The sequence below is a fragment of the Zosterops lateralis genome, assembly GCF_965231275.1.
Source record: "Zosterops lateralis genome assembly, chromosome: 1".
Lineage (NCBI taxonomy): Eukaryota > Metazoa > Chordata > Aves > Passeriformes > Zosteropidae > Zosterops > Zosterops lateralis.
In genome coordinates, this window is record NC_139762.1 from 146786363 (window position 1) to 147074720 (window position 288358).

The following is a 288358-nucleotide window of genomic DNA, read 5'->3' on the forward strand; positions in this document are numbered from 1 at the left end:
AGAAGCTCCGAAATCCCCCTTTCCTGATAGATCTACCATCAACTCCAGCAGAGCCAGGAGATCCCCTACCTGCCCAAGCTCAAAGGAAAAAACATGGAATAGTTTGAAGTTGATGTTTTAAGTGTAAGGGAGCAGAGATCTTCAGTGTATGTCATACTCCTACAAAGAGTCTTACAAGTGACTCAAGCTGCCCAAAGTGAGTTCAAGCCAGCCCTTTCTTCTCTCCCTTTTTCATCCTGCTTCTTTTCACAGGACCACACTCATAATGATGGAAAAGTTTGAGTTAAAAGTGTCATCTACATAAAGGTTGCCTAGACGCTTTGAAGATGCATGCCACAGGATGTGTGCAAATAACAGGATTTCACTTTACGTTGCATTTAAAAGAAAATGTGCCAAAAGCGATCACCCTGCACACAATGGGTAAGAGAACAAATAATGAGTCCGTGCTACACTGATAGCAGGACTGAAGCTAAAGGCTTCACTTCATTTGCACTGGTAAAGCAAAACCCAATTATTCCTGAGAAATAAGAAGTCTGAATCAGAAGCCATCAAAACTTTTAAATTCAATCCTGTTGCTGTGAACAGCAAAGCAATACTGGTCTCAGAACATTCTGGAGACATTAATGAATTATGGACCAGTTAACTTTCCAGGGAGATATCTCCCTATCCTACACCTAAGTAGAGCAATACCCCAGATAAAAAATACAACAGTTGAATGCCAGACCTTGCATGAAAAAGTGGATATTATATACTGTGTGGGGATGACAAACATCTCAGACCATTTGACTTGTAGCTGGACTCTGCAGCCTCTGACATACAAGACACATTTAGCTTTAAGGTTAAATGGAACTTTGGTGCAAAGGGATGCATTTACACATCATCCTGCAATGTGGCATCCATCCCCCACTTCTCAGACTTCTGTTTGAATAGATCAAAGACTTCTGGCCATGAAAAGCAACATCACATAAGGCAGCTGGGTGCCTCCCAACACCTCCCCTGCTGCTGCTGGCCGTGCTCTGGCTGAGGACTCAGAGCGGCCACAACTGAAGTGCTGTTAAACAACTGAAGTCGGCAATGAGCAGATTACACCAGTATCCCCAGATATGAGGAATAAAAAGTGTATTTCAAGGAAAATGTATTTCAAGGAAATTACTTCAATGCAGGGCAGCAGCAGCAGCAGCTCAGCACACGGCCGTGCCCAGGGACTGCTGCTGCCCAGAAAGCAAAACTTGCCAGTGGAGCATCTCCTTGCCCCAGCAGTCGGTCTCTACCCCTGGGGCTGCATCAAGGAAGCCTCTGCAGAACAAAAGATACAGGGAATGAGGCACTTGAAGAAGATTCTTCTCTCCAAAGTGCTATCATTTGGCAATTTGTTATGTGTTCCCAACCCCATTGTTTCTGAGACTCACAGAACAAAAGCTGCCACTCATCAAGATTCAAAATTACAAGGCTTGTCTTGCAGAAGAGAAAGCAATACCTAAGTCATATCTGGTTTTGAGAAAGCTACAATTCACATAAAAGCTGAGTGAAGCTCTCTTCTATCACTTTAATTAATTGTGCACAGAAGAACAGGATTGAAGCAAACCTATTCCAAAGCACACTGGAGTTGAAGGTGCATTACAGCCCCACAGCCTTCAGTTTTCATTACAAAAAAGTGGATTCTTGCTTACTACAATTTTAAAGAAAAATAAAAAAGTAGTAAGTTTGGACTGTGAGTTGAAAACCAAAAGGATTTGGTTTTCACACATCATCTTCAGACAGCCATAAGCTACTTGCGTGTCTCATCTTACTATCTAATTGGTTTGAATTATCTGGTTTCACCTTTTCCCAGAAAAATATACTGCTAGCATGTGGTGGCAGGCAGGGCTTTGCAGGGTTACAGCAAGCCAAAGGCAAGCAAAATGGCATAGTTGCCTACAAACAAACAGCAAGCAGCAAATCTAAGGTGAAATGAGTATAATTAGCTCTTCAAAACTGCTGAATCCTGTGCTGGGAGTCCCGACAACCTCTGGAGGTGGATCAAGCCAGCAATGCTCTGAGAAATGAAGACACACAGCAGTTAAGTCTGTTCAATAATGCAGTGAGGGCAAATCAAGGAATCCTACCCACATCCAAGCATGAGCATGGACCCACAACACTTGTCCTTCGCACTGCTAAGGATGAGCAGCGTGTAGAAAGGGCTTAAACCCAACTTTAAGGCCTACAACTGAGAAATACTGAATTGTTCATGCAGCCCCACAGATTTATTCCCTCTTACTTTACCAAAGCTTTCAAATAAAATCCATTGTTAGTAAGGGAAAAACTTCTAAAAGGAACAGAAAGACGATTCTCACCTCTAGAGATCCAGTAGTCCTATCCTGTGCATGTATTCATACCACCTTCTACCTTTATACACCAGGGTTTAAAATACTGTAATAACTGATTCTCTGTTAATCTGGAGAGGGGCTAAAACCATCTTACAACTAGACAAAAACAAGGCAGGAACAAGCTCATTCCTAGGCTTATAAAACAAGCCTTTACAGATAATTATGTTTTATTACTTTTCATTTTATGAGGATTGTGTTATACAAAACAAATACCAGATGCCTATTTGTTGCATTTGGGGGAGAAGCAGAATCTCCGCAAGCATTGCTGTAAGCAGCCCTGCTTTTAATTAAATACAATAAATGCATAAAAATTAATACTGTTGGAAACCAGCAGGTAGGAAACAAACAGATGAACTGGAAGACCCCCCCCCTCCAAGCTCCTGCAGCAGGAGCAGCCACTCACCAGCCTATTGCTCAGGGCAGGAGCTCTCTGCCCAAGACTCCTTACACTTTTCCCTTTCATGCATTTCCATTAATGCCAAACTTAGCAGATAACCAAAAGCTTCAAAAAAACAAAAAAAAACAAAAAAATAGAGAGAGAGGTAAGCAGGAATTAATCTACTTTTGTTAAAGAGACACCCATGTACTTGGCCAGGAAAACCTGCAAATAAAAGTCAAGTTCCTAAAGATGGAATAAAGATGGAGAAAGAGAAGAGAGAAGGCAAGGAGGTGTAAAGGGATTTCTGGCAACCTTAAAGCAACATCCAAAACCTGACATACCCTTTTACTGTTAACTTGCCAGACTCATACAGAACACTCCCAAATAGCCTGACAGAGGGTGCAGGACAGGCCTCTACACCTGAGATGAAGGACATGCATATGAAACACGTGGACACAACCAGAGAGAGGCACACAAAGCATAACCAATAACAAGCAAAAATAGGATGCAGCTCCTCAAGGACAGCAAAACACAGCCAACGTTCCTGAAATTGTCAATGCAGGATCTCATTGCAGTGGCGAGTCAAGTTCCAATTTTTTAAGGAGAGATTTCTTTAAGGCATGGTGCAGCAATAAATGCAAGGTAAACAGCAGCGGGATGGTTTCCATGCTTTGCTGCTCATTTTCAGGTTTCCATCTGTTCTGTTTATCAAAGCTGAGGATGGGTCTCTTCTATTATCCTCCACCAGTGCATATCCTCAACCTACTTCCTAATCAAGTTTGTTTACAAATATTCATTAAGTTCCATACTTTATTTGCCTAGCCAGTTAATTGTAAGACCACAGTACCACAAGCTGCAATTACAGTAATCAGTGCATTGATTATTGTGAAACATGGTTACCCTGAGACCAAAGTTAAAGTAAGAACTATTGCTATAACCAGTAACTACAGCAAACAGGGCACACAGGGATCACACCACTATCCCTAAATTCTTAAATTACCAGTTTTAGACCCAAATAACACACACAATTTCACTGTGAATTATTTTACAGTGACCTGTGTCATAAAGGATTTTCATTAAAAATGAAAGAGTAAAAAAAAATTGCTAGAAAAGGTTACTATTACAGGCCATGAGAAATAGCTAATAAAACAAAAGATGAAAACCTGTTTTCACTGCAATTCAGTAATGATGTGATACAGAAAGTCAATAGACAAGTGCCCTGGTTATTTTGGTTCTCAGCAACAGTAACTGAAACAGGCATCAGCAGGCAGTGAGGAAGAGTCTTGTCAAAAATGGCAGGAGCAGAGTGCAATGATTTTTCGACACCTTCCGTGCAAACAGTTAAGACAAGGACCAGATCCCCCTGCACAAACACAGAGCAAGAGTCAACCCAGACCTTGAGATGCTCAACTATTGAGCTCCACAGCAAAGAAAAAGGAGGATCTGAGGAGAGGCAACAGCTGAGATAATAGCCAGCCCCAAAGTCAGCTCCATATCAAGAGACATGCACAGAGTGAGAGATGAGTGGGAATTTGGGGCTTCTACTGAGCTGAGGGGACCTGAAGCCTTCACACTGAGTGCAGAGGTCAGGAAGCAGCACCCATATGCAGCTGAGAGAGGGGTGCTGCCTGCCCTAGCCAAGGGGGGCCTTGACAACACATTCTCAGGGTCTCTGACTATGCAAGGCCCAGTTGGGGACAGCCAGATGCTGCTCAGACCTTCCACTCTCATCCTGCCTACAGTGACCCTGAAACAACACTAACAGGCAGACAGGATGGATAAGGTGATGGGCTACCCTCAGCTGAAGATGAACAATCACCTCCTGCTATCAACAACACCTCCTGCTCAGGCTTTGTCTCCTTACACATCACATCTGCAAAAGCCATATTCCAAAGAACAAAGCTAAGATTTTATTACTGGTCTCTTTGGGAAGGCCATAGAGAAGTAATTGCATTTGTGTGCGCGTGAACTCACAAATTAACCCCAGGAACTCTGTTTATGGCAGGAGGGTCATTTACGAGGAGAGGTGAGAGCAGCAAGCACACGTACCCGACTTTGATGTGTCACCCACCTGCCTTCACACAGCTCCAGCCGCTGGTGCTCTTTGATTACCTGAGCTTTCCCTGCCACCGCTTCACTCAGCTGCTTTCATCTTGCCACAACAACAGCACCGTGAGAAGAAAGGGGGAGAGGGAAAAGGGTGAGAAAGAGAAATAAAGAGAAAGATTTGGGGCTGGAAAAGTCAGCTTGGTATAGGAATCTGGAAAGAACTGGCATGCTGTCAGGCAGAGATGAAAGCACTAGAAATAAGGGATGCACACTTATTAAAATGGTGACATGATTCTAATAAGGAAAGCGCATCATTGGCACCTGCTGGAAATGGCTCCCATGAAAGAGCCACCCAACAATCTAGGACAGCTAAATTCTGCGCCATTTAACTTTTTGTCAAATATGAATAAAAGCTTCTGAAGACAACAGTCCCAACACAAAACTGTGAGAGAAGGCATTTTAAAATCTTACTTTAATTGATCCACAGGCCAGACTGACTATCAAGCGTGAAGAGATGCCAAGCAGTGAAGAGAAACCTAACACCAGCTTGAATTAAAACTCGCAAAACTGTAGTAAAAGAAGTAGGCAGGGAAAGGGGATGAAGAACAGTTATGAAAACGCATGACTGCCTGAAATATTTCCCTATCTTCAAAAAATGTTGCATTGAAATTCCTACCTGCTTCATTCACCTTGCTGCTATCAGATTTTTTATTATCCTCAGTTTTGAGAATTTGTCTGGCACTTAGTATGCAGGAGCAGTGCACAGGAATAGATCCTGCTGCCATAGATAATGCGGTTCTAAGGGAAACCCATCAATTGTTAATGGCCATGCAAATTGTTGAAACTAGAGAGTTATTCACAGTTATCTCGCTGTGATTTGGTAAGTGTCCATGCCTGATGTGATCACTCACTTGATATATTATTCCATTACAATTCAAGTAGTAGCCTAAGCTTTTGGGTTTAGAGGAAAAAAAAAATGTAAGGGAGTGTGGAAGGGTGAAGGAATGTTATTTGTTTTAAATTATTTTAAACAGCCATACACACCTTCTTTGCAAAGTATGATAAATCCCTTTCTGCGACTACAGTCATGCCTTACTGAAACATTTAAATCCTTCAGATCGGAAACTAAAGGAGCTTAGCATGCAACTACAGACCATGATCCTGCAAAGCACTTTCTTATGTTTCACCCATACACATGGTGCTCACATCCTCTGTGGATCTTCCAGCTGCAGCTCACACCGTTTTACAATTTCTGATCAGGGTTTTCTACTGCTTATGCAAAAATTTGCTGGCATTTAATAACCTATAGGCATCTCCTCAAATCCATAATGCATTCACTCTCTTGCAGCAGCAACCTACTGATCATTAATTTTCAGCTTTATTGCAGCTCCAACATTTCAGCTGCCTTTTTTGGGTTTTTTTACATCTTGTCTGAGATTTATTACTTTTAGCAAAGTATACTTTAGTTTTTTCTATTTTTGTTTGCTGATTTTTAAACCACCCTTAGGGGGAAGTGTTACTCTTCTTTATAAAATAATTCTGAAATCATCATATTAAAAAATAAATCCTATAATTACGTTTCCCATTAGGATTAGATAAAATACATTTAATTAAAAGAAAAATCTGCTAGCACCCAGCGCAATGGTTGGTGGCAAACTCATAAGATTAAACATTCATGTGTTTATCTTCCTGAAGCAGCTGACTGAGTCTATGAGCAGACACACCAAAACAAGCCTTCAGAGATATAAACTCAGACATTATAACAAAAGTTTGTCCTTCCCTTCAGACAAAGATTCTGATTTTTAGAAGCAGCCTCTGAATTATTTCTTAACTACTACAGAAACTACAATTCTGATGGGCTTTCTGGTAGTAACACACTGAACCACCTGACTGCACCAGGAATTCCAGTATTGTGATAAAATGCCTGCAATTATTCGCCAGGCAAAAACCAGTATCAGAAGTCAAGATCTTCCAGGAGAATGAAGAAAAACAGGATTCCTACCCGAACACTGCAATGCTCCCCTGTCTCCCACATTGCTGTTGGTCAGGTGATGTTCTCCATCAGCCTGAAGGCTGCAGGGGTCATAACACATATTGCAGCTCTAGCCAAGTATTTATACCATTCTCCTTTTTACAGCCTCAGAGAACTAATTATTAACGGGACAGGATCCCCCACAGACACACTCAGCAAACACCCTGGTATGCGATTTTCCTTTAGGAATTTACTGCTACGCGCGGGCCGTCGGCATCACGCTCTCAATTTTGTTTAGGAGCTGGAGAATGATTGATCTTATTGATTTGTGTCAACAGTCTGACATGGCCACATCGACCAGCTGTAATTTTGTAGGAGGAGCTGGGAAGGGAACTGGGGATTGCATTCTCTGTGGCACGTCATCCTGCCCAAGGAGAAGATGATGTTAGAGATGCTGGTACAGCCACTGACAGGACAGCACTGGGACTCGAACCGACACAAGTGAGCGACGACAGATTTCCCACCACGGTGTTTACAGCAAATCCACTGCTAAACACCCAAATATATAATTATAATCTATTACAATTATGCAAAGAAGTAACATTTCAGAAAGGCCTTCTCATTTCCCATTCTTAGCGTTGAATACTTTTGTTTTGCAGCCAATCAACTAAATTAGCCCTAATTCTGTTTCATTCATAAACACAAAGAGGATATTAGAGGGGAAAAAGTGAATAAACGGGAAATTCACTTAGGAACCCAGGAATTATTTTGTTTCCATGTATTTCTGGACTAGAAACCATCATGGAGAAATAAGTCAACTTACAGAGGCTTTACTGAATTTGCTAACTGCACCACAGGAGCCCTTGGAGGAGTGATCAGGAACGACAGTGGTTCAAGTGCCTGGAAAAGCAGTGGTCTTTGGTAGCAGCTGAGTGAACCAAGGAGAGTTAAAAGGTTCATACACCAAACATGTCCTGACCTAGGACAAGTCAAACCCCAAAAAAGCTTTAGAGGCTATTTGCCCTCACCAGATACACAGAGAAGAGCTGCTTTATACTGCTTCTGACAACTGTCACCTTTTATTGGAAAATCATTTTAGACCTATGCTCACTGATGCTTCCTGAGAAGGGGATACAGAAAACATAAAAGAGCAGTATTTCAGTTTTACACAGGGTCTAAACATTATAAAGCACTAAAGTAAACCCCACAAATGCTCAGGAAAAGCAAAGACTTCCTTCCATTTTAAAAGCATATGGAAACGTAACCATGGTTGCCAGTGGCAATCCTGGCTGTCAGACTGCAGCCTTGAGACCACATCTAGGCAGGAGCTCCTGCAACAGCCCTGCCAGCACCTCACTTCTCCCAGGGACTGCGGGAGGGTTGAGAAGTCTGACTTACTGGAGTATGGAATGGGAGTCTGATTTAGCCAACACAAACATCCCACCTCTACCACCTTTCAGGGAATGCCCATTTAGCATCCTGGCCAGTGAGACAGCACTAAACCACACCACAAACTGAAGCTAAAATTGGTGGGAGAGACAAGCATGGAAACACCAGATATTTAAAGAAAACAGTCTCTTCTTTCTTGTATAATCAAGGAGGTCTAACCCTCCTGACTGGCCTACAGTTATGTTTTCTTATTCTAAGAAATTACAACATTTTAGGAAGTTAGATTGCACTTGGAAAGTCATCAGGCTGGCAGCATTCATACCATTTTTTTCCCAGGAAAGCTGACAAGACATAACATTTTGCTGAGATAGGGCCTGTATTTCTTAAAACACTACTTCCCCCTTCTCATATGAAATGAATCTCTTCTCTTTTGTTCTCATTTGGAATTAATTTCTTAAAGTAGGCTCTCCTGCACCACAGCAGTATGCTGATCTCCCACCTCCTGGCCATCAAACACCCTCCAAGGCTATGTGGCACTCGTGCCACAACACTAGGATAGTTTCTTCTCATGTGTGGCTGTCAACTGTTATAAATTATAATTTGCTATATAAGTGGAAGAAAAGACTCCCACCATTCTCTGGCTGGGATCTTTAATTGCTCCTGTGCACACCTGGTGTCACAGGCACCTCCTGCCACAGCTGCCTCCCTCCCTGCCTTCTACAGAGATGTGGGGATGAGTTGTACCAGCATTATGTAGCATCAATGCTACAGCTGACTGAGGAGGCTCTTAAATCAAGGGCAAAACAGTGATGATACATGTCCTGTTTACTCTTGAAATTCAGAATGAAAAGAGAGCAACACAAAGCCTCACATAAAAGCGCAGCATAGCTGGATGAACAGAGAAAGAGGAACAAATCTATTGCTCTGTGTAAACCATGAGAAGGTTTTGAAACCTGTATGTCCCGAATACTTGGCAATGTGAAAAGGTATAGAACCTTAAATATAACTTATAGACACATTCCCACAGGGTAAACTAATATCCATATAACATGAGACAGGAGTATAAATCTTGCATCATTGTCTAGATATAGCCAAGTCCATGAGAAGTCGGTCACCTTAGCAGCTCAGAACACAGCATTTAACTCCATTCACAGGCCAGACAGTTGTCCATGTACCTACCAATTACTCTTCTCTGGTCAACAAAACGGTTTGTTTACCCAAGACCACAAAACTCTGTGGATTTTCTGAAAGAAACCCTTCGGAGAGAAAAGGAAAACAATCACAGATAATACTCCAGAAATCATCAGATTACAGCACATTCTCTTGACTCACATCTGTTGAGTAAATAAGTGCTTTCTGCCGACCAGTTTCATTTACTTCCCTCTCCCACAAGCGGCTGCTGGTTTACTTTCCAGCGGGCTGTTCCAGGACTGTATGTGGGGCAAAAGGATTATCCCCAGCAGTCAGACCAGTAGTCTTTTTGCTTGGGTTTGTTTTAAGCTGGAACTCCTCTTATTTGATGCCATTCTCCCAGCGAGATGCACTACTTCACAGATGCATGGATGCAAACAGGCCCACAACTGAGAATGCCCTCAGTGCAGCAGGGAGCAGCAGGCAGCTGCACACAACCCGCAAGAGAACCCCAAATTCAGCCACCTCCCTCCCTTAGGAGCGTTTTCAGTGAAACTTACTTTAGGCCACTACAAAATGTCCTGCAGAAGTCGGACTTTCCCCTGTGAAACACCCAGCCAGGGAGAGGAAGGAGGCAGGAGCACCAGGGGATACTCTGCAGCACCTTGCTGAGGCCACCTAGCTGGGGGCACAACAGGACTTCCTCTTGCCAAAATAGGTAGCTGGAACTGTTGTTCTTAGTTCAGCTCTGATCTGGGTTCAACAAGCCCTTGAAACTACTTGCTTCCAGATTAATTCCATTTAAAATGATGACTCAGATAATTTTTTCTTTGAATTTTGTTCTATCATCAAGTGTCTCTTCAATGATGAGTATTTATCGATAAATTATCCTAGATCAATTTTCCTAGGCAGGAAAAATAAAATCAGAGCCCCTCTAGCTGTGCAAGCTGTGTTCACATACATTCTGCACACAGAAAACACCTGCTGCAGACCAGGATCACCCATCCACTGTAATGCTTTGTCACCACGCAGCCTTGTATGAGATGCTTCACAGAAAGACACAGGAAGGCCTGGGGCAACCAATTATAATAATAACTCACCCCACAAGAAAACTTAATTACTTGAGGTTAGGAGGGTGCCTGGTTTAAGGCCCGCGGGCAGGGTGGGCTCCTTTGCCAGTGCCTGACCCTCCACACCCGGCCACACAGGCGGCAGCGCCCGGCACTGCTTGTGCGGGGAACGCGCTCCACGCGCACGGATCCACCCGCTCCCACAGCTCTGCCGAGAGGAACAGCCTGCTGCAAACGGCCAGGCTGAGGATTGCACAGCTGCCTGGGAGCTTAGGGATGCTCCTGTCGCCCCTGCTCCCAGCTCCTGCCAACACATCAGCCTGGAGGCTCTGGAAGCTCCCACCCCTCAGGGCCCTACCTGCATTAAATCAGCATCAACAGGCACATAAAGACACTCTGCAATACATAAAGAGAGCAAGAGGAAGAACACAATAGAGCAAGTCCTATATTCTCAGACGTCCATTAAAGCTTTGTTATTTACCTGCTTACTGCATTTTGGATAAATGTATTGTAAACCAGGCGAATTTCCAGTTTCTCAAAAATCGATATTAAAAAGTAGTCTGGTGGGGACAGGTCTCTGTAGGAGCCAAGATACTCTGGGAAAATGCCCAAGCGCTCTCAGTAGTTTTTGAGTTTAATCCAAGCTCCCAAAACAGCCTTATATGCATCTTGCATACGAGATGCACTGACTGGTTCCCATCTCATTTCAGATGTCCTAAACAGGCACTCTGAACCTGGGTGATTTCTCAGACCTGTCCTAAATAGCTGCATATGAGCTGACTTGTGAAGGCTTTTAGATAATTCAAAAAATAATACTGCGAGTGATTAAGGATGGCATTTACATATGTATTTTAGTACAATACACGGAAGCTCTGTATATTAAAAATACAAGAGTTTCACCTTTGTTTGAAACGTGCACATACATGCACACGGATCAATTATGATCCCATGTTGGATGGGCAAGTCTAAGCCTTACTTCACATCCTCATGCCAGTCTGCTGAGTGGCAAAGCCATTCCTTGTGGGTACTTCCTCAGTATGTGTATTTCATTCCTAGTGGGAAAGAAGCAAAACTAAAACTTGTTTTTCTTCCCATTCTGTGCCTGTTGCATGACTGCGACCTTTACTCACGATTTTCGAGGGTGGGAGGCTCAGCTGTGACTGGCACATGTTCCACCAGTAGAGTGCACACCAGGTAAACCCACTGGGTACCAGGCACCCATGAAAATGTTCAGCTGGATATATTCTCCTGTAAAAGTACACATCCAACCCTGTCTAGTGCAACTGTGTGCCCTGCAGAGATACCTCACTGGTATAAGCATGCAAGGTGCTGCTGCTCTCTCCCTCTTCTGCCAGCATGGAGCAGCCCCAGATAGATCTGGGAGCAGCTCCTTCCCCAGGCTCCTCCTCCACTACCACCAGCCTCCAACCTCCTGTGGCAGAACGAGTCCCACCTCATGAGGTCCTGCGTGTTTTACCTCTCAGTTCAGTCATGATCACACAGGCTTTTTTGAGCACTGACTAGTCAAAAAACCTAGTCTGTAAAGAATGCCTCATTACGCTATTTGTCCTCCACCATAGCTCACTTTTCTCCAAAAATATGGTTTTTTCTCACTTTTCCTCCTCCATTCTACTCCTTTCTTTTTTTTTCCCCTTTTGCTTCATTCTCATCATTAACTTCAGATATCAAGCATGGATGAGGAAAAAGTCTCCTTGAATGAGCTTTTGGTGAGACCTTATGCTTTTTGACACTATCACTGCTACCCTCTCCATCTTTCAAGGGCAAGGTTGCTGCAGGTCAGGGGATATGCCACGGACATTATTTCACTTTCCTAGAAAGATCCTCATTTTGGTGCAAACCTCTTTTCTGCATCTGGCTTTACTAGAACATCACATTCCTTCATTTCTTTTGGTATCCACAGTCATTTATATTACCTTCCAAAAAGTAATTATTTGGAACCAGTTAAGCCTGTATATGAATTCTGCCTTTGTTTAAAACACATTGTACATATGTATATATTTAGACTGTCATTAAATATTTAAGAGGCTGTCTTCAAACTTCAGCAGCAGCAGCTTTTATTCCCTTAACCCTTTGTGAAATGGAAAGCTTGAGGCTGAAATCTTATTGTGGAGGAATTCAGAAAGCCCAGCTGCCCTAGTGCTGGGTGACAAAGGCCAACTCTGACAACCAAGGACACTCTAAAGAAAACCAGAGGTTTTCTTTGTTTTCTTTTATATCCTGTTTGCTAGCAGCCTAATCATGATAATGTAATTCATTTTAGTCTGCCTCAGCTTTATCTGCTGAGATGCATAACTAGGATGCAAATTAATTAGCTGTGACATACAGATGGATCTTTCAATACAATTCACAGAGACAGTCAAATACTCACATGCCCATCCCTCCTTTCCCCCAAACACAGTAAGACACTCTACACATTTTTCCAGAGGTCAGGAAGTCACTTTTTATGGTTTTTTTTTCAATCTCCCAGAGAGGAAACACCACATGCAGCAGACAGGTGGACCTCATGTGAACCCAACACCAAATGTTACACCCTAGATGAAATCTCATCACAAGTAGCTTGTGATCTGTGCAGCCCCAAGCCTAACACATAACACCACCACCCTGCTAACACAAGGTTAGCACGTTTTAAAATCTGGTTACCTAATTTATCTGGTTTGGCAAGGCCTTTGACCTAGACTAAATCATTCATACATCACTCTAGCAAGCACTGGTATCTCAAGGCCAGCTCTCCATGCCCAGGGCACCTACACTAACTGTCTTTAAATGAAGTGGTGTAAGTATCACAGCAGAGGATAGGAAAATCAGCACAGAAAAGCACAATATGCAACTCCCAACTGGATATGCCAATAGATGTACCCTGGAGAGCATGCTTCTCCTTCTTTTTGATTAAAACCTTGAGGATGCATTGTTAAATCCAAGCCCCAAATGCCTCACAAGAGTCACTCCATGCGCAGTTCTCAAGGCCCAGATATATTTAGAAACTCTTCTTTCCAATCACTACAGCCTCATTGATGATCAGATGCTGCTTTATGTGGGATGAAAAATGGAGTTCCTTCCACAGCTTTCACACCTGAGATACACATCAGCACAGAAGCATTTCAAGTGGAGGGCTGTGTCATGCTACCCTGGCAGGTTTTATCAAGGGAGTGGAGGACCAAACATGGTCCCTACAGGCACAGAGGAGGCAGCAGGCACAGGCCCCGGCAGGACACGGTGCTGTGAGAGCAGCAGATGGCACACTCTGCTGTGCATTGGTATCCAGGCACAAGTGGGAAGGGGCAGCACACGCTCTGCCAGGGCTGCCCTCACCCCCGGTAAGGTGCTGGGTCAAAGAGCTGCAGCATCTACAGCTGTTCACTAGAGCAAACCCCTTCACCTCAGCAGCCTGACCACGGACTGAGCCTGCATCAATTCTTGGAGTAATTTTATCTCATCAGCATCAGTTTTTAGTTCTTTTCTTTTAACAGCAGCATTGCAACAAATGTTGAAGCCCCCCACCCCTGACAAAGCTGCATCCTAGCATCATGTATGCTTTTTGTATGAATAGCAGAGCACACTAGTTGTGTCCATGCTGTCATACCCCCTGAGGGTTGCTATGTACAAATCTCCCCATAATAAATGGCAATGACACTTTATGGGGAGCAGAACTCACGGGGAGATGTATATCTTTACTAGACCAAATGGCATAGCTGTAAAAAAATTAGACTCACATGAAACCACAGGCAGGTATGTTTGATTTTATGACAACTTGACAGCACACACACCGTAGTATACAGCAAATAACCAGGAGTTTTCCCATCTGTAAATTAGCTCCAATTGGTCAGATCTATAAACAAAAAACCAATATACCCTGCCTGCAAGGCTGCAATTGTCAGGTTTCCCTTCTTTCCCAAAGCATCTGAAGGAGATCACAAGCCAAAGGCCTCCCGAGTGACAAATACCATGAGCTTAGCTTAGTATCTCTACTGATCACCCAGCACTGATGCTGTATCGCTTCCACGTGTGCATTATTTCACCACTCACACATCAGTCTTCTGAAAACGAATGGGACTAAAAGTCCACTGAGTAACTGCACTGCTCTTTCCTCCCCCTCTGCAGCAGAATTACAGTAACCAAAAGGTGAGCAGAGTTCACCCAGGCAGCACACGGGCTTCCCGACTTTGCAATGCTGACCTTCCCGGTCTCTTTCCAACCCCCGGGGATAGTTTCGGTGGGGAAACAGCCAGTCGGAAATTTTCACCAGCATTAATGCCAAAGTAGCTTCTTCCCAAATGCTCTCCAGAAGTATTTTTTCCACCCACGTTCCCCTGTGCAGCACAAACCCCTCCAGCCGCTGACAGCTCTGGGTGCAGCTCCACTGCACATCACCCAGCGCTGCACGGCTGGTCTGTTTTAATTCCGTGTGTAATTCACGCTACCCAGGAAATATTCTCGTGTGAAAAACTTCATCTGCCGGCACCGATTCTGCAGCAAACATAGCGGTGGTCGGCTTTTAAATGAACTAATCAGCTGCAAACGGCTTAGTCAGCATCGCAATCCTGGAGGTAATTCCCAGAAGCGATTTTCCCGGCAGCTATATTATACAAACCTGAAAAGCAGACTGGAAGACAAGGGCAGCAGTACAGCGAGACAAAATTTGGCTTCACGGTGACATTACCAACAAATAAAAATAAAAGTCGACGAAAAGCAAGCAACCAGGCGTTCACAGAAAGCACACGCTTGAGCTCACATCACTGGTGTATCCTCTCACATGTGAAAACCAGAAACTCAGACACAGGACACAAACACAGCCAACACTCCTTCCTTTTTTTCTTTACTGTGATGCTCTGCTGGTTTGAACTGAGAGGAAGAAATATGGCAAGGCAAATAACTGGCTTGTCTGTGAAGATACACAGACACAGGTCACACACCGGGCAGTGCTTTTTGGAAAAGCGCATCTCAGCCATCCCCCTGAGCAACCAACCCACTTCGGGAACCTGGAGAGAGCTCAGGACTTCTACAAACTTTATCTCAGAGCAGGGAAGACAAGAGGCGCCGGGGGGTCAAAAAGCAGTGCCAAATGCCAGCGCATCCTCCATCCAACAGCACCTCTGCCGCTGGCAAGGTTTGGGAAGCCATGGGGCTGCGGATGCAGCTCATCAGCCCCCGAGCAAAGGGCTGCAGGACACCGCATCGCCCTTCAGTGCCGCGCCGCCAGCTTCCCCGGCCGAGAGAGAGCCGGCAGCCTCAGGGGGGACGGGGGAAGCCACCCATTCACCCAAAGGAGCGATGAATGCCATCCTCCGGCCCCTGCCAGCGCACTGGCACACATCTGCACACATCTGCACACATCTGCTCACACGTCTGCCCACCCTGAGGATACAGCCCGGGGGAGGGAAGGGGCACTGCTCACTTACTTCTCATATTCGGCGTTGTCTCGGTCGCAGCGCGAATCCTTGTGCTTTTGCCAGTCTTTGCCGTGCTTGCAGGTGGTCAGGAGGACAACATCCTCTCCGTTATGGACGTGATATAAGGCATTCCTGGTGTCTGACCCTATCCCCGTCAGGTACCTTTTCCCCTTGAATACCAACATGTACTTCCTGAGAGGAGGGATGGTGTTAAACCTCAAAAATCCCTTCTCCCCTCCTGTCCTAGGGTGATCCTTAGAAAAGAGCGGGATAGAAACGTCAAAGTTGGGTCTGAAGTTTTCAGTACTGATGCTGGCTTTGGCCAGCATAGCCTGGCCGATGTCGAACCCCACATCCTCGGTGTAGTCGGGCCAGGTGCCGGAGTATAAATTAAAAATCAGGTGGTTTCTGCCGTTGTTCCACAGGTGGAGGCTCTGCACCTTGGAGCGGAGGTTGTGCACGTACTGGGGCGAGAGCTGGTCCCGGTCCAGCGTGTCCAGGCTGAGCACGAAGAGGCAGGCCTGCCCGGGGTCCGAGGTGTAGAACCGGGAGCCCTCGATGGCGGCCAGGACGTTCTGGTAGCTCTCGGCGATCTTCTCCCCTTTCTGCTGCGGGTACACGTAGACCTTGAAGCCGTTTTTCCGGCACTGGGCGAAGTCGAAGCAGGACTCCATGCGGCAGCGGCGCCCGCGGTAGAGGCCGGCGCTGGCGTCCCGCCGCTGCCGGGGGGAGAGGCGCCCGCCGCCCTCGGGCCCGGGGCGCTCGGCGGGCGCGAAGGGCCGCAGGGCGTCGGGGAAGCGGGGCCAGGGCCGCTCGGCGCCGCCGGGCCGCGGGCCATGCCGGCTACCGGGCGGCGGGTGCCGGGCCGCCCGCAGCCGCACGCCTCCCAGGTAGAGCAGCAGGGCGAGACAGGTGCCGGCGGAGAGCAGCGTCAGGTAGCGTTTTTTGGCCTGCATGTGTCCGGCGGGGGTCCGGGGGGCCGCGGAGGAAGGCGGGGGCAGCCCGAGCTCGCCGGGCGCCGCTCTCAGCTCCGCTCCTCCGCCATCTTCCCGCCGGCGAGCGCTTCAAACTCTCTCGGCCCACCTCCGCTCGGCGCCGTTCCCCAAGCCGCCGGCCGCGGCCGCGCATGTGGGCGACCGCCGCAACTTTCCGGCCGCCGGTGTCTCAGGGGCGGCGGGCGGCGGCCCGGCGGCGGCCCGGCGGGGCGCCCCGCATGCACTCAGGGCCGGCCCCCCGCGCGGGGCGGGCACCGGGCAGCGCCGCTCCCGGCCCGCCTTCCCGCCGCTGCCGCCGCTCGGCTCCGCCGCGCTCCCGCCCACCCGCCAGCCCAGCCCTGCCCGGCCCGGCCCAGCCCAGCCCTGCCCGGCCCGGCCCCGCCGGCTCACAGCCCGCGGCCGCCGCGCCGCAGCCTGACGAAGCCCCGCATGGCCCGGCGCCCCACGCCCGGCCCCGGCCTCGCTCGCTCCTCGCCGCGCTCCCGCTGAATGGCCCCCAGGACGGAGCAGCAGCGCCGACGAGGACCCTCCTCTTCTTCTCCTCCTCCCTCTCTTTCTCCTCCTCCCTCTCCTGCTCGCCCCTCCCTCCTTCCCCGCCTCCCCCGGGCCGCGGCAGCAGCAGCGTCCGCCGAGCCCCGCGCCCCGCCGGCCCCTCAGCTCAGCCCGCCCCTCCCCGTCCGCCCGCCCGGGGCCGCGACCCCCGCCCGCCGTGCCCGCCCCGGCCCCGCGCGCTGACCTCACCCCGCCGCGCGGCCCGCGCCCCCATTGGCGGGCGTCACGTCCGGGGGGGCGGGGCTTCCGCCGCGCCCATTCATAAGGCGGCGGGCGGGGCTGAGGCGGCGCTGGGGGTTCCCGGCCGGCCGGGTGTGCGGTGCGGTGCGGTGCGGTGCGGTGCGGTGCGGTGCGGTGCGGTGCGGTGCGGTGCGGTGCGGTGCGGTGCGGTGCGGTGCGGTGCGGTGCGGTGCGGTGCGCTGGGGCTGCCCCGCGGGGTGAGGGTGACACCGGCCCGCTGCGCCCCCTGCCAGCGCAGCCCTCAGCCCCGGCCGAGCGTGCCCCGACCCCGCTCTCCGCCGGCGGTGCCGCCCCCTGCCGAGCGCAGCGCCGCTGTGCCAGAGCGGCCCTGAGGGACCGGACCCCAAAGCGGGGCTGAGACACAAAATCCCAGTTACGAGCGTTCTGTGTGGGGCCGCAAGGCTGGGGACCGTGGTGGTGGGCCCTCTCCCCGCCGGGGACGGGGACTCCGGGGCCGGGGTCGGTGTGGTCTGTTCCTCTCCTCGTTCCCCGGAGCAGGCCCTTCCAGCCCCTGAGGCGGCTCCTCGGGGCTGGCACACAGCAGAGAGCGGTACCGATAAACCAGTGGTCTGTAGGGAGCTGCCCAAGAGCCCAGCCATCCCTGCAGCTACATATTTGAGCTTAACCTCATCTGCTCCTTGGCATTCAGCCCGAGTTCTGGGAGAGTCCTCATCACCCAGCAGGGTGGGCCGTATGGTGAACCCAGGCTGGAGGAACACCCCTGGGGGCCCGGCTTGCTTTGGCACCCAAAGTGCTGGAAGGAATGATGGCAGCGCCAATGAATGGATCTGTTTCAGTCCTGCTAGCTCAGCAAGTAATAGTGGGGAAAATTACCTGGGATGGGCCTTAAGGTGGTTGCACAAGACTCTGGATGTCAAGTAACTATCCAATGCTGAAGTCTGTCCCAACCTGCTTTCCATATCCTACATTAAAAGTGTGATGGATTTGCCTTCCCTGGTTGCAATCCTCCTCTCCAGCTGCCAGATACAGAGGGGTCTTACACCACCTGAGGGACAAAAACTTCACATCAGCCAAAAGCTTCCCTACCCCTGCACTCTTCCATGCATGTCCCAGGAATGAGCTGAGGCTGCAGCGTCCTTTCCTCCTCTCCCTGCACTGATGATGAGTTGAGGAGGAGAAATACACCATAATGTGTGTAAAGATAGTGTCTCTTCAGAAAATGTGGTGAAAGCTTACTATGGAAATGTGCATTACTGATAGAAAATGCAGGTCAATCCTGTAGCTGGATCCAAGAGAAGATAATTCCCTTCAAAAATAATTTGACTGTGGGGAGGACTGTTGCAGGAAGAAGTTGGAAATAATAAGAAAAAGTCAGATTCTGAGAACAAAGTCATATTTGTGGTTGGTGTAGATTTAGATATGGGGTCAGAAATTTTGGACCATGACCCAATAGTGGGGAAGTGTGATTAAATATTAATCTATTTGTTAGCCCTGTAGTCCTTCTCCGAAACATTTGTCATAGCCCACATTCCAGAACTGAGATGCTGTTCAGGAAAAAAAAAGAGGTCATCTTCTTGAAAGGTGAACCAAGGCAGCTCACAGAGGCACCTTCTGTCAGGCACAGGAAGGTGGAATCCCATTACTGCAAATTTGCTCTGCAAATTAGGCCTCTGGGGACCAGTTTCAAACAGAAAAGGAAGGCTATGAGCTTTGCTGCCTGTGCCAAGGATGGTGGCTGTTGCAATTAGATTTTGAGAATGGGATGATGGTGAGCCTGTGGTACCATGGTGCTGCTCCCTGCTATGAGGAAGTGAAGGATGGAAGTGAAAGCTGTTGGGTTTCCAGCTGAACTGCCCCACACGTGAGGAAACCACACTGATGCCAACTTCACAGCACCAGTGAGTACTTCAGGTTTGAATATTTGCATCTGAACAAGGGCAATGAGGTTGTCGTGCTAGACCACAGAGCAATAAACCTCTCCAGATCACTGCTAACAGGTTTTATCTATTGATTTCCTGAGTTACAGCCTGATTGCTCCAGGGAGATCCCGTCGTGGCAGGCAGAGCCTACTCCAGGAGATGTTTGTGTGTCTGTAACTGGGGAGAGAGTGGCTATGGTGATCAGTTGCCTTTTGGAGACCTTTCTAAACCAGCCATCACACATTGTTTATAACTTTCCCATACCACAGACTGCAATCAGCCTGTGCCCAGTCCACTTCATTGCTGCTGCCCAGGCCCTGTGGGCAGTGTGGCAGGAATCACACAGCCAGCTTCCAGCTCTTTGGCTGGAGAGTTATCCACAGCCTGGGTAGGCACTGGAGGCTGAGCGCTCCAGAAAAGGAAGCCTACCTTTCTCTGCCTGCATCTGCCATCTGGCAGGTAGATGATGGAGCAGAAATCAGTGTATAATAGAAATTCTGCCTGAAGATGAGGAAGAATCAGTGGTGAAAGGGTTTTTCAGTGTATCCACGTGGCAAGAACATGAATCACCAACCCCAGGTTTGCTCTGGCCACTACTGCTGCTAAGGGTCTGCAAGTTTGCAGGTGGCTTTTGACCCTAAAAAAAAAGAAGAAAAAAAAAAAAAGGGAGGGGGGGTTGAACCCCTCTTTTGATTCATTACCCTTTGCACTCTTCCAAATAATTTATATCTTCATGTGGCTGACAGTTGTCTGGGAATCTGTCCAAGCCTTTAAATGAAAGGCCAGGAGAGGGAATTGGTTTTCTATTTCTGACTTTGTAACTTAACACCTGCCCAATCTGTGGCAAGTCACTTGGGGCCAAATTCTTAGAGAGGTAGGTTAGTGTTGGCTCCTCGTTTTTAGGTCTCTCTTGGTGTCCACCTGTAGCTTTAGATGCCTTCAAAATTTAATGGCTCAGCTGTCATTTAAATCTGGAGGTACCTTCTACTTTTTTAACGTGAAAAATTCCCTACTGCTTCACACACTTGGATGCATGTTAGTTTTCCTGCTGTTGAGTAATGCCCTTGACTGAGTCACTGGGCATTAGATGTTTCTCCATCTACAGAATTCAAACCTGAACATAGAAATTTCCTTCTTGCACTGAAATCCACTCAAAACATAGGAGAAAAATGCTCTCACTCTCTCACCTGTGCCTATCCATTTTTTTTTAAACTGGTAACTCTGTGCTTTAAGTGTTTGCTCAAATAGGAGATCCAAAATCACCTCCACAATTTCTAGAAGAGCATCCTCTCTGAGGGGGCGGAATGGGACTCCCCTGCTGAGACTGGCTTGTTACAGGTAACTACCTGGGGTAATCACTCCACTAGACTACCTGTGGGTCTCACATTTCCAGCTAAATGGGATTGATAATATTTTCCTGGCTGATAGAACAGCATGAGAGCTGATTTACCACCACTGTGTCATGATCTTAGGGGAAAAGGATAAAAATACAATGGAGCTAAGATGTTTGAAAGGGCTTGTTGACAAACACATGTGCAGTTAAAAATTGTAACTCTGTTCCATCCTTAGCTCAAAGCACCATTCTTTGTGCCACACACACGCTTTCCCCTGGCTAAGTGCAACATGGATTTCCAAAGAATAAAGCAAAGCCTTGCAGAACCAGCAGCCTGGAGCTCCAGGCTTGGCTCTGTATTTATAAGCCTGGTTTCCACTGATGCCAAGTACCTGCAGATGCCACTTTGGTTTGAGTGATCATGCTCAGATTAAAGAGCAATGCTTTTAGCAGAAGTCTTCACCTGAAGGCTGTGGGAGAGGAACTGACTCCTATTTGATATTTATTCACCTTCTGGTGGGAGGCAAAGTCAGAGCTCTCCCTTTATTCAGTGGTCAGCAATGCCAAGGTAAACTTTGGGAAGTCCACTCCCCTGTCTGGAAAGAGTTAAGGCTGCCTTAAAAACTGTCTCTGCCTTCAAATTGCCCTTACCCAGGGTTGTGGTGCTTTATCAAAAAATAAAGGAAGAGGGGGGAAAAGGGGGAAAAACACAACAGGCTTTCAAAGAGTTGTTTGTGGAATGCTAATTTTCTGTTAAAATTATTCCTCATTGGGAAAAAAATGAAGTGATCTTTACTCCACAAATTAATATTAGTGCTATGGTTGCTTATCATATCTTGGTAATATCACATGGGAATAAAAATATCGACTCTTACCCATTAAAATAGCAGAGATGTAACTGTTTGAGTTTCAACCTTGCAACAGCTGCTTCTCATGTCCTCTGAAATAACTGGCTGTTTAAATGTGAGAAAATCACAGTGATTTTATAAGCAGTTTATTTTTAAGGAAAAATGTAACTGCCCTTGGTTAAGAAGGTGAGATTTTCAGGTGAGTTGGAGGGATAGCAGTGTAGGCTCCTGATTTACCATGATATTAAACAGATAGTAAAACCAGAGGCTTAGAAATATTAAGATCTTAATCTCAAAGCAGAGCTCTGCTGGGCAAAAGTCAGAGACATACAAGGCATTGCCTGAAACTTGCTGTAGGGTCGGGGCCCTGGTGTGCTGGTTTTGGAGCGGGATGGATGTGCTGAGGGTCTGAATACAAGCAGCTAGCTCTGACAGTAGCATTGTGTGAGATTCATTTGAGGACTTAGCCCTCTGTAGCTATTTTGAATGCATCAATTCATTAAAGTCTCTCTTTGGGTCCAACCTAATTTGGAAACAACTTAAATCCGTGAACATCTAATGTGATGGGGGTGGGAAAGCTCCCAGGCTGCCTGAATGCCTGCTCTCAGGTGTGATCAGGACCGGAGGTGACCTGGGGGCAACCAGCATCAAGGTTCCTGGGTCCTACCTGGCTCTCCCTGCACAGTGACCCAGTTCCCCACCTGAGTTTAACTTTTCCCTCCATATCCCCTGGGAATAGACTTGGCCAGCAACTTTCCTGGGGAAGGTTCTTCCCCTTCACTGTCCTGCCGGGCAGGAGGTCTAGGAGAGGGGAATGTGGGCAGCAGGAGAGTGGTGGGCAGCATCCTGCCAGAAGGTGCATCCTCCTGCAGAGGTGCCATGGGTTAAATCTCCACCTCCGCTTTTGGGAAAGAGCTGGCAAACACTTTGTGAGTGAGTTTGTGGCCAGCAATCCCCGACGAGGGGAAAGGGAGGCATTGAATGACTGCACCATTCTGTCCCCAGTATTTCATAAGGGCTTTTTTTTAATTAGCACTCTGGCTGTTGCTTCTCCTGGCATGTCCTTGCATTCTGCTGGTTGTTCCCTCTGCTCCTGTGCTGGATGGAGAGAGAGAGCCTGCGAGGAGCCTGCATGTAGCCAGCTGGGCTTTGGCCCCGAGCCTCAGTGGGACAAAGGGTCAGCTCCAAGGGCTCCTCAGCACGAGCCGCAGGGCTCTTTCCCGCAGCGTGTGTTTGCTCTGCAGGCTGCCTAATAATAACTGTTCCCCTGCAAAGGCAGGCTGGCGAAGGGAAAGCTCCTGGGCGGCTGCTATCCCCGAGAGCACCGGCAGCCTTAGCAGAGCCTGTTTATTGGCGCCTCTTTCCTTGAGGAGTAATAACTTCCAGATTTACTCCTTTCTAACTGAGCATCTTTCGAAGTGGGTGTAGAACTATTTAAATAGCTTCTGTGGAGGTGGGATGAGAAATTGCTCTTATTCCATAGTCTGCAATCAGCACCAAACAAGCACTTTTCTCCACTGCACACACAAACAGGAAAGTATCTGCCAGCATCCTCAGCACTTTAGATCTGATTTTCTGCCCGCTGGTGTAAGACACAAGGAATTTCACTAACATCAACAGAGTTTCGATAGTGTAGTTTTATTTTACTTTATTCTAAATCCAGTTAAATCTCCATATTTTTTACACTCTAGGGACTTCTTAGTGACTGTGCTTCAGGAGGAGATGAACCCCCACCCCAGTGCAGAGCCAGTGCAGAGCTGCTGCAGCCCTTGCTTCCCAGCACAGATGGACCATAGTGTGGTTCTACACAGCTCTTTGCCTGAGTTTTGGTTAGGTCAAGGAGCAGCTCTGTGACCCACTTCTTCCTGGACAGCCAAATACATCCTAGTGCACCAGAGAGAGGAGCTTCCCTGCAGGAGATAGATGCTATGAACATCCTGAGGTGCCCTCCTGGGGTATCTGAAGGTGGGCTCTTTGCTTTTCCTTTTCACCTGAGGAAAGACCCTCAAATCCAAGGGTGAGCAGAAAAGACCTTGTTAAATATAAAGAGTGCAAGGCCCTAAACTGCTTGGATGGAGCAGAAATGTAGTGGGGAGCAAACAATAAAAAGAAGTCTCAGACCCTCAGAGTTGTCAGAGGGGAGCCAAGCTCCCTGGTGGCTTCCAGAGAGAGCTCCTGCCCCTACAAGTCCAAGTGTAGCCATTTACCCCAATAAACTCCAACAAAACTTTGAGTCCTTGCTGAGTCAGTTCTGTAGCTGGTGATGTGTGTATTTTCGTGCATGGCTTTTCTTTTGGTGCAAACATGGGTGGCAATCTGATTAGCTTATGATTCATGATTTGGCTAATGTCCCTACTTCCCCCAGTCCCCACCTGTTCAAATAACTACTACTGTAATGTAGGCTGTTAACTTGAAATAACTTTTCCAACCCCTTTGGTAAATGAGCTCTGGAAACTCTTTCAGTTTTGTCCAGAGGCACAAGTTGTAATAATTTAACGAAAATGCTTTTCAAACCAAGCCAACATAGTGCAAAGCTCTATGTGAGCATTTAAGAAGAAACAAGTTTACTTTGAGCTGTTTCTATTCAACTAATGCCATGATCAGACATGCTGTTCTGGGAGAGCCTGGTTTCCAGACCCTACTGCTTGGCACTGCTTCTTGCCAAAGCCCATCCCCTCCCCAGCTCTGCCACACAGAAATACAGCTTCTCACCCAGCCCTGACAGCAGGAACCAGGTGAGCAAACCCTCCCATTCAAGGAGTCACAGCTGATCTGGAATGTTGTCCAAAGCAGGGTGAGGAAAGGCTGCTCCAGGCAGTTTGGCTGTCAGACCTCAGGAGAGCAGAGGGAAAGCCTGCACAAGCAGCCGTGGTGGATTGAGGCTGGTGACTTGAGCCACCTCTGCTGCTGTCACATGAGCAGGTCGGGCACTGCTCCTCTGGTCACCTGTGCTGTGCCCATCACTCACCAGCACAGTTAACCCAGTGCCTCCATGTGCCCTTTGCACCAGATCAAACAGATCAGTCGGGCTCAGGATAACCTCCCAAAGACCTTAAATTATGTAAGCAATACAGTAAAATAAAATAAAATAAAATAAAATAAAATAAAATAAAATAAAATAAAAACTGGTACTGAACTTGCCAGAGGATTGATTTAGTCTATTCCTCAACTGGCTGAGATATTGCTACATAAAAGTTGGATCATTTTCAAGCACACATGCATTTCAGCCTCAGTGCATACAACCCTCAGGAAGACCATCAGGCAAATCCTGATCTCACCCAGTCCTCATCTGGCCAGGAGTTTCTCTGTGCTTGCCTGCCGCATTCCCTGCACAGCCCCCAGCTGCTGGTTTGGTACCCTGTCGTGTGTTTAGCTCTCACTACCTCGACATGGATGTCTAATCCTCCTTCTGTAAATCCACCTTTCACTGGTGGCAGGTCCTCAGGTTGGGTCATCATGGCCTCTGACCCTCCCAAAACCAGGTGGAAGGCAGCAGAGAGAGGAGCAGGTGTGTGACAATGCTGCTGCAGTTAGCACCCAGGTTTTTCACCAGGGTAGGTAGATGCTTTTCCTGTGGGCAAAAGCAGTAGGTTCACCAAGGAAGTGCCTCTCCATAGGTGGTGTGCTGATTTCACCCCTGGCAAACAGCATTAATATAATACATCAAAGAAGGCTGCATTAATAGCAAACCAAGGGAAAGGATTTGCTATACATGCTAGCTACTTTTCAAATGCAAATGTCTATTTCAAATCAGATTAAGACAGAAGGAAGCCCAGAGAATGCCAATAATTAATACATGATAAAGGAATAAACATCTAGGGCATCAAAATGTAAAACACAATTGTCAAGATGAAAGTAATCCATCTTCTCCACACAGCCTGCTCTGCTGCACAGAGTAAGTGGGTGTGAGTCCCCATCCCAATTTCCATAGGTAGGTGGTGAGTGTAAGCCCAAAGAAGCTGCTGAGGAAATAAGAAGGTTCCTCAAGCTCAGCCAGAGAAGTGGAGAATCCTTGGGCTGGGCTGGGTTTGGCCAAGTTCAGCTCAGCTCAGCTCAGCCCAGCTCAGCTCAGCTTTCCATACTCCCCAGGTTCAGTGAGCCATGCTGCTACAGAAAGGGAACCTTTAGCAGTCACTTCTATTCACTGGCATAACTTTGGTCCCTTCAGGGTGTGCACAGCTGGCTCCTGCGGCTTTAAACCAGTTAGAAAGGTGGTGCTTGGGATCCTCACTGAGCCTTGAGTAGACCTCACAAATACTTTGCCCTGGATTCTCTTCCTTTCCCCACATGAAAGGCACACCAGCCTCTCCCTCTCCCATGCACTTCAAGTTACAGTTGAGGTTACAGCAGGACCCTCAAAATTTACACGTCTCCTCAACATTCAGTTTTAAAAGAAGAAAAATAGGAAACTCAAGGGAAAATGGTAACAAATTCTACCCCCCTTTCAAATTTCTGAAAATTCACGTGGTGCTTTATTGGACCCTGGCAGTGCCTTGTGCTTTTACTTCCCTCTTCAGCTTCTACTGGAATAGCAGTGCTTCCTCTGGCTTTGGTAAGCTCACACAGGGCACCAGACTGTACCAGGCTTTCTGGATAAATGGTAGCAGAGACCAGCAGGCCCAACCAGCCCAGTCTGTGCATGTGGAGGGTGAGCTTTGCTGAGGGCAGACAGACAGACATCCTGATAATGTTTGGAAGCTGCTGTTCACCAGGGAGCAAGAAGACCTGTGGCTGCTGGCTTCACTGACCAGTCTGCGTACCAATCCCTGGATTTGGAGGGTACTTATCTCACCAAATAGTTACTTATTTTCAGCTCTAGATATCAGAAAAGATACAGAAGTGTCCTTCTAGACCTCTCAGGAGCTGTGTTGCTGACTTAAAGGTTTGCCAAGTGCCTTCATATCAAAATATGGCCAAATCATGGAACCACATAATGGTTGGAAGGCACTTTGACAAATAACTAGTCCACCCCTCTGCCAAGGGCAGGGTCATCTTGCAATAGATCTGGTTGCTCAAAAGCTCAACACCCCATCTAAACTGACTATAAACATTTCCAGGAATGGGGCACCCACAACTTCTCTGGGAAACCAGTTATACTGTGATCACCCCTATAGTAAAGAATTTCTTCTAATATCTGTATTGGGTTTGCATGGCAAGACTCTGGTAGCAGGGGGCTATAGAGGTGGCTTGTGTGAGAAACTGCTGGAAGCTCTCCCCTGTCCAGCAGAGCTAATCCCAGTCAGCCCCAGGATGGGCAGAGGAGGCTGCCCTGGCCAAGGCTGAGCCCATCAGCCTTGGTAGCAATGCCTCTGTGATAATATATTTTAGAAAGGAAACAGAAAAGTTATTGCACGGAAGTAATTGCAGCCAAAGAAGATTGGAGTGAGAATATGTGAGAGAAAAAGCCCTGCAGACACCCAGGTCAAGGGTGAGGCAGGAGGGGCAGGAGGTGCTCCAGCTGCTGTAGCACTGCTGCAGCCCTTGGTGCAGCCCATGGTGAGGCAGTTGTGCCCCTGCAGCCCAGGGAGGATCATAGGGATGCAGAGATGCCCCTACAGCCCATGGACAAGTCCATGCTTGAGCAGGAGGCTGTGATACCCTGGGAAGCCTGCATGGAGCAGGCTCCTGGCAGGACTGTGGACTGATAGAGAGAGGAGCCCACACTGGAGAGCAGGTTTTCTATCAGGACTTGTGACCCTGCAAGGGACTCACATTAGAGCAGTCTGTTCCTGATGGACTGCACCCCATGGAAGAGACCCATGCTGGACCAGATTGTGGAGAACTGCAGCCCATGGGAAAGACTCACATTGAAGAAGTTCATGGACTCCTGTGGAAAGGACTCTCCCTGAGGGGAAAGAAGAGACAGAAATAGATGAATTTGAGATGAGAAGAATTGACCATAACCCAGATTCCCTGTTGCCCTGCACTGCTGTGGGGAAGGAGATTGAGAATAATGAATGAAGTTAAGTCTGGGAAGGAGGAAGGGGTGGGGTAAAGTGTTTTTAAGATTAGGTTTGCTTCTCATTATCCTGCTCTTATTTTGATTTGTAATAAAATCAACAAATTCCCCCACTTTGTAAAGTCAACAAATTTCCCCAAAACAGACAAGTTAAGTCTGTTTTGACAGTGATGGTAATTGTTGAGTGATCTCTCCCTGCTCTTATTCCAACCCACAAGCCTTTCTTTATATTTTCTTTCCCCTGTCCAGCTCAGGAGGAGAGTGATAGATTGGCTTTGGTGGGCACCTGGGACCCAGTCCAGGTGAAATCACCACATATCTAATCTAAATATATCAAATTTTCAGTATAAAACCATTACACCTTGTTCTGTCACTACAAGCCTTATTAAAAAGTCTCTTTCTTTCTTGTGAACCTCTTTAGGTACTGGAAGGCTGATAAAGGCCTCCCTGGAGCCTTCTCCAGGCTGAACAGCACCAAGCTCTCAGCCTGCCTTCATAGGAGAGATGCTCCATCCCTCTGTTCATCTGTCTTAGTTTGGGAAGACAGGTGTCTGCCAGGGAAAAGCCAGAGTTTCCCTTGGAATGGAGAAGGGAATAATTCAGAATTCCCTCTGAATTATTGTCATTTTGAAATTAAGGGGCTTTCAGGCAAAGATATGGGAATAAGAATAACAGTTCTTTACTAGGAATATTTAAAATGTAATAGTACGAAAAATGCAAATGAACAAAAAAAGAAAAACCCTGACAGAGTCAGAACATGACCTGACCCTCTGTTGGTTGGGGTATTGATAGCAGTCCAATTAATTCCTCATGGAATGACAGATGTGGTTCTGTTGGAGTAGGGATGATCCAGTAGAAGGGTCCAGTGGTGGCAAAATGGGTCTGGTCTTTTTCTGGGAATCCAGTGGAAAACAGGCTGTCCTGCTGGTCTGAATATCAGGTTTTATCCAGGTAGGAATGCTTGGCTCCTCCCACTGCATGGAGCATCTCACAATGGGATGATCTAATTTTTATCAGTCATGCAGTGTACCTTAATGGCCCATTGACAGCAGATATCCCCTGGAGGGAGGAGGGGTCATGGAAGAGATAAAGAACACTGCCCCACCTGGTTTTAACAGCTGGCCCATTAACAGAAGACACCTGCCCCCTCCCACCCCAGAGTTATGAGATAAAGAAAAACACCTCTTCAACTGGTTTCAACAGATGGAAGTAGAATACACCCTGCATTGCAATCCAAGGCATCATCTGTGCGGCCCTCCTCTGGACCTGCTCCAACAGGTCCATGCCTTTCCATTACTTGAGGTTTCAGAGCTGGATGCAGTACTCCAGGTGAGGTCTTGTAAGAGCAAAGTCGAAGAGGAGCATCAGCTCCTGCATCACCTGCTGGCCATGCTTCTGATGCAGCCCAGTATATGATTTATTTTAGCAAAATATTCCAGGTTGAAATCACTGTAAACAATTACAAACCGAGGAGTAAGGATACTCTGGGATTTTCTTTCACTTTGTGACCTACTTTGTAGGGACAAAACCCTCCTGCTGTCCCTTGAAAGCCCAGGAACACACTCTTTTTAAAATAAGCCAAAAAATCATAATGCTTCACACATGATTATTTTATACTTCTCTTTCTCTTTTTCATTCAAATCCCACACTGGGCTGAAGGGAGCCCCAGGCTAGGCCAGAGTGTGGACAGATGGACAGTGTGGGTAGTTGGCCCCTTGCACCTGACGTGGCAGGGATGAAGGTTACTGCCTCCATCACCCACTGATAAATCTGTGCTGGCTGCCAGCAGAAGCAATGGCAGCTCCAGCCATTCTGGGAGAAAAGCTGGCTGCAGCCCAGAGTGGCCATGCCACCATGGAATAGTAGAATCATTTAGGTTGGAAAGACCTCTTAGATCAAGTCCAACTGCTAACCCAGCTCTGCCAAGTTCCCCATTAAACTATGTCCCTAAGTGCCACACCTACACATCTTTTAAATATGTCCAGGGATGATGGGGATGATGACTCCATCACTTCCCTGGGAAGCCTGTTCCAGTGCCTGACCACTTTTTCTGTGAAAACATTGTTCCCAATATCCAATCTAAACGTCCCTTGGCAAAACCTGAGCCCATTTCTCCTTGTCCTGCCATTTATTACCTAGGACAAGAGACTGACCGCCACCTGGCTACAGCCTCCTTTCAGTGGATTGCAGAGTGATAAGGTCTCCCCTGAGCCTCCTTTTTTCCAGGCTAAACACCCCCAGCTCCCTCAGCTGCTCCTCATCAGACCTGTGCTCCAAACCCTTCACCAACTCCATTGCCCTTCTCTGGACACACTCCAACATCTCAATGCCCTTCTTGTACTGAGGAGCCCAGAACTGGACATAGGATTTGAGGTGTGGCCTCACCAGTGCTGAGTACAGGGGGACAATCCCTGCCCTGCTCCTGCTGGCCACAATTTCTGATACAGGCCATTGGTCTTCTTGCCATCCAGGCACATGGTGATTCATGTTTAACTGCTGTTGGCCAATGTCAGAGTCCAGGGCATCCCTTTGGACACCCTGGGTCCCGAGGATGAGAGTTTGAATCCTGGACAGGGGGGTGTGGAACTGGTCCTGTTAGGTTGGAGACCTTGGCACAGAGCCCAGGAAGACACTGGCTTTGATTTTAGTCCATGGGAGAGGCTTCCAACTCTGAGAGAGTGTTTTCACAGAGGTGTGAAAACAGTAGTTTAGCATGGCACAGGGTGGAAAAATTTGTAGTTTTGGGGTTCTTAGAATGGAGGTAAATGGGGGACAAAATGGAGGATTTGGGGCAGTACCCTGGGTTCTTCTCCTTCTCCCTTGGCCTCCATCTTCTGCAGTGAGGGGGGCACAAAGTAGTTCAAGGAGATTGGGTCAGAGTAGAGGTGACCCTTTTAGTATAGGTAATAGGCATTGGCACGTAATTATAAATAATAGATACATAATTTTCTGTATAAGAAGGTAGGGACCTCCCATCAAGGGGGAGTCATCCTGTGTCTGAGCAGCAGAACAGATCTTGGCTGGACACAGAGAAAATTGTAAGATAAAAAACAATAAACACATGAGAAACCTTGAAAAACAAGACCTTGAACACTCAGTTTCATTCTTGTGTCTGGCTCAGGCCTCTCAGAGGGGAAAAGACTCTAACCACCTGAATCTCGGGTGAAAAACCAAACCCAAGAGGCCAACACTTCCACGTCCTTTTCCACAGTGCAGCTTTCCAGGCACTCTGCCCCAAGCCTGGAGTGTTGCATGGGGGCCTGTTGTGACCCTGTGCTTCTGCAAGGGCCCTTGCTTTCCTGCACTAGGTCTACATAACCGTTTTCATCCTTCCTCAAAGCATCCTCCAGGTACTTCCTGGAGGTCTCCCAGTGCAACTGGAAATCCTTACAGCACAGGCTGGGCCTCTCACAGGGGTAGAAGAGCAGGTTCCCAAAGGTGAGGTCTCGTACTGAGCTTTACAATGAGCTCTCTAAGTTCAGCAATTATTGTTTGTATAAAAATCAGAGAATCACAGTACGATTGAGGTTGAAAAGGACCTCTGGAGGTCATCTGGTCCGACCCTCCCACTTAAGCAGGGTCATCTAGAGATGAAAAAATATGAGATGCAGTCAGTAACTGTGGTGGTTGGGCTCCTAACCACAGGTAATGACAAATATCCAGCCAACCTTCATTGGCTGATACTCTGCACCCAACCAGTGAATCAATCAGAGGGATTGAACAACAACTAATCAGTCCTTGTCCAGCCCCTCCTCACTGCAGAAACCCTGGCAAAGGTGCTGATCCAGATGGTACCAACTCTGCTGACCGGGTTGCACGAAGAGGAGATGCCAGTGCCACCATCAGCACCAATGTAATGGCACACACATTACTGCCTTTCTGCCAGAAACTGTTCTGCAGAGGCCAGTGAAGCAGCCAGCAATGTCTGCAATCAGTAGTTACCCTTTGGAAGACAAGCTGGGTCAGTAGAGAGAACAGTCACTTGGATTTCTGAGCGAGGGGAACAAATCCCCTTGACCAGTGGTTATTTAGGTTATTTAGGCTTCACCATAGCCCTGTTGATAACATCAAAGCCTTCTGACAGATTGCAGATGTCAGCATGGACTCTGATCTTTGGCTGCTGCCCAGAGAAAATTATTAATCACTTTGACAATCACTATCCAAAGGAAGTCTAAACAAGTAGTGCTTCAGCATCAGGATTACAGGAAATATCAAAGCTGTAAAAGGCCAGAATTTCTGTCCTTGGGACCCAAATAGTTTGATCTGACTAATGAATATATACACTGTGACCAAATATCATAGAAATGTTTACCAGCCTTCAAAGGGATGTCTGAGGTGGAAATTACCCAGGGCCGGTGCTGAAGGCAAACACTGTTTCTAATACCTGCATGTACCTATAGGAACCAGAAGTGGGGTTTGTCCTCTATATGTGTAGGTGATTACCATGTGCTGGACTCGATTACACACAACCCTTTACCTGTGTGAGTGTGGGGAAAAAATGGCCTCTTGAGATCTATTGCATTTTTGCCCTTTATTTCAACAGGACTAAAATCCCACTTGGACAATTTCCACCAAAGACTGAGCTGCTGTAAGGAGCAGCCCGCCCCAGTCATTCCCTGCTGGCCTTGCTGTTGAACCCATATGGTTTCACAAGATAGTCTAGTCTTAAAACCCACCATTTATCAGTTCTAATGCTATTAATAAAGTACGGTTTTCAGTGGTGAAAGAAACCAGCAGAATCTGGTTTGTGGAGCCAACTTCACAAGCAATGAACTTCGCTGTGTTTTTTCTGTAATTTTCACAACCGGAGGGAACAAGCTGGGTTTCACAACATTTTAGCTTCTGGTTGAACTTCCATCACAAGCAAAGGTGATATTTGCAGGTTGAAGTACAGCCCTTGTTTACTTTAGTAGCACATCTCCCAGCAGCTTCAACCAGGAAAGAGTTTTGTCCTCACTGTCTTTTACTGGCAGGGCTTTTGTTCCCATGGTCAAGTCAAAAACCTTCCTGTTCACCTCTGGCCCCATGACATATGGCTGGGCATCATCCTCACTTTGCTCTTTCTCATAAACAACCTCTTTTTTTTGGCCTGATTTCTGCTCTAAACAATATTTCTTCTTATAACTTAATTTTTACTTCAGATTAAATGCCATCTCCTAGCAACTGGTATATTTTTGTACCTAGTCTGCTAACTTTCAGTGTTTGAATATTGCTCTCCATTCATTTTGCTGTCTCAGACAGAAAATGCTGGTTTCCAGATACCTACTAGTATGTACATTAGTTTCTTAAATTTCTAAACAGTTGAGTCAGTTAAACAGCTAAATTTATATCCACCTGTTTATTGACTTCATAGATGTCCTCCAGAGGAAAAAAAATACACGATGTAGTCCTTCTGCTTGGTGTCTCTTTAGAAGAGAAACATGGATCAGGTGCTGCCTTTGAAAGGGGTGTCTCACCTGAGATGTTTTGGTATGGGGCTCTTTCTCTCACTGTGCAAACCCTTGGCATTTCTTGACATGTTAAAGAAATATTGAGAAATGAACTTACCACCCTCTGCAGACAAACCACGTGTGTCCTCCCAACAAGCCATGGCAAAAGCCCATGTTGGCTCTCAAGAGCAGGACAAGGCTGAGTTCTGTCCACAGTGAACCTTTCATGGACCTTGCATTAAAAATGAGCCATTTCTTTTTTGGATGTTTAGCTCAGATTCTGTGATATGACTTTTAAATGTGTGTGAAGAGGCATTTGCTATGTTTATCTTTGTAGATGGCATGGCAGGGTCTCAGCACACTGCAGAGATGCTTCAAACCAGGAGTCTCATTGGAAATTCTTAAGATTTTTGAGACTTGTCTACGAATTTGCCTTCAAGAAGCATTAGCAAGGAGGGCTCAACTGTGGTTTATTAACTTCAGTAAACCACAGTCTCTATCTGAGCTTCCCCAGGTTGTCAACAGAGGGAAACGGCAGATTTTAGGATGTGCATCAGTGCTGCAGCTGTCTGCTGCAGACTGGGATGGGGAATCCCCAAGCAGAGCCTGGAAACAGACTTTGCAGATGTTTTGTGCTGGTCAGGTGGATCCTCTAACACAACAGGGTGAAATCCTTCCTTAGATTTGGTTTCTTGTTTTGTCACTTTTCTATCCATGCAAACGTAACTTTAGCTATTTTTCCTGTTTGCAATGGCTATAAATGGAATTTACATGTAATAAAAGATGCTGTCCACAAGAATAGAAAAACAACTCATAATTCATGACTTTTATCTGTAACTTCTCACTTCCAAAATATCTATTTGATAAGCTGTGAGTCATGTATATTGGTTGGTAGAGATATGCTTAGCTGTGATTTGTACAGTGAGACATAAATTATCAGTTAATTAGATGAAAAAATTCTCTGTGAACTACTGCTTCCCCTCTCTCCCTTTCCCCCCACCCCCCTCACTTCTGCTTTAACTCCCCTCTATTTAAAGCCATGATGCCATTGCCTGATACCCTGAAAACATGCCACACACCTTCTCCAACAGCAGTGTTTCCTTCAGGACTGCTGGCAGGTATAAAGATTGAAGCTGCCACTGACTTCCTGCAAAAATAACGTGGCATCAGTACTAGTTACAAACAATGGGGTATTTAACTTCACATCTCTGCTAAAAAAAGTATTTCCTGCCCCCAGGCTTCAACTGTGCTGGCTCAGAGAGATAGACACTTAGGACATTCTTTAATACTGCTTTGTTTTCCTGCAGAAGCCCCTGCAAGGTTCTGGCCAAAGCATTTGCCAGACAATCCTCAGAGGGCAGATTTGCATCCTGCTAACTCTAAAATTCATAAAATATCCATGTGAGGAAGGATATGTGTGAGTGATTCCCTGACAGCTGGGTGGAACCATAGATAGCTGTGATCACCCGATGAGAACATGAATTGTGTCAGATATTGCTGAGCTGGTTGGGTCTTGCCTGCTACATGTGATAGCATCATTAACACATACTGACAGATGTTTTCCTCTCAGCTTGGCCAGAGGTGCCTGCACATCAGTAGGTAGCACTGAGCAGAGACAGAGTCAGGTTTTGGCAATTTTATGCAGTTTGGCTCCTGAAGGATTAAACTCTGCTGTAACATAAAGTAAGGTAACCTTGTGCAGTAGTTTAGATTAGTCAGTATTGAGTTAAAAGAATTCTGTGCACTGAGGCTTTGTAGAAGAGGATGTTTGCCAGTTTTCATGGAGCAGAAACAGTAGATTCTCCTGTGCATCCTTTCTCCTCACTTACCTGTTACCCCAGGCAGAGCACCACTCACACACAGAGGGCAAGGAGCTCTTATCTAGAAAGCCAAGTCTGGGATGAGTTCCTCCATGACCTGACTTTTCCAGCCTGCTCCCCTGCTGTGGCACCTCCTGTTCCTTGCCTCAACTCTCCCCTGGCCACAGTCCCATGATGCCAGTCTCCTGCACTGAAGTTTAGCAAGCTGGGTTCTTTCAGAAGGACAAAGAGCATTAAAAGACAGACTTTGCCTGGATGCAAACTGTGCCACACTGTTGTATGCCTTGAAATGATATACAGACATTTAATAACTCACATGAATGATTTCTCCCTGCACAAGAATCCAGTGACAAGAATCTGTCACTGATACGCTGTGTTGGGTTTGAGTGGCAGGGTTTGGTAGCAGGGGCACTACAGGAGTGGCCTCTGTGAGAAGCTACCAAGAAGCTTCCCCCATGTCTGACAGTGCCAATGCCAGCTGGCTTCAGGATGGTCAAGGCCAAACCCATCAGCAGTGTCAGTAATACCTTTGTGATAGTGTATTTAAGAAGAGGGGGAAAAATACCTCTTCAGAATAACAGCAGTGGGGAGAGGAATGAGAATATGTGAGCAAAACTGCCCTGCAGACTACAGGGTCAGTGAGGAAGGAGGGGAGGAAGCCTTCAGGCACCAGAGCAGAGATTCACCTGCAGCCCATGGAGGGCCCCACACTGGACCAGGTGGGTGCCAAAGGAGGCTGTGACTCCATGGGAAGCCCATGCTGGAGCAGGCTCCTGGCAGGACTTGTGACCCTGTGAGGGTCCCACATTGGAGCAGTCTGGTCCTAAAGTACTGCACCCCATGGAAGGGACCTACACTGGAGCAGTTTGTGGAAAACTGAAGCCATGGGAAGGACTCATGTTGGAGGTGTTTGTGGAGAACTTATGTTGGAAAATGTCTCCCATGGGAACTATCCTACACTGGAGAAGGGGAGAAGTGGGATCTATCCTCCTGAAGAGGAAAGAGTGGCAGAGATGAGTGATGAACTGACCACAAACCCCATTCCCGGTTCCCCTGATGAGTATGAATGCTCTGAGAATATTTTCATTTAGCAGCACTGATGTGACTTAGGGTCCTTCCACATGAATTGGTGCTACAGTACATGAGGCTTGTTCAGGAAAAAAGAAAGGGATATTAAAAAAAAGGTAGCAAAGAGGGCCAAAGAGAGGCTGGAGTGAGCTGATACCAGATGGGATGAAGAGGCAGCGGTAGGGACTAGGAGGAACAGGAGGTGTGATGGTGAAAAGGCACAAGGGAGATCCAGTGAGGAGACACAGGAATGGCAAATGATCTTTGCAGCAGCAATTTGAATGGACATGTGCCAGGAAAGATTTCATTTGTCAGGGGCAGAAGGAAGGATGCTGCAGTGAGATGTGAGATGATCTGAAGTTCATCTGTGAGGATGGAGGGGAAGGCTGTGTCTTGCCTGTGGTCTGAAGGAAGAATCTGGAAGGCTTCAGTGTGGCCTGGAAGAAATTGAGAGATGCTCTGTGGCCTCTGTTATGTACAAGGTCAGATTAGACATTCACAGGAGTCCCTCCTGAGTTTAGCATCTATAAATCTGTGAAATAGAAGCTTTAAACCACGATAAAGGCCTGAGTCCTTGGAGCATCATATTGAAAGCCCAGAGTATTGTGAGACATTGGCTTTAAGACTGGGATTTGGGGGTGTAGAAAATCAATTTCAGGATTTTTAAATTATTATTATTTTAAGGTTTATTTCATCTACCTGGTTTTACAGGCAGAGGATATTAAAAAACCAAAACCCTCTAATAAAATATTTAAAGCCCTCTAAATATCCTTAAGAGAGTCTTTTCATAACATGTGTTGCATAAATAGGCAGGATGCTGCTGGGATGTGATATACAGATGTCATCACTTTGATAGTTTCATAGATTTCACAGCCAGAAGGCACCACCATGGTGGTTTCCTCTGCCTTCCTGCATAATGCAGACCATGGAGTTTTGCCCAGCAATTCCCACACCGATACATGAGCAGCATCATGTACAAAGACATCCACACTTAAAGTATCTTTTGGGGTGATGGAGAACCTACCATATCCCATGTCGGCTCCTCCAGTGGTTAATTACAAGACCATTAAGGAGAAAAATGTGCCTCACTTTCAACTGTTTTGTTTTTTTTTTTAGCTCCACTCTTCCTGGTTTATATGCCTTTGTCTGCTAGGTTAAGTATTCTCTGGTACCATATTCCTCTTCCATGTATAGATACTTACAGATCAATTCATCCCTTATATTCCTCTTGGATAATATAAATGGATTGTGCTCCTTTAGGTCATTGTAAAATATGCTTTCAGTCAGCCTTACAGGTTCTTGCCCAATCTTTCTCAGTGTTACAACATGATTTTTAAGTGTTGATAGCTGAGCTGGACTTGTTTTGTCTCATTAATGTCATGTTTAGGGCTAATATGTTTCCCCTACCAGTCAATATTCCCATTTATACATCCTAGGGTCATATTAGCCCCTTTAACAAGAGCATTGCACATGGAATTCATATTCAATTGCTTATCTGTTGTGACCTCTTAGGTAAACAGCCAAGAACAGCTTCCTGAATATTCCGTCTATAAAAACTCCCATGGGATCACTCTTCATTTGCAACTCCTCTTTGGAGACTTGTCATTTAACTGCCTCATAATCCATTTTAAAAGTGCCATATTGATTTTTACAGTGCTACCATTCAGAACAAACTGAATAGCAGAATGCAACCCCCAGCATTGCTCTGATCTTTCCAAGGAGACCTATTTCCATGGAGATGCATGCCCACAGCTTCTGGTTCCCTACAGCAGCTCTGTGCCTTGGCTGGCAGTGAGGGAGCGTGAGGCCACCCCAGCTCCTGTTTCTGGAGGAGGTCTGCTGCTGCTTCAAATCTATAATTGGAAGCACAGGAAATTGGAGCAAAAGCACCAACCATGAGCTCTGAAACTTCTGGAGAGGGTAAATGGATTTGCAGCTAATGCTTGCGGAGATGGCCGAGCTGTTACTGATGTGTTTAGATACCAATGCTTCTTGATGGTTTTCAGGGAATATTTTCAGACAATATCCTACTCTCAGGAGGTCCCAAACTGGCCCGTGGAGAAGTATCAGTCTGAAAATCCCATATAAATGCCCTGCTGCTAGTGCTTAAACCCACACTGGTTTTAGAGTGGTTTTAATTTAACAGGGAGGGGTGTGTGACTGGTGACCCAAGAGAAATGCTGAAGGCTGAGGGTGGTCCTTGGTCCGACGTGTTTGGATAATATTCCAGACAATCTTGGTTTTCCTGTTGGTTGCCAAGTCCCTCTTGGGATTAGCAGAACACGGTCCAAAAGGCTCATATTTTGAGATTAAGAGGCAGCTTGTTATGGGACTAATAACATGGAGAAGGAGGGGAAGCATGAAGAAAGATTTCCCCTCGTTTCCCCTGCATCATACTCTACGACTCATGGAAGTGGAGGAGGGCAGAAGAGATACTGCCTCAGGGTAAAACAAGCAGCTGTTGTCCCCAGGTGGAATTAGACAGTGGGAGCCCTGAATCCCACAATTTCTCATGTTCCTGACAAAAGTTTTACTTGCCAAGAATTGCCAAAACCAGGCTGAGTCTGGGACCTAAGGGATGTGGACAAAACCACTCAGCATAACAGTGCCCTCCATGCTCTGGATTAGAACTTAAACAGAGGCAGAAATAACCCTGCAATGTCCCCAAAGTACTAAAATTTCTTGCTGTTATGACAACAGGCAGGGGCTTATCTGGCTTTCCTGCATGTGGGAGCATTTCTGTTGTGCAAATCCTTGCAGCTGCACTTTTCAAGTGGGGCAACTGTTGCAGCTAAGTAAAAATGTTAAAATGAGTTAATCAGCTTAGTACAATGGTTTCCACTATTTTCCATAAAACAATTTGCCTCCCACATAGTCTGCTCTGTCCCATTTCACAGCACGGAGGAGAGCCAAAGCACCCCTCAGGCTGAGCATCCGGCGCTCAGCACCAACCAGGCTCTCCCATCTCGCCTGGGAAGTGCCAGAGCAGAGTGTTCAAGCTGAGACTTATGATGTGCCCTGAAGTGCTTCATTTCTCTGCAGTAAAACTCTCCAGTGAAGGAAAAGCAGTTTTCCTAATCCGCCTAGAGCTGCTGGTGGAGGCTGGAGGTGGCCACGCACACTCCCTCAGCCTGTCCTTTGTAATGCACGGCTGAAGCTCGCAAGGCTTCAGCCAGCTGGCTATAAAATATTTCCTCTCTTCAGCTCATAACTGGGCTCAATATAACTTTTTTTGTTTGTTTTAACCCCTAGTTCCAAGGCTTTTCTCTACCTATCCCTAATTTTCTGATGGTGCCTAGTAAAGAGCAGATGAAAGGCTGGATGCAAGGAGCTGGGCTGACCCTGGTCCTGCAGGGTGCCCCCCGTTTTGAGTTTGCAGGTCTCACTGAGTTCTGTGTTTGTCCCGGACAGCACAGGAACTGGGCTCTCACTCACCCGGTGGCTTCGGATGGGAAGGTGGGGCCAGTCCCTGCTGTCACCCCAGGCTCTGGCTCTGCATCTGAACTGGCCACGGCAGGGGACGTGTCCCAGTTTCTAAACTGACAGCCGAAGGTATTGACTTAAATGAGTCTGGAATTAGTCATAGCTACATAGTAGCAGGTTTTTACCTGGAAGAGGTAGAAAATGAAGAGGCAGTTCCTTTTGAAATGTAAAGTAATGATAATTAACTGAGGTAACTCTTTGCTTCCCATTCAAGTCTTACCTGCAGGAAAATTGAACTGAGAAAGAGATCTTGGCAGACAACTTGGTCCTGTCATACCACAGGGTCAGGATTGCTGAGGAATGCTTTTCAAAGCTATTCTCCATCTCTTTTAAGCAGCTGCTCCAGCATCCCTGTTCCTAAAAGGAATTTTTTTTTGTTGTTTTTGTTCCTAGAAAGTGTCCAGTGTGCATCCTTGCTGCTGTTTTAGCCTGTTGTTCCATCACTGACATGGACACAAGGTTAATCCCCGTGTTTCCCTAAATAAAAACCTGTAGCAATTTCTTCTCTGCTTTATCTCCTCCCAAGGCCAATGCCTCAGCACCATTTATTAAAAGGAAAACTCTTCTTTTTGACAGTGTGTTTCTCACATGCAATAATTCAGTGTATTTCCCATGTGATGCTAATAACAGTAGAAGGGAAGAAATCACGTCAGGTGCAGAAAAGCAAGAAGGCAATGACAAGGCAGTGACATGAATGAGACAAAGGAGTGAAACAGACCTCAGACACGGCGAGAGCAGGATGATGGGACACCTCACCCGTGAAAGGGTCACTGCATGCACAGATTGGCACCTGGAGCAGGGAGAGGTGGGCACTGGAGAAGAAGGAGTTGTGCATGGCAACTTCCTGTCTCCCAGATCATGTGTCTCTTTTGTACCACAGTGCCAGGCCTGTTCAAATCAGTCTGACTTGTAACACAGTCTTCTTGGAAGACTTGAAGTTTCTCTGTTGACTCTCAAGGTTTAAGAGTGACAGGTAAATGCATTTCCAGTTCTACAGTAAGAAGATAGGACACAAAGAGACAATGTGAGGGGACGTGTCCTTTCAGAAGCAACAGGTCAACAGTGGGACTGGGAACATCACATGTGTTTCTAGAGTTGCACTTCATTCGCTGGACTTCACTATGGACATAACAGTGTGTGCTCATATCAAAAGGCATTGCTCAAATGAGCACAGATCCGCTCAGTGAACAAACACAATCTTAGTTCAAGAATACAATTTTTGAACAGGGACATGGCATTGAGCCCAAGGGTCCAAGCAGCATAAGCTGGGCCTGTAACCCCTGGATAGATGCTCAGCATAAGGTAAGCTTTGGTGGATCCATGGGAGATGTACATGAGTATAACACAAGGTCATGCAAGTTTCATCGAGGACTGATTGTCACTGGAAGGAAAATGACCAAGAAAAATGAACTGTACAACTGATTGCTCCATTGACAGCTTCTGAGTAACAAACTGTGTATAAAGAAACTGCAATCCCAGCCCCAAGATTTGTAACACTAAACCCACGTGAGCACAAATGGAAACGCCTTGTCCACAGCTTCAAATAACTATTTTCTCTGTCACCAGGGAGAAATATTTCATGATCATTACAGCTGCTGTTTCATTATAAAGCAGATCTGGTTTAGGTGGCATATTGTTTATAATGGAAATAATCCTAGTGTGAAGCACAGAGAGCTGTAATAATATGGCACCACTGTAACCCTTAGAGGGACCCTGATGGTGAAAGCGGAATGTGACACAGCAATTTCTTCTTTACTTGTATTATTGCTCTAATTTCCCTCAACCCAAGAAGAAACATGCACAGATTTGTTCAAAAAGAGAGGTCTCCCTGCTAACATATTCTTCTCTCTGACAAGTTTTATGGAGTAAAAAGCTTTTTAAAGATATAAGCAGAATTTAGTAAATTGCAGTCCCATCATGAGATGTTAAAATACTGATTTTTTTAGAAGACAAATTATCTTGACTTTGTCAGTTACAGCTTACACTGTATAATTTTGTTCTATTATTTCGTATTAATCCAGTGTTTTGCGTTTGACCAAAACATGTCATCAGTCTCTACCTTACAAATGTGAGAGTCTTCAGAATTATGGCTGAAAAGAAAAAAACCACATACATGGAAGAGTATAATATCATGCTGGAATTTCAGCTTTTCAGCATTTTTGTGAAAACTACCTAATCCATTGACTTTTAAATTGCTCACATGCCATAAACACTAAGAATAAATGGGGCGGGTGGGATGGAAGTGAAATGCCTCGCAGCATAAACAGCCTAGTACCTGCTTCTTTTGCGGTTTGGTCCCCTTAGAGGATGCTTCACTGCTGACAAGGGCATCCCCCAAGTCTTGAGAAATAAGGGCAGTGAAAGGAGAATTCTTCCTCACCGTGTGCAGTGTCTGCTTGCTGTTGCACTGCACTAAAGCAAAATCAGAAGAGTTGGTCTGGATTCACACCCAAACCCTGCCCAGAAGAGTAGAGCCCTTTGCTCAGATAACAGCTGTGATGTGCTGCATTTAGGCAGCCCCTGCACCCCTGCAGCAAATCACTGCACAGATCCAGGGACTGTGGCTGGGGAAGGAGACCTGCAGGTGGGCAAAAAGCTCTGCCCACCTTCAGGTGCTGGAAACAACCTGAATGAGAACGCTCAGACTGACACGTCAGAATTGTTGCTGGGAAAAAATCCGGCTTTTTTTTCTCCCTCCTTTTTATGACCTGGATCAAGCTTGACCTTATTTAAATCAAACAAATACTTTTACTGTATAATAAAAATTCCATGTTTTAATACATTGCCATGCACAAATGAAGTCAAACAATGCAGAGTACAAAATTGTCAAATATACAAAATGATAAAGCAGATACCCAAAGCTTCCAGAGATCATGCCCAAAGATACCAAAAACTTGATATTGGTTTTCATTTTATTGTTTAAAAGAACTCCTCCCTCCCACCCGGGCTTTATTTTTTGTTGATTTTTGAAAACAGAAAGAAGTAAAGACTTAATATAAAAACTGTAAGGTGGAACTAAGTGATGGCCACTTTGTATACTAAAAATTAGTTTGCATGATAATTTCTGTTTTGGGAAAGCAACACTGCTGTGCAGCTGAACAACTTGGATGCCTGGGGAAACACAGTGTACATCAAACAAAAAGGCACACTTTTGTCTCATGCCACCTCATTTCACTCCATCATTAAAAAGTTCAGCCACAGATGTACTGGGAATAATAGTATGTCACTTTATAAGCATTAGAGTGCTGGCATCTTCCTAGATTATCAACCAAGTTAACATTAAAAGGAGATCACGGGCTTAGAGTATTTTCTTACTGAATCTAAACCAGAACTGAGTCCAAAGGCAGCAGGATCAGACATGCACGACTTGCTGGCTTCAGGTGACTGTTTTCACCATGGTCAAGGGCTTGCAGTCAGCCTTTCTGCATCCAGCTGTCCTGCATCAGGTGACCAGATCTCCCAGGACCTGGATCCAGCCTCTCTCTCATTCCCTGCAGCTCATGTCCATCGTCAGCGGCTGATGCGGATGCACCAGCACAGCCTGGTATCTGATTGTGTCCATGGGCTCCTTTTTGGGAAGCAACCTTTGGAGACAACTCAGGTGCAACTGCAATCCCAGCTCTTAGCTGCCTGCTTTCCTCAGGGTCAGATTCAAACAACTTTAAATTCAGCTCCCCAAAACAGAGGACCCCAAGTTTAGAGCCCCCTTTGCTGGTTTATGGTGTGCAGAGCCAGGCAGACTTTCCTCCCATCTTACCCAGTGTCTTTAGTTGCAGTGCACGATGTAACCAAAAGTATTCTAATGCCATCTGTTGAAAACAGTTGAGGAGATGTTTTTCTTTATCTCTTCTATAACCCTCATAACTCGGGGGTGGGAGGGGGCAAGTGTCTTCTGTTAATGGGCCAGCTGTTAAAACCAGGTGGGCCATTGTTCTCTATCTTTTCCACGACTCCTCCTCCCTCCAGGGAGATATCTGCTGTTAATGGGCCATTAAAGCTCACTTCCTGACTGCTAAAATTACATCATCCCATTGTGAGATGCTCCACCCAGTGGGAGGAGCCAAGCATTCCTACCTGGATAAAACCTGCAATTCAGAACCCCAAGGCAGCCTGTTTCCACTGGATTCCAGAGGAAGACCAGACCCATCTCACCACCACTGGACCTTCAGAAGGAAAATACACCCTTCTACAGGATCCTCTCTGCTCCAACAGAACAATATCTATCACTCCAGGAGGACTTATTGGACTGCTACCAACACCCTCACCAACACGGTGTCAGGTATTCTGACTCTGTCACTGTTTTCTTTTTTATGTTTATTTGCATTTTTTTGTACTATTACATTTTTATTTTTAATATTCCTAGCAAAGAACTGTTATTCCTATTCCCATATCTTTGACTGAAATCCCCTTAATTTCAAAATTATAATAATTTGGAGGGAGGGTGTTTACATACTCCATTCCCAGGGAGGCTTGGGCTTTCCCTGGCAGACAACTGTCTTTTCAAATCAAAACAGATTTGTTTCAGGAGCTGCCGGGACCAGTGTGAGGGAACAGGGCCTCTCTGAGCCGGGTGGCTCCACTCAGCCCAAGCAGAGATGTCACTGTCCATGCAGGAGCTGGACCAGCTGAAGCCAAGGATTGAGAAGATGGTGAAGTGTGTGCTGGGCTTCTCGGAGCCCACTGTGGTCACCACAGCACTCAACTGCCTTGGGAAGGGCATGGACAAGAAGAAAGCAGCCCACCACCTTAAACCCTTCCTGGAGGATTCTACCCTGCGGTTTGTAGACAAGCTCTTTGAGGCAGTGGAGGAAGGACAAAGCTCCCAGCGCTCCAAATCCAACAGCGACTGGAAACGGGAGCTAAAGGATGTGTTTGGTGATGACTCTGAGGTGTTCAAGGAATCCTCTGTCAAGAAGCGGTGCATCTCACGGTTCGAGGAGGTTGAGGATAAGCCTGAAGCCATTCCAGGCCCACTGTTGGAGAGCCCAGGGGTGCTGACTGAGCTCCAGATCAAACAGATGATGGAGGCAGCAACCCGACAGATTGAAGAAAAGAAAAAGCAGCTGGGTTTCATCAGTCCTCTGACACCACAGCCCAAAATTTCTTCCTTGTCCCAATCAGAACAGCTCCCCTTCAGCAACATGATCCAGCCTTCGCAGGCAGCCATGTACATGAATGATGCCATCGGGAAGGCCAGGAAATCTGCAGAGCTGCACGCCCGGATCCAGGCTCAGCTGGCCCTGAAACCGGGGCTCATTGGCAATGCCAGCATGGTGGGCTTGGCCAACCTGCACACCATGGGCATCGCACTGCCCAAAGGGGAGCTGAGGGATGAGACCAAGGCCAGGCCTCTGATCCTGGATGAGCAGGGCCGGACTGTGGATGCAAGCAGGAATGAGATCAAGCTGACCCACTGTATGCCCACCCTAAAGGCCAACATCCGTGCGGTGAAGAGACAGCAGTTCAAACAGCAGCTTAAGGAAAAGCCCTCAGAAGACATGGAGTCAAACACGTACTTTGACCCCCGGGTCTCCATAACCCCAGCCCAGCGGCGGAAACGCACCTTTAAGTTCCATGAAAAAGGCAAATTTGAGAAAATTGCCCAGAGGTTGCGAACAAAGGCTCGGCTAGAAAAGCTGCAGGCAGAGATCTCCCAGGCTGCCAGGAAAACTGGGATTCACACTTCCACGAAGTTGGCTCTGTTCACCCCTAAGAAGGAGCTTAAGGAGGGGGAAATCCCAGAAATCGAGTGGTGGGACTCCTACATTATCCCCAATGGCCCGGATTTAAAAGGTGGGACAACCTCAAAGAAAGATGTGTACTTTGGGATCACAAACCTGGTGGAGCACCTGGCCCAGCTCAGCCCCCCAGTGGATAGTGACACGCCGGTGACCCTGGGTGTGTATTTAACAAAAAAAGAGCAGAAGAAATTACGGCGCCAGACACGGCGAGAAGCCCAGAAGGAGCTGCAGGAGAAGGTCAGGCTGGGCCTGATGCCACCACCAGAGCCCAAAGTGAGGATTTCTAACCTGATGCAGGTGCTGAGCACAGAAGCTGTCCAGGACCCAACAAAGGTGGAAACTCACATCCGAGCACAGATGGCCAAGAGACAGAAGGCTCACGAGGAAGCAAACGCAGCAAGGAAGCTCACGGCAGAGCAGCGGAAAGCCAAGAAGGTGAAAAAGCTCAAGAAAGATGTTTCACAGGGTGTTCACATTGCTGTGTACAGGGTCCAAAACTTAAGCAATCCAGCAAAAAAATTCAAGATCGAGGTAAATGCTGGGCAGCTGTACCTCACAGGTGTGGTGGTTCTGCACAAAGATGTCAATGTGGTGGTGGTAGAAGGAGGCCCGAAAGCACAGAAAAAATTCAAACGTCTTATGCTGCATCGAATAAAGTGGGATGAACAGATATCAAACATGAAGGGAGAGGATGACGACGAGCCTGACAAAGAGTCTGTTAAGAAAACAAACAAATGCTCTCTGGTTTGGGAGGGCATGGCGAAGGATCGCAGTTTTGGTGAGATGAAGTTCAAACAGTGCCCCACGGAGATCATGGCGCAGGAGCACTTCAAGAAGCACAGTGCTGAGCACTACTGGGACCTGGCACTCAGCGAGTCCATGCTTGAGTCCAGGGACTGAGCCTGGCCACGGCCCCACGGCCACTCCTGCCCCACAGCCCCACCATCTGCCATTGATCCAGGCTGCGCTGGAAAAGGGTGAGGCTCCTGAACATCGACAGTACGTCAATGACATCATTGTGTGGGGAAACACGGCAATGGAGGTGTTTGAGAAGGGGGAGAAGATCATCCAGATTCTCCTGGAAGCCGGTTTTGCCATTAAGAGCAAAGTCAAGGGACCTGCCCAAGAGATCCAGTTCCTGGGGGTAAAATGGCAAGATGGATGGTGCCAGATTCCCACTGAGATCATCAATAAGATCACTGCAATGTCTCCACCAACCAGCAAGAAGGAAATGGAATCTTTCCAAGGTGCCATAGATTTTTGGAGAATGCACATTCCTGAGTACAGCCAGATTGTGAGCCCTCTCTACCTGGTTAACCACAAGAAGAATGATTTCCACTGGGGCCCTGAACAGCAACAAGCCTTTGCCCAGATAAAACAAGAGATAGCTCATGCAGTAGCCGTTAGCCTAGTCAGGATAGGACCAGAGGTGGGGAATGTGGTTTACTCCACAGCTGGGAACAATGGTTTGTCCTTGGCCTTTGGCAGAAGGTGCCTGGGGAGACTCAAGGCTGACCACTGGGATTCTGGAGCCAAAGTTACAGAGGGTGAGAAGCCAACTACACTCAGAGAAGGAAATCTTGGCCACCTATGAAGGAGTTCAAGCCGCTTCCAAGTTGATTGGCCCAGAAGCACAACTCCTCCTGGCACCCTGACTACCAGTGCTGGGGTGGATGTTTTAATAAAAGGTTCCCACTACCCTCCACACCACTGGCACTACATGGAGCAAATGGACTGCCCTCATCCCACAGTGCGCCCATATTGGAAACCCAAATCACCCTGGAATTTTGGAGATAATTACAAACTGGCCAGAAGGTGAAAACTTTGGTCTCATGGATGAAGAGGAGCAGGTACAAATAACGTGCTGAAGAAGCCTCACCATACAACCAGCTGCCAGCAGAAGAAACACGCTACGCTCTTTTCACTGACAGTTCCTGTTGCATCGTAGGGATGAACTGGAAGTGGGAAAGAAGCTGTGTGAAGGCCCACATGACAGGTTGCAGAGGTTACTGGAGGAGAAGGTGGATCGAGTCAACTTGCTGAACTCAAAGCCGTTCAATTGGCCCTGGACATTGCTGAAAAATAGAAGTGGCCAAAGCTCTACCTCTACACCAATTCATAGATGGCAGCAAATGCTCTGTGGGGTTGGCTGGAAAGATGGAAAAAGGCAAACTGGCAGTGTAGGGGAAAACCAATCTGGGCTGCTGATGAGTGGAAAGACATTGCCACTCATATAGAAAAGCTGCCAGTGAAAGTCCGTCATGTAGATGCCCATGTGTCCAAGAATCAGGCTAATGAGGAGCACTGAAACAAGCTGGTAGATCAGGCTGCAAAGATAGACTTCTAGATTGTCAACACAAGGGAGAGTTGTTCCTAGCTCAATGGGCCTGTGATGCCTCAGGTCATCAGGGCAGAGATTCCACCTGTAAGTGGGCACAAGACCAATGGACAGATCTAAACATGGACAGCATTTCTCAGGTTATCCATGACTGTGAGACATGTGCTGCGATTAAGCAGGTGAAGCCCCTATGGAATGGCAGGTGTTTGTCCAAATATAAGTATGGGGAAGCCTGGAAAATTGACTACATCACCCTTCCCCAAACCTGCCACGGCAAGTGCTGACCTTGGTGGAAGCCACCACTGGATGGCTGCAGACCTACCCTGTGCCTCACGCTCAGAACACCATCCTGGACCTGGAAAACCAAGTCCTGTGGAGACACAGCACCCCTGAGAGAATTGAGTTGGACAATGGGACCCATTTCAAGAACAGACTTATACATACCTGGGCCAGAGAACATGGTATTGAATGGATATATCACATTCCTTATCATGTACCAGCTGCTGGGAGAGTTGAATGTTGCAACGGACTAGTTAAGACTGCCCTGAAGGCACTTGGCAGGGGGACTTTCAAGAATTGGGAAATCAACTTAGCAAAAGCCACCTGGATGGTCAACACCCAGACTCCATCAACTGAGCTGGTCCTGCCCAGTCTGAACCCTTGCACACAGTCAATGGAGATAAAGTCCCTGTGATACACATGAAAGGTATTTTTGTAAAGACTGTTTGGATTAACCCCACCTCAGGCAAAGGCGGAATCATCAGTGGGAGTTCTTGCTCAAGGACCTGGTTACACTTGGTGGGTAATGCAGAAAGATGGAGAAACCTGTTGTGTACTACAGGGAAGCCTAATCTGAAGTGCGAATTGTGCGTAAGGTTTCATCATGTATATATGTATATGTGTATATATATCTGTTGAAACTGGTTGGGGAAGTGTTTTTTCCCTACTGTGACCCATTCCTTGTGACTCTGGGGAGGAGGGGGCAGGTGTCTTTCTGATAATGGGCCAGCTGTTAAAACCAGGTGGGGCAGTGTTTCTTTATCTCTTCCACAACCCATCCTCCCTCCAGGGGGATATCTGCTGTTAATGGGCCATTAAGGCTCACTTCATGACTGATAAAAATTACACCATGCCATTGTGAGATGCTCCACTCAGTGGGAGGAGCCAAGCATTCCTACCTGGATAAACCCTGAGATTCAAAACCCCAAGGCAGCCTGTTTCCACTGGATTCCTGGACGAAGACTGGGCCCATCTCACCATCACTGGACCTTCAGAAAAACTACACCCTTCTACAGCATCATTTCTTCAACAGATCACCTGTCACTCCAGGAGGATTTAATTGGACTGCTACCAACACCCTCACCAACACAGTGTCAGGTTGTTATTCTGACTCTGTCAGTGTTTCCTTTTTTTGCTAGTTTGCTTTTTTTGTACTATTACATTTTTATTTGTAATATTCCTAGTAAAGATTTGTTATTCCTATTCCCATCTCTTTGCCTGAAATCCGCTTAATTTCAAAATTATAATAATTTGGAGGGAGGGTGTTTATATTCTCCATTCCAAGGGAGGCTTGGGCTTTCCCTGGCAGACACCTGTTTGTTCCAAGCCAAGACACCCAGACAATGAAAAAGAAACCATAGTTTCAAAGCAGGTCCAGGTAGCTGCAGTCCCTGCAAAAAACTGAAACCAAAGCCCAGGATATCCCAAGGTACTACCTTGCCCCTTTCAGATCCTGCAATATCTGTGAGAAATTTAAAAACACACATCTTTGCTTTGCCAAGCAACCCTGCAGCTTAGTGCAAATCAAAGGAGTCTTCTCCTCAGTGGACACAGCCTCTTTGGGGAAATGCTGGTCATTCCCATTGCCAGGGTATTGTCCAGTCCTGGCAGGAATGTCTCCTGCCAAGGCTGCAGGAGCCACTCAGCACAGACAGAACACTGTGCTCTGCATGTTGGTTAGCCTGGCATGGCTCCATTCCTCCCCTTGGTCAGTGGTGTTGGATTCAGGGGAGAAGGATGAGATGTGAGTCTGATGCTGAGATGCTTTGCATAGGCTGGAAGATCCTGTTCCTCTGTGCTTTTCCTACTGTCAATCTCTTTCCCAACTTTTGCAGAAGTGCAGAGAAGGAGCCTCTTGCATACAAGGGAAGCAGACAAAGTGCTAAAAGACTCCAAACATTTCTTTATCTATCTGGTCTGGAGACCAAAGCTTGGCTCAGTAAGGAAAACTTCAGCCTAGATGTAAAGCCATCCTCTCAATATTGAAAAAAACCCAACCAACTGAGCAGTTCCTTTAAGCATCTGACGGGACAATTTGATTTTTTTTTTCCCCCTTCCCTGCACAGCTTCTTATTGCTTACATGCAGTTTTGATGCAATAACAATCTCTCTGCTTTAAAAAAAACCCCTGTGTTTTGCTATTTAATTTGGTGACTTACGATATCAAATAGATAAATTCAAGGCAAATGCCTAATAGAAGGAATGTGATTAGAAGTGTAACTACAGATTTTTTTTTTTTTCTGAGAAACTATTTAGATATATTTGGAATTAGTATCAGAAAGGAGCTTTTCATTTTCTTAGCCTGGTCTGAGCCTGAGCTGTGATAATGCTGTCAGTCCTACTCTCATGGCAGAAGCAGATGTTACAGTCATGTGCCAGTCCAGCTTCGCCCCTGCCCAGCTGGCCCCAGCCACGCCTGCTGCAGATCGCTCTCCTCCAGAGCTGCAAGGTGCCTAATACCAATCTGCAGTAAGTATTGCTTTTATAGTTTCCTTGTTTGTGTAACTGTTTACTCTTTAGACTGTACATCCCAGTCTGTGCTTTCCCCAGCACTTGATGAAGCACATGGAAGATGACTCCAATGGTGCACACTTGCTTTGTGCACATCGACTGCGGCTTTGTGAAATCTGGATCCAACACTGAGTATCCTTTGCTTATTTCTGAAATACAACACTCAAACCAGCCAATGGTAACAGGACCCAATCTGGCAAAAAAACACTGCTGGGAGCAGCTGTCATTTCTCTGGGTAATCCCACTGATGTAATTTCACTTCCAGGGCTTTATTAACCAGCTCCAATGGGGCTTGTCATGAGAGCAGAGGTTTGCTGTCTTTGAAGCAAGGAACTTGTGTACTGTGCTCAGCTGCACAGTGATACAATCAGCCTCTCCATCAGCACTGCAGCTTCTCTGCCAGTTGTTGCAGGCATGAAAATCTGTCTCTTGCCAGCAAGATGCTACCTCTTTAAGAGGCAAACCCACAGCTGTTTTTCCTTGCTTTGACTACATATCCACATGGTGTAATCACTTGCATGCAGCATTTTGTCCCAGGCTGCTATCAGTGAAAGGCTACAGACTCTTGGTATGTCCAAGGGTTTTGTTGTCCATTCTTGTCCAGTTCTCTTTTTTTAACTATGTGCAGCAGAACCTTACAACTGTGAGCAGACCTACTGATGCTCATATCAAATGCACAGCTTTCCACAGAAGCTGTTTAAATTAATACCATTTTGTGGGAAAAAAAAAAAAAAAAAGGATTTGATTGCTCTGCCTTCTTGTAATATTGGCAACTTCAGGATATTTTTAATTCAGAAGTTTACATCTGATGATCTAGTCTAATCCTCACATAACACATGCCTAATAACTTCATCCAGTAATTGCTGCACCAAGCCTGGATTTCAGTTTGAGGTAGAACTTATTGACTTAGAAAAATACTTTGCACACATTTAAAGACTTTATGTGATGGAGAACATACCAGGTAACTGAGTAAGTTGTCTCCATGGGTAATCATCCTCCCTGTTAAGTGTTTGCACTTAATTTCTAGCCTGAAATCAGTTTCCAACCAGTAAAGCACATCATTCCCTTTTCTTCTAAATAGAAGAGATACCTGCCTTCAGAAAACACTTCCCTGCCCAGGTAGAAGATTGTGATTGCAGATGGAGATCAAGTCACTTCTTCAAATTGCCTGTGATAAATTAATAGCTTGAGCTTCATTAGTCTGACACTATAATAAGAACTGCTTTCCTGCCCTTGACTGACACTGGGAACTATTGAAAATAATCCTTTCTAGTTGTTGATACCTTTTTTTTGAAAGACTGACAATGACCAAACAAACTGGAATGGCATCACTATTGCCAGGTCCTACATCCCAGCTGGCAAGAGCATCTCTGGGGCTGATGCTGAACAGATAATTTCTAACCTTCACAGCCACTGTATTATTGCAGACATACTCCCCATGCTTCTAACTTGGACTTGCTGCCATCTCCCCTGGATTTTTAACTTTCATGTCTTCTAGGTTATTCTCCACTACTGACCTGCTCAGATCATTATTTACTGTGCCCCTGTTCTTGTCATCTCGGGCTGTTGCCAACAGTAATTTTCTTCTTCCCTGGGGGTATATTGAAAATAGAGCATACCTTGGGAGGAGCTCATCAGAAGTAGCCTCACTGAGGATAATTCATATTTACAGCTATTTTTTTGTGATCTAGCCTGTAATCCATTTTTAATCCATTTAATATGGGTGATATTGATTTTGCATTGTGCTATTTTGTTCTTTATCAGAATCAAATGCTCTACAGGAGGCAAAGTATACTACGCCAGCAGAGTTGCTTTTTTCAACAATCCTTTGATATCATGAAAATCATAGCAAGTTCATTTGGTATGATACAGTTCTATAAAAATAATATAGAGGGTTTTATCAATTTTTAATGGCTCTAATGATTACGCCATTTCAACTTTCTCATGATTTGCCTGATAGGAATCTAATGAGTCTATAGTTTTCTGGATCAAGCTACTCATTCTTTTGAATTATTGTGGTTTTGGTGTCATTTCAAGCTTCCTTTATGCTTTCTGGTACTGAGGAGTCCTAGGCAAGTTTTTCCTTCACTTTTGGGTTCAGTTAATGGTTCTACAAATTTAAAATTAGGCTTGGATAGTTACTGCTTAATATTACTGAATTGCATTTTAATGTGTAATCTGACTCCCTCCTTCCACTGCTTTCAAATAAAAAACAAGACTATTTGTTTGGTTTCCAATACGGTGTGAGCAATCTCTGTCCTGGGCCTGTCTAACATCACACTTAGCTTTGCTATGACAGCATTTATTAGTATATATGTAAAGTCTTTGGTGTAACCAGCCCTAAGCTATTTGCCACTGACTTCCCATACATTTTTGGCTTCCTTCATTAAGCATCTACTTTTCTTACTTGCTGATTTATCCTCATGAGCCTGCCTAATCACCCATACGTTATGTTGGCGTTTTTTTTTGCACTCCAGATTACTTTCTTGAATTTTACTATAGGAGGTTGCAGGTAATGCTGGTAATATTTTCCCCTCACCCACCAATTTCAATTATACTGAAGGACCTTCTCTTTTTAAATTAAAATCTTATTGACAGCCTATATATACCAGGGTCAACTGCAGTCCTGCAGCAGAGCTATTCAAGGAGACTCTGATGGCAGAGATGGTAACTGTTAAAGGGGACCAATGTGAAAGATGCAGGGTTTTACTTTGCTTTATTTTGAATAGTGCAGATCTTTTGGCTTTGTGGCAGGTGGAGGGAGGTTCATTTTAGTGATCACAAAAAAATGCCACCTTGATGGCTCCTTGGCTGACACTAATCAACACATCTCTGGAGACTGCAGTGGAGCAGTGCCAATGGAGGTCTGCCAGGGTCTGGCATGGGATCTTTTGAAAATTCAGGGCAAACACAGAATTTTGTAATTTTTAATGGTTTCATTTCCTCAATGACATTGCAGCTGCAATTGAGTGACAGCACTTACCCTAAGGAAGAGACGGGGAGGCGTGGACTCACTGGTACAGCACTGTCATGCACTTGGACAAGCAAAACCAAAGAGCTCTAAGAGCTTTTTCAAACTCCCCTCCCAGGAGGCTGCCTTTCCCTTAACAGAATAAATGGCAGGTGTTCAGGAACAGAAAGCCACCCAGATGAAAAAATACGAGGAACAAAACAGTGCAAAGGATGATCTCAGCTGTGGCATGCTCTCTGGGGTGAGCAATTCCTTCGGGTTTCTAGTGGAGGACTTCTCACGGTGTGAAGCGCTTGGAATGGCTGAGATTTTGACAGGGATTCTTAGTGGGGTCTGATGCTGCAACCTGGACACAGAGAAACCGGATGAGGGTGGCAGCAGGGGAAGGCTCCAGCTGGGAGGAAGGCTGCAGGTCTGCACAGGGAACAGGGTCCTGGTCACAACCCTGCCTCGTCTCAGAGCTAAAAAGTGGTGATCAATGTAAGAGCAGCATGGCCTTTTATGAATTTATCTATCTCCACAGGCTGATAATGGCTGCTTTATGAAAATAGCATTAGTCTTCCACTCTTTTGCAGTGAACTAATGGCTCTGAGCATATTTAAATTCATTTCCTTTGCCGGAATAACTTATTTGCTCCCTTTCATGTTGACTTGGTCTTTGGCACTCTTGACATAAATGATTTATTGACTAGAGATAAAGCATTCTTTCCCCTGAACTGTTCCTGCAACCCAGGCAAAAGCGGATATGTCTGCTATTAATAAGGTGTTCGGCATAAAAAATGCAATAGACTTGATTGTCTGCACTCAACAGCCTTTCCGAGAACACAGTACCTGCCCCCATTCATAAGAACAAAAATCTCTCCCACATGTTTATTTATATTAAAAACTTTTCAGAAGAATACGCTGGGATCCAGACAGTTGTTCAGGAGATGTAGAACAATTTCATAAATATCCCTGAGGAAGCATGGCCTACTTTGGGAGAATAACAGTGATTAAAAAAATCCAAACACAATGAATAGTTAAATACAAGCCAAAAAGTACAGTTATTTCCTTATGGCTCTGGCAGACAGCTACACACGTGAGAAGTGTCATGAGGCTCGGGGGAGCTATGCTTGCAGTTATCCACATGCATAGGCTGGCTGCAGGATGGAGACCTACACCAGCTTCAAGGGAGGTTTGTCTGATAGGCACCTACAGCAGACTTCTCTCCGAGTCTGCCTACTCAAGGGTCTGGACTTGATTTTCACATTTCTCAGGGCCTATAACACTGCTTTTCTAGGTCACCATAGCTAAAATCCTGGGAAGCTTTTAAAGCAAACTGTTTTAACAGGAGAAGTGCACACATCTAAATTCATGCCCATATACTGGAAGATGTTCAAAACTAACATTGATACAAAAGAAGCTTCTAGTGGATCTCTGCCTAACTCAACTTCTTCTCAAACACCCTTTTAAGGTAACACTCTCGATAAACTCTTCTTTTATCATTCAAATTATTCTGGATTTTTTCACCGGGTAGTAAAATAAGAGGACTCCTATTGTAGAAGTATACCATTCTCCTTTTAATTTAACATATCAATCAAAGTATTTTGGTTTTAATTGCTTTACCAACATGAAATTGATGTCAGTTGTCAGAGTGCATTTTTAAAACCTGTAGCAGAAAGAGCTGTAAAATTTGCTGAAGCTTACAGTGGACCTGTGCCATGCACATGGCCAGCTCTATTGGTATCATATTCCAACCTGCAACCCTATGAAAAGCTCTAAAAAGTGCAAATGTTGCAATTGGCAAAGGTCATTATGTTTTAAGGAGAATTTTTACACCAATTAATTTGAAATTAGGGACCAGGATTTTCAGAAAGAGAATGTGGAAGCCTACTGCTCTGTAATTCTTGGGAGCTGTATTTGAGAATCCATAGAAAGACCCAAACCATTAAAAATCACTAGCAACTTCTGAAAATCTTTGTCACCAGTAAAAATAATTTACTTTTGGAGTGAATACTATAGCAGTATCCACTAAGCTGAATCTGAGAAGGGTGGAGAGCTGAAACCTAAGCCCATAAACCATCTAAAAAAAAAAAAATAAACCCTGAAGATAATTATCTGTTTCTTGTACAGGCACCCTCAGTGGTTGACCTTCCATTCTCTGGCAACGAACTGTGCAAAAATTTTTAAGAATTTCAACACAGGAGCTTCCTCCAGAAAGGTGCCTGTGACATATTCTAGCTGCACATTCTCTCCATCACTGCAACTTCACACAGCATTGTCTCACCCAGAGTTTGGAATAAATGCTAACAGCAACTCTACAGTATCTGTTTATCGGGCTGGAGAGAGTGACAGTCTTTAAGTACACAAAAAAGCTACCTTTGATTTTAAAGAAAGAAGGAACAAAGAGGTAAGCTCCCTCAATATGTTGATGACATCAGTTCATTATAAAGAGTGTGCCAAGAAGGTCCTGATGTAAGGGACAGACATTAATTCCACTGAGTCCCCATGGAAGAAACAGTACCACAGCCAGCTGTGATACAACCAGTGATGAGGTCAGCCATTCAGAGACTGAACAAAAAACAACGTTCAGATTGAATGCAACAGTCTTGAGCCTGCTACAGTGTATTGAAAGGCTTATTGGAACCATTTGCTTATTCCCAGTTCCTACCAAAATACTGTTTTGAGTAGAAAGTGGAAAAAGTTAATGAAAAAATCTGCCCTCTCCAAAGGGAGTGTCTTGCTCCTTAGAAGTATAGTCTTACACTTTACCTTTTTAGAGAGTTTGGTTTGGACTACGATTTCCCAGCCCTGCCCAAAACATAAGTGGTGGCCAGCATAAAGAACCTGAATTCTTCCAGTTTATTCTGGTTTTATTGCAGACCAAACCCAGGGTCACATACATGTCTGAGAAAGGCTCTCTTCCTTGCCTCTCCCTCGCTGAGTTAGAAAACACACTGGCACACCAGAAACAAGACCTTTTGATATTTGGTGGGTGACAGGGAGAGCAGACACAGTATCCTACAGCTCATTCAAACTACCCTGTTCTTGGCTATCTCTGTGACAGCTGTTTTCTAAGTCTTGATAAAAGAAGTCACATCTCTGCCACGTGCAAATCTATCTACACAACCTACTGTGAATCAGTGAAGGGATGCTAGTACTGGGCTTCAGTTTGGATGCAGTCTCAGCACAAACACTGAAACATATCCTCCGTATTTTAAAAAAGGACCATTATATATATATGGACTGTGCTAGTTCTGTGAGAAAAGCACATATGAAGTGCTGATATTGTTTAACAGAATACCATTAAACTGCAAAACTAACACATACAAGACGTTTACATTCCTATCAGGGTGTAATATTGTGAACATATCCACTGAGATTGGAGAACTGTTGTAAGTTTTTTCCTAAAACATCATGCCATCTGCATACATAATAAAAGAATCCAGTAGTTGCCATGCTAAAACAGGACTTCTAGTGAAGGGCATAGACAGTCCCCTAAAGGGAACTCAAAAGTTATGCACAGTGATGAAGACTGGAAGTGATTTTCCAGCTAAAGGTCTGTCAATGACCATTTTCAACAAATTAGATATTTTGGATATTTTGCACCACATATTACCACCACAGCAAACCAGGTCTCCCCAGAATGTATCAGCTGAGTGGGCTGATTTTACTTCAAGTTTGTCTTCAATCCTCCATGGTCATCTTCTGGCAGCGCCATTTATTGTGGTTTTTTCATGAAGGAAAGTTCACTTTCATATCAAGTGGCAGGACAGCAGCTTTAGAGGCTGGAAATGTTTATGGAGAGCTCTCTGCTGGGGCTGTGAGAAACAAAACAGAAATACAAAACCAGACTGTAAGTATAGAACAGAGCAAAGAAATCATGCATTTCAACTAAAATTAAAAAAGTCAGGTTTGAGCTTAGTAAATGTACTCCTAGAATATATATTGTGACCCTAGTACTTTTTAAAATCAACTTAACTCACCAGCTAAAAATCTCTTAATCAATTCCTTAGATAAATATAAAGTGCAGACCAGCAATCATTTGCATGATTTAACAAATCCTCCTTGAATTTTATTGCCTCATGTGAAAGCACTGCTTATTCTTCCTGTAGTCTGAGTCCCAGAGAGCAGGGCTCTTCTGTTTGCTTGGATTTGCATTAACTACTGAAGGCTTGATAGCCAAATGTTGGAAAGGCTCTGCCAAATGCCCAAGTAGTATTTGATGTTCCTGCACCCTTTCTGCTGGCTAAGATGGTAAGAACTGGCCATTGATGTGAAAACAGCTCACCCACATCCTTCCCCCCCTTCTGACCCCATAAGATAATGAGGAGGTTGCAGAGTTTCTCTTTCCCCAGCTAAGCAGTACAGCACACTCAGTGTTGGTGGCTCCTGCTCTGTGCCTGGAAACCCTTGCAGGTGTACAGCCATCACACCATAAAGGAAGAGAACATGGAGGTTACTTGTAACTTTTTCTCCCCTACACCCAAACTTTTCTTTGAGAAGCACAGCAAAAGGACAAGAGGCAATGGAAACAAGAAGCAACAAGAGATATTCCAGTTAGATGCAAGGAAAAAACCCAAACTTCCGAATGAAGGTGGTTACCTTTTGGACCAAGTTGCCTCACCAAGCTGTGGGACCTCCACCTGCACAGATACCTGCAGCTCAACCAGATGAATCTCCACACAACCTGATGTGGCCCTGCTTTGAGCATAGTTTACTAGAACCATCTCCTGAAGCCTCTTCCAACCTAAATATTTTTAAGCTTATACATTTTCTGATGGGGATTTGTGCTCCTTGTTCTGCTTTTCTGAACAGGAGATGAGTACCTGGGCAGAAGTGCTCATGCTGAAGCACATTCACCTGTTAATTCAGTGTGTAGCACATAAATGCCTGCAAACCCATCACAGGCTCAAGCTTCTGGGACTGAGGAGCCATGCAGAGACAAATTCACCATATTATTTCATGGAATCATAGAATCATTTAGGCTGGAAAAGACCTTTATGACCATTGAGTCCAAGTGTTAACCCAGCACTGCCAAGGCCACCACTAAAATGTTTTGGGATGCAGCTTTGTTTATCACCCATTCCTCACCCATCATCTGTTTTATGGACCAGATCTCTGACCAGGGCAGTGCTGGGATGGGACTCATCAGAATGGGCTTTGCACCCTTTCCAGCTGATATCCTGCTTCTTTCATGAATGCATGTATCTGTATGTGTGGGAAGAGCTGGATTGTTGGGGTTTTGGGGCCAGATTCCTAACTGTGAAGCTAACAGGATACTGATACTGCCAAGGCAGCATTCACATCAGCTGAAACTCAGGCTGGCTGTGGATTTCTGCTTCTCACTCCTTCAAAATCATTCCTGGTAGGCTCTTCTTTGTGGGGTGTGAACTGACTGGCTCTGCCAAGCTGTCACTTTGCCCATATTTGCCTCTTCCAGCCCCAAACTCTTATAGCAATGGACATGAAGATCTGATTGAGCAGAGAAATGATGGGATAATAAATCAGTAGGTATTGCACAAGACTAAAAAAACCTACCCACTCCCTGCTATGAGCACTTGACCCCTGAATGTAAATATGCCCTATGAAATAGAGGAACAACGAAAACCAGTTTCCTTAATTATATCCCTCCTTATGTGGGCTTATTTACCCGATTACAGTGCTACTCCTGATTTCTGTTTTTATAGCTGCTTTGCTTTTATCCTCCAGGTTCTCTAGGGCAACGCTCCCAACATTGCCTACTGTCATCTACTACATGAGATGCCCATATCAGAGTGGCCTGAGAAAGATGCACATTTTGGACCCAGAAAGTGGTTTCACTCCATGGAAGAACATATAGGAAGGTTTTGAGCCTTCAGCTGGTCTAGCCACATAACTGACTGCATCCCTCAAGACTGAAAAGAAACAATGGTAACATAAGCAATTTTGAAGGCAAAGGGCAAATCTATGCGGAGGTTTTAAAATAGAAGAGTAGCAAACAAGTACTTAATCTCAAAAATGTTTGATTTCAGGTGAATTAGAGGATGTGTCCCATCTGTGTAGCATCAATAGAGACAGGCTTGTCTCACAAAAGACTGTCACTCTTTCTTTGAGCTCATCTGCTGCAAAGAAGAGAAAATTTCAAAAGCTCTCCCAAGCAATGGAAAATACCTTGTCTAGCCACAGAGTTGGAGGACTAAAATAAAATGGGTAAACTGGCTGATTATATCAGGTCAGGCCTCATGACTGCGCTCATGCTGAAATTCCCCAATCATCCCCATTGTCTCAGCCATTAGCTTGTACTTGTACTTAAATTTGAAATAAGCCAGCTGGCCCTTCAGACAGAAACCCATGAATGGGGACAAATGGAACTGATCCCAACCTGAGCTCCATGCACACCACAGAGGCAGCACAACCACTTTGAGCCATGCAGAGGTGTCTGAACACAACTGGTGACACAGAGCAAGCAGACAGTAGCACTTCTGTCAAGCTCTGCATTTAGAGCAAGCAAACTGAGGCTTTAGTGGTCACCTAGTCTGTTTCTTCTCTTCTCACTTTGTCTTTTGAGGACAGGGTTTTAGAAACACCTATTCTTTCTCATTACCTGCATAATTTTTCATGCCCAGCTGGAGGCCCCTCTAAGGACCCTGGTTTTGTAACAGAACATATCCAGTGTTTACTGAAAGTAAAGGTCTTTCTAAAAGGTATCACAAATAAGCAGTTGCCTTTGAAAACCCTGCCTGAGACAGTAAGCTCTCAAAACAAAGCCCTTTGCAGGGGGTGTATATGCTTACCAACACAACAGTGAACAGATCTAATCTCACATGACATTTTCAAGAAGCTGATGCAGAAAGACAACTATCATTTCAAAGCCAGAGTCGTATTTCAGTTTTTGAGTGTCTGTGCTATGTGATTTTTGTCTGAGAAAGGGACATATTTTACATTCATTTTAAACACGTTAATTCAACTCAACCTAGAGGTATTACCTATTTGCCAGATTTCCATAATTGAGGGATTCTGATAAAGAAAACAAGCATCTATTATCTTTCCTGAGTTTACTCTTCTGGAACTAATTTTATACTATATTTCTGAAGTCAGCAACATTTCAAACACAGGATTATAATGAAAAATGCCTATTTCCAAACATCCTTCTACCATCTATTCCTTGGAGTCAGTGAAAAACTGCATTCTGCTATATTTAGTAATATTTTTCTTGCGTTAGAAAGGCCATAGGTATCTCAGTTCATGTGTCTCATGTCCCCTGAGACATTAGAATATGCTGTACATTATTGTGAATTTGTTGCACCTTGCTATTAACTGATTAGAGTTCATATAACGGTTGAATGATTTGGGCTAGGAGAGACCTTAAAGATCTTCTAGTTCCAACAAGGGAACTTTCCACTAGACCAGGTTACTCAGAGCCCCATCCAGCCTGGCCTTGGACACTGCCAGGGATGGGGCATCCATCACTTCTCTGGGCAACTTGTGCCAGTGCCTCACCACCCTCACAGTACAGAACATCTTCCTAAAACCAGTTTAAGGCTCCTTGCAGTGTCACACCATTGTGGAAAGTCCCCCTCCAGATTCATTGTAGCCCCCTTTAAGGTAATGGTAGGTGCTATAAGGTATCCCTGGAGCCTCTTCTTTTCCAGGCTGAACAGCCCCAGCTCAGCCTGTCTTCATGGGAAGGTGTTTCAGCCCCATGATCAACTTAATGGTTCTGGACACCTCTGGGCACATTCCAGCAGGTCCATGTTCTTCTACTGGGGGACTTCACAGCTGAACACAGTACTCCAGATGTGTTCAGTTCTGGGGCCCTCAACAGATACTATTACTGTTGAAGAGCTTTGGATGCTGATAAAAGAAAATGCCTGGCAGCCCATTCATAGATTTACCCTTTTCTTTATTGTGCAGTGAATTATTTTTAACACTGAGGTGTGAGAGAATGAGGAGTCTCTGTAAGGCTCATGGAAGTTTGTGTAAAAGTAAAGAACCTTCTTGGGGAGCTGCTGATCCCAGTCAGTCACTATGGTGGAAGGAGAATTGGCAGGGGCTGGGAAGTGCTGCCATGGGGCAGCCTAGGCAGGGACAGGAACCATTTACCCCTGTACTTTACAAATAAAATTGTACCCACATTTGGTTCCACTCTATCACAAAGCCATCCCATTCCTGCCCTGGGTGGAGAATAGGTTAAAAGAATAACTCTTTTAACCTGTAGGTAAACGCAGCTATTGCTGCACATCCCTCATTACGTAACAGGTTGCTGATAACCCGAGTCAACAATGCCAGAGATCCAAGGTTACCTCAAACAATTGCACGTGTGGAGCCAGCATGGAGTGGGAGGCAAAGCACCACCCCCAGCCCGCTCCATCCATCCACCCACGACCCCTCCTCTCACAAGGAGCAGCTCCCACAGGCTGCAAGTCAAGCCTGGGGGCTGCACAGAGATAGTGCCACAGCCCTGCCTGTGTTAAACAGTGACACGTTAATCTAAGGACTGAATGCAACACCCAGAAGCTGAGAGAATACAGACATGTGGGTGCTTTTTGATAAACCCGCCAATTTTGTTTTGATTCCCAACCAGTCATGTCTTTTTGTCTCATTACTAAAAACTTGTAACTGATAGACTCTTAAAGGTAATTTAATGTTGTTTGTTAAATGCAGTTGTCAATATATTGGAAAAATTCGAAGGGGGAATGGAAGGAAGTCTCTTCTTACTTTGATTTTTTAATTTGGTTGCCAAGCAGGAAACCAAGATTTGGGTTTTGGAGTACCTTGACAGAAAAGGTGGGCCTGTGAACACAACACCTGGAGCATCTAACACAGTAATCCTAATCCCAAGCATTTGATATTCTTTAATGAGTCCACGCAAAATAACTATAAAAGCCAAAAATACGTAAGAATCAAATGTTGTCTTCCCTTCACACATACTTTTTTAGGAGACAGTTAGGACATATTTGTCAATAACTATAAAACCCAACCATGAAACAAGACATTTTTTGTTGAAATGATCAGGGGCATTGATGTACCGTCACAAGACTCCAAGAGCAGAGTCTTTAAAACAAACAGCAGCTGACATATTAATTGCTATTTCTGCAAGGATAAATTGAAGGTTTCTTTTTCTTCTTCTGGACAACTTCCTCCCATAAGCAGGTACTCTTAATCCTCCTGGACAGAGTTTTAATATCACCATAAATACGCTCCTGAATAAATATTCCCGCATGAAGTCTAGGGAAAAGAATGACGTTACAAGCAATAAACTCCTTGGTGTTATTTATGTATTGCTGCACTGAGTGTCCCAGGCACAGAGAAGGGCTTTGAGGGGGCAGCTGGACACAGTTTGGCATAGCCCACTCAGGCAGGGCGCTGGGTGGGCGCTGCCTGGGGGCCGTGATCCGCCCCGGCCCGTAGGTGGGAATGTGGGATCCTGGATCACTCATGCCTCATCTCAAGGAAGGCTTCAGGTGCCTTCCAAAGGCAGTTTAGACAGGATGTTCAGAGTCTTATGACAGATGATGAACATCCAACAAGGTCAGGCAAATCCCATCCTCTGTGTCCCACCTCGGGAGATAACTCCCTGCCTGCCTGTGATGCTGGGCTCTCCAGCCTGCATCAGGCAATTCGGAGATGAAACATTTCTGGGAGAATGGATGTCGTGGCAGATGCTCTCAGCAGGTAACCTTCTGAAAAGACAATTAGTCAGAGGTTATTGCAGCTGCTCTGGGGAACACAGTTGGTTCACACCGGATGGGTTGAAAATGTGGTTGTCCAAAATGTGTTTTGCTAAGTTATTCAAAGCCATCAAATAGCCAGATTAGCCAAGAGTCTCTTTATGAGTCACACACAACCCCAGCTTCTTTACCAAAGCAAATCTCTCAACGACTTTACTATGTTAAACAAAATGAGGACACATATTGATTCTGTGTATAGATGATTTATGCAGAAATTTTGGACCTTTGCCTTTTCCTTCAAAAATCAGAGTTCTTGGTGGACAACTCTCTAAAGCTCTTGAGCTCATACTCTAGCCTTGTTTTGGAAAATACCTTAAAAGACTTTTACATCTTCTGAACTTGATTTTACAGTGTAATCTGAAAACCTCAGGACTAAAATCTGTCCCAAGATATTATGTCCTTTCTATGCCTGTGCCTAGCCAGCTTGTGAAAATTTCCCAAGCTTAGAAGCTTGGTTCAAAAACCAGGAAAAATCCTAGGAGAGATTCTTTCTTCTTTCAAAGTAGTTCATTCATCTCAACTCAAGATGCTTCATACATCCCACCACCCACCTGCTGCTGCAAACATTCAAAGAAAACAGAAAAACACTTGCATTCAACAGATTATGATGATATCCTTGAACTAACAAGCAGTTAAAATATTTTGAAAAATTATATGCAACTGCTTCCTCATTGCTTATGGGCTCTTTCAAAGAAGTCTCTTGATCTACTGCACACCTACTTATCACTGTGAACACTGAACTGGCTGTCCTGAAGCATTCTGCTCAAGAAACTAAAAATGTGGCAAGCAAAGATTTAAAGGAATGTGATGTTGAGGAGTCTGGTAGTCTCATCTGGTGCTGTCTGAAACTAAAAATGCATATGAGATTGCTGACTTTATGCCTTATCATGCATCCCTCTCACTGCCTGGTTGTAATCAGTTCTTGGTCTCGAAAGGTCTTCTGGGGTGCTCTGCAGGATGTGAAACAGGTTGTCACAGATGAATGGCATTCCCCATGCTGTGGCTCTGTACAGCCATTTGCACTGCATTGTGAGCCTTTGCATTTCTATTGCTTTCACCTCCAGAGATTGGGGTTTTAAAATGAAGCTCCAGGAACTGCACAAACTGAGTGAACTCAAAGAAGACATAGCCTTTAGTGGTATCTTCAGCATGCACGTAAGGTGCTTAAGCACACAGTCCCCAGTGGTTTGATGGCTGCTCTGATCACCACCTGGAACCTGTATTTGCATTTATTCTTTAGATTCTGCAGGACACTTTCAAGCCTAACCCACTCTGCAGCATGTAGCAGTGTTTGGGAATTATTCTGTGCATTATAAGTTCTGTGTTTTATATCATCCTATTACTTGCTTAGGATTCTCAATGAAATATGCATTAAGTTAAGAAACACAACCAGATGAAACTAAAGATTTCACTGGAAAAATTGGCATTTTATAGTAAAAGGGTTTGGAAACTCTCTGGAGCTACAAGTCCCTCACTGGTTATGCAGAGCTTATACAGGATTAATAGGTGGAACAAACTCTCCACCTTTAGGGAGATATTCACTGTGAGATTCCCTGAAATGAAAATTTCCATTCTGTGATTAACCAAGCAAAAAGGGAAATTATACCTACTAAAACCACCTAAAAGACTGCTCACATGCACACACATATTTACCACATAACAAAACAAAAATGCATCATGAAACCTACAAAACCAGTCCTCACTCCTTAGTTAGCTGAACAAGCAAACTCGTTTAGCTTTTTGCAGGAATTAATCAATATATACCCTTTACCTGTATTATCACATCATGTTATCACTGTTTTCTCCAGGACCCTTGCACTGCTCTGAGCACCAAAACAGAGAGAATGCAGACAAAGAGCATTTTGGTAGCATTTGGTACTTGAAGTTCAGCATATGCCCCACCACCTCATTTAATGCACAATGTCCAACCTCCATCTGGAAAATAATTATTGCTATTCTCATGGACACAGTATCTAAACATGTCATCAAAAAAGACTTTAATTTCAAAATACTTCAGTGAGAAGACATGGCCTTATTTTACAGTTCCTAGTTAAGCACAAAGAGAGTTACAAGGCTGTACTGGTGCTATCTGTCCAGCTCCTGTCTCTGCAACAAGTGCTTCAGGCTGTCAGAGCCACGTTGGGCTCCTGAGGAAAGGGGGTTTGAGGGAGCTTCTGGAATGCATACACCAGAATGCCAGTGATGCCTTCCCCTAATCTGGCCCAAAGTCTGATTTTATCTCAAAATTGTACTTTACTGGTTGTCATCTGAAAGCAAAATTGCTGGACCATCAATGTTAACAATCCATCAGGGCCCTCCACTACCACTGGGTTGTACAGGAAAAAAGCAGCCACTGTTTCAGCCTCATCGATCTGACTGTGACCAAGTCTTCTTCAGAAAGGTCTACAGAGCAATTAGCATGTTGCATACACCATTACTGTTTTAAAAATAAAATCAAATAGAAGGCCCCTGGCCTTCTTCTCCCAGTGCAGGACCAACCTCAGGGAGAGCTGCAGTGAGGGCAGGTCCTATCCAAGGCAGGGCTCCTCTTCCACCCCACGACTGATGCTGTGTCAATGCAGCAGAGAGGGCTCGCCCTCTGCACATGGGCTTCATGTCACTGTCTAAACAGCTGGAAAGTGAACTACAGTCATCAAAATCAGTTACCACACTTGAAGAGTCCCCTAGGTGATTATTAAGACTGTATCTGGATGTATTCCCAAAGGAGACCCTAAATAGCAGTAATGCTGCCTTGGCAGAAGGGCTTGATAAACAAAGGATGGACAGTTTGCATCAAAGTTCTTAAGTCATGTATGAAGTCTAAGTACTGAAATTATGTGGGCTGTACTGACCACAGAGCCAAAGAAGTCAGTCATGAAAACCTGACATGTATGAAACAAAGCCAAAGAAAAACAAACAAAGTGTTAAGAATGCATGAGCTAATCAGTCATTGATGGTTTTGGGGAGTTCCTGCTCAGCACAGGGATTTTTTGACTGGCTGCAAATTGTGCTTTACTCTGATTTGCCCGTTTCCTATAATTTTAATTTGGAGGCTATCCAAAGCACCTGCACATTCTTCTGTCTCTTTTTGAATCCTGCACATGTTCCTGAAAAGATGATTGCACAGAAATGTATACAAATGGTGACAGACCACACCATATGCTGTGGAGGTGATGCTGTCTGTGAGTGCTGCCATCCCAAGCAAAACGCAAACCTCTCCTTTTGCCCAAACTAAGTGGTATCAACCGTGTCCTGTGGTGTCAACCATTCTCCACATTGCCCTGTCTGCCTCCAAGTCCAGTTTTTCTTCCCAAGGAAGCCCAGGCCCAGGAAGATGAGGCACTCCCCATCCTCACCCTCATGTGCTGCCATCCAGCCCAGGGCTGGGACATGCTCTCAGGTGCTGGAGCAAAAGCACACCCAGTGTAAATCAAGGATGGGACCAATCTACTTGGTGGTAGAAAATAATTCAATACCAGGTAGAAATTGACCTTTAAAAGGTCAGATGGAAGGGCACTGCTACACTTTAAAGAGAAGGGTTTGGGGCTAAATGTCATATCAGGAAAAAGACTTCCATTCATCATTCAGATTCTTTGCTTGCAGAACATAACAGTATGGACTGATGGATGCAAGAAAGTGAAATACGCAGCAGAGCAGCATCTCAGTGGGTAAGGTGAAGGCCTTACCTGCCATATCACAGATCACTAGACTTACCTTTGCTATCTTAGTTAAATAAATATGTAATTGTTCTGCACAAACTGGAAAAGCATAAAAAAAAGACATACACTATATCTCTCTCCCACCTGGAAGCCTGTCTTTAAGGTTAGAGATGTAAATAAATAAAGCTTGTGTGGATTTCTGAGATGATTCACTTTAACTTCTGCAGATAGCCTGATTAAAGCCAGCTGGGTATTTCCACACATAATTGCAGACTTGAACCCCAGATAAATATGAAACACAGACAGGAGTGGGATGAGAGAATCCATCCCTGCCTGTGCTGAGCTATCAGAAGCAATTTGCTGTGCAGAGAACCAGCTCACTTGGCTCTGAAGTTTGTGTGGTGGCTGAACAAACTCATTTCACCCATCCTAGATGGGCAACCAGCTTAGAGTGTTACCTGGGCTTCTTCCACAAGCAGTGGAGAGAGACAGGGCCCTTTGAAGAGTGACCCACCTACCTACCTGTCACATTGGATAAATGATTCCTTGGCAGCTCCACTCTTCTCTGATTACTAAGAAAGCTGACTGATGAGCTGAGAGTAGTTATCCACCAATTAAATGGCAAACAAGAGGTGACAGGAATTGTAACTTCATGCTTAATTTGATTGTTACAATTTTTCAATTAGCATGTGAAGTGTAGGTACCACAATGTTCAGGATTAGCATGTTTAATGCTTACATTTCTACTGATATCAAAAACATTATAGATTCCGGTGAGGGATAAAAGCCCTAAATTCCTTTGAGGCGTTGGATGTTGGAATTTGACAAGGAAATTACACATCAAATAATCTTCTTAAAAATTCATACACATAACTGAGATAATGAGATGTTTCCTGCAAAAAATCCACAAAGCACTAAAGTTTTGTAGAAGAATTATTTACTCAGCGCTATTGGTATCATTTTGTAGCCGGATAATTTATTGTGCCTATGCTGCCAAATTGTTGATTTGCTACTGATTTCGTTTTATTTCTACTTAAAATATATGAACAAATTAAAAGAAATTCACATAGGTAAATAAAATTCGAGTAAACAAAAATAGCGGTTTGTTTGTTATTAAACAACTTTCATATTTTAGCTGTGGTAGGAAATTAGGTTGGTAAGAACTTGTAACTGGAAAAGTTCTACCATTTTATCTCAGGCCAAACAGTTTATCACAATTCATGTGCAGACAAACTTTCATGCCTCAAAAATCAGGGAAAAATATGTGGTAGTTCTCCCCCAGTGCCAGAACAGTAAGCATCCTAATTAAATTTTTGCTTCAAGGAAGGAAGAAAGGAAGGAAGGATTTCTGCCACTGGAGCATAAAACAGATTTTGGCTAGAAAGAAGATGGACAAGATATTCAAAAACCCCCAAGTAATTTGCACACCAAAGTCTCATTAAAGTCAACAAGACTTTGATTTCCAAGTTACTTGTGAAAATTTTCTCTGATGATGCCTACAAGTCTTCCAGTATTTATCTTAAACAAGTGCTGACACATCATTCAAAAGCAACAAGTTTTGGTAACCCCTCAAGACATTTCTAAAGCCTCACCCGCAAGAGACACAAAACTTCTGGCATGTCCATATGTCTGGAATTTTCAGTTTGCATCATGCATTTGTCTATTTAGGGTAATTAAGGGCATGCCTCTGTGAGCACAGTACTGCAAGGGAATGGGTGTCTGCATGTGCAGCAGAACAGATGCTCTGCTGTGGGTGCCCACGGCAAACACAGGGCAGCACTGGGCACTGCCAGCAAAGAGGAGCAAGCAACACGTGCTCAGCATCCACAGTCCATCTTCCCATGGCCTCACTGTCACCTGGCTCAGGTAGCCACACTGTCACATTTGCTTCACAAGTCCAGCCACCATCACACACTGCCCAAGAACAAACACAGCCAGAACATTTTTTGCGAAGCCATTTTTTAACTTGTCTTCTATCACCTCCAACACACCTTTCAAGGATTTTGCATTTGATGCTCATCCCCACTTAGGCTGAACCAGGCTTGGGGGAAACATGAAGAAATAGATACTGGGACTGGTTGGCTAAGAGGTTAGCCAGGAGGATTCATGCCCCAGGTTCCTGAAGAGCCAGGATTTAAACATCGTACACATAAAATGCCGAAATGGATATAAAAAAGGAAGCTGTGATGTTGAAACCTGAACAGCAGCATTATCAGAAAAGCAGTGTGAGATGTTCAGGAATAGCCAGTCAGTTTGCCCTACTAATGAGAAGGCTTTTTCTGGAAAAGTCTCAGATTTGAGAATTCTGGAATTTGGCCCTGAAGGGTATGGGAACTGGGAGAGCTGTAAATGTGTTAAATATCAACTTTTTAATGACACTATCATTCAGCTTCTACTTTCCATTCTTAGAATTCAAAGAGAAATGATCTCACCTCACTAGGGTGTAACTACAACATGCTGCTGCAGCTCAGGTCTCCCTGTTTTTTCCAGTTTTCTCTGGTTAGAGAATCCCGTGAGATTACTATATCTGTGGCCTTAATGGAGCATCCTGGAGACGTCTCTGTGATCACTGGGCACCGCCTGCCAACAAGAACTTTTGTATAACCTCTGGGCCCACATTCCAAATGAGAAATTCATTCTAATGTCTCAGGAAATTACATCTTCTGACATAGATGAAAGGCATTTATTCATTGCTTCTGACTATTGTTCATTGCTATTACACAGACCAGGCCACTCCAGCAACACTTCTAAATCCACTGCTACAAATCCACCCCAGATCTTCTTCTTGCTGATACTAATGGCTTTATGTAGAAAGAAAAAAAAAAAAAAAAAAAAAAAAGCTTTTAAAAAAGCCTTTTTGCTTCTGATTCAGTCTCAAGAATTTCACGAGGAAATAACCTGTGAAATCACTGGTAAAGAGGTAAGAATTCTGAATCTGATATTTAAAAAAGGTAACCCAATAGCTACCCTTCTCTCCTAGAAAACAAGTTTTTATGTGTGTTTTAGCTTTTATGCTAAAGCACATAGTTTATGCAATGCCAAGACTGGGAATATCCCTACCTATGCAAACTCCTTGTGGCATTTTAGTGTCTGTGCTGTTAAGAGTCTGCACATTCAGTGCTCTTTGAGGATGCCTGATAGGAGTCATTCTGTTCACTGCTAAACCAGCTTTCTTTTTGCACCTTCAAGCATTGGAAAGAGATTTGCCTTCTGCCTGTGGGCTGAAGACCATGGCTGTGCTTCCAGCATGCACACAATACTGGGAGCACAGTTCCATGTGATGAATCACTCAGTGGTGGAGACAGTTATCCAGTCTTTCCTCCCCTTCCTCCACTGCCCTGACCCAGCGCTGCTGCACAGTACAATGGACCTGTGAAATAAGCCTATCAGAAAAGCTACACCAAGGCTTTAAACCAATTTATTTCCCAGATCTGCCTCAGAGCTCCGCCACGTCCTGGCAGGGAGCGGGAGGAATGGCCACAGGCAGCAGCAGGAGCCTCTTCAGCCAGCTCTGCAATAGGAGTATTCATAACCTGGAGACTGGCTTGCATTTCCCCAAATGCTGACTATGGTCTCTCAAAGAACATAGATGTTTAACTAGATTTAGAAAGGTAATAAAGAATGAAGCCAGCAGGCTGCAAATGGATAGACTGTGCTGTAGATAACAGGCACAGCTAATTCTGGTTTTAAATAACAATAGGGACAGCAGATCCACTGGCAACAGCCAGAGCATTTCTTCAAATTATGCATTCTCTGACTTTTCTTTTGCTACTGGAGGGCCCAACTCCACAAACTATTTTTAGTAGTGTTACTTTGTCAATGCCCAGCCATGAACTGGGGTCCCACTGTGCTATTCAAACACTTAAATAAAGGCTGGTTTCTGCCCAAAGACTCTGAAATCCAACTTACAAAAATCCCATAGGTTTAAATGGCAGAAAGAATTCCATTAGCAGTATGTTGGTTTATTGTCTTTTATTACTTATTTTACTAAATATTATTTACTTTGGTTGCAGCAGTTGGAGTAGAATGATGAAAAAAATGTTTCCAAGCAAAAGCCTGGAACAACTGTGCAGTGCTGCTGGTGAAAAAACAAGCCCTTTCAATGAAAGAAACCGTAAGCATTGAACAGCCCAAAATGGCTTCTGCGGAGCCACAGCAGTATTGTATGCAAATATGTAATTTAGTTGTTTTTATGTAACCTGGCTATTTTATAACCACAGAAGAAGAGATTAGACAAATGGGGCATATGCCATTTCTAAAGAATCTACGTGGGAAAAATAGGCACTGTGGTTACAGTCCTGATATTTAAAATTAGCTACTCAGAAAACACATTGCCAGCTAACAGCAAATTATTCAGTTTCATTAATGATACTGATTTGGAGTAGAATACACAGAAATGAAAGTCTATATACGTACACGACCTTAAAACAATTTTTAATGAACAGTGATTATCTTGCTTCTATCGAGTGCTGTTCATCCAGGTGTGCTTTACAAACCAACTGCACAATCACATACTCATTTGCCCATGAACAAAGGAGTTCACTGTGTCTATCACTAGTCAGCCATCATCTCTGCTGTGACAGCATGAGGCGCTCAGAACCACTTTAAAGACACTTTTGCACAATAAATGCAAAATATAGACAGGTTCTGTGTCTAGAATCTAGACAGGCTATGTATCTACAGTATCTCTAGCTAAAATATCACGAGAAACATATATATACACATATATATATCACACAAAATCTACTGATCATGACTATATATAAAAAACCCACAAGTGATTAGGACTAAATACCTACATTCTACAAATCCAGCAATTCATCCATACCACCCTGCCAAGATATCATTTGCAATGACCTTTAAAGAAGATGACCCCTATTCCCAGAGAGCAGACTGCCTGCAGGACAAGTGACCAGGATATTAGTTCAGGATTGAGTGGCTAATATCTTTACACAACTCCAGTTCACCTGATCCAACATGAAAAACTGTTTTGAGAGCATATTTTTGCCCTCTATTCCGACACTCAGCTTCCAAAATATTGCAGCAAACCTCTACGAGGTTTTTGGAAATCTTGATAACCTTTTTCACTATAACTAAGGCATTCTGACAGCCAGAAGTTTAATTGAACTGGTCTTTAAAATCTGTAGTAGACATCTGGATCAATTCTGAAACCAAAGCCCAGGACAGAAGCACCACTAAAGGTGACAGCAGCTGATTGTTTGAAATATCTGTTCCCCATTACACAACATTAGCTACTTATATTATGTAACACATGCAACCCAAAGTCTACCTACCACGCTTGGTATTTTGGGCTGCTGTACCAGCAAAGGTCTTGCAAATGAAAGTGTGGCCCAGATTCATTCAGCTATTTTTAGACACCTACTGCTGTTAACTATTTATGTCTGCAGACTGTCTACACAGTGCAGAGCTAGGCCCTGCCTCTGGTCCCCAGCACCAAACCTGATTGCTCTCAGGAGATCCTTATTGCCAGTTACAGCAGGAACACCAAGAAATCTGGGACATACCTGCAGGTAGACGGGACCTCAAAATTTGATTTAGTGATGCAGAAGAGCAAGGTTTTCACTGAAAGCACAGTTGAGTTGGAGGGGACCTGTGATCATCTAATCCAAAGGCCTGACCTGTCCAAGCATAATCTCAGTTAACACGTGAGAAAATGAACTATGAGCTGTACTGCATCTACAGAGCTGAGGGGGGAAAAAGGTAAAAAACTATTCTAGTTAACCAAGGCTCAATGCATGGACCTGACGACACATGGAACAGATTCTTTTTGAGTAATGCAGTGCCATTCTTACATACTGATGTGTAATAGCACACTCTAAAAATGTTTTATAGGAGTTATTGTGAGAGACAGAATTAGTTTGGGAACTTTGCCTTTTGAAGACTGTGACAAACACTACAAAGGTGAAAAACAGTCTCCCTGAAATGGAGGCTTCTGATAGTAGCTTGCCTGGTGCTTGCATCTCTGCATGGTAGCAGAACTACTGACTTTGTTGGGAATGACCAAGACTCTCTGCTTAAATACCAAGTTATGATAAATCACTGTTAACTCTAGTGCTGCCTATAAGTTGTGGTAACATTTTATTGGAGATTTTAGGACCAGATAAAGGATTTGGAAGACTGGAATAGAAGTAGTGCCCTGTTGACCAGTTTCCCTGTTAATTCCATACAGGTTCCTTGATTGTTGGACCTTTCTTTTCTCTAAATAAAAATCTGTGAAGGTCTGATACCAGCTACCTGCCAGCAGTTAAATGTCCTGCTGTGACTGCACAGCAAATTACCTCATTCTAGTCAGACTGCCACTGATGGAGCTCTCTTCACCCAGAAGCACATCCACTCTAAATAGAGAGTAGCTCTCAATCCTATTAGGGTGTTTTTTGACTTTATAATCTTGGACTTACTATCTCCTCACCCCATGCCATAGCACTTGCTTAATGCAAGAAAGGGACAAAACGAACACACAGAACTGTGTTTGTACATATGCAGACACTATGAATGAGGATATAGCAAATTCTCCAGCAACTCTGGGGGATCTAAAAGCATCCCCTGTAACCCTGCTGCATCAGAGAACAGCCAGAAGCTGGTTTCTAACGTCATCTGACACCTTTTCTCCGCACTACATATTTGGAACTGTCTGCAAACTTAGCATTGAATGTGAAATCAAACTATGTAAACAGCCAGTCTCATTCCAGTAGAAACATTAAATTCAATTTCAAGACAGAATATCTAGATTGGGAAAGATTCCATTTGTACTTCTAGAGGTTTATTCCCCCCAAAAAAGGTCTTTTTAATGCTGATGATTTGCTCCAATTAGAGTCACTGATGGCCAAGATGGAAGGGCCAGAAGAAGGACAAAAATATAACATCTGGGCCTCTGGCATGAAGACTGCACTTTGTAGAGACAATCAAATCTGCCTCTTATTGACACCTGTCTAACTATCTGGATATTGGATTTTTATCTTGTCTCTCTGTGTTGGCACTGATTACTGTACACACCCACCTTGTCAGCTCCAAACAAAAATATTTTTCACTCTTCCAGCTTATCCTTGGTGTGTCACAATGCATGCCAGACTTACCTCTGAAAGTCTGTGTTTAAGTCCTTCTGTTTTGCCTGAGTAACACACAGGAAATTTGCTCTTTGATTTCAGGGTAAGACTAAAATGGACTCACAGTAATACTTAACCAGGGATGATTTATTTAAAAACAAACTCTCATCTCCATAACTAGCCCATGCAAGCTAAATGCTTTAAAAAATACTTTGGTTGTTACTAGTGCATCTGAAACCTACTGCCATTTTTTTAGGTTGTCTGCCATGTTTTTTAAGTAAGCCAGTCTCAAAACAAAATAAAATCCATCATAGGCACCTACAGAACGGTAGTGAAAAAGGATTTAATTTCTGATTTGGAGAGATGCTTAACTGAGGCAGCCTCCTTTAGTTTCAGGAGAGGGGAAATGAAAAAAAAAAAACAACCCAAATATAAAGGAGACCAAGCATAGTTGCATATAAATGTTAAAAAATAGACTGGTGACAACAGAGTTTCATCATTTATCTTTACCTAAAAACACACAAGTAGACAAATTAAGTAGATGTATGCTCTGTGTATACATTAATGTTGGTATTGCACACCTACAAAATAACTTCCCATTACACACTCCTTAAGCCACTATGAATTTGTTTGGCATCTGCATGCCAATGGAAGGAATGAAGCAGTCAGTGGTATGAATTGTTGTTAAAATTCTATTTAGAACAATTACATGTTTATACTAGCTGAAATTCTTTACTGTTCATAGTCAGCTTTCAGCTCTAAAATCCAAGTCCCCAGGATACATACATAACTTACTGTAGGGCTATGGCTGTAAAAGAATATTAAGGAGGAACCCTTGCCAAAGCAGCACTAAATAATTCCTCTCCAGTTAAGGTTAAAATTATGGCTAAGAGAGTAGAAGCTTGCTAATTCACTTAAGGACTGGGAGATCCACTGCAAATTACTGAATTTTCCAACTAAGTGAGAAACACATTAAAAAAGCAAGTGTAATTTATCACAAAATGCACTTTGCTCATTTATTTTGACAACTGTTATTTAAATTATTTATGCCCTTCCATCATGTACTAGTAAATGTACTGTAGCCTGTTTTGTAAAAATAGTCATCAGTGAGACTAGAGTAACAACATCCACTATTACCCTTTGCTTGGAGGCGAACAGAAACCAGCATTTTGTGCCTCACAGGCACAAACAAGGTTTTAGAAAAGGGCAGTCGTGGTGGTTCTTGGGTTTTGGTTTTTTTTGTTTAACACAATGCTAAACCTACAGCAGCTACCACTGTTTCAAACATTTTTACTGAAGCTTGAGTGTTCACAGAAGTGGGGACCACTTATTTAGGCATCTTATTTAAAGGCTTAATAATGTGATACTAGGTTTCCCTCACTGGAAATTTTCATTGGTGCCCAGGAACAAGGTTCTAAACCTGAAAGCAGTCATAGGAACTTTGTTTGAATGGGCTGATGAACATTAGCAAGTACCTAGCTTTGAATTTTAGTGCATTTCTTTAAAGGAAGAGAAATTTTGGCTTCCCCCTGTTCCTGTTTCAAGACTATCTGAAAGAACAAAGCAGAAAGCCACACCTTCCTCTCCTGAGCAGTGGTTTGATATCAACATGTATCACAGGCACAAAATCGAAGTAAGTGCACATGAGGAAGGAGAAAAGTTAAAGCAGATTTGGCTCTAGTCATTCCTAGAATCAAGTTATGTCAAGACTGTGAAATACTGAGGGTGTTGGCTGGAGTTGCATCACAGCCAACCTACGCTTATGAACACCATGTACTCAGGAAACGAGGGAGTTGGGCATCCCATGAGGATTAGCACAGCAGGCTTGCCGGTGCATGTGCTCCCAGCCATTCTAGCATTCTTGCTATTCTGAAGGAGCAAGGAGAAAAAAAACCCCAAAACCCCAGCTCCCTACTTCCCTAGTAAAAGATTAACAATTGTGAAAGATGCTGGACTGACAGCCTGAATTAGGGATGTGTGGGGTTTGTGAGGGGGTTTTAGGCATTGGTAACTGTGCAAGGTGCCTTACAGGAGATCTTTGGAAGGGAGCTGGAGAATTTCCTTTTCCTCCATTACACAGAGAAATCAGATCCACCAGAGTCTAACCTTACTGTTGCATTCACCTCACCTAATTTATACCTTACCTAATGATGTTTATTAATTACCCTTAATTACATGAGATACCTGAATTAATGATGGTGCTTCTCAATTAGAAGGGTGGCATTTGGTGCCTCAGCAGATGCTACAAATCCAGGCCCTGCAGTATTATCTTCTCACTTACACACACTCATGATTGAAGGTACTGAATATCCTTTTTGTGCAAGGTTAAAAAAATGGCCCTTGAAAACCTTTACTGTGAAATCAAAGTTATTCTCTCCTGGAGCTAATAATTAGCAAATGAGCTTTAACATGTGTTTGGGGCTTTAAAATCTACCCTCAGGCTATGGGTATGTAGCTCTGTGCCTTGCAGGAGAAGAGTGCTGACCTCTCCACAGGACAGAGGGAGATTTTGGGCTTCAGGAAAGCAACAAGCTTTTAAAAACAGTCATTAAACTGTAATTTAGGGGAATAGGGGAAAGTGGAAAAAGAGATTTACAGATAATCTCATCAGTCATGTGCATTAGCTTCCAGTATGCTGACTCACCTTTAGCTGTTTAAACGTGTCTCCTAATTTTTCTTCGGGTTTGGTGGGTTTTTTTGGTTGAGTTTTTTTTTTTTTTTTTTTTTTTTTTTTTTTTTTGTTTTTTGTTTTTGTTTTTGTTTTTGTTTTTTTGTTTTTTTGTTTTTTTTTTGCTTTGGTTTTGTTTGTTTGCTTTTGGGATTTTTTAAAGTTTTGATTTTGGGTTGGGTTTTTTAGTGGTATAAACTCTTCTCTAGTTAATACGGTAAAATGCAGTCAAAGATACTCAAGCCTTCATCCCGAGTTCATTCATTCTTTCCATTATTTTCCGCCTCCCTGGATCTGTGAAAACTTAACCAATTTCCTCTTCAATGCTACCTGTCTGAAGGGCGCCCACAGGCAGATGAAACAAGTTTATGCCATGCACTCCATCCAGCTTGATCCTCTTGTGTAGAAAGACACTTTGAGAATAAGCAGGTTTCCAAGCAGGAGAGTTAAATTTAACAGCTGGCGGGTGGCTGCGGGATAGCCCTTGGTTCAAACCAGCTGGGTGTGCACATCAAACTGAGAGCAGCCTCATGAATGAGCTGCTCAGGAGTGACTCACATTTCTGTGCCATTTACAACAAAAAAACCTAACAGTTAATGTTCCTCTGCTCTCTTCCCATGTGCAAATAAATGCAATTATTTATTATGATTATTTATTAGATAATTTACACTTCTATTGTATAAGGTGAGACAGCTGTGGATGTATGAGGGCTGACAGGTGGGATCCTTCTTCTAGGAGCAGGACTGAGTCCTCTAAAACCAGGGCTGAAGGCAAGGTTGTCACTAGTGGGAACTATCAGACTGGTCTTGCACCACAGACAGATGTTTTCCTCCAGCTTTAGCTGAAAGCTCAATTTTTCAGCCTGCATTGGTTTGTAGCCTGAAGCCTGGTGGCCACAGTCAGTCTTGTCTTGCTTACCTCTCACCAGCCCCTCACAACAAACCCCAGCTCCCTGAGGCTGCAGCCACTTCCCAAAGCCCTGCTTTGAGCAATAAAAGAGCCACATCAATATTTCTGGAGCATGTGTGTGTGTGTGTGTGTGCATGCAGGGGATAGTGCTCTTTTAACTCCTGGCTGGATCTCATTAAGATCAGGCCAAGATTGCAGTACAGAATCTCTAAAGCAGCCTAAAGAAAAACCAAAGACACTGTCAACTACTGTTGGCTAACCTGGGATTGTAGCAGTAGTTTTGTGCACCTAACAGCAAATTATTAAACACATTTCAACTATAAATACAAATTGAGAAGCAAATCTTCTTAAGGTCTGCAAAACTCAACCTTAAAATTTTAAGTGCATTTCTATAGTTAAATTACAAAGCACTAAACCTAACATTAACTTGTTCTGGGCAATCTTAAAATAGTAAATTGCTGGATCTAAGCTTTTGGGTGTTCTCAGTTAACTGCTCCTGAAGAAATATAAAAATGGTTTATTACGTCTATCATTATAGCAAAACTTTACCCTGTACTTTTCTCTCCTGGCTGGAGGAGACAAGTTTGGATGTATTATGTGAAACTAAGCGAAAGGACAGGAATCTTAAAGTGTCTGAGCAATCAAAGGTCTTGAGTTAAACTCCATACAGCCTTATCCAGAACTGTGCAGGTTTGTCTCCTGCAAGACCAGTTGTCTTGCACACATATACACACGTACATGTGTATATATATGTACTCTATGCATTATATATATATAAAATGCATGCTTATATGTACACCCACAATTACATATATAGAGATAAATAACCCAGCAGAAAAGGAACTTTCAGAGCACATTTAAAAACAGAAGCTCTTGCACAAACAAAGAATTACTTTTCAAAGTATTCACTTTTTCCCATATTTCTACCATCACTTGGTCTATCAACAGTTTTATCTTTGTCTAAAATTTGAAACTCTGATCTTGATGATACAGATGATAAAATACACTGCCACAGATCACAGAGTATTGACAATATTGTCAATCTTGGCAGAAGATGAGAGTCAGACTCCTCTCCACAAAACCATAAGGCTGGGTGAAAAATCAATCTGAGAGATTGACCCGCTTTCTGATTTTTCACTTGTTACCAGTCGCATTTCCAAGCTGTTCTCTCCAGACCATGAAGGGCCAGAAACTTTTTTTTATTGCTTAATGAAAGCTGAAAACTCGTAATTTCACATGCCTTCAGAAGCAGTGGCTCAAAGAGAAATAACAAATATTGTCACAGTCACAATAAACCATACGATTGGTCACAGTTTTAAGATTTTGAGGGTTGAAGTGCTACCTTCAGCAGCAAGTCATGCAGACAGACTTTTAAGCAAGTCGAGAGATATAAAAAAATCTGGAAAATATATTTTTCATAAGAGAAAAGAGAATATTGCTATTCTATGAAGAACTTCAATACTGCATGGATATTTTATAAACTTTTCTGCAGGGAATGCAGCAATTACAATTTATTTTCAAATTCACCTCCTTTTACCCAGTACATGTAGAAATATTTTCAGGCAAGAGATTTCTCTTGGAGGAAGTTATGCATCTGATATCCCATGCTCTTCCATGGAATCAGATGTAGTTCCTCATTCTTGATTGCATTTGCTACTGTATTGCAACATTTTATGATTAAGTCATTAAACTTTACAATATTTAAACTGCTGTTCTGATTAGAGAGTTTAAATTTTGTGGAGAGTAGGGGGGTTATTTCAAAAGCACTTGGCTTAATTTTTCTTCCACTGTAATACATGACTGATTCAGAGAAGTAACACAGGAATATCAGGTATTTAGAACTAAAAAAAAAAAAAACAAACAAAAAAAAAAAAAAAAAAAAAAAAAAAAAAAAAAAAAAAAAACAAAACACTTCTATTTCTATTTGCCCTCTAGTGCTTTTTCTACTGTTTTCCAGCCTGCTGCTTTTCTTGCACCTTTTAAAATTTCCTCTCATAAAGTGACAATTTGGACAAAAGATTTGCAATATGAAAACAGAAAGAGCCATTCCCATGATTATGCAATGCAAAATTTACAAAAAATGTCAATACTTCTGAAATATCAGCAGACGCTTCTGTTTACAAAAATGACTTTTAGGGACAAGACTGGTTGTGGAAAAGTACCATTTTTCTCTGACAGAATATTATTTTAATATTGAAGGTGGAATTTACAATGTTAAAATGAAGTGAAACCATAACAGGCTAGTCATGTAAAGACTTCCCTCCAAAACTGCCATCTAGAGAAGGAGTCATATGTTCATTTACAGCTAGGTGTGGATTAAGCAGTGGATCTGAAAGCAGAAAAATAAAACCACAACCAATGTCCAAAGATTAACTTCTCATCTCAGAGAAAAAGTAAAAAAAAATTCACTATATATGTGTGAAAGTTTTTGTACACTGTACAAGTATACAGTGTATATGTATACACTATATACATATATATGCAGTATATATGTATAATAGTGTTTGCTCTGTTAAGCAAAATGAATTATGAATATGATTAAATTTTAGAAAACAGGAAATACCTAATTATTGAAAAGTTTTTGCTAAAACCTATTTTATGATAATATAAAGACCCTGTTTCCTGAAATGCACCAATGGCTTTACATTCTTTTACACAGAAATAATGTGTTCAAACACCTGTTCTGCAGACTGCAATTTCAGGGATGACAAAAGACCAAAAACCATTCAATAAAAAATTTCAGACCCATTCAATTCTCTGCAGCCTGTGCCAGGTCTGGCCAAAAAGAGCAAGAGAGGTCTGAAATATATTGATCTCAACCTATGAGAATCATAGAATCATTGAATGGTTTGGGTTGGAAAGGACTTTAAAAGATCATCTTGTTCCAACCTCCCTGCCATGGGCAGGGAATCTTCCACTAGACCAGACTGCTCATGGTCACATCCAGCCTGGCCTTGGACACCGCCAGGGTTGGAGCACCCACAATTTCTCTGGACAAGCTGTTCCGGTGTCTCACCACCCTCACAGTCAAGAATTTTTTCCTAGTAGAATCTAAATTATTCCCTGCATTTCAGTGAACAGAAATGAAGTTAAACAAAATAAATGCTAAACCACATAAAATTTCAAAATTTAAACGAAAATACTCAGTTGCTTTTGCCTAGGGATTGCATAATTCATTTAATTAAAAACTCATAGCATAAGAAGAGCTCGATCTAAATATGAGGTTGCACATTTGCACAAGAATTTACTTTTCTGTAGTATCAAGAAATTTTTCCCTTCTTCATTATCCTTTGACAAAATGACACCAGGCAGCATTTCACAGGCACTGCAGGTGAGGTTATTTGCCATTTGCCAAACCCACTTGCACAAACCGCTCCCAGGGTTTCTTGTTTTCACCAGATGGTGTTAGGGTGGGATCGGTGGCGGGCACCAAACCTGCCTATTTCTGTACTGATCCTTTCTGAAAGACTTGCTGACAGCAACATGTGAAAAGCAGAGCTGTGAAGTCGTGCCTCCTGTGCGTGAACTGGGTTTTTCACAGCATCAGTCAACTGTCTGGAAAAGATAGCCATCCCCCGTATGCTCCCCGTCTCCTTCCCCAAGCCCCTTCCAAACAGTTAAAAACAAGTCCTGACACCAGCCAACTTTTTTTTTTTTTTTTTAAATATATATTATCATGCCAAGAAATCTTGATTCTTCGGGGTTTGTGTTACATTCCAAAACAATATACAGCAACACTGGTCCTGGGACAGTGAGCAGTGCATGCATTCTTTCACTTACAAGAGACTTGATACATAAACATTCATCACAGATTTTGTTTCAAGGAGACCAAATAGAAAACACAACTGGCTTGGACTTGCTGTGCAATTTTTGGGAGGACTGTAAACAGAAGGCGACATAAGATAGAAACTTGATTTTAACTGAAATTTTTCAGGACAGGCAAAAGTAAGCTCTTCATGATGCATCATGTCATCATCCTAGATTAACTTTTAGCTAGAATGAAGGTTTACTGAGAGTGTGAGTGATTTTTGAGCCATTTCATCATGAGAGCTTCCTTAAGTAGCAGACACTCCTTCATCACACCTTCAGAAGGCAAACTACTGAGTGCATTTGGGCAAGTCTTAAGAAGGGACACCTTTCAGTCCTGCCAAACAGTTTCTCGGAGAGCATATATTCTCAGAAAAATATTTGGTCCAATTATGATCTAACATATTTAAATCTTTAATAGCATACGATGCCTATGTATCTTCATATTTTTGATAATAATGATCTTAAATATTGAGCAAATGCTTATTCATAAACCTTTTTGACTCATTTTCCTTCTTTTGTTTTAGTCTTCTCTACATTGCAATTCAGTTCATCTGTTTTCAAATTGCAGTTAAGCTGAAAACACACAAAGAAAAACCTGCCTGTACTTGCTCGATACTATTTTGCAGTTAAGGTTAAAAACAATGAGAGGTCTTCATTGTATGCACAACACCTCCACTTGGACTGAACATGTCAGACTGCCTTCAAGCACTGGCTCTGAATGCCAGGAAAGCTGTAACGTCGAGATTGCAGTATTTGGGAAAGCTGCAGTACATTTGCCTTATCTGGATATGAACATTTATCAGCCAAAAAGTGTTCTTTAAGTTTTTTGAAAGAAAAAGCTTGCAGAGAGAGGAGGTGAAAGTTAGGTACCCAACCACACTATTTTTGCATCTAAAAATGACCCAGCATTAACAAGGATGGATCACTCCCACATTCCACCTCATGGAATGGCACCCACGGACTTCCAGCATTTGGAGGCTTAAGCTTCTTAATCAGAAACTTCCATCTGACTGTGAGAGCCAAATGTTGGCGGTTCAGCAAATGAGTTCCTGGTCTGCCAGTCTAAAGAATTACAAGGTTTAACCTTATCATGGGAAACAAGTGGATCCTTTCATTTAATCTAACATTCAATGTATTATATCCACCTCTCCTTAGGAAACAAACTAGTTCCAGTGAGTCGCTCTGTTGTTTTAATGTCAGCCCCTGAACTTCAGCAAAGGAAAGCACGAAATCCTGCCTCCAGGGAGGAATAACCCCAGGCACTGTGACACAACCCAGGCAAATGTCAGCAAAGCAGCTTTGCAAAAATGGCTCTGGGAATCCTGGTGGACAGCAAGCTGACCCTGAGCCAGCATCAAGTCCTTGCAGTGAAGGTGACCAGCAGCCTCCCAGGGTGCATAGGGCAGCATTGCCAGCAGGGCAAGGGAGGTCATCCTTCCCTTTGCTCAGCACCAGTGACACACCAAGGTCAAGAATGCTGCGTCCAATACAAGAGAGACAGGGACTTTGTGGAGCAGGTCCAGCAAAAGGCTACAGAGAGGATGAAGGGACTGGAGCCTCTGTCATACAAGGAGAAACTGAGAGCTGTGCCTGTCCAGCTCTGGTGAAGAGAAGGCCTAGGGAAACACGTGCCTGTGTGTAAACATCTGATGAAAGAAGGAAAGAAGATGGACCCAGGTTCCTTTAGGCAGCACCCAGTGACAGGTCAAAGGGCAATGGGCATGAATCTGACAGAGGGGAAATTCTATTTAAACACAAGAAGAGACCTTTTCACTATGCTGGTAATCAAACACTGGAACAGATTGTCTGAAGTGGTTATGCAGTCTATATGCTTGGAAAGATTTAATATCTGAATAGGCATAGTCCTGAGAACTCTGCTGTACTGGACCATGTCTTGTGCAGGAGGCTTGGAATAGACAATCTCAAGAGATCCCTTCCCACCTCAGCTATTCTCGTTTGCAATAAGTTTTTCTGACAATGCAAATTAGTTTAAGATTTGTAGCTGTACTTCACTCGAAAGCCTCTAATTTTCCAAGTAAAACAGTGTGATACTTAAGGACTAAAGCAGAAATGCATTTAATGCAAACTCAACTCATAAGGTACCCTATTGTGCACTCATGGCTGCAGTCTCCTCAAGTCCTTATTCTTTGCGTATCATCCTTCAACCTCATCATCTAGGGAGTGTAGTCATCCAATTCAGCATCTTGTCCTCAATCTAGAGATCTGAAACTGCTTAGAAATGTCTTCAGTTAAAATTCAGAAAGAGAACTTACACCCCCTACGAGACCTATAGGAGGCTTAGGACAAGACCTGAGACAAAGAAGGCCAAGAGTCAGTGTGAGAATGTGGAAACACGACCGGAACTACAACCCAGCCCCTGCAAAATTTGTTCTCATCCTTATCGCATAGATACACTCAGAAACACTACAGTTAAGTGCTTTTTCTTGTGCATGTTATGTAGCCCCTCACTCTTCTGCAGCACTGTTTCTGTGCATTACTCCATGACCACTGAGTTTTGAAACATCCTGTAATTGCGAATATCAATGAAATCCCACCTTGACCAGTGCATTGAAACATCTTCTCATCTACAGTAGAATTGTGCTTTGGCTTAAATTCTCAGTGAATGCTCAATAAATAATTTTTTTTGGATGCATGTCTTACTAATATTCAGGAAAAAGCATCTTTCATGTACAAATCCTTTTTTCTAATTCACTTTCTTTAAAAAGCAAGCAAATAATTTCGCATATTTAATGTAAATGCTCAAAAATGCAGACCTTTACAACAGCACTAAAAGCAACTTCATAATTAAGTCCTTTCCAAAATAACCTTACATTTAGAAATTTGCCTTTATGTTAAATGATACTAAAACAATAAATGGATTAAATTCCTACTGATTCAGTATTCAACTATCAGCTGAAAAATGAACTTCAAAAAACTAAGGTTAGTCCTAGTATTTGTGGTTAAAATAAAAATTTTTACTCTACAAGTGTAATGAATGTGGCTAAACAGCTTCTACAGCCACTGCTGGAGGAAAAAAAGCAATTTAATAAGGAGTAAAATGATAATTATCCAACATCCTGATTCATTTTAAGATATGGCATCTTCAAGCAACAGAACACCCATACTTCCTTTAATTGATAACTGAAAACATTTCCTTGGGCTAACTAAATACCTAGTTGACTGAATTTTCATTTAAAAAATGGTGATATGATCCCCTGGGGAGAATGTTCTTCAATTATAAACAGCCATGTTTCATTTTATATTCTCCTCTCATACCTTCTTGAGAAGCCCACATTAAGCTCATGCCATAAATCTCTTCAGAAGCAGGCAGTATTTACTATCATTCATACTTTTTCCAGAGCAAGAATAAATAAGAAGCCATTCTCCACATCTGGACAGCATCACATGCTATGTACTACCAGCACTACTAAAGCTCCAATCTACCCTTAACAACTTTCCCCTATAAAGGGCATCAGCCACATTTCATACTTCACAGTGAACATATTTGTTCTGCATCTTCTAAAAAGCTGGGAGAGGAAAGGCTCTCAGCAGATGACCTCCCATTATGCCACAGGCATAGGAGAGAGAAAGTAGGAACAGAAGGAGATTTATAGCAAATTATGATAGTTGTTTTTGTTCCTGTCTCATTCCTCAAGGTTTTTTTCTCTGGGTGTAGAAGGAAGGTAGCAGAGGTAGAGGAATTAAGCTGAATGATCTCTCTGTCTCATTTTACCTGTGCGCCACTCTGGCAGTTCTTCCTACTGCTGCCTCCCTTCTTAAATTCCTGTTTAGTTGTGCAGCTCTCTAAGTGACAGCATTTGGTGTCAGCTTTATCAGTGCAGATCCTGCTGATCTATTAATCCATATGCTGTCAACACTGAAATTTATCGTTCACTCTCTGACCACATCATACATTTTCTGCCTGCCACCTGCTCCTCTTCCACTCCCGCTGCCCAGTGATTTCCTTCTGCACTCCAAATGTGACTGTGGGGGCCATCATCTTTATATACCTCTGACAGCTCTGCCCTCGTATGCTCAGCACCTTAGCCTATCTCTGACTTTCCCACATGGAAATGCCCTTCTGACCTAGGCAAAACATGTCTAGAAGAGACCTTTCAACTTAAACACACTCATTTTATCCTGGCTTGCTTGTTACCAGTTTAGAAACTCCTGGTCTGAATGGAGAGAGCACCTACAACTGCCCAAGGCCAGGACTTTTTTTAACATTAGCCATCACTCCTGTTGATCAGTACCATTTAATAATAGCCAGGCAGATGGTAATTGCCATTCCTGTGGCTGCTGCTTCTGAGTAGGTCCCCGGGTGGAACAACTCGATGCCCAGGGTACAACTCTCCTTTCCCCAGTTCTCATTCACCTGATTCCCTCCAAGCTGCAGACTCGCTTCAGCTGCCATCTACTGATTTGTCAGTCACTGAGAGCCCCTGGACTGGTGCTGCAGACTCCTGTGTAGCAGCTAACCCCACTACAGAAGGACAGCTGACACCTAGGTGGCATTTGTGCACTGTGGGGAGAACTGGAAGCAGAGCAGAAAGAGGGAACATGGGCCAGTTCAGAAGAGGGACAAGAAATGGAAAGGTGAAGAAAGCAAAGCAGGAAGAAAATTTATCATGTTATCTATCATAACAAAATAGCTGATTTGTTCTATAAACCTTTGAACAATAGACTTTGGGAGCAAAGCCAAGCGATAAATTAGTACTATCCTTTGTGATGATCTATGCCTGAGATGAACTGTTTCACCACAGCTCAGTTTATAATATAGGGCAGAAATGTGTTATAGAATGCACCTGGCCCACAATTATCCTGTGTTCAGTTTTGTCAGAAAGACATTGATGGGTTGGAGGTTGTCCAGAGGAGAACAATAGAGCTGGTGAGGGGGCTGGAGCACAAGTTTTATGTGGAGCAGATGTGTGACCTGGGGGTGTTTAACCTGGAGAAAGAAGCCTTAGGGATGACCTTATCTCTCTATAAAACCACCTGAATGGAGGCTGTAGCCAGGTAGGGCTGAGTCTCTCCGGTGCAGCAAGCCATGGGGCAAGAGGAAACAGTCTCAAGTTGCACCAGGGGAAGTTTAGACTGGATGTTAGGAAAAGTTTATTCACAGAAAGGGCTCTCAAGCATTGAAACGAGCTTTTCAGGGCAGTGGTGAAGTGACCATCCCTAGAGGTGCTTAAAGATGTGTAGATGTGGCACTTAGGGGCATGGCTTAGTGGTGGACTGGGCAGTGCTGTGTTAAGGGTAGGATTTGACAGCCTTAAATTTTTTTTCCAACATAAACAATCCTATGATTCTACAATTATTCGCCTCTGATGGCCAACCTTAGGGGCCCACTGGAGCGTCCTGTGATGCTCTGCTACTTGGGCTTTCTCTATATATAAACTGAAGTTTTTGGTTCTCCTGAAAGAAGGAAATGAGAGCTGAGAAGTACCTAGACCCAAGTGCTGAAAGCAGCACCAGATCCCACAGTATAAATGCAATATGGATACCACCAATGTTATTAGTAGGCAGAGAAGCTCATATCAATGGATCACATAGCAGTAAAATAAGCAAAACAGTAATTAAAAGACAACCCCTGTTTATTTCAAGCTGCTTGTGGAGTTTTGAAATGTGCTTTTTGGCATGGGCTTGATTTAAAAAATTCAGCTGAAATTAACCCAGTAATATTTGCCAATCATATATTCAAACCATAAACCCATTTAAAATCTAACAGTAGTCTTTGTCCTTCCCATACACTTTGATATTCAGATGCTTTAATCTCTGCTATGAAGCCTCCTAGGACATGCCCTTACAGATTTACTTCCAATACCATGAAGAGTTATTTACTGACTGTTTCCAGGCCACCATTCAATCCCCTTAGGAAAGGTTTAATTTAGCCAACAGCAGCCCTCCACAGAGCAGAACAACCAAGAGGTCAGTGGCCACCCTCCTTTCATCCACAATAGAGAGCAACAGACATTTCTGGTGTGTGGCTCATCTCATTCCATCTGGAGGTAGACATTTAAACGAGGCAAGATGTAGGTCACTTCATTAGGTCTACAGTTAGGAGAGAAGAGCCCAAACCTATTCTTTATCAAATCCAAGCTCAAATGTTCTTCCCTGTGCCTTGGCCAAGCTGTCCCTAGGGGTAAGAGCTTCAGAAACCTTTTACTAGAAAATACAGGGCATGCAGGAAGAGTTTAGGCTGTCTCTGTCTGGGCTTTTCAAGTGTAACGCATCACTAACCACATAACACAAAACTGCAATAAAATCCAATCTCTTCATCAAGTTTTTGTCAGAAATGTAGTGGCATTGTTGCAACCATTACAGTCACCTTTGCTTGTAATAGAAAAAATAAGTTATTTTTACAAGGTCATGGAATTACCAAATACCCTCCAGCCATCCATTTTGCGTCAGCCAACCGCACAGAAGTTAAGAGAAAAAAAAGTGACAAACTTATGTCTCTGGAACACAAAAGTAGATCCTTTAAAATACTTAAAATGCACTTCATTTGACAGAGGCACTGCTGCCACTCAGACCTGCTCGTTCAGCCCCATGGCAGCTCATACCCAGAACCCATGGAGTATTCAGAATATCTGCTGCTGGCACAGGGGAGCATGGGACTGACTGCATGCCCTCACCCTCCCTGCTCCAACAGGATATATCACAGTCAGATCATGCTGAATATCCCTTCTCCAAAGGTTCTTCTGAATGTGGGAAAGGAAGTTCTTAGTTCTGGACATTGCCATTAATTTATATGCAGAAGGTAACTATTTTTGTTATTAATCTTCTGCACCTGTGCCCAGCATGTTGGATGGGTGAATTTTAAATGAATTACATTTTGCATACTCACTCTTTTTGTGATTTTATTATGCAAATAATGCTCATCTCTTCACCTCTGAAACCATCCACATGCCACAGTTTCAAAGTCAGACTAATTTATAAATATGCTGAGAAAGGCAGATCTTTTTTAAGGACTCAATACAATAAGAACTGATTTCTGTTACTTTGTAATCTGGAGGGTAAATGGGAGAGCCCACTGTTTTCACGTGGTTTTTCTCTTTCAGAAAATAGAAGTTTAATTGTAATTTTTATCTATGGTTATATTCTATTCTCTCCAGATTTTTTCAGGTCATCTTAAATCCTGCCTGTTCAACTGGCTGTGGGTATTTTATGATTTTCTGAGATGCAGACTGCAATTCTGAAAGCAAAAAACCACAATCATTTCTTGAGGTGGTTGGGGATGGATGAATTCCCAAGGTAAGGGGGGCCAGGCGGATGAGCAGGGGAGGAGGACAATGCAGAGGACAGCAAGAAGGAGAGCTGGCAGCTTTCTGAACATTTGGATTGCTCTCCAGAGGTTGCCCTGGAAATCAGCGGAGTTTGCAGCAGGATGTATTGAAAAGATATTGAGTGCATAATCCTCAGCTCCTTCACAAATGCTGATCCACAGCTGGGTCACATCAGCTGCTGCAGAGCAGAAGCAGTAGTAACAGATGTCACCAGTGCAGAAATATGTTGGCTTTCTAAGCCTCGGCTTTTGCAGAGGCAGACACAGACTGGTCCCACACGTCACGCTTATTTTTGACTCCCTGTGAGGTTTGAGTGGAGAGGGACTCCCTTCACCACTCATTTTATCTATGAGTTCAAATGGCAGAACCAGGTTTCTCAACATCTGGGACCATACTGCCTAACTGCAGGCATTTATTATAGGCTTTTGAAGCAGATAAATACTGCTTATTTATCACTCAGAGCAAGGGTCGGTCATTCTTGGCTAGAAAACCATGAATATTACTCAAGGCTTTCTTGACCTTAGTTTCAAGAATTAAGTTAGTCAGCTGTCTTGGCTGACTGAATACAGTCCTGCAGTAGTGGAGTTGGTCCAGTTCCAACTCTAGAAACTCTTGGAGGATGTTTTTCTGTTTTATTGGTTTCATGTACTTTTTATATTTGAGCCTCTCTTTTCAGCCTAACTAGGAGAGTCAGTAGTCAAAATTTCTGGTTAGAAGTACTTTCTTCATTATTTTCTTCAGTTAATACTTCAATTTATTTTCTCTAATGAGTGCCCTGTCACCTCTGTATTATGCAAGACTTCTTTGGTGCATCCAAACCAACCAGTAACTACCAACCCCAAAGACACACACTCTAATGATGAATCCAACAGATCAGATAGATACAGAAATAATTCAAAGGAATCATTAGCAATCTTAGCTTGTGCAAAAAATAAAAAAAGAAACAATAATAAAAAAGTGTATTTGATCTGTTCACATTTAGCATCAATTATAGAGATAATGTAAAGTCGACAGATTTCAAATTTTAATTACCTTTAAATTTGCATAGTGGTTTACTAAATGCCTTTTTGTTTAAGTCTGTTTAATATAGTATTTAATTAAATCTCATTCTAGGTCAAAGTAATTTAATTAAAAAATCTTATTGCCTGTAGATCCTTCATAAACAGCATTGAGCACACCCTGTGTTCAGAAGCTCATGTGACCATCAACAAAGTTGCTTCCTCACTCAGGAACAACCTGATTACTTATACACCTCAATTACTGGAAATGGGGGAGCAGGGAAATGCTTCGCCATTGGTAAATCTCAGTGTAAAATACAGCTGTCCCATAGGATAGCTCTTCTCTACAGAGTGGCTGTTATGGTGTAAGTGGGATACCACACAAAAGCCCAGCATACATATCCTTCTCTGAGAAGGAGTGAAGGGATACAGTACTTTAAATTATACTACAAAGGATTTTACTACAAAACACTGAAAAAATCCCAAACACATACATTCCTCTTCTTCAGGGTGCACCTAACATAAAGCTTGTACCATCAGAATGTCTTTAGATACCTGTACCAGGCACAAAGGATGTAAAATTTGATGAACAACAATCCAGTCATCAGTTCAACAGTTCAAACAGCGCTCTGACAAGGGTCTGAGCAGTCTTGTGCAGATTAAAAACATATTTATGTCTTGGCAGTATTTCTCTCTTAGCCTTACAACATTTTTCATTTCCAAATGGAAATTTGTCAAAGCTCATGGCTATCTTGAGAAACAGGGTCCATCAACTGTGTGTTATAGCACTTCACATATTCTCCTGGTCCTGCTTTCCCTTCATTCAAAATGCTGCCATGGAGACTATTTTCTGTTTCCTTGCTTTGATGATAATGGATTCATATTTGGAACAGCAGACTCAGAAATGTCTGAAGACTCTCAAGGTCCCTCTGAGTGGAACCTATTTTTACCTATAATTTCTTATTTATTACCAAGCTATTGATCCTAACTCTGACAGAGATACCTGCCTCTATTACCCAGTCAAAGAAATCTCAATCAGACAATCAGATTTTCTCCTGAGAGGCTCCCACTTCTGGGCAGAATTTGTTCATAACACCTGCAAGGCCACCAGTTACAGTCTTCTTGAACAATCTTGGAAGAAATCTAGAAAGATTTCCCTTTAGCATGATGTCTACAAAAAACCTGACAGATTTGTTGGGATGATGGCTTACTTTATGAGAGAGCTATTTTATGAGAGAGTTATTTTTCTCCCACATCTATTTGTTGCACTTACCTGCTGATTTCTGACGTAGTTAGCATGCAATCTTTTGAAGTCTTTGCAGTACATACTCATAAAGCACTGAGTGCAGGAGGGCCCACAAGGCGGGCTTCTGAAATGCTGTCATAATATAAATAAGCACAAAGAAATAACGACAGCATGTGAAGAGGATTAATTTTACCCTCTGCTTTCATCAGTGGGAAAAAGAGGATTCTAATATCCAGACAAAATAACCACTGCACATTGCACACAGGCCACATGTAGCAGTTAATGTGCAAAGGATTTCACAGGATACCTGATTACCTTCACAGGGAATCAGTTGCCTATCTGCAGAGGAGTTTCACACTTCATGATGACACCATAAAAGAGTCCAAGCTGAAGCACAGTTAGGTGCCTTCACACCTGATAAGCCTCATTCTTGCCTCCTTCAGTGCAGCTCCCTCCACTGGGGGTGGGGACACAGGTATCCCAAAAGGTCACTCGGCTTCACATCTGGATTCATGCTCTTCAGTTCAGGATTGTTTAGAAGCACAGGTCAAGGATATTTTCACGAGTGGCATGCACTATCACACAAACCATCTCTCTTCTTTATTTATGCTATTCCAAAACCACCTAAAATATACTGAAGAAGGGAAAATATGCACTCGGTAAGGCAGATTGGGAAGTTTTGAAGAAGCATGGTTGCTGCTTCATTTCAGAGGTATGAAGCTCCCAGAAGCTCTTTAAAGGGCTTGACTCTCTCAAAATAAACCGTAAAGTATTTAACACTGATCTTTTGACATCTGTGGGTACCTTGAGGAAACCAGGCTACCCCAGGGAACATGTGTACTAAAGCAGTCACTATTTTTTGTAGGTTATGTGGCCACGTGCAGCTGCTTATTTAAAGCAAGCTTTGAACTGTGAATGAGATGCAGAGATAGAAAACCTTGCAACACTGTGGCAAATTATGTAAATAACACACACAAGGAAGCACCCTCAAACAGTGATCTTGCATTCTCTCTAACTTTCCATAGGTGTGGATTCTAACTAAACAAACAACACTTATCCCTTGTTGTTATTTGGAGAGAGAACCCAGTGGGAACTCTGCTTCTCTGAACCTTGTCCTAGATCTTTTTAGCTTAAAATCTCCACCACCCACATCCCTGGACGTTCCCAGTTTCACCTGCAAAAATTAACCCTTATTTCTGCTGTATCTTTCCAGATCCCAAGGCAATTGGTTACTAGGCAACCACCCCCTTTTTTTCCCTGGGCTTGCTTTTAATTGAAGCCTGTGCTAAATAACATCACAAAAGAGGAAAGGCACTTTCTAACTGTGAATAGCCATTACTGAAGTCATGGGGGAGAGCTTTGGTATGAGGGGGATGGGTACAGGAAAGCAGTCCCCTCCCTAAATTGTCCTCTTGCCACTACCAAACAACTGCTAAAAATACAAAGGAAGAACTTCTTCCTATTTGTCTTCCGAGCACAAAAAGAGGCCCACATGAAGTGAGGTCTGTGATGTCTGGTGACCTGCCTCAGGGTTATCCCATCACTCCTTCTGCCCACTTGCCCATTTATCATCCACACCACCTGACAGAGCCCTCTGTGGATGGAGGGAACCACTGAACTGCCCATCCTTCCTCTGGGAAGAGACCAACAACTGTTTCACCACAGACAGAACCTGCAGCTGATCTCCGGAACAACAGGATATTATAGACCCTCTGCAAGAAAACTGAATTGACAGTGCTGCTGGTGTTACAGGGGTAAGCAACTCCACCACTGGAGTCTGGATCAGTTTGGCAGCAAGTATTTTAGCACAGATTTTCAAAGAAGGCCATTCCAGCACGCACTATTCCCATACGAATATGCTGCACACGCAGCAGGGTGGTCTGGAAATAGAGCTGGAATTTTTGCAGCTATTCCTGCAAGCTCAAATACAAAAGGTGCCACCTTTCAAAAAGTACAGGTCCTTCTGCTTTTGGCAGTGCTGTCTCTCAGAGGAAGGTGGGAACACGGACCAGAAACCCTACAGTCCCACACTCCAAATGGAGCAGGAACAAGCCTGTGTGCATGCAGGAGGTGAGAACACACTTGGATGATGCAAAGCTTGCTAAGGATGAATGTTTCAGTACACAAACTCCCTAATGTTTTAGTAGCCATTAGGCTTTACAGTGACCATTTTCTGCCTAGATCAACTCATTAAATCAGTTATCTACACTGCTGTATGAGTTCCAAAAGAGGAGTCAGAAACCTGCAAGAAGCTGGGATGGACAAGCTGCAGCAGCGTCCACCAGATGACATTAAACTGCTAAAGAAATATCTCAAAAATGGAACTAATCTACTAAATATTCCCATTGTTGTGTTAGATGGAGATCTTGCTGCCACCATAGACATGACTACGGCAGCAGAGGCACTTGAAAGCAGATGCTGACTAGACCTGCTTCAAGCCTGGCTTCACAGATGAATTTATGTAACATTCACAGCAAAGGAAACAAAAAATAAATCTATTAGTTTCCTATTTAATGCATGGAGAATGAATGATGCAATTGACTTTTAGGAAGAGTGTTTAACCAGAGAAATGACTGACCTAAGTATTGGGCAAAGAAATAGTGGTACCAAACACTTTCATAAACTGAGAGCTGTGGAGCAAGCTCTCCTCTTCTAAAGAGGGTTCTGCCTCTTCACTCCCTGGCAGCCAAATTCTTGTCCAAGCAAGTTCAGCCAGGCTGCAGAGATAGATCTCACAAGCTGGCTTCATCCCACGAAACTGAAAGCATTTAAATAAATTACTTCACAAATTTAGAACCTGATTACTTTATATTTACTGGAGGAATAATACTTCCTCAAATGTGAACTGCCCTCTGGAAGCCTATCCGAATCGGTGGATTAAAAGGGGTTTCTTTACTCCCAACTCCAGATGTAAAACTCAAGTCTGGTGGGAAAACCCCAGGCTGTACTACACCATGGCTGTGCACTTCCAGCATCAAGAAAACAGTTTCCCATTGTGCCTCATTTGCTTGTCTGTTCCAGGAGAGATTTTCCTAAGTGTTAAGAATGAAACATTTCACTTAAGATCATCAAGAACTCAGAATTGGTGTGTGATACCTGAAATAGCACTACTTTTACACTTCCTTTATACCTCATCCTGACTCGTGACACATATCTTCATGATATCCCCTGCCAGACAGCTAAGACTTGGTCCAGAAGCTCCCAATGACTAATTGGTAAGACTATATCTTAAAGAGAATGACTTCTTCTAATTAAATTATGTGTTTGACATCTTTATATATGTTTTGTGAGGTGATAAATACATTTTCACCAGGTTTCCACTGATACCATATGGTGGCTCACAAAAAATGGAACAAATTAGGTGTAACGAGACTCATAAAATAAAATAACTAACAAACTAAATAAACAAACATAATAAACATAGCAAACATAATAACAATAATAATGATGATAATAATAATAAAGGAAGACCTGGTATTAAATTTTAGAATTTTCAAGATGATGTTCAGATGGTGAAGATACTGTGTACCTTTCTCCTCTGGTATTTCTGGTAGATGGAATGTCAAAGGAACCAGTGGACTTGTGAAGAGAAACAGTCCCAGGAACATTTCAAACATGAATAAATGGCAGAACAGAAACACCTTTCACAAAACAGATTCAAGCCAAACATCCTTAAAAGTGGGAAAAGACATGGGAGATGCTGGCTGATGGACATGGTAACCCTGCCCTAGGATCAGGTAACAGCTTTGGATGGTGAGTAGGAAGTCAAAGGCTCCGGGCCAGAAGTCCAGCTGCTCTAGTAGGGTGAAAGAACTACAGGCAGCAAATGGGAAGAAAGTTCAGATGGGATAGTTGTAGCCTGTCCTCTCTTCCCTTGAAAGGGAAGGAGGGTCAGAATATGGCTTGATGCAACAGAAGAAAAACCCAACCAACCCTGAGTACTGTGGGTCATTATAAAAGATTCACAAGGGGATCATCAGGCTCAGGGCAGCACTGAAGCAGCAGCAACTGCTGCCTGAAGAGGTTCACACCCCATCAAATATGCAGCCACCTCACTGCCAGACAAAGCGCATTTGGAGGGCCAGGAAGAGGAAGAATCTCTAAAAATCACCCTCTGCTTTAGTGCCCCTTCCACAGATCAGTCTGGCAGCATGACTGAGTGTCCTCTGGAGACAAAAGGGCAGACACTGGAGACTTCTGAACTGCAGCAGTCCCTAAATATGTGACACAATCCCTACAATCATCTTGTGACACATACAAACAACTAGACAGTGCTGTACATCTTCCATCAGGGTGACCTCAGCATTTACTTATTAAGTAGTATAAAAGATGCTTTTGTGTGACTCCAGTTAGAATATGGACACAAACAGCTCAGGTTTTGTCTGCACAGGGGCCATTCTCACTTGAGCTATGGTAGAGAAGAGCATCTCTGCAGTGAAAATCTGTCTAGAGCACTAGAGAAAAGCCCAGCTGGTATTACTGTGGGACACATCCACTGCTTAGTTATTGCTGGAGCTTTAGCTCAGGAAGATGATGTGGTTTAATTACAGCTGCTGCTAGAACCAGCCTTCCTCTGCCCCTCTTTTCACGTGTCAGTGTGTCCTGCTCCTTTGACCTGGCTGCAGGACAAGCACAACAACAGTGACTCACCTGCTTTGGAATGGCTAGATTAAGAGCAGGATGTTACATTTTATTTTTGTTTTAATGGCAAGATTACTCAAGAAAATGGCCAAAATGGATCTGCAGATCAAAGGAAAGGACTCTGCTGCCACTTATTTCACGGTAGGCTATTTGAACCTAGCCTACTATTATCATTATGATAGTAAAATCTGGTATGAGCACTTAGCCTTTCTTCATGTCTTTACATTTCCACTTCCCTCTGGTTTTGTCAGTAACAACAACTATTGCGTCTCTAACCTCTGGCCATTTTCTAAAGCCTACTGCCTCCACCTAAACCCATCTCCCTGCAAGGCTCCTCTGTAGGATTCCTGGTTTAGACATTAATGTCTAAAATGATGTCTTCAATTGAAGCAGCAGATGCACAAGGCAGAAATAAAGACATACAGAGCAGGAAAGAGGGAGGACAGCACTGATTAAGTTTTGCTGTGTTACAGCTTGTTCTTCCAGAAAGGCTTGCTGTCAGCTGTTCCCTAGCACTGTGCATGTGTCTCTTCTGGCTGGAAAACACTGCGTTGTGTGTCAGATGCAGCACAATTTCTCCTGTCTATGGCTCACTAATTGCAGACCCACTTCAGGGTCATTGAGCCTCTCTGCTCGACAAGATGCTGCATTTTGCCTTAATAAAAAACCTTCCTAGGCCAGACCCTACAATGAGAGACATGATACACTAATTAAGTTATATCAGCAGTACTCTTTCTTACATCCCATATAAAAGACTGGTGCACTTCTCTAAAAGCTCTAAGGATACAGACCAAAGCGTGGGGGCAAAGCAAGGGCCCCCTCATCTTCTGGCCATATGTCCTTAATAGTCCTTTCACAAGGAAAGCACTGTTAGGCTGGGAAATAGGAAATAAAGCATATTGATTCAGTCTGGTCATAAATGGGCAGAAAATAAGGGATAGATATATTAGACATTATCAAAATAGGAGGAAAAAAGGACATTTTTTGTACTTATTTACACCCTGTCCAAAAATCCAGAGGGAACCTATATTGTTCTTTCCTTAAATTCCCCAAGCTGAAGAGATGTTTATAACATTTTACTGCCTTGACTATATTTACTCTATTCTATGTTACCACAAAAAGGACTTTGAGCTGATAAAATATCCTTCCAAAGAGCACATTAGTCTCCTTTTGGAATGATGAGTTGCCATTGAAACTGACAGGTATTTTCTATAATTTCCCATGGGAAAATATCTCCTGACTCCTCTAAAAGCTTTTCAAACCCCACTGCTGCTGCCATTCACAAGGCACAAGCAAAACACCCCATTCCTGCTGTCCATTTCCAAGCACTCTTCAAAAACAAATGACAAATTCCCCAACAAATTGCTACTGAATACAATTTGCCTGCCCTCCTTGATTTTGCTTATAAAGAAGAGTGTTTTGTTCACATTACTCTTCCTGCCAAAACCATATTATCACAAGTTAAAGGGGGAAATTACTTTGTGGGACCCTTTAATTAAAAGAGGGTCACATTTCATTGCCTTTTTTCTCTGTGACAGACATCGCTATCCCTCCCCTCCCCTTTCTCCATCTTCCAAAAACCAGTACAGAACAGGTTGGCATGATTGTCTTTTACTGAACCTACATCACCACTGAAATTCACTCCTTCTATACACTGTCAGAATGCAGCATTGCACAATGCAATAAAAACCTGGTTTATTTATTAAGGGCTTACTTGGCACTGGCTATCACACTGCTCTTTTTAGTACTGTGCAATAACTACAAATTACAATTTTCTCACCCCTGTGTTTATTTAGGAATAAAAATAATTGTAAGGAGCACAATATCACAGGCTCCTTATGTTTTTAACAATTATTTTCTTGTCCCATTAATTGCATCTAAATTGTTCAAATTCTAATGTGTTGTTAAGAGTAAAAATTAATTAGGGTATATTTGTCTACACTGTTAACTTTTCTCTGAACTAGGAAACTACTTCCTCATGCCTGCCATGGGTCTAAATGAGCTGCTATGTTCATTTTCCCTCAGAAGAGAGATAATGTTGTGTGAGCATGTGTTTTTTTGAATGATTAGATTCCTTACCTCTGCTTCACTTCTATCTTCACTTCTGTCTAGCTGACTGAAATATCAGTCAGAAGCCTGTAGCAGACATATAGTGCCTTTTGTGATCAGATATCTTTCTGGGATTTGCTGCCTGGCAGACCACCACAAGATTTTCAGACTTTCAGTGGTAATTTCATTTTTTCCTTGAAAGAAAAAATTCTCCTCTAAATGTATCCCCTCTTCCTTTTGGGGCTGATACACATCTATGAAGAATCTTGCTTTCCTTGCTTAGAAACTCCTGGATCAGCAGAAGTGTCTGCAACAGTAGGTGTTAAGGGTTTCTCTGACAGCATGAGGCATTTGGATGGCACACTCCTAAGCTCATTTCGAAAGAAACTATGGGGGGTTTATTTTCACTGTTATACATCACAAGTTTATCACAATTGGAATCAAAAGACTTAGCAAAAAAAACCCCATAAGCACCTCCTTGTCAAGAGACCATTATCTAAATGGCCTCTGAGATGTATCACAAGCACAAAACTACATTCTTTCCTCTGGCAATGCCTTTCAAAGCCAAGAGGTTAAAAAAGGTATGATAAAATATAGGCTTCACAAAAAGATGACCCAAGGTCTATACACTATAATTCAGCATACGTGAACTCCAATTCAAAATATGGAAACACTGAGGAAAATTAAGATAAATCACCCTAAAGAATGAAGTCACTGTGTAGGAGGTTGTGTCCCTCAAACTGACAAGAGGATGCTTTCATTCAAGCATAAAGTAGTCATAACTCTCAACATCATAATTCTGCTTAGAGAATTTTATGAGCTCTATCACAGATGCATTGACTTAAGGCATTAGCAGATTCGGCTTATCCTTCCCCAATGTATTTGGGTATATATGGTCCTGCTCAGAGACAACTGACCTGAAAGTTGAGCTCAGATTTAACATGGCAATTTGCTCTCTTCCTATAAATCTCTCACCCAAAAATAACTGCAGGAAGGGTGAGGAAATAAGGGAAGTCCAAAGCACAGTCAAAATAGCTATAGATATATCTCCTGAACTCCACTTTGGACTGAAGTTTAGAAATATTTGAACCCCCTGAAGCCTTAGTCTCCACGTCATCTTTCTCAGGTATTTCTGTAAACATGTCAGGTTACAGCCAGAGTGCTGTGCTGTCTTGGTCCCCTTGGTAGGAAAGAACTGCCATTACAGGACAACAGAAGCTAAGGCTGTTTAAGAAACAACATTATAAAAGGCATTTTAAGAATCTGAGTTATAAAAGCTGTGGTTCTAGTCTAAAGAATTAGTCTATTAAAGAAAGCGTCACTAGATGTTTCCATGTTTATTATGTGCTAGTAACTCTGGGCTGAATGTGTGCAATTTGTGAATACAAAGACATTTTTCTTCTAACAGCCAATCTTAAAAATTCAAGCTGGGATATGAGAGATGGGGTGGGCTTTTCATTCTCATACCTCATTACCAGGAAACATCAATTAATACATACTTGCTTATGCAACTGTAAGTAATCCATATTATTCTGTTTTTAATCTTGAAACTGGTTAGAAATCAAGAGTCAAAAAATGCAAACCAGACTGCAGAGTTTACACAATGATGACCCAGTGCCCATATTCCGTAACTCAGCATACGTGAGCACAAATCAAAAACATCTGACTAAAGCCACAAATGTTGCAAAATTAATAACCCAGATAAATGGTGACGATACCACTGTTTAGAGTCAAACCCTCCCTAGACAACTGCATGGGTTGTTAGTGTCCTCTGAACTCCCGCCAGTATCTTTTCAGGAATGAGTGCTCAGGGCACAATGTATTATCCCAGAGTCACAAAAAGCCAGATAGGAAGGCTATTACCTCCCTGTATTATCATGTAGTATCTCTGTCATCACTTCCCTGGTGGCAAGCATGCAGTATTCTGAATTTATATTTAACCTATGTTAACTAGGAGAGCAGAAGTTTATCAAAGAGGCTTTGAGCAACAACTTACGCTCCACTCACACGTACTGTAAGCCACCAGCACAGCTTAGATGAACACAGCTTGGAGCTCCTGCCTCTCCCTGGGATCAAGGCAGGAAACAATTTAAGTCAGTAGCCATTCTCTAATGAAATGAGATTTTTAGAAGACTATCCTGTTACAATTAGTTCATAATAATTAGCAATGAACAACAACAATAAAAATAGCATTCATTCACTTAAAATTATTTTTAATGTTATAATGACTGGTACATAATTATCCTAGAGAAGGGCTATTTAAAAGAGGGGAAAAAAGATGTTGACTTCAAAAGAAGAGAATTCATTTGCTGTTTATTTGCTTCAGGGTTCTAATTACTCTGGAAACCAGCAACCCTCCTGATAGGATTACTGACACGAACGCAACTGCAGCTGCAAGGAATGCTGAGCACATCAGTTTTTTAGCACCATTAAAACAGTCCTCTATAAATACCAGATGCATCTATCTATCTATTTCTCTTCCTTCTCAGCACTTACTAGTGGAGCAGTCTCAGAGCATATCACAAAAATGAAATGTGTAGCTGTGGCAGAACTGGCGCAGTAGAGCAAGTAATTTGTATCAGGCTGTATAAGAGTTTAAGTTTTATTATTAAGTATATGTCACAGATATACTAGCACCAGTTAATCTTCTTTCCCCTTATAGTTCAGATTTATACACTTATTAATAAAATCCAGACGGTCATTTCAACACCCTCATTTAGCAAAATAAGCCAGTCAAATCTGGTCAGAGTTGCCTGGACTCCACGTGGCAATGCAGAGCGCCCTGGCAACTTTAATTGTAGCTGTCTAGAAGAGATTTATGATGCTATCCATCCTGGTCCTAGCTAATAAATCACTTCTTCCTCCAGTCTTCAGGATACAGGTTGGATGAAAAAGCCTGGTAGGTCTCATTAGGGCTCCTGTAAGCGGTGCAGAGGTAAGAAGGGAGCCACTGGGCTTGGCACTGCTTTTGCTTTCGCCCATATGGACTCTCAGAGAATTGGTTTTGTTGATGGGTTTTGAAAACCATCAAGAGAAGGATTTTTGCTCAGGAATGGAGGTTGGAGGAACCTTGAGCTGCCATTCTGTTTGGTTCCAGCACCTAGAGCCTTTGCTGATTTGGTGCCTTTATGCCTTATCCTCCACAGGGCAACCTTCAGGTGACATTTCCTACCATTTACCCAGGATAGTAGGTAAACTCTGCAGGACAGCCACTGCCTTCTACCATGCATATACAGCCATCCTCACCAGGGGGTGGCAAGTATAACAGCAACACAAAATAATAGCTAAAAGAGATGGAAAATACCTTCAAATGTCAAGTTTTTGTATTCTGTCCCTCCCCCTCACTTTTCTAGCAGTTTGGAATTTCTTAGGTCCAATGTGGACAGCATCAAAGGGAAAAAAGTGGAAATGTACTCTAAAATAATGCATTTATTAAAACACACAAGAGACAGGGAACTGCCAAACCAGGAGTTTCCTTAAGAGTTCATTCTGTAATTGTCTTTGGGCAGCAACATCAGAAATTAAAATTCTTACATCATACTCTTAACTGTGTAAGTGTAAGATATGCAAGGGTGATAGGAAGCTTCACTTACAATACACTGTGTGTGTCCTGAAGACTGGCAAGGCAAATCAGATCAGGCACAAGAAGCACACCAGTGGGGGGAAAAAAAAAGGGCATCTCAATGTTTAATATCTCCATAAGAGATCTGGATGATGGGATAAATTGTGCCCCAATTATGTTTGCTGATGATACCAAACTGAATGGGAAGTAAACACTTTGAAAGGGAGAACCGCCCTGCAGGAAGAATGGATAGGCTGGAATAGTGGGCTAACAAGAACCTTATGAAGTTAAACAAGGACAGGTCTGTCTGGGGAGAAGCTCTGTGGAAAGGGACCTGGGGGTCCTGGTGGATGACAAGTTCAATATGAGTGAACAGTGTGCTGCTGTGACAAAGAAAGCCCACAGAATGCTGGCCTGCATCAACACATGCATCCCCAGCACAGATGAAGAAGTCACTATCCTGCCCTACTCAGTGCTTTTCAGGCCACACCTGAAATACTGCTTCACTTTCAATCCTTGCTACACAAAAAAGACATGGACAGGCTGGAGAGGGTGCAGACAAGGGCCACAAAAAAGGAAAGGCTGAGATAAGTGGCTTTTTCAGGCTTGAGATAAGAAGGCTTAGGGGAAACCTTACTACTGTGACTCAGTGTTTAAAGGATGGCTACAAAGAAGATGGAGACTACCTTTTTACAGGGAGTCACAGGGAAAAAAACCCGGAAAGGTAATGGATACATGCTATTCCTGGGGACATTCCAACTGGACGCAAGAGGAAAATATTTCACAGTGAGAACCATCAGCTGTTGGAATTATCTCCCCAGGGAAACAGTGAATTCTGCAACAACAGACACATTTAAGACTCAGCTGAGTAGGCTGCTGGGTCATTTTGTCTAGACCATGCTTTTGCCAAGAAAGGTTAGACCAGATGATCCTTGAGGTCTCTTCCCACCCATTATTCTAGATTCTATGGTTTTTCCTGTCATTATAGTGCATATCTGTAATTTATAGAAATATATTACTTGTCCAATTCATGTGAAAACATATTTATCTATTAATAATGGAACTATTCCCCTACTCCTTAAATCAAGTGCATTCCTAATGCAAAACAGAGAGTCTGTGCACTAGAGTTTCATGTACAGTAGAGTGACGCAAATCTAAATGAGCTGCCTCAAGAAAAGGAGCTACAATGTCAGAGCACAAAGCTTTTCCTCCTGCAGGTAGGCTCCTCTAAGCTGCCTGGCCGAGTAATCTTTCTTCATAACATACTGCAGAAGGCAGTACAGACAAACCCAAAGACAAGACAAACAGCAGATGCAGAGACACAAGAAAACAGCGAGCCACAGGTTGGCAAGACACAAAGTAGTCAGCATTTGATTGCTTTTGATGCTTCAGTACCTTAAATGCTGGCAAACTTTCAGCCAGCAAGACAGTCATCAGATGGGGTCTGAGGAGAGCATGGGGTGACTTTGTGGTAGGGAGTTCTTCCCAAGGAATAGCATAGGTGATATCATCATTTAGACATGTCTGGGGCTACATGGCATTGTAGCAATGGAGAATGACCTCACTAATCCATAAAGCTGCTAGGGAGGGAGGGACTCAAAGAAGGGCTGGAATAAAAGAGTAGCATGTTGTGTTTAATACATACTCAAGAGCCAGGTGTGAAAAGGATTCCCAATGGCTCTGAGGAGCAGTTTCCCAAAGACTGCAGAAATTTATTTTGCTTGTGCTGACAGGTATCACAGAAGTAGGTTCATAAACAGTGCAACACTGGCCTCAAAATATTTGAAATTTTCACTTATTTCAGTTACATGGCTAACAGAAGGAAAAGACTGTATCATATCTTTGTTAACGACCTCATTAATGACAAGAGAACGAGACTCAGTGCTGCAGATCCTAATTACTGGCTAATGCTTAAAATAGCAAATAGTACCTATTTCTTGAGCAGTCAGTCACACCAAGCATCAACCTTACTTCTCTCTCACACTTCCGAGATGATGCTCAGCTTTCAAAGGGGAAAAGAGGGAAAAAGAATGCTATATGCAGTCTCATAATAGCATCAGTTGTGCAAAAGACTCAGCTTCATGTTTTCCAAAGTTGCTATTTTTGTACTTGCTTGGAAAAAGCACAGTTTAACAAAACTTCACCATCAGCAATCCTCACAAAATGTTTGGCATGTATTTGCCAGCTTTTTACTAAGCTAATTCATTTTTTAACAGCAGCTTAGCAGAGATAACCACTCAGATTTAGATTTGAGTTCTTGTGTATGACAATTCGTCAGTAGAAATGAAGTACTTTGGAGATAAAAACAATCATATTGTTTCATTAGCCTGAAATATTTCAGATGGGGACAGCAATAAAAGTAGATAGCTTTTAGATACAAGCATAGCAGAAAAACTGTGTTTCATAGTGAGAGTTCAGAATGACTGACAAATAACCTGCTCTCCTAACAGAAAAGGTGGGAGTAAGGTCAGGCCAGCATGTGGACTGCCTTGCTTGGCTGATGAAGGTCTTGCTGTTCTTTGAGCTCTGTGTGTTGTGTATTCCAACACGCTGAGTTTCAATGCTTTCCAGTAGTTGCTTTATCTCATAGGGAAAAGCAAACACAGTGGCAAATGTTCCATAAACTCCAAAGGCAGGCCCAACCTTATGATCTGTACACATTATTTTCCTTGAAGGTAACTCAAGTAGGATGCCACTCACGTGGAGATGTCTCAGAGTACTCTTCCTCCTTCAAACTCCCGATGAAACATCACTCCTGATAGGAAATATTTATGAATGTCCCTTTTTCCATGTCAAGAATTAAGGAAGGTTGTAGAAGTCAGTGTGAGCCTCAAACCAGATTTTAATCAGTACTTGACTGACCTCCTAATGCATTAATTTCTTCACAGAAAAGCTTAAAATTACTTGAATTAGAAAAACTGGCATTTTAGAACAAAAGCACTATGCTGTAAAGCAAGCAAGAAAACTCCTTTCATCCCGGAAAGTTACTAAGACTTCATTAGAATACAGTCTGGCAAATCTTTTAGCTGGGCCAACAGAGTAACCTGTGGCAGACCATAAAGCCAACTGCATTAATATACAGAAGACAACTTGTAACTTATGTTCCAAGAGACAACTTTGAATAGAAAAAATAACTAAACCAAAATAAATTAGATACTGAACTTCATCTGCCTTTAATATTAAAACATTATTGGTGTATATCACTGAGACTTAATTTTTCAAATTCTGTGGTCCATCAGAAGTTATTTGGGGACCTGAAGCTATAAGGCACAAGCTGACATTTTGAGGTATTATCAGAAAGATTACATGAAATGTTAAAGAGTTATTCCCTCTAGGTCAGTTGAAGCAGGAATGGCAATCCTCATGTCTCTATGTCCACCACAAGCCCTAAACTGAATAACAGCACATTTCAATTATTCCCCTGCTTTCAATGTGCTAAAAATAAAAGGGACATCATAAACCAATTTTAACTAATATTATAAAGCTAAGTGCATGCCAATGTCAGTAAATGAAATGTAAAATTAATTGTGCTTCAAGAGAGGAAAGCCTTGTGAAAGAATTACTGCAGTAGTAAATGGAGAGCACCTTGCCCTCAAGCTTCACTGAAGTCATTACTTCTTAGATGTCATGAAGGATAGTTTTACAAAGTCTTCAACACAATGTTAATTTATTTTCAGACAGACACAAAAACCAGCCAGCAACCCCAAGACTCACTGACATTAGCTTCTGATGATTTCAAGGGGTGGTATTTGGCCTCAGACATGTGGATGGGAGGCTGCATGTAACTAAAATTTTGATGGAAGACAACACTGTCTCTAGAAAAACAAATGCATTATTTCTGGAACAAATACAAATGTCACATTGTCAAAATGAGCGATCATTCACTTGAGGAGCTAAAATGAACATGAAAGTAAACAGATCATGGCAACTTTTAAAAGCTGGCACTGATCATACTGGCTCTCTACACAGCCTCAATCACTACTGCTTCCTTTCCCAGCCAAACAAGATTTGACTGCTGTACGAGATATATTTCCAGGGGAACCATGGTTGGGCAAACAGACTTCTATACACTACCTTCATGCCTTAATTGCAACAATGCCAGAAAGAGCAGGTCTCTTTTGGTGGTGATTATGATGTTAAGAAACATGAGGCAGGCAGGTAAGGTTGGCAGGACAGCACAGCCAGGGAGGAAGAAGGCACTTGGTAACTTGTTAAAACAAAAAAAACCCTAAGAAGATGTTGAAACAATCCATAAGAGAGAACACATCTTTTCAGACTTCTTCCTCTTTAAAAGCTTCTTTTCTCCTAACAACAACAACAGTTAATGAAGCAGTAAGGAAGGACTGAATTTGATGCTCAACAGTTTTAGGACCTGGAGCTGAAAGCACTGAGATGACTTGTTCCATGCCTCCCCAGGGTGTGCAAAATGCAGGTCTGAGTGAGTCACCGGACAGGCAGGGGATTTCTGGGACACAAATGGCCAATTTAACAAGTATGCTAATGTTCACTGAAGGGAATGACAATTAGAAGAGCAAGCTGTGTCTTAAAGATGAGCTGAAAAGACAATGAGGAGATGCAGCTCTTAGGAAGGAAAGTCTGTTGAGTTGGGATCTTACCTGTGGTTTCTATTACAGAGATCCTGACTCTACAACAAAAATATTGACTGTACTTTAGTGGAAGGTGATTTAAAACAAATCTATCACATGAATACATTTTTGTACATAAATCATGGACTTTGAACTCCCTGAATCTTGATCCTGTTCTGTAGAGCAGATTAGTGTGCCCACTACACAGAGACACTTGTGTTAGTAAAATGCTGTGACTAGCTGGTTCTGCAGAAGGATGATGGAATAGGAGCCTTGTTCACAACATTGCTCTTGATCAAAAGAGGCTACACTAAATACATGTAACTATAGCAGTTCTAGAAGTAATAAGTGTAAGAATAATAATTTTCAGAGAATCTCTGGTCATGGTAAGGCCACCTCAAACACTCAGTGAGTAACTTGGCTCTGTAAAGTCAAACTCTGTTGTGTTAATATTCCAAGGTCTTTACATATGCATTGGTGTTTGAAGAAATGGTTCCCAACATCATACCACAGAACTCCATCTCCATACATAATTTAACATGGCCATATGAAACTTAGTTTAATATGCAAAGCAAAGATCACATGAAGTGATAAAGATTTAATGTGAGTGGAGTTGAAGGTGACACACTACCATAAAACAAAAACATACTGCAGTATTTGTTCTTCCTGTCATCCTCTGCTAGACAACTTGATAACAAAATGACACACATGTATTTCCAGGCTTCATCTGGATGCACAACAAAACCTAAAATTTAAATTAACAGGCCCAAGGATTTGGATCCAAGAATATACTATGCCAAGAGAAAACAGTGAAATCTGATGATTACACTTTTCAAAAGAATGATCCCTCAAATGTGTCATGCCAAGATTATAAATGTAACTGAACATCCACAGAACCTACTGGCAAGATTTAAAATAGAAACCAGCCTTTAAATACAAGAATTTCAACCTGAGCCAAAGTATATTAAAAAAAATTAAAATTGCTAGTTGTTTATTTTCAGTGTTTTAGTCACTAATGTGACACTGACCAGTAGTTTCTTCTTGCTTGCACACAATTTTAAATAAACAGTAATTTAAAAGTCTTACACCTACCGGAAAACCAACTTTCTTTCCCTACCAATTTTGACCTTTTCTGTTTGGGAGTCATTGATTTTTTTTACCGCCTGTGTTTCTAATGGAGCTTGAAATTAACACAGCTTTTTGTTTACCTCCTAATTTGTGCACTACCATCATCAGTGCTGTCAGCACAGCTTTGGGAATAGGGCTTGTTTACTGCTTCTGCATAACCAGCAATAGGAGCATAGGAGCAGAAAATAGGTTTGGTTTAGAGTTTTTCCTTTATTTATTCTTTTTGTCCAGGTCCTTTTATAGCTTACATATTAATCACTTGAGTGATAATGTGGCTCGCTTTGTCAATATTCCTTAAATAGAACACAGAAAGACTTGAGCTAGTTCAGGGATATGTTGAATTTCTCTGGTATGTGTATCACAAAAAGTTGGTATTATTGTTGTGTCAGTCCAAAGCATTTGTCAGCCTTTTTTCACAGTGGGAGTTTCAGTGAGACCAGCACCACCTGCCTAATGTGGAATACCAGCTAGAGAAGTCCCACAGCAAGTCATTCTCTGATTCACAGCTTTGGAACAGTATCCCGATCTCTGCATTAAGACAGCTTCCAGTATCAGAGTCCCCCAAGCGGTATAGGAAAAATGTCATTGAGTCACATATTCAGGATCAGCACAAAGGGTTGTATTCTTGAAGATCTGCAGTGTTGTCGTTGCTGTAAGAATGAACTTATCTGTCTTGGTTGCCACCAAAGTGCATGGCCAGGGGTCAGTGACATAAAAATGTATTTGAGTAAGTTACCATCACATTATCATGTCCTTCAACAACTGTTGCCACATAACATGTAGCACTTAGTATTGTAATTGTATAACTCACATTTGTGGTACCCTATCAAATCATTAATATTTCTAACTAAAAATAATTCTATTCATTTTCCAGACAAAATTACAAACCCTACACACTGATTTTGTTTCAGTGCAAAGATATGGACTACATGGTCCATCAAACCTGGTATCTGCTTTCTACATGTTTTTCCTAAGAAACATTCCCATGCCATGCTGCCATCCACTCTTGTATGAGTGCTGACATAATCTGGACATGTAGGAAAGCTATTTCTTAATAAAAATATTCTAAACAGTTTTAGAACAGCTGTTCTAAGCCATCCGCCTCTTTGAGTATTATATCCCCAAAACCATAGAAGCCTGGATATCTGACCCAAAATAAACTCAATAACAGGAGTTTCTCATTCCTGTCAGAAATGTATACCTCTTCCCCAAATTCAGCACAACCTCTAACTATGCTCCCCAGGTTCCTCCTGCATATAATATACTATTTCACGATTCTGAGAATCTAGTGCTGCATTGATTCAATGCCTTTGATGATGTGCATGCAACACATTTAGACACTGGGCATTCGATAATAAAAAATCCTGCTTTAACACATTCAGACATTGGACATTCGATAATAAAAATCTTGCTTTATTCCTTGTGAAGGATCAAGAACTGTTTTAAACACAGTGACTTTTTGTACCTTACTTACTCTGTCAACTGTGCTCCTATGTCAAAAAAATAACTTTTAGTTAACTAGAACATACAGTGTATTCCAGTTGTTTCTTTTTCTGTATTCTCTCCCAGGTGACAGCCTTGTTGATTTTACTTGTATCTTCATGCCTAAAGCCTTTTTCCCCTACAGAAGGTCATTAAGTTTCAGAGGGGCTTTTTTTTCTGCATGAAGCTACCAAAATTAGTTCATCTCTCAGCACCGCCTTGTTAGCATCTCAGTGACTAAACAATGCTCCTTCCTCTGGAGACAGCAACTCAGAAAGGTCATTTTTGACCCAGCCAGGTCTGTGCATATGCACTCTGTATCCTCTAGGTTGTCTACAGGCTTAGTAGAAAGATAAAAGTTAACCTGATTTTTAAAACGTATCTTCTGGGAGGGGTTCAATGTATGCTGGAAGGACTTCCACAAGTATTCAGTAAAGTGGTACTAAACTAAGTGGTTTTGCAACAGTATGCAAAGATTTAGCAGGGCACAAAGTCAAAGAATCTTAAAGACATAATCTTAAGATCAGGAAAATTATTTAAGTTTTTTATCTACCATTATTACAATAATTGCCTTAGAAATAGATGCATGCATTTTGCTGTTTTCATTTCAATTTTTGTCAAAGACTGATGTACCAGAATGTTAATGTTGTATAATTATATATTCTGTAAATTAAAGCAGCATGGCATACTGGTTGGGAATAGCACATTTCACACTTCATTACTTCTGATACAACTCAACCGATCTTCTCTTTCCACCAGTCAAGAGTTTCTTCGCTGGTTACTTTCTTTTTTTTTTTTTTTTTTTCCCCAAGTGTTTCCACTCACCAGTTCTTAGTTGCTTATCCACAAGCTATACTGTCCTCAGTGATGGACATGTAGATAGTGATGGTGGAAATCTGGTGGCTTCCTCTAGTAACAAACACAACTAACAATGGAAGTGAATGGCAGGTTTGGGAAATGCAATCACAATGAGCATTGGAGAGAGCACAGAACTGTCACCAGTGGCATGAATGTTACACCGTGGAAATCTTACAGCAAATAGATCTAAGCCTGACTATTTTAAACCACAGCATACATCCCAAATTCATCAGATTAGGAAAAATACCATGTCGCAAGATTGCTTCTAAGTTGTGATATTGGTAGGTGAATTTTTAAACACAGAAGACGATTCTAACTGATCTGCAGAAACACGTACAAAAAATATACCTGGTGAATTAAGAGGGTTCTGAAACACTAAGAACCATCTCCTACTTTGACACCTCTGAAAATATTATTTGTGCTGGCCCTTCCAACACACAATAACCACTAAGGAATGGGCATTTTGTTAATGTATAAAAAGATAAAACCAAAATGCCATTGAAATCCATATGTTACTTTTCCTCCAAACACATTTCCATACTGATTTGGAGATAGTTTTGATATCAGTAGTAAAAGAAGAGTATCTTTGGTTTATTTTGATTGGTACAGCAGAAGGAAGTTGCAGCACATTATAAACTTTTCATTAGCCTTAAAAAAATCCAGATGTGCTAGGTTCAAATTGGTAATGTTGTCAGTGACTGAAGTATTAAACTGGAAACATAAAAGAGAGTTTAAGGAGTTGTGGGTCAACTTTAAAAAATAAAAATCCTTGAATTTATTGATATGGGTTTAAGAATTTGTGAACGATGACATGAATCTGATGACACCAGCTCTAACCATGTCATGAATGGGAGCTTTCGTAGGTTGCAATGCTTATTTAGTAGCTTAAAGCTGCACATGTGGATTTTCCAGGCAGCAGCCAGAGTGCCCTATCTCCCACTGATCACAGCTTCTTATTATGTGCCACAGCAGAAGCACCCGCAGAGATGTGAAATCTTCCCCCATCCCAACCACAATCAGCTCAGCTCAAAGCCTTTGGTTTCAGTTTGGCTTCTAACTAGCGAGTGGATTGTATGCAACAGGATCTGCTGCTCTCAGAATCTGTGCACTGTGCATGGATCGTGTCAGCAGGCAGAGCACAGGGCTGTTCTATAAAGCTCTCTCTCACTTTATACCTTTTAACTCATTCTCAAGTAGGCCCCTTACTGAAGTTGCAGGTTCCACTATGCTAACAACAAACAATCGGATTCCCCAGGGATGCAGTCATACAGTTTCACAATGCTTCCCATTCTTTAAAGGATATAAACTCTTTTTAGTATCATACACAAAAAACTGCCATCACTGCAATGGCACAGCTGCTTCTATTTAGGAAACTTCATCTCCTTGTGCTTTCAAGCACTGCAAAACACCAAAACTCACAATACCACCACATTTTACAGACGGACCATCAAAGCACGCAAGGGTTAGGTTTCTGGTCTTGTATCACCCAAGAAGCTCAGACCAGATTTAGAGCCAAGATGTCCCAAAGAGCAGTCCTACACTATAATCCCAAGTACATCCTTCTATAAAGGTACTTTATTTCAAGATGCACATTTTTCTTTTCAGCTTGGCAGTTTGACTTCTTTTTAAGACCTTTAATTATAGCTCAAATTATGTTCAATTTATTTTTCCATGGCTGTTTTTTCCTGTCTAGTACTCTACTGGCTTTTCCTCTTTCCACAAACACCAAATGCTTTAAAAATCTCTTTCATTGTTAGGAAGCAGGAAAGGAGAAGAATTTCTTGAGAGTCTCTCTCTTTCTCCATGGAGGAAACAAAACAGATGTTGTGCTCTCCTCAGGGAGAAGGATCCTATCACAGAGCAGGTGTAAGTGAAGGCTGCTTTGCATGTGGAGAGGAAAAGAGCTGCATTAAAGGACTTTGATGGAAAAGCAGCACTGATGGCAAAAGCATTCATTTTTTTGAGGTAGAGAAAGAAGTTCATTCCCCTAAAGAAAAGAAGGGATATGGGGAAAACAGTAGGGAAAATAACACCTTGCTTTGCATTGGCAGAAGGAGCAAGGGCTACTGCCAAATTTCCCAGTATTAATCTAGCATTTCCCTTAAAGCAACAGCTCTGCAAAACAGGGAATGGCATGAAAATGTTTACTTTGGGTTTATAAAAGGTTTAATGGTTCAGCCTCAAACCAAGAATAGGCTATAGACTCCACCTCCCAAAAGATCCACAGCAAAATGTGGGTTCGTTTTAAACCTCATTATTTCTGAAGGAGGTCAATACTGTATTTTTAGATACTTTAGGTTGACATTAATGGGCAAGTTTCACAATTTGAAAGATCCCCTAAGCCCTTCATTGTGACCTAAAAAAATAATTTTAAACATTGCACGGCATAACAAGAAACAATTACTTTAAAATAATTTCACCTTTTGAAACACTTCCTTTGTATATATGTGAATACACAATGAAGAAAAAACAATGTTAGTGTTAACACCAGTAAATCTTAGACAACTCAGACTTAAGATGAAACAGTGATGCTCTATCACATCAGGGAACAAAGGTCAGAACAGCTTTCTCCATCTCCATGAAGACTGGTCTACTAATGAAAAGAAAAAAATATTTCTTTTGGAGTTCAATGGAGTTTTAATTTTCATTCTCTCACAGATTAAAGAGTATATTCCCCTGAATTACTTAAGTCAAGTTTGCATAAATGCCAGCTCACTTTTAAGGACAACCTTGCATTTACAGAGAGCCAGTTTTATCTGCAGAGCTCAATTTTAAAAAAAGGAGACATCAAATGAGCTGGTCCCAGTGCTGCTTCCAGGATCAAACTTAAGAAGGGCCAGGTGTTCATAGGCATTATTTATACTGAAACACAGGCCCAGATGCATCTCCAGAACCTCCAAACTTTTATCACTGTCCCCTGGCATCTTTTTTCTTTTGTGTTGGAATAATGCTACAGCATACAAACCCCTGCTTACTTAGAAATAAAAGAGCTATAGTATTCAGCTACCCTTTAACTTGTTTAATTCATCTGTTTAATTTTGATGGATGCATTTTTGACAAGTCCTCAGAAAGGAAAACTGGCTGGTTTACACAGGGGGCTAGGGGTACTGGAGGACAGGCAAGACTGCTGCATAGTCACATTTATAAATAGGCAACAGCCAAATGCTGCTCAAAATTGCTGAGAAGGGTCAGCACATTGTATCAGGAACACCACAGTTGCATATCTGTATAAATATCACCACTGAGTGCAGCAGGGAAATAAATGGAGTGCAGCCCCAGAGATGCAGGAGGAGAACACAGAGCCAAAGCTACAGTAGCAGGCCTCTTCAGAAACACCCAAACCTGTGTTCCTGTGAACGGTATGCCTTGAAGCTGACACCACAGGACAACGATACATCAGATTCAACTGATGCACAACAGAGCACAGACCTCTGTTCTTCGGGATTAGTTATGGCAGAGCTGCACTGGAACCTCAGACCAGGCCACTATCACTTCTGCACAACCTTTTTTTTTACCCCAGTCACAGTATTACAGAAAAATCCCTATTTCTTTGCAGAATGAAAAAAAAGATACATGTTTTTGTTTTGAGCTGCTCTTGGTTGACAAACAAGTCCACCTAAAGTTTTTAAGTGGAAACACTGCCTGGAATAACTACCAGCAATATTCTAAGGATCCAATTCAGTTTTACACAGGAACACTATTCTAAAGCAAAGGACAGTTAAAAAAATGATTGTTTTCTTTTTGTGGCATCATGTTCTAACCACTAATAGCCATTGTGGCCTCGATGCCACCTTCCTGATGCAGCAGCACAGGGACAAGGGTACAATCTGCACCATGCCAGTGGCTAGGACAGCAGTGATTCAGTCTCCTTGTGTCAGTGGCAGGCCACAGAATCTCTGCAAAGCAGAGACTTCATCAGATCCTATAGAGCTGTGATTTGTAGGAACAGAAGATCTCAAGTCTACCGTTGTCTTTACACTTTACTTTTTTACTCTCTTTGCAGTGGAATGACACATGTTCTGCTGCACGGATGAACCTTCATGAAAAAACAAGGGGCCAGGGTAAGTTTTTCTCCATTACCCAACTGCACTCTCTATTTTCTACTTGAGAAATAAACAGACTAATAGGTTTGGTCCATCAAACAATAAATAATTTGTGCACACAAATAGATTTGATTCACAACAGCCCAAGGTGCACACTAGCAATGCAGCAAGCTGCCTGCTGTAAAAGCAATGTGCTCTCCAACTATCAGAAAGCAAAGGGTACAGCTGCTGAAGGATGATGTGAAATTAAAGAGGGAATGAGACATGTGGTCTTATTTAATCACACCTGGTGCTTCAATTTCTCAGTAACAGCACCCTGCTAGACTGTGTCAAATCAGTTCTACAAAGAAAAAAAATTGCAAGTGGAAAAAATGAATTAACTCTTTCATCCCTGCTGTTAATATATTATCTGAGGCAGAAACACCCTTAGCTGTGGCTGTTAAGGTTCCTTTTTTCCCAGATGAAAGATGCTTGTCATCTGGCTAAAAGGAGCTCAGTGGATGACAGGGCTCCTGTGCCAGCAGGTGAGCGTGTGCCCCCTACACTGAGAGAAGTACAGGTTTCAGGGGTGTGAATAAACTATTATTATACACAAGAATTCTTCCTGGCCAGAATCAACTTGAAGGACTGAAGTGCCACACTGGGACCAGTCATTTTAATTTGTTTCCTTAGGTGGGTGGCACATATGTGCAGAGAGAGAAGCAGAGGAAGCAGGACAGCTGGGCGCAGCAGAATGCAGAAGGGCAAAAAGCGGCTCTTCCCCTGCTTTGGACGCTCTGCTCAGCATAGATTTCCTGTGGGAAGAAAATGTATCCCAGAAATTCTCTGGTTTCTGTTTTTTTTTGTGCTTTCCTTCTTTGAGGATTTTTGTTTAAGTCTTATTTTACAGTTTGGGTTAATATTAAACATCAAACACAATTTGATTCTGCAGGCATAGTGTGGTGTGATTTCTGTGTCCTGTTGGCTAGTCACTGTTCCTCAGTGTGAACTATGTACTCATAAATCACTTGCAGTAATAGACAGCAAGGTTCTGTAGCTAATGTAAAAAATGGCATCTGTGGTTGAATGTTCCATTCTTCAGGGAAAAGGGAAAAAAAATAATCTTTCTACATGATTTCAGCCAGCAGCAGCAAACAAAAAGCCAAGGCATAATTAGCTTAACATAAACATCTTTATATTAAATTCCTAGAGAAGAAAATCAAACATGAAAAATAACTATCATGCTTCCATTTTGGTCTCCTCATTGAATTAATGTCACCAGTACAACACTGGATAAAGTAAGATATACAAAGCTACTGTCTGGATGAGCTGTGTGTTTGGAAAGCAGTTCATTTTTGGAGGGCAGATACTTCTTTATCCATATTTAAGAAATTGGCATTTATTTGGACAAGATGTCTAGTTTTTACAGTATGGATTCAGCCAATTTACTGAAATACTAGGGCATTCACCAAATACCTGAGAACAATTTTAAGAACACTGTAGTCTCTTCATCATTAATTGCACTTATACTCAAAGAGATTATCACACCAAGGAGTATTTTTTTTTAATAAACAAAAAGGCATTGTAAAAGACCTCCATAAACAGATGATACTAACACTGCAACGTAAGGATTAATTTAAAGCAGGAATATTTGAAATGCTCAATATAATCAGTTCAAATTAACATAAAGGAACCCTTGGTTTAAATCAGTTGTACTCTTGTTTTACACTTTTAATCTGCGTATTTCTTTAGTGGACTGAACCACAAGAGAGAACTGGAATGGATTTCAAAAAGTATCATCTAGCCTACCACTTCACTCCAGGCAAAGACATATATCCACACAGGTGACTCTTACTTAGTCCTCACACCTACAACTCTACTCCAGTTCCCCCAGTTACTCCATTATAATATGCTTATGCTGTGTTTCTAATACCCAAACTAAGCCTCCTTAGGTGCAAACTGAACTAATTCCTTTTCCTCTTACCTTTCTATCTCCTTTGGTTAGATGGAGAAGGTATTACAAAACACTCTATGATTTAATATTAAAAAACCTTTAATATACTTCAAAGATTGTCTCTCTTTCCATCTTTGTCCTTGCATCCTGGACACAATTCTTTCAATATTTTCTCACTGGTCTTTTCTAAATCTCTGCTCCCTCCTACTGCTCTTTTTCTGGCATTCTCCAGTTTGTCTATACTGTTCCATGGTGAGAAGGCAGCTCTGGACACTATCCCAGCAGAGCGACAGCCAGCCAGCAGAAAAGACTGAAGGATGTCCTATGGCGTACACACAAGACTCTGACTTAGATTAGAGTCTGGTTTCTTCCCCATATTCTCTGCCAGCCATATCATAGTGTGACTCATATTCAGCTTGTGATATCCCAACATCACATGCTCTCTCACTGTTACTTACTCAGATATCCCTTGTCTGCATACACACATTTGTTTTCCCTTCCTGGGGAAAAACCTTCACTGAAGGCCTTATTTATATTTGCTGAATTCCCGTCTTACTAATTTTAACAATTTCTGCATTTATGAAGACCACTCAGGACTCTAAACCTGATCTCCACAATACCCAAGGCCTACTGGAGCTTTTAGTGCCTTGCACACTGGACTGTAACAACAGCAGCACGGCACTTCAGGCTGCCTCCCCATCTGCCAAGCAAACAATAACTGTTCCTTGGACACAGCACTTCAAGGAGTCCTTCATCTGCCTCACAATAATTTCACCTAGGTTATTTTTTAACCTGTTTACTTGTAAGAAGCCTACATAGCTTTCCACAGCACTGCCAAAAGCTGTACTAAAGACATACCTACTATTTCTACATCCTAAGCCTCTTATTCTACTCAAAAAGGAAATTAGAAAGGTTTTACACACTTTTTTTCCATAATAAATCCGCACTGGCTATTTTTCCATCAGTTTATTACCCGCTAGGTGTTTACAAATTGATTCATAATTTTCAGGAGCATTTCACCATGTATCAAAGTTAAGCTGACAGGTTTCCTCATTTTCATGTTTAAATTTGCCCTTCCTCATCCTTCACAAGTTCTTAAAACCTAAAGTTCAGGGATTGTCTCATCTGAGGCACACAAGGGACACTTTCATGAGACCCTGGTGATTTGACTGCATCCAGCCTCCTTCCATTATTTCATCTCTATCCCCTATTCTAGCCCGTGTTCTTTTCCCTCAGTGTAAGTTAACTTAAACTGTTCCAAGCACCCATCACAATTAGCCTGTTTGGGAAAACTAAATCCAAGAAAGGCTGGTGCTCATCCACTTCTTCATGATCAGCTTTTCTCTCACTGTCCACAAAGTAACAGCACTCTAACTTTCTACATCTTTCCCTTATTTTTGTAGCACTGAAAAACCTGAATTAGAAAAAAATCCATTGTAGTTGTCACTCATTGAACTAGCTGTTAGCATTACATCTTAAATTTTTCCTTTACCAGTGAATTATCTTGTTGTCATTAGTTACAGAATTCCTGATTTTTGAGTAATTGCAAAGGGCCTGAAGTACTTGTGATATTTTGTGTTTCCCTTCTTCACTGGAACAGTCTGCTGCCGTGTCTGTAGAATCTTACCTTCTAAAATCCTGCCAGTTCCCTTGAACTTTTTCTTTTTCCTACCTTCCTAGCCCTTACCTATCAATTCCAAAGTTCAAAGAAACAAGCTCTTTTAAAGTCCTTTGACATTATTCACCTGCTTTTACTCATTCCTTCCTCTCCTCCAGATCAGAAACTCTTTTGTGACCATTTTCACTCACATTGTCTTCTATCTTCAAATTCTCAACCACTTTCTTCTTATGACTCAGAATAATGCATAAAGTAAATTCTTTTGTTTCTGAGGGCAAAGGAAATTAGTAAAAGTAAACCTCTTTAGATTTTAACTGTTGTTAGACAGCCTGGACAAGATTCATCAAGGGTAGGTACGCATTTAGCTTGTCACCCCAGAGAAGAGATCAGGCTCTCCCAGACTGGGATTCAACTTACAATGTAGTAAATGCCTAAAGAAAACCACAGGAAACATCTTGAATAGTTCATATTTTTCCTAGAGTGACCCACAGTGGGCAATTAGCGCACACACTGGCACCTATCAATCATAGAACTGTGCTAGATGGAAGGGAACTCTGGAGATCTCCAGTCCAACTCCCTGGGAGCAGGAGTAGTGCTAGAGCAGGTTGTACTGTGCTGTGTCCAGTCGAGTTTGGAATATCAACAAGAATGGAAATCAATACCTGCCTTCCCTGGGCCAGTTCCACTGTTTCCTCACTCTTTCTCTCCACCTTATATTTAGTTAGAGTTTTCTGCATTACACGTTGAGTTCATTACCTCTTGTTCTGGTCTTGTGCGCATCTGGGAAGAGTCTGGTTCTGCCTTTTCTCCACTCTCCCAACAGGCTGCTGCAGATGTGAGACCCTCAGAACCTTGTCTTCAGACTGAACAAATCCAATCTTCATTCTCCTTTCCTTCATCATGTGCTCCAGACCCTGACTGCCTTGGGGACCTACTCCATGGACCCACTCCAGTTTATCATTGTCTTTCCTGTGCTGAGCACAGAACTGCACAGACTGCTCAAGATGTCATCAAGTTAGTGCCAAATGGAAGGGAATGATCAGTTCCCTTGACCTGCTGACTACACTGCTGCTTATAGAGACCAGGACATTCTTGTCCCCCTTTGCAGTGAGGACATTGCTTGTCTGTATTTAAACTGTTGTTTTTCAAGACCTCAAGGTATTTTTCAGCAAAGAATTACCCAATAGCCTAATGCCTGTTTTATATTGTGATGGCCAAAACTGTAGCCAGGACTTGAGGTGAGGCCACCCCAGTGCACAGCAGAGCAGGACAATCCCCTCTCTTGCCTGGCCTGATGCCCCCCTCAGGACATGCTTTGCCCTCCTGGCTGCCAGGGCACTGCTGACTCATGTTTATTATTCCATCAACCAGGACTCCCAGACCTCTTTCCATAGTGCTGCTCTCCAGCCTCTCATACACACAGCCAGGGCTGCCCCATCCCAGGTGCAGAATCCAGCACTTGCCCTTGTTAAACTTCAGGGTTGATGATTGCCCAGTCCTTTAATTTGTTAAGGTCTCTCGGCAGGGCCTTTCTACCCTGGAGAGAGGCAACAGCTCCTCCCAATTCAATATTTTCAATAAACTTACTTAGCACTCTTTCCATTCCTACATCCAGGTCATTAATGAAGATGCTGAAGAGCACAGGGCCAAGGAAGGAGCCCCATGGAAACTCACTAGTGACAGGTTGCCAGTCTGATGTGACCCCATTCACTGTAACCCTTTGTGCTTGACCCATGAACCAGTTACCCATCCATCATATAACACAATTATTATGTGTGTGCTGGATATTTTGCCCAGAAGGACCCTGTGAGAGACAGTATCCAAAAGCTTTACCTTTTTTTAAAAAAATTACGTTTTACTGGCTTTTCTAGATCAGCTAAGTGCATTACCCTGCCCTAGAAGGAAATCGGGTTTGACAAGCAGGACTTTCCTCTCATGAAGCCATGCTGACTGTGACTGACTTATCCTAAGCTTGTGGGCAGTAGAAAACAAATATTAGTGAATGTTTCAGCTTGTTGATATAAACTTAAAGGCAGCATGTATAAATAAGCATGGCATTTCTTATTCAGCTTATACAACCTACACATATTTATTTACATGATTTGCACTTTCACACACAACTCTCAATTGATTTCCATTCCTTACATTTCATTATATTTGGACATGAGTAATGATAGATTATTCTAGGTAATATTTTTTATTACTTGGGATTTATGCTAAGCTCTAGTTATGAAATAGATATTAAACTGAAATGCAAAAATGCTGAAGAACAGTATTTTTCAAATAAGCTACAAAATCAAGGCAAAAATAAGCTTATCATTAAACTTTTAAGTAATCAGTCTCATTAAGCAAGGAAGCACTACCTTGGTGAACTGCATGCCAGTTCTGGTTGCCATATTTCTCAAGAGTGTAGAACTGGCAGATCTCATCCTCTACCACACAGATTTTATTTATAGATTCAAAGAGGAAAACAAACCTTTCAGCTTTTTTTTTCTCCTCCCAAGTGGTTTCTTATTTTTGAATGAACCAGTCACTGAACTGAAATAGCTGAACAAACATGAAAAAGATATTATCTCTGCACCTGCAGAAGTAGAAAAAGTTTAGTTCTTCAACAACAGGTGTTTTACCAGTGACTTTCTCCAAGTCTGTTGTCTGACTTCCGTTGTGTTTCAGCAGCAGCCAGTGCTATACATGGATAAACAGAAATTTAAGTAATTACAAGAACCTCTATGATCTAACTTTACTCTGCTGTCTGAAATTCAAATAAATCTAATGCATTTTTCCTTAAAAAAGTAAATATGTAGCACAGTTTTAATTTAAAATCACATTAAATATTCCATACCCACTTTGCACTGCACAGTTTGCAACTGTTGGAAATACTGCAGTGTGTTAATACAATTTTTAGTTCTTTTTTTTTTTAAGAGGAAGGAAAAAAATAACCGATGACAGAGAACTTGCTGTGAAAAAAGACAGAGAAGCACTTGCTGCCTTGCCCCCCCAAAGAATTCAAGTGCATGCCAAAGGCAAGAAACACTAATGGGGTAGTTGTGAATAAAATCATCTTTCAATATTCAGAATTGTGTTGAAATAGCTTTTGAGCAAACATGTTGTTTGCTTCAAAAAACTTTTATTTTGTGTTTTTGAAATTGTTACACAGGTTTTAAAATATCAAGCTATTTGATCTGTAACATATACATTTTGCTTCACTACTGCCAGGATGGTTCAACCTGGCCTCTTTACATCAAATCTGACATTTTTGCTATCTCAGACACAGCTCTGAACCTGTGAGCTGAATGTGTCAAATGATGCTTTTGAAGCTCACACACTGGTGTGCACTTGTAACAATTTATTTGTCTCTATCTTTCCTTAATTATAAATGAAAATTCTTCCTAATTTTGCACAGGCTAGGTTGGACAATAACGAGGACAGTTCAAAATAGAAAACACAGATGCTAAAATACATAACTCTGGGCATGGATGGATTTTATTTTCTGTTTGGCACATCTGTCAAGTACCTAGATCTGATGTGCTGATAAAACAAGACAGCTTACAGCAATAAACATGTCAGATCCATCTGTTCTCCAGGACACTGAAAAGAAAAAGGATGGCTCCCTGTGGTATTCTGTACACTTGAGACCCCTCTGGAGAGGTTTCCCTCTGTTGCTCACAGCAATTCAGCTCTAGGAGCCTAAGCCAGTGGGTTTCCAACCCTTTCACCCGGGCACGTTGTGTACCTGTGGCTTCCTCTCCCTCATGGGAATTGGTTGCTGGGACAGGGACATAACTATATTGGAAAGGCCTTGCAAAGTCAAGAAACAAAACCCAGAAAATGAGAGTGAAGCCAGCACCGAATCTACCTCACTGAGGATCCTGGCTCCTGCTGCGGCACTCAGCAGCTGCAGGCACCTCACCCTACATCTCTGACCTGGTCTGCACCCCTTGCGTCCTCCTCTTTCTCAGAGCCATAATATCTCTTCTCACACTGCTTCCCTTCTACTTGCAGAAACTCACATTGTAAATGCACCAGTCAGTGCAGCCTGTATATCCCTCAAAACACAGTCAGTGGTCTGAACAACTGAAGGTGACCCTGAGCAGATCACAGCTGCTCCAGTGTGTGCCACCATTTGCCCAGCTCACTGGAGTGTGGCTGCAGCCAATGCCGAACTACAACTCTGACGGTTACCAAAGAGCCACCCACTGCATGGCTTCAATATGGACCACACCAACTGGAGCAGAACAAGCAACAAAACAGCTGAGAGGGCTGAGGTGTTAATGACAGAAATCATCTTCCAGCAGTGCTTTAACAAAAGCCACGTTTCAGCCACCTGCAGCCACATTCAAGAGGTTTGGCAGCGATTCAAGGGATGTGCTACTTTCTCACAGGAAGGTAGAATTAAAGTTTTTTTTTTTTACAGGATATATACACCCCTCTGATGCTGGGTGGACTATAATTATCTTTCACTCAAGGAACACCCATTTGTGTCTTGATTTTGACTGGCAGAAGAAAAGAGGGAAAGAGGTCTCCAGCCTAAATGAACACAGGAGCCACAGATAACATGCAAAAAGTCCAACTGCTTTCTGGAAAGAGCAGCCCCCAGTTTCAGCCAATATGAATGTAAGAAGTAAGCATGCAAAGGCTCCTTTATACCATATACTGGTCAAATATCTGTATTACGGAACCCACCTGGAAAGCAAATACCCAGGAAATCACAGCTCACTAGAAAAGATTCTGTTTTGCTCTGCCCCTCCAGATTTTGAGAGGTTTTTAAACCTTGTCTCAACTTTCCCCACAACACTTAAAGCTAGCATTGAGCTGCTGGTGTTCAACAGAGGCTGTGAAAGTTCACATGAGAATCCCTTGCTCTGGCTGGAAACACGCTAATTCTCCCAAAGCAGAATGGACAAACAACCTCTCTTCCAACACACTGGACTCCATATGCAGGACACACAAGAGCAGGGCATAGATGTTATGAGATGAGATGAGATGGAAAGGGCCCACGGACTTGGAAGGATGCCCTTTACAGAAACTGCAGCCTCTGGCCTGGAGATCCCAAGTGTGCTTGTGTGGATGTGGCACTTGGATGGAGTCTTAGGTTACAATGTAATACATAACCAAACTTACCTATTCTATCACCATCTTCATAAACTGTTGAAACCAGCTGGGACAGTGTTCTTTATCTCTTCCATGACTCTGGTAACTCCCTTGGTGGGAGAAGAAGGGGAGGTGTATCTTCTGCTAAGGGGCCATCACGTCTCACTGCATGACCCATAAAATTACATCATCCCATTGTGAAATGTTCCACCCAGGGTAGCAACAAAGCATTCCTACCTGGACATAATCTAAGGTTTGGAACATTACAAACAGCCTTACCTACAGGATTCCCAGAGGACAAGAGCTACAAAACCACCACTGGACCTTCAGAGGAAGACCAGACCCTTCTACAGGATCACTGCTTCAACAGGACTGCAGCCATCGTTTAACTGGATTTGACACCACCCTGTCAAACAAGGTGCCAGGTTGTATCCAGAGCCTATCAGTTTAAGGAAGTATTTTCTGCCTTTGTTTTAATTCTGTAGTTCTGACTTGCAATCTCCTGCTGGTTTGTTTTCAAACTAGTACAGAAGGGAAAGTGAATTTGTATAAATCAGCTTTGCCCTCCAGCTTATCATGCAGCGTGTACATAAACAGCAAGCAAGATGGGTCCCAGAATGGACAGGGGCTCTGGTGAATCCCTGTAAAAACACAGGCAAACCACAGAACTCTTGCAATGGAGAGAAGACAGAGCTGGATGAGACCCACACTGACTCATTCCGCTAAGCAGCAGAAGCAAAGGATTAAATACATCAACCACTGTAGTTAAAGAAAGTCATGCACATTAAGAGTTACTTAAAAAAGGCTGGCAAAAATTGTGAAGGGAAAATCCAAGCAATCAGAGCTGAGGGTCTGATTACTGAAACCCAGAAATATCCTTTTAGAAAGCTGCCCTTATTTGCTGCAAAACAGTTTCAGCAGGCAATTTGAAGCTATCACACCAGCATGCTGTTACGTGTAAGTTAATAAGCATTTACTACTGATGGTTTCTGCAGTGGCTGTTTAATTTTTAATCATATCCCTAATTTACTGTTTACAGTTTTATCCAATTAGAGTATGTGCATGTGTGTGCATCTGTGACAGGGAGAACATGGGAACCTGCATTTAGTCAGAAGCACAAAGCCTTGCTCTCTAAATGACAAGATACATGTGTCTCCTGCTTGAAAGTTTTTTATATAGCCCTCTTATTTTCCAGGAGAATGTCATCTCAGGCTGTTATGTTGCTCCATTCTGCTGTTAGAAATGGGCACCACTGACCTCTCTGTGCAATGCTGTACCTGGAGTTTGGAACTGAATGTCATTAAAATAGGCAGTGCTAAGAACTAGGCAGTTTTTCTGGCACTTTCCTGAACAGAAATCCCAGCATTGCTTTTTATCTGTAGATCAGGCATTTAGGTAACACCCTGGGTGACCCTCATCATCCTCATCCATATTTCAACCTTATATTAGATTTCTGCAGTAAGAAAAACTAGATGCATGGAAGGAAAATGGACCATTTATTTGAACAACTGAAAATTTTTCATGGTGATCAACAGTAAAGTTTTCAATTACAGAGGGAGAGTAAATAAACCAAACGATAGAACTCCAAAGAAAACTGGGTGATGATGGAAGGACAGAGATTAGAACATCTCAGAGCCCAAGAGATGAGCTAATCACAAATAAAATAATATTACATTCCTATTACTACCTGACACGCTGTTTGGTGTAATGCCAGTGATCAAATAAAGTATCAAAAAAGGAGTGCTAGAAATGCACTCAGCAGAGGTATAATTTGGTTGATATGGATCCTGGCAGAGCCCTCAGGAGGTGATCTGACACCCAGCACAACTCCCTGTGCCTTCCACATTCACACTGCCTCGGGTCACAGGCTCAGCTGTACAGCAAATTAGGACAGGCAGCAACAGGACTGCACAATCCCCAGACAGAGACTGCTCTCACTGCCAGCAGGCAGAGGCTGAAGGGAAAAGGCAGGAGCCTTTGTTTCTCCCATGTAGCATCTACTTCAAGGAGAGACAATGGCAGAGCTCCACAGCAAAGGTTTAAATGGAGGTACATAACCAGGGCTCACAGCCTTCTGCTGTGTTCATGGCTCAACAACTGGATACTCACATCCCACTACAGCTGTATTCCCTGACGCCCTGAGCTACACTGAAAAACCCAGACTGCCATCTGCTTTATTTTGCTTTTGCTCTCAGGAATTGGAAAAAAAAAAAATAGATGCAATTCTATCCCTCTGCAAATATAATACCTTCAATTTCATTTCTTTTTCTCTACAGCACAAGAAAGGTAAAGATAGGAAATCGATACATTCATAGAAAAAGTAAACATCTAAAGTTCCCATAAGAGGAAGAAACTACAGGGCTATGGCTATAGATGTCTTAACAATGGCAGAATAGGTTGGATTAATGTGCTGAGGTAAAAGACTAACAAATAGAGAGGGATAAACTGCTATTAGATTAAATGCTACGGATTACAGCACCCTTTTTCAGAAGCCAGTGCACTCTGCAGCCAAAGCACAGGGAGGTTGCACTCAGCCTTTGCACAGGAACAGTTCCTAAAAACATCCACCCCAGGAACATTGGTGAGGAGTCTGTGCAGCCCTGCATTCCAGGAATTGGACTCCTGTGCTTAAAACAAAAGCTGTTGGCATCAGCCAAGCAGCTCAAAAAGGCAGCTTCAGCTCTTGTTTTCTTCTTTGCCCCTGGGAGCAGGAACTTGTAGCACAGAAGGAGGAGACTGTGTAATAAAAAGGAGACAGGAAGGTCTCCAGTAGTCTCCGAGTCCTAAAGATAGCAATGAAACTAGCATGAAGGGAAGGAGGAAATCACCCTCCCACATAAGAGGAAACCCCAAAATAAAACCTTTTGGCAGATTGTAAAGGCTTTAGTATTCAATAAAAAGAATGAGCTGCATGAAAACGCAAAAGAGCTTTAAAGGAGACACAGAAAAAACAAACAAAAGACATATGAAAAAGTTTTTTCAGTTTTTTACCTTTCTGTATCACTATTCCATTTTTGATAGATTTTACTGGCTTTTCTATTTAATTGAATCTATGCCCTAATTAATTATATGAAGCAGAAGAAATTTTCAGTGAGTTTTCTGAACTATAAGGTATAAGTTCAGTTCCTAGTGGGCATTCCATCTGAGGCTCTTGGCCTGGTCCCGGCCTTCCTGTCTAAGACTGGATCCAGTTCCACAGAGGCAACAAATCTACAATCATAAAAAAATAAAAAATTACTCAATATTTGCATTAGGCTGAACCATATCCAGATGAAAGAAGAACTCAGAGGTCTAAGATCTAACTGGAGTTATTAAAGCACTCATGTCTGAGAAAAATTGCAGAAGTGAAGGTAAGTTATAAACCTATCCCAAGACAATATATAAAATGCATCCATGTCTGCTTCTGACTAAAGGATTATTTAAACTGCAACTAAGAAAACAACCCCAAATCCCTTAACCCAGAACATGCAACTCTTTAAATGTTCACCTATGAACACCTAAATGTTGCTTTAGTTCTACTACCAGTGAGTAATTAGGCTCAATTTAAAAAATTAATAAAAGTAAGATGATGTTATCACTTGCAGAAAAAAAAGTGCAATTTAAAGGCATAGCACAACCAGATTTCCTAACAGATACAGATAAAGAAATAAAATTACTATACTATAAGGCAGTGCAAGTTTGCTGTCAAATTAGCAGTTGGTAACATCACTTGTTACACTCTTAATGCTGAAAAGCAAAAAGTAGGAAAAGCTACTTTTCCTCTATTAAATTTAGGTGTCCCGAATTAATTGGCAAGTCCTCCATCTGACAGACACAAAGTTCCAGAGAGCAATATATTGCACATATCACAGGCAATTTAGAAGGGCACAGATTATCTCTGGGGGTGGGTTTTGTTCTTTGTTGATTATTCGAGGAATGTGAACAATGAGTTCAATTGGACACCAAAGTTTTAGCTGGATAAGGCAAGATGTGACAAAGATTCTTCAAACTGCTTAAACTTAAAGACAGTATAATTGTTTCTATCTTTGATTATGCCATTTTAGTATAGAGCATGACTATAAAGAATAAGGTAAAAGTGCATCTTTTACTTTCACTTCCAGAAGTGATTATGAAATTGGACTGCAAATAACACAGGCGAGTGCATGTTGTCAAAGGAGATTTTGAGACCAAGTGAAAAATAGGTCTTACATAGTTAAGAAAAAACTTCTAAATATAATAAAATATCAAAAATGTGTATTTTTGATACAATAAAATTGGCAAGAGATCATATTTTTCAATTTGACAAAGACCTATGCTGGGTTAGAGAACAGAACCCTTATGTTTCTGTATTTGTGGTTTTAAGTTATAAAAAGGTTTATGGATTTGATCCAAAGGTCAACAGAGCATTGGTACCCTTCATTGATTTGAATAGGCTTTATAGTCTCGTGCTATAGAGGAAAAATGGGGTTGGATCCTGTTCTCATTTTCACTAGTTTAAATTTCTCTGCAAGCAATGGAGCATTGCTCTTTCATTTGCCCACACAGGACCAAGAGCAAAGTTGAGGTCTCCAATTTTCAAAGGGAGATAATTGGGATAAAAGCAAATCCTAGCTGGTAGTAGACATAAATTTAGATTCTTCTTAGCAGAGTAGCTATTCTTGCTATTTTTTTACTGCGCTAAAACTAGTACAGAATGTGTGCACGGAGTAAGGATCAGTTTTAGGTCAGCCTAAGACTTTCAGAATAACTCTAGCCAAATAAATTATAAACAGCAGAAACTTTAGGAAGATACTATCTTTAGGTGCTCCTAATTTTTAGAGACATCCCTGATAAAAGGAGTTTTCTTCTTGTCCCAGCATCTATTTGCATTCCTCACTTAAACAGCCTGGGCTCTGATCATCTGGATCAAAAGAAAATGGTAAAGAAATCAGTCAAACACATATTCTCATATCAGAATTATCCTGTGATCAGCTAAGCCATGTAGAAGTAAAGTAAAATTTCCACAGTGACATTTCCATTACTAGAGAGAACCGAAAAGTTGTCAAGAACAGCAGTAACAGTATAACAAAGGAAAACATGAGTTGCTGACAAAGCAACAGTCACACATTTTAGTGCTTATCACAGCAGCTGATATTTAAGACGGGAGAAAGAAAACTTATCAACAAACAAATCTAGTAAGCAAATATCAGTAAAAAATAATATTTCACTGGGAAAGAGCTTATTAGGATTAGAAGAAAATAAACCACAATTTTCATTATGCTGAGATAAACCTCCAGACCTAAAGGAAACATTTCTAGAAAAAGACAAAAAAGCTCATAGGTGTCTCAGTGTATGAAGATACATCCCAGCAAAATGACATTCATTATCTTAATGGGCTCTAAGGGCTGGCTGCCCTTCAATGACCCTCAGAACATTCCAGGTTTAAGCAGAGACATACAAAAGTTAACAACATCAGTGGTTAGTGTCACAGTCAACTGCTGTAACAGACAGGATGGTAGCCACGCAATGGGCATTAAAGAAACTCGGGAATCTAGAGAAAGATCTGTTCAGAACCTACCAGGTGACAACTGATTTATCAGTGGAGCTTTAGAGGTAGAAGTATCCTTCCCTTCCTCCTTCCTATCTCTTTCATCTGAAATACAGTTTGTTTGCTTCAAAGTCTTTCAAGTCTGGACTGAGAATTATAACTTTTGTGATACTGTGAGTGATCATTGTAAGGAATTTTCAAAGGTCTATCTGCACCCTTAATTGCCTGATACTTTTAAAAACTGGTCCATTGTCTAAGATGATTGCTCCTTCCACCATGCAATATTCTCTAAATACTCATTAAATACAGCTGGATCATCTTGGCATCTTATGACAGAAAATTACAAAGAACTGGTGAAAACTGTTTCAAATAGCTACACTCTCTGGAACAAAGTAAAGAAATTCTTCAGCAGACAACTGTAGTCTAATCAGCCCTCTAAACATTTAGACTACAGGGAAATAAATAAAATAAAACTAGAGCAGGAGATATTAATCTCTATGTCTAACTTCAACAACAATCCTCAGTTCTTTAGGAGTTCTTAAAGGAATGAAAAACAAAAGAAATAGAGTAAGAAAGAAGGCTTTCCTCTCCATTCTGAAGGAAAAGTGGAATTACCTACCACTTAAAAGAATGAAGGAAATATAATTACCATTCTCTCTCCATGTCTATCTCTGACATATGCCAAAGTGGAAAGAAAAAAACATAGGACTTTGGAGGAGTTGGAGGACTTTGGATAGTAAACTTCAAGAACAGAAGTTTTTCATCACTGAAGAAGGCAAAATCCGAGAATAAGAATCTCCTTTTGCTGTGTAAGACCTTTTTTCTTTCAGATCTTTTTCTCAAAATCCAGCTCCTGAAAGTCCTACACACCAGTTCTCTTTCAATGTGGAAAAATGAGAGTAACTGACTTACTTCTGGTAGCTGACTGATGCTACCAGAAGTAAGCCTCTTAACTCGTCTCACTAAAGAAAGAATATGACAAAATTACTTGTTTCCAGGTCCAGGTGTTGGAGCTGGTTCAATTCCATCTCATTTCATGATCTGCCAGCTGATGGCAGCTGGGTGTGCCAGACAAATGGACTGGGAAGATGTGAATCCTCTTTCTAGTGGAGAGGACTCCAAACTCCAAGACCATGTCAATGTACATGCCTTCAGACTGTGCTCAAGCTTGCAAGGGAACCTTGAAATGCCTTTTTGCTCACATTCAAAAGTCTCTAACTTGCTTATCTCTACAGCTCCTGAGGGAAGAGATCCAGCCCTCTTGTGTAGCTGAGCAAATATGCCAAGTCAAGAGTCGTGATGTATTATACCAGGCTGCCTGGGTATAACACACTGCGCCATTCCTGAGCCTGGTTATTTTCTAAGCAGGTTGTCTTCAGGTGGAAGCCATTGATTAAGCTAAATGTACATAAACGAATATTCCAACAATGTGGATAAACTTAACCAAGAGTAAGCTCTAAGATGTGGACAAAAACTTAGTGGGATTGAGGAGCTCCAGAACCATGGTATTGCCAAGTACAAACTGCCTAAAACTCAACTTATCACTCTGACCCTGAGAAAAATATCAATGCCCTTCAGGTGACACCTTTGGAAAAACTGAAGTTCTTACAGAGCTGCTCACTGCACATTTTCTCAATGTATCTTTTCTTTGTACAGGTAACTCCTAATAATTCATGTGACTGGCATGCACTTTTACTGATAAAAGTATTTTTCAATTTCAAGATCATACAATAGAGTTGTAGCTGAACTTCCAACAGAGAAGTAAGTTGTTATAAAAACAACAATTCTCAGCCACATTTTCATTCACATTCCTGTTGCAAATTAAGGCTGCTGTATTTATGCTGTTATCTACTGGAATTAACAGAAAAAAAAAAAAAAATCACAGGTGCTTCATGAGTACCTATGCTAGACAGAGGTAAATCAGGCGTTTTTTAAAAACTGTTCAGAATTTTGTTAGAAGTCAGAGCTTCAATGTCAAGGACCACAAGACCATTGTTAATACACTTCAATTTATTATTTCATAGGAAATCAATTTCAATTAAAATACATTGAAATAGTGACTGGAAAAATTCTATAATATTGATTTTAGGGGAGAACCAGCATAGTTAAAATTATTAATCATACTTGAGCATGTCATAAACCACTAGGCTAGTACCCATGCTTTATGATCAAGTCAAATAAAGGTTTTAAAATAACCCACCCTTTCCTTTGTGGAATATGCCAGAGATCTGCATACTGCTTAGTAAAAAAGAAACAGTTCATAACACTGCTGACTGCCTATGTATAACTAAGCAAATGAAGGTGCTCTATCACATGAAGCATAAATGCCATTAAGAGTAAACTTTTATTCTAATAGAACCACATTCATTTTTAAAACTACAATACAGAAAAGCTTTTAAAGAATGTGAAAGAAGAAGAAAAGCTTTTAAACAAAACAGGTTCTTTTTACACAGCACAGAAAAGCAACTTCACAAAGGCATAAAAAGGAAGCGTTTTTTTTCCTGCCTCCCTTGAATCTTTCCAGTAATTAGAAATTTTTATTGCACGGGCCATAAATGCTAGTAAAAACAGGAAGAAAAATGCTTTTGAACTCTTTGGCAACACTCATCTTCAGGGATTCAAAACGGCAAAACTTTATTCTACATTTTCAAAAAAGCTTTAAGTGACTTTCATGTTTGTTAGAACTGCCAATATCATGAAACACTTTACAAACACGACACATTCATATAATACCAGTTTTATAAAATCAGAAAGATGATGTAACCAAAACTCATCTGAGTGAAGAGGGCAATTCATCCAGCTTTCAGACCAATTTTTTTTAGCATAGGAGTTTACATCTAGGCTTAGCTAGTGGGAAATTATCTGCTACACGTTTAGTCATCTACTGTGTAGACGAATATATCTGCCAATCATTGCAAGTGTCTGTAATAATCAACAGAGAGCAACAGGTACAGCTCATCTGATGTGTCTGGGGTGTAACTGCTGGATCTGAAATACAGAGGATGTGCAGCTACTACTGTATGCACATGACAGTAGGATTGCCTAGAGTCTCTGTGGAAGGCAGAAGTACCCAACTGAAGCATGCCAAGTTAGGCTTTGGCACTTTTGTCACCACTGAGGCTGCCAGTGATGATATTTTAGTATGTAAAAAACTTGTGAACAACTTGTTTCTGAGGACTGTCAGACAGACTCTCAATGGATACTAAAGGATTAGGCAGGGCAATACTCTTCCAAATCCACCAATTCTGAACACTGGAGAGCCCAAGGAAATGAGACCACAGAGAGGGAACAGGATCCAGGAATCTGACTAAACATCATTGCTATTGTTAGAGGCTGAGTAGTGGAACAGAGGGATACTAGATCCAACTGAGAATGGCATTCCTTGTCTTCTTATTTCCAATGCTATACATTCAGTTTGACAGAAGAAAAAGTGCTAGTTGATGAAGACAGCCAGGATTGAAAGAGAAGCACAGCAGTGAAAAAATTCCATGTACTTTCTAAGGGGTCAGAAATATAGTTAGGGCTCTGATTTCCTCAGTTCTTTTACAGAAACAACTATCAAAGGCATGTAGCAACAGGACAAGGGGTGGTGGCTTCAGACTGAAAGAGGGTAGCTTTAGATTGAACATAAGGAAGAAATTCTTTACTATGAGGGTGGTGAGGCATTGGAACAGGCTGCTCAGAGAAGTTGGAATGCCCCATTCCTGGAATTATTCAAGGCCACATTGGATGGGGCTTTGAGAAACCTGGGCTAGTGGAAGGTGACTGGGTGTGCCTGTAGGGCAGGAGGGTTGGACCTAGACAGTCTGAAGGTCCCTTCCAACCCAGACTATTCTAGAATCAATCCTAATTTTATACTGTGTCTAATTTCTGGAAAAATCTCATCAGAATCACAATTATGTTACATTGTAAGTGGCACCGTATTACAATATGATTTATTTAAATTCTATGTACCTATTCATGGAATCCCTTTTACCAGCCTGTTCTTTGTGAATGGGTGAAAACAAGTGATTTCCAACTGGCACTGATCACAAACAGCTGTTGTTAAATAACAGACTGACTGCTGAAAGCTTTCCTATTTAGCTAAAAGTCTTTCATGACTGGCTGCAGCACAAACAGCAATAGTTTCTTTTTTTAATTAAACTTGGAGAAAAATAGTTTTTTCTCTTTCCAATTTACACGAGTGAGAAAATACATACATATATATTCGTGGTTTTATATACATATATATTCATCTATATTCATCAAACACATAAGACAGTGTTAGTTCAGAAGGACTAAGCATTCCAGACCAAACTGACCAGTAGGCTGACTTCTGAGAAATTTGAAAAGCAGGAATGAAAATAAAAAAAATCAACATTAATAAAATAATGAGAAAACCAGACAACTGCAGTCATGATCTTGCAGTCATACAAAACAGCTAATACTACATTACCAGTAGACTGAGTTGCAATACTATTTATAGAAACACATAAAAATGCAAGAACATCATAATATTATACAGCTAAAATCTTGCCAGAGAAGTTCATCAATACAAATTTCATAGGTTCTATGTTTCCTTATTCATATTCCAAACTAATATACTACAAACATTGAAGGACAATTCTGTGCTAAACCTATCCAGAGTGCATTACAATGGTATTGTCCAGTGTATTGGAACTTATTTTACCTGTCAGCTGAATCACTTGGTTATTTGATATGAATATGTATTAGCATCACAGCAATAGCTTAAAGGTAACTAACAGTCCCATAGCAATGCAATGGTCTGCCAGGGACCATTGATTGCATTGCAAAGTACATTCTTCAGGTTAGAAACCAGACACATGAAATTCAAATAACTGAAGCCGTAGATGGAATTTGATATTTATCATCACTGATGCATGTATATTAGATATTTTATCTTTGATATTTTATCTTTGCTCAGATACACACTCCACATACAATATTGTGTTTCAGCTAAAACAAATGAAAATCATACAGAACCCCTAAATGCATACTTGTAACCTGAAAAAAAAATATTTTCAGACATCTTAACAGTGCCTAAAGCCTGAAAAACCTCTTAGGAACAACCAAGGCTTCTGATTCCAGAGCTGCATCCTCTGATAAGTGCTGAAACTGTCCTTGACTGGAATGGGAAAAATACAACAAAGACTGATCTTTTGTAGTCTAATGGGTAGTAGCAAAGTCGTTTTACAGTCTTGGAAAGCAGTGTTAAGAACAAGTGCAATGATTCCTGCAGTCGTATAGGAAAAAAAGACATACAATAGCAAGGAGTAAAAGGGATATGGACGTTTAGTGAAAATAAAGCCGTATTGAGAAAGAAGGTTAAGATTTCTTTACCTGTAATCAGGCAATTTAGCATGCTGAGTTCTGGAACACAGTTTTCATGCTATGATAAGGGATAAACTACTGTTATTGGGTATTTTCTGACAGTGCTTTCATAATACACTTTGTGTATTACGTGAGTTTGTACAACTCACAACTGAGAGACAAGGTCTCTCAGAGATTTTGGAGCATAACAGGAGCACAGAGCAAAGGAAACCAGCTGGGAATTAAGCTTGCTGGAGCTCTTCTGAAAGAGCAAGTATTTTTTTCTGTGCCTTGAGTAGATGCCATGTATGCAACATATGCAAGAAACAGTTGCATAGTACTCTGTGCTTTGGGAAGAAAGGCCCTTCCTGACTAGTGGAAGCTTCAGGGTTAGGCAAAAGAAAAAGGTAAGGTCAAAAAAATGAAAACAAAAGAAGTGATGTCTGGTAAGAAGACAGTCAAGATTCCAAATGCTGCAGGCCTCGAAACACCACAGGTATGTATATGAAACCAAGATTCCTTGGATGCCAAAACCTTGAGTTCAGAATGTACACAGAATGTACTTCTTTGCAGGGGTGACAAAGAAAAGTACTTATCTCAAGCAATGTTTCTTCAAGGAACGTGAAGGACAGTAGGCAATAACAGTTCAGATACCACAGGATGCACAGTCTACAGCAGGGGGAAAGCAAACTGCACTTGCTTTCTCTTAACTCATTTATCTTCTAGTCCTGTGCTTGGCAAGTTCCTGTGTTCTCAAAATTTCTAACCACTGAAGTCCCTTTTCAGCCAGGTGTGTAACTCCAAACCATTCACACTGTGTACAGGAGCCACCACAGCAGGACAGGTGAAATCAGAAGATGGCACTAAGTCTAGTACTTTAAAGATTTGGTTACGGAGAATGACAACAAATCTCACAGGTAGTGATGAGCCTGGTACAACAGTGCTCAGGTTCCTCCCAGCTTTGATATCCATAGGGACAAAGCAGATAGGGCAACAGGAAGTAGCATCATGTTTCTGATAGAGTGGGAAGGTTCCATGCCAAATATTCGTCAAGCCTGCCTTTAGTACGAACAGGCTGATAATGCTGCCAAAATCCTTGTAGAACACTTCTGCTAAGGACGGTTTCGTGGTCCTGACTTAGTCACCACTGAAACTTCCTGGAGTCTGAGCCCAGACTATCAGACCCCTTTGAGCTTCCTCGGGACTCAGCCCGATGGCGACTCAATGGAGAGAGAGACAACTTCAGTCCTGTTGTCCAAAAAGGAATTTTAATAATACCAGAATAACAACCAATAAGGCGTCTACTGTATTGGAGCAAACTGAATCAAGGCAGTACAAGGGGCAAAAGGCAAAATGCCAAAGGCAGGGTCTAGGGTCAGACAGAGGTGCTTATACATCCCAGTGTGGGTGAGGAGTTAAGGTGTGGTCTGAGGGAAGGGTCCAATGGGGGACAGCAATTAAGAATATTAAAATTCTTGCATCAAAAATCAAGCTATGATAACACAGAGAACTAGGAACTCACTAGTAACAGTTTGCATAAAGAACATATGAATAAGCCTTTTGCTTATGGCACTAAGAATGGGGTATCCCAAGGCATTTTTCCATGGTTCTCTTCCCCAGAGAAACTGCCCTCCACACACCACACATACCCTGAAGGCAATGTTTCTGTTACAAAGTTCCTATAAAACCCAGTGAATGATCCATCACTAGAACAAAAGGCTCTCACTTGTTCTTTGCTCAGTTATAGAATCATAAAATATTTTGGGTTGGAAGTGACCTAAAAAGTCGTCTAGTTCCAACACCCCTGACATAGGCAGGGACAACTTGCACCAGACTAGGCTCCAATCTGGCCTTGAACACTTCCAGGAATGAGGCAGCCACAGATTCTTGGGGCAACCTGTTCCAGTGCCTCACCACCCTCCCCAGTAAAGAATTTCTTCCTTATATCCTATCTAAACCTAACCTCCTTCAGTTTGAAGTCACTACTCCTTGTCCTATCCTTTCCATTGAAAAGTCCCTCTCCAGCTCCCTGTAGGTTGCCTTTCAGTACTATAGAAGGCTGCTGTAAGGTCTTGTCTCTCCAGAGCCTTTTCCAGGCTGAGCAATCCCAAGTCTCACAGCCTGTCTCCACAGAAGAGGTGCTCCATCCCTCTGATCATCTTCACAGTCCTCCTCTGTACTCACTCCAACAGGGCCATGTCCTTCTTTGGGGCCCCAGAGCTGGATGCAGCACTGCAGGTGGGATCTCATGAGAGCAAAGCAGAGGGCAGAATCACCTTCCTTGAACTGTCGATCAACTGCTTTTGATGCAGTCCAGGACACATTTGGCTTTCTGGGCCATAAGTGCTCATTGCCAGCTTATGTCGGGCATCTCATTAACCAACACTCCAAGGGTTCCTCTCCACAGGGTTGCTTTCAATCCACATTCCACCCAACCTGTATTTATGCTTTGGATTCTCCCAACCCAGGAGCAGGACCTTACACTTGGCCTCATTGAACATCATGAGGATTCCAAGGGCCAACCTTTCCACCCTGACCTGGCCCCTCTGGATGGCATCCCTTCCCTTCAGAGTGTCAACAGCCCCACACAGCTTGGTGTCTGTGGCAAACTTGCTGACGGATCCCACTGTCCATGTCACTGACAAAGATGTCAAACAGTGCCAGTCCCAATGCCAAGCTGTGATGAATGGCACTCATTACTGGTGTCCACTTGGGACATTGAGCCATTGACCACATCTCTTTCAGTGTGACCATCCAGCCAATTCCTTATCCACTGGGTAATCCATCCACCAAAACCATCTCTCTCCAATTTAAAGCAAAGGATGTAACGTGGGACAGTCTCAAATGCTTTGTACAACTCTAATTAGATCATATCAGTAGTTCTTTCCATATCCATCAGCCTTGCAATCCCATCACAGAAGGCCACCAAATTTGTCAGGCACAATTTGCCCTTAGTGATGTTGTGTTGGCTGACACAAATCACCTCCTTACTTCTTATGTGCCTTAGCATAGTTTCCAGGAGGATCTGTGCTAAGGAATACATTCAGTACTGTAGCTAGGTGAGCAGCTGCAGTGAGAGCTGCAGATTGAGCGCTGGCTGGCAGGAGCCTGAGGCAAGAGGCTGAGAACAAGAACCAACCCTTTGCATAGCAAAGAACCCAGGGACCTGTGGCACCAGCCAGGTGACCAGACACACAGAGACACAGCAAGAGCCAGTGGCACAGCAGGAAGAGCTCAGATTTTCCATGGTTTAGACCCTAAGGATACAAAAGCCCAGGGTTTCCTTTGTTCTGAAGCAGCAGATCCAGCTGTAGTTATTTTATTGCTGTACCATGATAAAGCTATTTAAAGAATTCAGAGGTCTGCAACGGGAAACTCTGGGCTGAGCTGGTAAGGAAACCTTGATTGCCTGTGAGAGGGGTGTGTGTGTAGGGAGTCAAGCTGTGCACACATCAGCCTGGAGCCACCCACTGTGTAGTGCTTCCAGCACCGAAATTTTGGGTAGCAAGAGTGTGATTGCCTGAGAATGGTCAGACAGAAAAGTTCCCTTAACGTCTGTTCCATGATCTTGCTGGGCACAGAGGTGAGACTAACCAGCCAGTAGTTTACCTGCTCTTCGTTTATTCAGTTATAAAAATTTAGGGTTCCCATCACTGGAACTTGACTGGACTGCCACAACTTCTCAAATATGATGGATAGTGGTGTAGCAACTTCATCTGTCGTTCAGGACCTGTGGATAACGCTGCATCAGGTACCAGAGAGTTCTGCACCTTTGGATTCCTTGGATGTACTTGATCCTGATCTCCTACAACTGGTTCTTCATTCTCCCAGCCCCTGCCTTTGCCTTCTGTGGCTGGAGCGAACTTGCCAGCAAAAATTGAGGCAAAAAAGTTGTTGAGCACCTCAGCTCTCTCCATGTCCTGGGTAACTGTATCTCCCATTTTCTTCCAGAGAAGACTCATATTCACCCTAGTCATTCTTTTTTCACTAGTGTACCTATAGAAGATTTTCCTGTGGCTCATGATGTCTCTGCCCAGCTTTGATTCTATCAGAGCTTTAGCTTTCCTAACCTGATTCCTGCTTCTCACTTTCTCTGCATTTCTCCCAGGCTACCTGTCCTTACTTCCACTTTCTGTAAGGCTTCCTTTTTGTGTTTGAGTTTGTCCAGGAGCTCCTCATTTGTCCATGAAGGCCTTATGGGATTTTTTGCCTGATTTCTTTATTGTTAGGATGCATCACTCCTGAATTTAGATGAAGATGCAACTTTGGCGGGCACATATGTATTTCAGTAACTGAGCATCAGTGCAGGATGAGCAGAAAACTTAGTGAAGAAATAATTTCAACAGGTATCAACTGCTGAGATTATTTTTAACAAAGCACAAAGCTTTCTCCTAACATGTTTTGCTAGGAGGTGAAATACTGTCCTGGCAGTATATTCAAGTATCACTTTGCCCTATATGAAACTCACAGAGGAACTTAGAAGGGGGTCTAACATCAGCCTAAATGCAGGTTATCATTTAATCCAAATCTGAAAACACTTCTCAAGCTCAGCCCTATGAGCAGATTGCTGTCTGTGGATACTTTGCTCAGAAACACTCACAGCACTGTTCTATCACTTTGAGGACAGTCTCTTCTATGCTTGCCCAAAGCAGGGCTCACATTGAAAAATCTCAGAATAACTTCTTCCTTCTCTGTGTAGTTATGTAAGGCTTTTTATAAAAAAATGATCTTTCAACTCAGGTTTCCAGTGATAACAGTATAATAATGGTGTTTCCAACAGTGTGCAGCTCTCCCCAAGAGACATTGGAAGATATTTTGTCAAATTAGTTCCTCAACATCACTAAGTCTGGGGAAAAAAGTACAGATCAGAAGTCAGGCCTGTGCCCATCTATCCTACTGGAGGCTGGAATAGTGTTTCTACCAATAATAGCCTCAATCAGGCAGTTTTTGCTCCAAAGAAAAGTCTTCCTAAAACTCAAGACAAGACCTCAATTACACAATCACATACTATTTTGGCTTTAAGAGACTGGATGGTGTGTCTTGAATGAAGAAGAATGAAAAGGTTTTAAGTAATTTTCTGAACAGGAGTAGAAAAGAATGCTATTGAGTTTTAAAAATGAGGTTAACTTTCTCTGCAGACAACAGAACACAAAGCCACTTAAAATATCTGCTAACTATTACATAATGCTTTTTTAAAACTTTCCCCGTTCGATCCAGCTTCAACTGGGCTATGTACTGAAGTCAGTGGAAGTCTTTTTGCTGACATCAATGGGTTCTGAATTAGGACTTCATTGCTTGCAACCCAGCTTGTGTGCTACATTAATTCAGAAATGGGTTTTAACAGCTTCTTTCACCTAACAGTCTCCTGAGCTGTGCACTGAGAGACAGAGGGCTTTTTTCCCCCCCTCTCTTTGGAGGACAGCAAAGCACAGCAGAGCAATAGCTACAGTGTGACCTGGACTTTGAGAGTGGAATTTCCAAAAGGCAGAAATAGCTTTTCAGAGAAAAAATGTTCTCAAAGTGTTCTCCAAAACAAACAAACAGACAAACAAACAACCCCAAAACAGTTACAGAAAGCAATTCCAGTAACAACCTGGATTAGGAACATATAAATCATAATAAGAATATGAGTGGACATAGTTTGGAGAAACTGGAAAAGGGGACAGGACTAGTTTTGGAGAACAACTGACATACAAGAGCTTTACATGTTGTACTGTGGTTGAGAAATAATATCCTAACCTTAGTACTTCCATCAAGCACTTTCAATGGACACACACTCCAGCTTGGTATAAATGAGGTAATCAGAGACAGGAGCACTGCTGTCATCCTGTCACTCATTGTTCCCTCACCCTAGAATCATACAATTAACACAGCTTTGCTGCACAGCAGAATGTTCTTATAAACTGTTTTTCTGCCCATAATTTCAGCTCTATTTAAGAAGATGAAAGTAAAACAGAGTTTTGCTTCCTCCAGCTTTTTAAAAGAGTCTGCTTAAGTGCTCTGGTTTTGTTCACCTGGGAGATGCTTGCTTTAATACTACTCTTGGTGGAACAATACACATGAAGATTATTGGCTTTCAGACAAGAGGTTTTACAGTCCATCAGGTCCTTTCATGGATTTGTTTATTAAAATGGTATTTGTATTGTTTTGCTGATATGAGTTTGGATTAGTGCCACTGTTTTCTCCCTTGCAAGGACAGAGAGCTCTTGCTCCCTCACACAGCCATTCCCAGCTTAACTCTGGAACAAGTGGGCAACCACAAGCTCTTGTGGCTGGTGGTCACACCAGTGGCCACCCAACCCTGAACACCATAGCTTTGAATGCAGCGTGTTCTGTCTCTTCAAGCTCTACTATCAGCAGTGGGTACCGGCTCTTATGGTTGTACTGTAATACAACCCAGCAAAGTAAGGAATAAATTCTTCTGATAGAAATTCTCAGACTGAGCCGTTTCCCCAAGGATATATTGGAGTGGCTCTGAAGTGCAACACAATGGCCAACACCACTGTGAGGGAAGATAGCCAGAGCTGCAGACTTCCAGCTTTTTGTCAAGCCTGTGCTGCCTTTCATAAAGCACATGGTGTCTTGCCTTTACAGGATCAGAGTACATAACGTTCCCTCTACATGGCAGAGAGAGACTACACTGAACACACATCCATGCATCCAGTGCTACTCTGTCCCTCACAGTCCAGCACGTTTTTATTCATTGTCTTACCAAAGTCCAAACTTGTATCCTCAACTGCATGGGCAAAGAATAGACCTCAAAGGATGCTGCCCTGAATTCCTTGCAATGGCAGTTGCTGCTGCCTGACTGAGTGCAAGTCATACACCAGTGGATGTGTCCAGAGGGGAACCAGAGAGAAACAATACAGAACACAGGAAATACACAGTTCTCAAAGCCAAAAACAAGTCTATGCAGGAATATTACCGGACAGCAGTGATCAACTAATCCAAATTTATACCTAATGTGTCTTCATTGTCCCATATCAATCAAATCCCAACATTCATAAGCAGGCCTGTAACAGTGAGGGTGGAAGCCCAGAACTTCACAGTCCATCAAACTCTCAAGTAACATTCCAGATGCAGTGGAAGAGAGAACCTGGCCAACACTGAAGAAAAGGATGTAGGAATAATGGATGAATGGATAAAGGGAAAGAGTTCTAAACATCTGGGGAAGACATTCATGCTTCAGCATGTGCACTACCTTTGACATGAAACAAGATGAGGTGAGCTTCTATTAATGGCTCATGGCAAAACAAAGGAACCCTAAAACTCCTCATCACAATCCACAAGACACCAAGCCCGAAGAAACAATTCAGTTGAGACTTGAGCTCTTTCAGATAAAACGCAACTCAACTTATCAGAGTTCTTCCCCAAACACAATGAGCTAGGCTTAATTAGGAACATAATGTAATGTGTGAAGGACATGTTGTTAAAAATATACTGCATACACTGAGGAACTCTGTTTTTTTCATACAGTGTGACATACCACAGGCACTGAACCAAAACACCACGGAAGTACGTGATTTATGCTATCCCACTGGACTACCAAACATTTAACATTAAGAAAGTATTACAGATATATAGTAGAGGATGTCTAAATGTTCCTTTACAGTATCGCCACAATGTCTGCTTTTCTTCCATGCTACCATAGCAATTACTAGAGAGCTAGCAACAAAAGTCATAGTAAAACTTCTAAACCTCATTTGGGAAATATATATAACCCTTTTTGTTATTCCTTCTTCTCTATCTTTTAATCTAAACTTCATACTAAGCTCAGTTTTGTATGTTCTTAGCAGCAAAAATTAGAAGCAACTCTATTCAAGTCAATAAAATCATTGCAACATGAAGAAGGAATCAGCCACTTGCAAAAAACAGTAACAGGTAATTTTCCACTGACAACTCTTACCACAAAACACGTTACAGAAACTACACTGTTTTATCTAACACTGAAAGTAAACAATTAATGCAAAATGGACAATGCTTTTAAAGACAGTAGGTCCTCCATCTCTGCCCTTTATATAGAATTATTTTTGTCTTAGTAAGCAGACACTTAAGAAGGACCATCATCAAATTGTAGATGGAGCCTATTCATCACACAAAACAGGCAGCTGAACATCTCTATTTTTAATGCATTATTTTACCTTTTGTTCCCCCCTTGGAAAGCATGTGGAATCTATGAGATATTTTCACGCATCATTTCCTGTAGAAGAACATCAAGTCACCTTTTATGCCCTCAGGCAAACTTCTCCTATCTGATCTCTGTAACTGTCCATATCAAAGTTATTTTTCATACCTTGTGTAAGCAGCTGGAGGTTTCGGACTTCTTCTCTCACCTTCAGCTGAAGGACTTGCTGCAGAATGTGCTGTCGCAGGCTTTCCTGGGCAATGCCCATTCGTTCAAGCTTTTTGTCAGTGAGTCTCAGCAAAGCACGGCCTGCAAGCAAAAGCCAAAGAGAAAAATCACCCAAGGATTTCCATTAGTGCAATGAGCTCACTCTGACATGATAATTTGCTACAGAAAAAAATCACAGCCCTGAAACACCTCATTCTGAGAGGATATTGTTCCATCTGTAAGGTATTCCCTTACTGTTAGAGATTTATGTGCTACTCCTCCCTTTTCTATTGTTTTTCTGTATTGTTTTGGTGCTTTGTGAGATACAGGCATGTAAAACAGGTATCTTGTGCCATTTTAGACAACCAGTCACTGTTCTTAAGGGCCAGTAGGTCTCCCATGGATAGGACAACCCCTATAAGTCTACAACTGACACAGGTGCCTAAACAGACTCTCACCTATTTTCAAATATCATCTCAAGAAATAAGTGAAAACCAATGACCATGGGTTTTACAAATTAAATCAATTTAATCAATATACCAAGGATGAATGTTGTTGCAATTCAGATCCGACTACAGTTTAGCAGCAACATTTCCCAGGATGGTTCTGTACTTCATGGTTCAGCCTTCTAAATCCCTCTTAACATCAAACTATCACAGCAAAATTGGGGAAAAAACCCTAGAGATCTCTATCAGTTATATTGAAATCACACCTGAAAAATATTTTGTCTGACTATAAAAATACATCTGCCCAAGTATAAGGATCCTGTGGTCTTTGCAGGCATTCACTCCCAGTTTGTGACTTATCTTTAGTATTAGGTTAATGTTGAAACACAGTCCCAGGCAGATTGTAGATGTTAAAAAAAAAAATCAAACAATCTACATTCTCCCGATTTTGCTAGTGGAACTCTGACTCCATCTTTTGGGCATGGCTATGCTATAAACAAACAGGAGCAAAGCTGTACACTGGCTGAGCCAACAGTAAGGAAGTATTTGAACCAAGCGGAGAATGAAAGCATCAAGCAGAATTTTACCCTAGGAAGAAAACCAAAACTTACTTTCTTTGGTTTTCACCACTGCTGTGAGGTGGTACAGGGAGGAGTATTGTGCAGCCCTGTACTGACTCTTGATTCCCACTATATACATTTGCTATCTAAAGGGGTCCTGGCCTATAAAAACAAATCAAACTGGAGTTACATTGGCACTGCCTTGAAAATTACGTTTGGTTCACTTTTTTAAACAGGTTTAACTTTTTATCTCCTCTGCTTTTTAATTATTAAAAATCCCTTCTTTGACTTCTCAGGCCTTATTCTGCAACCAGAAGAAGATAGCCAAGAGCAAGTTATTCCCTCTGCAATCCAGCAACCCTTGTGCTACCATTACAGTGGCTTTTGGATGAATGGTACAATTTAGCTCATTAGAAAGTGTTACTCAACACAGCAAGATAAGGCCCTTATTCAACCTCTTTCCTTACAAATTAGCAAGGAGTAGAGATTTTTTATAATTATTTTAATTTAAAAAAATAAGATAAATGTCAAAAATTTAAAGGGGCACAGAATATCTGCCCAAACCAAGGAGTTAGCAGCATGCCTTTCCCAAACGGCTGGATTTCACTCACAAGCAGTTCTGTAGGATCTTGATTTTACACAATGTAAAATACAGGGATATTACTATTAATAAAGCAAGATGTTATTGATCAGATAAAAATGACAGCATTCATAAAATTTCTGCCCTTCCATGTCTCTCAAACACTACACGCTACAAAGGATGACCTTTTGATTAGGAAATCTTTCTTTGAAATCACGAACAAGAAGAATTCCAAGGGTTAGTGTAATAACAAACTATGGAAATTAAGTCTCTTGCAGATCAATGCCAGCTGTCCAATTCCCCTGGTGATAAAGGCAGCAATAACGACTTCAATTTTTATATTGTCTTATCATACTGAAACATCTTAAAGCAATTTATAAAGGATGTACAACAGTTGAAGAGTATGGTCAGTAATGTCAAATTAGCAACTGAAAGCAAATAAAAATACAAGACAGCAGTTCAAGATACATGCCAACATACATGTTATCTTAGGGCAGGGAGTCAGCAGCAGTAATATGAAAGGACAGACAGAGGCCATGCATCTCATCCAGTGCTCTCCACCTCTTTTTGGCCATGGATAAAGTCACTACTCTTTCCTTCCTCTGGGCAACTCTTTAATTCATATTCAAATCGTTTTTCTACCCCAGACACTGCCTTTGGAAGTTGAGCGTGCACGAAACAGAGACGTCTCTTCAACTCTTGGCATGCCAGTTCCTCTGTGGTTTAGGCTCAAAGCACGATGCTATTGACTCATACTCTCTGTAGCAGCTTGCACAAATTGCCTTAAATTAACTCTTTCTTGCACCAAATCCAAAGGGACATGTTGAAGCAGTGATGAGGTAAGAAAGCAAACTGGCATTTCAAAGATCCAAATCTGGCATTTCAAGAATGCACTAAGGGACATGAATGTGCAAATTCAATCCTCCTCATACCGTCTTCCCCCTCAACACTAAGAACAACAACATCCAAGTTACAACTGGAATAATTTTCATTCTGATACTATATCATGTCTTTGCAAAGATATTTCTAGTGCCTGGACCAGTCATTAAAGCCAATTAGACACTAAGGCCAAGATCCTGACAATCAGCTAATGATTTTGGATGCTTCCCTGGATTACTTCCTGTATAATGTATTATGCACATCTGAAAGAATAATCATTTCATGCTAAGAACTCTGAGTTATTGAACATCGAAACCAACTGTCCAGAGAATTTGTGGAGTCTCTGTCTTTGGAAGCATTCAAAACCTGTTTGACAAGGTCCTGAGCTGCACTTGTCCCTGCTTTGAGGAGATGATTGCCAGAGGGGCCTTTCAACATCATCTGTTCTCTGAAATAACCTGCATGAAGAATCTTGATCTAAAGATCTATATTCTTTTAAAAAGCTAAGATTAACAAAGGAAATTATTAAGAATATACAAACAATGGCCATTTTATTAAGCAACATGGTTAAACAGAGAGATAGCTATACAGTAAAAATTGGGGGTAGACTTTTACTTTTCAGAGAGTGCAGATATATTATCAAAAGCAAAATGTGACAAAAGTAGCTTTTTCTAAAAGTATACACTGATCTTTGCTAAGACACAAGCAGATTAAACTTAACTACCGTTGCAGGAAAATTTCCCAACACTACAGACAGACACTACTTCTTAGATGTAGGAATTACTTGCCTAGTAGAGAACAGGACATTTTTTTCAAAAGCACCTAAACTAAGAGAACCATAAAGGTCCCAGTGACAAACACCTAGGCCCTGGTTCAGGCTAGTTCCAAGGCTGGAAACCAAATGTTTTAAACAAAACTCCACAACTCCCTCAGAATCTGTGCACATATTTTAGCACCTAAACCCCAGCCCTTTCATACTAAGGGCAGATCAGCCATGGAACGTTCTGAGACACCCTGAGGGCAAACACAAAATATAAAACACTTCCCATCTTAGTAATAGATTGATGGCCTAATTTTTTCTAATATGACTTAGCTGCTGCAGATCTCATTGAATCAAGATGGGATTAGATGAAAATTTGAATGGAGGGAGAAACATTGCATGCCACAGAATATTAGCATGAGAATAAGCACTGGTCCAATGAGGCTGGCACTGGCCCTTGGGCAAGGAAGGCAGCAAAGTCTGCTGTAACTACTCAGAAATGCTCAGACCTCCCTGCACTGGTATATCCCACTGCTCTTTCCACAACTGCCAGTTCACACACACACAGAGGGACACCTCACAAGAAGCCTTGACAGAATACTTGTAATGCAGGCAAAGGAACAGGTAAGAAAGGCCTCATTTAATATGTGGAAAGACCTGAAAAAATACAGGGAAACAAGAGCAGAAAGCTAGTAAGAAGCTGATCGGACACAAAACCCTGATGAAAACTGAGTAATTTAAAGCTGATGAAAATGATAAACCACTAGTGGGATTCACAAATGATGGTGTGAAATATGGCCAAGACAGGTGACCTTGTCTTCTGACTACAACATGAAAGGTATACCTGATTGTCAAGACAAGATGTTCAGTTTACTTACCTGCAAAACCTGAAAAAACAGGAAAATGAGATTCACTAAGCCCCTAAATCATGTAAAATGAAAAAAAAATTCAAGTTTATACTTAAATGCTGTGAATGCTGTTTTATTCTTAGTTAATAGACAATCATGTGCTTCTCCAGTTTTTCAAATGTGGTGCTTTTTTGTTTTTGAAATAATCCGATCACAGCTTTCCTCTTGCTTAAACAGGCTGATTGTTGGCTTCTCTTGACTGCAGTGTTTAAAAACAAGCCTCTTTGGACATACCACTTAAGAAATTTCCATGACAGAGATACAGACATAAATATCATTGTTCAGGTGGTGGTGAGACACAAGTATAAAACTCTCATCATATATTCAGGAAAGAATGCAAAAAAAGAATGGGCAGAGAAAGAGGCTATGATTTCATAGTGAGGAACAGCAAAATTATGAGAGGAGGCAAGAAAAAGAATAGTCACCTGCAGAATGAAAATGGCCTCATGATGGCAATGGGGAGAGATGAACACTGGGAAAGAGAAGAGCTATTAAACTAGGGAACTGATTTGAAAAGAGAACAAATGGATATTATACAATTGAGGATGGTGAATTCAGAAATGTATTTTAAAAGAAACAGCACAAACCAGAAATCAATTAAATTTTCAGAGAAAACTTGGTATGACTTCATGATGCTTTTCTGGATAATCTACCAGATCCTCTACAATCCTACATTTTCTGCTTTTCCCATGAGAATTTAAGAGCCAGTCTCTCCTTCTCATGCCTGTCTCATCACTAGTCAACCAGACACATCAGACACTTTGTCATCAATGCCTTCTGGCAAATTTACAGCTTTTCTTGCAAAAGCAGTTAGATCTGATTTGTCTTACTAATCATTTTAGCCCTAAGTCTAATGCAGACTCTTGGTAAACTGCAGCTTGTGTTACCATCCTTTTTGTCCCCCTTCAGATATCAAATATGTTGCTAATCAGGGAACACTTACTTGCCTTAAAAGTAAAAACGGATTCATTTTTCATCAGACTTACCATAGCAGCAAACACCTTATTGATCTACCTGCTAGCATAACAGCCTAGGCAAAGGAGATTAGCTCCCAAAATTGCTGTTAGCACCTGCCTGGTACTTCTGATGTGATGAACAAATCTCAGCTGGGGACCAACTTAAATAGATAGGAGACACAAGGGATGCTGGTACAGAAGTAAAGAAAAAGGAACAATAGTTTCTAATTGGGACCAGGAGGAGAAAAGAAGACTATTTAACCTTGAAGAATATTAAAGATCTCCAGCTGAGAAAGTTCTCTAACACCTGAGCCAGCATTTTTGCATTTTCTCATCCTGTTAACAAAAGTAGTAAGGCTCCATGAGTCCACAGGATTTACCTTCTGGTAAGACATATGAAAGGAAGAAGCCCATGACTCCAGTATGTCTCCAGTGAAAGCACAGGAAAGCTCATGTATCAATTTGTCGATGTATCAAATTAGCTTTGGACATGCTTTTAGTTGTTAGCACCATCAAAGATGATTTTCTGTCTCTTTCTCACTCATTATTTGCTGGATCTGGATGACACTCTCTCTGTAATAGTTTCTCAAAGAAAGCACTGTGATGCAGGTCAATAAATGTCTGATCAAACTCAAAAAAGCAGTTATGTAAACAAAGGCACTTTCTGAATATTATCTGTAATCCTTGTCTCAACCTCATGTCTGTTAATACTTCTGACAAGAGGAAGATGACTATTTTTTCATTTGCCAATAGGTCTACAATAAAACAAGTTTATTTCCATAAAATCCCTCTCAGGTCCCATCATCCTGTCCTTCCTCCTCACTTCTGAACCACAAGCATGAACAGAATATGAAAGAAACGTAACTCGAGAGAATCTTTCAATTAACTGCATTATCAAATATAAAAGTAGTAACAACCAAAACATGGCTTTGTTTCTAAATTTGTTTGCGACAAGCTTAGTAAGATGTCAATGTTGCATCTGTGAAGCTTTTAAACTCAGATTACTTAGTTTGATGTAACTTCTCTCACCTTAGTGCTGCCTGTCTCAATCTCTATATCCCATCTTATACCACCTGTCATTTTTTATTCTCTTAATTCTGATAGAGTCCTGTGAGCTATGTATCTCCTGTTCAATGGTCTCTGAAATTTCAAGTTAGGAGATGTCTTTCCCTGCCTCTTCCCAAGGCTGTCTCCCAGCTAACTACCCCAGCTGCTTCTCCCCAGGCCACTCCCTTGGAGGTTCCTATGCTCCTTACACAGGCTCAAGCATGTCCATCAGCCCAGTCACAACCATGTTGGATTTATGCTATTGAACAAAACCAAAAAACCTGCAGTAATGGTGAAGTCATGTAAAAATACCGAAAGACAGTGAGTCAACAGAGCATGCATCTGGAATATTCCAGTCAGAAACTACAATTTAAAAGTATGCTTATTTATCTCTGGTAGATACTTCCAGCCAAGTAGCTCCAAAGAGTCCAGGTACCTTGAAAATTAACATTGAAGGCAAAAATCCCTCTCCAGAAGTCAAATTCTCCTGACTCCCAACTCATCCCATAAATAAAGCAAGTAATTCCTGCTCCTTGACTTACCCACACATTTTCAAGGAAGTGTTTAATTGCAGACTTTGTGTGGGAGCACCACACATATCATAGAATCCTTTAGTCTGGAAAAGACCTCTCAGATCAACCATTAACCCAGCACTGTCAAGACCACCACTAAACCAGGCCCTAAGAGGCACAGCCACATTTAAACACTTCCAGGGGATGGTGACTCTACCACTTCCCTGGGCAGCCTATTCCAGTCCTTGACAAACCTTTTTGTGAAGAAATTTTTCCTAATATCCAATATAAATCTTTGCTGGTAGGGTTTTTATGATCCATGTGCAGGACCTGGCACTCCACCTTGTTGAACCATTCATTTGGGCTGGGACCATCAATCCAGCCTGTCCAGATCTCTTTGTAGAGCCTTCCTGCCCTCCAGCAGATCAACACTCCCACCCAACTTGGTGCTGTCTGCACACTTACCAAGAATCTCTCAGTCATTTTGTCCAGATAATCAATAAAGGTCTTAAACAGAACTGCTACAGATACAAAAGAGCCTTAGCTGTAAATTTTTGAATTAATTACTCTAGTGTCTAATGATTTACAGCTATATTCAAAAATATCTTAATCCAAGACAATATTAGAATACAAATCTTTATACAGAGAAGGGAAGGGGTTAATGAGAGACTATGCATCATCATTACTGGAAGTGGTTCAGTTGGTAATTTACTGTACTGATGGGAACTATATTGATTTCTTACAAGTCTTGAGTAAAAGACTGTTAGATGATCCTGTTTTTCAGATGAACATATTCAGCACCTGATGATTTTAATAGGCGGAAATAGTAATAACTTGAATTCCCTTCTGAAATATAAATTCAGACACAAATCATATTACAGCACTTTTCAAGCGTACTGTAAAATGTGAGACAACCATTTTTAGTGCTCTCAGGAAGGACCCAATAGGACCCACAAAGTAAATTAAACATAAATGTAAACCTTTAGCAGGCAGGCTATAAATCCACATTGTTTATTGTGTATACATCTGCCAACCTGCTTCCTGGACATACAAAATTATATATTATCTACAGCTATATATAAAGATAATACAGACATATAATAATGAGCTTTTATTATATTGCACATCATATTTTTAAAGAAAAAGCTCTGGGACTATTGTTTGTTGGTACCTGTGTGCAAGATTTATGGTCCCCCTATTCAAATAAACATCCTCAAGGTCTTTCCTGTTTGTGATGGAGTGAGTGAATCTATCAACATGCTTGATTTTGTTCACCATCAGCAGGACACACAGTTCTTCCATTTCTAGTTAATATAATGTTTCTCCCTGTGCAACACATTATGCACTATATATCCCATTCTTTATTAGTTTTTTTAAAAATCAAATTAGATCATTCTTGCTGGCAAGAGTCTTGCTAATTTATTCAGGAGTAAACATACATTCATATATTATAATGTACAGCTTCTACACAGAACAGATTAGGAAAGGGAAAGACAATTTGGAAAGCATTAGAATTGACTGAAGTTTCAAACAAGAACGTTTTCTGTAACTCCTAATGGTGGACCTTACAGAAATCAGATTTCTTGCAGAAAAAAGGGATCATTTGTTACCACAAAAAAAATAACCATACAAACATCCACACCAAAAGACCCCAAAACACATTCTCGAAGAGAACAACCCTAGTGGAACTGGGAAATCCCTGAAATCACACAGAAAACCATCCATTTATAAGCAAAGTCTTTCACAGTTTCAAGCATTGGGTCTGGCTGAGGCAGAGCTCATTCTCCCCTCAGCAGCCCTTCTAGCAGTAGCTGTGAAGCCACTGAGAACACAGTGTTTTGGCTGCTGCTGAGCTCCCATAGCATCCAGGCTGTATTTCCGACATTTCCCCCCACACCAGCAAGCTTGGGATGGGCAGAATCTTGGGAGAGGACATAACCAGGACAGCTAACAGGAACTGAGCAAAGTGATATTCCATGCCATACGACGTATGTATGCTCAGATACAAAAGCTAAGAAATAGGAAGAGGAAGGGAGGACATTCATTATTTTACAGGATTTGCCTTCCAGAGCAACCACTACATATGCTGAAGTCCTGCTTCCCAGGAAGTTGCCAGACATCATTTCCTGACGGGATGCGGAGAATAAAAGATTTGGAGTTTTTCCTTTGCTTGAGCGTCACATTTTATTTTAGTAAACTGCCTGTAACTCAGCCTACGAGGTGTTTTCCATCTTATTTTCTTCCCCCGCCTTGCTGAGGAGAGGAGTGAGAGAGAGAGACTTTGTGGGGCACTTGGTGTCAAGTGAAGATCAACCCACCACAGTCACGCCTCAGAAGGAGATCTTGGGGGCCATCTGACTCATTCTGCTGGGGAAAGCCATCCCTGTTTCCTCCTGATTACTCTAACTGCCACACAGCATTTAGGCAAAAACCTACACAAAGAACAAATATTCAAAACATGTTTAATTCATTTTCTGAGTTTCTTTTAATGCCAAACTTGTAGGAAGCAAGGAGGATCGACATAATGTGAGCAGACAGCTTACTGTACTGCATTGCAGAAGGTCTGTGGGCCATCAAAGCTCCAGCACAACAGAATTTGAAAACTTACATTTTCTAATAAGATTTTCCAATCATTGCTTTGTTTAAAAGAGAAAAAAAAATAACTTTATTAAATATTAAAATAAGATTTCAGATCCCGATGCTGAGGTACATCCAGTATTAAAACACTTTCCAGCCTGTATCCCTAGCTCTCTCCTGTTCCACATTGTTATCTCCAAGCAGTCTGCAGTGATGCTTTCTTTCCACACCCATACCAGCCCAACCCTTTTTTTTAATAAAATGAAATTGAGAAAGGTTTTTTGTTAATATTCATGAGGTTAATAATTCATACTAATAAAAATGGAAAATTAAAAGCAACATGCTCATTCATAAGTTCAGCACTGTAGACTGCTTCAACTCTCCTAACCTGAAGTAGAAATCAGCCACATCTCTCCAGATGCATGTTTTGCTCTAGCATTTCACTTTGGGGGCCTTGATTAGAAGCCTGGCACCTGTCAAGTGGCACACATCACCTCTGATAGGCCTTGAACTTACTATCTATGCTGACCATTTTATAATCTAAGGAAAGATAATTTTCCTGTGGTAAAAGTTACCTCCACTCAATTATATACACAGTCTTATAGGCACTAATCTCTTGCTGTACTGCTGGCTCAGTAGTATACGTCAAACTTTGTAGGACTCCTCTGCATTTCTTCCAGCCTTTATTTACTGTAGCTGTGAGGAGAATTGGGACATAAGGATTTTATTTGACTGATCTATTCCTCCTATTTAATTGTTACACTTGACCTGTAGAACACTGTGAGATAGTCATTTTGGATCAGAAAAATACCCAGACACCTAAACAACAAATTATCGTACCTAGTTTTTAAGCAACTTGTCCCTGTAACAGAATCCAGACCTTACTTTTTAAAATTCTGTATTCTGTACCCCAAGCATTTGGCTGGACAATGATGTTAATAGTAATGATACAACATTGATGTGCAGGAGCCTTACCATAGGCTGCAGCCTAGCACTGTGGCCCAAATAGAACATACAGCCCAGTCCTCAGCCCTAGCTTTGGATCTCATTCTCCAAAGCAAAAACAAAAGCTCTTTTTCCACTACAAAGTGCAGGACAACATTGTGTGACCTTTTTTATAAAAATAACTGCTATAGCTAGGAGCAAGGGAGCTCTTCCAAAAAGAGGGAGCCAGCTCATCTTCAAACTCCCAGCAGAACGTGCCAAGGCCCAGTTCCTGCTCCAGGCTGGGGGCTGGCCATGGTCCTGCTGAGGTGAGGCTTCACTGACCTTGCTGTGATGCACTTGGCAATCTCTGTGCAGGGTGCAAGGGCTCCAACCTCTGTCAACTCCCAGCCTCTTTCCAAGACCAGACACAGAGAATCCACTCCAACCCTCCTTTTTCTACTAGGGAAAGGGCCAACTGCCCAGGCAGGTGGATATGAAAGCAGGATTTGAAAGCCCTTCCTCTGAAGAGGAAGCCAGACTTATTTTCCCTTCTGCTTTTCTGCTCAGATTGGGACAATTTTGGGCACACATAAAGAACGACTGCAGGCAATGAGGTAAATTCATGGCTAAAATAAAAACAGGAATAGGATGTGCAGGTGCCTCCAGGCTTTTTCAGAAAGCACAAAAGGGACTATTCTGGATGATAATTTTGGAGTTCACTTTTCAATCCAGAGCATTGCACCTAGGTCCCAAGTTAGGCATAATGGGATCTGTTTGTATCGCTCACTCTGGCTATTCAGCAGCAGATGTCTAAAAAAGAGCTTGGGACAAAATACTCTCTCATTCTTCAAAAGCTTGTAATTTAGCAACTAATTAACAAAAACAGAGTTGGCTAATTTTAGCTACAGCTGAGCCTAAGGTCAGTGGATGGCTTCCAGTGACTATGGCAATACTTAGAGCTGCTTTTGAGAGGAATCTCACCAACATTTTAAAATGGCAGGATGATTCTGCCATTTCCAATGTGATTTGATTTAGCAGGAAGTAGCAAAACAAGAACAAAGTGCTGCAAGGTAAACCCAAACTAATTAAAACGAAACACTATTTAAATGATGAGGCTAATTCACAGTCAGGGCCACCTAGCAGTGAAACAGGTGATTCTCAGATCCTTGTGGTCTTGAAATGGAGGTTTGGAAAAGACTGTTCAGAGGAGCTTGGGTTATTGGGGTCTGTACAAAAGGGAGGCAGCAGTACTGGAGGGCTCTTTATCTCTGCATGAGATCTAACATTTGAAAAGGCCTTGGGCAAAAATGTGTGGGAAAGAGTAAAAGGAAGAAAAGGAAATTTATATAAACCAAACGAGTGCCAGTAAACTCCCAAACCTCAGGTAATAAGGAGTGGTTTTTCTTTATATTATATTGCCTTCCTGATAGCTTCAGTGGGTCTTCTTTCTACCATAAATTAAATTTTTTCTTTCAGAGAGAACAGCAAACATTAAATCACTGTATTATGTATGAATCTTCAGTTGCACCTTGTTTTTAAGAAAGAATATATGGAGAGGACACATTTGAATGCATGACATGATGTACCTTTAAGTCTTTCTTTAAAGAGTCACTGAGTTGAACAAACACTAATCAACCAATAAAATCAGACTAGAGAAAAAGCAACAACTGTGGCTAGTGAATGTATTATAACCCCTACCAACAATTTGCCTGTAATATTTTATATAGAGGAAAAGACTGGAAACTATCATCAGGGAAATTTCCTACAGTAATACTGCAGAATAACACTCACCCAGTGAGCAGATGTGACACTGTTTAAGCACAGTGCTTTCACTCACAGAATATGCATTAGGAACCAGTGACACGCTGGTTAAATGCAGGGCAAGATACTTCACTGATGCAGAGAGAGACCTATTCTGACAGGTTGAATGAAGGTGCTTTCACTCGTTTCAGTGCTCAAACACAAATATGCAAAATCATTTTTCCACTGGTTTACACACACACATACAAAGAAAACAGAAAAGAAAAACATCATTCTCAGCCGGGCAAAACTTTCCTAAACCACAAGAGTCTCAAGAATGTTTTCTGATTACTGAGCCACAAATTGAATCCTCAGTCAAGTACTAAATTGTTTATCTTCATCTCCATTCATTAGCTTGCACTCAGTATTCAATACAAAAGCCAAATCATTTTAGGGTTAGTTTCAAGTATTATTTTGGTTATGCACAAAAGACCATTTCTTGTTTCTATGTTATAAATAAACATTTAGACTTAACTCTCTTTCCTGGGTTGAGATGCATGTCTCGTGAAACTCCACAAAGTAACAATATTTACATAGCAAGAGCTGAATAGCAGCAATACAAACCAAAAAAAGTGGCAACAGATATTAAGAAATTATTTACTTAATCTTACAGTATATAATTAAAATTCTAATCAAATATCCAGACATACAGATACCCAGTAAATATTCTTCACTCAATTCACTTATATTTCTTTGTAATGTTCTCCTTTGAGTCATCTTTGTGACACACATTTTACTTGGTTTTCCTCACCAGCTTTTTTCTGTTTTCTTCCCACTGGAACAAGTCCTTTTCTGCAGTTTTCTCAGACTGAAAAAGCTTCCCTGGTTAAGCCATATGTGAGCCCTGACAGTATGAATTCGTGTCAATACTCCTGAATTAAATCAGCTGGATGGTATGTAGGATCACAGCTGTCTATAGATTGAAGTATCAATTAAAAAACCTTTGGCACAGCTGCATAAGAAGCTGATCTAAATCAAGTTATTTCCAGTCTGCTCCCAAGCAATTTTCTGATGACCTTTGAAGATGGGCAAACCAAGATTCTTCCTGCAACATACAGCAAGACATGGGTACTCCCAGTCACGGCCTCAGGACCTTGTATCTGCTCTCAGCAGCCATGTTCTACTTAAATGATAAGGATGAGATCACCTAAGATCCATTCATATAGTGTAAGAAACATTTGTTTTTATTCAGTGAGCAAGGAAAGACCTGGGATCCTGGTGAACACCAAGAAGAATGAAAGCCAGAAATGTGCCCTTTCAGCAAAGAAGGTCAGCAGTTTCCTGGGCTGCAGTAGGACACAGCATTTCCAGCAGGTCTGAGAAGGTGATCCTTTGCTTCTACATGACCCTGGCGAGGCCACATCTGGAATACTTTGTCCTGTTCTGGAATCCCCAGTACAACAGAGACACAGACATACTGGAGCAAGTCCAACAAAAAACCACAAAGATGATGAACAGATTGGGGCATTTGTAAGGTAAGGAAGGGCTGAGAGAGTTGAGATTGCTCAGTCAGGAGAAGAGAAGGCTCAGGGGGAGTTTTCCAACATGTGTAAACACCTGACAGAAGGAATGAAGAGACAATGGCCACAAACTGAGACAAAGGAAATTCCATTTAAATGTAAAGAACCTTTTTTGAGTGTGCTTGAACACTGAAACAAATGTTGAGAAAATTTGCTGAGTTTCCATTCTTGGAGACATAAGAGACAGGACACAGCCTTGGACAATCTGCTCTAGTGGGCCCTGCTTTGAGCAAGAGGTTGGACAAAATGACCTTCAGAGGTCCCTTCTAACCACAGCGACTGTGATTCTATTCCATGAAGGTACAGAGCAGCAAATCAGGTGGTCTGAACTTCAACAGACTTAGCAAGGTCACAACTAGCAGGTACTGAGTACAGGAGTCTTATGTAATTATATTGATGTAGTCAATTGAAATGTGCAAACCAAGGAGTCAGGTGAAAAAATACCCACCTGAATGGAACTGCCCTCAAAATTGTTTTGATACAAGTGTACACCACATGCAGTATCCCTCAGCAGCATTCCAGACATTGGATTTCTCTAAAAAAAACACTGTAAGTAGCAAGGTTAGAAGTGCAGAAGGATGGGGCCTATTAGGCTTGGGGGATTTTTCAGCCCTTTGAACCTCACCTGATATCACCCATTCTGAAAAGAGGACTGCATCTGGTTCCAAGAACATCCATTCTCCACTGCCATCCATGCCATTAAATTAACTACTGCCACCAAGGTCTAGCTGCTGGAACTCAGCTGTTTGTACTATCAAATCACCCCTTAGAATTCATGATGATGATACTGGCCTGGGTCACCTAACAGTTCCCCAGAAACTTCCAGGTATATTTCAGGAATGAGCAAAGACTGGGGTCTATTTCCCACAGCCACCCTGTCCTTAAGAGTAAGAACCCCATGCAACATGGGCACAAGTTGTGATAATTGCCTACTAATTAGCCTCAGTGTCAAATGCTGTTTGAGAAACATCACTGATGGCAACATTACAGAGCCAGAAGTTCTCTTGTCAAAACCCAACCAGCTCTACTAACATAGTACATCTGCTGCATAAGGGTTTGTTCAATCTTAAAAGACAAGAAGACTTCCAGGATTCATTCACTCTTCCTGAAAAGTAAAAGTATAAGCTGGTTTCTCAGAAACTGGAGGTCAGAGGAGAGACAAAATTACCTCCTTCCTTGTGAATTCTATGTGTCCACTGGCACAAGGCAGATCAGCTGGAAAGGATTTCCTCTGCTGTTTTTTACCTGTTCTAAACTTTTAAATGACTGGGTTCTCTCAACAATGAGAATTATGAAAAGCAATGGAAAAGAGATGTCTCTTGACATCAAAAGATATGTTAAGCTTTTAATGACTATGGCAATTTTATTTAGATTTAATTTTCACTTCTAGGCATTTTAAGGATTCTACTGACTTCAGGCATTGTCTCAGGTCTTAGCAGCAAGTTGTTCCAACATTTTCAAATACCGGAAATGAGAAGAAGAAAGAGAAGAGGTGTAAATGACTGGGATACTGTGTTTGAGGAAAGCAACACATTTCTTCAAGGAATGCTACTTCTGTGAAGTCCTGTAAGAGACAATGTGTGAAAAAGAGCCCAAAAAGCAGTAATGTCAAGTCCAATTTTGGATTACTTCTGAAGGGCAACATGCTGCATATCACATTGCACAAGTCAGAAGAGCTGTCAAGGATTTTTTCACATATATTCTGCCTGATTCACAGGGACCATTAATTATAGTTGTAGGGTATGCTTATGTCAGTTCACTTGTAATTCTTGGAACATCCTTAATGTCTTCTGCAATCCTGACCTCTAAGCCAGTACTGTTTCTCAAGCACTGTCAGGACACATGGAAAAAATGCCATTGGTCTCCTCCCACCTGCAAGTACAATTAGATCACTGGCACAGTCTCCACAGGAACAGCTTTACAGCAAGGGCAATAAAAGATCTGGGAAAGGAAGACTGACCAGAGATAGTCACCAGGTTTTGGTCTTTACTTAAGCACAGTAACTACTGGGATATCATTCCAGACTTGGGATAAACACTATGCAATCAAAGTAAATCACCTTCCTACAGCTCCACAGACTGAACACCTGCAAAGTAACTTCCCCAGTACTGGAAAGCACCTCCTCTTTGGTAGCCAAGAGCCTCCTCCTCTTACAGAGCAGCTGTGTAACAAAAGACTTGCTACAGGACTGCTGTAAGAGACAAGAAAACTACTCTGCTGTCACAAAAGTGGTCAATACAAAGACAGCTCCTAATGGTTTGTTCTCTCAATGTTCCTGAATGGTACAAAACTGTTAATAAGAAACGTTGCCACTTCCCACTAAGTTTTTAGATTCACCACAGATATTTTCATCAAGCTTTAAAGCACCACTCTGATCACCTGGAGAGGTGATGAAAGAGGTTAAAAAGTACCACAAGACTGGGAATTTATAAAGGTCCTGACTTACACCCACAGACATGCTGACAACAAGAACATTTGCATCTACAGAGAGAGGAGCATCTCCTGAGATCAGTCTGGACTTGCAGCATTTTGGGACTGCCAAGCATTCAATGCACTCCCCCAGTTTGCAAAACCATTCACTGAACCCTTGCCCAGAAAAGAGAATCAATTCAAGTCTGCTTTAACAAGTCCCAGAACAACCAAGGAAAACGGCTTTTTAGAGAGCAGATAATCAGGCTCTTAACACAGAAATGTTTCCTGTTATGGCTGACTTCTGCAATGCAAACAAGAGTTTTCTGAAAGCAAGAGACACCTGCACTTCAACATGCAGTATCGGATCATCTCAGTTACCTGAAACAGGCACTATGAAATGAAGTGATTTTAAAGAGAGAGAGACTGCTATTTCAGGTCCAGCAGGGGTTAATGGGAAATCCATGTTCTTAGATAAGAAATTTTACTCATGTGATAAAGTAAAATGTTGCTCGATATACACTGTAATGGTTTAACCCCAGCTGGCAGCTCAGCATCATGCAGCTGTGGGGTGGCCAGGAGAATGAGGGAAGGAAAAAGCCTTGTAGGTTGAGACAAGAATGGTTTAATAACTGAAACAAAGTAAAATATAATAATACTAGTGATAGCAAAATATACTACTACCACTACTGATGATAATAATTGTAATGAGAAAAAAAACCAAAATACAGGAAAACAGGGGCTCACCACTCACTGACTGACACCTACCTCACTCCTCAGCAGCAACTGGCCCCTCCTGGCCAATTTCCCCAGTTTATATACTGAGCATGATGTTCTATGGTATGGAATATCCCTATGGCCAGTTCATGGTTGCCCTGGCCATGCTCCCTCCCATCTTCTTATGCAAATCCTCAGGGGCAGAGCTTGAGACACTCAAGAGTCCTTTACTTTGGGTACTCACTGCTAAGCAACAACCAAAACATCAGTGTGTTATCAACATTACCCTCACACTGAAACCAAATCACAGCAATGTATCAATGACTAAAAAGAAAATTAACTTTACTGCAGCCAAAACCAGGACAACACTTACCCACCTGAGTGTGAACTCATACAAAGTGTTACTCATAACTGAGGCATTCACGGTCTCATTCATGTTGTACAGCTTCAATTTTAATGAACTGTTACGTACAAAGTTATTTTCACATAATTCTTCTTCTCTGTTAGTTATAGGGCCTGCTTGGATATTTTGACAGTAGTGCTTCAAAACAGAAAAAGAGGAGTATAAAACCATCAAATGACAAATAGAATGACAGGTTTCATGGTTTGAAAGCAAAACGAGTGAGAGGCTCCAAGTCAGAAATACAATTTAATAAGAAGAAAGGTAAAAAGGTAAAAATAAAATAAAATAAATGCAATAACACAAAGGACCACTGACAGAGTCAGAACACAACCTGAGCAGGATGGTGGAAGCAGTCCAGGTGAGGTGCTCTTCCTGAAGCAGTGATCCTGTAGAAAGGTCTGGTAGCTCTGGTCCTCTGGGAATCCAGTGGGTAAGGGCTGCTTGTACTGTCCCAAATCTCAGATTATATCCAGGTGAGAATGTTTGTCTCCTCCTCCTGGGTGGAGCATCTCACAATGGGATGATGAGTGTGAAGTGGGTCCTTGATGGCCCATTAAACAGAGATAACCCCTGGAGGGAGTTACCTGTGAGTCATGGGCAAGGCATTGATGGGCCATTAGCAGGGGACAGCCCAAAGGCAGGGGGCCTGGGAAAACACTGACCCACTTGGTTTAACAGTTCATGAGGATGGTGATAGAATAAATACTTTGTGTACATCCTACACTACAACCCAGGACAACGGGTCAGGATATTATCAATAGTTGTTCACATTAAACCATTTTTGTTGCAGAGTCCTAAGGCTGTCCAAAGGTAGAACAGCATTTGCTTAAGGAGGCTAAATTATTTCTCTATCAGTTACATTTCCATCTTCTCACACTGATTCTACAATGAAAAAAAACCACATGAGCTGTCTCCAGTGCCTTTCTTAATGATCTTTCAATCAGGTAATACTGGTTTTTTTTCATCCTTTATTATTATTTTTGGATTGTGGTAAAAACCCACACAGTGGAAGGACAAGTATAACTTTTCTGAGCTTTCTTATCACCCTAAAAGAAGAATAAAGAATTTGCATCACCTCTAAATGTTACATTCAGTGTGGCAGGAAGGCTCTAAGTACATAATTTCTCCTTCCATTAAGTTCTATTCCTACTTAGTCCTAAATACTTACAGGAATTGGAAACATTACTGGTTGAGGTAGAGAGCTGCAGTCCAGGTTTTTCTTGTTCTAACTTGGGCTCACTAAAGATGTTTATGACTCCACATGCTTCAGCAGCACATGGGTTTGGGTAAGGGTTATATTATTCACACTACCACAAGGTTTGAAAGCAATATGGCTGGCACCTCTAACAAGAGATGCAGAAGATTTTTAAGTTAGATCATCACACCTCTCCCTTGTTGAGAGGCAATAGCCAATGCAGTGTGACCAAAGCTATTCCATTTTACAAAAGCAGAGAGCCCTGGCTGCCTTGCTTGGAATGTGCCTGACTCCTGACCTTATAGCTGTGTTCAACTTCTGCCTGACACCTGGCAAAGATAAAGCTCCCCTCTCCAGGGGTCAATCACACTGAGCATTTCCAGTACATGACCACAATACAGTTGCCTGAGGCATGACTGGGACCAATCAGCACAAAGAGATGTGATTGCCCCACAAACTTGAATTGCGTGGGAGGATCACAGTTGCACACCAATATTTAAAACTGGAGATGAAATCCTGCCTGGATGCCCCTGGAGCAGGAGAGAACACATCAGTCTGCACTGAGCTACTGCATTACTGGCTGTATAAGTTATAAGGAACTACTTAGAACACTTAGTATGCTTGCAAGACACCTACTTTGTGGAGAGCAAATCCAACCCATGTCCAAGTTAATCCACTTCCAATGTGGTCTGAGAATCACACAAACAAAGTTTAGTCACAGGGCTTGTTCAAGCATAACAAGTTGAAACTGAGTTAAACTAATTTGTTGTCCATGTTGGGCCAGTGCAGTTGAAATCAGTTTAAGGACTTCTCAATAACCTCCTACGGAGGACAATTACATGACTCGTCACTGTGGTTTACATAAAACAAAACAAGTTCAATATTCCAGCTACGATTTTGGTCCAAGGTCAGATTTGGCAACTTCACTTTTCTGCACTCAAGAAAGCCATTAATTATTGAAAACCAGTAAGCTGCATGCTTGCCTTTTTTTTTTTTTTTTTTAATCACATATTGATCTAGTATTAGCAGGTCCTCAAATTCTTTGGGAAACCTGTTCAATCATTTTGATACATTTTTGAGAGATAGTATGAAAAGATACTGCTTCCCACAGTCTCTCAATACCAATTATAACTGCAGGTTTGTACAAGAGAGTGTTTCAGACTACAATTGTCCATACTGTTCTTTTACTGTGAGTTATTCATTAAAGTACAGAATGGATCCAGCACATCAAAGCTTTTGCTACACAAAAGTGTTAATGGCACTGCAGTTTACAGCGTTTTTCTGCCAGATGGATGATCATATTGGTGTAGCAGTTCCCAGCAATTCTTGCAAGTCAGCAATAGACTGCACAAGATTTAGTGGATGTTGTTTAGCTAGAGCTTGCTTACATAAAGAGTATGCAAATAGTTGCTTACTACTGAAGGATTCACTCAGATAGAATGTAAAAAAGCCATATTCTACTTTGCCTTATATTTTCAAGACTACTATGACTAAAAGAGATAAAGTTTCCATCTTTTTCCTGTAAGGTGTATTCTGACATCTGGCATTCCAGAAGAAGCAATAAATGCTCAGATACTGTAATTGTGATTTTACTGACAACTAACCATCTCTCTAATAAAGGAGAAAAACAAACAAACAGAGTCAGCCCTGAAGCACACCTGGTGAAAATAAACAGTCTGTCAGGGAAATGAAAGCCAGGCATCATTCATCAAATTCAATGAAATAAAAAGGCACTGTGAGCTGTTCAGCACTGGTGTCTCTGAAGGTCAGAACTGTATTGCAACAGTAGGAATCTGTAAGTAAATACTGCATGTTCTTCAAAGCTAACTTCCATCAATGTTGACAGAAATATCTCAATCTGTGGTTGCTCAGCCTGTAGAAGAGAAGACTCCAGGGAGACCTCACTGCTGCCTTTCAGTACTTAAAGGGAGCCTATAAGAAAGATGGGGTCAAACTTTTTAGTAAGGCCCGTTTTTTAACCAAAAGGAGGATAGATTCAGACTAGATATAAGGAAGACATTTTTTTCAGTGAGGGTGGTGAAACAGAGAAAGAGGTTGCCCAGAGAGGCTCTAGATGCCCCATTCCTGGAAACATTCAAGGTCAGGGCTGAACAGGGCAACCTGATCTAGTTGAAGGTGTCCCTGGCCACGGCAGGGGGGTTGGACTTTTGGGATCCTTATGGGATGACCTTTAAAGGACTCTTAAAATCAAAACTATTGTATGAATCAAGCACCACAAACCTGAACCACGTATGAGAAGTGAGAGACTCACAGGAGCATTTTGGTCGCATTTTCTGCTCATTTAGGCAATTTCCTGGACATTAGAGTATATGTGCCATCAACTAATCCAGAAAATAAATATTTAAACTAAAATAATAACTAAATAGCAAGAAAAACAACTCATCAGCCTGGGTTTTTGTTTGCTTTTGTGTTATGAGGTTTTTTCAATACTCTTATTACTCCCTTGCATCTTTAAATATTCCTCTCTTCTAGTACAAAACACACCACCACCACCACCACCACCACACACAAAGTCAGTGTTAAAGCTGCACTGCTCAGATCTCAGCAGTCAGGAAATGTCAGCTTTCAGGTTCCATGTCCTTTACTCATACATATTACCCGAGAGTTTTGGGGCATGTGTTCAAACAATAATGTGTTCAAACTCTTGGAAGACAAGAGAGTACTAGGAGGAAATGCACTTGTCCCGTACTCACACTCCTTCCTAAGCATTACCTTTGGACAGAGAGGATTCTACTCTGGATGCATCCTCAGCCCAATGTATCATGTTTATAACTACAGCTACATCACTGCTTTAAAGACGTATAGAACAGATTTGAAAACTATGTATGTTTAGTTTTGAAAGAGAATCCATGAAAATCTTTACATATAGAAACTGCATTTACAACATATTATGCATAAGTAGTACAATTTACTGCTAATTATTTTCTACATAAGTATTGATAGTGCATTTCTAGTTTGAAAAATTCATTGTTAAATAAAGCAATATGAGAAGAAAATGAAAGCTTCCATAATAGTACACACTTGATCAACAGAATACAAACAGTCCCTCCAAACACATTTTCAGACAGAATGAGCCATTACATACATTCTTTATGAAGGTGATCAAAAACATATTTTGGTACACACACACAGCACAGGTGTCGATGACTATGATTATAGCTGCTTGACACCTTGCATAATCATCAAGTGTTGCTGAACTTCAACCACTGAGGCTGATAATTTCCATGTCAGTTATTTATACCAGACTGATTTTTTAGGCTTAATTATTGTTACCAAAGTTTCAGTGATTTTCAATACAAGGTCAGGGAAAATACTTGCAGTTCAGTTAAAATAATTAAGTAACTGTTGGGAAGAAGAAAAATACCCCACAGTTTCTACCTAGAAAGTACAATGTGATACTAAGCCTTTGTGCCAATGTGCTGTCTTCATGCAGATCAATTTATGTTAGAACCTTCAAAGCATTTCAGCCTGCAACCACCCAACACACCCACTCAAAGAGTCATTTCAAGAGACTGTGCATGCTCCCACCCCAGGCTTAGGGACAGTCATCCAAGCCTGGTAGTGCCTTTGTGGAGCTGGATACAATGAAAGAACTCTCGTGCCTGTACTTCTAAAGGTTTCAACTGCTGGAAAGGAAGATTCAGTTTGACAAAAAGTCTCAAAAAATAAGAAAAAAGAAACTAAGTCTAGGACAAAAAAACACTGGAAGGTCCCAGTTAAGTCCTGAATTTGCAAAGCTTTGAATGAGCATTAATCAGTACCTGAAACAGAAGACTCAATACTTCCTCTACTGTCAGTCAGTTGCTGTGAAATTCATTGGTAAAATAAAGGCCTCATTGTCCTCCAGTGACTGGTCCCTGTAGAAGATTGCAAACCATCACCTACATCTGTAATCACTGTAAGCAGTCAGGGACAGCTTCCACTGAATTCAGCTCTAAGCAATGTGAGCATTGATGCAGTTCAACATTTTGAGTTGAAGCTGCAATCTGCAGATGCACATGCATCTAAGAATGTATTCCATGTATTCCTCCACTGCAGTATCACAGACCATTGCCTCAAAGCTCCACCTCGCTCATGGCCTAGAGAGAAGACTGCTCATGAATACTCCATGTGATCCTTCACTGGTCTGAGAGCTGTGCTCAGGTAAAGCTGTGCCATGCTGCAGTAGTGCAGATGTAAAAACTGCAAGGTCCAGGAAATCATACTCTCAGATGATTCAGTTTCTCTTTGAATCATTTATGCAGTAGTTTAAGATTAGCTTTATCGAGGAAAAGAAAAGAAAAGAAAAAAAAAAAAAAAAAAAAAAAAAAAAAAAAAAAGAGACATCTTAGACAGTTTTACAGTTTTATGGACAATATTCTCTGACCTGAGTAGGTAACTGTTTCTGCTTTTGTTAAAGAAAATTCATGCACCAAAGTAAAATCCCCTGGAAGCCTACAGTCATTGAACTACTTTGAATGGACATCAGAGACACCTTAACTTCACAATTTGAATCCCTTAAGAGCTTTTGCAAAAACTCAAACCCTGGGATTATGTAGTCTATTTAAACCCAAAGAAGCCATAAACCCAGAAAAAAAGCAAGGGCATTTGTACAAGAATATACTCTTGCCTAAAAATGTAACAAACACAGCCAGTGGGAACCTTGCTTTCTGTCAGATTGATTTGATGTCTGCACTTTGCAGCTTTAAGTCCCATCCCAGCAACACAATTAGATCAGTAAACCTTATGGCAATACTGCATGTAGCATATGGAGGCCAAAGACAGTTCCATGGCTAAAATCCTTCTGTTGATCTGATCTAGGCTACATTAGTTGATAACCACACATTTCTGAATCAGAAAACATACTCAAAGAGTTGTGCTTTCAGAAGAAATGGTCTTCAACAGTTATTTTTCACTATCATTTTTAGGACAGTGCAAGAGCCACTTCTGAAATGACAAATATAAAGAGACTCCCAGGCAATAGCTCAAGAAGTCAGAGTCTCCTACCAGACTGCAAGTTCTGGTACATGTCCTAGCAAAAGAGCATCACATGCAGCTTCAGCAACAAATGTTTATCTGTTCTAAGAATAATGTGTACGTAGACATGGAAAACAGATGGTATTAACAGGCTTGTACAGAAATGATGCCTAAGAAGAGAATTAAAGGAATGGCAGGTATGTGAGCATGCATCAGCATCCAACTGGATTTGTAAGAAATGTATAGTAGATTGTTTACAGACATCATCTTTGCACATCACAATTGATGTATTTGCAAAATGCAAGTCAAGGGAAATTCCAACAGAAGACACAAAAGAACTTCAAATCTCAGATTTAGATTTTCCATACTTTCCATATTTTCCATAGCCTAGCTTTCTCTTTGGTCAAACACACAAGAATATAAGAGATTCAAACCATAGGAGAGAGTTGTCAGGAAAATACCACATAGTTCCCTAAGTACAAATACTTACTCCAAATGTTGGTTACAACAGGGCTATGTCCAGAAGTATGCAGGACTGCTCACATTCAGCCTGAAGTGCAAATGCCTGTGCATTATTTTTACCCTAGACCTAGCCTGACATACTGATTGAACAAGTAGGAAAAAACATGTGTAGAGTACAGAAAGAACAACTGGTAGATCATTTTACCTGTAGTTTTGCTAACAAGTTTCTCCTGCTATGTTGAGTGCCTAATTCAAGGCTCGTATGAGCTTCTGAGGAGTGTTTGCTTCTAAAAGTGTAGACTCTCAAGAAGCAGAAAAATAAAACTGCAAATACAAATCATCCCCTACCCAAATTCACAAAATGAGGTTGCAGAGTATACTGGAATCTAAAGACTGCTGATACTTCTGTAGAAGGATCCCTGTGACCATGCAGCCTTGGTACTGCACATACACATGCTTACCATGTATTTTTCCACCCACCTTTCTCACCTTTTGAAAACTTGAATTTGTCAAAGTCTACCCTTTTTCCTAGTACTTCCACTGCTGAATGACCTGCAAAGCCAGGATTCATTTTCCGATTACCGAATCACTCAAGCTCCCTATTTCAGCTTTTGAACACACACTGTTGTCCTGCTAAGTCCTATATCCAGTTATCAAGTCACCTATCAACCTTCCTTTCAGCAGCCTCATCTCCTGTAACATGACAACACAAGGCTCATCTTCCAGGCTGGGGAAAAGGCTGTTGCTCTGCTTTCTATCTACTTCTATGCTACTCTTAGAATTAAAACATCACAACTGGACACAGCATCCTTGTAGATTTAAGCAGCCTGACCTGTGTACATTACAACAATCCCTGCTATTCAATTCAACTTTTATAACAAGAGATTACATTAGTCCTATTAACTTTTCATTTAGAGTATGTGTAATGTGTCTACCTACACTAACTCTCAACTCATTTTTTTCCTTGACAGCCTGCTTTCCAAGGGAGAAGAGGCTGTACCTGCGGGATGAAAGGGTTTCTCAAACACTGCATTACATTTGGCTCAATAAAACAAATTTTCTCAGAACCATTTAGCTGGATTATTTATACCACATCTGTACCATTAACACACCCTGCTAATTGTTTGCTACCACATCAACTGCTACACTTAGACAACCAACACAGAAAGGCTGAATGATGCTGCACAACCAGCTAAACCAGGGGACACCAATAAAGGCCCTTTTCATTAGTGTCTCCCCACTGTGTAGAGGCATCTGTCAATGAAGCAGCCTCATTCCAGCATGCAGCATAGAGAATTAAAAGGCACATGTTTAATTAAGATCCCATGTGATCCTAAGCTGCATGCTTTCGGGGCAATAAAAGGCATGCATTCTGCATGGTGGCTGTTAAATACGAACCTTGTACCCTTGCCAATGGGAAAAAAAAAAAAGGCAAAAGAAAGAAAGAAAAATGTACCAGGTTAGTCTGACAGGCTGAGCATCAAGATAACTGGTATTACCTATACAATGCAATTCTTTGTTGACAGAAGCCTAAATTAACTGTTCCATTCTTTTGGCAGAACTGGCGAGAGGCTAACAGGTCTGTAGTTCCTTGTGTTGAGAGTAATAAAAAAATCGCAGACCATCATTTATTAACAGAAAGAAGCTTTCTCCATGAGACAGACTTGGAATGAGTCACTATGATGTGGTTCTGCATATGGCTTAATGGGACATAAAAAAGGACTGCACACATCTGTGGATGGCAAATTCAGCAGCAGATTAGCCTAGGATAATGATTACAGGTGACATTCATCACAATCAAGCTGTCTTTTGTTTGGTTTGGATAAGCCAATATATGACAAGCTTTATCTATATGCACAGGACATCCATAAACCAATGGACATGAGCAATTTCACATGGCAATTCAACTCGAGCTTGACAGCCAATTGGATTGCAGTACTTCATAGGTTTGATACATTCATAATAGATTGTCACATTCCTGGCATTTCTCCAGACAGTGCTTATAAAACAGCTACAAAAATTTGGAACATGCAACAAACATTTCCTTATAGGCCATTTGGGATCATTGTACATTTGCCACTGTTTATTGAATAGCCTTATTAATCCATCTTCAGGTTCTGAGAAGTTATACTGATCAAGAACAAGTACTGTAAGAAGAAATCTACATAACCTATGCAAAACAAACATTAAAAATTATACCTTCAAAGTTGTAGTCAAGGAAAACCTTGATTAAATAGAACAACTGGACAAATCCAAAACCCAACTGGACACACTCCTGGACAATCTGTTTTAGTTGAACCTGCTTGAGAAAGGGGGTTGGACTAGATGGTTTCAAAAGGACACTTCTAACCAAAATAGTTACAGGATCTGGTGATTTTGACCTGCAAACAGGTAAACAATCTCAATTCAGCAATTCCCTGCACCCAACAGAAGCTGAAGAGAGACTGACTGGGGTTTATACACATAAACTTCTTTTGAGGATCAAACATTTAGGTAAAAGACCTCCCTGTAATGGCAGCGCAATGTCACCAGGCCCTGTGCAATGCAGGTGCCCTGTCAGCACAGCTGACAGAACTGGGATTACATTGACAGCTTGTCTCAAACACATGGCACACTGACAAAAGATACACATTTCCTCAAGGGCGTCACTGTTCAGCATTTCACAAACACAACAAAACCTCAAACTCCCCCTGGGAGAGCACTTGGGTTTTTATTCAGTGATTAAGAAGCAACACTTTTGTCTGTGGAACTTGGAGGCTTCTCTTACCAACCTGGCTGGCATGAATTCCTCATACTTCAAGCAGAAATACTCAGAAGCAGGATAAGGTCTGCACAGCCTGATGGGTTGCAGGCTCTTGAGATTCTGAAAACTTCTGTGGGACAGTTCATGTTTTAACATGATTTTTGGTTTTCTTTGGTTTGTTTGGGTTTGTTTTGTTTTGTTTTTAAATTTGGTGGGGGTTTTTTTTTTCTTTTTTTTTTTCCCATCCTTTTCTGCAGGGTTAAAAGACTAAAATCAAGACTAAAGAAAGATTAAAATCCACAGCGGACTGCAGCCACTGAAGAACTGAGCACCTGATTTTCAGCAGCAACACAGCTACCAAATGTAAGCACTCATATTGGATTAAGTTAGATAGTAGCTGTAGTTAACAAGAAGCCATCAGAATAGGAGTCCCTCAAGTTTTATCTGAGGCTAAACACTTAGTATTGATTGCTGTATAACAGGAATTTGCCTCTAATAAGTACTTTGGAGTTCAGCAACAATAACAAAACCTCAGGGGAGGGAAGACTATATTCTGTATAGGTTTTTTTAAAGAGCTATGTCTTTAGTCCACCTTATTAAACAGGTTCACAGATAAACCACATGTATATGCTTCAGACCAATCATAATGTTTTGTGTCAGTAGAATCACATTTGTAATTGTGGGGTTCCGGTTCACAGGTAACAGAATCAAATAAAGAATACAAGCTTCTCACAGTCAATTCCTCTTTCTGAGCAGCAAGCATTTGTCTGGATGCCCACAGAAGGACATAAAGCCTTCTTCTGCATCAGTTCAGTGCTGGTCACCACCAGGATCTAAGGAATCAGATAACACTTCTCAAGGTGTTCAGATCCTTGCTGGGTGAAGGGATGAAAATCAGCAGTAAGTGCTTGGACGGAATCCAGCCTTTTATTCTACTTTTTCCATTCCAAGAGCTCCTTTCACAGAATCCAAAGAAAAATTCTGGAGCTGGGTCCTTACATGTTTGCTGAAGAGCCAGGTATTCGTGACCTCCCTGCACTGTGCATTCTGCTATAACAAGGATGAAACTTGGGGTCAGGTGCACTGCCCTGGACCCTGTCAGACCTTCAGCCAGTTCAATTAACTATATCAAATCAAACTATTTCCACTGGAGCACCAGGAGACACTTCTTTTTAGTGAAAGCTATTCCTTTGGCAAACCCTGACTAGTAGAGGTCAGCTGCTTTAGCACTTCAGCAAGAAGGAAGGAAGGAAGGAAGGAAGGAAGGAAGGAAGGAAGGAAGGAAGGAAGGAAGGAAGGAAGGAAGGAAGGAAGGAAGGAAGGAAGGAAGGAAGGAAGGAAGGAAGGAAGGAAGGAAGGACAGTCTGGATTTTATTTTTACTGTACCATGGGGGAAGCAGAGAAGGGAGAAATCCTTTCTCCCCCAGTCTCTTTGCTCTCTGCAAGTCTCGGCTGGCTGGGCTGGTATTTCTAAAAACAGAATCAAGAAGGGACATGACAAACGAGGCGCTGACAAGCTCATTAGCGGAACGGGAAGGCTTCGGGCGAGCACAGCCCTCCCGAGCGCAGTGCTCACGACTGCGCGGGGCTGCACGAAGGCCGGGATCCTCCGGGATGCCCCGGGATGCTCCGGGCCGGCGCCGCGCCCGCGGCTCTCGCACGTTCCGGGCCGTTCCCGGTGCGGCGGCGCCCCCTGCAGGCGGCGCGCGGAGCTGCACCCGCGGGCCCGGGCGGTTCGCGGGCGGCGCAGGGGAAGAGGCGGAACCCGCAGCTTCCCCGGGGCACCCCCGGCACTGTCCCAGCACCAGCCCCGAGCCGCTGGGCTGCTGAACCACTGCAGGTGGCTGTCTGCCCGGCCGCAGCGAGGGAATTCGGGAGAGGGCAGCTGCAGAAGCCAGCCCAATTCCCGTGGGCTGTACCTGGAGTCTCGGCAGAGGAACCAGAACGCAGCTGAGAACATAGGGCTGTGACAGATGTGGTTAATCCAGTTGTCAGAGACGTGGTGAAAGACTGGAATCGTTTTCTACATATATATGATAAACCAGAGACCATGAAGAAGCTGGAATCCCAGCATAATTGGTGGAGGGCATCTGGAGGCAACAGCAAGTGAGAGGTGAGAGAAGGAACACAGGATATTGCAGACCAACTGGATGAGAGAGATTAAATACACACTTTAAATCATCGGAAAAGATCTCCAAGATCAAGTCCAGTCTTTGACCAAACAACACCACCATGTCAGCTAAACCATATAGCACTAAATGTCATGTCCAGATATTTCTTGAATGTTTCTGGGGATGTGGAATGTTTCTGGGGATGTGGATTCTCACAGGTCCCTGCACAGCTGTCCCAATGCCTGACCACCCGCTTTCAGTGAAGAAATCCTTTCCATTGCTCAAAATAGCAAACTCTCAGCCATGGCTTCATCCAGGTTCAGACCTCAGGAGCTTCCTTCTGCATTTCACTGTAAGGCTGGATGTGTTATTAGACTGAGGAACAGTGTCAAATAATTTTAAGATTACACTAAGACTAAATCCCTGTGTCATGAATAGCACATGCTGGCAAGTAACAAGCTGAAATAAAATGCATCAGCTCTAGCTACACACACCCACTAGGCAGCAAATTAATTCACTTTTTCAAAATGAAGAACTGTATGGTCCTCTAGCAACTCCTCCACTTAATCAATCTAGTTTTCCTCATCTAAGTTCTCCTTACCTACAACTGAGCCATAAAATTGATGTCGTAGTTGCAAAGCAAAGGCAACTAATATTTCTTCCCAACCAATTACCTGAAAGGAGACCATGAAATATCTCCCATTTCTTTTCCTGGTATACCAGAATGGGATCCGAAACTTCTGAAGGGTTGCAGAGGAGCCTGACTTGATGGGAAATGAGAACTCAGCAGTGCTAATCATCAGTTTAACCAAGCTGGAAAAATAATTTCCAGACTCAAAAAATACAGCAGTAGTTTGAAAAAGAACAACACAGAATAACTGCCTAATTAGATTTCAGTCAGGGCACAACACTTGGGATCAACACAATTCATGCAAAGGTCTAAATATTCAGTGGCCAGTTCTAAACTAAGGACTCTACCCTTTGAGTGGAGAGACCATTATGCATCATCTTGAAGTTGTTCATCAGTATTAATCAAGTGGGGAAATCAAAAAAAGGGAAATAAAGAAGTGCCAGCAGAGTTAAGAATGCTGCATTCCATGGCTTCAGGCTATTCCTTGGAGGTCTTCCAAATTACAACAGTGCTTCACCTTGCCCAGCTTCTAGATAAAGGGCTTTCCCACAGCCTTTATTGATCAAGGAACATGGTAAAGTAATAATGTAATCACTAGCGGTTAGTGATAGGTCCAAAAACATATGGGAAAAACAATCCTAAGAAATAAAATGAGAAGGGAGAGCTTTGATATTGGCCAAAATGTTAGAACTTTTAATAAAGTAATCAATATCACTGTAAAGCAGCTAAAGACAAAATAGTTGATATAAAGCAGGCTTCATGAAGAACATGAGAGGGTCACAAAACATAAGGTGGACAAAGGAAATAGGGTGAACACAAAAGGGGTTTTCATAACATCTTCTCTTAGCTATATCGAGTCCACTAAATTCATTTGTTTGGAGGCAATCCTTTCCTCTCCACTTAATACTTCAGTAATTAACCCTCTAACCCTCAGTTTTACAAATCCCACTGAAGGTGGATTCCTCAGTTCCCTAGGATAGATGGGTAAGCACCCAAAGGCTACACCAGTGGCTCTTAATCTTTTTGGCTCTGTCAGTGGATCACAATCACTGTTCAGTTCTTCTTGTAGATACATTGTGCCGCCTTATCAACAAACTAGGAAATACCACAAAGCTTTACAATATGGCTTGAGAATTCCTGAAATAGGCTTTGCTAAGACACTTGATACACTTTTCCATATCTTACCCTAATTCATATTTTTAGATCTTTTCTGAGTAAGGAAATTGATTTTGAAACTGGCTGCTATGCTGAGTTTCTGGCGGTGCATTGTACACGATATTGATGTGAATCAGTGTTCTATAGAGAATACAGTGGGTCAGGTTTACAAGGACTGTACAACAAAGATCTTTCCAAGGAGTACAGTAAAACACGCTATGATCTCTAGTTAGGAAAAAAATTACTAAAATAAATATAACAAGATTAAATTAAAAAATAAAAAAACTCCTTGTGTCAGAGGGAAGGGATAATCCAATTATCATTGCATGTATAATTATGAAACATTATTTCCCCATCTGACAGCATATGAAGAGTAAGTTCCAAGGAACAATTAAACACTGCTTCAAATGAAGAGCAATATACCTTTTTCTTCTCTCCTCTAAATGCTCATACTTTAAGAGTACAGAAGAACTCATCTGTGCTAAGTAGACAGGGAATTTCAAATCTTAAGCTAAAGGACTGGACTTTTCAGTTCAAAGATTATTTGGGATCTTTGTTCTGAATCAGGCAGGAGTAACAGCTACAGCAAATCTGGCTACCACAGCTCTACTGAATACTGAAGGAAAGAAAAAGAGGCAGATAGAATACAATTAACTTCTGAGTATGCTGTAGAGCAACTGTTTACTGAGACCATGAGAGATCTTCCCAGGTAAAGTGGATACTGTATACCAAGGAAAAGCTGCTTGATCCAAAGAATATCCACTAAGACAGGAAACTCAGCAAAATGTTCATCAGCTACTTGAACAGCAGATCTCAACAGCTGATAATGGATTAGAAGCATGGAAACTTCGTTCTGAATTCAGCAGACATGGAATTTTAACATCACTGGCAAGCAAGGCCAAAAATTCCTCTATCACCCTTTATCAAGTTCCTTTTTCTACCAAACAGAACAGATTATATTATCACTTCTTTCACACAGAATTTTATGTAACAAATAAGATCACCAAACACTCCCCACTGGTTTGTGCACAGAGGAGAAAAAAATATCCATTTCATTACTAATTGACAAACTCCACAGATTATTTATCACAGAAAAGACAACTGGTCAGAAAATAACCAATTAGGTTAACACTTAAGTTCCAACTCCCATGAAGTGTTTGAATGTCTCACTGTCCCCTTCCCGACTGCAGATGAGCCTTCCTGGTCAGACCAGATCTCCTTGCAGCCATCACAGCTTTGTCTCATGCTGTGGAATTTTGCCATGTATTTTATGAGCTATCATCTGACTGAAAAGACAGACCCAGAAGTCATTGCTGAGACATGAGAGAAGATTACCTTGAAACAAAATTTCCTATGTCAATAGGAAGCTGACTATTTAAAAAAGGATTTCTACTTTTCCAACTTCTTTAAATTCTATGCTGTATTATTTAATATATTTCTAATATTCTTCCATGCAAAAAGAACAGTTGCCACATATTATGCAAACAGAAGTCTTATCCTGACACTCATCACTCTTTGATGTGTTCCACATGTTAAAAATTTGAGAGCAGCCAAGTATGAAACTGGGAAAACTCTACAGTCTCTCACATTTTCCAACACAAGCATCACAGCTCCAACAAAGAATGTTGCAAATAGGCCTGACCTTATCCAGACAGCAGAATAAAAGCTCTCTCCAGGGTGAAGAAGTGATTTGATTTTATTTATTAAACTACAGATGGATGTATTCAGGATTGATTTGACAGCCCACCAACCAACATTGCTGTTAAGACCTCATAAAAAGAGCATGGAAAAGTGGCATAAATAAGGACTGAGGGTAAGGCTGGTTCTAAAGCTTTGCACCACAGAGAAGGGAAGGGCTTTGCAGAGATGGCTGGAGATGAAAGTTGCTTCTGCCCTCCACTATCAGACACACACTGCTTGGCAGAAGACAACTGATATGCTGAAGAGCACTGTCACATGCAAAACAAGGAAGGTAACTGATACTTTATTGGAAATACCCTGAATTTAGACACAACAAATGTGCTTTCTGAGACATATGACAATGCTGAAGAATGCTCAAAACTTCGTACAGTTTGAGATCAAGCAAAGTGAAACTTTAATGGTTTTAAGGAGGCTTAAGTACTTTTCCTACAACATGTTGCCCTGACCCAGGACCTTCTTTGCTTGGTATCAGTCCTACACCTGATTATAAACATTCCTCTACCAAAAACAACCTAAAGGGTAGGCTGTGACCAGTTTTTAAGGGACAATAAAATGTCCAATAAGGTAATCTAAGAAAAGGTGCCAGTTTATGTAGTCTTCTGCAATGTAACAACACTAGGATTTGTAAGAAGACTCTCGAGGGACAGGTGTCAGGAAACATTGGGGAACACCTACAAAGGTCACTTTACAGAAGACCTCATTTTGCTTCTTGTATCAGGCCTCACATTAGGTGTTATGTCATTGGCACAAGAGACATTTTGAGTCAGTGTAATACTCATCAATAATAAAAGGATGAAAGATAATGTTGGAATCAGTTGCCAAGGGAAGGGTCAGGAAGAGAGCAGAAATTGTTCCAAATGAAACAGACCTGTAAACAGGAAGGCTTGGTTGACTCAAACAGTATCTTTTATACACTTATCACAACATATATAACACTGGAATCTTTATCTCTGTTGCAAATCAACCAAAACATATGGCAAAGGATGAATATGTTCAGGTCTCACCACAGTGAACAAACCCACCTGGTTTTGGTCACCCTTCCTGCCCTGGAGCCAGGAATGAAACATAGGCCCCTGCAGTCCACTGCACACCTTTCATCCCCAACTCACTGCACTGCCTGCACCACAAAACTCACCCGAGGTCCATGAAACAAAGGGCAGAATTAAATTATACATGTCCTAAAAATTGGAAAGATATCTGGCAACACTTTGATTAAAAAAAAAAATCTTTCTCTGAATAGAGAGAATAACTTAGACCCTAAGGATTCAGAATGCTTCCAAAGTAAACTTCCAGTGTACCTCCAGAGTAAACTGAAATAGAGACAAGATATCTCCAAATTCCAGTGTAAGTATCTTGAGCCATGAGACTATCTCTTCACTAAAATGCTAAACAACTTGAGCAGTTCATCTGATATGATAAACTCTAACGTCATAAACCCTAACATCTCTATATACATTACTGAAGTGAAAAAAATAATCAATGCTGATTTTGAAAGCATGATTTTATATGAATTTCATATCATAAAGTTTATTTACCCCAAAAAAGCTTATTTAATGCAAGCATCTGTAGAAGATCTAGAATTAGCCAGATTTTAGGACTATTTGCAGCAAGTTTTCAGTAGCAGTTCATATTTCATTTTCCAAGGTGCCGTCTGGTATTTAATGAATATTCAGAAATTCTGGTCCCTTCTAAAATTAAAATGAGGTTTCATTGAGTCTTGTTCCTTTCCTTCTTAAAAGTTTAATTTAAAAAGGCTTGAGTCCTTTCAAATCCTCCTATCAAATCCTTTCAAAAACTCCTATCAAATTCCTTCAATTGGACCAAGGTACCTCTTGGGTATTACTTTGACAGAATGAGGTTTGTTTAATGATCATAGCATTAAAACCTCTTGCTCTGAAGACATGCACTAGCACACTGGGGAACATGATGCAAAAACAGAACATGAAGCAGGGAAGCAGGGTTTCCTTCCTGCCTTCCTTCCCTCTAAATCATACATCCATAAACAATTACTTAGACATCTGCTTTCTTACTTTGTCAATGGACCACTTGCCCCAAAAGAGTTATTCCTTAGTCATTCTATGCCCAGTCTTGTTCCTGTTAATGCTGAGACACTGGAAAAATCTTCATTTGCTTCAATGGTACAGGATAAGACCATCAAAGAACTCATCTCTCTAGAACTCCCTAGTCGTCTAAAACTACTGCTGCTCAGCAAATTCAAAGTGACAAATGCACACAGAGCAAGGTCCATTTCTCAGGTTTATCACTAGGAATATACCAGTATAAAATGAGTGGGAAAAACTGGCAGGTCAATGCAACTTTTTATGTCTCCTCCTACTGATGTAAACGCCAACATCCATTGTAGAGCCTCCAGTGACATGACCCTACCATGACACTGGCCTTCTTTGTTGTACAGGCCACTGCCACTTTCTTCCCTCCTTTTTCTTATTTTTCCCACCACTGCTAATTCCTGTCAGGTGCCCTTAGATCTTGCTCAGTATTACACCTTCAAATTCTTTCTGTTCTGTCTCTGGGTCCAGCACCTTAAAAATACTTCTCACCTGTTGCTGAGTAAGTTAACCACATGCTCCACTCCCTGAATCCAAGGATGTAATGTATTAAAAAATCTCCCAGTTTTTTATTAGACTATTCCATATTTAATTCTCCCTAACTGGCTGCAAAATGCATTTCACTGCCTGGTTCTGAGGTACTCAGTAAGTACCCAGCAAATCATCGGACCACAGAAGAATTCAGATTGGAAGGGACTCCAGCAGATTTCTAGTCCAACCTCCAGCCTAAAACAAGGTCAGCCATGAGATCAGATCGAGTTTCTCAAGGTTTTATGTAGCTGGGCCTTGAAACCTTCCCACGACAGAAACTGAGCAACCCATTCCAAAGCTCAAAAGTCCTCACAGGAGAAGAAATTTTCTCCTTATTTTCAGCCTCAGCCTCATGTCTTATAAATCACTGTGAAGGGTCAGGTTCCATCTTTTGGACAACCTCCTTCTGTACAGTGGGGGCTGCTGCTAGTGCATTCTTTGCTGTAAGGCATAACACTGGCTTATTTTGTCTTCCTGACTATCAAGGTTCTCTTCACCAGAGCCACTTCCCAGCCAGTCAGCCCCAGTTTCAGGTGGTGTGCAAGAGCCTTGGCCTTCCCAGCAGCACAACTTTGCAATTGTCCTTGTTGAATTTCACAAGGGTCCTATTGATGCATTCCTGCCTGTGTCTGGTCCCCATGCCTAGATCCCTATGGATTGTCCCTACATGAGTCTACTTGAGACTGGTACCCACAGTTTTGCTGTCACCTGCAAATCTGATGAGAGTGTACTCTGCCCACCCCGTGACATCCTCAAGATCACTGTTAATATGAAGATCTTTTTTCTTATTGTTTCCAGATGAAGATTTTTTTTCTTACACATCTGCAGCTGTTCTGTGTCAGAAGTAGTAAAAAGTTATAAATCTCCACAAAGAAAAGGATAGTTTTGGTTGCATGTTTGTCCATAACTCAATAAATGGTAATCAGCAAGAGTCTCAAGTAAAAGCCACACTTCTCAACACCTATAGTTAACAACTGCTAGATATGTTTGCTCAAGATTATTTTCCTGGCTTATGACCGTGCCTTAGTGTTTATCTTCAAATAAAGTTTAAATATCCTTTGTGTGTCACTTTCTTTAAGAACTTTTCCATCATATTTTTCCACATTAAAACAGCCTGTAAAGTCACATTAATTCCTGAGAAATTTTCAACAATCACATTAGTTTTCCACAGCCATATCTGGCAATAGTTACACTGCACCTTGGCTTAATCTTCACATTAGTTTTCATGCTCCTTCCATGCTCTACTTTTTCTGAGCCAAAAATCCACTGTTCTTTCCCTTTATTAGATTTCAAATAATCAGAGTCATGGGGACCAACAGCACTGGAAATATACTCCTGAGTTAATGATTCCACTCACAATATTATCACATTATATTTTTATAAAATCTGTACAGGTATTGATTGTGTTTCTTCTTTGGTAGTTGCTGAATTGAAGTTCTTTTCTTTCCTGAAGATTTACTTTCCAATGCTTGTACCAATATTTTCCCTATACCACTTTTGTGTAAAGTAAGAAAGATTGACCTCAATTCTTCTTTTTCACAGAGGTCTATAAAATTCAAAGTTTCACACATCTGCAATGAAACTCCAAGGTTCCCATCAGTGTTTATGCTGAAATGAAAATGTCTTCCTTTCAACTTCATTTTACAGTGCCTCAATTCTAGCAAGAGAATATAGTAAAGCAGTACTAGAAAATATTTTAAAATAGCTTTATTTTCTTCTGGTAGTGCTCTGGATACAGTCAGCTCTGTACACATGGGTGGAGACACAGACTGCATTCAGCAGATGGTGACTGAGCGGAAATGGGCACAGTGGTTATGTACTAAACCTTTACAGTTAGCAAACCAATAAAAACCACCTCTTACATGTGTGTACAAGTACTCATGGCTACATAGTAAACAAATACGGGCAGTTTGCAGTGTTTGCAATCATTCACAGATTATCAGAAAAAGAAATAGCAAAGGAATGAAGGTAAAACTGGAAAAAACACAAGTACACGTGTACATGATCAGACACTGACTGAAACACACATTAGTTAACAACATGTTATTGTTAAGACTGAGATTGGTATGTGAAACTCAAATTCCTGCTTAATGTTAAATGGCTAAATGCCAATTCCCAGTTTTGTATATCACCACTACGGAGAACAAATCAGTGTTCCATACTAAACTTTTTACAGATTAATTACTGTTTGGTATAGGAGCAAAAACGCTATTTAACTCCCAAGTTATATTTCCTAAACTCATGCCAATCAAAGTGGTCTGCCAAAAGACAACTACAGCAAACTGAGGAGGAGTTAACAAGTCAAGCAGATCAACAGAATCGAGATCAATTTCTAAAGTAAGTAAGAAAGCAATACAATTTTGCTTTCAATATATTATTTTAAGAAAAGAGCCCCAGTTTTGAAGGTTTGGAGGTCCTGTGTGTATTTGTGGAGTAACCGTGATAGAAAAAAGAAGTATTTTTTAGACTATGCAAGGAAAGTATGTGCAACTGAGAAGTAGCACCCTACACAATGAAGGAAAGATTGTAAGAAAGAGTGGTTGGTTGCACTCAAGACATATTTGGGACAGAAATCAGTTCTGTTGGCTGGAAATAATCGTTTAGATTGATTTTAGATTGATCCTAGGAAAATATGACTTTAAGAACCATAAAATACTGGAATAGAGAGATGCAAAAAATCTGCTTCATGGCAAGTTTTCCAGAACAAAGCTAGGCAAACATCCATCAGAAATGAACTTGCTGTACTAATCCTGCTTCAGGCTAAGGGCGGGGCTCAGTTGGGATCATTTCCCATCCTACATGTTAAGAACATGAAGATTAATTTAAAAAAAAAAAAAGTGAGGAGAAGCACAAAAAAAGAATATGAATTCAAGGTGAAACACCTCAATGAAAGAGAAAATTTACATAAATTACATTTTCCTCATTCTTAATGGTTGAGTTTCAGGGTTTTTTTAATTTGGAATGAACAGGGTGAGGCCTTTACCCATGTACAGACTGTCTTCTTTCCTTATTATATTGACCCTGAACTATCTGAAATTGTCTTTTAAAGAAATGAGGATATCACTTACCACATCCTATGAAAACTGGAATACTCCCTCTGCTCTAAACCTTGCATTCTCTAGTCACACATTCAACAAAAGGCCCTCAATGCACAGTCACAATCTATTAACAGCAAAGCAAAACAATTCATCACATTTTAAGTAAGTAAAATATTTCTGATAGTGCATACTTTACCAGTTATGTCATGCTGTTTGAATGACTCACTGTAGATTTGATACTGATTAGGGCAATGTTTCTTCAGCCATTTGCAGACATCCTGCTGGGTCCATAACGCCACAGGCTTAGTCAGCTTCACAGTCCCAGACTAGGAACACAGAATGAAGAACAGAAATTTTGTTTAGTCTGCACACAAATTTCAGAAATATTAATCCATGACCTCCATATATGATATTAAAGTACTAAATGCAAAACAAGAGCTGCTCTGACAGATGTCCAGCAATAGCCAGCCCATTACACAAGACCCTGCCGTTTAAATGCATCACACAGGAATCACACACACTGAAAGGTTCTTTAACATTATTTTCCATTGTCCTTGCATCACAGAACCACACTGCACTTGAATAGTTTTAAGAGTGACCAATGACTACAGCCAAAGGATAACAAATGCACACTTTGAATGCTTCAAACTCACAGGAGAGTTGTACATTTTTGCCCCAGTTTGGATACAATCACAGAAGACCAGGAGTACCCTCAGGCCAGGCATGGTCCTCAACTACAGTGACAAAAGATCTTGCAACAAAAGCCTTTAGTGCCAACAAGCCTGAAGACTGGTTTTGTCTGCGAAAAGGAAACTACACACCAATGGACAGGGAGCTGGTGATATTGACTCATACTGAACATTTTGGCTGAAATTCCTAATTTAAATGATATTTACAAGCAGCTATAGTTTTTCTGCTTCTTTTTTAACTAACTTTCCAACAATCATCTTTACAAGAAATAAGTAGGACTCCCACTTAAATCAGTTGATCCTTTATAAATGAGTAATAATTTTTAAAAATAACACTGTTCAGTACTTCCTTAGCATTCAGTGTTATAATAGATTAGCAGTTTATAAATAAATATTCATAAATTGATTGCCTTGTTACATGTATAAAGTCACATTTAATTTAATCAAACAATTCACCTTTGCACATATACTTTTTTTAACCATGTAAGAATGCTGAATTGTAAGCTACCTTAACTGCAGGAATTTAAAACCTCTTGTCAAAGTAGGCAAAAAACAACAACAAAAAAATATTCAGAGTGACTTAATCACTGTTTTTCCTGCAACACGATCTGCCCAGAAGACTAAAGAAGCTTTAAACAGATGGGCATTTATTGCCAACAATAAATATTTCACATTGGACACTGCTGATGTAAGTGGGTGGGAACATCAATGTATACATTTACTTCATATTTTGTCAAGGAATGAATCTAGGGAATAAAATCAAAGTGCCTGTTTCTGTGCCATGCATGCAGAATACTTTCCTTCAGCTCCCTGGTGGTGTAAAAGTTTCAAGAGAAGTTTCTCTGCACAAATTTGAGGTGAAGGGGAATGTCATTTCAACCCATCTTCTCCATTAGGACTCACGGCAGACTCCCTCAATGTCACCAGCCAGGGTTTTTTATCCCAATAGTTACTCAGATGTACTTTGTCAGACAGACTTTTACAAAGTTGCTTTGAAATTTTTCATTACTAGAAGCCCTAAAGACCAAAGCAGTTTGAAGCTAGTGCTTCCCAGGTCACATTAAGTCCATAAAGTAGGTAATGCAAAGATAGTAAGTTAGGGATTATGGCAGACCTAAAAATCCAGCAGGCAAATGTGTCTTGAATTTCCCATGTCCAGTTGTCCCTATCTCTTTTTTATTGCCTGTGTGGAAGTTAAATAAACAGTAAGAAAATCATGGTTGAATATGTAATACAATGCACATCCCCTAGCTCAGCCTTTTTAGATTTGAAGAAAAACAGACTCATCAGAAACATGAATCCTGTTTCAAACACACTAACAGGCATCATCCTTATTCAGAAGTATCATAATAATGCACAAAACCACCACAAAGAATCAGTCTCATCTGGTGCTGCCACCCACCAAAATACAGAAGCTTGACTGACAGACTTGGTCTCCACAGGAAAAGAAACTTCCAGAGGTGTTGAGGGTGCTCAAAAACCAGGACAGCACTTGCCCTACCACCACCCTTTGTGAGCACCTCATCAGTCTTCTACACAGACAGGATCCTCCATTGGTCTGGAGACGGCACAACCTCTGTAAGGAGAGCAGCTGCCCTATAACTCCCAGCTCCTCTTGCAACTCAAAAGATCAAAGGGCCCTCCAACTTCTCTGGCCTTCTTGTTATTGCTATTTAAGGCAAAGAAGTAACTGAATTTCAATGAAGAGTCCAGTATTATGCTATCAGTTAGCTGACTTTTTTCTACATGCAGGTATAAATGTGTGTCCTTCTCAAATTATATCAAAGATATAAACAAGTAAAAACAGCCATGTGACACAAGCAGCCTCTCTGATTCCATAGAAATCACTGAACAACAGGCTTAGACTCCACTGTCTATCTTTATATGTGTTACTGCTTAAATTTTAAGTTTTTTTTTTTTTTTTTTTTTTTGCATTAGAATTTTTGAAGACTAGAGAAAAGTCTGTTAGCCCTAGAAAAATAAATAGCTAGTGGTTTTTCTTGTACATCCCCAAAATACTCAAATGATAAATATTTGTATACAAATATATACAGCTAGCTATAGACTTACAATCTATTTATTCCTAGCTGAAAGTACACAAGCAGTGCCAATGCTTGTTTAAACCAAGAGGCTGTTCTTTTCAGTTCAGCAACTATTGTCCTCTTAAAAGGTTTAAGCACCATCATTTTAAATATCTGAAGTACAAGTTTCTTAACAGTTACAGTACAAATTTAACACATCCCTCTGTGCCTACAGAACTGAAAGATGGTTTCAAACATAGCTTTTATGCCATGCAATATACAGATCACTGCACAGCAAACACACATGCTGACTTCTTCAATGTTTAGAATTATGATAGAAACATTTAAGCTTGTAACTATCCAAAGAGGACATTTTTACACAGACAACATCAAATGTTAGGTTTAATTTTCTCATTCCTAAGGACTTGGTGAGTTAGAGGAATAAAGGGGGATTAAAGCAATGGTTCTAAAGTGTGTCTTCACTTTCCTTTCTGGAACATCATACCCAAAATATTTTCTAACCAGATGCTCCAAATGTAAGGCTTTTAAAAATATGCTTTCCTCCCACAAAATTCATTTCTTAGTTTCTTCCCTGCTCTGAAAGCTAGATCTCATACAAAAAACCTCCCAGTAAACCAAAGAAAACTACCTGTATCCTAAACATACCTACTAAAAGACACCCCTGCCATTAACTACTTATGAACTACCTACTATAGGTGAAAAATGTAGTATGTTTTACCTTATTTCTGTACCAGCTCAGCCAAAAAATAGATCAAAACTGATTAAAATAAAATAATGTATTAAAAAATACCTTTGGTCTGGTGTTCCTTTTAATTTTTGACATAAACTCATCCTCAGAGCACCCTTTGCTGGCAACTCTGTAATAGTTTTAATCTCGCCAAATGCTATGCCAAGTCTTGTGCCAGATGTAGATCTAATGAGAATAAAAGTCTACAGTATTCTGGTCTTTTCTTGTATATTTGAAGGTAAACCTTTTTCTTCAGGATTTTTTTACAAACTTTTTCTTCTAGATTGCCCAACCCCAGCTTTTATTACATATATCTCAAAATATAAAAATGACTGCCAAGAAGAAGAAAAAACATAATTACTACATTACAAAATTTCATGCTCTCTTTGTTCTATGGTGCAGGGAAGGCAGTACTCAACATCACTAACTCAAGAAGAAATAAATAAACAAATCAAACTTCTAGCCTGTGCATTCCTAGAGAGCGTATTTCAGTATTCAGAGTAGCATCAGCTACAAGCCCTGATCTTCCTAAGCAATGATGGACAAGTTATCTCTGTAGCTTCCAGGTGCAATTTACTAAGCTTGCCAGCTTTGAAGGTCAATTTATTCACCAGAATTTCTTTGTCTTTATTTATCATATTTTACTCCAGAAAGAAAGGGCCTCTGTATTTTTGAGTGACGAAGGATTCAATCTCATAATTTAAACTACGCTCATAATTTAAATATACTTTGAGACAAGCTATTCCAAAGTGCTTCTCCAAGTCTAACATTTTGTGTATTTACAAACGTGCTGAGATTACAAAAGTCAGGGATTGTGGAGATGAGGGTACTCAGTCAAACAGGGCTGCAGGTTTGCTGGAATAAGGCTGTCTCGTACTGTTTGTAACGTTTAGTTTGCCAACATACCGATCATGACATAGTCAATGCATATTTACATTCAAATTTACCCAAAGTCAGACCCTACAGTTTCTTCTATGAAACAGATGGATAAAAAAGGCACTGCTGAAAGCATTAAGGCAGATTCTGCTCCAATATACATCTTGAGAGACTGCTCTGGGGTTCTCAGTTTAACTAGAAAAAGACAAAGCAGAACCAATTTTGCTACAGCTGTGTTGGTCAAAGGACTGCCACAGTTTAGATTCTGCCAGCAAGTAAAAACCACACAGCTGCTCACTCATTCAATCCCCCAGTGGGATGGGGAGAAGAATAAGACAAAAAATCTTTAACTCATGGGCTGATTTAAGAAGAGTTTAATAAGTGAAACAAAGTAAAATATAGTAATATTAATATAAATAGGAACAATGATAATAAATATGATGATAATTATGATTAAAAGGAAGGGAAGAAAGATAAAGGAATAACCCTCCAGTAAAACAAGTGATGGCCAATACAGTTGTTCACCACTTGCTCAGCAATACTCATCCCATCCCCAGTGCCTGGCTCCTTCTGGCTGTTGTGGTTTAACCCCAGCCAGTGGCCAAGCCACAGACAGCTGCTCACTCCCTCTCCCACCAATGGGGTCAGGAAGGGAATCAGAAGGGTAAAAACCAGAACACTCATGGGTTGACATAAAGACAGTTTAATAGGGAAAACAAAAGCCACATATACAAGCAAATGAAAACAAAATTAATTCACTGCTTCCCACTTTCAGGCAGGTGTTCAGCTATCTCCAGGAGAGTAGGACACCATCACAGGCAGCAGTGATGTGGGAAGACAAACACTGAGTCCAAACATCCTCCCTTGTCCTTTCTCCCCCCACTTTATATCCTGAGCATGATACCATATGGTCTGGAATTTCCCTTAGGCCAGTTTGGGTCACCCGTCCTGGCTGTGTCTCCTCCCAACCTCCCAGACACCCCCAATTTCCTCCCCACCATGGCTGTATGAAAAGCAGAAAAGGCCTTGGCTCTGTGCAAGCCCTGCTCAGCAATAACAAAATCATCTCTATATTGTCAACTTCGTGTTCAGCACAAATCCAAAGCACAGCCCCAAACTAGCCACTGTGAAGAAAATTAAGTCTACCCCAGATGAAACCAAAACGCTGGTCAACACCCACCCCAGGTTTTCATACTAAAAATGACATCCTATGGAATGGAATATCTCTTTGCTTAGTTTGGGTCACCTGTCCTGGCCATGCTCCCTCCTAGCTCCTGCTACAGCTTCTCACAGGCAAAGCATGAGACACTGAAAAGTCCTTGACTCAGGGCAAGCACAGCTTAGCAATAACCAAAACATCCATGTGTTACCAACATGATTCTCTTACTGAATCCAACACACAGCACTGTACCAGTGACTGAAAAGAAAACCAAGTCTATCCCAGCTGAAAACGGGACAGAACAAAGCAAGGCAAGGCTACAAGAAGTACCACAATTTAACAGACCACCAACATGGGTTCTTCCAGCTGTGCTTCAGACACAACTCTCAATGCTGAACCATTATGTTAACCCAGCCAGGCAGCTTGAGGGAAAAAGGGACTCACAGTTGTGAGGGGTGATATGAGACAAGAGAAAGAAAGAAGCAGTAAGGTCATTGTGATCTAGGAGGGATGGAGAGAGAGCAGTATGGGTGGCTGCCACAAGAATAATAGAGTCAGCTGGGGGAGGAAACATTAAAATGGGTCAGAAAGCCATTGACATGCCTGTGCTCAGAAGAGGAGACTGGAAGGAAAGAAATGAGATTGTTTCAAACATCAAGTTGAGAAGGAAATATTTCTTAAATCAAAACATAATGCATCCTGCAAGCAAAACTACAAATGGTCAATGATATACTTAAAAATTATAAAAATAAAATTTTATGTGTATCTGACACAGATAAATAAAGCAGGGAACTTAACTACACAGTTCCAGGAGCCTTCTAAGTTATAAAATCTTTCAGGCTGCTCCGGAAGCAAGACTAACAGCATCATCTTCATCATTTTATGACAAGCAGCAGCAGGAGCAGCAATGCCAAGTAACAATTTCAAAAGCATTATTTTTTTAAAAACATGCTTGAGTTATATTTCTAAAGCTGAGAAAATATCAGATATTCCAAATTACTTCTCAACATCAAATTGCTTATACAGAATGGCTAACATAAACGTGGGGTTTCATTCTGGGGAAAAAAAAAATGAACGACACTTGTGAATGTGTTATCTTAAAATACTGAAAAATCTGGAAAGGGCACTTTTTAGTTTAGAAATACATTTTCTCCAGTAGTCAGGTAGTTTATGCTTATAGATTTTTCCAGCAAAGACAGAAGAACGTTACAGGAATAAAAAGACATGCCATAAAACCACTGAAACCTGCCTTGTATTGGGTTCCCATCCGCATTGTTGAGAATTTTAATACTAAGGACACATGAAAACAAAGGAAACGTGTTTATTACAAAACAAACAAACAAACAAGGAAAATACTATAAGACAGCTTATCTTTTATAAGACTGAATGTTAAAAAGATTGCTGATAAAAGATTGAATGTTTAAAACTTGAATTGGATCAGAAATCCAGCCACTGAACAGATGGTGACAGTCTTCTGGTATTGTGGGGAAAGAAGAAAGTTAGAGAAGGAGATGAGGATGCTTGGGCAGCACCAGCTCAGGGCTCTGAGTGAGCAGGACCAGGACAGCCCTCTTCAGAAAGCACCAGACAGAGGAAAGACTGGAAACTGGCAGGGAAGTCATGGAAGGTCAGAGAGAAGTGAAAAAAGTACTGTAAAGTAGATTTTCTGTTCTTATCCTTCCTCTTCCTGAAGGAAAAGGAGAGAAAAAAATGCCACTGCTACAGGGCTCCCTCCTACATTAGCAGCAGTGGTTCACTGCTGTCTCTTCCTGAGTCTCTCCACCTTTTCACAGCACCAAGGCCCAACTCACTCACCAGCTGCTTTTTGTTGCCTCCAGTGGACTATAAAGGGCTGTCCCTCCCAAGACAATGCTCTGGTGATGTTTAAAGCCAGCTCTGCACAAGCAGAAACTTCCACCCCAAGGTCCCATATTCATTTAGCACCACTTGTTCAAAGACTGCACAAAGAGGGAGGCTTTCCCTGGCTTTTAAGCAACAGCAGGACTGATCCAATCCAGCACCTTCTGTATCAGTGCCACAAACAGGTGTACTACAAACAGACTGCAAGAGAGGGAGGTGGGAGGGGAGGAGGAACAAATTATGAAATATAATAAGACTCGTCTGAAAAGTAGGAAGTTGGTAGAGGGAATTAAGTCCCTCTGAAGGCTGTTGTCAGCATAACCACCAACACGAAAGGCTAAAGTTGTCCAAAAAATATCACTGAGCATTATTCTGATCAGGATAAAGACAGAACCATAACAACAGGCAAAGATAAATAAGGTGACATGGTTCCCGTGAGAGTTCCTTCTTTCCATGAAATATCCCACTCTGAAAGCAAGAATCATGACTGGCAAGATGCAGGTGTTGATATAAATGGCAGTGGCACTATCAGCAAACTGTGAAGAACTGAAATGTCAGAATGAAAAAGGAGAAGATAGAGCACTCCTCAGCATTGTCAAAAGCCTAACATCATTCTCATTGCTATCAAAAATCCTGAAAGCCACAACTGGGCCAGACAGGCCAACAATAAAATCATAAGTAGTTACAGGAGCACCATCAATTTCAGGTTTTGACCTGCAAATCCAAATCAAAGCATATAATGTTTTAAAATTCACTTCATGTAAAAAAAAAAAAAGTATTTTAATTTTGCCAAATTTAAGAATCTTTTCACTCATCACAGTGGATTCCTTCCAGTCTAAAGATTAAATATTTGCTTTTGGATATTTGCTGAGAAAACAAAAAAGGAAGAGAGGTAGAGTTGCTCTGTTGGGGTGAGGGTTGTTACCTCACAAGGCGTGTCAGTGTTTGACACTTCTTCATTCATGTGGTTCAGATTCCCCTTCTCTACTTCAGACAATTCAAACCTGCCCAAATCTGACTCTGACCACCACTATCTTATATCACAGATTAGTCTTCACAAATACATACAAATCCTTCTTGTTTTACAAACAGAACTACTCTGTATCCTGCATAGATCTGGAGAACAGACAATTTCTTCTTACACTGCAGGTGTAACCTGCCTTGTACAGCTATGAAGAAAAAAAGTTCCTCCTTGACGTTCTCTAGCCTGCCTGCTACCCCTCTTCAGCCAAAGAAGAAACAGAATGCATTTTAATTAATGGTGCTGGATTAATAGTAATTTATTAAAAGTAATTAACTAAGCTTTACTACTAGCACATGTTTTTTACTGCGCTTAACCATCCACCTCAGCAAAAACAAAAATTTGAGACATTCATCCTCGGTAGAGTCCCCCATCTTGATGGAGCTGTAAGTTCAAATCCATTCAGGTACATACAGGGAAGTAAACAGGAATATGCAATAATTAAGATGTTGATGAAATGTGGCTCTCTGTTTCCCAGCAGATTCTCCTGATCTATGAAATACTTTTTCAGAGCAACTGAAATTCCAATTCGGAAGAAGTTCAGTATTTGTAAAAATATTTTCTCCATGTCTAGATTAAAATAAAAATTAAAAAAAAAAAAAACAACATTCAAACCCTACCTGTACTAAATAATTGACAATCACAAATGAGTCTCCATTCTCACTTTTTCTTTTTTTTAAACCAATTCTGACACCTCTGCAAGTTACAGCTTAGGCAGCTACATCTAGAGCTGAACTAAATCAAGACTGCTTATCAGGAATTCCATTAAAATAAATACAAAACAGGTAATATCAGTAGGTACACTGATTTTCTTGGAATTTCTCACTTATTTAAAGATGGTCACACAGAATACAGCCTGTAGAGCAACAAAATCCACTGACCAAACTAGACTGGAAAAATGCTTAATTTGCACAAAATTAGAAATAATGACACTAACATCTTGTTGCCCTTATAGAAAAATAATCAGACAAAACCAAGAGCTAAAAATGTAGAGATCTGAAGGGCAGAACAAAGTCTTAATTTTACACTTGCAAATTTAGTAAAAAGAGTTAAAGGAAGTTGGTCAGCCTGTATTTGTTTTGTGAATCATGAGACTGCATTTGACTAGTAAGTACATGTATTTGATGATACCTTATCTACAGTTCTTCAGTGACTTAACTGTATCCTTTCAAGTACAGCTCAATTTCCATTTGTTACTAGTATGAATCACAAAACAAGCTGCCTTGAAATGAGAAGAACTAGACAGGACAATGACAGTTTTAAATATCCTTGTTTCATATTCACATTATCCATATTAATATGGCTACAAATTGAAATGTGGCAATTAAAAATTATCATGTGTAGATGAATAGCAGAATTTTCTAAGGTTTATAAAAATTAATTTTCTTTACTAGGGATTCAACTACAATACAAATAGGTCTTTAATGGGGGAAAAAAATAGATTGTACAGAGCAGTACTGTAGTCTTTCCAGAGATTTCAGGTAACAGAGATAGCAAACAAAATACAGGCTAATCCTGACCTCAGAAACATGCACTTAAGAGTGTCAGTGGGGGTTATGTAGTTTTTGGTGACACGCTTTTTAAAGACATACACATCAATAGCATAATATTGCTTTTGCCAAGGTGGTATTACCTTTCTCTGGGGAGCTGTCATTAAGGATGACATCGATTTTTATTTTTGATTTTGGGGATTTACTAATGGAATTTCCCTGGCATAATAAATCTGTGCAGCACAGACCACACCTTGCTCCTTCCATTTATAATTACAGTATTCTGCTGAGAAGATACACAACACTAGAGTTTGAGTATTTGCTGCGTATTTTTTAATAGCTGCTGTATATCATAGATAGAAGGTCCATTTTTTCATCTTAAACACACAAACAGTGAAGAATTTCTATATGAGAAGAGCTACAAAAGCTGTTACTTCAGTGTTAGCAAGCAGTGAGGTTAATTCCACCATTTGCTCAACAATGGTACATTTGTACAAGGAGAACATCCAACATCCTGAGAGGATCTTAATCCCTGTTAAATGACAGGCTTTCTTACAAAGTCTACTCCTTCTGAATGAATCACATTTTTGGCACCTTTGTTTCCAGCAGATGTGCCAATTAAGAGGCTTGCACTGTAAGACATAGTATAACCTTTCCATGCCAACTTTCAGTCTTTATGGATAGGCTCATCCATATGCAGAAGGCAGGTGCAGCAGCCAAGGCATTTTAGAGCCCAGCAGCAATCAAAGTTTTCTAGATATCTTTGCCAGTTGACTCTTAATAATGTTTCCTTGAGCCAAACATATTTTGAGGAGAACAACTTTATAGTACATAAGTACAAATAAGAAAAGGTCTGAGCCTGACCTGACAGGTCAATCTCTTGCTTCCTCAATAAGACATCCAGCAAAAACAGGAGAAAAAAAGGCAGATGTTGATAGAAAAGTCAGATTAGCCCAACCATCTGATTCATGCAAAAGCATTGCAATGCCTGTGTATAGAAGGTCATAATGGATTTCTCAAACAAATTATCTAGAAGGCAGATTCATCACTTATTTTTCAAAACCAGCAGAGCACTTCTGATGTCAATGTAATATATCGCTAATTACTTTTGAGAAACTAATCTTCTCTTCCTAATAAGGGAATTCCTGTATTCACTTATCATTCTTATGAAGTCCTATATTCATAAAAAGAACTTAAGCACTACAATGCCCTTTTATGTTCCACACTGGGCACCACAAAGGCCAGGCCCTTTTGCTATTAATACTGCTGTTATTGTGCATGTCTTATTCCATTGTTTTGGGCTGTTAGCAAACTGTTATAGGAGACTGACAGTCCCTTCCTTTTTTGTCCCTCTTTTACTGGATGGGGAATGGCTCACTTGGAGTTTCATTTCCTGTGGTGTTAAAACCAGAACACAAGGGAAAATGGGACATTCCCAGGATCATCCAGCAGGCACCACAGGGAGCCTAAGCAGGGCAGGAATTCCATCTTCAGTTCCAGGTATCATTAAAAAATAAAGCCCAAATGTGCCCAAAATGTCCCAGCAACTTCCTCCTGGAGAAGGCACCTGTGAGATGTGACAACACAGAAATGTGGCATTGAGGTTTTCAATAAAGTATTATGCCCACCTGACCTCAGCATAAGGAACTCATGTTATAAGGACATGAAAGTGAAACAAGGGCTAAAGGTAGGTAAATTAAGCCTAATAAGGAACAATATTCATCTTCTGTAATGCGTTGACTGCGTATGTATCTTTTCTGGAGAGAGATCTGTGAAGGCATAACTAAATTAATGTCCAGGGAAGACAAACTGGCCTTGAATAAGAACTGAAAGTATATTAATTAGATTTCTGAAAGAAACCCAGTTCTCTTCTCTTTCCTCGACCATTTGATTGCAGTTTACGATTGCATGAAAAATTCACACTAATCCTTCAGTTTCTGTTTGCAGAAAGACCAGTAGCTCAGGCAGTGAAGAGCAGGCAGTTCTCAACATTTCACTCCTGGGGCAAATCCATCTCACAAGCCAAAATTTAATTCTTGGCTAAGTAGCTGATGTTCTGTAAGACCAGAGCATAAAGACACACGGAACTTTACAAACATCTCAAATTTCCCATTAGGTCTGCCCTGCTGTTTTGCTGCCCAGATCAGGGCTTTTGTCTCAACAGCAGCCTTTGGCAAGTGATATTTTTAAACAATTAGCATATTTAACATATTTTCCTTCAGAGATGGCGTATTTTCTGAAAAATAAAATATACAGACAGGTCCAATAATACATTAATAAGGAAATCTTCATTTTTATGCAGGTTTTTATAGCCATCTAATTACTGATGCATAAATGACTTCAGGTAAAACTCACAGTTGCACTGATTCATTTACGTCCTTTCTAAGAAGCATTACATTTAAAAATAAACATATTCCTATCTATCCAGAAACAGCAGGTAAAACTACAAAGTAAACATCCAAAAGAAAACTTAAAAATTGCAAATGGCTTGACAAATCTGCTTTGCAATTTTATTTTAGACCACGTTATTGCAGTATTTTACAGGTCAGTTGCCAAATTGAATTAGTCTGCTATATATTCTCCAATCCACAATGTCTGCTCAAGGGTTTTATGCTGGAAGTTTCTGAATTTGTCCAAATTCAAAACATTACACAAACACAAGCAAAAGTCGTTGAAAAAATTAAAGGATAGAGGATGTTTCAAAGGCACCTAGAAAACACTTTTTTTCTTTATTTTTGTTTTGTTTTGGCAGTCCCTCAAAATACTCCATTTTCTAATCTCCTACACATCAGAATTCAGATAAATGAACTGTTAAAAAATGTTACCAGACCTTTTAGATGAAAACACGGCCAAACACAGGCAGCAACAGTAAATATTTGATATAAAGAGCACCATCTACTGACAGGCAGCACTTTGACAGCCCCAGGGAGTTTTGCAATGCATTCCAGGGTCTTTCAGCTTTTAGGAATTCAGCTTTCTCTAAGAGGTGTGCAGTACTTTTCACATTTTCTTTCTCACCTGCCCTGTCTCACCTAATACATTTAAGCTGTTCTCCTGCTCTGAGATAAAGTAGCACAGTCAGCCCCTCCACCTTCCCATCTCATTCCCATTTCACTTTGGGATTGAAGTTTCCCACATGGACATCACCACGTCTTGAACACACACAGCTGCTATACCACCACCTTACAATTATAAATTAACACACTAGCACCAGCTGTTTATGAGGACATTTCCAAAACCTCCTTAGTCAACAAGGGTTTTCCACACTTAAGTCGAAAACGTTTGAATTGTCCCTAGATGAGAACAATCACCTCCTTTGAAGGCTTACTTCATGCAATAAAATGTCCTGCTATGTTCTCATGGGGAAGATTACATGGAGATGGATGTTTCTTCCTCACTTTTATCCTGCTGCTGTTTTATTTCTTTGAACACAGTGCTATAACCTTCTATTATTTTACTACACAAAATTATTAGCAGATGCACATAAGAAAATGCTGTTTCCTGACAGACAAGAAAATATTATCAATATCCACAAATTCTCTTGGCTAGTATTATCAGAAACAACCTCTAGGGATGCTATCTAGCATCTTGATCACTTCTAAACACAGGCATAAAACACAGCACAGATGCACTGAAGTACTCTGGCACATCATTTGAAAGTACTTGCTAGCACTATCACAATTACTTGTGTGAGCTTTGCATTGCAACAGTGTAAGAGCTAAATCATTTATATATACACACACACACATATATATATATATGCTTCAAGAGCATAAAAATAGGAAATCTGGTATTAAAGACTTTCACTAATAATCATAAAAACCACTTGTGATAATCAATCTCAAAAGTGAAAGTAGAGAAGAAATATTCACATATGGTTTTTGCTTTGTATTGCTTCACTGATTAAAACATCAATAACACACCTCAAGCTTATCTCTTAATTCTTATATTTCATGCTGCTTCCAAAGGTCAATGAAATTGAATTTATTGTTCTTACAAAATAATCCTTGTCAATCTATTTAGACCAGGACTAAAAGAAAAACAATTGACAGGAGTTTTGCTATGAGAGAGGCTGCAGTAAATCTGTTTATATATGTGACAGATTAATAACAATTAACAAAACTATGAGAGTAACTTTCTAATAGGTAGGAAAGTTTCAAGTTCTGCCTTGCTTCACTTGCTTCATAGTCCTACTTGCTTATGTATGCACAGCAGCTTTATTCTTCCTGTATATTTGCATGCAGCAGCAACATCCTGTTTTTACCTCCTCCTCAATTCTAAGAGTTATAAATACAGTGGGATATTCAGACTCGTCCTAGAAATTATTCTTCCTTTGTACTATATTTCATTCTCTGCAGTCAAATTCCCTCTTGCTGCCCATAACCTGCTACCTTGTCCCAGCTCCATCGTGCACCCACTATCCCTGCAGGCAGCCCATGCTTTCCTTGGCTTTTTCTTTTGACACTTTGAGCTCAATCATAGATTGAAGAGTATGAGATGGATAATTCCACAGTTTCCCATTACATTGTTCACATAACTGTAACACTGGATGCAGAGGGCTGCTACATTTATCTGAATAAAAAATACTTGAAAAGTTTCATTGTAAGATCATCTAATTCTCATCTCTTCTGCATTAGGACAAACTGAAGCATTTGGCAAAGATGGTGAAATGGTGTAAAATCAAAATGTATTTGGTTATTAATGTTATTTCTCTTAAGACTGATATCCCCTATTCATCCTCTAAATCTGATTCAGTCATCCACTAGCTCTATTTAGATGGCACTTCCACAGAGTTTCCTCCCAGCAGAAAAAGCAGCAAAGCAGTAATCTCCTTAACTAATGCCAGCATGGCAAAGTTATTAAAATAAGCCAAATTAACAAGGAAATGTTGCCAATGAGGACAGCTCTCACTGGTTGCTCTTGATCCACCAGCACAGAGCATCCTATTGTTAATAAAAGCCAAAATGAGGTAATTCAGGTGGATGAAAAATGTATCAACTCACTGAAGTCAGAGCTGAGCTGCCAACTCAGTAAAATGAGAGCATGTAGGAGGTGGGGACTGAAATGTGCTACATCATTAAATGGGGTGCTCCATCATCAGCTTAGTTCAGGTAGGACACATTTCCATTTCCATTGCATCCCTTCTCCTCTCCAGTCCTGTAGAAGCCTTTGTTAGATCCTGAAGGGAAGCAGGTTAAAAAAAAACCACCCAAAACAAACAAAACCCCAAACAAACAGAAAAAAAAAAGCAGGTGGATGTGGACGTGACAACACAACAATCTACAAATCCAGAACAAAAACCTAACCATGGAAGAGGGTTCTGGGAGGAAGAAGGTGATGAACATGCAGAAAAGAGTTAAATAAGAATTTCATCACCAACGACCCAGTTTTTTTTTGTCATCAGTGTGCCTTGCACAGAGAAGCTAGCTTAATTTTCAAATTCAATTTCATCTGTTCAGTTTATTTTGTGGTTTTAGAAATCACTTATATTTTGCAAAAAATATTGTAGAGCACAATAATAGCATGCACTCTAACGTGGGATTCTTTCCCCCAAAAGTCAGCCCTGATCACATAACCTAACTACACTGAACTGTATTCTTTTTGAATCAAAAGCTAAGACAACTTCCTTTCCAATTATACTTCTTTTTGGTTTATATCAGCATTCTTGTTTCCTTTGGAACCTGGAAATGAGAGCAGGGAATAAAAGGTCAACATGAAAAAACCCAAACCAAACCAAAAAAACCCAACCAAAATCAAACAGATAGGCAGTATCTTATACTGTTTTCTTCACAACAAAAGGCAGAAGGTGCAGTATATACAGTGGATGCACACAACTAATTGAATTTCATCTGAATTTGACAGTTTAATCAACATGCTAAACACTTACCTGATCTAAGCATTTTATTTGGCACTGTTCTTTTTTTTTTTTTTTTCTCCCCTTAAAAAATACTCCTTAAAAATTAAGACCCTCCAATACTAAATTATTTCAACAGAGAGTAAGGGAACATGAAACAGCATCTAGGATAGACAAAGCTAATAATTATTCAGGCAAAAAACTTTTCCAAAATAATCTGCTACCAGTCACTGTGGACCATTAACTACAGTTTGCAAGCCACAAAGTAGCCTTCCCTAAAGAAAAATAAATCCACGGTGACAGTTAAATAAGTATGAACCTTAGAAAGCACTTCATATTCTTCTTCTACAGTCAAAAATAAAGGTTCAGGAAAGTTTAGTACACTGAACAATAATCTCAGTTTTCCTCACCAACTTCACATATTATCACCCAGTGCTCAAATGTTAACAATTAAGCTATTTGCTCTTCAGGACAAACCTAAAGAAAATGCAAAAGTTCCAACTTACTATAAGAGAAATATGTTTGAGACAGTCATATCTGAAGCAGAACATACTACTGTGATAGCCTTTACCTCCAGAAAATTTCTTTCTATTTACTCAATAAGAATATCGATTATTTAAAAATACATCTTCAAACCTATCACAAGCTTTATTTAGATAGAAGACTATTTTCAGCATAGGTGTACTGAAGTTCAGTCACATCTACCCTTTAATAATGAAAAGACTTTCACAACATCTTTCACAATCTAAAGCACACTGCTAAGATTGAAAGCAATCAGCCTTGAATGAAAGATGGATTAATAGCAGTTCTAAAACCATTAGGTACAGACTCTATTGTCATGCTTTTGTTTAAAGCAAAGGGAAAAAAGGCAAAAAAAGTAGAGGGTGTCTAGGTCAGCAAAGTCATCAGTACTTGATGGATGCACTTACAGACATTAGAGGGAAAAGGAAAATTGGCAGAATGTAATACGCACTTATGAGATTTTCTTTGTTAAAGATAGAAAAAAGGCCTCAAGATACGCAGTAACTCTACCTTGTTCAGTGCTGAAGGTTTTCTATTTTTAGATATGCAAGTTAAAGACACAGTTAACCCCAGAAGTGCAGCTTGATGCATCATCACAGTATTAATTCCTAGACATTGGTAGAATTAGAAATATTCAGTCCACCAAGTAAATCTTCTGGACACAGCCCCTACCAGTAATATGGGTAAAAACTAGGAGATCAGAGAGATGGAAGAATTGATGCTCCAGACCACTTAGGAACTGACAGCAGTTGTGTGAGCAGAAATGCCACGTTTACATTAGCAAAAGTGGCCAATATAACAGCTTCCTGTGACCCAAAGAGTTGCCCTTCTCCCCAGCAGCCAGGGCTGCACACTCTCACTGTTTCTACTGTTGCAGCTCTTGAGGTTGCAAGAAGAGCCACATCTGTGAGATGAAGAGGGATATGAGATGGACACAGCTGCCTCTTGAAACTCATGTTGAGCTTCTCCCACTGCACACTCACAGTCAGACTGGAGAGAAGCCCTAAGCACATCCTGCTGGTTATTCACTCTGAATCAGGCATAGGTGGTGGGGTTTAGTAGCACCACGGGGATGAGGATCAGCATCTCCCATTTCAGGTAACAGTTTGCAAAGCAGGATTGAATATTATACTAATCTTAACTGCTGTAGCTAACCCTGACTTTTTGCTCTCCACAGGGGTGTAGATAAGAAAAGACACTTCTTATCTAGGGAGGGAAAAGATACTCCTCATCTAGGCTTTAGGGGTGACAGAATCAGCTTGGCAGGTAAAGTGGGGACTGAACTGGCAGGCAGGAGATGGCTATGTGTCAATCTGTAGGGTCTGACAGGGATGGCAGACTGAAGACAGCAGCTGGAATATTCAGAAAATGGGAAAGCATCACAAGTTTGCACAAACAGAATGAGAGACAGTTCAAAAGCTAAAGTAGAAAACTTAAAATGTAATCTCTTTTCTCTTCTTAAACTGTTGATGTTGATAGAATTGGACATACATGCCCTAATCTCTAAAAGGGAATTTACTTGTGATGTTTCATGCCACTATCACCAATACTATTGGTCTTTTCCAAGTGCTCAGGAATACCTTCAGTATAGGTAGCTCAGTGAGCAGCTGCAGATTGAGCTCTGGCTGGCAGGAGCCTGAGGCAAGAGGCTGAGAACCAGAACCAACCCTTTCCATAGCAAATAACCCAGGGACCTGTGGCACCAGCCAGGTGACTCAGAGACACAGAAGTGCCAGTGACTAATCAGGAAAAGCCCAGAGTTTCCATAGCTTAGACCATAAGATCACAAAAGCTTTCCTTTGTTTGGACTCCTTCCTAAGAGGCAGCAGCTCAAGTTGTTATTTTGTTATTGCACCATGATGAAATTATTTTAAGTATCCAGATGTCTGAGACTCTGCTATGGAAAAGCCAAGGTCGAGGCAGTAAGAAACCTCCTCTGACCATCTCAGTGTGGGGTGTGTGACTGTGAAGGGGCCTAGGTCTCAGCTCAGGTCGTGTTAGTGTGACTCCCAGTGTGGCTCCTGGGTGGTCAGATAGGAAAGTTTCCTCACCACAAGAGCCAAAGGCCTCGGCTGCACATTAGCACCTCCCAAATTCAAAGAAACGTGCTATTGTACTGCTTCCTCACTCTGTCTGTCCCCTCACTGTGCACTTGCAATGCTTCTTTCAGTTTAAGAGTCTGTCATACTTGGACATCATTCTCATTTTTGAACTAACTCTGTGAATTCCAAGAGTGGCTAATGACAGTATAAAAATGCACCATCAACATTACTAGAAGCACAAAAGTACTAGAAGTAGGACACAGGCACTTAAAGCCCTCCCCAGGCTGAATTACTATATCAAAGTTCCACTTAATGGCATTACAGCCAAGGAAACCCCATGCTACTTACAAACGAGTTGGTCAAAAAAAGGAAAAGGGAAGAATTGTCTCTCATTAAACACAATATTTGCCTTATCTTCTGCTTGCCCCATAGATGATACACAGCATCATAGGAAATGCATGCTTTAACACTTGAGAGTTGTTTCCCTGCTCCCTGCAGTGGTACATCAGCAACAAAATAATCTGCAGTTGACTGTAGAATTTAGATAAAAATAAAACTCTTCAGAAACAGCTAAAAAGAACTGATATTTACAAAGTATGACATAAGAAAATACTGAAAATCCTCCCTGACATCAGAGGTCATTATTGTTGGCATTTCCGCAAGTGCCTGGAGGCCCCTCAGAGCTAAACACCAGTTTACTTCAGTCTCCATCCTGCAAACACCTCCAATCAAAACCAGAGGCATGACAAAGCACCAGCACAAGCCTCTACCCTACCCACCATGGAAAACAGCTTGAGAATCTGTCCCATGGAGAAGAATGGGAACAGCAGCAAATGTGCTGCTGCATTTGTTACTCTCAGACTCTCAGCCTGACCTGAACAATCAATTAAATGTACATACACATGCAAGAGACAAAATTTTCTTACCAAATTTATTCCATATCTTAGATTTCTACTGAAACAATATTTTTAACTGGTCCTAGTTATCAACATTCTTCTATATTTTGGTAAACTGAGCCAGACAGCAAAAGCTCCACTTTTAGAAAGGAGCAAAAAGGCTTCTAAAAGTCAAAGGCCAATTAAACAAAGAGGGTAAAAATGAAACACACATTCCAATAATTTGCTTTTAATCCAAAAGGTAATCTTTTTTTCAGATTACACAGTATTTGCTTGCCAGAACATAATTTTGAACATACATGTGAGTAGTCTATCCTAGTTGTTCCAAGTATGATTTTTGAGGTAAATGCAGCTTCTGAAACAGTATTCTAACACAAGGTTTCACCTCCATCAGACATAGATAACCATTTCAATACCAAATGCAGAGGCTGGTTAGCTGGTAAGGTAGAGGAAAGAACTGAGTTTGAGACCCAAACACCTGAACTCAAGTGTCAAAACAATCCCCAAAACGTAGACAGCTTCAGGTGAGCAGTGCTCACTTCAGACCAAGCCTGATCCCTCTCTGTGCTCCTCTCAGCACACTGACTAGAGTCCATGAAATGTAAGAGGAGTTTACATACCTAGCTCACACACAGACATGTAATCTAAGGTGCTCTCATCAGCAAACTGAATTCTACCCACAGAAATTCAGCCAAAGGCAGACCTCAGTCTGCCCCAGGGCACCCTTTTCCAGACTCTTCTAATGAAATTCCTTCCCTTCTTAGTGCTGATAACCCAAGAAACTCCTTCTACACGTTATCAAGGCTACGACAGTCCCACACTCCTTTCATGACTACAACACTTCTCACTCCCAGTTCTCCACAATTATGTTATTTTTCAAAATGGAAAGGACAGAAATTCCAACTTGTAGAGAAAGGTGGAGGTGATTCTGCCCCTCTGCTCTGCTCTGGTGGAGGTCCCACATACATGGCTGCATCCAGCTCTGGGGGTCCCCAGCACAGAAGGACACGGACCTGTTGAAGTGAGTCTAGATGAGGTCACCAAGATGATTAGCAGGATGGAGCATCTCTCCTGTGAGAAAAGGCTGGGAGAACTGGGATTATTCAGCCTGAAGGCTCTGGGTGACCTAACTGCAGCCTTCCAGTACCTGAAAGGAGCCTACAAGGAAGATGGAGGAGATTTTTTACAAGGATGGCCTGTAGTGACAGGATGAGAGAGAATGGCTTGAAATTGAAAGAGAATAGGTTTAGATCAGATATTGGAAAAAAAATCTTTATTGCAAGGGTGGTGAGGCCCTGGCACAGGTTGCCCAGAGAAGCTGTGGATGCCCCATCCCTGGAAGTGTTCAAGGCCAGGCTGGATGGAGCTCTGAGCAACCTGGTCCACTGAAAGGTGTCCCTGTCCATGCCAGGGTGGCTGGAACAAGATCATCTTTATGGCCACTTTTAAAACAAACTGTTCTATGATTCTATAGTGACTACAGCAACTTCCAGCAGACACATGAGGCAGGTTAATAAAATAACTTATTATATTTATGAGTTATAACTCAGGTAAAATACACCCTTTGCAGACCTGTGGTGTCAGCGGTGAAGCATTTTCCACTTTAAAGGCTAAATTGGTTCCATAGTACATTTTGTAATCCCTCTAATAATAATGCTATTATTTTCTTGACCAGGCAGTGCTATATTTTTCCATCCCCAACAAGGCAACTGTGCCATTAAAATATTGCTTTATTTTTGAAGCCCTTAAAGTAGCCCTTAAAGTAGCTTCAAAGTGGAAGCAGAGGGTTTGGATGGCTTTGTGAAACAGCTTCACAATGAGGCAAGCAGCAAAACTGGCACTGTAAGTACATTATGTATCCACATGCTGTATGGAATTGCTTTTTCCTCTAAAAGCTGCTCCATCTTTTTGTCTACATTTCTTTTCCCCTGAAATGAAGTTGTTTTAAATAAGGTGTCTGTGTCTATATGGGTCTATAGTATTAGATATCCCACTTACTTCCAGAGTACTACCACAGCTTTTTACTGCTTATAGTTCGCTAATATGTACTGCAATTGTTGCTCCTTTTCACACTAGTGCAATGGGAAAGAACACAAATTTCACATTGATAGTTTTCACAAGACAACAGGAGGCAGGTCAGACTACACTTCCCTCCTTATGCTCTCTCAGCTGCCTCTTTGTAACCATCTGCTCAAGGCAGCCCTATACAAGGACTGTCTCTGCAGCAGAAGCCACCTCATTGCTGTGCATTTGTACAGCCCTGAGCACACCTCAGGGTCACAGACTGCACCACTTCCCAGGGGCCAACACCTTGATATCCTCCACATGCAAGCCCTTGCATTCATGCAACTGCCAAAAATGTTTTCATCCTTGATTTTCTTCTGAAAGTCACAATCCAACTGTTGAAAAATCCAGCTGTAAAAAGCCTAGCAAATTCCTCTTCCTAAAAGCACCTGAGGACTGAAGTCATAAATAGAGCATGCTTGTACAGGTGAACTTCACAAAGGCCTCTTGTTTGGAATGGTGTCAATATTGACACTATTGAGTCAATATTGACACTATTGAAAGTCAATAGTGTCTTTGTGAATAAATTTCACCTGTTCTATTTTTACCACCTAAAGAACTATTAATTAGTCTGAGTTCATTATTTTGATATCCTGTGGGGAGAAAACCAATAGGAAAATAATCCCACTTGGAGATGAGGGGCAAAGGAGGACACAAATGGTCCTTTCACCTGCCCTTCCTTTCCCTCACTGTCCTGGACAGAGCACAACACATTAACTTTTCAAGATCTCCCACTTCCAAATGGATGCTGTCAGGAGAGATGACATTTTTCAGAATCCCCAGGCACGCAGTCATTGTCAACAGAACGAACAGGAGAAGCCAGATCTCTTATGCTGAATAGAGAAAGCTTGCTGTAAAAATGTGGGCCTTCATATCAAACTATTTATACTAAAAATGGATGATACAGCAATGGCAAAAATCATGCAACAAGAATATACTTGGATTTTGAATCAGGCATTTGTCCTGCGGTGGTTAGCTGGTGTACAGGATCCCAACAGAGAGAGATGTTTCTTATTTTTCTTGGTTGTGGGAGTGTGGATTCTGAACTAAGCAGCTGTATTTTGCACTACAGGTACTTCAGCACTTCACTCACTCCCGTGAAATCCCAGAATGGTAAATGAAACATCACTCTCAGTGGCTTGAAATGCACAAAGTCACCCAGCACTGCTGTTTCACAGCTCAGGATAAGAGGTTTGTTTACTGCGTGGTTCTGAAACTTCAGGCTTCAGCCAGAGGTCACAATTTTGAATGACAGGTTGAGAGAGGAAGGAATACATACACATCAAACATTGCAGCCCAATTTACATCGATACTTAAAACTACGCAAGACATGAAAAAGTGCATTGAATGTGAAGATAGAAGCAGGGACACTAATTATTGTGTACTACTAATAATCACAGAATGAGACACTAGAAAGGCACATTGTCCTGAAGTGTAATTATTTCAGCTATGTGATAGTAACATTTTCCAAATATTTTTAAACATTTTACATTCAGACACTGAGATTCTGTGCCCAATTTTGTTAGTCATAAAGAAGAACCAATGCAGTAAGTGGTGTTTTGTCACTATCACAGTCAGAATTGGAAGAAGGGGAAAAAAAATCACATTCATACTGTATCTACTGACTTTCATTGTGGTGATCTGATGTGGACATTGGCAATCTGTTAACTGCTCCTCCAGAAAAGTAAGCTAAGAAAAGCAAACTAACTATCAGTAAAGCAACATTTCCCCATCTAGGGTCAGCACCTCACTCAGAGAGAGAGAGAGAGAGAGAGATATCTGCAATTCAAATACCCTCACATGCAATTTTAAAGCAAAATCTGGTGGAGCTGAACAGCCCAGCTGGGGTTATGCTGAAACTTCACTTCAACAGAAAAATGTTTCTTGACTTTAATGAGTCCAATCTGGGTTCTTTTTCCCATATCCTGTGGCCACCAGAAGTCTCACAAAAGGATTATAGGAAGACAACACAAAATGGTAAAACCTCACTGCCCCAGTTCAGAGAGCATGGATGTTTCTCAACTGCAAAAAAGGTTTAAAGAAAACCTGGCAGTATGGGGGGGATATAGAATGGTTTGGGTTGGAAAGGACCATAATGATCATCTAGTTCCAAACCCCTGCCATGGGATCAGATTGCTCAGTCTCACCCAGACTGTTTTTCTCATCCAACCCATTTGATAAGCTTGACACTTGACACAAAAAGATAAACATCGTGAAGCAGAAGCCACTGATTAAAAAAAACCTGAAGAATTCTTCTAGAAAATTACTTTTCCTAGTCTCTTGTTAGAAAACACTACCAGGATATTTTTTTATTTAAATAACTGACAAAATTTTAATATTAATATTCAGGAATTCTGTAAGACTTTTATTACTCAAAAGCCTTACTCTTCTGTGCTTGGACTTTCCACCACACACTTGACACTCCTCCCCCTCCCAAATACCTTCTGATCAGACCAGATCTCCCCCAGGGAAGCCAGAGGAGCTGTTTCCACCCCAGTCACTACTGAACTGAGCCCAGTAAGCTGAGATGAATTCTTATCCTCTTGGTACTTGAGTTCAGTCAGCCCTTGAGTGTTGTTCAATATAATTTTGAAAAAAGGGGGTTTTTAAGAAAGCAAAAGCAACCAAAAGAACTAATGAGCTACACTGCAACAAAACATAGTCTACTGGTGTCTATATAGCACTTATCAACAGAAGACAAGATAAAAGCTTCTCACTTTTTTTACCAGTTTCTTTTCATAGTTTTTGTGAACATTTTAAAGGACTGTTAATTTCTCTCGAGTCATATAAAAAAACCTGCAATTGCTAGCACAACATAGAAAGCCTAACAGCAGTAGTTGCCATTAAAAAGCCTTTATTATTTGCTATTTCTGCTACCACATAATGAGACAAAATGTGTCACTAGATATGCACACCTTACTTAGGAAAGAAAACTCCCTGAATAAATAACCTCCTAATGAGCGACAGCCCAGATTTGGGTCTCACTCTCACCATCAACAAGGCTTTGTGAGTGCATCATGTGGGAGGTTTGATAAAAAAAGTCAATACTGCTGTAAGAGATAATTTTCTGAATCTCCTTAGAAAAGCTGCCTTCTGTTAAAGCCTATGCTCAGAGAAGTACAGGATGCCGAAAGTGTAGCAAAACTTTTGTCAGCTTGTTTTCAGCAGAACTCTACTCTGTGACTATGGTATTAAAACCAAAGAGATCAGACACAAGAGGCAGAAGCAGCATTTCAGTGAAAAAAGCTAAGAATTCCAGAAAACACACATAACAGTGGTTAAATATAAGTGGTGTTAAAGAAATTATTTATAAAAGCATCCTTGCTTTCTCCAGTGACTTTTACTGCTGTGTGAAAGTGACCACTCAACTGTCTGAACTGTTTTCATATACCATGAATGCTGAAAAATCAGTTACTGATCAAGAAAATGTGTATATTGATATATATATATAAGTAAAAAATGATGCATTCTTACACTGCATATGTTTTCCTTAATTTGTGTCCTATCCTGTACATTATCAGAGTCTGACTAGATTATGGACATCAGTTTAGCTATGAATAATCTTGCTGATTTGGACTTGGTCATATTTGTAACAAGGTGGTTCCTTAGGGAACCAGCTGAGGGAGACTAAGATCATTGTTCCACTTTCCATTATAATTCTACCTCAGCCAGCCTATAAATACTAGATTCCATATTCATCAGGAACTTAAAAATGAGTGATCCTTCACTGGAGCTATACTTTCTGTTGTCTGCATCCCAAATATAGAAACAAACACTTGTACTCCCATATTTACATTACAATGGCTGTATAAAAAGGAACTTTAAATCTGTCTGTGACCCATGAGTTACTACTGTTCTTTAATCCCAAAGCTGAGGACAGAAAAGAAAGGACACACTTCATTAGAAAGGAGATTTTGTTTGTTTCTTTGGACAGCAAAACCAGATGTTTAAAGTGCTGGAAGTGGTCTCAATCACAAATTAGAAAGCTGAAAGCAGGAACAAGAGCCTAGGAGGCATCTTAAATTATATTCAGTATGTTGCACTGCTTTGTGCAACACATCTCACGACTGTGAATGTAAGGTATGTGTCAGTATTATTTGAATACAGAGGACTGCAAAGAAATCCTTTTAAAAACAACTATGCAATGGAAATATAAAACAAATGGCTCTGCTCACAATGTTTTATTTACAAAACTTTCCTGAATTCCTGCTCATCTTTCCACTGTACATTTATGACTGCATGGATGAAGTCTCCTAATGGCAACTTAATTCAAGTCTTAAAGCTATACAAGCTAAAGTCCAACTCCATATCCACATTTAGAGGACAAAGCAAAACAATATTGAAATTTAAGGCAGAGAAAGCCAGAAAAGACAAGCCACCTCAGGCTATAACATATGAATCCAGATGAAAGAAATCACTAAATTAATACACACATAAAAAACAAAGTTACTAACAAGGCAGCAATAAATTTAGAAAAATAGTCCATTCCATTTGCTTGATGCTATTATGCTAAGCTTATTCTATTAAGCAAAATTCAGCTTGTTTGTTTGTTTTTGAATCTGAAGCATGCCCAGTTTTCTAAATAAAGCTACTGCAATCAGATGTGGGAATCCAACAGTTGATTTCAGTACATTGAGAGCACCACACTACCCTCTTCTCCAGCTATCTCCAGCAAAGAGAGCCTGTTTTATATTCATCGGTCCAACAATCACAGCTCAGACAGTGAAAACAGGCTCACTTCTATTAAATCACTGATGTATTTCACTCTGATTTCATTAGGATAAATCTTTTGCAAGCACAGACAAGTTTGATATGACTGTATTCCATGTCAACTACACAGGAGCCCATTCTCCACTGGGAGCCCTACTGCACCATTCAGCTTCTTCACTCCAAGCTTGTAAGATCTCTGGGTTTAACACACCTCCTCAGCTTTCAGTATGGGGCAGATTTTCATCTGCTGATGTTGAAACATGAGCAGGGTTAGCTTGCCTTTGTGAAAAGCTGGGAAAATGTCTTATTAGCTGAGCTTTGTCTCAAAACCCATCCACAATCTGGTGGTCTTGTTACCAAATGGACAGTCCAAAGCAGTAACCACAAACCTGTTCTCCAAGGGTTCATGACAAATCAGCAAGGGGCTTCATAATTGGCCACCAAACAGATTGCAAGTAGCAGGGGTTTTTTAATTGCTGCAAGCCTGTAATGGAGGATCCAGTTTGGTGCATTAAGTCAGGATGAAATGAGCTAAACTGTATTAATTTTAAAGTAGATATTTTAGATAAAAATTACAATGGAGAATTCATACCAAGCCTTTATTGTCAAGGCAACTGCCCAAAACATTTAATACTATTTTATTCTAAAAGTGAAATACATCACAACCATATGTGTATTATTTTTTAGGTTTATTGTACTGTTGGCAGTAGGAAATACTCCTATTTGTTCAGTCATTGAAATAATTTATATTGCCTTTTTGAACCTGTAAAAAAAAGACACTCGATTTATTTGCTCTAATAACTCTCAAAGTGTCAGATTCAGTGAAATCTCAATTTTCCACTCTGTAAAAATTACCCCCAAACTCCTGGTTTTAGGCCTTTAAGAACCAAAAAGAGTGATAAGGCTTTTAAAGAATGTTTCCCAATTATTTTATAGCATTCCCTTATCTTTCCTTTGACCCTGAGACCAGCTTCCTTGGTTAGACCCTAGCGCTGGTAATGCCAAGCTTGTGGGTTCAATCCACAATGTATGGGTCATTCATTTAGGAGTTGGATTTGATGATCCTTGTGGGATCCCTTCCAACTCAGAATATTCTGTGATCCCAGTTAAAAATCTAATATGACAAACTACTGTCCTATACCAAGGTATCTGGAGTACACACATTCACTTGCAGTTGAGTCATGCCTGCTGCACTCACACAAGAAGTAGAAGCGTATGAGTAAGAACAAACACATTTGTTTTAAGGAATTCATCTCTGAACTATGTTTGCTCACTGTCATATCAGACATGGAAGAACTGGCCTGGTATTTTACCTAAAATGAGGGTAACGGATTATTAAAATCAGTCACCCCTAGAAAAAATCCACATATTCATAAAACATATCCGTGCCCCTTCTGCTTGTTACCCAAGTCATTTGGAAAAAGAGTCTCCACAGTGCCTGAAAAAGAGAGATCCCATTATTTTAATTATCTTCATTTAGAGAAAAATGGAATAGTGCAATATCCAAGATGTGTGTATGCTACAACTCCACAGCAGTACCTTGCTTCTGTAACACCCACTTCCTCAGACTGTTATTTTTACACATTCATATGTCTTTAACAGGATGATAAATGCTTTTTAAGCAGAAACCAGGACTTCAAGAAGCCTGGCTTCTTAAAGACTCACCAAAATAAATAAGAAGACAATCCTACCTACCTTAGATATTTCTGGTTCCACTTGTCTCTTGGGTGTGTCCTTTGACTCAGGCCCTTTTGGAGTACCAGTGCTCTTCACCGCGGGAGAATCAATTCCTTCACCTTCAAGCTGCAGATTAATTCCTTCTGTGGGGACAGGGTGATCAATACCATTTGGATTCAGATTGCAACGGATAGCTGGAGAAAAAAATATGAGAAACTGCTTTAGGAAAAAGAACCCAATGGTTCAAACATTTAGCATGAACTACTGAGAAGTGCCATGTGGTAACCAGAGCTCTGTCAGACCAAAGGAAATGAACCATCTGTACCTTGATGTGGATTCAAGGTGAAATATTTGAGAAAGAAGATGAGAGGAATGCAGCACTGTATAAATTTATTTAGTGCAGGTTACCGTGTAGAACTGTGTGCTCTGCTGGATTCACTGAAGCATCCAAGACCCTCAACTTGGAGCTTTTATTAAATGTTCATCATCCAACCATACCTTTTTTCCTTTCTAGGCAAACAAGCGGAAGGTTTTCTATTACATTTTCAATTCCTACAACATTCTAGGTCTTAAAGAATGCGGGATAAGTAAGCCATGCACAAAAAAATCAGCAAGTCAGTCTCTGCACAGAGTAATGACTTATCCAGATGATTATCTCTCCTTCAGTCCTTTGTACCACTGCAAGTTACCACCTACACCATCCTAACAAGCAAGAGAGATGTACTCCCTAGGAGTATATAATGAGGTAGGCACTAATGACAGCAGAATAAGGAAAGCATCCAGATTAAAAAAAAAAAAAAAAAAAAAAAAAATAAAATAAAACAAATGCAAACCATACAACAGAAATGCCCATTTAGAACTATGGCAGTAGCTTGTTTTCTGCCCAAATTTTCACAGTTTTAGTGTTCACACAGACAGTAGTAATTTTAAAAATGTGTGGATCCTGAGGCAACTTCCCCTTTATGTGACTGACTTTTGCATTTATGTTCCTGCATAACTGGGCTACTTTTAGCACTACTTGTAATTAATGGTCCCAACTTCCCCTGTGTACAAAAGACCTTTGCTCAGATACTGTGGTGCAATGTTTGACAGCTCTGAATAGAAACCTAAACTACAATGTACAGCCAAAATAAAAGCTGCCCTTTAACTCTTGCTTGGCCTAGAAGCAAAGGCTGGGAAGCTGGGGAAGGAATCAGACCTACCAGTTTCTACCAGCTACAGATCAGCCCTTGAAAGCCTCTCATGGGAAACTGGCTCAAGCTGCCAGTGAAAGCAAAGGGTTCTTTAACTATAGCACCTTTTGAAAATCTATTCAGCTTAAATCCTAGACTCTTAATTGAAAACCTTGAGCCTAAGTTACACCAATTCCTTGGTACAGAATTAAATCAGAGGCCAAAATGTTGACAATTTTCCCTTGGAAAATTAAAGAAAATCCAAATATTTCTAAAAGATAAGATCTCTGCAACCACTACAATACCTACATCTGCATGCCAGGGACAGGAACACTTCCTATGGGAACTTCGAAAGAAATTTGATCCTGTGGTTTATATTTACATCAGTGTGCTTCAAGACACCAAAAAAATTTCTCCTAGATTATATCCACCTACTATTATCTAGCTCCTCTAGATCATATTTACCCACCAAAAAGAAAAAACTACCAACAATTTCTTTGCTTACCCTCTAGACCACAGATAGATGCGATTCACCAAGGATGACTATTTTCACAGCACAATGAGAATGAAAACAGTTCTGTCAGTAACCAAATCAATTCCCTCCTGTACAAAAAATGTAAGCATATCTTAACCAACCTGCAAAAGTACTCCTAACACACCTTGCTCCAGCAAGAGCTGATGAGCAGTGAAAAGACATTTGGTATTAAATGTGATCCATAAAAATCCCTCCAACTGTCTTCTGCAAGGATCTTGGCTAGCTGAATAGGAAGACTCCTAGAGACACCTTTGAAACCCTAACACACTACAGCAACGTTCAGAAACAAGCAGTTTTTGGCTGTCAGCCCAGTTTCAGTGCTCACCAAAGAGAAATTACATAGCACAGCAGGACTTAAAACTGCCTGGAAGAACACTGCCAGCAGCAAGTTTCCTGTGAATTGCAACTCCTCCCTTCCCAGTGCCCCCAAACAATAGAGATTAGGGAAAAGGGTGGCAGGGGATGAACAAGGAGACCTTTCTGGGTTATGGCACTAATTTAGCATGCATTAGAGAGAGCAAATGATCCAGGTTTCAATAACATGGCAGCATGATGACTAACCTTATCTCCTTCTATGTAGAACCACATGGGAAAGGCTGTGGATGTTGTCTACCTGGAGTTTGGTAAAGCCTTTGATACTGTCTCCCACAGCCTTCTCATGGAAAAATAGCTTTTCATGGCTTGGATTGGTGTACTGTTCACTGGGTAAAAGCCTGGCTGAGTGGCTGGCCCCACAGATGGGTGGTGAATGGACTTCTATCAACCTAGTGACTGGTCACAAGTGGTATTCCCCACGGTCAGTTCTATTTAATAGCTATGAACAGTCTGGGTGAGGGGATCAAGGGTACCCTCAGAAAATTTGCAGATGACACCAAATTGGTTGGGAGTGTTGATCTTCTGGAAGGCAGGAGAGCTCTACAAGAGGAATCTGGACAGTCTGGAGGGATGGCCCAAGGCCAGTGGTGTGAGGTTCAACAAGACCAAGTGCTGAGTCCTGCACTTGGGTCACAACCACCCCATGCAATCCTACAGGTGGTGGAACAGTGACTGGAAAGGTGCTCTTGGAAAAGGACCTGGGGGCGCTGGTCAACAGGGACTGAACAGGAGCCAGTGTGTGCCCAGATGGCCAAGAAGGCCAATGGCATCCTGGCCTGGATCAGAAACAGTGTGGCCAGCAGGACCAGGGCAGGGCTTGTCCCCCTGTACTCAGCACTGGTAAGGCTGCACCTCAAATCCTGAGTCCAGTTCTGGGCCCCTCAGTACAATAAGGACATTGAGGGGCTGGAGTGTGTCCAGAGAAGGACAACAGAGCTGGGGAATGGTCTGGAGCACAAGTCTGATGCGGAGCAGCTGAGGGAGCTGGGGGTGTTTAGCCTGGAGATAAAGAGGCTCAGGAGAGACCTTATCACTCTCTAGAGCTCCCTGAAAGGAGGCTGTAGCCATGTGAGGGTCGGTCTCTTCCCCCAGGTAACAAGTGGCAGGATCAGAGGAAAAGGCCTCAGGCTGTGCTAGGGAAAGTTTAGATTGGATATTAGGAAAAATTTCTTAATGGAAAGGGTTGTCAGGCATTGGAACAGGCTGCCCAGGGAAGTGGGGGAGTCACCATCCCTGAAAGTATTTAAAAAAACACATAGACATGGCACTTGGACATGGTTTAGTGGTGGAGTTGTCAGTACTGGGTTAAGTGTAGAACTTGATTTTAAAGCTCTTTTCCAACTTCAATGGTTTTATAATCTATAAACACCTGGATGGCTTAAAAATTAAATAAGTCACTTGGCAAGATGCCGCTTGACTCTTAGCCCATCATGCATTCAAGAGCAATGAATGCTAGTGCTTTTTCAGCAATGCCTTTTACTGGGCTCCTTCAGGATACAAAGGAGAAAAAATGGAAGAGGTTGCTCACAATTACATAGATGCCCACTGTCTTTTAATTGAAAACAGGTGAGTGGTTAAAAGAAACACAGGCTGTCTTAGGGGACTTTTCCAGTCCCAGTTGCTAATATTGAAGGGGGGAAGAGGAGGAAGTGGGGGAAGTGAGGAGAGAGAACCTTTTTATTTTCTAGGGATATTAATCTCCTAAGGAGAATAAGTATCTTAGCCACTTGGCAAAGCTTATCTTTGTCACAACACATCTTTAGGTAGCCAGCTCTATTATTTTCTCCAAGTGCTACCTCCAACCCTCAGCTACACAGAGAATAGGAGCAAGAGAGATTTTCTTACATGGGTCTGTTATTTCCTGTTACCACACAGAATACACAGGTCCACCTTTGTGGCAGACAGAGGTGGATGTCTTGCCTCCTTTTAAATGTCAATACAAACCAAAATTATTTCCTTTTAAGATTTGTTAAAGGCAGTGGAAGAGGTCAGTGTTTCGTCAATAATTTGTTCTCTTCTTAAATCTACATCTTATATAATTTTAACTACATAAGGTCAGCTCTAAACCCAGGATCAACTATGAAATCTAATGGGGCTTGGTGCGCTGACAGCACCCAGGGATAACATCCCATAGAACTGAGTCTGAACAGCTCTTAGAAAATACTCACAAATCACTAACTGCACCACAGTCCAAACGCTCTGACTCTCTTAGCTGACACATCTTAAATTTCTTTTAGGACTTAATGGCATTCTTCTGGGAAAAAAAAAGTCTTTCTCCAGACAAAGTAGTTTCTGGCTAAAATATTGTTCAGACCATTACTCCTCCTTACCCTGGTATTGGCTAATGCTAACTCATCCTTGCCCTCTGCATTCAGACCCTTTTCCCACACTGTTCTTTTGACAATATCCCTACTGCCTCAGCACCTCTTCATTCTACCAAGCTGCCTCCACCTCATCAGTCCCAAATTTTAGCAGTACATCAAGACAACAAACACTGTCCAAATCAGCTCACAGTATCAGCCTAATACCACTATCAGCAGTTTCATTAGATTTTGAAACAGAACCTCTTCCAATATTCTTCCATACAATCTAAATATTCATATATCATCCACATCTCAGTAATACAATCCTTCATTCAGATTCAGATCACTTATATTCTCCTTTGCCTGCTGAAAACCCCACCACAGTTGATTAATCTCTCTTCACGCTCCCCCAACAATTGCTGTTCAAATTGTATTGAAAGCTTTCTGTGGTGGGAACTTGTTTCCTTTTGAGGGAAGAGGGTGGATATGCTGTAGAACTCTGACTCCACAGCAACAAGCACATAATGAATGGGGCTGGCTGACACAATAACATAGATCCACAGATTACATTTATGAAGCAAACTATTATCTAAAACAAAGGTACTTAAGTGTTCTTGTACTCCTAAGCTAATGGTAAAGCTTAATCTAATGGAAAATACCCACTTTTCCAGAACCTAAAAAGACTGCTGAAATCTGCCAAGTTATGAGAGCGTAAAGCTCTGTGAGAAAAATAGTAAGCGGAACATCCAAAATGGAAAAATGACTCCACATCTGTCCTAAAATACTAGGATGCAGTACACTGTGTACTTTTTACATATGGTTTGAACACAAACTCAAGTCCTCTCCATGTATACAGAGCAAGATAAGCTGTTGCCCTGCAGAAGCTGGCCCATACATGTGAGCCAGTCCCATGCCCACACAGATCTTTCCAGGGTGCATGTGCAGTTTCAAAGAAGAGCTCCCAGGGCAAAAAGAATGCTCTGCTCCCTTGGCCCTCTGGCTACCTTCCTCCTATGCATGCCTGCCTCCCAGATGGCAGGCAGCCAAGAGACAGCTTGTCTGAGCATGCTTGATGGTACACAGAAGTCACCAAGAGCCATCCTAAGTTACTGGCATCTGGGGCAAGCCTTGTCTTTTCCTAGAGGGTACTCTGTGAATCTTGTCTGGAAAAAAGCCTGAAGGCACTCTTCAAAACACAGCCTTGATATATCCAAAGTTTTGCATGGACAGATGGAAAGTCTTTGTCTCTCCATCTGTAGGCTCAAGGCTTAGCAGATAAATCTATGATCAATTGCTACCTCTGTGCACTCGCTGCCTACTGTGTCAAACATTTCATAACTACGTGTTTCAGTGGGAATACTGCTGGCTGCTTAAAACTTCAAGCAGATCAATTAAGGCTACATTAAAGCATATTTGGCAAGTACTTGAGTTGCATGCAATAACAATTGTTCTATTCTAAAAAGTGATCGAGTAAAAATAGCATCTTCTTACTCATGTGCCCTGTTCTGTGTGCATCATAGTCATATGCTAGCTTTTGCTATTCAGAGACAAAAAGCAGGCACAGGAGATACCCACCCAACCTCTAACAATCCTTACAAAACTTTCATGTGCCAAATACTGGCAACCTTGCAAGCTCCATTTTATGTATTCACTCCATAGACTTAGCTGCACAATGCTCTGAGGTAAGTCCACACAATCCACCTGCTACTCCCACCACAAAACTCCACATCATTGAAAAAGGACAGAAAAAAGTTCATCCATATGGCTTGAACATTAACAAACTCAGGTTGGACATAGCAGGGGCCTTACAAAAAGGGTTCAAATATCTTTTCAGTCATTTCAGTAGTCACAAAGATTTATCAAGTATTTCTAGAGAAAAAGACCTTTGGACAGCAGCTCTCATTGAACTTGTTCCTTCCATCTCTGCCCATTTCTTTGTCAAAAGCAAATCAAACCTCCAGCCACATCAAATTTTACAGTCAGCATTTTCAATGAGAGTTCTGTACACTTCCAGATGCTGCATTTAAATCCAGAAGACAAAATCCCTGAGGCTTTTTGCTCACCTTTATTCACAACCTGCTTTACCTGGGTTGATCAGAGAGGAGTCATTCACACTGAAAACACTGAAGTCTTGTTCAGATTGAGATGCCTCCTCATACTGACCAAATGAGCAGGAAGGATCTGCACTGCAAAGTCCTTCTTGTATTTCAAGGAGCTTATACTTCATTAGTACCTCTGCATATCCCTAGAAAATCCCTAGATTATTTCCAAGATATCTGACCTGAGCAGTTAGCACCACTTCTGCAATAGTAATAAAACAAGATTAAAAACAGCAAATAAAGATGGCTTTAAATTGTACTATAAAATTTAGGAGTATTTTGACTACTTTGCCTGGCAGAAATTTCTTCCACAGTAATGAGTTTGTGTAATTCCTATGGATGGTTCATCTGCCTTATCAATCAGCTTCTAGTTTTGAGAAACTGTCTGGCTTTTGCCTACCAGAACTACTTCTCCATACAGTCCTCTCTCCACCTAATGTAAATTTGCACAGTACCCCCAACATATCACTTAGGACTAGCTGAAAATGCAATCAAAGTTTCACAGGAATACAATCTGCTGCTTATGTTGCAACTTAGTAAATACTACTGGCAACCTGCTGAGCAAGTAAATTCAAGATTCTGCCCACCCTGTTCATCAAACCTCTCTGTCTAACAGCCACCAAATCAGCAGCACTCACACAGAGCAAGGAAGCCCAGCTAATCAGTCAGGACCTTTTCCACTTCAGTACAAGTCACACGAATTTATCACAAACCTCCTATAAGGCTGAAATCCCAAACTACTTAACTGAAGTAATATTGGTGTCTAGCTATCTGCTTCTGCTGGTCAGCATCAAAAAGCAGTATTAAGCAAATCCAAATATGCTGTGCCAAAAGGCAGGCCAATATTGAGCTGTGGAGTGCACTTTAAACTGCTGCTACTGATGAGCTGTATGTTAGCTTTGAGTACAAAGCTCAGACAGACACTGGTAGCAAGGCTTGGCAGACAGACTTATACCTGCAGGTCACTCCAGTGAGTTGCTTGTTGTTCTAGCCTCTTGTTATAATGGCTACTAATCAATTAAACAAAAACCCAGCTTCTTACAAGACAAGAATTTTACAATCAAGTCTTTGTTAAAGCAGTGGGACATGCCCAACAGCTCGGCAGTGTCTTGAAGGATGAGGTAAGTGACAGCTCAGCAGCGAGGAAGTGGACACTGAACCAGGTGAAGAGGGCAGGAAGGGCAGAGCAAAGGGGAGATAGGTTTAGGACGTAGATAGAGGCAGAAGGGGATAAAGTGTTCAGAGAAGGAGCATCCATTTTAATTTGTAACTGTGACTTATGGTGCTTTAGTCTTTTTTACCTCTTAGGAATTATTATTAGCAAGAAAAGTTAAGGTAATGGCATTCCTGAGAGAACTATCCCTAAACATCTCCAGCTAGACAATGGAGTAGTCATCCCATGATTTCAAGCCAATTACTGCTATAAGCCATTTGCTCTCTTCAGAAACAATGAAAAAATACTCAAAACTAAAGCCAAAGAGGAACACAGAAAAAGTATGTTTTCTGAGACAAGCTACTACACTCCATACACAGCTCTCTAACAAACTAGCTGTAAGATGGTATAAAGTCTTGTACACCAACAGAAATATATCAAGAAATCAGAATGAGTAACTTAGCACTTTCATATCTGGACTCAAAATAAATTCATAATTTGGTTGAAAACTGAACAAATATTGACTGTAGAGAGAGGACATCCCTTAGTTCTTTACAGAACAGAAACACTAACCCCAGAATAAAAAATTCTTTTCTTGTATGGATTGAGTTTGCCTTTTAAGACTCTCTTCCCACCAGGATATGTATGTAATTAAGTTTCTTCAGCTAAAATATTTCTTTATAGAAAGAGTAGTTTTCCTACTAGAAACTATTTATTTTACGTATGGCAATATCCACTTACCATCTCTTACCCCACAGACTTTAGCAAACGCTGTAAACAGTTCCTTTTACACCTGCTCTTCAGGAGACAGACTGCATGTCATCACCATGCTAGATAGACCTTTGTGTCTCAGCAATGCAAGTTCAGCCTTTGTAACAGCAACAAGACTTCATTATAAAAAGCAGACGCAGTGATTGGACAGCCAAATTATTTCTGAAGCATTTTCTCATTCCGTTTTAATAAAAGTACACTTGGTACAAGCAGCTCTTGAATTCACGCTAGCAACAGAGGCTCACTGAAAAATGAACCTATTCAGTGAATAAATAAGGCCAAGTTACCACAAATCCTGTACAGGTATAGATGAACAGGAGAATACTGACACTTAAGGGGACCAAGTGAGCAATGCAATTAACTCAGAGCAAAATGGATCTTAGCGAACACAGTAATAAAGGTCAGAAAAGTAACATGCATCACTTGCACACGAGAAAACAATTTAAGCAATGGATTAAAACACAAAATAGTTGGTCGTTTGTTTTGCAAACTAGTAAGTCAATAAGAAGGCTTGTGCAAGCACCTAGAGAGATTCTCTTGAATAGTGAGGAACTCTGGATTTCAAGATTGTGAGTCACACAAAATTGCATGCAGAGGGTGCTACAAGAGATAATTATGACAAACAAAGAAAATCAATTGGTAGATAGAAAGGCAAAGACCTAAAATAATTCTCTCTCACAAGGAAAAGTATTCACCATATATTACAACTGTCAGTCACCAACTGACTTAGGCAAACTCCAAACTAGGTTCCATTGTTTCCCTAAGGATTTCGCGGAGAAAATGGAGAGATAAAAAACAGTAATAACACACCTGGGTATGCAATGAGTCTTTATTAGTTCCACTGATCTTGGAAGAAACTTGTCTTGCAGTCACTGATTAGGAAGTTGGATAGTCATGCTTCACCACAAATTGTATTTCTGAGAATGCCTCTTCTCAAGTCCTAACGGTACTATTATTCAATTCTATAATCAGCCAACATTACATTAAAACCTTTTTTAGAAGGCTAATGTACCTATCCAGCACACACAGAACAGCTCAGACACAAACAGGTTAAGTCTTTATTATGGCATCAAAGGTGCACTGTCCCACACATGCATCACAGATCTCTGCCTTTGCCCTGTTCATGACAGCGGGTGTCTGGTAAATGTGGCACAGAAATGGCTGATTCAGCTGTGGGCTTTATTCCTGGGCTTTATTTCTTGTCCCATGAATGAAGCACAGTCATCAAAATGTGAAGGAAAATATCTTTATTCATTCTCACTAGCATAACTAGTTTGAAATCTGGCAGTTGACTTCTGTTTTCAGTCCTGTCTTTCTCTCAACTGCCTAAAAGTTACCTCCTTTATCATTGTTCCAGGCTATCCCTTCCCTCGTACACTTCAGTGAAGAATCAACGCCTTCTTTCCTTCCCCCAGTAAAATTCTTCACCTCCTACTCCTTGCTCATTCCACTGTATCCTACTCGCTCTAGTACCCCAGATGATTTGTGTAGCAACAAACTGTCAGTTGAGAGCACACAGGACAAGAGAGAAAGCTTCTATTGATGCACATTACAATTCTCTTTCTTTATGTTTATGAAACTGCATTATTAAAAGTCTCTTTCTTGCTTTTACTAGGTTATTTGCAGAGAAGCAAAACAATTCAACCAAAATCCCCTCTAGGGGAAGAAAATAAAATTTAAAGAAAAAAGAGCCACAGGCAGACCAAAGGAGAGCAAATGAGTGGGGGAATGGAGGGAAATAATAATCTGAATGTTCAGCTGAAGAACAGAAGCTAGCACATTATATAGAGATAGACAGGGCTGCACTAAAGACCAGCTAAAATCTACACTGTCTTCCTCATACCCTGATTTTTGTCAATCACATACTTTCTGTAAGCATATTAGATCCTGTAACTGAATGAAGAGTTCACTTCAGCCCAAGTCCAGACCCCTGCACACCTCCTTGCTTCATCCGGGAGGAGCAAAAACTAGGGTGAATTGTAATTGTTCCAAGTAATGAAGCTGCTCTTTAATGCCAAGTTTAGCTCATGCTGCAAAGAGAACACACAGCTATTCACAGCAACTACCTCACTCTTTTTGTAGTCCTTTTACAATAGGACACTCCTGGAGAGAGAAGGAGGACCCTACACACCCTACACAAAGGTGAGAGAACATAAAACCTACTCAAAGCAGAAGCCACTAAGGCTGACATCTGTAGATCTAATCTGCTTCAGGTTTTCCTGAATGTCCCTCTCAGACCATAGTTCACCTCATTTATAGAGGTTAGTACAGGTGTTTCCAACCCTACCTGCTGTGGAGAATCAGTATTTTCCAGGATGGCACTTCTACAGCTGCAACCTAATGCAGGGCCCCTGCTTCCCCAAATCCCATTGACCAGACATAGCACACAGTTCCTCTTACAGAGCAGTATCAGTTCTCATATACTAGGAAAAAGAAAGCTCCGTATCTTATGCATCATGACCCTGCCTGTTAATATTTTTATAGCTCGGTGCCTAATTCCCCATCTCCTCTGTTTCTGGGTTGCCCTGACCAAATTTCCCTCTCAGCTACTCGATGCAAATCAATTTTTTTTTTAATGGAATTTGAATGGAAACATAGCAGATGAGCTAGACTTTGTCATAAAAGTCATCAAGCTGGGTCAGACTAGAAGTCTAGCCCTTTATGCTACTGCTTAAGAAAACTGTGTGAAAGCAGGGTGTGCATGAATTGATCCAGCCTTGGCACATTAGGAATGACCCCCAAGGTTAAAAGTGCACCTGGGGAACTCCTGTGTTATATGAAAAACTATTTCCTTTTTTTAATTTAGAGCACAAAAACCCTACAGCTTCATTGTTCTGCCTTGTGACCTAGTTCCTTTTTCCACCTTCTCCACACCATTCATCAAGGCCTAAGGATTCCCTCCATGGTCATCTCTTTTCCAAGCTAAAGAATCAGAATCTTCATAACCTGCCCACCTCTTTTCCAAGCTAAAGAATGGTAATATCTGTAACCTGCCTTCAGGGAACACACCATGTCTCTGACCAGCTGGCTGTTCTTTCTTGTATTTTTTCCGGTCCTCTCCTTCTTTTAGGGTGTGGCAAGCAAAAGTTGCTGGGAGTATTCACAACACAGGAGCAATATGCAATGATCCAGAAACAAAGACCTCCCTTGCCTTGTTCTGAGCTCTCCTCATAGTTCTTGGAATCTTATTTGCTATTTTGACCAGCACCAACCAGACACTTTCAGAAGACTTTGAAATTATTCCATTTTTCAGGCCTTTTCTCCACCTTTGCCTCTGGCGCCTTCCAGAACTATTCCCTCTACATTCTCTGGATGTTTTGAGCAGATAATTGAGGGCTGAGCTGTCCAGTTGTTAATCTGCAAGGGTAAATACCTGTATCCATTCAAAGCCAACAGCTTTCATAAGAAATAACCCACACAAGAGGATTGTTTTACACTCTGAGTATCTCTTGTTCACAGAAAGAAGCATTGCATTAGAGATCACACAGTCTGGACCAAAGGAGAGACAGTCAAAACAAAAAACAGGGCAGAAGAGGGTAAAGTTGTCTCAGCCAGGACAACAGAGAAAATTGGCTCCAGAACCAGGCACAGTACCCTAACAGCCCCACAGACTCAATACTCAGTGAACTGAAAAGCAGCTTTTTAACAGCTCTACTACCTCTGCAAACCAGCCGTATTATTTTCAGAGACCAATGCACAAAACAAAAACTCACAGTGCTCCAAGGATACCGAGATCTGCACCCACCAGCAAGTCTGCACAGATGTTTTGGACAGAAACTTCTCCATGCTTATCACCTCAACAACCAGCAGCAGCCTGCAACTCTGACACCATCCAGCTACAGTGCCCTGCTCTGAGCCTGTCACTGCTCTTCTCCTGCCATAGCCCTTGTGAAACAGCAATACTGGGAAGCACCAGACTGGCTCCAAGCAGCTTGCCCTGACCTCATACACTCAGCTGCAAACAAGAGGAACAAAGCTACACAACCTCCTTGGACGTTGCCTGCCATGCTTGGACATAACAGAAGAGCAAAAAAACCCTCCAAAACCCCTCAAGAACAGTTTTATTTTATAGCTTCTATTTAAGCAGTAAACATGAGCTCTTACAGTGTCACTACAGGTTTTGTCAATACTTTCCAGTAGTACATTAGGAAATGCATCCAAAGTCTAACTCTTGTCATTTGCTCACTTGGATTCCCTTCTTGGTGGAGAAAGCACATAAACTTCCAAAGCATCACTCCTTCCCTTTGTTCATATATTACCACCACCTGACAAGTTTTAACCTTGTGATGAGATTCAGTTGTACTGAACCAGTAAATTTATATTAATCAGTGTCCTCCTTGAACTTCTAGGTCTTCCAAGTATTTTAAAGGGTAAGGTCAAACACTCAAGGAACTGTATCTAAACTGGTTGACATGAAAGTACTTCCGAGCTTCCAGAAACACTCTTATCCTACAACCAAATTTCATCCAAAGGAAACATAGTGTCACACCAAGTCTACACTTGGTAACTTGATTCCTGCCTAATAGGGTACATTTGTAAAAGCAGGGAAGGTCAAATGATAATGTAACTTCCACAATATCCACCCTCCACTCAAGTTGAATACACCTAAAGACACTCCGAGATTGCAGGGCGATTCTTTGTGGCTATAGCTTCATTTTGGGGTCTCCAGTTCCCACAATGGAATGCACCTTCTGAACTCCAGCTCACAGTGTCCCTTGCTAATGTAGCAACATAGATTGGAAAGCTCTAAGCAGTGGTTCAAAGCAGAAAAGCAGGCACAACCACCAGGCTGTATGCACAATGTGGGGGCGGGAGGGAAGTTGATCAAGAAAGAAGGGGGTAGATGTTACAGCCCAACAAGAAGGTTGCCACATGAATGTGGATAGGAGAATATCCGTGTTCCTATCTGGAATCCCATAATTGCTGATGCATTTTTGCAATAAGTGGTCAGAAAGTAACACGTAGAACAAAAGATCAAAAGCTGATGTTTAAATCTTATGCTTCACTGTCCAACACACCTCCAGCATTGGTCTTACCCATCTCCTCTGCCATGACCCAATGTGACTATTTCAACTGGAGAGTTGAAATGAGATGTGTCTCTCAGTCCTGCTTCCAAATGGCAGCTATTTCCAAGCTATACATCTGAATCCCTCAAGCTAAGAAGTGGTTAGAAATTACTGAAGAAACCAAAAACATGATGGAAGCATGTGCTATTTTTGAATCACAGGGCTTGTTACTTTTCTGCTCCATGCACAAGTAAGTGTGCTGAAACACCATCTACTGGATCACATTCCCTGGAAACTTATATATGGAGACATCCAGTCTGAGCTCAAAGTGGGTACAGAAATAAGATGAAGTTGAATAACTGAGTACCTGTCAGAAGAGTTGTACTTTTGGGCACACCCTGGAACAGCATGATCGGTACCTACACTGAAAGCTGCTTCAAAGCTGTCCTCTGGATGATCCTGAACTTGCTTTGACATTCTTGGCAGAGTTAGCATAGCACATCTATGAGCTCACCGCATCTCAAGTCTCTGAAGAAACACATGGCAGCATTCAATATCCATGGAGTTGCTAGGCACTGAAGGCGTTCAACCAAGGTACATCACAGAGCTGAAATTCACAGGATCACTCTGATAGAAGTTGGTTACAAGCAGCATATAACTTCAGTCCTGCAGCAGTTAACCTGGATGCCACTCCACAGAATGACCTAACCTCCTCTGAGTCTTAGCTTCCTTAAGGATTACCAAAGGGTAAGGCCAGTCATCTGTCATTTTGTCATGTCAGTAAGGCTCCACTTCTTAGTAAAAAATACTATCCTGTAGGAAGATCCAGGGTCTCAATAGCACAAGCCCTCTCCAGAAGTGCCATAAGACTGGAAGTTTACATACACTTCCAGGAGGAGACCTGCAACAAATGTATGTGGCACTTTCCAAAGCCTATACACAGCAAGAAAGGTGTTAGACCAAACTTCATTAAACACTTATCATGAAACAACTCCATGATATAATTAGCACTTTTCTTTGCAAAGGAATCTCAAAAACATCACAGATCAGAGCTGCAGGGGATCCAACAGAACTCTGTGGGATCACCTGCATGCAGACATCATCTGCTGGGTGCTGTCAGTCTCTCACTTTCCTGTGCAATAAACACTGGGGGTGGGGGGGAGAAGAAATAATTTCTTTCTTTTCCCCTTTACCTCTGCTGCACAAGAGCAATCTGAAAAAAAAAAAAATTGAGAACACTGTTGCAGAGATCAAAAGCCTTTTTCTACTGGCTCTGACCTAGTTCTTTCATTCTTACTAGAAGGAGAAAAAACACTTAAAGGAACATTGTCAAAACTGTTGAGTCTAAAATTAGACTTACCTTGGCAGTGCTCCCATCTCAATGGGCTCATATTAAGGAGTGCAAACTCACTTTCCTCATACACACACACCAATCCTTTCATCAATCTGGAAGCACTGGCACTATACAGCCCAAAGGACCTCCCAGTCCACAAAAACCCTTTGGGGACACTAAAGTATATATTATATATAACTTGCAAAGAACTGTAGTATTCTCAAAATTCCCACTTCATGTTTGCAAGTCTACCACTGTCAGCTATCCCAGTAAAAAAGTTTGGATATTTCCCTTAAGTAAAGTGATGGACATTTGTTGCCACAGCTCAATACCATCACATTATGCTAAGACAGTTTTAAAATAATTAGATTTGAGGAAGATTTCAGCAATTTGTTAGATAAAATAAACAAATTTTTCAAAGATTTTCCAAAAAGTATAAGGTACAAAATAATTTCACCTTAGCCACACAGAGCATTTCTGAAAGGCAAAACAAAACAAAGACTGTGGGTTCATGGCTGAAGCTGACAACAGGCAGTTTCCATAGAACAATAGCCCTGGTGGAGCTGGTGGGGCAGCGGATGTTGGCTCCGGTCAGGAACTCCTGTGCTGCAGAATCCATGCCTCCCTTGTGCCCCAGGGACTTTTCCACTCCCCACCAGTTGCATTCCCAGAGCCAAACACTTGCAACTCTGCACAAGAAGCCAGTTGACCCAACCATTCCGAGGCCTTGCATCACTCCATAAAAGAAAGCCCAGGAAGCCCATCCTAGCCAAGCTCCCAGCTAACTACTGCAGAGACTGGAAGGCCAGACAACCTCAGTTTAAACCTTATTTCCAGGCTTCCAAAACTGCTGTACAGCTGGTTATGCTCTCAAGATCCCAAGCTGCAATCCAAGAAAGCATGTTTCCAAAGAAAACAAACAAATCGAACAAACAGAAAGCAAAAAAAATCCCAAGTGTCTGTTCTTCCTGAGTCCAGGACATTTTCCTACAAAACAATCTATTTAGAAGATTCAATGGCAACTCTACTTTAGACTAAAGCAGGGTCTGTACACTGTGATGATTGGGGTCATGAGGAACAAGTAACCTCTCAGCTTTCCAAACAGAAGCTGTAATGCCACATGTTCCTTGCCAAAAGTCACAGGTTAGGAACAGAGCACAGCTCACACCCAAGGGCTCCAATATGGCAGAAGATGCATTAAGAGAAAAGCAAGCTTTTAAGCACAGTCACACAGAGAAACAAGATTCCAGCAGAAAATGATGGATAATAAAAGGTTTGAAATGTGAATGCACTACAAACACTCAAAGTAGTCATGGCCACATGGCTGCTTGTGCTGAAATAGTCATACTGCTGTGTTAGTGTGAGGGCAACAGAATTATGCCAAGGCAAGAAAGTTGAGGGAGGAAAAAGCAAAATGGGAGGAATGCAGAACACACAGACAAGAATGCCTGTTCTGACACACCACAGCAGGATGCATCCTGGGGGAAGGAAATGGGAAGAAGGAGTTAAAGAAAAATATTCCATCTCAGGAGAAGGGAAAGGCACTGCTTCCCAAAGCTTTAGCAGAGCTTTCCTTCATTAATATTTACAAAGCTTTTAGAGATTCTCAGATGGAGGGCACTGCAGATATGACAGGAATTATTACAGACCTGAAAAGATCTAGCAAACAGACTAAGAAGGACTTCAAGTAAATAAAGGAAGATGACATTAGTGAGCACACTGAAGCAGGGGTTGCTGCTGGCATATGAACCATCTGGTGCATGGCAGTCCATTTCATTTACTTACTTACCCAATCCCAGGCACGCATGCCCAGTTCATGTCATTATGCTTTTGCCACTGAAGAAGTAATGCTTTTATTAAGGTCCACTACCTTCCTTCTTTGTATCATTGCAGTCTTCAAAACTGCCATTTGGTAAAGCAGCCTGTGCATAATAAATATTTGCCTCATGGAGAGGCTTACACTGAGGATGAACAATTTGGGATGTTGACAGACACGTTTTGAGACACATTGGTCTTGTTTACTTTTATTTGAATTTGCATAGGAACCTGTTTTTTTGGGGATGTTAAGCTCCCCATTTAAGTTTTTGCTGGACTATCATTTGCACTGTTCACTTGGGTACTCAGCAAAAGACAGCTTCAGCATGATTTTCAGCAATAAAGCAAGTGTCTCCGATAGAACTGTAGATTTCAGCTTAAGTGAGAAACAAAACTCATGGCAGTCACAAGATGAGCACACAAAAATACTGACACACACTAAATTAAGCACAGGAGAAGGGGTCAGATGGCTGGTTTACACCAGGATTCCTATATTTTCCCAGGGGCACCAAATAAAGCAAGATGAGGCACAAATCCCAGGACTGTCACTGCTTCAGTCTAAAGCACCAGAAAACCGAGGGAAATTTTGGCAGCAGAATGCAGGAAGGCAGATTTGCCTTTCCTCATACACCTCTCTCCTCCAACTTCCCAAAAGACCCAATGGGAAGGGACTACACAGCCAATGCTAGACTCCTAAAGGGAGTCCAGTGTGTACTGGAAGACCCAAAGCATCCACCTGTCCAGGTCTATCTCCTCCATTACCGGGGTACCTCCCCAGGAGCCGGGCACCTTACGGACACCTCGCAGCTCCCTGGAGCTGAGCATTTCGGCCCTTTGGCTTCTCCATCCCTGGGAGAGAAGGAGGGGCCGAGCGGGGGCGGCTGGCGCTCCGTGGGCACCGCGGCCTCGGGGCACTGGGGGGCTCCGGGCAGAGCGAGGGCCCGGCGGGCGGCGGGGCCGCTCGGGGGGAGGCGGCGCAGGTCGCTCGCCCTTGCCGGGAGAGGCGGCACCTCCGGGCCCGCCGGGAAGTTGCCGATGGAAGCCTCCGGGCAGCAGTCCCCACCGCCTGGCTGGCCGCGGGCGGGGGCGGCAGCCGCGGCCCGGCCCCTCGGCACCTGGTCCGGGCCAGCCGCGGGCGAGGCCGGGGCAGAGCGGCCCCGCCGGCAGACCCCGCTCTCCCACGGGCCGGGCCCGCCACGGCGCAGGTGAGTGCCCGGGGGAGGAGACAGGGGAGGGACCCCGGGGGCGGCGGGCAGGGGACGCGGAGCCCTTACCTTCCACCGCCATCCTCCCGGCCTCGCATAGTGCGCCGGCCGCCGACCCGGCCCCGGCGGCGCTGCCCCGGCCGCCCCCCCGCCCGCGCGGGATCCGCTCATCTGCAGCCGCGGCGATCAACCTGCGGCGCCGGCTGACAGCGGGCGGGGCCGCCCGCGGATCCCTGGGAAATGTAGTCCCGGAACGGCCTGGCACCGCCGTGCCCGGCCCGGGTCAGCGCCGCCTGTGCCCGCCGGGCCGGAGGGCGGGCCGCGGGCCGTGAGGGGCGGCGGGGCCGGGAACCCCCCAGGCTGGTGGGGACAGGGCAGCCTGCCCCGGCAGCTTCATTTCACCGCTCTGGGATGTCTCCCTCCAGGATTTCAGTCATCTCAGACCACTCCAGGATACAGCCCGTCCTGTCCCAAGCCCATTCCCTGGCGGGCTGGAAGAGTGTATCCACAAGGAAAGAAGGCGCACACGGGAACCGCCTCAGCACCTCAGCCCCGAGTGAGGCCCTCAGGGTTTGTCCGTCTTGTCCCCTCTGACAGGTGCTACAGCAAATCCAGAAAACCGAGGAGATCAGGGACACAGTAGCAGTTCCCAGGAGTCTTCCACCAAACAGCCTGGCACCCTCGAGAGCTGTCCTGGAAAACACCTGTGGGCTTGTGCACTTTGCAGTTTTATTTTGAGATACCAAAAAGGTTTTGAAGATTTTTTTTTTATTATTATTTTTTTTCACTTCGGAAGTAGACATTGTTTCGTTTTAAGCCTATCAGTAAATATTAACCACCCAGAAAGAGTCTATGAGTCACTCTACTCACCAAAGTTGTGTCATTATTAAAATCAAGAGGATAACAGCAAAGAGACTGAGTATACAAGGGCAAAGTCAGGGCATGAAAATAGTGCAACGTGTATTTTCTGTTTGCTAGCAGTGACTGTTGTGGCTAATAAGTTATTTGTGACAGGTTATTTTTGCAATACAAACCTCAAATTAGACTGCAAAATATACAATATGCAAGTGAATACGGTCTTCACAAACCCCAGGAATTTTGACATCCTTGAAATATCTAAATAAATTAAAAATTGGGTCTTCATTACGTATTTTAGGAAGGAAACTTAGAGCCTGTAAGAAATGTCTTGTAGCCCAACTCTTTCCTTAAGCCTTCTATTAACCAACTTTGCCCTGAAAACTTGACTTGTTGTTTGCTCTCATAGGCACTATAGCCTTTGTGTTGCACATGAGTCCAGATACAAGTTTCCTGGAGCAGCAGCCTTGTTTTTCACGAGCTTGCAAAGTGGTAGGCACACTCACAGTGCATTATAAGTAAAAAAAAAAAATTAAGAGGCTGTGCTGGTCCTCCCAAGTGACACACAGCCACACACCTGATCCCATATGCTGGCAGAATGGACTGATGTTCACATGCTTTCTGTCGAGAAAATAGGATGTTCATAGATATCACAGTTTTCAAATATATTTAATACACACATACAGCCTTCAATACATAATGAGCTTCTGTGATTTTGATGACATTTTGTATTAAGCTTATGTATTCAAATATTAATCATTTATTTGACTGTGACAATATCTGGAGATATATTGGAGTAATTAGGCTAGTGCATATGGGAAGCAGTGCTTTCTTGTTTGGAATGAGTTGGAAACCATAGAGGGAATAAATCAAGGCTCAGAGTTGAAGTGGCATGGACATGGAAAGCTGGAGTCATATCCCCCTTAGTATGCTGAATTTCTGACTGGTAACTACATTTCAGCTCTGGACCCTAAGGACGTCCCCAGTGAGTACAATTTTACTAAGCCCTTTAAACAACCCTGTAGTTTTTAATTACACCTTCATGCCTGCTGAAGAACAGCAAAATTATGGCTGTGACTAGATAGCAAATAGGGCATGACAGATGTTAAAAGGTGTAGTGTGTGATACCTAATAGCTAGTGAAACCTAATATTAACAGTATCTAAAGCCATCAGAAATTTAACAAATTCTGGTCAAAACTAGACAAACTGTAATTTAGTGTATGTTGTTCATTAGAGAAAAGGGTCTGTGGGTTGATTCAGGGGGTTGTGTGAATCGATTCAATTAATCTATGGTAAAGTACAATCTGTTTTGAGAAGAGCTTTCAGAAGCATCAGGTGAGAGTGAGCTAACTTTCTTAAAACACCCTGCTGAATTATGGTGTAGAAAGAGACCATCTTTCTCTGCTCAGATGGAGCTGTTTCTTGCTTTCTCTGCCTTGCTTTCTTGCTTCTCATTTTACCTTGTCTCACTTCATAAAGTTTTCCTCTAAACTTTCTCTTAAAAGTGTAGCAAACCTCCTTTAAAAAGACTTGGTTTGTCATAGCCACAGTCAGTTTGCTGTGTGATTTGCTCTAGGTCACCAGATGAAAAGGCAATACTGACCAGAGGCTCCTTAGTCATTCTAATTGTTTCTGAGTAGGACTTCTGCCAGCTAACATCACACAGAAGTACAGTTGATGAATGTCCATCAACAGCATTACTCTACTGCAAGAGTTCTGAAGTCTAAATAAGATGGTTGACTTATACTTCACTACACTATCATCCATCATCATTTTCCTCTTTTTATTCCCCTTTCACCTTACAGAAATTCAACAGTCATTAAGCTTTAAGCAACCCCTTGTGCTCCTAAGTCTTTTCTGTAAAACAGTGAAATTCTCACTCATCTTCATCTGATGGTCTTGTTAACGAGGTACTTCTGCCATATCATTGTGATCCAAGGTTTTCAAACATGATTATTTTATTTTGGGTGCCCAAACCACATGCACAGGAGCAGTTTTCAGGACCAGTTGAAGAAATATCTGAAAATCGTTGACCTCAAGTCAGGCACCATGTGTCTCTGGCAGTGAACAGCAGTACAGCCATGTCTGAATATTTTTGGCTGTGATTTGCTTAGCTGAATGGGCCTAAACTGTCATGGTGAGATTAAAGCCAGTCAAAGTTTGTCATCAAACTCAAGTATGACAGAAACAGGACCACACCATATGCCTAAATTTTCCGTATCTGGACTCTTACATTTCCTTGCATATTCCTGGGAAAGAATATGTGGAAATGGGTGTGTATTTCAAAGGTAACTGATGATAAGTATGTTGAAATTGGGAAGAGGTATGGGAGGAATATGCATAGGACGATACAGATTTGATACTGATGGGGAAGGAGAAGTGGGGCTTTCCACTGCAGTGCCTCTGCCAGTATGGAGGGCTGGAAGAAGAAAAAGGAAGGGCTGTAGGTGGCCCATGCACACTCTCAGCATATACCCTAGGCCAGGAGCTGCACTTGTTTGCTAATGAAAAACAAGAAAATTTCGTGGACGCTACAGTGAAGAAGGTAGGTGAAAATTCAGGTGTAGAAGCAGTGAGTAGAAAATTCCCTTCAAATTCCCCTCCCTTTGTTAGAGTCAGCCACATAGCTAAAAAAACAGCCTGAGGAATAGTGGGTGCCAGATCTGGAGTCAGAGGAGGAGGGTGTGGAGTTTCTCTGCATCCCCTTTTTTTCTCTAGGAAGTGGCATTTCCTAAGAAACCTGCCGAGACTCATGCAAATACATGAAAGGCACAGGGAGAAAATGCTTTTTAACCCATGTAAGCATATACTGAGAAAAGGGGAGAAACAGACTTTTGGTGTAAGTTCCATGAACAGATCCATAGAAACAGATTCTTATGCTGGTGTGGATCCAGGCTTACTACCACAAAATGACCCAAGGTATGATGTGCGTCAAAGTGTAAGTGCTAATGTTCAGAAGCAGTGTTCTAGGGTCTGAGAATGGCTTCAGAAGAGCTATTAGGCACAGAAAATATAGATAAATGTATTTAAAACACATGTAATATAATTTTAAATGCCACTAGGCAATTAAATTTGGGGTTTACTAGTGCAATAATCTAATTATATAATTAATATTCTTTGCTTATACTGTTGCTGAAATGTACTTTGAGTATTGTTTATATTACAAACCTACATTTCCTAATAGTCAAAAATATTTTGCATGATAATCCATAATACTACAGAAAGTGCTTTTAGAGATTTGTAGGAGACTCAAAAACAATCACAAGATGTCTGGAAGATGTGTTTTATCATTAGTGTAGCACTATCTGATGTTTTCTCTAATTTTTTTTTAATAAATTAAAATATTCTTAAAAAGTCATGTTCCCTGCTCTCAATTTCAAGGGAAAAAATGGTATATGAGTATTAAAATACCCAGAAGATTCAAAAAATTTTTTGTTTTACTTCATTTGATAAAGGATCAGGGAAGGGAAGGTGGGTTAATGTGATCTGTACGTGTCTGAGGCAAAACAGCACTATATAAAAATGTCACTCCTGTTATAAGTGTGAGGTTAATTCCACTTTCCAGTTATACCTGTGTCTTATGCACAAAGGATGGTACTGACTTTTGCCATCATCAAGTGTTTTGATGGGTTATTCCATTCATTTCTTTATGGTAAACTACAGATAATTTTTATACAAATGTGGAAACATGCCACAGATTTTCCTCCCAAAGCAAGTTTGTGATGACTCTCCCAGCTGTACAGTCCAAAAGCAGCAGTAGGGCTGCAGGCAGAGCCCACAGCTGTGGCTGCCTTGCACGGCAGCTTTTTGAGTCAGGCTGTTCCACTTGTGTGTGGGGCAAGGCTGGGAGAAACTGGACAAAGACTGAAAAAAAGAGAGGTTCAGGCTGTGTATAAGGAAACTCAGTTTTGCCTGGTGGACAGTCATTTATAGGAGCAAGTTGTTGCAGCCATCATCCTTGGTGATTCCCAAGCCCCGAGTGCCACAAAGCCATGAGCAACCTGCTCACATCTTGCACCTGATCCTGCTTGGAGCAGGACATTGGGCTACAAACGTCTTGTGGTTCTCTTCACCCTGAATCATCCTATGATGATTCTCATGAATTCTCATGAATGCCTTTAGCTGCCCTGGACTAGAACTTCTATCTAAAGTGGTGGGTTACCTTCTTGCTGTCATTAACCTCAAACAGCCTTCCTTTCTTCTGAAATCTGGTACAAAGCCTGTTGAGTGCTACGCCCATGAGTTACCTGCTCTCATTCACTGGTGACTGCCCGAACAGTGTGGTAGCACAAAGAATTGGGTGGTGTGAGGTGGAAGCAAGTGAGGGTAGTGTCACTGATGCAGAATTTGGCTGTTTCAGTGATAGCCTCAGATACATTATTTTGTACTGGAGATCTGAGAGCAGTGAATGAGATTTGTGCTCTCCTGAAAAGTGTTTGTGTCCTTTTCCTGCAGAGAAAAGGGCACTGAGTGCCCTCCTTGCTCATGATTGGAGAGTGTGAATCACTGAACCCTAGCACATAAGAATTCCTCATAAAAAATGGAAGAATCATAGAGGATGTGTATTTAAACAGAACTAGAGAAGCAGTCTACTATAGCAGGTCCATGTGACCAGCTGGCAAACAGTTGGGTAACTTGTTTAAACAATCCTGACTAATGCTGTTGTTTGCTGAACTGCAATTTGATGTGGACTGGAACAATTCAGTGCTGTAAGTAACCTGCGAGTACTGAATTGCAGAGCCATTGGGAGTGGAAGACAGTTCTAGGGATGATCTAGTTTAAACCAGCACTCAGAGCAGGGTCAACCAAAGCACGTTGCTCAGGCCCATGTCTGTTTTGGTTTGAATATTGCCAAGGATGGATACTGCACAGCCTTTCTGGGCAACTTGCTCCAGTGTTTGATCTCTTCTCAGTTTCTTTTTTAATTTAAACAGAATTTTCTGTATTTCAGTTTGTGGCCGTTGCCTTGTTTTTGAGACACTGCTGCGAGGAATCTGTTTCCATGTTCTTTATCCTTCACCATTGGGTATTTATACACATTGATGAGATTCCCCCAAAGACTTTCCTTCTATGAGCTGAACGGGCCCATCTGTCTTAGCCTCTTCTTGAATAAGAGATACCCCTGAAGACAGCACTACTTAATCATATTCATGGCCCTCAATGGACACACTCCAGCATGTCCAGGCTCCTCTGAATGGCAGCATAACCATCTTGTGTATCAGCCACTCTTCCCAGTTTGAGATTATCAACGCACTTGGTGAAGGTGCCCACTGTTCATTAACAGCAGAAGTGTATTGGCTCCAGTATGAACCCCTGAAGTAGACCACTAATGTCTGGCTTCCAAATGGACTTTGTGCTGCTGATCACAATCCTTTGAGCTCAGTGTATCAGCCAGTTTTGATCCACCTCACCAACCACTTACCTATCCTGTACTTTATCAGGTTTCCAAGACAGTGTTATTGCTCACAGAATTGAAAGGCAGTCATTTCATCATAGGAGGCTGTCAGGTCAGGCATGTCAAGTCTGTCCTGATTTCCCTGGTGCAAATCCACTTTTGACCATGGATTCCAGCACAGTGGTATTCCTATCCTAAGTACAGGAAATGGTTTCCCAGATTAGTTTCTCCATCACCTTCACAGGAATCAAGGCGAAGCCAACTGACCTGTAAATTGTCCAGATTTGTTCTGTTCTGGTCATCAGGAATCTTCCCAAACTGCCATGAGCTTTCAAAGATAATTGAGGGTCATCTTGCACTAGTGTTTGCCAACGCCCTCAGCACCTGACAGGTGCAAACCATCAAGCCCTGTGAGTTTATATATATCCAGTATGTTTAAATGTTCCCTGACCTAATCCTCATCCACCCCAGGGTTTGTGTTCCTTGTGCCAGTTCTCGCTGATCCTACAAGTAAAGATGAAGTCAAGAAGGCATTGAGAAGGCTTTTTTTAATGTACTTGGTCACTACAACCTGTTACCCATTCAGTAGCAGGTCTATATTTTTCCCCAATCTTGACATAGATGTAGAGCTCTTCTTGTTGTCCTTTATGCAGATACATCCCAGGTGGGCTTTGGCATTCCTAACACCATCTCTGCATGCTTGGACAGTGTCTCCTGCTGGTAATAGCAACTTTCTTCTCTGTTGTTTTGAGGAACCTGGACCAGGTCTGCAGTGGAGCTACTATACTGTTTTATACTGGTTGAGCATCCAAACCACTCCCGCTACACTCACACATTAGACACTGGCTAGTGCACTGTTATTTGTGCTCAGATTTGGGTAACACATGTCACTTTTCTTGATGACCAGTTGCAAGCTTTCACACTTATACAACATAGATTTTAAATTCACACTTGTAGCTTTTGTTACAGGTGTAAATAACTTCTGAGAAATAAAGCTTTAGGTAGCACCGTAGCTCTTCTAAGCCTCCCTGTCAAAAAATACATGAACCTGTACAGTGTGGGGCTTGTGCATCTGTACAGAGCCTGCCTAGAACCTGATCTGTGTGTACCCAGTGGGGCTGCCACATCCCAGGCATAGTGCGCTTACAACCAGAACATATAATTTGTACAAACACAGTGCTCCTTTCACACTGGAGCAGAATTATTGTGCAAATAGAAGAGACACATATCTGGATAATTCCTGATGTACAGAAGCTCCAGTCATGAGGAATCTGAAACACAGAGTTTGGGATCTGACCTTTAACAACAGTAATATTTGTCACTTATCTTGATGCCAGCGAGGAAGAAGCTATAATACTGTGTTGATTTCCATGTAATATACCTGGTGTGATCCTCTGAATGTCAGAGCTGTCATGGTTGAAGCTGAAACCAGGACAGAGCTAAAAAAAAAATTGCATCTCATTTTAAGGTCTTTTATGTGCTGGATTTGGAGGGAAGCAGTTGTGTTATTGCAGAAAATAATAACTCGATAATGATCAGAGTTGATAAGGTCTGAGCACAATGACCTTTACCTGCTTATGAGTGACTCAGAACAGTGTTGAAAAATTGAAGTGCTTGGCAGTGATTTGTGAGCTTTTATTAAGGCAAATCAGATAATTGCATTTAACATCACAGATGGCTTGTATTTTCTAAAGTGCTTTTACTTCAGTGCAATAAGATGACTCAGAAGCTCAGTAGGATATTATGGCCCTGATTTTTCATTGCCTCACACCTCGTATAGTGAAATTCCCAGTGCAGAGGAGGTGTAGGTCCAGTATTGCTGGATTTTATGCTTTTACTGTGCAAAAATCAACTGCTAGGAGCAGTGCAAAGCATCACAGCCCTATCCTCTTTCTTATGCTACTTTTCCTTTTTGGTTTTATATTTTGAAAGCATTACTTTATGTTTTCCCTTTGTACATTACATGCTTTTACTACCTGCAGGGACAAGGGAATTTATAACAATCTTAACAGAACATTAAATTGTCTCTGGCATCCTGGAAAAAACACCTCTTCCACATTCCTAAAAATCTTTCAATTATTTCTGAACAGGTTATTTTGGTTTGCTTTTTAATAGAAAGGGAATTCCACAATAATCCAGAGTGCTGCTCCATATGGGGAAACATAACGTCTGCTATTTCTTGGCAGAGGAGCAGCAGCATAGGTCTGTTTCCTCTTGGCAGAGAGCAGGAAGGGTAGGATCCATCTCACTGAACTTTATCTACCAAAGCATCAAGAACTCAAATAAAGCTGCATTTCCTAGAAGTCACCAAAGGGAGGAAAAGCAGCATTTTTTTTTGAATGCTGCCTTTTGAATCTGCTTGCCTTCAGCAGCCCAGGTGACCAATGAGCTTAAACAGGGGACTAGGTTCACAGAGAGAAATCTTATTTTCACTTCCCACTCTCTTTATTTTCATTTGTCCTTGAACAGAAATGATCACAAATAGAATGTGAGCACATACTTCTCTAGAGCCCCAGACTTAAAACTAGGGTTATTTCCTAGGAAGCTTTTTTTGCCATAATTGGAACACAGGAGAACTTCAGAGATGGTGAAAACTGCTGCTATTTGTAACAGCATCGAAAAACTATAGTATTCTGCAATGAGGCACTTTTGCATGCCAAGAAACATCACTCCAAAAACAGCATTACCCAGAGAATCTGAAATAGGTCTCTGCTGGAGTGATGACAAAGAACCAATAGTTTCTCTCACTGACATTTTCAGCCCTATGCAATGATCCCAGTCCAAGCTAACAATGGAGTTTGCAGCTGGTACTGACCTCTGACATGTGAGCTGAGGGACCAGAAGCACTGGCTACAGGCAAGGCTGTGAATTACAAACCATCGAGTATAAGCATGCACGGGTTTTGTCTATGCAAATGCATAGCTCGAGCTGCTGGTGCTATGGGGATACATCAGCTGGAATGACAATAAGTAATTAACAGTCTGTCCAGCCACTCTGCTAATCTAATCACTCAGCACTGCTAATCAAATCACTCCAGTAACTGGAGTGGTGCTTCCTGAATGCCAGTGCTCCCTAAAGCTAGGCTAAGTACAAATGAAGTCATTCAGGTGTATTAAGTTAAACTAATGATTGCAAATGAAGACAAGCTTTGAGAGTGCCAAGGCCTCAGTTCCTACTTTCTCACACCCACAAAGCATCATCCCAGGAAAGTAGATGGAGTTGATTTAGATTAGATTGGCATGGAAGGTAGAGGAGGATTCAAATGCAGTATCTAGCACAGGTTAGTTGACCCACAGCTCAAGAGAACAGAAATCTTTGTTCACACTGGTCGAATTGACTGTGCATGGGTCTTGCTGTCAGTTCTAAGGATAGGTCACGGACTGCTGGGGTGATGTAAAAAGCCCAAATAATGCTCTGTGATAGTTATTTTCCTGTTCTAGAAGGAGAAAAGACTGGCTTGGGGAACAGCACATAGCCGTGTGACCAGCTTAGGCATTGCTGCTGTCCGAGCAGGAATTGGGATGTGAGAGATGTTGGTTTCTGGGGAGGAAGTGCACCTTTCCCATTATTGCCCAACAGCAGAAGCAATAACTTCAGCTCACCAAGGCCCTCTGGAGCTGTGCCTCCAGCTCTCTGGCCCCTTTTCAAGATTCCCTGTGCCTGAAGATGCCTGCTGCCTCTCTGTCCCCAGAGTTATGTGGAGGTGAACATGGTCTATTTGGGGACAGGGGAGGAGGTTCCTTCAGTGTTGTTAGCAAGAGAACATGAAGTTCTTCCATTTCCCTCTGTATGACTGAAACCTCTCACAATCTCCTGACATTTTCCTTCCTTAGCCCAACATTTTATTGTAACTGAAAACTCCATTCTACTATAAAGTTGGATTTTGCCATCTTAAAGACAAGCACAAAATAAGTTGTGAGTTATTTTGTGCCCATCTTGGCAAGTGGCTTTGTGTGAGCTGCTGAAAAGCCTTGGGGGAGAGGACAGGGGAGGGTAGATCATGGAAGACAGCAGTGCCAAGCAGCATTGCAGGCTGAGTACATTAATTAAGTGCCCTTGCAGACATTATGCAGCTGTACCAAAGCTGGTGAAGGTGTTCCCAAGTGTCCTTCTCTGACACATTGCAATGGAGAAGCTCTGAAACATGCACTAAGCCCAGAAATGCAAGTGGTGTTTGTGACTTTGGTGTATAGAGGTTCCAGCATCAATTCAGCTCTCTAATCACAAATATTTGGTGTCCTTTGAGATTCTTTCAGTGACATCAGTGACAGTCCTTGTGGTGGACTTTTCCATCACATTCCAGCATCCTACTGAGTAGCAGAAGCTGTGTGACTTGTCCTCTTGGCCCTGGGGCGGAGGCTATGCCCAGCAGTTCTGTGCTTCCTGTTTGTTGTCCCAGCTGCACAGAAATGCCTGCCAGGAACAACAGGGAGCTGGGAATTGCTCAGTCCTCTCCTCCTTGACCCCGTGTGGAAGGTGCTAGGAGCCTTCAGAAGGTTCTGGTAGCCTTCAGCCAGTCACCCTACACTACTCCCAGCACAGAGGAGCTGGAGGCCATGCCCATGTCCAGCATGAATTCAGTGTGGGGCTGCAGCCAGACCCCCTGGAGGTCACAGTGCACAGGGACACAGTTCTGGCCCCTGCTCAGCCCTGATGAACACATTTTGTGTGTAGACAAACTGCAGTCATCCATGTGGGTGCTCTTGGTTCAACTCACGTAGCCGAAGGAATAGTAACCTGAGCTGGTGTTACATTACTGATATGATTTTTTAGGACTTGCAGTAAGCAACCATGCTCTGAGCCTAATAGCTTTCATAGCATTATTTGTTGAGGATAAAAGGCAAAAGGAGCCTTTAACTCTGTGTCTTACAGGTGAGAAATCTGTATTTTCTCCCCAGGATTGTTACTGCAGGTTATTTTTAGGAATGTCAGTTATAATGGCTTCATTATTTTTAACATGCAGGAAGAAAGGAAAGAACAATCTTTTAGTTATGCTTTTATTTCTCCACTTTATTGCCTTTTTTCTACTAGTTTGAGCACATCTGTTTTGCAAGCCTATAGCAGCAGAAATCTGAGTTATGTGACAGAACTATAGATTCCACATATAACTTTTTCACTCTTTTCCCAAATAAAAGTGAAAAAAAAATAATTTATAATACACAACCACATTGTAAGGAGTTTAATGTTTCTTTTTTCTTTCTACTGCTCCAAAAGATGTTTTCAAAGAGTTTTCTTTTAACTGAGTCTGGAAACCATCCACTTTTAATGAGAACTTACTGACACCTAATTGCCATCTGCCTCCTTCAGTTTCTCTCATAAGATAGCTTAATTTTCCCTTTGTGCTCTGAACTGCCTCTGTTGATGCTGTGGTTTATACTCCAAGTGAACTCTTAAGCCTTTGTAATTTAAGTTTTAAGGCCTTTATTCTGTATTTCACCTCTGCCTGTACCAGAACTACACTAAAAAGCCTTTAGAGCTAAACACCTATTAGCTGCAGAATGTTGATGCAAGATTCCTACCACACCGTGGGTGATGCTTGTTGGTGTATCTGTTTTACAAATTTCTTTTCTTATCTGATGATACTGTATCAGAAAGCCAATGCAATACACAGCAATATGGTGTGAGAAAAGGAGTGCAGCTCTCATCAGTGAGGAAATACATGGTATCTTCCACAAAATTAAAACTACCCTTTTGTTGTGCAAGCCATGCCATTGATAAGGCCTCCAAAAGAGCTATCACTGCTGCCTTGTGGTGACCTTCAGCCCCACGGTGAGTTCACCCCACATCAGAAGCAAGGACTCTTTCACTGGCTGAGGGCTGAATAGGTCTTTCAAAAATGTTTGGCAAGCTACATCTTAACATGCCTCTTACCATTATGCCACAAAAAGCTTTTAGAAAGTCTCCAGTGAAGACCTTCCTGCTTTCCTGAAAATCATTTCTTTCAAAATTCTACTGACATTTTCAGGTTCTCTGGTTTCCTGAAGGTAAGCTTCCAATGGTGCCCCTGCATCAGGCTTTTCTTCCTTAAGAAGAAATTCACTTCCTAAGATGGTGACTTGTGATCCTTAGTCAGATGTTGATTCTCTGAGATTTTCTTCCTGGATGAAACCAGCAGAAAGAAAAGTGAGCTAAAGTAACAGGTGTGTCTTGTGACCTTAGAGACATTTCTAGTCATTTCCTACCCAGAGTAGGGCAGAGCAGCATTTAAGTGGTGCATCAGCTCATAAGGCCCGCTATGTCAGCCATGCCTTGATGTACATTTTCAGTGAGTCAGGCCATAAGAGGGGCATATTGGTCACTGTTGACTTCTTAGGAACTCTGTAAGTAATTAAATATTTCATATTAATTCAAATAAAGCATCCAATACACACTCCGCTGTCGGGTTTTTTTCCTGAAAATGAGTTGAGCTGTAGCATGAGCCAATTGTAGATATTCTGTGCATCAATTTAATGAAATAACAAGATAATGAGTAACACTGCACAATGCATTTGGGGCAAATCCATTTTCAATCTTAAATTAAGGTGTTTTGTGTTGTTAAGCCATCTTATTGCCAAAAAGCCACTTCTGTGGAATCAGATGTGATAAGGACTCTCTTTCAAATAATTGCAGTAGCAATTCCAGTACTGTCAACAATTAGTTTTCATTGTTCAGACACCTGGTGAAAATAAAAATGGGTGAAACATCTGGCCTGTGTTCAATTTCTGATGAGCTTTTTATATCAGTGAAGATCTGAATTTATGCCTGTAAATTCATCTCACTGACCATTAGCTATTTTATATCTCTGTTTGTTTGAATCCCTCTATTGTTCACAGAAGAAAATAATTTGTATGCTGTTTGCATCTGTGGCTTGAGGGGTAGTTTCTCTATTTTTATGTACACAAGTCTTTCAAGAGCAATATTCTCTCTCTTGGCTTTATTAAGTGTTCTTGCATCAAATATAGTGGCCTTACTATTATCCCAAAGGGCTTAAGCAAGCAGAGCTCTGACTTCATAGTGTGAGGCATCAGTAATCAGAGCTGCAGTAGCACAAAATGAAATAAGGTAAGTTTTGTGCTACTTATGATCCAGAATTCCACTATTTCTGTGGGTCTGCCCAAAATGGGCTTGAAATTCTCTGGAGTGGTTCTGATCTACACCTCAAGCAGAGTTAAGGACAAAGTTTCTTTAGCAACATGTACGAAATAAGCCTGAAAAACAGTTTGCCTGCTATTTTTCTGGCAGTTCTAAACTTTGATACTTGCAAACTATTTGTTTGTAATGTCAAGGATAGATTCTTGTTCTGCTGGAAAAATTACATTCCTAAGAAAAGATGTCTCTCTCCATCTGAAGTGTTATCTGGCAAAGTTCAACTTCTGTAATACTGAGTCGGTGCAGGATAAAATGATTGGTGCCTCTACTGCTTTTTTCTTCTGTATTCCTTCTGAGTGAATTAAAGAAATAAAATTAAATTAAAATTGCATCCAAGCAGTACTGAATTTTAGACAATTTAATGAAAAACATAGACACCATTTCTGAGAAGCATTCAAAAAATTGTCCCAGAAGGCTGTAAAATTTAGTTAAATTTAAATGCTTGTCTATGGACAAAGAAGAAACATGTAAAATCAGGAATTTATGTTTGTACAAGAGAAATCTTAATAGATTCATTTAAGAATCACTCTTTGCCCAGATTTAAGTATTGCAGAAAAAGAAGGAACTACTAAAAAATTCATATCTTACACAGAAAGGAATTGTCAATAGTGATAATGGTGATAATAGTAATAATACTGATGATGGTGATGATTTTATACAGTTTAAATTGTTATATAGACATTTTCCAGTTCCTACTCCTTTTCCTGTTGTTACCCTTCCACTGTCTCTCAGAACCCTGGGTCCTGTCTGGTGCTTGTGAGAGCATATGGTGAAGCAGCATCATCTGGAGTCCTTTGCCACGAACACCATTATATCTTGGTTTTACTCATTCAATCTGAAATATATTTTTGTACCACAGTTTCCCAAATAACCCTCCCAGCCCTGCTGGCTCAACAGACCTGAACCCTGTTGGTCACAGAGGCCTCATCTGGTGCTCTATGACTTTATTGTCATTGCAGATCATATTTTGTCATTCACAAAACTCAATTTCTCCTAAAACACGAGTTGTTCTGATTGATTATCTCTTGCTGTAACCTATTGTTAAAGTAACTTCTATCACACGTTATCTGATTGGGCTAAATTTTATGTCAATGAACAAATCCTTCAGCAGAATTTCCTTTCATCTGCAACTCGTAATAAATAACTGGGCTCTGCATTGCATTAAGGTATCATGGTAAAGAAGTGCAGTTCCCATTACATATTTGCATATTTATTGTGGTAGTCCTGGACCTATGTGCTTTTCTAGTAGAGAATTCAGCAGGCACACAAATCCCACCTACTGCCACATCTACATGCAAACAACCACACTCAGGAATTTCATCCTCAGGTAACAAACTATGCATAAACTGGGCAAGTCTTAAATATACCAAGCAAACAGTTTGATGTTACAAGAAGTAAATAATCAACATCCAATGTTAATTAAATAGACCTCTTGTCTGCCTGATGACACAACAGAAATACTGATGTGGTGTTGTGTCTTCATTGCATTTGAGTTTGCTTCTGTGCTAATGCCAGACATTACCTGATGGGTGCAACCCAAGCATGTCAGTACTGTTTTTTTGCAGTGTTCCCATCAAATTTTCTTCACAAGAATGTGAAGTCATATGAAGAAGATTTTCTGAAATGCTGGCAGCACTCTGCTGCACCTCAGTTTTTCCAAGAGCTTGGGGGTTGTGTCTGCAGTATTGTGATTTTCTCTTGGCCATGTTGTAAGCCATGAATGTACTGCTCTTACAGCTTGAACAATGTGAGCTGTGAATCACCTGCACTTAGTTGTGCTGTCATCAGTTTGCTCTGGATGGCAATGACTTCTTTCATGTCACATCTTGTTCAGGCAGTATGAGCTCTCTGCAGCGAAGTAGAGACACTCTTCTGCAAGCAGGTCTTTCAGTGTTTTGTGTGCCACAGTTGCAAGCTCACCTGTAACCACCACTTGCCATAAAAGCAGCAATGCATGAAGCAGCAGGTTCTCCAACAGCCCCAATATCATATCACATTTATCACTAAGGGGATTGAAGCTTATTTCCTGCATTCCAGCTTAATGCACAAAGAGAATGTGTCTTTTTCTCTGTTGAAAGATTAATGTTATGTATTGTATCTAATTTTCAAATGTTCACAAATTCAAGAATTTCTCCAGCTTTGAAGAAAAGAAATGGTGCATGTGCACTGGTGTTCTTTTTTCCTAAGTCATTGGGCATTGTGCTGGTTTTGCAGGCATCTTGACTGAAGGTAAATCCAGGTTTTACAGTGTTTCTTGTAAATGTATAAAAGTACTGATGTAACATGGTCACAGCAATTGCATGGCAGAAGGAGTCTTACAATAAGCACACAGAGACAGGGCAGTCAGGAGAAAGGGTCTGTCCTTCCCCTGTTGCCCAGGGGTGCCTGATCAAATGCACACTGCAACAGCCCTTCACAAGGGAAACACCAACTGCATCTTTTTTTTGGTAGATGAGTATTTTCCACCACAGAGTACTGGAACTTTTGGGCTCTCTTCTCTTCCTAGATTGTTTGATTTATATGTCCAATGGCAGCTATTAGAAGGCTACAGTGAAACACAGAATAAGGTAGGCTTTGATCCTCCTGCAAGAGGATGTTTGTCTCTACAAGAAGCTGAATGAGCCTAGACAACATTTACTTCCATCCTTTTGATCTGGAGGATGCTGCTTGTTAGTGAAGGCAGCTGATTCCAATCACTGTGGAGGGCTCTCATTTGCTTTTCTTTCACACTCACACTCTTCCTCCAAAAAGAAGAGGATGGAAATACTGGGAGTGTAGAAGAACAAAGTGCTGGGCTGCAGTATCTGTGAGAGTCATTTGTCAGTACAGGTGATGGAGTGGCTTTTCATCTTGTTCCTTGGAGAATGAGGGAGAAGTGGGAAGGGGGAAGCAATTCTGTGGGTTTCATTGAAAAAACTGTACAGGTGGTTGCAGACAGTACTTACTCACTACTAAGCAGGGAAATGACAATGGTCAGGAAACGCAGATTTTGACAGCAGGTGGTTGACGGGACAAGATTGGCTGGGGAGCAAGAAAATAGAAATCCTGTTTGACCTCTGCCAAATCTTTTTGTTAATGTCTATATTTATATTTGCAGCTGGATTGTTGCCAGTTCTTCAGTGAGTTGCCATTGAGGAGCTTTGTGACATCACTCTGCATCAATATACAGTATTTTTAGTACATTTGGATATAGAGTTCACTTTTTCAGCTATGCATCAAAAATCTAAACCTGTTTGCCTTATCTAGAAATGACAAAGTTGGCTTTTTTGTTTTGTTTTTTAGAGACAGCCATCTGTCTATCTCAAGCTTATTCAGAGTTCCCACAGGCAAAGTATTTTTAACTGTATCAATTATAGTTGTATCAACTGTTTAGTAATTATTGCCGTGTAGCTCTTCCCTACTGTATCAACATCTCCTTTTCTAGTCTCTTTTTAGAGAAACCATGATCTCATTCCTGTCACCCAGAGGAAGAATTTTCAATGTATTATTTGTGGAGGAGCAAGTGTTTGTAAAGCTATATTTTTATGCGGTGCTTCTACCTATTGCTGTCTAAATATCCTGTCCAAGTAAAAGGTATATGCACATTTCTTCCTCAGCAAATTCTTTTGTTATAACAGTGAAAAGCATATGTTTTATATTCACATTCTCATTTTCTCTGAACATTTAAATTAAGAAAATAAAATATAAATGAATGAAAGATAAGTTAAAAAAAACCAAAACAAACGGCTGCTGCTGGCCCCGATTCCACATCATAAAGTATTCTCAGTCAGGTAAGTAAGTTGAGGGTTTTGTTTAGTGGATATCACTTTTATGACTAGATTCCTTCGTTTCTTACACAGTGTTTTCCACGTATGTTCAATAACTTCCTTAAATACTATATAATTGCACTCTGAAGGCACATGGGATTTTCTCTCATCTCTGCAAATACTACATTTTTCTGCCAAGATCATGTAAATGTGAAGACTGAAAGTCATCTGACACAATCTAGCATCTACTTCCCATTTGTCTTCCACTCAAGGCAAGGCATACACTATTTTATTCAAGATAACACAGTTTTCAGAAGGCTAATACCTCTGTCTCTAACTATGAAAAAAATTACATTGGGAATACTCCATGGCAACATTTGTAATGAGGAGGGAATTTTTGGAGTAGAAATAATTTTAATTACATTTGGTTTTCTCCAGAGATTCAGATTGTCCTGTCTTTGAAATAATCTAATATATTTTACATCATAGGGCTCTGAATATATTTTGCTATGTTATTAAGTCCATTATTTAGTTTCATATTGCAGTAACTATGAGCTGCATTTCCTGCAAAAGCTAATAAAGTACAGAACCAGGCAAGTATTGCAAAGTTGCTTTCACAGAGTCCTCTGTAAATCTCCCCCTTTAGGCTTTTGGATTTACATGAATATGGGATTGGCAGAGCATATTGCCTCCTGCTGATAAAAAGAATATAAAATTCAGAAAAACTATGCTCCTGAGTTCTCCAGCAAAAATCTGCATGGACTCTTAGGGAACACAAAGTTCACCTCCTTCTCCTGTGGGTAGAAGATGATCTATTCTATAAAATAAATGTTTGTAAAACCCAATCATTCATTTACTGGAACAAATATTTAGGAGCATAAAATATGAGAGGAGGGCAAAGATACTGAATTTTGTTCAGCTGGTTGGTCCTGAAATACTGCCAACACATATTAACAATTTCTAAGATAAGTAGGACTGGGTCATCTGTCCTCTCAATTGTGTACTTCAGTACTAATTCCATTTATGAATCATGACCAGTTTTGTTAACCTTTCTATTATTGTTTCTCTCACTAATCATATTAGCAAATATCTGCATGGATGTAGCCTACAGTGGTAATTAAAGCTGTGAAGAGACTTGGCGTGATACTAGACTAAGTGGTACCCACCTCACCACACCCATCGGGCATATGGCTGTGGGTTTCATGCTAAGGGAATTGATGATTACAGGCTTGGGAACAAAGAACAACTGGAGTTTATATCTGAAATACAGAAATGGAAAGTTCCTAGTGTGGCGTGCTGCCTTGGTCTCAGCTGGGATAGATATCATTTTTTTTGTAGTAGCTGGAACAGGGCTGTTTTTTGGATTCAGTGTGAGAATAATGTTGACAGCACACTGATGTTTTGGTTGTTGCTAAGCTGTGCTTACACTGAGTCGAGGACTTTTTGTGTCTCATGCACTGCCTGTGAGGAACTGCACTGTGAGAAGCTGGGAGGGAGCATGGCTGGAACTGCTGACCTGTACTGGCCAAAGGAATATTCCATATTGCAGAACATCTTGCCCAGTATATAAACCAGGAGAATTACCTGGAAGGGGCCAATTGCTGCTGGGGGACAGGCTGGGCATCAGATGGGAGGAGGAATGAGCAACTATATTGTGATCACTTATATTTCTTGCGGTTTCTCTCCCTATCTTAATCTCCTTTTAATCACAATTAGTAGTAGTATTATCATTGCTACTGGTATTATTATTATTATCATCATCATCATTATCATCTTTTACTTTGCTTCAATTTTAATCAGTGGTGCAGGGTCTACTTGGAGGCCTCTCATTAGTGGTTTCCCTCACAGTTCAATACTGGGCCTAGTATCCTTTAACTTATTTATCAATGATTTTGGTGAAAGGAGCAGATGGTTCCTCAGCAAGTTCACTGATGACACAAAGCTGGGAGGAGTGGCCAATACCCCAGGGTGCTGTGAACCCTTCAGAAGGACCTTGACAGGCTGGGGAGATTGGCAGAGAAGAGCTGTCTGAAATTCAACAAACACAACTACAGGGTGCTGCCCCTGGGAGGAATAACCCTGGGCACCAGTACAGCCCAAAGGCTGATCTGCTGGAAAGCAACTCTGAGGAGAAGGACCTGGGGGTGCTGATGGACAACAAGCTGTCCATGAGCCAGCCAACAATATCCTGGGATGCATCAGGATGAGCATTGCCAGGTGGTCACAGGGGGTGGTCCTGCCCCTCTATTCAGCCCTGGTGAAGCACATCTGGAGAGCTGTGTCCAGTTCTTGTTTCCTCAGGACTAAAGAGACACAGAGGTCTTGGAGCAAGTCCAGCAGAGGGCAACAAAGGTGAACAACCCACCTACCTGTTCCCCTTACTACTGACTGAACATCTATCCAATTGCAGAAGTGTGGGGAAAAGAAACAACAATAATAATAAAGAATAATAATAAAGAATAAGACTAAAGGATAAGAATATAATAATAATAATAATAATAATAATAATAATAATAATAATAATAATCGACAGGGATCAGTTCTGTTTTGTCCAGTTAGGAAAACCATGCAACAGCTGTTAATTTGTGAAATTTCTAATCTGCATCAGGCTATAGCCTAAAGTATAAGAATGCATCCCAGCATCTTAAACTTTATATAAAGTGAAAGCCTATATTAAATAAAGAACAAGCTCCATTATGATGAACTATAGGAAAAATGGAAGAATTCCAAGAACTCATCAGTGTCCCTGGAAGGCAAATATTAAATAAAACACTAATGTCATACAAGGAAGTGGCCTATTACCATATGTTGCAGAGTAGACAAAAGAAAGAGCAGTACTTTAATTTCTCAGACCACCAGTATGACTCCAAATCTGATGTTTGTTTTACCACTGAGGATTAGAACAGGATATATCAATCAATCACCTGAGAATTTAATGACACTAGAACCACCACTCTCTTCCATTTACATCCTCTTAGGCTGTTTAACATCCAGAGTTGCATGAAAACATGAAGTAATCCCCCTTTCATATTCCTTCCACTGCAGAAGTTGGATGATATTTGTCAAGGATAACAACATTTTCCTTTCTTCTGCTAAGAATGACCCTCATAAATAAACCTAAATATGAATAAATCTAAATTTAAATAACCTACATCTAAATATAGAATAACATGTATGTCATGTAGATACAGTGTAAATATGATGCAAACAGCTAGCAAGCCATCCTTCATAGTCTCTTGAAGATCCCAAAATACCAAGTACCAAAGACTAATATAAATTTATCAAAGACTTCAGTTTTCAGTGAGGCATCTTTGGTTGCCGATCAAGAGTTCCATTAATTTGTCAGGTTCCATCTTAAAATAAATTCAGACTCTGGTTCTCACCACCTTTTTTTTTTTTTTTTTTTTTTTTTTTTTTTTTTAAAACTGCTCCTGAATTTAATTTTTGGGATGTTTAGAAGACATCTTCTAAATTTCTAGGCTAATAAATACTCATGATTGTTTTATAGTATTTGCTATTAGATCAGCATTTTTAATCCATGTAAGCAATTCTTCTCCCTTTTTAACAATTTCCCCTGAATATAAGGAACTGTCAGTCCTCTTCAAACTTTTATTTGCCTGAGCTAAATAAACCCTAATCTTTTCATTTTTCCCTATAAGATGAAAACTCCCTTTTCCAAAGCCTTCTGTGTTCTTATTCCAGCTTAGTTTTGTTTTGCTTTGCTTTGCTTTTCTTCAACATAGGTGAGAATATAGAACATTATATTCCAAAGTATTTCAGTGTCTTCTGCAGAAAGATTTTCTTGTGTGACTCTCTACTTTCTTGCTGTTCATGATATCTCCCAACTTTTGTCATCTGTAAATTCTGTTAGCAAATAATTTGTTTCTGTCTCCTTGGCCACTAATATGAGCAGAGTCAGTTAATTTCAATTACTGGTATACAGAAGACACATATTTAATATTGATATCTCTCTGATCTCTCCACATTTTGTACTCCTTCTGCTGTCCAAACTGTGCTTGTCACTGGGCATTTCCATGGAAGAGTGGGAAACACAATTTCAGGTACAACTCAACTTTCCGACAGCAGTTCATCCAGCCCTAAGTTTTTAACCTTTGACATCTCTTTGCCTACATGATTGCGGAAGTTTGTATCGTGTCCTGTCACCCAGATGAAAAACACCAGCACTGTTTAGCATCTCAGCCACATACCTGGCATGTCTCCCTCAAGGAAACAATGTCCCTCAATGACAATATTGATTTTTAGAAGTATGCAAATTGCACAAATGCTGGAACTGTTGATCACAGGATTAGCACTATCCTAAAACTACATCATCCTGAGCAGCTGGGATTCCTGAAGCTGCCTCACGGTGTGATCACCTGCAACACTCCCAGATTCCTGCAAATGTATTGATTACTCATCCAAATAAACCAACTTTCACATTTAATTAGAGCTCACCAGGTAAAGATTTTTCTCCAAATGAAAATGCTGATGTTGGAAAAAAAAAGAGGAAAAAAAGAAAAAAAGGAATACTTCAATTTTCTTCAGCCAAGAATCAATTTTCAACTCCAAATTCTAAAGAAAAGAAAAGAAAAAAACAAGAAAAGGAAAAGAAAAAAAGAAGTGGCTATTAAAACAAAATTACCTAGGATCTAGATTCTATACATTTTCTTTCTGCTGCTTCTCTGTGATCCAGACTCCTTGGCTGTACTGTGCCCCTCCAGCACCGATCTCCACCCTGCTGGCTCCACAGTGCACAAGAGGAGACTGGCAGGATGAACTGCTCAGCCTGGGGTGGCCTGGGGTGACCCCAAGCTGCTGAGGCTGTCTCGAGGGACAACTCCAAATACAGCTGGGTTGCTGGGTCACAAACCAAAACCTTTTCAGTCCTTGGAGACAAGGACACAGAAGGAGGTGTATACATATGAAATAGGTTGTTCTCTTGTTTGCTCATTATTTTTCATCTGAGTATTAGAAATACTCGAGATTATTTTGTCTATGATTAGAACAAGATTGAAATTAGATCTCATTATTAGACAAATTGCTGGATGTCCGCAAGAATCCTATATTGTCTATCTTTCCTACATAAATAATAATAGCCATTTTCGCTGGCTATGAATATTACATGTCAAAGTTAATCTTCAATTCCCTTTGCTTATTTTTTCAGTATTTTTGCTGCTCCTTTAAAATAATATAGAAATGCTTTTCAGCATGCTAAGTGTCTACCACCTTTTACAGGCAGAGTTAATGTCTCCTTGGAGTTTTCCATTAATCCCACAGTAGTAGAGTTTCATTCCTTCATTTGTAAATTTTTCTTTCTGCATAACTATGTGCACAGTCTGCACCACAAATCATTATTTCTAGATTATGTGTCTTCTGCTGAAAGGAATTATCTTCTGCAAGTGTTTTTCTAGTGGTGCTTTGTACAAAAAGATTTCCTGAGCTTTCTCCTCTTATTCCTCCTACATATCATCCTTGATCAGAAATATCTCAGGAAAATGGAAGGATATTAGCCAAAATTACCCCTAATAGCTCCGTGGCGGAGATTCAGCAACAGGAGTTTGGCTTTTGGGGTGCAGGCTGTAATGAAGAGCATCCCACAAGCATCTCTGCAGCTGCACATTGCTCTTGTTGGCAGCACTTGTAAGAGCCAGAACACTTTGACCACAGCTCTGCAATTTGCACACCCCTCAAAGTAGCAGAAGCTTCACCCTAGTCTTCTGGTTGGTCAAAAAAGAAACACTTTCTTCAACAGCAGTGGTCTAGCTAGAATCAAGAATCTATTAGTGCTACCCCAAACTGACCTGTCCTAATAATAAAAAAAAGGTATTAAGAAAGCAAGTTAAGACAAAAAGTAACAACAAATTAAAATTACTTTCCCTTGAGAGTGTAAATAAGTGAAAATATCTTGAGAGTCTTTTAATGGGCACGTGGTGCCAGTGTCAGTGTGTGAATCAACACATAGAGGTAACCACGGTGACCACCAAACCACAGCTGAGATACAAAGATTGGGGTTTTCCATTACCTGGCTAAACAATGTTGGACAGCAGAGACACCTGGGGTCACGGGCTCCCATAGGTTCAGTTCATCCTTGAGCACAGCAGCAGAGCAGTGGGGTGGGCACTGCCTGCTCCAAAGGGCTTCTCACACAAAATTTATCACAAGGCTGTGCCTTTAGGATCTCTCTCTCTCTCTCTCTCCCTCTCTCTCTCTCTCTCTCTCTCTCTCTCTCTCCTCCCCAGCAGGAAGCTCAAGCGTATCTCTGAGACTTATCTCCACACAGAAATTCCACCTCTCAAAACAGGCAGAGGAAGAACAATGCTAGCCATAAAAAAATGGAGTTTTTCCGCAGTGACATTCTTAGCATTCCCAGCTGCAAGGTCAGTTTGAGAAGCTATTCCATCCTCTTTGCCAAATCTTCTGGTTTTAACCCTTTCCCCCCAACAGTGACATATGCACTGAGCTGGTGACAAGTCACAGAATCATAGTACAGCTGCCTTAGGTACAATGAGAGAAGAGCATAGGATGCCCACATGTTTTCCCATGCCATGTTGTAGCGTGTGATCAGAGCTCAGTAACATTTTTTGTTGAGCTGGAATGGAGGGGGAAGGTCTTATGGCTTATCAGAAGCATTAAGAATATTGGCTGGGGGAACCAGTGTCTCAGAGCAAAATCATACATTACTGTATGACTCCTGAGATTGCACAGCTGCTCATTTATTAAAGATGCAGCACTCCTGCTACAGCCTGTGAACCACTTGCTAGCACTGTCCATTTCTGGAAAATCATCACTAAATTCCTTCATACTCATTCTCTTCTGTTAATGAAGATTTTTGTGTTTTTACATCTGGGATTCCTAATTGATCACTTTAACCACCTAGGGGTAAATTATCTTCTTTGAGCGGGGAAGATGCAACGAAAGACAAAAAGCTGTCTTTTTCTTTAAGTGTTGCAGAAAAGAAAACAGAGTATAAATGGAATGCAATTTTCCTTTAATTAAGAAAAATGAAAATAATTGTATATTTTATTTCCACTTGTGACACTTTGTTGTATGCTTGAAATACAATTAAATTGCAGTCAATTTCAGAGGCGAAATTCTTCATACATCTGCTGAAAATAAGACAGCTGTCTATAATAACAATTATCTGAGATTATTTAATATATGATCCTTGCATCCTGTGCTTGTTCATTTCTTTTTTTTTTTTTTGCTTGAATTTTTACGTTTTTATCCCATTTTGAATCCTTAGCTAACAATCACCTAGTTCTCTTTTATTTCTTCTTAATTTTGCTGTGTTTTGTATAGACACTTTTCCTACTTTGCCTATTTCACCTCTCTTTTTACCTGTCTCACGTGCACCTGTGAAAGGCCACTGGGGGGGATCTTGTAAGTAATCAGATATGATGTGATTTGCATAAAAACATTTGGATGCATTTTTAGGTGATGCCGAATAATGATCACACCCCTTTTGCACAACCTTTGTAAGAGATCAGGCAATGCAAAGGATTTGACCTTGACCTTACTGCCTAAATGGGGATGATTATATTCAGATATTGCTTGTTCCAAGAATTGTGCAAAAGAGATGTGCCAGACTGTGTTCTCACTCACTGTTGGGGGAATAATTTATTCTTGAGATGACAGAATGCAGTTTACAAATTGTATCCTGTATACCTAATGAGACAATTATTTCAGGAGAGTCTGAGCTATCCAGCAAAATAGACACAGCGCAACTGGAAAGCCTGTGCTGGAAAGGATGAGCATGTTTGTTTAACCTGACAGGGTCCTGGTTAGGCTGTCATTTACTTGCATGTAACTCCCACTGGTAGAAAATGAGGTCTCACAAATTTGCCCCGAAAAATGATTCAAGCCAGTTTTCCCTAGGCTGTCTACAAAATATTTGGACTTTCAGATGTTGTTCTTCTCTGAATATAAAGTTTGAAAGAAAGGGTGAGTAAACTGAAAATGGATGGGGGGAGAGGGACAGATCTTTCCAATGGCGCACAGTGAGAGTGCTGTCTCCCAAAGAAAGGAGACAGCCAAGAGCTGAAATTCAAATTATAAGCAGAAATGGCTTCCAGAGCAGTGCAATAAAGTGCATATATTTAACTCATTATTTTTAGTTTACAAATGTTTGTTGACAGGAGTGACAAATATAATGTGCATATGAGACTGAGGAGCAGGAATGAAACATTCTGTCTTCACTTGAAATAGTTTCTTTGTAATCCAAACAAACACACACCTGCAAATTCCTCACAAGTCATCCAGCTAAAGCTCAGAAGATGACTCATGATGTGCTTGACTGGAACACTTGCTAAGGTAGGCCTGTGTGGACTCGGCGTTTCGTGCCGTGGGATGTTTAATAGCTGGGAGTAGCGATGTTGCAATGCAGCAATTTTAAGCAAAGACTTTCCTCATTCCAAGCAACTGAAAACGATCTACCAGAAGAGTTATTTAAAAAAAAACAAAAAAGCATAAATACAGTTCAGCATGAGCTGGGGAGGAGGGAGAACCTAAACACCACTGCAAGTCTGGATGTGATGTGTACTATCCCAGCTGATCTTCTCAGGGTCTCCTCAGTAATGCCATGGGTCAGTTCCTGTGGGGCAGCCCTTAGTCAGGAAATGTTCCAAGATGAGGTCAGCACTGGTTTTGACCATAAAACACAGGTATCATACATTAATAATGTCAAACAACATGTATTACTCTTTAAACAGGCAGCTTCCAATATGTGTCTGGCTGACATTTTTCATGGAAGTGGGACTGAAGAAGAAACCATAATACCATATGATACCATAAGTTGCTATTGGGTACAGAACCCAGTGCATGTGGAAATTTGTAGCTCGAAAACATAGCAGTAAAAATAAAAAGGGGCTCGCAGTTCTATATCTTTTCCTTTTTTTGCTATAATTTGATATACTTGCTCAGTTTCAAAGGATAGTAATAGTGTGTAATTACTCTTTAAAATTACATCTATTTTTAGTAGGTTTGAATTATTGGGAACACCGGAATGATTTGAGGACACGTTGTTCAGTGAGCAGGGTATGTCAGTGCTGTGTGTCTGGCTAAGAGAGGGGTGGGAGGTGCCTTTGCCACCACTCTGCAAGGTGCAGAGCTGAACCAGGGCAGGTGTGCACAGTATTGACAGAGCAGGAACCAACACCAGTATATCACTGAGACTTCAGAAGGGCCCTGAAATCCTGACCATCAGGAGTTCTGCTCCTCTGACTAACAGTTCTGGCTGGCTGGCCAGTAGTCATGAAGTACTTATGTCAAGTCTCAATGTTGAAGAGAGCGTTGAAACTGTGTTTTAACATGAAAATAAAAATATTTAAATCAACGCTAATTATTGCATTGACTCAATGAAAACTAGGATTTTATCATGCTTTTTATCAGAATGGCACTAGGTAGATGAGAATATAGTCATCACTTCCTCAAATAATGTCCTTTGATCTCTTTGGTGATGTAATATTCATTAAAGAAAGGGAGGAAGGAAGGTGGTTGTCCATAGTGCTCTTTGCTAGAAATGAGATCAAACCTCGAAAGATGTTTGGGGCTGGTGCTCTACTTAGTCCTTCTTTTTATTTGGCAGCATACAATAGAGTAGAAGATAGTTTTTCCTTTGCTTTTCTGATGTTTAGTTGTGATCCTATAGGGGCAAGTGCTTTGCAAATATCATAAGACGATGTTCTGTGCTGTGAGAAATCCATAGGGACCTGAGCAGGCTTGAGAGGTGAGCATGTGTGAACCTCATGAAGTTAAATAAATCCAAGTACAAGGACCTGCACCTGAGTCAGGACAATTCCAAGCACAAATACAGGCTGGGAAGAGAGTGTATTTAGAGCAGCCCTGAAGAGAAGGACTTGGGGATGTTGGTGAATAAGAAGCTCATCATGATGTGCACTTGCAGCTCAGAAAGCCAGTTGAATCCCCAGCTGCATCAAAAGTAGGACAGACCAGAAGGACAAGGGCCTTCTACTCCACTCTGGCCCTCCCAAGGGCCTTCTACTCCCCTCTACTCCACTCTGGTGTGTCCCCACCTGGAGTACTCATTCAATTCCAGGGCCCTCAGCATAAAAAGGACTTGTACCTGTTGGAGTAAGTCCAGAGGAGGGCTACAAGGATGATCAAAAGGCTAAAACACCTCTCCTGTGAAGGCAGGCTCATAAAATTGGGACTGTTCAGCCTGGAGAAGAAAGGTTCTGGGAGAACTTACAGCACTTTCTAGTGCTTCTAAGTACATCAAGGGGCTACAAGAAAACTGGAGAGGAATATTTATGAGTACACGTAGTGATTAAACAGGGGGAATAGCTTTGAACTGAAACAGGATAGATTAAGTTTGGAAATAAAGAAGAAATTCTTTCCTGTGAGGGCAGTGAGACACTGGAATGAGTTGTCCAGAGAAGTGATGGATGCCCCATCCCTTGAAATGTTCAAGGCCATGTTGGATGGGGCTCTGAGTAACCTGGTCTAGTAAAAAGTGCACCTGCCCATGTCAGGGATGTTGGAAGTAGATGATCTTTAAGGTTTTTTCCAATCCAAACCATCCTATGACTCTTTCATAAATCCTTTCAACACACAGAAGGTTCAGAAAGGAGTCCTGCTCTTTTTATCCCTTCTGCACCAACAAAATATATATATTGAAATTAAGTCCAAGATTTTAAAGAACATATACATGTCAATCTTAATTGCATTTTCTATATGATCTTCCCTGGATGGTGGGAAATAAAAACAATTAAATACAAACAAATAAGATAACATGCTAGCAAAAAAAAAAAAAAAAAAAAAGAGAATCCTAGTCTCATTTCCCTAAACAGAATCTCATTGTTTGAAACTGAAATAAAAATGTTATCATCCACTTCTTTTTTGCAACAAGGTTGCACAAGATAGGGGGACAAAAAGCGGATTCGCTCCAGTTGCCTAATTGGGCAGAAGTAGTTGCTGAATGCCAGCCTGACCTAAATGGAACTGAAGGATTTTCACCAACCTTTCATCCTTTTGTATTTTCTAAGCTTAATCTTGCTTCCTTTGTGATTCCTTCACTAGGCTGCAGCTGGGAGAACAAGAGGTACAGCTGAACTCAGAGCATCTTTCCATGCCTAGCTCATAAGGAAGTGGTTTGCTTGAGGCAAGAGCTAAATGACCTGTTCATAATCAATATTTTTCAATTAATTTAATCTTTTCTCTTGCACATCAGTTTGTCATGAAGAGACCAGATTATATAAATACATTCGTCATCTAACGTCATTTGATGAATGCTTCAAGAGGAAATAAAATAACTGCATTTGTATTGATAAAACCTGTCACTTCAGGGCCATTTGCCACTTGTTATGGCATCTCTGCTGCAAGTACAACTAAGCAGATGGGCTTGTCAGGGCTGCTCTGAAGTTGTCCCCTGGACAGGACAGAGCAACAGGCAGCATCTACATTGGAAACAGGTTTTGAGTTTCAGTCACTGTTAACCAGCTAAGTTGGTTCAAATTATCTCTACAATTTCAAAGTAGAGATGGAGGATGCACCCAACCTGTTGCATTTTTCATGTATATGGTAGCATGAAATACAGCTAGAGCAAAAGTTAGAGCAGGGCTGTGGTTTGCCTCTCCTTTTTGCCCTGAGATGCCCAGCCTTCCCTGTTTTCCTAAAAAAGCACCAAAGTAGAGATGTTGAAGACAGAAGTTGGAGGAATAAAATGCTGTAGATTATATCCAGCCCACCAGTACAATGAAGTCTGCTCAGAGGCACATTGTCAGAAGAGAGATCTCAGAATCCTCAACCCCCATGCAAGAGAGCCATGTGATATATGAAGCTTTAATGGAGGAGGCTGCAGGTTTCACAAAGTATCCATATTATCATTTAGCAGCAATCTTGACTTGTGTGCTGTAGATTATTTTATACCTACCAGTTAAGCAGATGCAATAGCAAATGGCATGGGGAAAGCAGAATGCCTGAAAACACAATACAGCCAGTGTTGGTTTGCTGTGCTGATTCACAGATTTCTTGTTACCTGCTGAGCTGTCCAGGCGAGGGGTTTAGCTGCTTCCTCCCAGTGGCCACTCAGATTAAAAGCCTGAGCTCTGTGACATATGGCTGCTCCCGTTGCAGTGGATCTCTCGGCTTGTTCCCAACATGCTATAACTTCAATTTACCAGACTAGCACTTTAGATGTCCAATTAAAATGTCCCCATTTTATTGGGGAAAATGCTTTCCCAATGGTACTGTATGCCACTGAATAGAATTCAAAAACCACTTTGCTTGTTATGACTTTTATTTTCATAAAGAATGCAAACATGAAATACTTAATGTGGTGTCCTAATTAATGCAAATATGCCAAACCCCTTTATTTTCCACAGAAAATTATATTACACTGTTACATTTCCCCATTTCATGGCTGCATATTTTATATACTGTAACCATGGTTACTGTGTCATTAAAGTCTATTCAGAGGGAATTGGGCATAGCATCAAGCTATCGCAGAGAATGATTGCTTTTGTAAATTTAAAAGAAGCTCTGCAGCTAATTACTGTGAGTTTGGGTAAATTGGACCAATGGAGAGCATGAAATTTGGAACAAATTATTGTAGAGTCTGAAACAAATGAAGAATATTTTTATTTGATTTAGGAAGTTGCCTTCTGTATCACAAGCCTCTTAAACTTTTAATTGTGTGAAGCTCAAGCCATATATTGGCACATTGCTGATACAGGAACACAGACAGCCCTGGCTGAACTGGGATGTGAATGTTCTTAAATAGAAAGTACTGGCAATGGGCAAAGCTGGGGAAAGGACAAAGCCTGCCTAAGCTGTTCTGATTGTGCATTTTTTGGAAATTTTAAAAGGAAATTCAGCTGCTTAGAAATCTTTTGAGTTGTCTCTTACCTGCCAGTTAAGTATATGTTTCCTCCACCTGGTGCACTATGTATTTGGATACAGTGGGGTTCTCTCCTCTCTTTAGCTGCCTAGAATTGCAGTAGCAGATAAAAAGTATGATCTTGCCATCACATTTCCTTAATCTTTCTTCAAATACTGATATCCTTATCAGAAAACAACATATCCACGGCCACACAGGTGCCTAGCAGCCTTTGAACTGTACGGAAAGCTGCATCTAACAGTTAAATATCCTCATACTCTGTATGCTACTAATCATTTTTGCAGCTTGCCCCCTCAACTTTTCAATAGTTGCATGATTTGTGGCCTCCTGATATATTAGTAAGAATTTTCCATTCCTCCCTATACCTCTGTGCTTGTGCAAGTCAAATACTTGTGGGTTTTTTGTTCCACCAGCCTTTGAAACATTAGCATGGGACACTGCCACTGTGAGTGTAGTAGGTGACTACACAGAAGTGTGGGTATGTGGGGTGATGGCTCCCATCAGTGGAGCAGCTGATGGCTTATCTTTGTCCTGTCTCTGTCCCTGTACTGCCACACACCCTCCATCTGCCAACAGCCAGGGGCAGTGAATTTTCCTAGTTTCATCTCTTATGATATTTTGTAGATATTGATAATTAAGCTTACTGCTCCTCATGGACTCAGGGAACTTCATGATCCAAGCTGATGTATACTTTGGATTGTGTTGTTTCTGTAACACTTGGTTACAGCAGACATTTTTCCTTCTCACAGATCTCAGAGAATAAGCAGAAAATCAACAGCACCTTCTCCAGATGACAGTGATCACAAACTGTGTAAGAGTCCATAAAAACCTCCTGTCCCAATCACTCATCTTCCCCATACTTTGAATTTTAACACAGGAGCTGTGGAAGGAACCACATTGTCCCCCAGCTTTGGGGAACACACTTTCACAGATGAATAGGGAAAAAACCTAATACACATCTTGAGCAGTCACCAACAATCCCTGTCTATTCACCATTATCCAGTTTTATCCCTAAAAGCAGCTCTGCACAGCCTGGCTATCAGTATCCAGTATGACAGTCTTGGCCAGAGAAGATACAAAATCTGGATTTCCCATTGTCCAGTGCCAGTGTGGCCAGTCACAGTCTAGTGCAAGCAGTCCTCAGACAAACAGCTGCTAAAATAGTGGTGAAAAACTCCTGCCAGTGCTAAAAAACACTGACTCTCTCATAGCCTCTTTGTAACAAATATTTTGTTACATTTAAAAAAAATTTTGATTTTTTGATTGAAACAATCTGTTTTGATTTCACTACTGTTAATTGACTAAATAGAATCAGTAACATGACACAGGCCTGTGTATGTGAGTCGATTCTCCCTAACCTGATAACCAACAGTTGAAATTTTGAGGCTCAGGTTCTCTGCCAACCTTTTCTCCACTAAGTGGTCCTTCCTTATTTTTATTTTTTTTCCCTGGATCTGTTCACTTATCAAATTTATCAGCAGGATGCCTGAGCCCTTACCTAGGATAATACCCTGTCAGGAGGTAGATAATGGCATGGTGTGGTATAACATTGGTATGTAGCTATGTGGCAATGAAATATCCAGGCAGTATGTCAAGAACATTGTATTTATCTTTCTGTTGTATTTTTGCATCATTTTGGAAAAGACCAAGTATGCTTGTGATGATGTGGTGTTATCAGAGAATATTTCAAAACCTATTTTGCACTCAGAGGGTTAACAGTGGGAGAGACAAGTGCTTCAACATCACCAGCAGCAGGTGGTCCTGCACCTCCTCATTTGCAATAGTTCAGCAAAACCAGCCTCCAACCCTGTTTGAAAAGTGCATCACCAGTATGGTCAGATCTCTGTTTTCCTCTCTTGTATTGCTCCCTGGCTGAGTATAAACTACTCATTGATAATGCAGGATGGAAATACACTCCATCCCAGTTAAAATCCTTAGAAGCATACATGAGACACATATGTGTGAGAGGACACAGAAAAACTGCCCTCCTGGAAAATGTGGTAAACACATAATCCTCCATGTGACAGGGGCTTGCATCGAGTACAATCAACAGAACTCCAGAGTATATCCACTTGATACCTCAGTCTGCTGCTTTTTTCATGACCTCTGCTAAACCCACATTGCATTTCCCATTAAGTTAGTAAATGCTCATTTCAGAGAAACCCTGGTGCTTTTTTTTAACATTTCCAAAAATAAAGCATAACCAGAGGGTTCCCATTACGTAACATAAATATTTTATTATCTTCCACATTACTCACTTGCAGAAAAAATAATCTAGACACAGTTTTGGCCTCTTTCATTATATAGCCTTGAAAAATATGATGCCATAATTACACAGGTTGTCCTTCTACATAACCCTGGAATTTTGCATTATGTATACCTAACTCTTTGCCAAGTTGATTCTTGAAAAGACAGGAAAAATGAAAGTCTACTTCTTACACCAACCCCCATTGCTTTTTATCCAAAAATAATGGTGCCTGACGATGTGTTCTTTCTGCTTCGTGGATATTATTTTTTTGATTTTTTCAACAATACAAAATTGTAATTTCTGATAGATTCAGCATTCCATACCACAGAGCTGTAAAAATTAAATTAAAGATCCTGCAGGTCTTGGTATTGCCAGGCTAAGTGCTGTGCCATGGAGAGCTCTGCTGGGGTTTGCCAGGTTGCTGCACAGATGTAGCTGCATGTGTGTTGGAGGATATGTAGTGAGCCACAGTGCCACAGTCTCTGGGCTTACTAACAAAGGGGCATCTCCATGCTTTTATTAATTTGATGGTTCTCAGTTCCAGACTCTTCTCGTTTTTGGCAGGGATAGAGTGGATTTTCTTCATAGTTGCTGGTATGAGGCTATGCTTTGAATTTGTGCTGAAAACAGTGCTGATAGTTCAGGGATGTGTTTGTTACAGCTGAGCAGGGCTTACACAGCATCAGACCATTTCTGCCTCTCATCCCATCAGTGAGGAGGCTGAGGGTGCAGAAGGAGTTGGGAGGGGACACAGTCAAGACAGCTGATCCCAACTGACCGAAGGACATTCCAAATCATATGGCACCCTGCTCAGCATCTAAAGCTGGGGGAAGGAGGAGGAAGGGGAAGACATTTGGAGTAGTGCTGCTTATCTTCCTAGGTCACCATTATATGTGATGGAGCCTCATTCCTGAGGATGGCAAAATACCCGCTTGTCCATAGGAAGTGGTGGATCACCTCCTTGTATTGCTTTGTGCACATGGCTTTGGTTTACTAAATTGTACTGTTTTTATCTCAACCCACAGATTTTCTCCTTTTAGCCTTCTGGAGGGCTGAGGGGAGAAGAAGAATGAGGAAGCTTGGAACACACAGTACCTTAGCATGGACTCAAACCCTTGTTCATGTAGTTAAGGCAGATTTGGGGCTGGTGAGGAAAAACACATCACAGCCCAGGCGGCCAGCAGCCATCAGATTTCCTGTTTTTCCTTCCCACTGACAAAGATCTTTGGGAGGCAACCTTCAAGCAGTGTTTTGCAGCTTCTTCTTAGGTTCAGACTAGAGAAATGACCTGTGCATTAATGGGCCACCTGCCATCTTCGCAAACATACCAGACTTAATCAACACAAGTGAAGGTAACAAGCATGACATCCTTACTTGGCTGCAAGAGACATGTTTTTCAGGAACCAGGAACGGATCAGGCTGCCTCCTTATCAGAATCAGTAGTCAGCATCCTCCAGAATTACCTTTCTTAATTCTTCTCCACAACTGCTCTATTTCTACAGGATTTCTAATGAAGCAGGCAACTGCTCTATTTCTACAGGATTTCCAGTTTAAATTCTTCCCTGAGTGTCTGAGCCTCTTTCTGTGCATTTAGCAGTTGCACAAAGTGCTCATAGATCAGGCTGGACATGTCCATCAAGGGCCACTGCACATCCAGAAATGCTCAGTGCATCCACAGCATCAGCATTCAGTGCATGTGCTGCTGTGCTGATCTTCTCTGTAGGGCACATGTGCTTTTTAGTCCTATGCAAAAGGCTCAAGACGTCTCAAACATCAAGGACCAGAGGAAAACCTAACTAGGCTATGCAGCACTCCAGCCTGGGGCTTGCTGCAGAAGGAGCCAGAGGGGAGGAGGTTATCACTGCAGAGCCAGCCACATCAAAGGCAAGGTACCAAGTTGTCTAAGAAAACATGCCTCATTAAATACTTCATGCAACTACCAGGAATCACCCAACACAGTCCTTATTATTCAAGCACTACTTGAGGCCATGTCAGCCTGGCATAATGAAACTCTCCATTTAGTAGATATCAGGAGTATTTAAGGTTTGTTAACATTTACAGTTGACTTCATTTTTATTTGAATTACATGCCAGAGATACCAGTAATATTTTGGTATTCTTGCCAAAGAAAACTTTTTAATATTTACAGACTTTGAACATGCCAGCTGGCTGATGCTAAGAGTTTGAGCTCTCTTCAAAACAAAATTATTGGAGCCATTTATGTAAGTCTCATGACAGTTTACTTTAGCTTTCATTTCCAATGAAATGAAATCAACATTAGCATCTATGATTTCTTTTGCAATCTTCTGTTGGGAAAACGAAAGCCCTCACCTCTGTATTCATATTAACATTTATATGAATCAGCCAGTAATCACTTGGATCTAAGAGCTGTGTGTCATGTTTTAAACCAGATGTAGTTGAGCTTCCAGGCACAAAATCAGTAGATTGAGCCATCCAGGAAATGCACATGATAGGCCACCAGCTGCAAGCCAATGCTCCAAGTTTTGGTCCATGGATTAGGCAATGCCATGAAATATTCTCACTGGCAAATTTGGTCTTAGAACCCTGTTTCTTTTCCCAAAAGGATTAAATGATAAAGCATCATATGTCTTCTTGTGCTCCTCTTTTGCTAGCTTTTAGCCCCAAATCTTGGTCCTTCTTTAGGCTTTTCAGAAGCCAAATTTAACCCTGACTCTGTGCCTGGATTTCCCCATGTATACTGTATCACCTCAAACTTTTTTACTCCTAGTCCTCACTTTACTCAGATATGTCTTGTTCAGGATCACCAATGCACATATTCCTATTTTGAGTGTCCCTCAGTTTTGAATGGTGACATGAGCTTGTGCTGATGCTGGTTAAAAGCACCTGTCCATCCTTTAAGACAACTCTCATATAGGAAGCTGCTGGCTTCTTTACCTACAATACTGTCATGTTCAACACAGTCATCACGGATTACAATGAAAGAATGATTTGATTTATTTGCTTGCAAACTAAACTACTGTGTATGATACTGCTTTCAGAAAGGAATCATGGGCAGGCAGGAGGAGGGTGGCTGTTCTTTGTGCATGACAGATGTCCAGAGGAGAAGCCAACCCTCTGTGATGGGGAGATGGTCCTTCCACAGAGAATGATAAGTATGGTCCAGCGGGAGGAGCCTCCACACCACATGGAGTTTTGGTGTATTTCTTCTTCCAGACCTTCATGGTGCTCTAGTTTGCTCAGCAACCCTACAGGAGTTTGTCCAAACACTCTCTCCCAGTCAAGGCCCCAGTCATTCTGTCAGCTTTCAGCAGAGCACAAACTGGAGCCCACCACCAAGAACAGCACAGTGATATAATTATAAGCAGGTTCAGCTTTCCTGGGCATTGTGAGGAGGCCAATGCTGGTTACAGTAGCCCAGAAGCAACACTAAGTTAACCTTTTCCAGGGTATAACATAGCCAGGTTACATTTGCACTACTACCTGCTCTGGAGAAGCCTGTGATCCTTGGGTGCTTGCAAGGGTGGGTCTGATCTAGCAGACCTTTGATTCCCAGAATGGGAGAAATCCCTCAATCACCACAGCTGAGAGACACTCATCTCTTTAGTGATGGGAAGGGCATTGCTGGACAAAGTAGTACCAGGAGAAGGGAACAGTTCCACCAGATGTGTCCACAGACAGACAGTGTCAGAACAAGTCTTAGAGCCATGTACTTCACATCTCAGAGCCTACAGCCTACCCAATCCCACTGATTATCACCTCCAGTGGGTAAAGGACAGTCTCAGATCTGGTATCAAAAGCATATTATTTGGTCCCCCTGACACTTGCAGGCCATTTTGGGCTACAGATATCTTCTGGACAACCACACCCCAGTGGAGTTCTAGATGACACTTTCTTTCCTTATCTTTCTCAAAAAACAAAGTGAGTTTCAAGATCCGTTGCATGCCCCCACGGACAGCTATGAGGGCTGTTGAAATTCTGATGACAATTTTAGGACCTTCCCTACAAAGAGTACTTTTCATCTGTCTTACTGAAATTTCAGCACACTATATACCTTAGTAGCAATCCTGCAAGATCAGATCTCTTCAAATACCAAGGCATTAAATTATGTTACTTTATTCTAGTTTGCACTGCCAACTCCTAAAAATAAAAATGCTGCTTGAATTCTGACTTGGTAAATGAAAAAAAATAGTCATATTCCTGATGCATCAAAAAATCTTTTGAATATGTGTAGAATGGCTTGTAAAAACTCTGAAGAGTGTTTCTTTGCCATGTAGCAATTACTATTGCCAATGTCTTGGGGGAATATCTGGAAATCATATTAAAGGAAGTAAAGAAAAGGTGGAGGAGGAAACTTCATGTGAAAACATTCTTTCCCTGATCCATATCTGAACGTTCCCAGTCAACAAGCTCTCAAGTCTGCACTTGAACTGTGCATCAAAAGAAGCAGCCAATGTGTATTCTCTTGGCAAGCTCATTTCAAACTGATGCGTAACAACCGTGTACTAGCCAAGGTCATTTCAAAGGTGTTTACTTTGAATGCAAACTAAATTTGTCTCTCTTCACTCAGATATAAAGTCAGTAATATTTGTAAACCAAACATTGTGAGGCAAAGGTCTGAGTTGAAGTTGATGCTCACATTGGAGCTGGGATCACGAAACAGCCATATAACAGTGATACTTCCCTGGAACTGCAGACATGATTATACAGTGGAGACCAATTCATAGGCAAGGCCTTGGGAAGGGTGTCTGAGGCAAGCTAATGATACCTCCTAGGGCAATACCAGAGCCTCTTTGAGTGCTGCCCTGCCTGCCCATGGGTGGCACTCAGTGCCTGGCCTGACACTTTCACCCATTGCTTCCAGCCTGGTTTCATGTCACTGCCCATCAGCAGACACAGCAATGGCCCCCTCCTAGAAGAGAGATCCTGTCACACTCTGCTACCAAGGCAAATGAGATCTGAAGCAGCCTGAGAACAGTCTTGAGCTTACACTTTCTTAAACCCGACCTGAGATTGCCTTCAGCTTTGTCAGCCCCTGGGAGCAGCCAACTTCAGGTATACCAGGTCTCATCTGGAGCACCTCATAACCTCAGGAGCTGCAGACTTGTGTCTGACACAGCATTTGCAAAAGGTGTCTCACAAACCATGGCAGCTATTAGGTGGCCAAAGGACATGTACCATGTCCCTACAAGACCTATGCAGACACTGGCAGAGGCAGCTGTCTGGACATGCCAGCTTCTGCCAGCACCAGTGCATCTTAAGCAACTAATCAGGGGCAAACACAACAGTGCTGGTTTTTCTGAACCTGACTTGCTCCCGTATATTTGGTTTATTTTCTTTTGTTCTTGTGTGCCACATAATATGAATTGTATTTTGTTCAACCTTCCGGAATTTTTAGCATCCATTCACAGTGTTACCTGAATGGCTTGCATTGCTCCTTCAGTTGGCAAATATTTTTCCAAATTGCTTGAACATTCATTTGCTGTTTCTGTAGTGATAGTGATAATGAATTAACAACAGAATGGTACTCCCTGTGTAAATAGAGATGGTCATCTTCAAATCATCTCGTGTGTTCCACTTAATGACATTTTTATGTTTGTGCAACATGAAAACAAAACAGTACCAAATTTACTTTAATGTCACTAATGGAAAACAAAATGAGTTCTTTGTAGATATCTACTAGGTTCTTGGCATTTCTGACTACATTCAGTATAGGGCTATATTTCCACTGTGATACTGCAGCTGCAAGCATTTGCCTGTGTCTAATCAAGCAAGAAGTTAACCTTGAATACCAAACACAAAATCTATAAACTAAAAGCTAGAACTAACTTGACTCCCTGAAGGTCACAGAATTTAAATAGAATGGAGCAAATCCATCTGAAAATGAAACATTCTGCATTATTCCACATGTCTTAGTGGAATAATGTCTCCACATATAGCCTCATGTCTTTGATATGGGATTTTCAGACTGCTTATTTAATCCATTAAAAAGTGTTTTAAGTAGTAGTAGTAGTTTGAGTCAGATCTGTCCATGCTTATTCAGGGTTTACTCAAGCCCAGACAGCACCCAGGGGCAAGGATGTCGTTGGACCTGTGCAGAGAGGAAGAAGTGAGTCTTTCCTCCTCCCTTGTATGAGGACAGAGATTAATGTAATCCAATTCCTTGTGCTCCATTAACTGATGAAGAGGGTGCAGAAAAAGTTTGGCTCTGCAGCACGGGAAGGTGAGAGCAGATTCCCCTTGACCAAAGGGAGCACAGAGGCCCAGATCATTGCATGGATGGAATGTCATGTTCACTGGGTTTGCTCCATGCCTCGGGGAAGAGCTCACCTCTGCCCACAATGGTACTCATTCCACAATACCTCATCCCGTGAACAGCAGAGGAAATTCTGACTGAGAAAACACTGCCAACTCAGGTCTTCTGAGATTCACAGAATAAGATTCAAGGATATACTTAGCAGCACTGTAATTTCTTTTTCCAGAACCTCATTTGCAGACCAAATATTTACAGTTCCTCCTCACAAAAATGTGAGGACATTTGAGATCCTTCACTTTGGTTTGCAAGGACTTACTATGTTACCATCATATATCCTCTAATCACAGAGCAGTTAACACTCAGCCACAGATAACACATTACAGGTTCTAGTTGAATCTCTAGACAATGGCATTTGCATCTAAATTTAGGTGTCTGAGCTCCTATTTCAGTCAGTGGAGCTCAGGGCTCACTCTAGGTGCCTGAGTATAAGGCACCCCATTTTGAGGGGTTTTCAGTGAAGCATCTGAGATCTTCATGGAGCTGGTGGATGTGACCCCCACTCTGCACACCCTGAAGAGGCACACATATTTCCTCTGAACTTGGGACTGGGTGGCAGCAAGCCCATACCCTCTGCCCACCACCTTTCTCATGGGCAGTGCTGAAGGCTTCAGAGAAAAGCAGCCTTTGGTAGGCAGCTGCTTCATTCTTCCACCCTTGCTGTTCTGAATGGGAGAGGGGAATTTCTCTCTTAACCCACTTAGCAACCAATTTAACCCCCTCACATATAATACACTGTGTTCCATTGAATGTCCTCCTCTGAGCTGTAGCTGCTGACCCTGCTTTTATTCTCACATGGAGTGTCTCATCCTTCAATAAAGCTTCCTGCACTACTTGTCGCAATTCCATCTGCCAGGCAGCTCCACAGTGAGCCTCATGCTACAACTGCAATCCCTGGATTTATTATAATGCTGTTATCATAGGGGAAATGTGAAACTGGAGTCTAAGTAAATTAGAGGCATGATAGGATCCTAGGCATCAGGGAGGAGTTGTATTCATGTGAGAAGTCAAAGGATCAAGAGTAACAATGAGACCAGGTCTCACAGACTGATTCAATGCCTCCTGCTCAGCATGTTCTTTTGTTTGTAGTCTTCATTACTGGTCCCCTACCTGGGAGCATAACTGTGCACAGAGCTAAAGGAAATATTTCCCTGGAATTTTCCATTTTGAATTTTGTTTCATCATTTTATGCCCGAGTAAATTATGTTTTGGTCAGCTATTTTGGTTTTCAGAAGAATATGTTTTTAATGAAAGCACAATTTTATGTATAGTGACTGTTCTCTCCTCCCTGTACTATTCTTTGTTGGAGTCCACCTTTGCACAATGCTTTCTGTATATAAAATTTCACAGATAACTGCTTTAGAAAGGATGTTTTATGACAATCTGAAGCAGAACATTGCCTTTTCAGGTGACCTCAAATTTCTTATGGGTGACAATGGAAGAAGCTAAAGAACAGTTTGTGTGTGTGTCAATTAACACTTCATAGACCTGAGTACTCTGTCTCTCTGTGCTAGATCCCTTGTACAGGCAAGATCCCTTGCACTCTTTATCGGGTCCCCTACCAGTGGTTACCCAACTTATTTGGCCCTTTTTAGAATGAAATGCCATTTTTTTCAGACAAAACAGGCAGTACAAAAATGGAAGGTAATTTCTTGGTCGTGCTTGAGACAGTGTTCTTCTCCTAAAGTCACAGTAATTTTGATGGGCCTTTCTTTAGGTGAAGTTCTTTTGAGTACATGGGGACCTGGGCATGCACTGGTGGTTTGCTGGTGTGGTCATTGCCTCAGGGAGTTCATTCTTGGTAGAGGGAGAGGGCATCAGGAATCTCCGTGGTAAACACTTACAGGATAACCTACCAAGAGGAATATTTGTCTTATTATTAATTAGGAGATGTCTGTGCCTGCAGCAGGGAAGTTGTGTATTACCTGAATTTTTTTCCACCCCATTTGTTTTAGTATTATCCTTGTAAGATATAATCTTTCTTTTAATGCTGTTAAACCCTTGACCTCAATATTTTGTCAAAATGAGTGTCACAGTTTAATTATACATTGTGAAAGATAACACATTCATTATTAAATTTTTTTTTTTATTATTTTTTTTTTTTTTTTTTTTTTTTTGTCAGGAGTGTTCCTTGCTGGCCACAGTGTGCACAAACATTAGAAAATAATCTCTTGTGCAACCTTTCCCCAAAAGATACGCCAACACTTGTTACTTGATATCCTCCAAATTTTACCCATGTGTTCATTAGGAAGTGTTCAGACACTGTAATATTGCAACAAAGACATTGTACCAGCTTCTCATGTAGCATCACTTTGTGCCTGCTAAGATTTTTGAAATTGTATCTTTGGCCAAGCACAACTGCAGTCTTAATTGCCCAGACTTTAACTTCCTCAAATGCAGTTTTAAACTTATTCCTCCTCTAACCTTCTCACAACTATTGTGATATTTAGTCAAATATTTTAAAAGATGTTAGAGAAAAGATAAGAGATTAAACCAATCCAAAAGAATAAAATTGCTGAATTGGGTTGTCAGTGACACTTTCTATCCTCCACCATCCCTGTTCACCACCAGGTTCCCTGTGGTTTGTGGCATAAACAAATTTTAATTGAGTGACAGATTGTTATTTTCGTACCGAAAAATCCTCTCATGATTTGAGAGAGAAAATGCTCTGATAATTCTTATTAAAATCAGCCTACAAATCATCAAGGCCAGAGGCTTTTTTTGATTGCATTTTTACAATAGCCATCTGGACTTCCTCTGGAGATTTGCTCTTGAGCCTGGTCTCTATTTTTTATAGTCACTTTGCAGAAGCCACCCTGTCCAGAAAATCCAAGACCTCAGGTGCAGCTGAGCTAATGAATTAGATGCAGTGATATGCTTTGAGGGGTCTCTTAGGAACTCCTTGTTAAAATTCTCCACCAACCCAGAGGCAGGAGGGATAATATTTCTCCTCTACTGAAGTCCACCAGATTCCTGCTAAATCAGCAGTGCCAGAGTTGACTTATCCTTTGTGCTCTTAAAAACCATCTAAAGGAGAAATTGTTTTCCTCTGTAATTACTTGCTCTACTTAGACTGGAGCTGCAGCTTACCACAGGCCCGTATCACTTATTTATTTTGTGATAAGTCTGTTATTGAGCTGTATTGACAGCACAGTGCTGGCAGAGTGCAAGTGTGCAGAAGTCATTTAGTGATATCAATCGCCTTAGCACTGGAGCAGTCTCCCATCCCAGTGATTTCACATTTGCAATAAGAAGATATTATGTATTTTGGGAAGGGGATAATTAGGCATAAAGTGGCCTCTTTTGTCGTCACAGGACTGATCCTGAGGACCAGTCACATGAAGGAAAAAGTTCCCATTAAGTCTAGAAGGCATGGACAAGGTCCCTGTGGTCCCACACATCCATGAAGATAGTCCATCATCGGATGATGCACTCCATGTCATCCTCATCACAGCAGCTGTGTGTGCATTTTAACCCACCACAAATGCTCAGCCACTGGAATTAGGTCAGCCTTAGTGAAGAGGGTTCAACGGGATTAAATTTTACACATTTGCTCCAGGCTGAAAATTCTTGTGCTGACAGTAGGTATGTATATAATATTTTGGCAACAGTGACTTTATGTGAGCACAGAAAGACCTTCAGAAATCTCTAATGTCTTCCTAAGATGGGGACTCTCAAGCTAATTAAAGAGGTGTACATCCTAAAGACCAACAGAGCCCCCAGTAGAAAGTGTCTTGTCATTTCAGAAGTTGGAAAGTTAAAGCTGTATTTATTTATTTATTTATTTATTTACTTTAGATTTTCATGTCATAATTTCAAAGTCGGTTTGAAACTGATAATTCTTGCACTACTGTTTTCCCATCTTTTTCTCCTCTGAATTTTCAAGAGATATTTTTGTTCTCCAGTCTTTCCCTTTCCAGCTCTCTCTATAAGTCTTCTATTCTGTAAGTTCTGACAGATTGAATCCCAGCTTCAGTTACCCAGGATTATTATTGCCTGCTAGATTGTCTCCAATGTGTAATGATGACCTGGAAAAGGGTGTGTGCATACATTGGATGAAGCTCTCCAATGGCACAAAGATGGGTGCAGGATTAGTCAGTAGAGTGAGGAAATAACTATGCCCAGAAGGCACTGAATATATCAACAGTCAAGGAAAGAGGAGAAGTGCAAGCAGGAAATTGAGCAAGAGAAAAAAATGTTAGATTAAAACCTGTGGGAAGTAAACAGACTGGAAAGATCAGGGGATTTGGATACAAACTGGCAAGGAAAGTCCCATTCAATGAGAGGAATTCAGAAACCCAAGGGTGTTGCTTGAGCACTTGGGCTGGGAAGAGCCAAGAATCCCAGAATAGGATTGACAGCATGGGATAGAGGAGGAAGGAGGTGGAGAGACCACAAGCTAGACAACAGGAATAACAATGAGAACATCATGTTCAACGCTGTGCTTCCTCTGTGGAATTAAACACCTCCCTTCTGCTCTGGGACAGAGTTCTGGCATCCATGACCAGAACTGCTGTCTGCACGTCGCCAGCTGTGAGTCCTGGGCATGGATGCTGGAACATGCTGTTGGTTAACAAAACAATTTTATCCAAGCAAACTTGAAACCAAATACTTCATTTTCATTTTTTCTCAATAGAAAAACAATTCTATTTTTTCATGAAGTTGTTATTTTTACCATAAAATGCTTTGATTTTGCCAAGAAAATATTTGTTACTAAATAGTTTCAGATGGAAGTTACCACTCTGCTAGGACCAAAATTGTTATTACAAACTTCTACCTGGCAAGTTATAGGTTTGTTAGGATACAGCTACAAACATATACAGACTTCAAATCTGTATTTTTCTTGAGAATCAAATCTCCTAACATAGTCCTTTCTTGCAGTGTTTCCCAATGCATGATTTTCATGCAGAAGATGAGAGCAAGCATTAGCTGTTGCTTGTATGACAGATACCTAATTTTGAGAATCTAGGTTAACCCAGATTAGAATGGACAACAAAGTACAACATGTATTACTTACTATACCCTGGCTAGCTTTGCATTCCTTGACTGTCTAAGTGTGTTATCTGTTGGATTTTCCCAGTCTCTATAAATATATAACCAGGTTCTACCCTGTGTTAAATCCATCTTGAGTTAAAGCATATCCAAGCTGGGGTCAGTAGGTTTTGTACGCTTGACTAGAGGAAATTAATGGCTAAGACCAACACAGGTGAGAGCCTGGATTCAGTGGGTAGTGAAGGGTGGGCATGAGGAATAGATTCATGGGTGTCAAGCATGTTTCAAGAAAGCTATATCCCAATTTTCATAACACTAAAGGAACATTTGTTCTTGTTGCATGAGTCTTTGCATTAAAATGTTGCAAATAATCTGTAGGTCTCAATTATTTTCCAAGTCTTTAGGATAATATTGTGTTGTAAAGCTTTTGGGGGTCTGTGCACTTTGTAATTCACTCTGTTTCCTTGGCCTTAGTTGCTTCTGGTTTTAATCAGTACCTCCAATTCTTGGCTGTCACACTCTATAAATACTGATTTAAAGCTATGTCATATCAAATAAAGTAAAAATAACTTGTTCAAGATCATATTTAATCAAACGAAAGAAATTAGCTATAGGTTGGCTATTTTAGACAGATAATAATATCACTGAATTTTTTCTTCCTTCACCATGGACATTAAAAGAAATGCTATTTTTAAATACTTTCCTCAAAACTGCTGCATTCATTATTGATTTTCTTTCTACAGTTTTTTAAACATCAATATCTAACCAACCACTTAATGAAAATACAGGTTACTAGAAATTATTTTTATCTCACTATTCTTAAGTTATTTATTTTATACCTCAGTTGCATGGAAAGGTAAGAGTTCAGGGAGATAAAAAAGCAAATCTGTGTGTTCTTGAATGTTAACATTTAGTATTGGAATTAGTCAAAATGTCTTTTACCTTCTTCTTTTTGCTTTCCCTTCTCCATTGATGTGAACAACACTCAGATGAACTGCAGGATATTTTGAAATTAACAAATAACAAGTGTTTATTCAAGAAGAGGCAATGTCCAAAATTCATTCTGCAACAAATGAATGTTACCAAATATATTTTAAAAATGGTTGTTTCCTGCCTTTCCATTGGTTTTGGATCAACCTCTTACATAAATATTTTGCTGTGTGTTCTTCTGTACAGGAAAGAAATCATGCTTGAAGAGCTTTTTCCTCTGCACCTTGCAGTTACATATTGGCATTTAGACTTACAAGTCCTAATTAGCACAACTGACTTTCCTCTGGGAGTTAATATAAATGATAGCAGAAAGAAAAAGTGCCTCTGCATCTCAGCATTGCAGTCACTCTATCACAGACCCATGTTAGTAAATCCTTTAATTATGGACAAGCTGTCAGGATGCCTAATGCTCCCAAGCAGTCAAAAATGCAGAGCAGTCAGCATCAGCATGCCTCCTTCCTCTCAGATCACTACTTGCCCTGGTAGGATTTACCACCCAAAGCTACCCCTCAGCTCCAGGCATGGTCCAAAATAGCTTGTGGTCTTTTTTTATTTAAAAAAAAAAAAAAAAAAAAAAAAAAGTTGAAATATGCACTACATCCAGTTTAGACTAAACTCTTTGGGTCGATGTATGTGCTGTGTGCATACAGGGAGTCCTGGGCACCAGGATTAAGACAATTAGAAAGGTCCCTTGAACACTACTATTAATAGCAATTCACAATAAACTTGGTAGACTACATCAACACAAACACAAAATAGGAAGAAAGGAGAATAGACAGATAAATTATTTTTTGAGGAAAAGTGCAACCAGGATGTAGAGCAGAAGTATCCTTCTCCCAATGGGACAATATTAAAATGTTTGCGACAGTGAAGAAATTTCTATTAGTTGATTGCACCAATGCTGAGGAGACACAGTTTCATAGAAATTAGTGGCAGTTTTTTTTACTTTCCAAAGTAGAGTAGGGGTTTGTCTTCAAAACTGGCTGTACAAGTAGCTGTAAAGAGTCTCCTTGTACCTAGTTAGGAGATCAGAGTGCACTCAACAGAATCAAGCAGTGCATTGCTGCCCCTACACTCACCTATGCCCTTAGCCTTGGGCTAAATGTAGCAAAGTTGATAAAACCACCAAGCAACTGGATAAACGTAAGAAAACATTCTCTTCCTAACAAGAAAGAATTGATCTGGTTCTCTCCAAGGACAAAGTCTAGGTTAATTCACCCTGTCTATCATTTGTATAATGCCTTCCATATAAGATTTCAGAAGGATGTGTTTTGAAAGAGAAGAATAACCTTTTGGTTTCAATCTTTTTACAGCCATTTGAAAGGTTTCCCAATTTCATATTTCTGGGTGTGCAGATTCACTGAAGGTAGGGATATTACTTATAGGACCCAGAGTGTAGGCAGGTCAAACTGCATTATTGAAGCTGGGAATGGACAGACCCTGAGCAAACAGTAATGGTGCTCATACTCTGCCAACCCCAACCCCTTACTGTGTTAGCTGTAGCAATAATGGCTATTTTTTATTTAAAACAAAACAAAAAGCAGAGGGAAACAGAAAAAGGCAAGCTTTTATATGCCAGTTTAATTTCTATTAGTGGGAAGGAATGTCCCACCAAGGTGAGCACCAGTTTTCATCCCTTGCCTTAAGCTCTCCGTTTCACCTCTGCTGTCTTGTTTCATTTACAAGTGATTTGCAACACACTTAGATCTCAAAGTATAGTGGAAGGATGCATCCAGGGACTCTGATGAAGAGCAAGCTCATTACAAATGGTCTGAAACCACCATTCATATATTTTCCAAAAGGTGCTTCAAGGAACATTAATAAAAGAGGATTGCAAGTGGAGGTTTGGGCACTTGTCTTCTCTATGGAGAAGGATCTGAAGGGTAAGGTTTCAGAAGTCAGCAGTTATATGGTTATAAGAAAGCAGCTAATCATTGGTAAGAGTCTTTAAAATTTCAGTGGGATATTTTAGCAATTGCCAACTTTTTCTTTTTTTTTTGAGGGAGTGCAGCTTTTAGTCTGAAATCAACCTGGTTAAAAGAGTGCAAATCCCAGGAGCGTGCACCATTATTCCAATAATGTGAATCTCCTCTGCTGGCATAAGGCAGTTTTATATACCCCTCTTGAAAATAGTTAAACTTTTTCACAAATGTTGTATGTAAATAACTGAAGAAAACTGGCAGGGAGAGCAGAAGGAACCTTTGTGGATAGCATAGATCTGAAGAGGGAGATCCCTGACCACAACACAGGTATTGCCTCTGCTGAGATAACAGAAATTATGGGCAGATCTGACCAAAAGAAAGTCCAAAGTGATGAATGTAAGCAATTAACTTATTTTGGAATGCAGATGCGGATGTTTTTCAAGTCTTCTTCTAAAATAAATTTTCTCTAGATTTTTTGATAACTGTTGTACTATTAGGTTATTCCACATTAGTGTTTGCAGAGAAAATACAGTCCTGGAGATGTGCTAATGGAAGAACTTCTGAGATCCCATCCCTTGGGACTCAGACAAGTAAGTGACTTCTCAGGGATCGAGGAATTGCAGGGTGAATTCCCAGTGGTTTAGAAGTACACACACAAAGTGATGTGCATGTCTTCTACCTCATGTTTGTTATGGTCTAAGGACATGCATACAGCTACTCAAAGCCCATAATGCCAGAAATGGTTAGACCAGTTCTATGCCTCAGCCCTCAGCCTTTGACAATGAGGACAGAAAATGTGCTCGTGTCTACCTGAAATGTACATATTGACCTCATGTATTACCACCACTAAGCTCATAAAGAACCTGTCACTGCAAATTACCATCAAATGGGGTCTGTCTTGTGGTAAAAAGTAATGTTTATAGAACAACAACAAAAAAGATCATTTCTTAAGCTGTGCCTTTTCAAATCAATTGACTTTTATTAAAATCAAGTGAAAGTAGAGTGTCAAGAAATAAAAATGTAGGCAATGGTTGCAGAAAAACCAGCAAGAGTGCTGGAAAGCAGAAGAGAGAAGTATAAGCTTTCAGTGTGAATCCTTGATAAAAGAGCCAATAGTGTCATAGATATGTCGAGATATTTCAACAGAGGAGCTTGGGATTTTCTTCTGGCCATGGTCTTCCTGACTGGACTGAAACTGCAGTATATTTGTACAAATCAACACTTCACTTTTCAGAGTGGATATTGAAGAACTGGAGGAAATACTAAAAAGAATAAAAATTGCCAAAGCTTTAAAGATATCACTTACCATGGTAACTGTAATAGGCTTGGCCAGTTTAGCTAATAAAAAAACCCCCAAACAACTGAGAAAATATGGGATTGTGTTTTTATCAAGTATTAGAAATAGAGGGGAGATGGGGCAAAGGCAGAACTGCAGATAAAGCCAGAGGGATGCAAATTAGAAATTAGTAATTAAAATTTAACTGAGAGGGCAGTTAGTCCTTGGATCAAATTGCCAAGGGAAGTTATGGATTCTTCACCTCTTGATCTGTCTTGAAGGGCATCTTTTGCTCAGAGAACTCAGCATGAAAATAATGATGAAATCCATCAGAAAATTATCTGAATCTTTTCCCCCTGAAACTTTATGAATATGTGATAGAAAGGAGTTGAAAGTGCGAGCCAAAGACAAGCCTTTGCAGCAAAGCAGGTCACACCAGGCCACTGGCAATGAAATAGTAATATTATTTCTCCAACAGTTTTCCAATCCGAACAAACAGCTGAGATAATCTCATTTTGTTCCATCCCCTCAGACAATGCACTCTCACCTTGGCCAGCCACTCGAGTCCCAGATGCTGATTACTGCAGGAGGGAATATTTATGCCCCCCAGAGACAGCTTGGTGCAGCTAGCAGGCTGTGTGTGCTCAGCAGGATGCATGTTCAAGGGTTGCTGAAGGATTGTTTTGGGAAGATGAGCCCTCTCACTGCTGCTGGAAAGGAGGCTTAGGTGTTTGGAGAAACTCATTTTCCTGCCAAAGCTGATAGACCCATCAGAGAGCAAGGGATGCTTTCCACAGGCAGAGGCTCAATGCAATTCACCACGGACATCTCGGTCGAGTCTAAATTACTGGAGCTAAAGATGCCGCAGGTTTGCAGGCAAAGCTCTGGAATCAATTTAAAGCCACCTGCAAGAGATAACAAGAGCCAGGAGTAGCACAAACCCCTGGCACACCAGTATGGATGAAGATGAATGACACTGAGCACAGCCTGAGGGCACTGGCAGAGGGATCAGGGTGAAGCACACCAAGAAAGGCTCATGGCCCTCTTCTTCAGTACCCACTTGTCTCAGAAGCTCTCAGGGGCTGGAGCTGGGATGCTGGATGTTTGGATGCTGGCTGTGCTGGCATCATGCTCATGTGAGATCTCCATCCCCTCTGGGTGATGTGCTTTTCCCATGCTTTGTGCGCAGGGACAGAGATGCCTGCTGCCCTGTCACCCACAGACCTGCCACCGCCACAGCCGGGTGGGACAGATCTGCTGCCCGCACACCCTGGGGCAGACATGGGGCAATGGCAGGCCAGGTGCTGGCAGCTGGCAGCGGGCCATACTGGTAGTGGTGGTGGGCAGTGTTGGGTGTATGTTACAGGGCGGTGTCAGGCAGTGGCAGGAGGAGTCAGGAACAGGTTATGGGGCACTGGGAGGAGGTGTCAGGCACATGTTATGGGGCACTGGGAGGAGGTGTCAGGCACATGTTGTGGGGCAGCATTGGGCACATGTTATGGGGCGGTGGGAGCGCAGAGCCCCCGCACGCATCCCCCCGTGCCCAGCAGATGGCGCTCGCACCGCGCGCGCCCGACTCAGCCGCGTTCCCGTCCCGCAGGATGCTCCCCGCTCCCCGCTCGGTCCCGTCCCGCAGGATGCTCCCCGCTCCCCCCTGGGTCCCGTCCCGCAGGATGCTCCCCGCTCCCCCCTCGGTCCCGTCCCGCAGGATGCTCCCCGCTCTCCCCTGGGTCCCATCACTCAGGATGCTCCCCGCTCTCCCCTGGGTCCCATCACTCAGGATGCTCCCCGCTCCCCCCTCGGCTTCCCCCTCGCTGCCCTGCGGTGTCTGGGCTGCTCCCGTTGTCCCGTTGTCGCTGCCGCTCTCAGCGTGACCCGGCTCGGTGTCTGTGCCCGTCAAAGCGCCCTGAGCCCCCGGGCTCTGCCACAGCCCTGCTGGACTGCTTCGCTCAGGGTGGTGGAGAGTCCCAGGCCTCGGAGTCAAGCTGATAAAGTCAGTTCTATCCAAAAAAACTCACACTTTAATTAGATGGGCTTTATTTTATCTCCAGCCAATCTCCCTTGGGAGACAAAGAAATAGGATCTTCAGGATCCTTCTAATAAACACAAGAGTTAAACAGATGGATTATTTCTCTTCCCTTTCACATTCTCGTGTTCCCTCACAAGAAGATGTATGGTTGTACAGTCTTGTAACAGGGATGCTCACATTTGGAAATCCCAAAAATTAGGATGACTCCTTGGGATGTCATCCTTGACTAGCCTTTTTTCCAGTCCCCTGTCCCTCTACCTACTGGCCCTTCCTTACTGCTGGATGTTATTGTCCCACAGGTCCACAGTACGGCTGATTACTTTCACTTAAATTCCTCCATGCTTTTTCCTGTCCTGACCCCATGACTCTGTATCTGCAGAACTACCTCACTGTCCTCTGATCAAGCCTCACTTTCTTTAAAGGCTCTTATTTTTCCAAATACTCATGATACATGGGCAATACGCAGACCAATGGTACCTTGGGATGATTTGCCAGTCACACTGAATATGATTTTCTTATTATTTTCCCGCACTCTCCATGTCTCTGGATCTACTTGTGTTCTGTTGTTTAAAATTTGGGTTGTAAACTCTTTGGAAACACAGTTTTGCAGACGTATGTTTGCATGCATTTTAAACAGTGGATCTGTGGCCCCTGAGCAGCATTTTTGGGGCTACAGTAGTAAAAAATTGTTGTTATCCATACTATGCTAGCCAGTACTGCAGATTTGTTCAATGCTTTTAATTATAAATTCCTATTCTGGTTATTTATAACTTTGTGAAATTTTGTGCTGGGTATCTGCCTATGTTTTGATTTTTTTTGGAAAGTTTCAGCAAAAAATGGTCATACTATTTCCCAGAAAAAAGATTATGAAAAAAGACATTGTTTTGCCAATGTTAATGAATTGGTTGTAAGAATTCTTTTTTGGAAACACTAGCTACTCCATGAAGGTTGGCAGGCTGGAGGCCTCCTGGTGCCAGACACATAAGCATTTGCCCATATTTGGCTGAGTTTTAAACCCTATTCTTTAGTAATATGGTAGAGTTTGGCAAATAAATTCCTCAAAATTTCTGTCTGTCCTGAACATGTGCTACCTTTTGCAGGCCAGCTGCATTATCTCTACAGAGTAGTTTATGCCTTCTGGATTCTTACCAACCCAGGTCTTCCTTGCAGATATTATAAAAGTTGCAGGAAGATGGCCTGTGGCTGCTGCCTCCTCTGCCCACACACTGCCAGGTCCACAGAGAGAAAGAAACCATCTCTCTTCAGTCCTGGTGAGAAAAGACCAAGATCTCAGACTTATGTCCAGGGAGAATCAAGAGCTTAAGCTGGAAAAGCATGAGAGATGGTGGGTTTTGTCATAAAGAAAATAAAAGGATAAACTTGTTGGATAAGGAGACCATAATCTAAAATCAGTAAGAAAGAATGGGCTATATGGAAAACTGGTAAGACTGGCAATATTAGAACAGAGCAAAGACAGGGATGAAGAAATTTCTGCTGGCCACCTGAAAAGCCATTAGCAAGGACATAGGTCACCTTTAGAGACTTTTAGGAATGTAGGAATGCTTGAGAAGCACCTTTAGGAATGAAGAGCCAGTTACAAAAGAAAGCAGAGCAGATGAGAAGTCAGTCTGGATGAAGAGAGACTCAGGGAGAGATGACTGAGCAGCCTAAGGAGAGGATTAGGAATGGCAGTTTTTGAGAACTGGTTGGAGGAAAGGAAAGACTGAAACAAGAACCCCAGGTGATAAAAAACTGGGTGGAAAGATTCACTAGATACAGAACTAATTTGGAGAGGCTGGATGTAGAGCCAGGGTCATGTACACATGTACACATAGAAAATAATAATAAAATTGGAAGAAAAAGCAGAAACGAGGGAGACTGGATGGGAACGAAAAGTTTGGTGTTATCCTGAATAATATTTGAGTATGGGACTTCCCATGCAGAGAGGCAGGAAAAAGAAGCTTTGTGATAAGAAAAGATTAGAGGGAATAAAGCAAAAAAGATCATGAATGTGTCAAGGGAGAAAAGAAAAACAAGAAAGGAAAGCCTTGTAAACTGGTACACATGATCTGTGATCATGAAGACTTGAAGTTACACCCAGTTGTTGAGACTTGCTCTGTCTCCATGTAAAAAATATCAGTGAAGTTCACTTTCAGACTGCCTCTCATGCTCCCTTAGAAAGCTGGCCCACCCAGAAAGTCACTGGCTGGTCTTACTTTCTCTGGGTAGAAATTTCAACCCTGCCAATGGTCCATCCATGCTGTCAATATAATTCCACATAGAGGAATAGAGGAAAGGATTTTGCTGGCTTTTCAAAGAACCTTAAAAATTGCAAACAACATTGCCCCCATCTTCATATAAAGCAAGCTTGCTTCAAGACAGAATATTAGCCACTAAGAAGCATCAAAATTACAGCTACAGACTGTAATCTTAATTTAATGTGTTTCTGTGTAGCTGCATGCAGAATGGCTCTACTTGGAATTCACTTTCCTACTTTTATTTCCTACACTTTCAACCAGATATAGATATGTACATAGAAGTCATAAGGAACTTTGCACTGTAGATAATTAAAAAGTGAATAAGCAAAGAATCATAAAATATGCTGAGTTGGAGGGGATCCGTTAGGATCATTGAGTCCAGCTCCTGATCCTGCACAGACACCCCAAGAATTCACTTCTTGAAATCTGCCAGGCTTGATGCTGTGACCATTTCCCCGGGGAGCCTGTTTCAGTGCACAACCACTCTCTGGATGAAAAAACTCATAATACTTAACTTAAACCTCCCTGTGATACAACTTCATGCCATTCCCTTGGGTTCTGTCACTGATCCTGAGAGTGAAGACATCAGTACTTGTCCTTCAGCTGGTGAGGATGTTAAAGATCACAATGAGGTCTCCCCTCAGTCTTCCTCTTCTCCAGGCTGAACAGAGTGACCTCAGCTGCCCCTCCTGATAAGGCTTCCCCTCAAGACCCTTCACCACCCTCGTGGCCCTTGTCAAAGAGTTTAATGTTTTTCTAATAATGTGGTGTCCAAAACTGCACCCAGGACTCAAGGTGAGGCCAGCCCAGTACAGTGCAGAGCAGGACAATCCCTCCCTTTCCCAACTGGACACAGTCCAGATGCTGTGTCTGATGGACTCCATGGTAGAATAATCTTACTAAGCACTAGTTTATACTGTCCATTATAATGTGTGGCATTGGACCTGTGTTTGGAAGCTCCCATAGAATTACTGTGACTATCTGTAAACATAAGGAAAACTTAGGAAAGTACCTGCTATAATGGTCTGCAGCTCCAGCCTCTTTTTTTTTTTTTTTTTTTTTTTTTTTTGGCAGAGGAGATTAACTGGGATCTATATAATTTATATTCCCCAATAAATTTATATCCCGTTGTTTCTGGCTTAGCTTTTGTATGAAGACATTTGTATGAAAGTTTAGGAAGGAGTGTTTACTTTGGAGTATCCAATTCACTGAAGACTTTCAGTTCCTACATCACTGTCATTTCTCACATGGATGGTGAGTGATAGACCACTTTGAGGAGCTTAAGCCTTGGCTGAGATTTCACTACGCATGCCAGATAGGAGGAATTGAATAGGGAAGGCAGCCAGAAGAGTTGGCAGAATTTATAGCAGCACTCCTCCTTGAGAAAGTGTAACTGACTCTTGTAGCATGGTGAAATACAGCATTCAGCATATTCCAGCTGCATACCTGGACTCTCCAGTAGCAGCTCAGTCCAGAACCAATTTTGATGGTCATGTCAAGGCACATATGATTTTTTCTGCCAGATGCAAACCTGTAACTATCATCAACATTTTGGCCACCCAAAAGGAGGTTACTGTAATACTCCTCTGATCAGGAGTCATAAATATGTTGAAGGTTGTGAAGATTGCTGAGGCTTGAAAGGAGCTATATGTTGAAGGCTTATAAACTAACTGCTGAACTAGAGTGTAGGTCCACCCTTAAATGTGTTTCTCTATACTCAGCAGGTTTCTTGCTTTTCCTTTGTACTTCCATTCACAAACTGTTCCCATGACCCTCTCAAGCCAAGGGACTCTACAGATTCCTGGCTGAGGGAGCAGGACATGCAAGTGGATCTGCTTGCTTCTGAGATTAACAGACACAGAATTTTTTAATATTCTGAGCTGTTTCATTCATGCCTTTTAGACACATTTATTTACCTGCTCTTTGTGGACTACAGATCCCAAAAGAGTTATTTTTGAATGAGAAAAAGAGGGGTCTAGCCCTTTCCATTAGCAAAGATACCACATTCTTCATTACAGTGTAGGAAGAAATGCATCTGGCCTCTTACTGGAAGTGAAATCAAAACACACAGTCTAACCTTACTCTGACTGACCTTCCTGAAAGATCTGAGGATTCCTGGCCTAAAAGAGGCAGGAATGGTCTGTGTTGTAGGGAGATAAGCTTTGTGAGCAACTGCGTGACAGAAGGGAAATTTAAAAAGCCTATGACTGTAATGTAGGAAAGTGGTGGACATGCAGACTAGGGGCTTCAAGTACTGTATAGAAACATGAACTGCAAACTCAGTTTGCTCAGCAAAAACAGAGCTTGCTTTTGCTTTGCTATAATGGACCAGGTTAGATGGCTATTAGAGCTTCAGCCACTCTCCCCAGTTTCTCTTCTTTTAGTGTTCACAGGTACTCTCCAGCCTGGACGCAGGGGATACCACCAAAACATGGGATCCATGCATGTCACAGCAGGGATATTGGCAGTAATCTGGTGGAAATGTGCAGAACAGTAGGCTTAAAGACCCTGGAGATGGGAAGCACTACCACCACCTCAGTGCTCACTACATGCCTGCACATGCTGCTCAGTGGGTTACAGGACCCTTGACCACCAATCAGTGGTTGGTGACAACTGGAAGAGGCTGCAGTTCCTTGTATCAGGAAAAAAATCTTCACTGAAAGAGTGATTGGGCACTGGAATTGTCTGCCCTGAGAGGTGGTGGAGTCACTCTCTCTGGACCTGTTTAAAAAAAGACTGGACATGGCACTCAGTGCCATGGTTTAGTTGATGAGGAGCTGTTGTCATAGGTTGGACTTGATGATCTCAAAGGTCTTTTCCAGCCTAGTTTATTTTGTGATTCTGTGATCTGTCTGCTGCATCTCCAGCAGCACGTGAGGCTGGCTTTGCATCTTACCCTGGAGTCAATTTTCAAATGCAACCCAGTGACAAACTCATTACTTCGGTCCCAGAATGAAAACCTTTCAGGAGAACTTAGGTAAAATAGCTAATTCTACTCAAAGTGTTTTACAACAGAGAAGAAATATTGAAAATTGATATTTTTGGTGATGCAACAAGAAGTTAAAATGATGATAAGAGGTGTAGCTGAGGTGCCTGTATTTTTGACCTGCTTGAGATGTGGTGATTGCTTGGATCCCAGACACTATAAGTCATATGGCAGCAACCTCATCCTCATCAGCATTTTTATTTTACTCCACCAGAAAATTATGATTGATTGTTCTCTTCACATGTGGACTTTATATATAATGATCTGTCTTTTTCCTCAGAAAGATGAATTACTGACCTGAGATTTTTCTATGAATTCTTTAGGACCACATTGAAAGACCCATATACTTCTCTGAGAGAGTGTGGGATGTCTTAGAGATTGCAACACAGGGCAGAGAATGGTCCTGAGGTCCTGTACAGGTATGGGAGAAGAACCAACAGCATCTGGACAGTTTTGGACACTCAGAAATTAAAAGATTAAAAGGTGGTTTACCTGATGAAAACTATCCTGTCAGTCATCACAAAATATTTCTCCTCCATTTGAGTGGCAAATAATGTCAACAGATCACAGGAAATCGGAGGATTTAAAATGCAAGAGTAGAAAAACAGTTATAATGGACAAAAGGCTCATGTTTACATGATGCAAGACAATGCACCATGGATATTGAGATAACTCTCTGTTAGAAATGCAGTAGGCCAGGGAACCTATGTTATTTTTTGGGAGGGTTCAGGCCTATTTGTTATGCAACTTAGACCTAGGAAGTGGTATGGTTGGTTTTGGCTTCTTTGACATGGTTTTTGGATAAGAATTTGGTATGTGGACTTAAAGAGAGCTCAGATTGCAAACTTGAAGAATTCGTCATTTTTAGTGGCTTGCAGAAGTGATCCAAACCCGAAATCCTGCGGGAGAACTGATGTTTGAAGAAACGCCGCAATTAAAAATGAAATGGGGAACATGAAGTAGCTATTGGAAAATGTGGTTCATTTTATAATATGATTGAATAATAGAACAAACACTTATGAATCCGCAAATAAGCCTGAAAGTGTGGGACCAGGTTTTAGATAGAAATAATATGCAGCCAACTATTTCAGAAGTAAGTGAAGTACTATAATTGGTGAGGTCCTGAAACTCATGTGCTGCCAGTTTTTAGATGCACTACACAAACTTGAATTTGTATTTGTTTTGACTCAGTCCCCTGAAATAAATTTGGATCAGATATTTAAAATCCAATTATGCTATCTACCATATTTCAAATGCTAAAATAAACCCCACAAAAGGAAATAAGGTCTCCTTGCTGCTTTCAAGTGGGTATTAGTGCTGGGAACAACCGCAGAACACTATCATCTTGGTATCCTCTTGGTTAACACAATGATTTCATTTCACATTTGATTCCCACCAAAGCAATGGTATATTGGGAAAAAAACACCGTAGCTTCTTTCTCCCCAGTAAAAATATACACAATGCTCATCAAAACCCAAACAGGTTGCCAGTGTACCTGTATGCTTTATGGTTTGTGTTGTGTTTTCTGTGTGAAAACTTCTCAAGCATCTGAAATTGAAAAAACAAATTCCAGTATGTTTTTGTTTTTTGCTAGTGGATCTCAAGGAAAAACAAAGAACTGGGACAAATTTTCTGCAGTAGTCCCATTGTCTCCTACCTAGAAGTAGAACAAAATTCATCATTTACATTGCCTCTTCTTTGGAACAAGCAATTCTCACATACTTTGATATTATTGGAAAAACACAGAAAACAAAAGGCAGGTGTTTCATCCCTTTCCTCTTTTTCATTTTGCTTTGTTCTGAGAGGAATTCAGTGATGGTCTTCAGGAGCTTTTACCTGTAGATGTGAAAAGGACAATAGGGAATGCACTCTACAAACCTGCCAGAGAGACACTGAAGTGCAACTCTCAGAGAAAAATCACATGTATTGCACTCTGCTGGCATGGCAGGGAGGCCTGGAAGAACTCTGGGAGCTCAGACAATAAGCAATTCTGTTTAGTCTTCTTCGTGTAGTTGGGAGTATTTTGCTGTCATGTGAATATTTATCTTATGTGCAAATCTTATATGAAAAACCATTTTCTTTGTAATTAAAAAATACTGATGGCTGTACAGTGTATGAATTGTAGAGCTTTCACTTAGCCTAAGAGAAAATCTTGATATTGTACTGCTTTAGATTGATTACTTCAGCTTTCCCTGGTTTCTGTACTGTGAGTTGAAGAAAGGATTTTAAAAAATTTTAATTGCTATTTTCCTTTAACTTGGGCTCAGCAAGAGTTTCAAGTCATAGCAGCAGTTTGCCAGTTGTACAATCATCTCTGCAATAGCTTTGTTGGAAGTCTAGAAAAAATGTAGTGTATCTTTGGATTTAAGAAATTTTATCAAATTTAGACACATCTGTCCTCAGTTTGGCTGCTTCCACCACTGGACTTTGTGGCAATCTTTCTGTGGATGGAGCCCCAGGCTGAAAGCACCCTGCTTTGTTGAGGTCCTACCACACCCTCTAGGTAAATAATGATCTCACTGCAAGGTCTCCTATGATTTATTTGGCAGGGATGAAATTCTCCCAACTTTTTTTTTGATTAACAGATTGAAATGTTTTCTTTCATGTATCCCTTTGCACTGACAGATTTGTCCATTGCTCGCACACCTTCCCTGCTCCAGGATGGCCTGTGTCCACTAGCCATACTCTGTGTCTGGGCTGTAAAGCTTCCTTCCTTTCCTGGCATTTCTAATAAGGCACTTCCTCAGCTCCAAGTAATTCACTTACTGTGTCCCAGGTTTGACACCATCTTCCCTTTGCCTGTGAATCTTGCTGCTGCAACTCTTTCTACTTTTCTCTTTCTTTTTTGTTCCTATGACCCATGGAGCTTTTAAGGGGTTGAGGAGGTGGACAGGTCTTAAATGTCAAACAAGAGACCATTGTTAGTAGTATTTTTTAGTATTTTAGACCTAAACATTATCATACATTTTATTTGCCCTATTCTGCATACCGTGGGCTGTAGTGTAGAGACCAAATTCTTTTCTTAGTGTATTTCTAAAGGTTGAAATAAACAATGAAAACAAGATTGGAAATGTTGTCATCATCTTCCAGAATTTCCACTCTAGAATGATGAGGTTTTTTAGTTGTGCTTCTTTCATAAGAAATTTTGGCTGAGATTTTTTTTGCAAACTTGTTGCAACCTCTTGCAATCAAGTTCTTGAACATTTGTCACCTAAGATCTGACCCACTTGCTTCTCTGTCCCAGTTACCCCTGGGGCTGCTTTCATGTCATCTCCGTTCTTATACCAGCATTTTTCTCCTAAACAAATTACTCTGTGAATTCAGTCTTAGTTCCCTTGAAACCCAATGATTCCAGAAATACTTTTATTTGAACCTTTTGTTCATGCATAAGGACCAACTTTACGAAAATTTAACTATGTTTTTAGTTATGGAGAGATATGCAACAAAAACACTTCACCAGTGCTGGCAGCCTGTAATCCCAGATAGTCCCCTTTATGTTACCACTTCCTTCCTGTTTTTGTCATTGTTGGACACAAGCACGAGGAGTGCATTTTCTCATTGTTTGACCTTCCACATCTCCTGTGACAGTAATTTTCATCTGTCCCACATATGGGACATATGGGTTGTCATCCAGATAATTTTATACAAAATTTGAAAATTCCTCAAAGTAATTTAATTTCCTTTGGAGCTGAGCCAATAAAGCCTCATGGTCATCCTGTGTGCTCAGATGATTTTCCTGCCATCTTCAGAATGGGAGAAGGAAGGAAGGAAGGAAGGAAGGAAGGAAGGAAGGAAGGAAGGAAGGAAGGAAGGAAGGAAGGAAGGAAGGAAGGAAGATTGATCAAACTGTACATTAACATAATGCAAGCAGTATTTATTTAGCATATTGATCCATTTCTGACAATTTTTACTAAGCAACAGTCAGACCCAGTTAGGTGTCTACACTCAGATGTTTTGAAGTGATGTTTAACCTCTCATGTGTTAAAACCTTTTATGAATGCTGAAGGAGTTTTTTGCAGTGACTTGACCAGGCTTATCTACCTGAATGAACGAACATGCCTGATTTTAAAGAAAGGGAGAAGTACCTACACCATACACATGTATTTCATACTTCCTTATTTTTTTTAACTTACTTTACTTCAAATACCTAGAAGTATCAATTCCCATGTTCCTAAACTTATTTTAATATTGATACTATTTTTACCCAAATAAAAATGAAAGCTCTTTCTGATCATTAAGAGGAATAAAAAATATTGGCACACATATAAAGCCCCAGGAGCTTTCAAGTAGCATTAAATCATACCTTTAATAAACCTGTGATTTCTCCCAACTGACTTCATTATCTGAAGACTGCCTTACCTGAACAACTAACGAGAAGCATTATTTTAAAATCAGAGTTTCTGTACTTCTTGCTTAACTTTTTCTGAAGTTCTTAGGATATGACAAAAATGTGTACTTTCTCAACTCTATCACATCATCACCTCAGCATTTTACTGCATCCATTTCACATAAGGCCACTGATATGGACAAAATAGAAATTACTTGCCTGGTAACAGTGAATTTTTTTTTGGCTGGGAGGGGAGAGGGGTTGGTATGAGTACAATTAATTCAGTCCACTGTCAGTAAAAAGATTTTAATCACATTCTTTAGATAAAGTCACTGCTGACTTTAAAGAACTATTTTTACCTTTGCACTTGAATAGCTAGAGTTAGATAGATCAGGATGCCACACTCTAAATCCCTTAGGAGAAGGTCCTATGGTATTTCTGCCTTACACATGCTTGGCATGGCAGAAATCATAACTGGGCTCCAACCAAAGGCTCGTGACTTCCCATTTTTGGCTGTGTGTGAGACCTCATCCTTTCCACAGAGGCCATGAATGCCATGGGAGTGAGCATGCTGTCGGGAATGCTGCATGTCATAAACACGGCCAGTGCTCCGGCGGGGCTGGTGGCCCTCATTCTAGGGATTGAAGCAAAATATTTCTCCATCACTTCTGAATTTTAGAGCAAATACAGAGCAAGCCCATGGTCTCTCCAAACCTCAGGCAATTTACTTTGGCTACCAATACACCCACAGAAAGAGTTTTGCGATTTATATATTTATCCTTTCCTTACTTAGTATTGATTCTAAATAAAGAAGAAACCATGCTTGACGGGAAACCTATGAGTAAGGACATATGAATTAAAGAGTTTGTTTTATCTACCCACTTTCCTTCTACTGTTGCCAAAGAAAGTTTTCTTCTTTGTAGTAAGAGTAATGGTGCTCTGCATATAATCAGTATGATATAGATCAAGTAGAAGCTTTTTTTTTGCATATTGAGAAACTATCAAATTATTATTCTACTCCATTATTCATGTTTCATTAATCTTATCAAATCTACCCAACAAGGAAACATGTACTGACAAGCATTCAAAAAATTCACCTTTCTTATTTGCCTATTACTATAATCCATCATTTTATACATCTAATTTATTTATTTTAAGTTTAGTTTGACAGATCTTATGTCTGCAGCAGAAACAAAAAGGAGATACTTCTGTGACAGCAAGTGTCATGGAGAAAGTTAGTCTGAATATACAGCACTGTTATGTTTCTAAAGTACTAATGATTTTATTTTACATTCATATGCTTCTATCAGTGGTAAAATGTAGCCATTTTTCCTCAATGGATAAGTTTAAAATAATATTTTTGTTATGTCTGTGGAGAACTATAATAACCTTGAACCAGCACTCCAGATGCAGGTTGCACTATATAATTAGGTACCCTAGATAAACATTACTGTAGAAGTTAGAACTGAATGAACTTTTAAGGAATGGAAAGAAAGGGAATTATGATCCAGTGGTAAGAATACACTTAGAGCAATGGTCATGTAACAATGTTTTCCTGATGATAGTTTTATCCATTTGTTTTAGTAAATAAGCAAATGGGCTCAGAAAAAGAATTAGGTGTTCTTTTAATTTTTTTTTTTTTAAATGTATGCTCACTCCTTGTATTTGAATGTCAGTGGGATACTATTACTCCATGATGGGACGAAAAACCAGTTCAGCCCCTAAGCACTTGCATGCATACACATCTCAGCTTCCTTAGAAATTGTAGTTTAGTTTCATTGGTATAATTCCAACATGTGCCACTACATTTCATAGAAATGGCCATCAGGCACATGTTGGACGCAGTGATACAATTAATGGCAAGAAAAATAAAAATATCCCACAGAGAAGACAAATCACCAGAGAAAGATACTTGTGGAATGCAGAATCAATGGTGCTTTTTAAACATGCCAGGTTCTCTCTTCTCTGTCCAGTAGTATGAAATATGGATGGATGCTTCTCTGCCACTCTGGATTTGGAGTCCAGGTGATGAACTCAGGGCAACAGAGGTAAATCACATGATGTAGCTCCATGCAAGTAAAATGGGCACATTTGTGTTGAGGCCAAAAACAATGCTGAAGTCAATCCCACAAACTTCCAGATGTTTTGGAGGAGACCTAAACGTTATACAATGCCTTGTGAGAGACCTGTACTACCCAGATGAATGGTCCTTCCATGTGTCTGGCCCAAATGAAGAGGCAGGTTTTTTACTCCCTGTGTTAGTCTATAAAGTTGAAACTCAATTTAAGGACGAACTGATTATTTCCTCCTATGCCAAAATAAAGCTGCCTTAATGGTACCTCTGAATTGGCTTGTCATGATGTTAATAAAGGCTTCATTTGTAGTGTTGGAGAGCATCTACTCCTCATCAGTGCTCACACTCAACATGCCATTTTCCTCACTCATGCCTTCATTTTAGTTCTGGGAAAGTGGCCCATACCTAAATTAAATATGAAGGAAATGGGTGCCTACAACCAAAATAAGATTGTAAAAGGAGAGAAACTTGAAAGTTAAAAAAAAAAGAAGGAGAGGGAAGGACAATGCTTAGAGAGTGTCAGAAGTATTCTTACTAAACTTGAGCAGCACATATAAGAGGATTTGTGAAACGTATATGAAACTACCAGCTTAACTTCTGTGAACTGTCTTGGGAGAGATGCTCTGTGGCATAAATCAAGGAGTGACAGATTCTCAGTTCAGTTTTGGTGGGTGTTTAAGGATGGATATTTTAATCACTTGACTTTAGTGTTGCAACATGTACTAGTTTAACCAAGACATGGAATGACCTATAAACTGCTTCAGGTCTCTAAAATAATTAAATAAAAGATGTGTGTTTATGGTTGAGTGTCATTTCAAGATCTTTTCCCAGAAAAGCATTGAAGTTAGGGGCACAGCACACAGCTGGGAGTGACCACCTGCCTTTCACAAAAATTTGAACTACTTACCCAGCCAGCATCAGATAGACACATGCAAAAGCATGTACTTCAGCTGTAGAAATGACTACAGAAATCACCAAATCAAAGTTGTTGCCTTCACTTTCATGTACACAAAGTAGCCAGGGTGATCTAACATCTCCCAGGTACCGCACAGTACTGGCTTTCTTGTTTTCTTTTTTTACCTTTTATTTTCCTCTTAGTCAGAATACTTGAAAATGGACCCCCGAACCCTGATATATGTGGTCCTTGCTTGATGCTATATAAAGGCTTTCTGAAATCATCTCTATTTTTTCTCTTGGAGCTGCAATTTTCATCCATCAGGGCCCAAATTTGCTTTCAATCCTATCACACTAGTGCCAGGAGAAACAGCAAAAAAATTCATAGGTTTCCAGTGTCTTGTTGCAGTGACAAGAGCCTTTAATGTTCATTCCACCCTTAACCTTGTGCTTCTCTCCATCACGATTCTTTTTAAAAGAGATGATAAAAAGAAAAGTATAGCAATTGCCTTTAGATCAAAAAATAACCTGAGAATCTTTATTTCTCCTCTGGGAAATCCCTTACTTTCAAGACAGGTTCATCTGTCAAAATAAACTATGGTGACATTTAAATACTCATCCTTAGTAATTATGTTTCACTTTGCAGTTTTGTAATTAGTTGTTATTTCTAATACACAGTGGCTGCAAAACTCTACAGGCTCATCACTCATGCCCGAGTTCTTGAAATGAGACATTTCTTCATGTGAAGGGGAATCAGAAGTGCTTCTGTCTTTCTAAATCAGAGGTTTGGTGAGGGGAGAAACAGCAGTTTGTCAGTGACTGGAATAGTACAGCCTGAAGACAAGTTGCAGAAAAGTTGATCTGGAAAATACAATTTACATTAGTGTTCAAAAAAGACCCCCAATTGTTTAATAGCCACTGCAAATATCCACTGTACAAATGGCTGAAGTATAAGTAACCATAGGGCAAGAAACCCTTGGCAAGGGCTTGGAAATGGTTAAACAGTGGAAGCCTGTTCCTTGGCTCAGAAAAGAAATGAATGGTGGTATAAAGCCAGGGATTGTTTCTGGGACAGGGGGTATCCCAGGCATGGACAACCTGCAGGAGGAGGCAGGCAGCCAGCTAATTAAAGTGTGCAGATGACTAAGTTGTTTACAGTAATAAAAACTACGGAGGCTTTTGAGATTCTAAATGATTTGTACACATTGGAAATTTCCCACATGGTTAACTTGCGTAAATACATTGCTGTCAATGTATTTTAAACAGAAAAACCTTCTTCTATATATATAGGACCCAGAAACTGCCAAAAAGTTTTATGGAAAAGCTCAAGGTCATGGTGACGTCCTCCTTGATTATCTGAAGAAGAGACCTGTGTGTTTACAGCTGCAGATCAAAAACCAGGACAAGTGCCTGAAAGACCCGGATCACACCTGGGTCTCTTGCACAAGAGTATGTTCCCAGCCACAGAGCAGGAAGGAAATGCCTGGTGTGGCAGAGGGATACCCTGTGCTGCTGTCATGCACAGTTACCACCCAGGCTTACCCACGGCATCCCCGCAGTGGCACCAGAAGTGTAAATGTTGTGGCAAACAGAGAAACCCAGAGAGCCACAGTGTTTGACTGTAACTCTGCTGTGCAAGTTGTGACACCACAGAAAGGTCAAGCACACTGGATGTCCCTTTGGCTGGCTGCCTACTCACTCAGGTAGAGACCCCTCAGCCTCAGACTTCAGTGCCACATTTAGCTGGTGTCAACAGGAAACAGCCTGTGATGGTGAGGTGTCATTGCAGAGGAGGTTATATATAGGTGAATACTCAGAAATGGTGTGTACTTTCAGAGGGTGAGTTCAAGGAACCGGGATAAAAGTTTCCACCAAGCTAGGAGGAAATGGGGAAGCCTTCAAACTGGTCTGAGTCAGGCCTTCAGGGAAACCTTGGGGACCAGCCTGTCTGGATGCTCACCTCACTTTCCTCACTCCTTTGATGTTGTCAGAAGAAGGTTTTTCTCCGCAACGAGTGGCCTCAGAGCAGACAGCTCTTCCCCAGCTCTGGCAGGGCTGCTGAGGCAGCAGGACAGCCACAGGCTCTGCTGCCCATGGTGTCCTGCAACACATCCTGCTCCCAGTGCTTTCCCCACAGCCCTTTGACTAGCAACAATTTTGGTATGACCACCCATCTCCTTTTTACCACTTGATGATGTATTTCACAGGAGTTTCCATTTCACGGATTCCCAGTTTGTATTGTGTCTCTCGTCTCTGGAATTTCACTCAACTGGCAGTGCAGGGCACTTATTAAAGAACTCTTTGCTAACTCCTTTCATGCCATTCATATGAAAAAAAAGCAGAAAGTGAAATATAAACTTCTGTTTAGGCTTCATAAGTATAAAGTTAAAGCAGCAATAAAGCA

The 288358-nt window shown here is 41.5% G+C and overlaps 3 protein-coding genes across 6 annotated transcripts in view; 1 reads left to right on the forward strand and 2 right to left on the reverse strand.

The window, feature by feature from the left end:
• EXT1 (exostosin glycosyltransferase 1) overlaps window positions 1-16720 on the reverse strand; it is a gene marked incomplete at its 5' end in the record, with an annotated part of 180897 nt that extends 164177 nt beyond the window's left edge. Inside the window, one exon of the mRNA XM_083860594.1 lies at window positions 15774-16720. Coding sequence (XP_083716720.1) covers window positions 15774-16720 — 947 coding nt within the window. The remainder of the gene's footprint in view (window positions 1-15773) is intronic.
• A 25424-nt stretch (window positions 16721-42144) lies between these two features.
• On the forward strand, window positions 42145-54619 carry LOC310912170 (U4/U6 small nuclear ribonucleoprotein Prp3-like). Its single transcript, XM_083866470.1, has one exon. The coding sequence runs from the start codon at window positions 43967-43969 to the stop codon at window positions 46010-46012; it is 2046 nt and encodes a 681-aa protein (XP_083722596.1). The 5' UTR covers window positions 42145-43966; the 3' UTR covers window positions 46013-54619.
• A 125-nt stretch (window positions 54620-54744) lies between these two features.
• On the reverse strand, window positions 54745-223850 carry SAMD12 (sterile alpha motif domain containing 12). Of its 4 annotated transcripts, XM_083866487.1 has the most exons (6): window positions 223756-223849; window positions 205938-206113; window positions 178487-178616; window positions 140641-140781; window positions 140489-140547; window positions 54745-57009 (listed from the first exon to the last, which is right to left on the reverse strand). In XM_083866487.1, exons 1-5 carry the CDS (start codon window positions 223766-223768, stop codon window positions 140534-140536), a joined length of 474 nt encoding a protein of 157 aa, XP_083722613.1. In that variant the 5' UTR covers window positions 223769-223849; the 3' UTR covers window positions 54745-57009; window positions 140489-140533. The 4 variants fall into 4 exon arrangements, with proteins under 4 accessions (XP_083722613.1, XP_083722612.1, XP_083722614.1 ...); XM_083866486.1 differs by lacking the exon at window positions 140489-140547; XM_083866488.1 differs by lacking the exons at window positions 54745-57009; window positions 140489-140547 and adding an exon at window positions 123027-124741 and having other exon boundaries at window positions 178517-178616; window positions 223756-223850.
• Window positions 223851-288358: the final 64508 nt, after the last annotated feature.

Coding starts and splice junctions, on each gene's coding strand:
- LOC310912170 (XM_083866470.1), top strand. CDS start 43,967: ATGTCACTGTCCATGCAGGAGCTGGACCAGCTGAAGCCAAGGATTGAG.
- SAMD12 (XM_083866485.1), bottom strand. Junction 140,782..178,486: donor CAAACAGCATGACATAACTG/GTAAAGTATGCA, acceptor TTTTGCTTGCAG/GCCGTGCTTTGCTGAGACTC. Junction 124,742..140,640: donor CCTCCAGCTGCTTACACAAG/GTATGAAAAATA, acceptor TTATGATTGTAG/ATTTGTTGCCTCTGTGGAAC.